The sequence below is a fragment of the Sceloporus occidentalis genome, unplaced genomic scaffold (assembly GCF_023333645.1).
Source record: "Sceloporus occidentalis isolate IW3139 unplaced genomic scaffold, rSceOcc1.0.p SCAF_55, whole genome shotgun sequence".
Classification (NCBI taxonomy): Eukaryota; Metazoa; Chordata; class Lepidosauria; order Squamata; family Phrynosomatidae; genus Sceloporus; species Sceloporus occidentalis.
This window is the reverse complement of record NW_028317035.1, coordinates 2,035,526-2,323,883: the sequence shown is the minus strand read 5'-3', so window position 1 is coordinate 2,323,883 and position 288,358 is coordinate 2,035,526. Positions and strand designations below refer to the sequence as shown.

Here is a 288,358-nt window from a genome sequence, read left to right as displayed (position 1 = left end):
CCATGAACACCCTGGCTGTGCCATCTTGGTCCCCCAAGGCTTAAACACACTGCTTGTGCCATCTTGGTCCCCCAAGGCTTAAACACACTCCTTGTGCCATCTTTGCCTTTGCACAAACACTTTTACAGTCACCCACTTTCATTCACACAATTCATTCACACAATCATTATTTCTCTCACTCATTCACACAATTTATCCACACATTAATTCCTTCATACTCTCTAATTTTCACTCTTTATTTCAATATAGTTTAATTTAATATATATTAGTACCCTCCTTTCTCACTATTTAGCCCCTCTCCCCTTTCTCACTATCTGCCCCTTCTCCCTCCTCATTATCTACCCTTTCTCCCGCCTTCTCACTCTACCATCTCCCCTTCTAACTATTTACCCTCTCCCTGTCCCCCCTGTGTAATTACCTTGCAGTCAAGTCCTGCGATGGGAGCGCTCTGCCGCAACAAGTTTTTCTTCCCAGTCGAAGAAACAGGAAATCTCATCTCTGCTGTCTACTTTGAACCTACAGGACGACGTACCAGATTCGAAACCAGATCCTTTTCAGGGTCATTCTAGGAAACCTCAGACCTTTCTAGTACACGATTCCCTTTCTGCCATTATCGCGGATCAGTGGAAATACCCCGACAGGAGATTTTTCACATCCTCTAGAATCAAAAAGCTTTTTCCTTTTGACAATAAGGCCTCAGATGCCTGGGAAGTTCCGAAGGTGGATGCCGCAGTAGCCAAGGCCTCGAAAAAAAATGGCCATTCCTTTGGAAGAAGCTTCCCATTTCAAGGATCCCATGGACAGGAGGGCTGAAAATGCCGCCAAAAGGTTGTTTGAAGCTGCTGCGGCGAATTTTCGTCCCGCTATTGCCATTGCGTCAACTTCTCGAGCAATTAAAGTCTGGCTCCAACAGGCGGTGGAAGATCTCGCAGCTATTCCAGGGACTGAATAGGTTGCAAGGAACTTGTCCGATACCTGCTTAGCAGTCGATTTCATCTCCGACGCCTCTATGGAATCATTTTTCTTCTGCTAAAGCCACTGCACTTTAGAAATCGGCAGTTTCTAGACGAGTTCTCTGGCTTAAATTGTGGGCAGCAGATAATGCCTCAAAACATTCCATTCCAGGGGAACCATCTCTTCGGAAGTGATCTCAACACAATTCTGGAATCCACTACGGGGGACAAGTACTGGTTACCTCAGCCTGCATAATATACAACAGGTTTCGTATGGAAACCCTGAAGTCCGCCACAGAGATTATTGCTTCAGGGGACTTCATGGTCACTATAGACCTTCGGGATGCCTATTTACATGTTCCCATCAGAAGAGACCATCAAAGATTCCTCCGTCTGGCCGTTCCATTTCCTCAGGGAATTTGACATTATCAGTTCCAGGCGCTTCCTTTTGGAATAGCTTCAGCGCCACGGATTTTCACGAAGCTCATGTCTGTGGCCGTGGCCTTCCTGAGGCAGAAGGGCATAAAAGTGGTCCCATACCTGGACGATTGGCTCCTCATAGCGGCCTCGGCAACCTTACTCCAGTCCCATCTAGCGGTATCTCTCAGGAGCCTCCACAGCCTAGGATGGCTAGTCAATTTACAAAAGTCTCAGTTGCTCCCAAACAGACGTCTTACCTTTCTGGGGATGATTCTCGACTTACACGAACAGAAGACGTTTATCCCTGGGGACAAGATCCGAAGATTGAGGGAATTCATGCACGCGGTCATAAAGAACAAGAAGGTGTCCATCAGATCCATCATGTCATTGCTCGGCCTTATGACCTCCTCCATTTCAGCTGTCCCCTGGGCACTCGCTCATGCAAGACCTCTTCAACAGTTTCTGCTGGAACACTGGGACCACTCCATGACGTCTTTATACAAGAAGGTCCGGCTCTCCCCTTTCGTTCTAGCATCACAGATGGTGGCTGACAGCCAGGAATCTTTCGCAAGGACTCTCTTGGCAGGCGAGAGACTGGGTAGTAATTTCTACCGACGCCAGTTTGAGAGGCTGGGGTGCAGTTATGGGAAACAATATCACCCAGGAAACTTGGTCTCCTCAAGAATCAAAGCTGCACATCAATCTTCTAGAACTGTTGGCGGTCTGGAGAGCTCTAAGGTTCTGGTCTCCAATCCTGCGCCGCAAGTCTATCAGGATCCTTTTGGACAACGTCACCGTCGTGGCCTACCTCTCCAAACAAGGTGGCACCAGAAGCAGACGCCTGCAGGCCCTGACCGCTCAGATCTGCAGATGGGCGGAGTTCAGCCACTGCACCCTATCCACGGTTCATCTCAAGGGTTCCTTGAATCAAGAAGCGGACTACCTCAGCAGACAATCGGTGCTTGCGGGAGAATGGTCTTTAAACAAGGGGATCTTCGCCTTCATCGCAAGGAAATGGGGTACTCCTCAGATAGACCTTATGGCCACACATCTGAACAAACAGGTAGAGGAGTTTTTCTCTCTTTCACCAGTCGGTCGACTTCGGAACTGGAAGCACTCTCGCAGACCTGGGACTTCGATCTCGCATATATTTTTCCCCCACTTCCCCTTATCGCCAGAGTTCTCCGGAAGATTCAGGGAAGCCCTCTGAAAATCATTCTGATTGTTCCTTTCGGGCCCCGAAGAATCTGGTTTTCGGACCTTACCAACCTGGCCATGGACAAACCCATCCTCCTTCCTCGGGTGAAGGACATTCTCGTTCAAGGCCCTGTTCTCCACCCAGATCCCTTCCGGCTCAACCTCTCAGCATTGCTTCTGAAAGGGAGATCCTGACCGCGAAGGGCTTATCTACATCATTGGTGGAGACTATTCTCTCCAGCCGTAAGAATTCTACTGCTGCTAAATACCAGAAGGTTTGGGACACGTTCATCTCCTGGTGCAACATGCACGAAGTGTCCTCTCCATCCATCCATGAGGTGCTGCTTTTTTTCAGGACGGTTTCGATAATGGGTTACAACCAGCTACTATCAGGGTCCAGATTTCGTCCCTGAGCAATTTTTTAGACTTCAATCTGGCTACCCATCCCTGAGTCACAGGTTTTCTAAAGGGATGCGCAGACTTCGTCCCAGGCTCCGTCCGTCGGTTCCGCCTTGGGATCTTAATCTCATGTTGCACCAACTCACCACTTCTCCCTTTGAGCCTCTAGAGGATACCTCACTGAAGCTGCTCACCTACAAAGTTGTCCTCCTAGTGCCCCTCACTTCTGCTAGAAGGGTGAGTGAGCTCCAGGCTCTCTGCAGAGTGGAACCTTTTCTCAGGGTTCTTCCAGACTGCATTATCCTCCGTTTGCCACCTGAGTTTCTCCCTAAAGTGGTTTCAACTTTCCACTCGGATCAGGATATCGTCCTACCTACCTTATGTCTGGATCCCAAGAATCCCAAAGAGATGGAACTCCACTCGCTAGACCTGGGGAGGTGTATCCTGGTTTATCTTTCTCGTACGTCTGCTTGGAGGAAATCAAACTCTCTCTCTTTCTGTCCTTTGCGGGGGCCCGCAGGGGCAGGTCAGTGTCCAGGGCTTCCATTAGCCGCTGGCTTAAAAACGCGATCACCATATGCTACATCTCCGCGGAAAGAGAACTGCCCTCCGGCCTGAAGGCACATTCGACCAGATCTGTCTCGACTTCCTGGGCGGAACTCTCTAGGGTGAATCCAACTCTCATTTGCAAGGCAGCGACCTAGAGATCGACCCATACATTCGTAAGACACTACAGGCGGAATCTTCATCTCTGACGAGTCGTCGTGTCCTGCAGACTGGAATCCTTCCCTTCCTATCTTGCTAATTCTTCACCTATGCCACCTGGAATGGCAAGGAAAGTGAGAATTCTTACCTGGGAATTCCTTTTCCTTGTCCATTCCCAAGGTGGCACACTTTTACTCCCACCCATTAAATTTGCTTTTGCTTAACTATTGTTTGTCTGAGTCTATCTTTTTAACCACACTGGGAAGGAAGGGGGAGGTCTCCTTTTTTTATAGAGTTTCCTGCACTAACTGGTAGGTACACACAAGCTTAAAAATGACACAAAGTGATCCTACCCTATAGACATGCAGACTACACAACACAGTCACACTACCCTAGATGCAAACGCACTAAATACACAGAACCATGCCCAGATAGTTTTTCTGGAAATTAGTCCAACTGTTAATTACCACTGGTTACATTTTATTGAAGTCATAAAAGAGCTAGAGGAGGTTCCTACAAAATGCACAAACTAGATGGAGTTTACAAAATTTTGATTTGTACAGCTCTGAATGCACAAGTCTAATTATTATTTTTTATAAGAGAACATCAGAGTAATTCTGGCACAATTACCGTATTTTTCGCTCCATAAGACGCAGTTTTTTTCCTCCCAAAGTAGGATGAAAAATCAGCCGCGTCTTATGGAGCGAAGATGCAGGCAGGGAGGGGGGGGGGGCAACGATATACCGTATTGGCTCGAATATAGGCCGCACTTTTTTCCCCCACTTTAAGACTTTAAAGTGGGGGTGCGGCCTATATTCGGGGTCTAGCGTCCGACGCCCGGGACATGCAGTCCCGGGCGCCGGGCAGGCAGCGGGGTTAGGATACAGATCCCCCGCAGCGGTGCAGGGGACCTGCATCCTACTCCCCGATACGCTCAGACAGCCTCCCCTGCCAGCACTTCCCACGGGGGGGGGTGCCGGCACGGGAGGTTGTCTAAGCGCATCGTGCGGATGCGTTTTACCTCTGCACCCCCCGCGGACTTACCGGAGCAGACTCCCGGGTGTCTTGCGGGGTCGGCGGGGGACGTCTACGCAATACAACTTCCGGTGCCGGATGTGCCGCACCGGAAGTTGTATTGCGTAGATGTCCCCCGCCGGCCCCGCAAGACACCCGGGAGTCTGCTCCGGTAAGTTGGGGGGGGGGGGGGCAGAGGGGGACAGTGGCAGCGTATCTCGGGGAGGGAGGACAGTGGTAGCATATCTCGGGGAGGGAGGACAGTGGCAGCGTATCTCGGGGAGGGAGGACAGTGGCAGCGTATCTCGGGGAGGGAGGACAGTGGCAGCGTATCTCGGGGAGGGAGGACAGTGGTAGCATATCTCGGGGGGCGGGGGGGCAGAGTGGCAGTATGTTTTTTGGTGCTTTTTTAAAGAAAAAAACTTTTTCTTTAAAAAAGCACCAAACTTTTAGGGTGCGGCCTATATACGGGGGCGGCCTATATCCGAGCCAATACGGTACTCACCAAAAGTGTCCCGGACAGTCTCTGTCTCGCTTCGCCGTCCAGGGGAGGTCTTCATCTGGAGACCGCCGCCTCTGTCGCCGCCTCTCCTCTTCTCTGGTCCGTTGCGACGGCTAAGGGCGGACTGGATGGAGAGGACGGGGGGATTTGACGCAAGCGCCGTGTCACGTATGGCGCCGGCGCATGCGCAGTACGGCGCTTGTAGTCCAACTACACTTCCCATCATGTCTGACCAGCTTTTTTCTGTGCAGGCATGACGGGAGGATGATGTCCTTTTTTTATAGCCCATTTTTTAGCTCAAAATATTTTTTCCTTTTTTTTCTCCTCTAAAATCTAGGTGCGTCTTATCAGCAGGTGCGTCTTATAGAGCGAAAAATACGGTACCTTTCTCTGGAGCTCTTGATAAACATGGTTTCAATTAAATATATGTATCTTTATTTATGAAAGTGTACAAGAATTAACATAGTTTGTATTGTAAATACAGACCAGACCAGCAGTCTAATTATATGAGTGACCTAATTAGATCCACTGGGTTAGTCCCCCCAAATTAAAATTAGGAAAGATGCCTGTGTTATTTTATGGGGAAGTGTGGTCAATCGGAAAAAGTGGCTGCTCTCAGTGTCATTCTATGGGGATTGGCACAGGCAGTTCGGCTTAATGTTTATTGTATATGGCCAGATAGTGCCAATCCCAGGGATGTCTCTTCCCCCAGCGGAGCATCCATGTTCCTACTATGGCCGGACTGGGAATTAAAGCAGCCCTGGAAACATTTGGAGACCAGCCCCATATATTGTACCTCGTGGTTTTGTTGTTCACCCTTTTTGGTATGAAGAATGATCCACAAGGTTCTGTTTAAGTCAACATTTATTTATTCCAGTTCTGTGTCATGACACCTTAAGTATTGGTTTTTGCACCGTACTCTGGGTGTCTCTAGTTCTAGCCCTTCCTGAGGCATGATCTCACTTCCTGTTATCTGACCCTTACCATATTCATAAGGCTCAGCTTGACAGTGGTCAAACTCTTGTACACACACGCACCCCTTGTACACACGATTTGCCATACAAATAACTAAAAAACATTCTTTTTATCACATTATTTGTATTAAAATACCAGAAAGCAAAAGCGTTAAAAGGCCCTAATAAATTAAATACATTAGACATAATAGAATCAAAATGTTTGCAACTGCAAACATTTTTAGATAAAAAAGTTCCATTTTATTCAGTGGAACAAAACAGTGATCACATTATTCTTCACGATATTCTTGTAAGAAACTTTTGGCTATTAATACCACAAATGTTCTAGCACTGCATCATCCAATGAATACCTCATCCTAGATACATAATTTATTTATTTATTTTTAAATGCACACAGTTCATGGTGCAAAGTATGTTTGTATAAAAGGTCCTCTCTTAAGGGGGAAGGACTGTAAAACCAACAGGAATAATGAAATCAGTTCTTACAACTAAATTGGGTTTCACTCTGAAGATCCCAACCACCATTAATTTTCTGTGATTAATCCTTTGTGATAAAATATGCAGATTGAAATAAGAGTAAATAACACAATCCATTTACTTTTCCTCTCACTGATTTCTGGGCCTAGAAAGTTTTGTACTCTGAAGTGACTACATATTCAGCAGGGCGTTTTATCTCTGGATAAGTAAACATTAAATAAATTGGTTTATTACTACAGTAAGTACAGGGCACACACCGACACCCAGACACACACACCAGGAAAGGCTCTACCACACACCCAAACACACCAGGATAGGCACTACAACACATACACCAGGACAGGTTTTACCACGTCAACACATCCAAACACACACACACACACGGACAGGCTCTGCCACACTGAAGCATAAAAAATTTATTTTCTACACTGCTTTGACATTATTGGTGTGTTATTATTGGTAAGTCGGGGGGCACAGAGTGGCATATATGGGGTTAAAAGGCATTTCTGTAGGCAGAGTGGCAAATAAGGGGGTTAAAAGGCATATCTGTGGGGCAGAGTGGCAAATACGGGGTAAAAGGCATTTCTGGGGCACAGTGACATATCGGAGGCAGAATGGCATATAAGGGGGTATAAGGTATATCTGGGGGACAGAGCGGCAAGCCTGGGGGCAAATGTGCACAACTGGGGGGATTTTAAAAATCATCCCCAGAGTCCCTTTGCCCCCTCATTTACTAAGCCATACCTATCTTTTACTTACTCCCTGTAGTTCATGTATAGATCAAATAAACACTACATAAAACAACACTTGCATGTATGGATGGATGTATAAAAACCCCTGTATTTGCAGGTATACATAAATAATGTGTGGAAACATAGCATTGCAGGTATAGATCAACAGAACACACAAACCCAGCTTAGCGGGTATAGATAAACTGGAAATCACATGTAGACTAAAGGTATAGATCAAATAAACAACACATGGAAACAGCACTGGAGATATTGGTCAACTGAATAAGACATACAAACCCTGTATTTGCAGATATATGAATAATGTATGGAAATATAGCATAGCAGATATAGATCAACAGAATAACACAAAAACCTAACTTTGCAGGTATAGATCAATTGGACTTCACATAAAACTCAGCATTAAAGGTATAGATAAAACCCCCTAAGTTATTACCACAACGCCAGCCCTGGTGTCCACACTGCCCACAGAACCGGACCAGCACCCAAATAACACACATAGGACGTGTCATCTTTGTCCCCAAACAGCCCAGCGTATGACATCTTTGTCCCCAAACAGCCCACCCTGTGCCATCTTTGTCCCATAAACATGCTATCTGTGCCATATTTGTCCCATAAACAACTTGCCTGTGCCATCTTGGTCCCCAAAGCTTAAACACCCTGCTTTGCCATCTTTGTCTTTCCACAAATCAATTATACATCTATAATACACATAAACACTTTTACAGTCACTCACTAATTCACACACCATTAATGCTTTTTTACACAAATTATTTATAATGCATCATTAATGCATTCTTATAAATTCATTAATTCTCTCACTCATTCACACAGTTCATGCATACATTAATTTCTTCATCCTCTCACTCATTCACACAATTCATACACACAATTATTTTTTCACTCATTCTGACTCTTTATTTCACTATTCTCACTACCCCCTTTTCTCACTATCTACCCCCTCTCCCCCTGCTCATTATCTAACCCATCTCCCCCCTTCTCACTATCTACTCCATCTCCCCCTTCTCACTATCTACCCCCTCTCCCCATTGTCATTATCTACCCTCTCCCCCTTCTCATTATCTACCCTCTCCCCCCCTTCTTCTCACTATCTACCCCCCTCCTTCTTCTATCTACCCTCTCCAGCCCTTGTAGTTCACTTAACTTGTAGAGGTCCTGCGATGGGAGCGTGAGGCCTCTGTCTCGATGCTCTGTTGCGGTGCGTGCTGCTTCACTGCTGTGCATCGTAATATAACGTCATATTCCGACGCTCAGCATGAAATGCCGGTACCGCAACCAAGACAGAGGGCTCGCAAAGAAAAATGAGAGGTGCCGGGTGGTTGCTGAAAACTTAGCGACCGCTTGGCATCCCTCACTCTCCTCTGTGTCAATCAGGACTGTGGGAAAAAAAATTATGGCGTTTCCGTTGGGGGGGCACACTGGGGGCACAGCATGATGCCGACGCCACTGCTAGTAAAGCGGTCAGTGTGCACGCACTGCGCCACCCAATGGCTTTGCCTCAGCCCTTCGTCCCATCCCCTTTTAAGAGCTGAGGCACGCCCATTGGGCGGCGCGGTGCGTGCATGCCAAAGGCAGCCTGACTGCCGCACGACGGCCGCTTTCAATCCCGATCGCAGACACTCAGCTTTGTGCCCAGATCGTGTAACCACCAAGCCTCTGTCCACCTCAAACCAGAGGCGACCTTTACCGTTATAAAAGCTACGACAGTATAACAGAATAATTGTATTTTGTATTTTTAGGTAGGGGGGTGGGATGCTCGTTCAGCAACAGCAGGTGCTTTGCAATTCTACACATAACCTTTATTAACCCCTTAATGACAAAGCCTGTACATGTACGGGATCAAAATGCATTGTTTCCAATTGGTTTAGGAACTGCCCATTGTCCTTAAGGGGTTAAGAACCTTTTTAGGGAGGGGGTGGGACGCTCGTTCAGCAACAGCATGTGCTTTGCAATGCTACACTGAACCTTTATTAAGGTTAATAAAAAAACAGGTTACAGCAAGTGTGTGTACTCTCATTTAAAGAGGAAAAATTAACTATGACTTTGGTTAGTGGGCAATGACAATTTTAGCTTCAACACACATTTTGTTAGTTATTTGAATTTGTATTTGATCCGTTATACACCAGTGAGTTGTTCCATTACTTTTAATTTAAGATATTGCCTTGTTCATGAGTAGTGCTAAATGCAGCAAATTGAACCATTATAACCACAAAATGTATACTGTTTCCATTTGACCCCGTAAAGTAAATTTAGTTGTTTAAAGATATGATCACACTCAGTGTGAAGTTAGCTATCTTGAGGGACAGCGTTAGGGAACTTCTGTGGATTGCATGCTGTAATGCTTTTTCTTTGTTGTTTAAGTTAATCAACAGCAGCAAATTACGCCCCTCAATCTTCGAAATACTGAATGCTGATGAAAATGTGCAGTGCTTCACATGTTTGTGTCAATATACTGATAGTGAATATGCTGTACTGTACAAGACTACTTATCTGCATATTGATAGCATGGATGCTGAATGAGGCGGAATGATCCTTTAGAAATGTCTGATACACATATTCAAAGCAATGCTGTGTGTATTGTAGTGCATACTATTAATGCAAATAATTTCTGGGTAAGGTTCCTCAGAGAAAATATTTATGTTAAATACTGCCCTAGGCCTGTTCCCGGGCAGCTCCCCAGGCCAATAGGATGGATTTGTTGCAGGGTACAGCATGGTATGGCGGCTGTGCTTGCTAGGCGTAGTGGTCCTTATGGAATATATGCCAGTTGGAGAGATCTGAGATCTCCCTTTTAACTAACCTATTAAACAGTGGTATACTTGGGATCCCCCAAGTTTTAAAGCAGAGGGGTTGCCATCCTTGGACTTGCCAGGCTAGATCCCTATGCACTGCTGGTTTTCATAAACTGCTTAAATTAATATCTGTGACCAGAAATTGGTGGTTGAGTTAGAGGGTTTTTTTTTAATTGTTCATAGAAGTAATTATGCTTTTGTTTAAACAATGTTATTTGCAATAGAACATGGGAATGTAATGCATTTTATATAAGCATTAGTGATATGCAACTAAGAAGGTGCAGTCTTTATTTACTGATGGACACATAACCCATTCTTTCTAGTACATAAACAATACACACTTGATTGCATAGCACATATAAAGTTCTAATCTTTAGAAACTCACATAAAAAATTGTTGTTTAGCATGCTACACATGTTGAATCATACCCTGCGGGATCTTCTTAACCCAACTTGCTGGTGGAAACTAGCAGCCTTGATATCACTGTTTTATTACTGTCCCGAAGGTAAACATACTAAAATAACACTAATCAGAGCTTGTTTAAGTTTAAAAAAGATGTTGCCATCTTTTTATATAATGTCACCAAGGTAGTAAAACAAAAGGAAAACAGCAAAATTCCCTGTGTAGCATGAGTTTACTTGATAAATGAGACACGCAACAATTGCATGACCAAAAAGAAAAATACACTGCGTAATGAATCCTGTGGGTCACATTCTTAACTACTGCTAAAATTATAGAACTCACCAGAGTGACTAATTAAAAACCTATTGGTAATGTGATTTACATCAGAGACACCTACATCTAATCCTACCTTTATGAATTCTTCGCAGGAGTTGTTAGCATATCGAGTGGGACAGTATACTGTTATATTATCAACTTTTAACATTGTCATTAACTTAACCCAGAATGATAAAGCAAATGGGAATCTAAAATCAAAAGACTACTGTACGTTACCTCTTATTTTACATCCAGGCTCCAAGCCAAATCGAGAAAACCTTTTTGACAATGTGAAACATCTTTTTCGTTATTACCATTAACATGGTTATTATATGGAATTATTATAATTATAATAGCAATTTTATAACCAATTTTGTAATTGCAATTACAGAATTAGCATCTTGTTGAGCAAAATTAAGTCAGGCAGTATTTAAAAGTACACGAATGTCTTAACTAGTTGCTAAAGTTTAAAGATAATGTGTTTCACAAATATTCACTAATAATCATAGTGTTAAACCATCTAACATTGATTTAAATAATATAAAATGTAAAACATCATTGTTCCTGATGTAGAGACTCAAACCCTAATCAGTCCTTGATCTTGTCTTAAATTCAGGATAGCTGTATGCCTATGCCACACATTTTGAAATTTCCTAACCACATTACCCTCCATCACTTCTGATGTAAGGCTGTTCCATTTACATTATATCCTCTCAGTAAAGTAAGAAAACTATACGTATTGATATCTCTTAGTATGGATTGATATGTTTGCAATCAACATACAGTGATACGTTTGTTCCTCGAAGTCAGATGAAATGACTTGCTGAGACAGATAATGCCAACGGGTGTAACTTCTTTTCAGCCAATAGCAATGATTCGTGTGGTTTCTCATGTACCCTTAAACAGTTTAAAAGAGCAGCAGATGCTCCCATTCAGCACTCGTCTTGAGCTTTCAATTACAGTCAGCCTAAAGCCCACTACCTCCCAATTGCCAAAATGACTCTGAGCAGCAGCGAGAGGTCCGCAATTGTTTCACTCTGGGGAAAGATCGCTCCTAACGCCAGTGCCCTTGGAGCTGAAGCTTTGGAGAGGTAATTATAGTAGGATTATAGTAGGATATACTAGGCTGTAAAAATCAGTGATGAATAGTTCAATTATTAGTTTTCATTAGGTGTATCGGAATAATTCTATGGAGTTTGCCACTATAATTTAATGGCAGGTCTGATCAATAGAGTGCAATTAGTATTTGAAAAGTGGAAAAGCACTATAATTTAAAAAAGTGAAATAGTGTTAATTATGTGAAGATAAACTACTCCAGGAAGGAGAGGTGAGGGCTGTCACATTTAGATACATGCAGCTACTATATTTTGAGAAAAGGCTGGTGAAAATAAGTGTTTTCATCTCTCTTCTAGACTTTTCCTGAGCTTCCCTCAGACCAAGACATACTTCAGCCATTTTGACTTGAGCCATGGCTCTGCTGATCTCCTTAACCATGGTGGAAAAGTTGTGAATGCCCTGGGAGAGGCCGCAAAGCACCTTGACAGCCTTTCAGGCTCCCTGTCAACCCTCAGTGACCTGCATGCCTACAACCTGAGAGTGGATCCAGGAAACTTCAAGGTGAGAAATCAGTTTTTGCATTTATGTATCATTAAACTAATTAATTACTGTCATTACATAATATGACATGGCTCAGTTATGTCCCATTAATAAAAAGTGGTGCTAGCACATTATATATGTACAGGCATACAGCCGATAAAGTTTAAAGTGGAGTGTAAATGTATTCTGAATATTTGTTGCATTCTCTCTATAGTTGCTGTCTCAAACTATCCAAGTGACTCTGGCTGCTCACTTCCCTGAAGACTTCACACCCTCAGTCCAAGCTGCCTGGGACAAATTCATTGCTGAAGTAGCCGCTGTCTTGACCTCCAAGTACAGATAAAAACATCAAGACAACAAGAATACATCTGTGATTACACCAATTTATGGGAGTTTTACTGGAAATTATGTGCATACGTTTTTCTCCATAACTATAACTGTAACACTATAAGAATGTGTTATACTTATGTCACAATATAAAATAAGATTCCAGTTGTGAAAAATAAAAAAATACTTTTTATTCCACTTTGCATCCACTGTTAATATGGACCCTATTTATCCAGAGAAAATACAAATCTGGTTTCAATTAAATCTTTCTGCTGATTTATTAGAGTGCACAATTATTTTTATAGTTAGTACTGATGAATGTAGTAGATCAAGTGGTTGTATCATGAGATTTAATATATACAATGCAGTATTAACAATCATCTTGTAGAGATCCATAATCAGTATCCCTTTTTACATATTTGGGCAAATTGTTACTTTTAAATGATGGTGTGACAGAGACCCATACTCTGAGTAGCTCCGCCATAGAGAACTTCTTTGCCGTGAATGTTCAGTTGCTCAAGGGTGAATCCTCTATAATTCTCCCCCAAACACTGGTGGATATTTATACACCAAAACATGATAGTATTAGGAGTTTAATCCCACACAATGGCAGTCTCTATCGATCTGGGTTACTTTTACAAAAACGTCTCAGCACAGAAATGATAGCTCCCTTTCTAGACACTTGTCCCTGCTTTTCAAGACAAAGGGATAAAAATTTCAATTTGGTAACAAAAAAAAAATTGCGAAAGGTATTTTGTAGAACTGTACAGATACACAATTTGAGGCTGTGACTAGCTTAGCGCACCGACATTTTTTCTTTTCCCTGTTTGCAGATACACAAGGTCAGACTAGCTGAGGTCATACTTGATAGCCTCTATGAACTGGGTCACCTATGAACTGGGTTATCATATCCCAGTGAGCTGTATATGCAACACTTAATAAGGTCAGCATGGAGGCTTTGCACCGAACTCCATACTCATAGTTGACAAGTGTTTTGGCATTTGGGAGCTTGTGCCAGTATTTTTACTGTCCTAAGACAAGTCCCGAGAAAATGGCAGTTGCAGGCCTGCTGGGGAGATCACAGGTTTTCCTCTAACTGGCCCAAAATTAAGAGAGTGTGAGGTGTGTTTGTATATTATGGTAAGTATGTCTAATGGCAAGCAAACATGTGGATGCAAGGGCAAGTCTAAATCAGGATGTGTAAAGGCAAGTGTGAATGTGCAAGTGTATGTATGTATTTATGCATGGGCAGAGCCGGCCTTAGGCGTTGTGGCGCCCTGTGCGGACTACTCCTCTGGCGCCCCCCATCACTACCCCCCCTCTCTGCCCCTTCAAACTACCCCCTCTCAAACTATACCCCCCACCCCTCTGCCCCTTCAAACTACACCCCCCACCCCTCTACCCCTTCAAACTACACCCCCCACCCCTCTGCCCCTTCAAACTACACCCCCCACCCCTTCAAACTACACCCCCCACTTACCTTGTTGCCGGAGTCCTGCGGTGAGAGCGGGAGGCATCCGTCTTCTCGCTCTGCCGCGGTGCCGGCATTTCATGTTGAGCGCCGGAATAGTCCGGCGCTCAACATGAGATGCCGGCACCGCGACGGAGTCACGGAGAGTAAGGGGCACCGAGCGGTTGCTGAGAACTTCACGAGTAACCGCTTGGCGCCCCTGCCCGGGACTTACATTAAAGCATCGTTTTTTTTGTTTTGTTTTTTTTTTAACTTTATTTAACATGAATGATGTTAAATAAAGTTTAAAAAAAAAAAAAGATGTTTTAAGTTAAGTCCCGGGCAGGCGCCCCTGCTACCATGGCGCCCTGTGTGGTAGCACGCCCCTAAGGCCGGCCCTGTGCATGGGCGGGTGTGTATGCTTATGGGCAGGCATCTGTAACCATAAACTATATATATGTATTCTGACAGTATATTCATTACTATTAATGTTTGGGCCTAAATGAGATGAGGCCATTGTACGTACAATCTAGGTTCTTGGTAAATCTTGTAAATGCAATCTGGGTCTGTGTCTGTGTGTAATCTGGGTGCTGGGGCAAATCCTGTGATCGCAGTCTGGGTGCTAGGGCAAGTCCTTATCTACATACACCAATCAACCATAGCATTATGACTACTTGCCTAATATTGTGTAGTTCCTCCATTTGCCACCAAAGTTTGCCACCCATCGAGGCATGGACTCCACTAGACCTCTCAAGGTGTGCTGTAATATCTGGCACTGGGACGTTGGCAGCAGGTCCTTTAAGTCTTGTGAGTCGCGAGGTGGGGACTTCACGCATGCATCCTGTTGCACATGCACCCGGCCATCCACGTAAAAAAAAATGTGATTCATCAGACCAGTTCTTATGCTCATGTGCCCATTGTAGGTGCTTTCGGCAGTGGACAGGGGTCAGCATGGGCACCTTAACTGGTCTGTGGCGCCACAGCCCCATATGTAACAACCTGGGATGCACTGTGTGTTCTGACACCTTTCTATCAGAACCAGCATTAACTTTTTCAGCAATTTGAGCTACAGTAGCTCATCTACAGATCAGGAACACACCATAAGATTTATTGGTTGATGGCAGACGAGCCCCCTGCTGGCGACCAATAGAGTCGCTTGTACAGACTTTTAAAATCTTGGTGCCGCAACTTGGCCAGAGGAGACCACTAGTCTCCACACTCCAAGAGTTAAAGGTCCGTATGAACGACCAACAGAGTCGCTCGTATGGACCTTTAACTCTTAGAGTGGGGTGACCATGTTCTCCTCAGGCCAAGTTATGCCATCCATTGGTTGATGTCAGGGGAGGCCCCTGCAGGCAACCAATAGAGTCGCTTGCACAACCCTTTAACTCCTGACGGGGAACTTGGCCTCTCCTCACTCCAAGAGTTAAAGGCCTTTAACTTCTGTCAGCGAACCTCTGATGCCAGAGGAGGTCCCTGCAGGCGACCAATAGAGTTGTTCGAATGACTCTATTCTTTGTGTTGTGTGTCTTTGTATACGTTTTGCCGCTGCCATGTTCGTATGTACAGTATTCGGGCTGAACAAGGAAAACACACCCTTCATGTTCGTTTTCATGTTCACCCGAATACTAAAGCACAAGTCTAATTAACATGAGCATGTATATGTGTAAAAGTGTGACTGTGTATGAGTGTAGTAGTGTGTATGTTAGCTAAGGTGGGGAAGTGTGGCACTTTGTGTATTAAATGGGTATTAAAACTCATTGCACCCCATCCCATCACTGCATTGTCCATAGTTCTTTTGCTGCTTTTTTAACCTCCTACCAGCAGGTGACAATCGCTATGTTCTCTGCCACAGTAACTATAATTGGTACCATGTGAAAACCTTAGTGGCTCAGTAATACTGAGGCCAGCATTGAATGCAGTTAAGAGACATAGCAACAGAGCGCCCAGAGTAAAGCAGAGTCATTTATCCGTTTTCAGGTTGGCAGAAAAGCATTTCGGTTTAACCGTCAATGGGAAATGTTCTGAGAATAATTTATACATGAGATAATATTGTAGGGAACGCAGTTTATTAAGACAGACCCTTGCAGATCAATTGCTGTGACAGGCCTTGTATAATGTGTATTGTAAACTACAGTAAATGTATGTGTAGTTTAATTGCTCCATTAGCATAGATGGCAGCAGATTAACAAAATAAAGGCAGAGTTAGTTTGTTATATTCCGTTGGGTCCGCCTGGTTAAACAGGTTCTTAAATGGATTCGCTGCAGCCACGTGTTGTGATCAATATGGCCGAAATATGAAGCAGGCTAAGGCTAGTAAAGCAATAGAGGCCTTATGTCCAAGCAACTCCGGTATCCAGAATCGGTTCAAAATATGTTTCATTTGTGAGAAAGTCAAGCAGAATGTTATTATTTGCTTTGTATGATAAATGTTCTGGGCAAACTCCAGCAGAGATTTAAGGTGACACAGGGTGTTGTCCAAAGAATATTTGTTATGCTGGATAGACTTGTTTAATTATAGATATGTTTGCGCCAATTGTTTATTGTAAGGAGAATGTATCATGATGTAATATTATAACGTTATATATAGTCAGTGGTTCAGTAATACCGAGGACAGCACTGAATGCAGCTAAGAAACATAGCAACATGAGAATCACAAAATAAATGTGTTGCACCAGAATAAACTTAATCTCTTTATTCTAAAAATGCAACCAAAGCAAGAAGAGAGGGTTCCCCTGCAGCATCATCTGGAAAAATGTATAGCATGTCTCATATATGGAATCATTATTTACTTCATGTGTGACTGTAATCTTAACTCGACTTACTGTCCCAAAGATAAACATACTACGTAACACTAATCAGAGCTTATATAAATACAATTAGACTGTTGCCTTCTACACATAGACACTATAAAACCAAAAGTATATGGACACCTGACAATCACACCTATACAACTGATTAAAAAACTATGGGCATTAACATGGAGTTGGCCTTGTCTTTGTGATTTTAACAGCCTCACCTCTTCTGGGAAGGCTTTCCGCAAGATTTTGAAATGGATCTGTGGAAATTCATGCCCATTCAATGAGGTAAGGTGCTGGCTCCCTATCTGTGTCCCAGTTCATCCCAGAGGTGTTCAGTTAGGTTAAGGTCAAGGCTCTGTGCAAGCAACTTAAGTTCCACCAAATTTGTCAAACTATATCTTTATAGACCTTGCTTTCTTGTGCAAGAAATGTGAAAGCATAGAATTGTCTAACATAGCTATGTATACTGTAGCATTAACACTACTCTTCACTAAAACTAAGAGGCCTGACCCAAACCCGGAAAAGAAAGCTCCAGACCATTATCACTCCTTGCACGACTTTGCAGTAGGCACTAAATATTATGGTAGGTAGCATTCCACTGGCATTCCTCAAACTCAGATTCATCCATTAGACTTCTAGGCAATGAAGCATGTTTCATCACTCCAGAGAACACATTTCGAATGCTCCAGATCCCAGTGGCAGTGTGCTTTGCACCACTCCAGCCGACACTTGACATTGCACATAGGGATCTTTGGCTTGCCATGAAAAAACAATTTCATGAAGCTTTTGACACATACTGCTTATGCTAATGTTCCAGAGGTAATTTGGAACTTAGTAGTGAGTGATGACTTAGTCTACCACTTCATCACTGACCTGTTGCTACTCCTAGATCCTTTTATTTCACAATAATAATACTTACAGTACACTAGCACAGATGTAGCAGGGCAGACATTTCACAAACTGACGTGTCGCAAAGGATGGCATCATAAGACAGCACCACGTTTAAAGACACTGAGCTCTTCAGTATGTCTATGGAGATGGTATGGCTGTATGGTATGCCTGTGTGCTTGGTTTCGCACATTTGTTGAATGTGGCTGAAACACATTAACTCAATCATTAGTAGGGGTATCTACATACTGGTCATATAGTGCACCTCCACCAAAGCAGTAAAACCACTGAATTATGGATTAAATTCCTGACCTTGTAAAATAGTTCTGACCAATGATGATTCAGATTTTTTTTTGTCTGTGATTACTGTTATATTTGTTAAGTATGTAAATGGCAAAAAGCAAAAAAAATTGAAAATGTTGGTTCTTTGCTACCTGAAATTGGAAATTTTGTTAGCGAGGACAAAGAGAAAGCAGATTTTTTTTAAAATCTGTTTGCACCAAAAAATAACTGATGGCCCTGCTTTTTTTATGGAACTGTTGCAATGTACATAGGCTGAGATAGGGAAAAGTCCTTAAGCAATTTAACACTGTTAAGGTAGACAAGGACCAAGGGCCAGATGGGATACAACCAAGAGTGGTTGCAAAGTGGTTGTAAATGGAACATTCTCAAACGGGACCAGGGTATTAAGTAGAGTATTTGAGGGGTCTCTCCTGGGTACTATTCTTTTTATTTTGTTGATTAACAGCTTCCTGCCGACTTATCGTGTATAATGGTGCTTGCTCCGATTGCTGGCATACAACATCATTCAAGTAATGCCTGATCAAGCAATTGGGCGTCCCCTTACTTTAAGTTCACTTAAGGACAGGAAAGCTCCAGCAGTCTTTTTAGACTTTGCTGCGCTTTCTCACTGCTCCCTCTGCTGGCTTAACACAATTAATGCAATCACAAATGCAAGGCTATGGAAATACAAAAAAGACAAAAAAAAACATTTGGTACTTTGGTTATGGAACCCACAGCCCCCCCAGACCTGAAAAGAATTAAATGGAACACAATATGGACAATAGTAATGTCACACCTGACCATTACACCAACAGGGACTTTTATGACATTGCATTCTAAAAATATATACATAAATATGTAGTTGGTCCCCTCTGTAACAGATTCCTTTCTCTGTGAAGGCTTTCGACAAGATTTTGCTACCATTTGAATTTTTGCCCATTCATCTAGCAGAGCATTTGTTAAATCAGGCACTGATGTTGAACGAGAAGGCCTGGCTCGTAATCTCTGTTCCAATTCATCCCAAATGTATTTGATGCAGTTGAGGTCAGGGCTCTATGCGGGCCAGTCAAGTTCTTTTACATCAAACTCATCCAACCATGTCTTTATCCAACCTTGCTTTGTGCACTGGGGCACAGTCATGCTGGAATAGAAAAGGGCCTTTCCAAAACTGTTCCTACAAATTTGGAATCATAGAAGTGTCCAAAATGTCTTGGTATGCTAAAAGGGACATATAAGGACAAGAGGTCATTCCTTTAGACTAGAAGAGCAAAGATATCATACACACAAAAAGAAGAGATTCTTTACAAGAAGGGTAATTAAGGAATGGAATTTATGTGGTGCTATCAAATCAAATGGAAACCTTCAAAAAGGTCTGGATATTTTTTTAGAAAAAACAGTAAATATAGAGCTGTAACTTATAAAATAACTATAATTAATATTAATTTTGAATATGTTAGACCTCCTTGATCCAAAGATGAATCTGATTGCCTTTTGGAGTAATAAAGATTTTTTCCTAATTTCTGAAAAAATTTATTTGGGTTTTTCCTTCTCTTGGATCAACAGCAGAAAGGATAGGTAGAAGTATGGAACTGGTGGACTTAGGTTTTTGTTCAACCTAAATTAGTATTCACTCGGTATGCACTTATTTCTTGCTTTGGTTTGCGTATTCATTTGTCATTATTTTAGCAGCAACCTGGAAATTCTTAATGTGTATGCCTTTAGTACTTTTTGGTTTGAGTGCTCCTCTGTATATTTTGGTTTTGCTGTACATATTTGCTTCACATGCCACAAATTAATTTTGTCCAAATTTTGCTTTAAATTGCTTGAGGGTCTCCAAGCAATTTTGCCAAACTTAGGGTATTTTGATGTAGTGGCAGACTAAGCAATACAATTGGTTTGGGCACCAATTTACTGTCGGAGAACTTCTGAGTACTTCTATACCTTGGGGTTCCAAATTGTATAAGTATCCTGATCGCCCAATGAGAAATCACACACACTGACAAAAGTGTATAATAAGATTCCTGTTTATTATGACGCATTATGGCTATATTTATATAATCATACCAGACATAATGCCCTATCCTAAACCAATCATAATACATAAAATAGCTCTATGCCCTTATTAGTAAACATATTTATACAACTAATAGCGAAGAAGGTCAGGATGATGTATCCAGACAAACCTTGTGCTTAGTATCCAAACAAACTGGTGTTATCAGTAGTTAGTGGAAATATTGTGCTAAGGAGAACAGAATATGGGACATAGGTCATCCTGTATTCTTCCACAATGACAATATAGTGTGACCGAATCCCCAATATTTATTGAATATTATATTTTGAATAGTCTTTGCTGGGTACGTGCTGAATTCTTGCTTTGTTTTGGGGTTTACTAGAGTCCCCTATTCATTTAACATGTGCATGTTGGTGCTGAACTATACCTCTTTCACACCATCCTCTTAAGCAAGGTTAATTTTTGATAAGAGGGGGGCGTGGCTACCCAGCAACCAAGATGGACGCTTAGTCTCTGAGCTCCCATGTACCTTGCCTGAAATATAAGCTTTTTTCCCATCGTAAAAGGAAAATGGGCAAACACAACAAATCGCTGGCGCCTCTAAAACTCCAGTGAACAAGGAGAAACCTTTACCTACCTCGGTGCATTCGTATTTCCACGGCATCTCTGACCAGGACCCCCGTGAATCCTTCCCAGACCAGGTCTCCCCTCCAACTGAATGGGGGGCAGCTGTATCGCAGGAGAGTATTCCGGATTACCCCCTGTTCCTACAGCTGCTCTAATATGGCAAGAAAAAATAGATGCATTACCTACCAAGGAAGATCTGGTTGCTATCATTGAGAAAGCGACACACGGCATTCAAACTAGTCTTACTGAACTACGATCGATTTCCGCCATATTGGGGACCGTGGAGGACTGGGAACCCACCTTCACACTTCTGAGCAAGCTCCTAGACAGCTCTGACACCTGGTCACCAAGGCCTCAACGACGCAAGAGGAATCGGTATCCTGATACTCCGCTCTCTTAAGGAGGTGATACCTACCTTTCTCCACACATTTAGATCGCCAAGTTGATTCTCGGCTGACATCGCCGTATCCCACTTCTGCTGAGGAATTTGCGACTTTACTTTTTACTCCTACCTACCGGGATGGACGCAGGCTAGCCTCCAGAACCTCTCGAGGAAGTTCTCCCCGGTGCCCACTGCTTGTCTCCTCTACATATACTCCAACTGCACAGCAGTGGTGCTCTTCACCTCACGACTCTTGGCTATTCTTCGATTTCGGAGACTCTTACTGCAGGGACTGTCATGGCCGTGGTAACTATATCTCCTTTCATTTAGTGGCCATCTACTTTGACTTTCATGTATGTTATATTTTTCGTTTGTCCATTTATTCGATTTCATTTTATTCAACATGTATCACATTCTCACCTTACGTTCCCACCTCAGGCGAGGTGTATGTATGTTTCTCACACAGGTATTTGTTTTCTTTACCTGCTGCGCCAATTTCTGGGGATTGTTTTAAGCCCTTCCCCCACCAGAACTCTCTGGACTCTCTTCCTTTCCTGGACCTGAGTCCTGGAATTAGACCTACACATGGGTCACTGTGCTCATTATTTGATATTCATCCATCCAGAGATAATATTCTCAATGTTTTCTCACTGTTTTTTTGTTACGATTAACTTGTTCTGTTTTATTTTATGTCGGCACCTGCTTCGGGTTGTTGTGATACACAGGTTGTTCCTCCAGACGTCCCATAATGACCCTAGACAAACTTAAGATTACCTCTTTGAACATAAGGGGCCTTAACAAACACCAACAGAGGTCTAAACTTTTACACTTTTTACACTCTAACAAATCACACATAGCCTTTGTCCAGGAGACGCATTTTAAAGCATCTAGGGAATTTAAATTATTGAATAAACATTAAGCTTTCACATATCTCTCCAGCTCCCCGGACTCTAGGACAAAGGGTGTCGCCATTTTAATACACAAAGCCGTCCCGTTTCAATTCTTAGACGTCTGGAGGGATCCTGAGGGTAGAGCTATTATGTTAAAGGGCTATATTGGCAATCAGAAATTTACTATGGCAAATATCTACGCACCTAACCGGGGTCAATCTACTTTCCTTACACATATATTAACTAGGTTGGCAGAATATCAGGAAGGCCTTGTGTTATTCGGGGGGAGATTTTAACATGATCTTTGACCCCAAGCTTGACTCTTCCTCCCAATCCTCTCACTTGCCCTACTCCAACCTTAAGAAAGTGAAACGCTCCCTACACTTTAATCAATTGGTGGACATATGGAGAGCCATGCATCCAACTACACGAGATTACACTTATTTTTCCTCAGTGCACAATAAATACACTAGAATAGATGCTATATTTCTTTCACACCACCACCTTTCAAAACTCTATTCATCGGACATAGGCATCAGACTTCTTAGTGATTATGCCCCTGTAAATGCCGTTATTGAACTGTCCTGCACTCCCTGGTGTTGGAGATTAAATGAGAACATCTTAGATAACCCTACCTTCTTTGAAGAACTATCAAACCATCTTCAGGATTTTTTTTCAGACAATACCACCAAGGACCTTTCCTTTCCTGTAATTTGGGAAGCTCATAAACGGGTTATCAGAGAACACCTAATTAAATTGGGCTCTGTCATTAAGAAATGTACCACTTCTCAAGCTATCTCCCTTACCCAACAAATCTTTAGGTTGGAACAGACACATAAAGCAACACTAGCCCCAGAACTGCTTTCTCAGGTTCAATCTCTCAGGGACCGCCTGGCGGCACTTTTAGATTCTAATGCTGGATGTAATTTTTTGTTTACTAAAAAACTTTTCTATGAGTTAGGTGACAAACCTGGCAAATTACTGGCGAGGGCGATCAGAGCTAAAAGATCAGCGAACTTTATTCAGAAATTTAGGGACCAGTGGCCACTTGCATTATGACTCGAAGGAAATCTCTAAGTGTTTCTACAATTTTTACCACACTCTTTATAATTTACCCCCCCCTGGTAACTCTGACTCGGACTATTTCACTAGATTGGATTCGTACCTTTTGGCCCATATGCCACAGAGATAGGACTCGGATGCGAAGGAGGTCTTGGATACCCCTGTTACGGTAGAAGACATCGAATCTGCGCTAAAATGGGGTAAATGCCCTGGCCCCGATGGCTTTACTGCCACATACTATAAACGCTTCTTCCCCATCCTAGGACCTCACTTGGTGTCTCTTTTCAATGCCCTGGCTTCGGGCTCTCCCCTGGCGCCGCAGTCTAATCTTGCTTACATTGCCGTGGTCCCTAAACCTGGAAAGGACCCAGAGCTATGTGCGAGTTTTCGCCCTATATCTCTAATTAATTCGGACTTAAAACTGTTAGCTAAGGTCATAGCGCTGTGTCTTCAATCTTATGTCCCCCATTTAATACACAGAGATCAAGTAGGATTCATCCTAGGTAGGGAGGCTAGGGACAATACTATTGTCAGGCTCATCATATTGCAGCCCTTAACTGGATGTTGGAGTCCAGAGTGCAGGAGTGTAAGAACGCAGGGATTGAAACAGACTTGACAAATGACACAAGCGGAATGTTTGGTTATAGGTTATATTACACAAAGCAAAGCAGACATCTCACCATAAGCAGCAGAGTAGGAGGCATATCATGCATACAGACTGCTGGGGAGTATGAGAGTAGAAAAGTCCAGGTAAGTATTCAAAAGGGTCTGGGACAGGTAGCAAGCAAAAAAGGGGAAATCCAGTAGGCAGTCCGGGTGAAAGAGGTAACAGGCAGGCAGGTAAATCCAACAGGCAGATCCAGCATCTGGCATGAACTATGGCTCCAAAGAACTTAATGAACTCACACCTCTGTTACTGGGAGGCAGGGATATAAAGCCTGTTCATTAGATCAAGTGAGTTATCTAGGCTTCAGGTGAGGGAGGCAGGGTATAACAAAACACAGCTGAACATAAATACACAGAACATTGATTATATACATAGCCAGATAATACAAACATGGTACAGGATGCCACAAAGGACAGAGAACAAGGCAAGGTAAGGCAGGGGATGGAGTGAGGAGCTGAGATCCTTAGATGTATAAAGGAAAGAGGGCAAAGGTACATAAGTTACAGACACAAATAAACAAGACAGCAAGCTGTGGAGAGGAGTTCAACTCCAGGCAGACCTCTTAAAAGGGCCGGCCACGCCTGGCAGTTTCCAGGGCTGGGGCTGAACCCTGACAACTATAAGAATTATTAATATTTTAACTTATGCTAAACACAACAAATTGCCCCTAACTCTAATTTCCATGGATGCGGAGAAGGCATTCGATAGAGTTCTTGCTAAATTAGGAATAGGAGATAGAGTGTTCCTTCAAACTACTCACAAGATGGTATAAGGTCCCATCTGAACTACATCACCTTTTACCTAATGTATTGCCTGTGTGTTGGAGGTGTGGCAGTGGGGAGGGTACTTACCTTCACCTTTGCTGGTCTTGCTCTAAGATTCAACCTCTCTGGGCTATGGTAGGAAGAGTTGTCAGAAGGGTAGACGACCCAGACTTCATGCCTTCTCAAAAATCGGTACTCCTACATCTTTCACACCTGTCGTTTGCCCGTTACAAGAGAACCCAGTCGATTCACCTGATAAATACTGCGAAGGCTATAATATCGAAATTCTGGAAGGCGCCCATTACCCCCCCAGTTGAAGCGTGGCTCTCCAGGGTTAATATGATATCACAGATGGAAGATTTGGTTGCTTCCTCGAAGGGTCTCGCATTTAAAAACGACCTGAAGTGGCTGCCTTGGGCCTCTTTTATCGCCTCCCCTGACTTGGGAGTTATTGCATCCTATTCATAATGCTACCTTGCTGCCCCTTTTTGATTTCTCCTTGCTAACAACTTTTATCTTATGTTCATTATCAATGTCCCGGAGCGATTTGTCCGGCTGGTTATCTACCATTACCTCCTTTATCGCAATGAGATCATTTGTTTATTGTGTGTGGAGGTTCATGTTCATCTCTGTGCTCACATGAAGATGTTCTCTCAAGTTGTTTACAGCTCGCACCGCCACTCTATAATTTGTAGGGTGGTCACTTTCAACTTCATATGTGAACATGTCTCATTGACCCATATGATATTGTCTGCTTACAGAATTTTTGTATCTATGCAGTCAATATACTTGTACTTTGTACTTTACATGTACATGTTCTGTGCCTTGCATTATTCTGTAACACACTGTACGGTTTTTTATATGATTATTTAATAATGGAGAAAAAAATATTTGTGATAAGAGCTCCTGTGGGAGGGACAGAGAACATGCATGCCTGGAAACTTAGCACTGATAGCATTAAATGGTTTAGAAGTAGAACCGGATGAGGAGTGGGCATTGCTAAACACCACTCCCCCTTGGAGAGGAGAGCTGCCAGGAGACCCAGGGAAGCAGTGGTTTACCAATAGGGTCTGAGTCAAACCCAGAGAGTTGCCAGGTATCACAGCATACCTTGCCCCACCCCACCGTCACTTTGCCCATGAGGTTATGAGAGTTAAGATTAATAAAGTAACTCCTTGTATCCTCCAATGACCTGAATGGGCCTAGTTCAAGTAACACAAGTGGCATTGCAGCACAAAATATGCCATTACAAATAACAGGTAAATAGGTAATAGACTGTAAACTCATTAGAGCAGGTCTCTCTTCTCCTTCTGTTCTAGTATGTTACTGTCAGTTGTCAATTTATTGTCAATTTTGTTTACTGTCAGTTTGATTTTCTCTCCTTTTGAAGAGCGCTTCAGCACCCACTTGTGCTCCATAAACAATCTATAATAATATAATGTGATGTAAACCCATAAAGGAGCACAGAGGTGAAGGTTTATAGGAACATACCTGTTGCTCCCACCATAGGACCTGTAGACTGCGTGATCTCATTTTGGGCAATTTGAAGAACAAAAGCCCTGAATTTCCTGAAACTTGTAAAAATAAGGGTATGTCCTGGCATAAAATACTGCCTATGCACTGTCCACAGGCACTGTTTATTATGTGAGTTATACACAGCCTCTGTACTGTAAATCCTAGAGCTCATTGATTTTTGTCCAGGGACACCTGGAGCAAAAGTTGGCACATATGGAAGGAGAAGAATGACTGCCCATCCTCATCCAGCAGTGGCAAGTTTAGTCCACCTCGGGAGGGTACCATCAGGGTGACAACAACACCCCTGTGCTATAACAGGATTCTAAAAATAAACTCTATTAACTAGAATAATCCTTTGAATTTGGGGGCTACTCTCCCATCATGAAAAAGATAGCATCTCTGGAATTAGGCTAGCTTTAAAGAGTAACTAACAATCAAATAAATAACATTTTGTCAAAATTCCTGATAAGTTGGGGATGCTGACTCATTGGTTCCCGAGAAAACGTTTGTGCGGCATCTTGACTATACTGACATTAACAATTAATAATGAGTCTGCATATCTACACAGAGATAGCAGCTGTTGTGATGTATAAGGTAGCATGTCTGTATACTGATAATAATTATGCTGCACCGTAAAGAGGCTGGGTGTCTGTATACAGATAGTAAATACGTTTCTACTCTGTAAGGTTCTGTCTATATACTGATAGTAAATATGCTGTACTGTACAAGACTGCATATCTGGTTAGTGATAACATCTGTGCTGAATGAACCTGACACTTCATTAGTAATGTCCGATATTTTCAAAATATCAGTTTCTATGCAATAAACGGCTACAATTATTATATATAAATGTCTTGACTCCTCTTTGGGAGTCAACAAAGAGGAAAGTATGTTTCAAAGGGTGGTAGTTAAATTGCACATCTTCCGAGCAGAAGTGATAGATTTGGATGCAGTAAGGAAATTTCATTTGTGGAAAAAACACAAATGGCATAGAGACCAACTAACTTACAATATGTTGTGTACAATCTCCATTTATCGAGATTGTCATATATTGTATACATTTATCAAGGGGAGTTCATTGATTTGAAGACAATTATTTAGTTTTCGATACTTTGGCTTGGTATATACTAGAAAATATTTTGGGATGTTTCTGTATTAAAGCTGGATGTCTTTTTGTATAATTGTATTAAGTATTTTCTTTGGGAGTAAGTTGTTTATACTGTGGTCACTAAATATCTATAGAAAAAGTATAAATATATCTATTACTACTAGCAGTCAACGGATTAAATGGAGACAGAATGGTGTGTGGGGAGGGTGCTAACTAGTACTATTAATCTAAAGAAAGGTGGGAGCTCAGGCACGTTGGTTAATGTGACTAAAATTCATTTTATCTATTTTATTTAAAGGGCTTCTATTCTCAACAAAAAACACTTTGGCTTCTTTTAAGAAAGCAACTTATACTTAGAAGTTACAAGCTAATATTTAAAGCAACCTACTTGCAGCAAGTCATGCAGTCACCAACCACCACTCACAGCTCCACTAGTGATGATGTCACTTTTAAGATGTCCTCTACCAATTTGATTAACTAGACTCCTAAATGCTGCATGCTTGCTGATAAATGTCCATCAGTCGTCAGCACCCACAGTTACAGAAAATTAAATGTATCTTCACCTCATTTATGTTTCCAAAATTTCCATAGGGAGTAAAAATAACTTGAATTTACACATTACCGGTACTTTAAAGGTTACTGTCTTTTTGAGGCATTCACTTATAGTCACGTAAGAAAAATGGCTTCTTTGGACACCAGGTTATAGTGGGCCAAGCATACTGCGTCAGTGTGTTTTTTTAGTGTAACCCAAATCCCTCTGTCCCACTTTCCACTCCTGATATCCATTTATTCTAGGGTTGCGGATTGTATGGAGCAAAGAGGTGTATGGCAAGTCTTCTACAGTCCTAAAAGTCATAATAATGTTAATAATATTAATATGAACACTTCACAAAAGTAAGTGTATACATTAAATTGTATAAATAAAATGCATAATTTTAGATCCTCATCTTTCACAAATGGGGCATCAGACAAAATACAGGGAGCAATTGTACTCTTTTAGGAGAGTTAATCCAATCCAATAAACAGTACCCTTCGCCCTGTCAGGACAGGTGGCATCTAAGTGTCTCATTGTTGAAGTCTTCTGCCCATTCAGTTTGTCTCCAGGTGTGATCTGGTGGGACTGTTATCTTATTTAACCTTGGTAGCAGAAAATAAAAGCCTTCATATACCACATCACCTGTGTTACTCTGCAATTAATATACATATTATAACTACATGGCAGCAACAGGACCCCATCCACAGTCAAATGGTTTCAGATGCAAATACACTTCACATTGGATACATTGGATCAGTTTCATGACCCCTGCATTAAATACCAAGCTCATTGAAAAGACTACATAAATATCTATTTGTATTGTGGTTAACAAAAAAGACCCATACAACTTACCCTACTAATAACACAGAAACATAAGGATTTTTAAGGATAATGAAATAAGGATTTCCAACATTAAATATGCATTATATATATATATATATATATATATATATATATATATATCCAATAACAATAATTTCAATTAATACCATAAAACAATATTTATAATACATTTCATGAAGGCCCCTCTAGTTCAGTTCATAGGTAGCATCCCGTATGAATGATTGATGTGTTTCCAACTAATATACAGATAAGGTTTTTTTGTCTTAAGTCAGCTGAAATGGCATGTATTGTTGCAATAGAGATAACTAAGGGCTGAACTGCATTTTAGCCAATAGGAATGTTTTTCAGTGGGTTGCTTGTGACGCTTAACAGTTTAAAAGAGTAGCAAATGCTACCATACAGCACACAATTGTCTTCAGTTTCCAGTGGAAGTCAGTCTAAAGCTCACCAGTTCCCATCTCCAAGATGACTCTGAGCAGCAGCGAGAGATCCGCAATTGTTTCCCTTTGGGGCAAGATCGCTCCTAATGCCAGCGCCCTGGGAGCTGAGGCTTTGGAGAGGTATGTATAAAAGTATATGTACATTTTTGTTACTGAACCACTTAACTGTAAAATGGTGGTTTGCCACATTTAGATAATAATAAGAGTAAATAAAATCATACATGAAAGGCTGATGGAACTAATATTGTTCACATCTCTCTTCTAGACTTTTCCTGAGCTTCCCTCAGACCAAGACATACTTCAGCCATTTTGACCTGAGCCATGGCTCTTCTGACCTCCTCAACCATGGAGGAAAAGTTGTGAATGCCCTGGGAGAAGCCGCAAAGCACCTGGACAACCTTTCAGGCTCCCTGTCAACCCTCAGTGACCTGCATGCCTACAACCTGAGAGTGGATCCAGGAAACTTCAAGGTGAGCAATCAATTATACATGAATGCATAATTAAACTAATTACTGCCTTTACATAATAGGACATGGGTCAGTTACATTCGATTAATACAAAGTGGTGCTAGTACATTATATATACAGGCATACAGCCGATACTCTACGTTTAAAGTGGGGTGTGAATGTATTCTGAATATTTGCTGCAATTTCTCTACAGTTGCTGTCTCAAACTATCCAAGTGACTCTGGCTGCTCACTTCCCTGAAGACTTCACACCCTCAGTCCAGGCTGCCTGGGACAAATTCATTGCTGAAGTAGCCGCTGTCTTGACCTCCAAGTACAGATAAATACACCAAGACAACAAGAATACATCTGTAATTACACCACCTTATGGGATGTTTACTGGAAACTATGTGTACAAGTTTGTCGCTATACTAAGGGGAAATTAAAGATCACATTCTTAATGTAACATTATGAGAAGGTTTCAATTGTTGTCACAATGTAATGATTTTCCTTGTGATAATTAAAATGTTACTTACATCCCTACAACCTGGTTTTTGCATTTTTTTAACAAAAATTCAAATAAACATTTTCCATTAATCTGGTACAAAGTGCTAAATATGAAGCACACAACATTCATTTCAACTAAATGTTTCTGGTGGTAACCCCAATTAGCAATCTACAAAACTGTGATTTTTTGTGGCATAGTGATTTTTGAGCGCTGTCTTGTGGATCCCTAATGACCAGTGTTATCAAGCTGTTAAATCATCTGTGTTTTTTCATAACATACCTCAAACCTACATGGTCACCATGCAACAAAGTGAAGCTGTGAAACAGAATTTGGTATTCAAAGGAGTTCATTGTAGATTCAATGACTGCTAGGTTCACAGGTCCTGTGGTTGCAAAACGAGCCCAAATCATCACCCCTCAGCCACTGTGGATGATAGTTGGTACAAAGTGTTGTGTTTGTTTTTTGCCAAATTAGGCGCTGTGCATTATGGCCAAACATCTCCACTTTAGTCTCATCTGTCCAAAGGACATTTTTCCAGAAGTCTTGTGGTTTGTTTAGATGCAACTTTGCAAACCTAAGCTGTGCTGCCATGCTGTGGCACAGTCAGGCTGTTTTAGGGGCAATGGTGGCACAGGCAGGCTGTTTAAGGGGCAAAGGCCTACCATGTCAATGTCTGGCTTGTGTATAGAGATAGGAGTTATGCTGTACCATATCTATTCAGTAAATGCTATTTATTGAAATGTAATTATAATAATAAATTTTTCAGATTTCTAGTTTTTTTCTAGTATTATTTTGAGACAGTCTGTATTTGAGTAAGCTGACAAGACAGGTAAGTGGCACACAGGACTGGTCTTGACTGGCAATACGGCTAAAAAGCCCTCAGACAGGGCACACAGCTGGAAAGCCCTCGGATACGGCACATGGCTGGAAAGCCCTCGGACAGTGCACACGGCAGGCTACTGGACACACGGCAGGGAGTCCTCACACATGGCACTGGGCACAAGGCAGGGTGCTGGACACACGGCAGGGAGTCCTCACATACGACACTGGACCCACGGCAGGGTACCAGACACACAGCAGGGTACCGGACACATGGCATGGAGCCCTCAGGCAGAGCACACGTAGTCAGGCAAGCTGAGTCAGAACCAGAAGGATGAATCAATGCCAAATCGGAATCCAGGAGTAGAGTCGGAACAAGCCAGGTCAAAATGGGTAGAATACAGCAGGGAACAGCACAGGGCCAGGAAGCAGAGAAACAGCAAAGCTGAATATAATACAATGCAAAGACCCAGACTGAAGGGCAGAGCAGGCACCCAGGTAACGTGGCTCAGCTGAAAGAAATTGTTGTGGGTGCTCCAAAGAGGGAAGGGTGGCCACTAGTGGCAGCAGATAGGTTACATATTCCAGGCTGGTAGGGTGGAATCCTGACTGTAGCAGTGTTTTTTTCACACACATTGTACTTTAGGTATGTACAGCTGTGGTATATATCACTGCCAAACAACACTCTAATAACATCTCCTGAGTATAGTGATACCACCCATGAATGGGTTTGTCAGGTTGTTTAGGAGGTATGCATTTTTCAATTAAACTGACCAAATCAATTTACTCCCATGAAACCAGTGGTGGGATTCAGACAGTTCTTGCCGGTTCATGCAAACTGTTTCATAAAAAAACGTAGAGTTCGCCGAACCGCTTCTTAGTCACCCTATTATAGGCCACAGTGGGGATGCAGCCTATAATCGGGGTTTAGCGTTATTCCTGTCGCCCGACAGCATGTCCCGGTCGCCGGGCAGGTATTTATCTTTATTTTTTCATTTATCCCTGCTCAGTGGCGTCTCCAGCTTTCATATTTAGGGGGAGCATATGGGGGGACAGGGACCAAAGTAGGGGGGCAATTATGAAACACTACATATACACTATATATATATATATATATATATATATATATATATATATGCATTAGACATGCATTTTTAGTAGATAATATCTACTTATCTCTTTGAAGTAAACACCTTGATTGAAATATGATTTCAAAATAACAGCTGAACTGGCAGTTATTTTTCATTCTTTAATATTAGACCCTGCTTCCGATATATATATATATAAATATTCGACCCTGCTACTGATTTGTATAAATATTAGCCCCTGCAACCAATATATATATAAATATTCAACCCTGCTGCCGATATCCATAAATATTAGCCCCTGTTAGCCCCTGCTGCCAATCTATATTAATATTAGACCCTGCTGCCAATATATTTTATACTGAAAAAACTGGACCCTAACCAAGCATTTCCTTGGGCCCCCCTCCACGCTCCCTAGCATGCAATTACTCCCTCCACTACCACACCAAAGAAAAATATTTGCCACACTGACTGCAGATCAGGGGAAGACTTTGAGAGTCAGTGCAGTCTTCCCTCCTTCTGACCCTACCATGACATTGAGAGGTCCTCTCCCAATAATCATCCCCAGAGTTAATTTGCCCCCTCATTCACTAAACCATACCTCTCCTTTACATACTCCCTGTAGTTCAGGCATCGATCACATAAACAACACATGGAAACAGCACGTGCAACTGAATAAGACATAAAAACCCTGTATTTGACCTCCCCCGAGTTAGCCCCCCCATATTAAGAATTTTTACAAAAGATCATTACATTTGTTAGATCTTTATTAGATCAGTTTTGATCAACTGTTTTTTTCGTTAGATCTACTCTAAAATAGGCAATATTAACAGCCCCCCCTCAACAAAAATTTCAACAAAATGTTACTGATTATGATAGCTCCGCGTTAGATCAGGTTTGATCAGACAAAGTTTTTGTTATAGCTAGTCTAATTACTGAGATATTGCATATTTAATGGGGGGGGCTGGCCCCCTCAACTGAAATTTTTAAAAAAAATTATGGATTTTGGTAGATATTCGTTAGATCCGGTTAGAGCAACAGTTTTTTTCGTTAGACCTATCACGCAGGAGGCGGTATTCACAATCCTATTTTGTGTGCGGGGGATGGGTATACATACGAGTTGGCCCCCTCTCAACTCAATTTGGAACTTTTTAATGGATTTTGGTAGATATTCGTTAGATCCGGTAAGATCAACAGTTTTTTTCGTTAGATCTATCACACAGGAGGCAGTATTCACAATCCTATTTTGTATGCAGAAGGATGGGAATACATATGGGTTGCCCCTCCAACTGAAATTTGGAATTTATGTCCCTCTGAGCTCTACCTCTGTTCCGTGGAATTCGGGGGTGGTCCGCACAGGGAGCCTGAACACCTAAGGCCGGTGGAAACGCTATACAAAGCTAAAAGATCAGAAATAAAGCATTTAGGAAATAAAACCTACGGGCCAACCCGTATTTATACCCATCCCCCACATACAAAATTTAATGGTGAATACCGCCTCTTGCGTGATAGATCTAACAAAAAAAACTATTGATCTTACCAGATCTAACGAATATCTACCAAAGTCCATGAAAAAATTTCCAAATTTCAGTTGAGGGGGGGGCCAACCCTTAGGTATTCCCATCCCCCGCACACAAAATAGGATTGTGAATACCGCCTCCTGCGTGATAGATCTAACAAAAAAAAAAAATGTTGATCTAACCGGATCTAACGAATATCTACCAAAATCCATTAAAAAAAAATCCAAGTTTCAGTTGGGGGGGCAACCCGTATGTATACCCATCCCCCGCACACAAAATAGGATTGTGAATACCGCCTCCTGCGTGGTAGATCTAATAAAAAAAACAGTTGATCTTACCGGATCTAACGAATATCTACCAAAATCCATTAAAAAGGCAGAGTGGCATATCAGGGGGCAGAGTTTCATATCTAGGGGAGCAGAGTGTCATATGTGGAGGGCATATAAATGCATTTTATAATCCAGCCAATATGGTATAATGGTAGTTGGCATAGCATTAATTAATTAATGGTATTTAAAAGTATGCATTGGTGCTTTTTAAATTATTGATTGAGATTTTTATGTGACACATGCAATTGATAAAACATCAAAAGATAGATTTGTATAAATTAAAAAAAACTTTTTGAAAAAAAAGGTGAAAATGGCATGTACCAATTTGAGTCAATTTGTTTCTTGATGTAGGTCCTGTCAAACTAATTTAATTGCATTCTATGAAGAAGTAAGTAGAAGTGTAGATCAGGGTGTTGCAGTGGATGTAATCTACTTGGATTTTGCCAAGGCGTTTGACACGGTTCCACACAATAGGTTAGTATTCAAACTGAAGGAAATTGGTCTAGATGCAAATTCTTGTTCTTGGGTAGAACATTGGCTTAGAGATAGAGAAGAGAGAGTTGTTATAAATGGTAAATTTTCAAGCTGGTCAAAACTGGTAAGTGGTGTCCCTCAGGGTTCTGTTCTGGGACCAATTTTATTCAACATATTTATAAATGACCTGGCAGTAGGCGTTGGAAGTCATGTTTCTGTGTTTGCAGATGACACTAAACTAGGTAAAGTTATACAGGGCGAGCAGGATATTACTGTGCTGCAGGGGGATCTAGATAGACTGGGGGACTGGGCACACAAATGGCAGATGAAATTCAATGTAGATAAATGTAAAGTTATGCACTTCGGGGTAGCCAATGCACAAGCAACCTACACCCTAAACGGTAGTGAATTAGGGGTAACGACAAATGAGAAGGATTTGGGAATTGTTATAGACAACAAACTAGGCAACAATGTGCAATGTCAGTCTGCGGTTGCTAAGGCCAGTAAGGTATTGTCGTGTATAAAAAGGGGCATCAAGTCGCGGGATAAAGATATAATGTTGCCTCTGTATGAATCAATGGTAAGGCCGCACCTTGAATATGCTGTGCAATTTTGGGCACCTATTCTAAAGAAGGATATCATGGCACTAGAAAGGGTGCAGAGGCGGGCTACAAAATTAATAAAAGGAATGGAGCACTATAGTTATGAAGAAAGGTTAACTAATTTAAATCTGTTTAGTTTAGAAAAACGTCGCCTCAAAGGGGATATGATAACATTATATAAATATATTCGGGGCCAATACAAACCATTGTGTCGAAATCTGTTCATAAACAGGACTATGCATAGGACATGTGGTCATGCGTTCAGACTGGAAGAAAGGAGATTTAGACTAAAGCAGAGGAAATGTTTTTTTACAGTAAGGACAATAAGGATGTGGAATTCTCTGCCTGCAGAGGTAGTTTTATCGGAGTCTGTCCAGACGTTTAAACTGCAACTGGATGGATACCTGGAAAAACATAATATTCAGGGATATAATCTTTAATTATGGGGAAACAGCTTCTTGATCCAAGGAGAAATCTGACTGCCATTTTGGGGTCAAGAAGGAATTTTTTTTCCTGGTTAGTGCAAAATTGGAAAGAGCGAAACCGGGGGGGTTTTTTGCCTTCTTTTGGATCAACAGAAACAAATGAACATATATAGGAAAGGCTGAACTTGATGGACGCATGTCTTTTTTCAGCCTATATAACTATGTAACTATGTACATGCACTTTTCACCTTGTTTGCAAGAAGTAGATTTAAAAAAAAAAAAAATGTTTAGTGGCTCTTTAAATGTTTTAATAGCATTTGTCACATAAGCAAATAACAATCAATTATCTAAAAAGCACCAGTGCTTTGTTTAACTGCTTTTCATATATACCAATTTGCTTGATTATAAGACAAGGTTTTTTTTCAAAGCTCTGAAAAATACCCCTCGTATTATAGTCAAGGTTGTCTTACAATCAGACCTCAAATAGAGGTCTGACTACGAGACTAAGATCCAGATCCCCTGCAGCGCTGCAGGGGACCTGGATCCTCCTGCAGGTCTGGTAACCTCAGCTACTGCCGGCACTTCCACAGGGGCTTCTAGCGCCGGCGAAAGCACGGACTGCAGCGGAGGTTGTCTACGCACATCGCACAGTCCTTCCCCGGCTGACAGAGAAGAGAATTCCCTGCAGCACTGTGGGAAATTCTCTTCTCTGGCATCCGGCGAATGTCTGCTCGATGGACGCAGACAACCCCCACTACTGCTGGCACTTCCGCCAGGGCTTCTATGACGGAGCACCCACGTCACATGACCTTCTGGTGCTCAGTCATAGAGGCCTCCACCCGCTGCTTCCACTAGACACCAGGGAGTCAGACGCACTGGTGAGCCGAGGGAGGGAGATGAGTGTTATATGGGTGGCATGAGGCTTTTCTGGATGCAGAGTGCCCCATGATATGCCTGCTAACCCCCTTCATGCCACTCTGCCTCTAGAAATGCCTTTTAACCCCTATATGCCACTCTTCCTCCAGAAATGCCTTATACCCCCCTATATGCCACTCTGTCCCATGATATGCCTTTTAACCCACTAAAAGGTTGCCTTTTTCTGCATACTACTCAGTATTTGCACTCGGCCCACCTCAGCCCAGTAGGGGGTCGCTATTGTAGTCTGTGGGGAAGATAAACACAAGCAATTCCCTGACTTCTGGCAGAAACCAGTTTAAAACCGGATATCCGTTCTTGGTGCAAATACTGGCCATAGAGGAATCTGTCCTTTACCTCCTGACCCAAAGGAGAGTAACACACCACACATAAACCCCCCTCCCAAAATCCAGGTACCCCAGAGTATTTAGAGTCTCTAGTAACTGGGAAAACATGGCACCAGCGGGAAGAAGTAGTCCCAGTGGACCATTTGTACCTCCCCATCAACAGATCTTTTCCAAGGCCAGGGCTCATAGTCTGTAGGGAGAAAGCTGGCCCCTAGACCCCTTCAGGAGCCAAGGGGACAGAGGCTTCCGTGACACCTCTGCTCCTCTGAGAATAGCAGAGTCATCTTTGTCTTTGTGAATCTTTTTTTTTTTTAAAGGCTCATTGTATTCCTTTACCCAAATAACCATACCCAGCGATCCCGTAAAGTTGGTAGGAGTTCCCACTGACGTCAGTAGGAGGTCCCCCTGACGTCAATGGGGTGTCCCCCCTGAAACACCCCCTCATGTTGAATACAAAGTGTTAGGAATACTATTGAGTACCTAGTACACTGTAAGGGATATGGTTTAGAAGAAGGTCAAGGGTCTCTGCGAGTGACTTGCATACCCCAGCAGGGCTGCTGCAAAGATTTTGTCATACTATATAAAAACTCATTTTGATGCCCCCTTGCATCAACCCCTTGTCATATGAGCACATTATACCCCTCCAGTTTGACAGCACCTACATTGCACGTATAGACCACTGGTAGCTCACCTCAAGGCCAGCCCTAGCACCCATAGTGCATCCACATAACAGCCCAAAGGACTTGCCCCAGCACCAAGATATCCTCCATTCTCTCAAATTTATTTGATCCCGTCTCATTATCTCTTCTTCTCTTAATATCGCCTTTATCTTTATTCTTCTTTATTTCTTCTCTTCGTTCTATTTACCTCACTCATTTTCCTATCTCTTAACTTTTGGTTTATCTCTTTTCTTTCTGTTTATCTCTGCTGCTCACTCCTCCTTTCTCTCTACCCCCCACCTCTTCACTTCATCTTTTATATATCCCACTTTTATTGATTCCTTTTCTCATTAGCTCTCTTTTTTCTCATTGCTCCAATTGCTCTGTCTCTTCTCCCATGTCTATATATTTTTTTTGCCATTGACCCTATCTCTCCCTTTTCTCTTTATCTCCCCCCTCCTCTGTCTCCTTTCCCTTTATCTCCCCCCTTTATCTACATCTCTCCTCCTTCTCATTATCTCTCACTTTCTTAATGATCTCCCCATTCTTGTTTTCTCTGCAACTTTCCCCACGTCTAATTCTCATTATCTTCCTTCCTTCTTATCTATTTTCTTTCCGATTAGTTCCCCCTTCTGTCCATCTCTCTCCATTCTTTTTTTCTTGTTATCTCTCCCATATATATATTTCTCTTTTTCTGTCCATTTTCTTACTATCGCTTCCCTTTCTGACTATATATCTCTCTCCTTTCTACACATCACTTACCTTACTGGGTCCTGTGGTGGGGGAGCGAGGCCTCTGCGTCACTGCTTTGTCACGGCTTCAATGCTGAGCCAGGAGCGGATCCAGAGCCTGACCTGGGGAGAGGCACTCACACAACCAGACACTCGACTCTAAGACACATGCACTCACAACCAGACACTGACACAAGCATACCTAGATACTCAAGCTAACACAACCAGATACACACATATTAACATACCCAAAAACACAAGTTCACATGTTCACATACCCACACTAACCTACCCAGGCAGACACACATGCATACCCTGGTAGACATAAATACTTACCCAGACACACATGCATACAAAGGTAGACACTAACATATTTAACCAGAAAGACACCAACATACAGACACATACACACAAAAATACCCAGGCAGACACACATACATACCCTGGGAGACACAAATTCATATCGACGCAGACAGTAACATACATACCCAGACATACATACATACATACATACATACATACATACATACATACCCTAAAATGCTCAGACACACACATAGCCAGCAGGCACATACAAGCCCAGACAATAACATACACACCCAGACAGGAAGACACTAACATACCTAGGCAGACACATACACACAGCTCACTTACCCTAGGAAGCCTCAGTCTGTCTTTAATCTAGCTCACTCTGCGAGTGGATGCGCTCAGGGCCAGATTAACGTAGGGGCTGATGGAGCTGCAACTCCAGGCCCCTACCTGAAAATAGGCCCAGTAGGGACCAGACTGGCCCACCGGGCAACCAGACATTTCCTGCTGGGCCAGCCGGTCTGAGGGGTGGTGGAGAACCAAAGTTGCACAACTGCCAGGGCCGTCATTGACACAGGGCAACCGCTGCCTACCTGTGCATCCCTTGTACTTCCAAGGGGATGCAGGAACCCAGTGGAGTCACGTTATGTTACATGACCCTGCTGCATTTCTGCTTCCCCTGGCCGGTAAAAGCAAAGTTGTACGGACAGAGTGCAAGCAACCCAGATGTAAGCAGCAGACCCCTGTGAATGACAAATCTGCACTTCAGGTAAGGGGTTGGGGGGCGGTATAAGTGAATATGTGTAATTGACCGAAGTCTCCTCCACCTGCCTCCTCTACAGTCTATCCCGGGGGAGCAAGCATTTCTCAGCATTGAGGATACTATGGCCTCATGGCCCCAAGTCTGCCATGAGGATGACTTCTGACCAGGAGTCTCTGGATAGTAGATGAGTTTACCAGGGTCCTACTGTTTTTCTTTTAATGCTGAGCTGATGACACTGCTGGACATCTCTGTTCTACTAAATTTCTTTGTCCGATCACTGCATGTACAGTCCTTAATATAGCCTGTTCTGTGCTTCTTCAAAAGATCTTGGATGGAACATTTGAAAACCCCTGTCTGTAGTAAATCTAACTTGTGTTTTGTTGCTGTGCTCAGTTTACTATGGTGTATGACTTTTTACAGCAACCTCCTCTTGTTAGTGAGTTTCTTCACCCAAATGTTACATATTAAGCTGATGATAATTAGCACCTGCTTGATATAATTCTTTAATCATGCACCTAACTTACGTTGCATTTTATTCAAAAACATTTTACCTTTACAGCATTTTTTCACACCTGCTTAAAAATGTTTAATTGTACACATTATATATATGGCAATATCAGGAGGTTTAATTGTCTACCTCTACCACAACTTCCACTTTAGTGAATAGACCCCACTGTGTTTCAAAAATTATTGCCAATAATGATAGTTTTATGTACTTAAAATGTATAAACAGCATTTATATATTTTACATGTCATGAAGGTCTCTGTAATTCAGCTACAAGTAGCAGCCCATATGAATGATTGATGTGCTTGCAACTAATAATCCAGATAAGTTTTTTGTCTTAAGTCAGCTGAAATGGCATGTATTGCTGCAATGGCGATAACTTGAAAGGGCTGAACTGCATTTTAGCCAATAGGAATGTTTTTCAGTGGGTTGCTTGTGACCCTTAACAGTTTAAAAGAGTGGTAAATGCAACCATACAGCACACACTTGTTTTCAGTTTCCAGTGGAAGTCAGTCTAAATCTCACCAGTTCCCATCTCCAAGATGACTCTGAGCAGCAGCGAGAGATCCGCAATTGTTTCCCTTTGGGGCAAGATCGCTCCTAATGCCAGCGCCCTGGGAGCTGAGGCTTTGGAGAGGTATGTACATTTTTGTTACTGAACTGCTTAACTGTAAAATGTAATAAATAAACAATTAGTTAACTTTTTATATTATTGTACTGAGTATTTTGCCACCAATTCAATAAGATATTTAATTCAAATTCAATAAACCAATAAACAATGCAATATTATAGATTTAATTTCAGTATTTACATGGATATTTTCATGGCTACCAAGTACAATTATAGATTTATTTAGAAAGAAAATAGTTCTTTGGTTAAAAATATAATCATAATAGATTATAGATTATGACTTCACATAAAACACATATTCTTTATTTTTTTTAAATGTCTTTATTGGTTGGAGAAGTGTAGTCAAACATTTTTGTATCAATGTGAATTATGACATCAATCATATCGAATAGAAGCAGCTGCAATAATAAGAGTAAAGACAATCATATATGAAAAGTTGATGGAAGTAATATTGTTGACATCTCTCTTCTAGACTTTTCCTGAGCTTCCCTCAGACCAAGACATACTTCAGCCATTTTGACCTGAGCCATGGCTCTGCTGACCTCCTCAACCACGGAGGAAAAGTTGTGAATGCCCTGGGAGAAGCCGCCAAACACCTTGACAGCCTTTCAGGCTCCCTGTCAACCCTCAGTGACCTGCATGCCTACAACCTGAGAGTGGATCCAGGAAACTTCAAGGTGAGCAATCAGTTTTACATTAATGCATAATTAAACTAATTACTGCCTTTACATAATAGGACATGGGTCATTGACATTCCATTAATAAAAAATTGTGCTAGCCCATTATATATACAGGCATACAGCTGATACTCTACATTTAAAGTGGGGTGTAAATGTTTTCTGAATATTTGCTGCATTTTCTCTACAGTTGCTGTCTCAAACTATCCAAGTGACTCTGGCTGCTCACTTCCCTGAAGACTTCACACCCTCAGTCCAGGCTGCCTGGGACAAATTCATTGCTGAAGTAGCCGCTGTCTTGACCTCCAAGTACAGATAAATACACCAAGACAACAAGAATACATCTGTAATTACACCAACTTATGGGATGTTTACTGGAAACTACGCGCACAAGTTTGTCACTATACTAAGGGGAAATTAAAGATCGCATTCTAAATGTAACATTATGAGAAGGTTTAAATTTTTATCGCAATGTAATATGATTTTCCTTCTGATAATTAAAATATTACTTACATCCTTAAAACCTGGTTTTTGCATTTTTTTAAAAAAAAAGTCAAATAAACATTTTTTCATTAATCTTGTACAAAATCCTTAATATGAAGCACTCAACATTCATTTCAACTAAATGTTTCTGGTGGTAACCCCAGTTATCAAGCAACACAACTGTGTCTCACTTTTTGTGGCAGTCTTGATTTTTGAGCGCTGCCCTGTTGCCCCACTGAGCACCCCTAATGACCAGTGTTATCAAGCTGTTAAATCATCTGTATTTTTCTTTAATATACCTCAAACCCACATGGTCACCATGCAACAAAGTGAAGCTGTGCAACAGGATAAAACAGCATATCTATGTGTTCTCTGTTTATGCTAATCTGCGAAAGGTAGATTAGGTACATTGCTTTGTTGTATTCAGGGAGTACAAGACTATAAAACTAAAGATAATCAGGAGATTGCGGGAGAAGTGGAGTTGGGGACAAGGCCTTGGATCTTTTACTAACTAATGGACAAAAAATTGATGAGGAAACTATTTGTTATTGTTACATTATTTTAAAAAGTAACCACAAATCAGCCATGTTGTTATAAAGTATGGGAAATACCCATAAGTGGATCCAAATTCTGGGCAGGACAATCAGGATTTTGTAAGCATCTTGGCATACATCTGAACTTCTGGAGCACTATTGGTGCCTAATATACTTGTCGACATTACAGGTCTATGGATTTAAGAAACATTTACATGTGCATTATGCCCAAACATCTCCACTCTAGTCAAAAGGACATTTTTCCAGAAGTCTGGTTGTTTGTTTAGATGCTACTTTACAAACCTGAGCTGTGCTGCCATGCTGCTATGCCATGCTGTGGCACAGTTAGGCTGTTTTAAGGGTAGCAGTGGCACAGTCAGGCTGTTTTAGTGGCAGAGGCCTACCACATCAATGTCTGGCTTAGGGTATAATGATAGGAGTTATGCTGACAAGACAGGTAAGTGGCACAAGGGACCAGTCTTGACTGGCAATACGGCTGAAAAGCCCTCAGACAGGGCACACGGCTGGGAAGCCCTCATATATGGCACGTGGCTGGAAAGCCCTTGCACAGGGCACACATGGCACATGCTAGGGAGCCCTCAGGCAGAGCACTTACTCTGAGAACTTACTCGGGCAAGCCAGGTCAGAACCAGAAAGATGAAACAATGCCAAATCGGAATCCAGGAGCAGGGTCGGAACAAGCCAGGTCAAAATGGGTAGAATACAGCACAGGGCCAGGAAGTAGAGAAACAGCAAAGCTGAATACACTTGACAGGCGCATAGTTAAATTGTGCCCCAGGATGACCGTACCATACCCAATGAAGACGCACACACTTTATTAGATGCAAATACAATTTCCAAATACAAATTTAACACAGTTAAAACATAGATAACAGATTTCCCCTTTATTAACAATGACCCCCCATAATAAACACATTAACCGTATAACAATGGCACCAACACATACCAGGTGCCTCCACATTAACACATTTACCACAGTAGGGGCATACAAAGGCACCCCCACCAGACTGTTTAACCAAAAATAAACCATGTAGGGGCATACCAAGACACCCCTACACTACCAAATTAACCAAATAACCAATGCAGGGGCATACCGAGACACCCCTACACCACCCCAGGTTCTGAGCCACAGGCCAGCTCGAAACCTACCAAACTAACTTGAACCAAGTCAAATTTGTACCAAACAATAATCCCAAACTATCCCCGCCACAGGCCAGACCTTGACCCCCTCAAGCCATCTGAGCCCCACCACACTGAAAAAACTGAGCTTGGGTTAACGCGTCCTGAAAATTCAAAAAATCCAGGCCCACATCCGTTAGGTGGACCCCATCTTCCCAAAAATAACCAGGCAACAAGGACTCAAGCTCCCAATGGCGTATTACCAGGCCCCCGCATCGCCTAATAAAGCAACCGCATCCCAAACCCGTCCTCATGCAGCAACAGAGGCCCAACCACATCAGGCCGACATCTCAAAAATTCCAAGCAACCCCGAACCGGACACAGCGCTGATCCATGCCATGGATACAGCACCACATCAAATCCTTTACCAAGTGCATCCGTTTCGGACCGCCGTAAACGGGTAGAAACCATCTCCTCACTGAACAACACATCAGAACGTTAAAGTCTGCCACCACCTGCACGACTCCCACTATCCAGCTCCCCAATCCAGAAAGCCCCAAAAGGAATGCCAGACTGAATAATCTGGACTCATAACCTGAGCAGCAAATACCGGGTGCCGGACACCTAGCATCCCCCAGACCAACCTTCCTCCGAAAACCTTTCAAAGCCTTAGTGTGATCCTTCCAACCATTAGGTTTGAACAAAAACATATTACGCCATATGCAAAACATCCAGCTGCTCTGCACAGAACTGGCCTATCCCATTCCTACCTATCCTCCTTACCACTTTACGGGTGCCAACAACGCCCTTATGCCTCCAGCAAGCAACGGGTCCCTTATTGCCACATCTCATCCGGACAACCAAGCCACCGGCGCCACCTCACAGAACCGCTCCCACTGAAAAGGAGATAAGGAGTCCGCTATAACGTTCAAGAAACCATGAACATGCTTAGCTCTAAACACCACATTAAGAGACATACAGAGCAGCACAAATTTCCATAACAACCAAGCCACCGCCATTGACGAAGACGACAGCCGATTCTATTATCTATTATCCAGAGGGGGCGAACAAAAGGTCCTGCCATCCTACCCAAAGAGACCTCTTTAGCTAACTTTTCCCTCACCACCTCTCGAAATTCCAAAACCGATTTCAAATTACAACTACAACTTTGAAACTGCCGAACACAAAACAGAATATAAAAACCAGAACAAAAACCCTCAAGCAACAACCTGGCCGCTTTGCGATCACTGTAGCGACTTAGCCAGGGGAGCATTGCTTTAAACCTCACTGGCGTTAGCCGCAGAGGAAGTGGCCCCTGACCCAGACGCAGCAATTCTTGTGACTTCGCTTGATTTACCCTTCTTAAAACATCTGGCAAGAATATGGTAACCCCTGTTATGTTTTCTATGGATCTTGCAGAATAATTAATGCTGACACTCACTTCAGATGAACAGTTTATTCTTTAATCTGTAACAACATCACTGGTAGAGTCCTTGCTCAACTAACAGCAACATGTGCTCCATAAACCCCTCCTACTCAGGTAATCCCCTGCCTATTAAAGCAACACAGTCTAATATGCACATATCACTACACCTTCCTCTCTAAAGAAAATTACATGCTAAAGAAAAACATGCTATAACCATTTATCTATCTAACAAGTACTTATGCATACTGTCTCACTTGTTGGATATAGATATATTAACATGACTTGATCAGTCTTTCAGGACTTTTCCTTCAACGTGTAGACCGTCTAAACCTGATCAGTCTCTGATTCCGTCTCCATGATGCAATATAGAACTCCATCTGATTCAGTGTTGGAACATTTCTGTTCTGGTTCTTTTAGAATGTCTCTTCTATTTCTTCGAATAATCCTTCCCTCCTCTGTCCGAATCGTGTAAAATCTAGGTTGCACTTGTTCATCTATGGAACCTGTGTCCATGTATTGTCCTTGTCCTTAATCCTCACCTTTTCTCCCTTATGCAGCTCAGGTAAAGATTTAACTCTTGAGTCGAAATAGACTCTGTTTCTCCTTCTGATCCTCTTTAAACTGCTTTACCTGTGCATCAGTCCTTGTTGCAAGCAGGTCATCCTTCATAGGTAGTTTAGTACGCAGGCGTCCTCCCCATAAGAAGTTGTGCAGGCGAGTAACCACATGCAAGTGGCATACTGAGATATGCAAGCAGCGCTTTATAAAACTCACTTTTGCTCTCTTCAGCTTTCTGCATTAGTTTTTTGACAATTCCAACAGATTTTTCAATTAGTCCATTGGATGGTGGAAAACATGGGCTTGATGTAGTATGTACAAATTCCCATTCTGTAGCAAACTGCGTGAATCGTGCATTGGCAAATTGTGGGCCATTGTCAGTAAACACTTCTTGAGGAATTCCATTTCTAGCAAAGACTGACTATGCATCCAATCACATTCTCAGCCGAAGTTGATCTCAGTCCACATACTTCTGGATACAAGGAATGGTAATCAGTGATAATGACAAAATCTGTGTTGTTACATGTAAACAAGTCAACACCAACCTTTTGATATGGCCTTTCTGGAACTGGATGTGGCTGCAGTGGTTCTTTTGCATTACACACATGGTACTTTAAGCACACTTTTTATCACAGGAGGACACTATATCAGAAATGTCTTGGTTCATTCGTGGCCAGAACATTACGTCTCTTGCTAGTTTCCTGCATTTTTCAATGCCTAAATGGCCTTCATGGATTTTCTCCAGCATGAGTTTGCGGAGACTATGAGGAATTACAATCTTACTGCCTTTAAAGATGATTCCATTTATGACAGTCAGTTCAGTTCTGCAGCTCCAGCATTCTTGGACTCCAACTAAGCAACTCTGTTTGACATCAGGCCATCCGATTTGAATAGCACGTTTAACTCTATCCAAAGTAGAATCTTTCTCTGTTTCTTGACGGATCATCTGCATCTTTGCATCTGTAATAGGCATAGCTGAGGTGACCATATCCATGTAAGCTTGAATTTCTTCAGCTACTTTGTCATCTTGACCAGCTGTTTCATCCACTGCTCTGAACAATGCATCAGCCATATACATCATTTTCCCTGGTGTGTATGTCACCTTTAGGGTATAACATTGCAATTTGATCATCATTCTTTGAATCGTTAGAGGACAGTCATTGAGAGACTTTGTGAACAATGCTATCAGCGGTTTGTGATCAGTTTCCACATTTACCAATTGTCCTGAAATAAATTGATGAAATCTGTTACATGCAAACAAGATACTAAGAAGTTCTTTCTCTATCTGAGCATATCTAGTTTCAGCACCAGACATGGAGCGGGAAGCATATGCTACTGGTTGCCAGGTGCTATCATGGTCTTGTAGTAGAACTGCTCCTATTCCATTTTGTGATGCATCTGACGATATTTTAATGGCTTTAGCAGGATCATAAAACTTTAACACCGGTTCATGCGTAAGCACTTCCTTTAAGTGTTGCCACGCTGTTTTTTGCTCCTGATTCCAGTTCCATGCATTCTTTTCTAGTAACCATCTCAGCGGTGCTATTTTCTCTGACAGGTTGGGTATAAACTTTCCCATGTAGTTTACCATACCTAGAAACCTCTGCACATCTTTTACGTTTTGCAGTTTCTTCATGTATTTTATTGCCGATATCTTCATGGGATCAGGCCTTGATCACTGATGATGTCTCCAACGAACTTCAGCTCTTTTAGTCCTAACTGGCATTTTTCTTTGTTTAGCTTCAAGTTGGCTTGTCGAGTAGCTTCTAGAACTTTCCTGAGACGAGAATCATGTTCTTCCTTAGTAGTTCCCCATATGATAATATCATCCATGGATGTGTCCACACCTTCAATGTGCTCATATAGCATGTGAATAGTTTTGTGATATACTTCTGGGGCAGATGCAATACCAAATGGTAATCTCAGAAATCAGTATCTGGCATATGGTGAGTTGAACGTACACAACTTTGAACCGTCTTCATCCAACTTCAATTGCCAAAATCCAGAGGAAGCATCTAATTTAGTGAAATATTTAGCATTCGCAAATTGCAACATGATCTCTTCGCGAGTAGGTAACTTAAAATGTTCTCTTTTTATGGCTTTATTTAAATCGCGAGGATCCAGGCAAATACGTAATTTTCCATTTTTCTTATCTACTATTACCAGAGAGTTTACCCATTCAGTTGGTTCATCTATTTTTGCAATAACTCCCATGCTTTCCATTCTATCAAGCTCTGCTTTGAGTTGGTCTTGAAGTGCAAATGGCACTTTTCTGCAGGGATGTACCACTGGCGGTACCGTTTTGTCTATCCTGATGGTGTGTTCACCTGGCAGACAACCAAGCCCATTAAATAAATCACTGTATTCTTCCAATAAGCCTTCATATTCTGGATAACTTGCAGTTTCTAGCACAAGTACTCTTTTCACTAGATTCAGTCTTTCACAAGATGATAAACCTAATATTGCTTGAACATTTTTTGGAACCACAATAAAAGATAGTGTGCACTTTAGTTTTATATGTCACTTTTGCTAAACATCTGCCTTTCACGGGTATATTTGCACCAGAGTATCCTGTAACTCTGATATTAGTCTCCTGTAGTGCTGGTCTTTGCTTCATCAGATTAAACACAGACTCACATTAATTTGAGCTCCTGTATCTAATTTAAATGGCATCTTTATATTTTGTACCTGCAGTGTAAGGATCCAGTCCTCTGTTTCTTATTTTGCAGCAGTGTGTCTACATAGAATTCCTCCATAGCATTTTCATTCAGTGTGTGAACTTGCTTTCCTGCACTTTTGCAGCAGCGTGCAAAATGATTTAATTTACCACATTTATTACAGTTCTGTCCATATGCAGGACATTTTCTCTGTTCATGTTCAGTATGACATCTATTACAAAGCTTTTGCTGCTTATCTATATTCACTCTGCTTCCTTTTCTGTTTTGCATCTTTTTAGTCTCCATTTTACTTTTTTGCTCACTCCTCAATTGATCTACAGTGCATGTTTCAGTAACTAACTCTTTAGCCTGTTATTTAACTGTTTCAGCGGCTCTACACAATGCTAAGGCCTTGTCCAGATTCAGGTCTTGCTCTCTAAGCAGCCTATCAGTCCATTATCTGGTATCCCACAAACAATTCTGTCTTTTATTAAAGAATCTGTTAATTCTCCAAACTCACATGTTTTGCTGCGATTTCTCAGCTCATTTACATACTGATCAATCATTTCTCCTGGCTTCTGCTTGCATGTAAAAAATCTGTGCCTTTCATATGTGACATTCCTTTTAGGTATGCAATATTCTTCAAATTTATCCATTATTGGGATTAATTTTAGATTATCTCCTTCTGGAAAGTTATTGTACACTTCCAGTGATTTCATTTTCTCACTTTTTTTGCAGCAACATTCCCAGTTAACTGAAGTTTTGGTGGTGGTTGCAGAGCTTCCATGTTTTCCTACCTTGCTTTTTGCAGACTGCAGCAGACTTTTTGCAGACTTTTTATTCAGCTCTCAGCAAGATGGCAGCTTGTTGGAACACTCTTTAGCAGACTTTCAGACACCAAACTCTCCCTTCAATCCTGTACTTCTGACACCAGGTTGTGTTTTCTATGGATCTTGCAGAATAATTAATGCCGACACTCACTTCAGATGAACAGCTTATTCTTTAAGCTGTAACAACATCACTGGTAGAGTCCTTGCTCAACTAAAATCAACATGTGCTCCATAAACCCCTCCTACTCAGGTAATCCCCTGCCTATTAACCCCTTCGTGACAAAGGCTGATTTTACTTTTTGTACCCTTCGTGACAATGGCCGTTTTAACATTTCTGCGCTGCTCGTGTTTAGCTGTAATTTTCTTCTTTCCCGTTTACTGAACCCACACACATTAGATATTGTTTTTTTCAGGACAAGAAGGGCTTTCTTTAGATGACATTGTTTTGATTGTATCATATTATTTACTATTAAAAAAAGTATAAAATATGGTGAAAAATTTAGAAAAAAATGACTGTTTCTAACTTTTAGTTGAAAAATCTTTTACTCATCTATAAAAGGTAATAAAAAAACCTGCTAAATAGATTCTACTATTTGTCCTGAGTTTAGAAATACCCAATGTTTTTATGTTTTTTTGCTTTTTTCTGCACGTTATGGAGCAATAAGTACAGGTACCGTTTTGCTATTTCAAAGCCATTTTTTCCAAATCTGGTAATTCTTCCCCCCATGTGCCATTTCGGGTATCTTTGAAGCCGGCCAATGCAATTTACCCCATCAAGTCATATATTTTTGAAAACTAGACAGCCCAGGGTATTCCAAATGCTTTAACCCTTTCCAAGCACTTATTCTACCATCAGCCTTTGTCAAACTTTATGGTAGTAATTTTTTTGCATTTGTTTTTTCACACACATTTTACTTTAGGTATAAATAAACAGGTTCTGGTATATGTCACTATCAAAAAACACCCCAATATGTGTTTAGCAACATCTCCTGAGTACAGCGATACCTCACATGAATGATTTTGCCTGGCTGTTTGGGGGCAAAAGGGCCACATTTGGGGCATGCACATTTTTCAATGTTGCACTTTGGCATTTGGGGATCCACTGCCCATGCCCTATTTGGTACATCTTTGAGCCGGGCCATTTCAGTGTGCCCAATAAAGCTATATATTTTTGAAAACTAGACACCCCAGGGTATTTCAAATGCTAGTATTTTAACTCTTTCCATGCACCATATCTACCACCAGTCTTTGTCAAACTTTGTGATAGTCATTTTTTTCCATTTGTTTTGTCACACACATTTTACTTCAGGTATGAATTAAAAAGTTCTCGTATATGTCACTATCACAAAACACCCCAATATGTGTTCAGCAACATCTCCTGAGCGCAGTGATACCCCACATGAATGATTTTGCCTGGCTGTTCGGGGGCAAAAGAGCCACATTTGGGGCATGCACATTTTTCAATGTTGAACTTTGGCATTTGGGGATCCACTGCCCGTGCCCTATTTGGTACATCTTTGAGCCGGGCCATTTCAGTATGCCCAACAAAACCATATATTTTTGAAAACTAGACACCCCAGGGTATTTTAAATGCTGGTATTTTAACTCTTTGCATGCACACATTTTACCACCAGCATTTTTTTAAAGTTTGCAGTAGTATTTTTGTGTGTGTATTTTTCCCACACACACCTACTTTATGTATGAATTTACAGCTCCTGGTATATGCCGCTGTCACACGACACCCCAATATGTGTTCAGCAACATCTCCTGAGTACAGTGATACCCCACATGCATGGGTTTGTCATTTTTGGGGGGAACTAAAAGGCCACATTTGGTACGTGTGCATTTTTCTAATTGGAAATTAGATGTGTGGCCATCCTTCCCCCCGTGTTAATTGGGACCTTGTTGAACCCGGCCAATTCAATTTACCCCATCAAATCATACTTTTTTTAAAAGTAGACACCCCATGGGCATTTAATATGCCAGTATTTTAACTCTTTCCATGCGAGAATTGTTTTAAGCTAATATGCTAATTTTAGGACTTGCTCACAAAAATATATTTTTTATATATTTTTTTTTTTTTTGCCTTTTTTTTTATTTTTTTAGCATTTTTTTTTCAACTTGAAGGTTCCCCTGATAGTGACATCAGTGGGAAATTATTTTTACATTTTACTGTTTTTTTACTATTTTTTTTCTAATTATTATTAATTTTATTTTATTTTTAATTTATTTTTTCTAATCACACTGTGATTAGAAAGCTGAGCTCCATTGACTTGCATGGTTGAATGCAGTACCTATATTCAACCTGCAAGTGGAGCCAGAGTTCTCTAGAGGGTCTGGAGACCGTCTAGCGAACTTTTTAGACTTTATTGTTTCTTTATTGAATTTTCCCGGACCGCCGCCATCTTGCAGATGGCGAAGATCACTGGCAGCTGCGGCTGTGACCGCTCTCCGGAGCGGTCACAGCCCATCCAAAGGTAAGTGTTTGGTGTCGCTGGATGCCTCCTGATCGAGGCATTCCAGCGACACCATTTAAGTTTGATCGCCTCCTAAACGCTTTTAAAACGGGCGTCCGCCGCCATACAAAGTATGGCGGATGTTGACGCCCCGGGGAGGGGCCAGAGATGGCCCCTTTGTGCCGATAATGGCGTTGCTGAATGCCTCGAGGTCGAGGCATTACAGCAACGCCGTTTCGGTGCAGAAAGCGAAAATAGATCGCTTTCTGCACCCGTTTAATGACGTGCCGGTCCTGGCACGTCATTTGTCGTTATCGACATGAATTTCCGTGACGTGCCCGGACCGGCAATTGTCATCAAGGGGTTAAAGCAACACAGTCCTTTAATATGCACATATCACTACAACCCCCACAACTGGAGCATTCATGCTTGAATTTACAAGCCGACCCCCATTTGCATTGGCTGTCATTAAACAGCCAGCAGAAAACTTTCTTGTTACTAGCCGCTATGGAAACATATCCTCCCACGCCAGCCCCTGGCTGAAAGGGCTACGGCTTCGGCGCCATCATAAGCTTCATCCATAATGGCAGGTCCATTTGGTCCCACCGCATACCTGGATTAGCCGACAACCGTTGCCTAAACTGCTCGTCATATTTCCACCATGATAAACCCCCATAAATTCTATATGCTTCCCAAAACCATCCAAGTAATAGAAGAGGAGAGCATAAGTTAGGTGCCTTCTCCCCAATAACACCCTCAACCAATTTCCAAACGACTTGGGAATCTTTCTATACCATTTTTTCTTTTCTTCCTCCTCTTTTTAGCATGCTTCTTATCCTCCTCCTTCAAATCAAGAAACTCCTTTAACGGCAACAGAGCGAAACGTTCTACAAACTTCCCTTTCTAAATCTTATCTTTAACTTCCTGCTTAAGATGGACCCTCAAAGGACCAGCAAAAGAAACATAGGCATGCTGCCTAGCCGAATCAGGAATTCCACCTACTAACTCTGCCCTCTCAACACTAACCTCTGAAGAGCTGACACCAACTGCTGACACCTCACCACTAGAAACACCCTCAACTTCTGGAACCACCACAGAACTACAGTGGGGCAAAAAAGTATTTAGTCAGCCACTAATTGTGCAAGTTCTCCCACTTACAAAGATGAGAGAGGCCTGTAACTTTCACCACAGGTACACTTCAACTGTGAGAGCCAGAATGGGGGGAAAGAATACTTGAAATCACATTGTAGGATTTCTAATGAATTCATTGGTAAATTCCTCGGTAAAATAAGTATTTGGTCACCTACAAACAAGCAAGATATCTGGCTCTCACAGACCTGTAACATCTTCTTTAAGAGTCTCCTCTGTCATCCACTCATTACCTGTATTAATGGCACCTGTTTGAACTTATTATCAGTATAAAAGACACCTGTCCACAACCTCAAACAGTCACACTCCAAACCCCACTATGGCCAAGACCAAAGAGCTGTCAAAGGACACCAGAAACAAAATTGTAGACCTGCACCAGGCTGGGAAGACTGAATCTGCAATAGGCAAGCAGCTTGGTGTGAAGAAATCAACTGTGGGAGCAATTATTTGAAAATGGAAGACATACAGGACCACTGATAATCTCCCTCGATCTGGAGCTCCACGCAAGATCTCACCCCGTGGTGTCAAAATGATCACAAGAACGGTGAGCAAAAATCCCAGAACCACACGGGGGACCTAGTGAATGACCTGCAGAGAGCTGGGACCAAAGTAACAAAGGCTACCATCAGTAACACACTATGCCGCCAGGGACTCAAATCATGCAGTGCCAGACGTGTCCCCCTGCTTAAGCCAGCACATGTCCGGGCCCGTCTAAAGTTTGCTAGAGAGCATTTGGATGATCCAGAAGAGGATTAGGCGAATGTCATATGGTTAGATGACACCAAGGTAGAACTTTTTGGTAGAAACTCAACTTGTCGTGTTTGGAGGAGAAAGAATGCTGAGTTGCATTTAAAGAACACAATACCTACGGTGAAGCATGGGGGTGGAAACATCATGCTTTGGGGCTCTTTTTTTGCAAAGGGACCAGGACGACTGATCCATGTAAAGGACAGAATGAACGGGGCCATGTATCGTGAGATTTTGAGTGAAAACCTCCTTCCATCAGCAAGGGCATTGAAGATGAAATGTGGCTGGGTCTTTCAGCATGACAATGATCCCAAACACTGACACTGAGACATACCTTAGACTGCAGACTGAGACAAACAGAACACACAGGTGGGGCACACCTTATAAAGGAAACAGAGCTGAAGCAGAAGCAAGGAATGGAAGATCAGAACAGAGCAAAAGGAAATCCAGGAATGGATTGAAGCAAAACAGGGAAACTGAAGCAAGACAGATATGCAGCTCCGCAGCCTGGGCAGAACATGACACTGCTCTGCTCCATGGGCTTCAACAATGCGAAGGCCGAGGCTGAAGGGCAGAGCAGGTACATTAGGGCAGGGCTACACCCAGCTAACTTGGCTCAGCTGAAATAAATTGTAGTGGGTGCTCCAAAGAGGGAAGGGTGGCCACCAGTGGCTGCAGATAGGCATGGCAGTAGGTATCGCTATTACATAGTCCAGGCTGTCAGGGTGGAATCCTGACAGTGGTAGTGTTTTTTTTCCACTCACATTGTACACAGGTATGTACAGCTGTGGTATCTATCACTGCCACAAAACACTCTAATAACATCTCCTGAGTATAGTGATACCACCCATGAATAGGTTTGTCAGGTTGTTTAGGAGGTATGCATTTTGCAATTCTAAATTTTAAACTGACCAAATCAATTTACTCCCAGGAAACCATATATTGAATACTAGACACCCCGTGAAATTTATCCTGTAACTGATCTCGGTAGCGTTAATGGATAAATCCACTTAAGTCAGCTGTAGTCTGTAGGGAGAAGGTTGGCCCCTAGACCCCTCCAGGAGCACAGGGCACAGAGGCTTCTGAGGATAGCAGAGTCATCTTTGTTGTTAAATTGGATTCGAGACCCTTTTGAGTCTTTCTTATGAATTACTTCTTTCTTCCTTCATATACCCTGTGTTTTACGTCTTTTGTTGCTCAAGACCCTTACCTGTAAAAAATTTACTAAGAAAACTCCCCCTCCTAAACCTGTAAGGGTGGATTCTCATGTTGAATACAAACTGTAGCCCATTCTGGACTTCCAAAAAGTTAGGAATTCTATTGAGTACCTAGTACACTGTAAGGGATATGGTCTAAAAGAAGGTCAAGGGTCTCTGCGAATGACTTGCATGCCCCAGCAGGGCTGCTGCGAACATTTTGTCATCATACATAAAAACTCATTTTGATGCCCCCTTGCCTCAACCCCTTGTCGCATAAGCACATCATACCCCTCCTGTTTGACAGCATCTAGATTGCAGGCATAGACCACTGGTAGCTCACCTCAAGGCCAGCCCTGGCACCCATAGTGCATCCACATAACAGCCCAAAGGACTTTCCCCAGCAACCAGATATCCTCCATTCTCTCCAATTTCTTCCTTCCTTCGCAATATCTCCTCTTGTCTTAATATCTTATTTCTCTTTATCGTTCCTCTTTATCTTTCTTCATCTTTATTTCTCCTCTTCTTTCTATCTACCTCACTCTTTTTCCTATCTCTCCTCTTTCTGCTTATCTCTCCTCCTCTTTCTCTCTATTTCCCCCTACCTCTTCACTTCATCTTTTATATATCTCACTTATATTGATCCCCATTCTCATTAGCTCTCTTTTCTTTCCCAATTGCTCCAATTTCTCTGTCTCTTCTCCCATCTCTAGATATTAATTTTGCCATTAACCCTTTCTCTCCATCTCTCATCTCTCCCTTTTCTCGTTATCTCTCCCCTCCTCCATCTCCTTTCGCTTTATCCCCCCTTTATCCACATCTCCCCTCCTTCTCATTATCTCTCACTTTCTTAATGATCTCCCCATTCTTCTTTTCTCTGCAACTTTTCCCCAAGTCTAATTCTCATTATCTCTCTTTCTTCTCATCTCTTTTCTTTCTTATTAGTTCCCCCTTATGTCCATCTCTCTCCATTTTTTCCCTCGTTATCTCTCCCATATATCTTTCTCTTTATCTTTCCATTTTCTTACTATCTCTTCCCTTTCTGACTATATATATATATCTCCCCTTTCGCCCATCACTTACCTTAGTGGGTCCTGTGGTGGGGGAGCGAGGCCTCTGCCTCACGGCTTCAATGCTGAGCCAGGAGCGGATCCAGAGCCTGACCTGGGAAGAAGCACTCACACAACCAGACACATATGCCCTCACTAACAAGCTAATCCAGTTCCCAGTTATAAACCAAGTAGTTACAGCACAACACAAGTTTGTTTAGACCATACCTTTTTCTTAGAGATCCACCTGAAAGGGCCGACTTCTATCTATTAAGCCTTTCATGCTGGGAATAGAGAGTGCTCTGATCTGGTGTAACTAGACTAGTGTACCCAGGCACACATTCATACCCTGGGAGACACATAAATTCATATTTACACAGACACTAACATGCATACATACCCTTAAATGCTCAGAGACACACACTGACATACCCAGGCAGACACATTCAAGCCCAGACAATAACATACACACCCAGGCAGGCAGACACTAACATGCATACCCAGACAGACACTAACATACCTAGGCAGACACATACACACAGCTCACTTATCCTGCGAGTGGCCACGCTCAGTGCCAGATTAACGTAGGGGCTGATTAAGCTGCAGCTCCAGGCCCCTACCTGAAAATAGGCCCAGTTGGGACCAGACTGGCCCAACGGGCAACCAGACATTTCCTGCTGGGCCAGCCAGTCTGTGGAGAACCAAAGTCGCACAACTGTCAGGGCCGTCACAACACGGGGCAATTGCTGCCTACCCGTGCGTCTCTTGTACTTCCAAGGGGATGAAGGAACCCAGTGGAGTCACGTTACATGACATGACCCTGCTGCATTTCTGCTTCCCCTGGCTGATAAAAGAGAAGTTGTTCGGACAGAGTGCAAACAACCCAGATGTAAGCACCAGACCCCTATGAATGACAAATCTGCACTTCAGGTAAGGTGTTGGGGCTGTATGAATGAGTATGTGTAATTGACCAAAGTGTCCTCCACCTACCGCCTCTACAGTCTATCTCCTGGGGGGAGCAAGCATTTCTCAGCATTGAGTAGACTATTAATTCTGACCAAATCCTCATTTTGCAGAAATGTAGCCTCTGACTTGCAAGGAACCTCTACCATGCTTCACTGTTGCCTGCAAAAACTCGCTCTCCAACCCAGAGCACCACCTGCCATTTTTCTGCACCCCAGTTCTTGTTGAATAATTGAGTGGCTTTGTCTTGTTTCCATTTGAGAGGTATGGCTTTTTGGCCCCAAGTCTGCCATGAGGACGACTTCTGACCAGGCGTCTCTAGATAGTAGATGGGTTTACCAGCATCCTACTATTTTTTTGTTAATGCTGAGCTGATGGCACTGCTGGACATCTCTGATTGCAAAAGGAGCTAAACATATATATATCTTTTATCTGCTCCACTAATTTTCTTTTTTACGTCCCTTTTTTCCAGCTAGCACCCAGCTTCCTGGGAGTTGAGTGCACAACCATTTTTTCTTTTTTACGCCACTAATTTTCTTTGTCTGACCACTGCATCTACAGTCCTTAATATTGCCTGCTTCTTTGTGCTTCTTAAAAAGATCCTGGATAGAACATCTGAAAACCCCTGTCTGTAGTAAATCTAACTTGTGATTTGTTGCTGTTCTCAGTTTGCTATGGTGCATTACTTTTTACAGCAACCTCCCCTTGTTAGTGAGTTTAGCTGTTCTTCGCCCAAATGTTACATATTAAGTTGGTAATAATTAGCACCTGCTTGATATAATTCATTAATCATACACCTAACTATATGCTAAGTTAACTCACTTTGCAGTTTTTTCAAAAAGCATTTTTTCACACCTGCCTAAAAATGTTGTATATTTCGTATATATGGCAATATCAGGAGGTTTCATTGTCTACCTCTGCTGCAACTTCTACTTTAGTGAATAGACCCCAATGTGCTTCAAAAATATTCGCTAATAACGATAGTTTTATGTACTTAAATGTCACTTAAAATAATACCATAAAAATGTATAAACAGCATTTATAATACATGTCATGAAGGTCCCTGTAGTTCAGCTCACAAGTAGCAGCCCGAATGATTGATGTGATTGCAACTAATTATCCAGATAAGTTTTTTGTCTTAAGTCAGCTGAAATGGCATGTATTGTTGCAATGGCGATAACTTGAAAGGGCTGAACTGCATTTTATCCAATAGGAATGTTTTTCAGTGGGTTGTTTCAGACCCTTAACAGTTTAAAAGAGTAGCAAATGCTACCATACAGCACACACTTGTCTTCAGTTTCCAGTGGAAGTCAGTCTAAATCTCACCAGTTCCCATCTCCAAGATGACTCTGAGCAGCAGCGAGAGATCCGCAATTGTTTCCGTTTGGGGCAAGATCGCTCCTAATGCCAGCGCCCTGGGAGCTGAGGCTTTGGAGAGGTATGTACATTTTTGTTACTGAACTGCTTAACTGCAAAATTTATTAAATAAACAATTAGTTTACTTTTTATATTATTGTTATTATTGTACTGAGCATTTTGCCACCAATTCAAAAAGATATTTATCACCTTGCAAATTCGATAAACCAATAAAACGATTTATTTAGTTAATTTCAGTATTTACATCTATATTTTCATGGCTGCCAAGTACAATATACAATTTAAAATAGTAGTTCTTTGGTTAAAAAAATATAATCATAATAGATTAGACTTCACATAAAAAACCTATTTAGTCAAAAACCTATGTAATCAAACATGTTGGTATCAATGTGCATTATGACATCAATCATATCGAATACAAGCAGCTGCAATAATAAAAGACAATCATATATGAAAGGTTGATGGAAGTAATATTGTTGACATCTCTCTTCTAGACTTTTCCTGAGCTTCCCTCAGACCAAGACATACTTCAGCCATTTTGACCTGAGCCATGGCTCTGCTGACCTCCTCAACCACGGAGGAAAAGTTGTGAATGCCCTGGGAGAAGCCGCCAAACACCTTGACAGCCTTTCAGGCTCCCTGTCAACCCTCAGTGACCTGCATGCCTACAACCTGAGAGTGGATCCAGGAAACTTCAAGGTGAGCAATCAATTTTACATGAATGCATAATTAAACTAATTACTGCCTTTACATAATAGGACATGGATCAGTTACATTCCATTGATAAAAAGTGTTGCTAGCACATTATATATACAGGTATACAGCTGATACTCTACATTTAAAGTGGTGCGGTGTAAATGTATTCTGAATATTTGCTGCATTTTCTCTACAGTTGCTGTCTCAAACTATCCAAGTGACTCTGGCTGCTCACTTCCCTGAAGACTTCACACCCTCAGTCCAGGCTGCCTGGGACAAATTCATTGCTGAAGTAGCCGCTGTCTTGACCTCCAAGTACAGATAAATACACCAAGACAACAAGAATAATCTGTAATTACACCAACGTATGGGATGTTTACTGGAAACTATGTGTACAAGTTTGTCGCTATACTAAGGGGAAATTAAAGATCACATTCTAAAAGTAACATTATAGAAGGTTTCAAGTTTTGTCACAATGTAATATATCTTTCCTTGTGATAATTAAAATGTTACTTACATCCCTACAACCTGTTTTTTGCATTTTTTTTTTAAATGTCAAATAAACATTTTTTTTATTAATCTAGTACAAAGTCCTAAATATGAAGCACTCAACATTCATTTCAACTAAATGTTTCTAGTAGTAACCCCAGTTATCAAGCCACACAACTGTGTCTCACTTTTTGTGGCACATTCTTGATTTTTGAGCCCTGTCTTGTAGTCCCACTGAGCACCCCTAATGACCAGTGTTATCAAACTGTTAAATTATCTGTTTTTTCCTGTAACATACCCACATGGTCACTGTAACGGGTTCACCAAGAGAGCTGTAGTAACTCCCAGAGATCACCCACATGTATCCTCCTGTTGTCCCCGAAATCACTTCCAGCACCAGCCAGCAAGCACACCTTGGAACCCTGCTATGTGTGCCCAATAAGTAGACACAACTACCTTGAACTGAGTAGAGCAGTAATGAACAGTTAATTGTTGTAAAACATAGACTCATATATCCACAGAACTTTATTAACATTAATTAACATTGATAAACAGGTATATGTAGACAACCCAACCTTTAATCCCCTTTAGCTACTGAATCTCCCCCTGGCAGCAATCCTGTTAATGGGATTAGATTACACAATGGAGTTCCTGCCTGTGCAATTTTTGTTTGGCAGCCAGGCTGGAGCCATCTCTGACTACCTTGGGGCCTTGTATGACAGGTCATTCTGTCACAGTCACTATGCAACAAAGTGAAGCTGTGCAACAGCATAAGAAAGCATATACTTGTGTTCTTTGTTTATGCTAAAGGTAAATTAGGTACATTGCTTTGTTGAACTCAGGGAGTAATTTTGAATTCAAATCAATACAAAGCGACCACCCCACCTACAAGACTGAAGATAATGAAGAGATTGTGGGAGAAGTGGAGTTGGGGAGAATGCCTTGGATCTTTTACTAACTAACGGACAAAAAATTGGTGAGGAAACTATTTGTTATTGTTACATTACACGACAATCTTCTTATAATTTGTTTGGAAACTGCATATAGTATCAAGATTTTGTAAGCATCTTGGTATACATCTGAACTTTTGGAGCACTTTTGGCACCTAACATACTTGTAGGCATTACAGGTCTATGGATTTACAAAACATTTACACCAGTGGTCAGGCCAGGGATCCGCTATGAGGGTGTCCAGTCAGGACACCCGATTCAATTTTTTTCATATATTTTCAGAGAATATCTTTTGTTCTGTAGAGTGTGAATCATATGGTACTTAATCTCACACACCCTATATATATATATATATATATATATATATATATATATATATATATATATATATATATATATTTATATATACACAGTCATGTGATAAATAAAGTACACCCTATCTGCATCCTATGGTTTTGCATATCAGGATATACAAACAACTATCTGTTCCCTAGCTAGGTTTGTAGGTAATTTTTTATGCACAGCTCTCTTAAGGTCCGACCACAGCATTTTAATTCGGTTGAGGTCTGGACTTTGACTGGGCTATTGCAACAACGTGATTCTTTTATTTTTCAACCCAATTCTGTTGTAGATTTGCTGGTGTGCTCAAAGTAATTGTCCTGTTACATGACCAAATTTTGGCCATGTTTTAGCTGCCTCACATTTGAAGAGATTTGGTATTCAGAGGAGTTCAGGGCCGGACTGGGTCTGAAAAGCAGCCCTGGAAACATTTGGAGACCAGCCCCATATAGTTTATCTTGCGGTCGAGCTCTTATAACCACATGCATCCCTTATACATACCAGAGTCACACTATTTGCCGTACAAATAACTATAAAAGATTCTTTTTATCACATTATTTGTATTACAATGCCAGAAAGCAAAAGTGTTAAAAGGCCCTAATAAATTAAAAACATTAGACATAATGGAATCAAAACATTTGCTACTGCAAACATTTTTAGATGAAAAAGTTCCATTTTATTCAGTGGAACAAACCAGTGATCACATTATTGTTCACGATATTCTTGTATGAAACTTTTATTTCTTTATTAATTCATGTAAACTATTTTTTCATATTTAATAAAAGCTATGATTGAGACATTTTTGTTTTTTGTTTTTATTTCCTTTTATTTGCCAACCTGCCCCCCAGTTAGGCACATCTGCCCCAGGCTTGCCACTCTGCCCCTGATATGCCTTTTAACCCCCTATATGCCCCTATAGAGTGGCATATAGGGGGTTAAAAGGCATTTCTGGAGACAGGGTGCCATAAAGGGGGTTAAAAGGCATATCATGGGGCACTCTGCCTCCAGAAAAGCCTTATGCCCCCCTATATGCCACAATGCCTCCCTTATATGCCGTATACCCTCCTATATGCCACTCTGCCCCATGATATGCATTTTAACCCCCTATATGCCACTCTGCCTCCAGAAATGGCTTGTAGCCCCTATATGACACTTTGGCATTTAGGGGGTTAAAAGGCATATCATGGGACAGAGTGGCATATAGGGGCTATAAGGCATTTCTGGAGGCAGAGTGGCATATAGGAGGGTATAAGGCATATCAGGGAGGCAGAGTGGCATATAGGGGGCATAAGGCTTTTACATAAAAAATATTATACAGTTTGTTCAAAAAATAAATTAGTTTACTGACTTTCTACTTCTTCCACTTTGGGGCTTCTTCATCTTGACCTCCGTCCTCTGGTAGTAGCCTATTTCTATGCTAACAGGATGTCAGTGACACGACATCCGGTGCTCCAGCACCCCTCAGCACTCCTCACGCTGCTCCCATCGCTATACGGCCATCAGATTGCTGGAAATTTAATCTAAACGGCCGATGCGTGCTGATGCCTCCGGCCGGAGCTACTTTAAATTTTGTTTTTTTAAATCTAATACGCTGGATCGGCTTGGCATATTAAGTAAAAAAAATTAATAAAAAAAGTATTAAAGTAGCTCCGCCCCCTCGCACGGAGCTTTCAACCCCTCACGCTGCTCCCATCACTAGGCGGCCATCGCACACGGCCGCTGGGTGCTGATACCGACGCTACTTTAATAGTTGTTTTTTTTTAAATCTAATATGGCAAGCCGGTGCGGCTTGCCATATGAAACTTTTAAAAAAAGAATTAAAGTAGCGCCAGCCGGCCGCATCAGCACGCAGCGGCCGTTTAGATTAGATTTCGGGCGGTCTGGGGGACAATTGTCCCCCTGCCCAGCCCTCCCCTGGCGCCAGAGGAGGCTTCCAATCCCGCTCGCAGCCGCTCAGTGGCTGTTTTCAATGTTAGTTTGCCGGCCGCCCGTCCCGGTGGGCCCGGTGGGCCAATCCGGACCTGGAGGAGTTCATGGTCGACTCAATGACTGCTAGGTTCCCAGGTCCTGTGGTTGCCAAACAAGTCCAAATCATCACCCCTCAGCCACTGTGAATAATAGTTGGTATGAAGTGTTGTGTTTGTTTTTTGCTTAATTAGTTGCTGTGCATTATGGCCAAACATCTCCACTTTAGTCCCGTCTGCACATAGTTCAGTTTTCCAGAAGTCTTGTGGTTTGTTTAGATGCAACTTTGCAAAGGTAAGCTGTGCTGTCATGCTGCTTTGCAATGCTGTGGCACAGGCAGGTTGTTTTAGGGGCAGCAGTGGCACGGTCAGTGTGTTTTAGGGGCGGTGGTTGCACAGGCAGGCTGTTTTAGGGGCAGAGGCCTACTACGTCAATGTCTGACTTGGTGTATAATGATAAGCATTATGCTGCACTACCATCAATGTCTGGCTCATTGTATAGTGATACTAGTTATGCTGTACCATATCTATTCAGTAAATGTTATTTATTGAATTTTTTTTATAATAATGTATATTTTTCAGATTTCTAGTTTTTTTCCAATACGGCTGAAAAGCCCTCAGACAGGGCACATGGCTGGGAAACTCTCGGATACAGCACACAGCTGGAAAGCCCTCAGACGGAACACACGGCAGGGAGTCCTCACACACGACCAATGTTCCCTCTCATTTTTCTTAGGTGGTGTGCGCATTAAATTTCACTTGTGCAAACATTTTCCCAGAGCAAAAATTTTGTGCGCACAATATGCTTCTGCAAATGTTACATTTAAATTGTTATTCTATATTTTTGGTACAGCTCCCTCATGGTATATAAGACTACATTATAGTGTGATAATGTAATATTAGTTACACAACAGAATTACTTACTGTAATGTTTTTTTAAAAGTGAAATTCTCACTGCATAAGTAAATTATGAGCAAATCAAGAGTGGAGGCTCCAGGCCGCATAAAGGATAAAAAAAAATTGGGGCGTAGCTAGAGTATTTGGCACGTGGGGCGGATCCTGTACGTGGGACCCCCACACACACTTTAAAACTGCATAGCTTCTATCGTTAGGCAAACATTGACAGGGGTATAGCATAACTGTTATCATGATTTACTAAGTCAGACATTGACGGTGGTACAACATAACATCTATCACTATATACTGAAGCAGACATTGACCATGTTACAGCATAACTGCTATCATTATATACTGAGGCAAACATTGACGGTGGTACAGCATAACTGCTATCATTATATACTAAGGCAAACATTGACGGTGGTACAGCATAACTGCTATCATTATATACTAAGGCAAACTTTGACGGTGGTACAGCATAACTGCTAACATTATATAGTGAGGCAAACATTGACAGTGGTACAGCATAACTGCTATCACTATATACTGAGGCAAACATTGAGGGTGGTACAGCATAACTGCTATCATTATATACTGAGGCAAACACTGTCAGTGGTACAGCAGAACATCTATCACTATATACTGAGGCACGCACTGACGGTGGTACAGCATAACACCTATCATTATATACAGAGGCCAGACATTGACAATAATGCAGCATAACCCCAATCACTATATACTAAGCCAAACATTGATGTGGTGTAGGCCTACCACCACTTTAGTGTCTGGCCTAGTATATATATATATATATATATATATATATATATATATATATATATATACCGTATTTGCTCGATTATAAGACGACCCTGATTATAAGACGACCCCCCAAATCTGAATATTAATTTAGGAAAAAAAGAAAAAGCCTGAATATAAGACGAGCCTATAGGAAAAAAGTTTTACCAGTAAATGTTAATTCATGTAAACTATTTTTTTAATAAAAGCTATGATTGAGGAAAAATATTTAGGTTTTATTTCCTTCTATTTTCCAACCTGTCCCCCCAGTTATGCACATCTGCCCCAGAAATGCCTTATACCCCCTATATGCCACTGTGCCCCATGATATGCCTTTTAACCCTCTATATGCCACTGTGCCCCATGATATGCCTTTTGACCCCCTATGTGTTACTCCAGAAATGCCTTATACCTCTATATGCCACTCTGGCAATAAGGGGGTTAAATGGCATATTATGGGGCAGAGTGGCATATAGGGAGGTTTAAGGCATTTCAGGAGGCAGAGTGGCGTATAGAGAGTTAAAAAGACATTCAAGGGGGTTAAAAGGCATTTCACAGAACACTCTGCCTCCAGAAATGCCTTATGCCCCCCATTTAACACTCCCCTACCCCCAAACTTACCGGTGCCTCTGACTCCCCTGTCATGTAGCCGGGGCAGCGTGTAGATGACTACACGATTCGCGTAGACAACATACGCTGCAGCCAGAAGGAGGTGTGGCTAGCAGCGACCTTCCCCAACTGTCAGAGTGAGTTCTCCCTCTAACCGAGCCTGCACCCCTACCGGCGGACATTACCGTCTGTCTCTGGAGGGGTGCCGTGCACACAACCAGTAGCAGACCGCCCCCCCCCCCCCGTTCGGTACACTACTGGTTGTGCGCACAATTTTTGTTCGTGTGCGCTCCCTCTTAAAGCTATGTGCGCGCGCACAAGCGCATAGCTTAGAGGGAACACTGCACACGACACTGGACACACGGCAGGGTACCAGACACACAGCAGGGTACCGGACACACGGCATGGAGCCCTTGGGCAGGGAACACGCTAGGGAGCCCTCAGACAGAGCACACGTACTCAGGCAACCCGGGTCAGAACCAGAAAGATGAATCAATTCCAAATCGGAATCCAGGAGCAGAGTCGGAACAAGCCAGATCAAAATGGGTAGAATACAGCAAGGAACAGCACAGGGCCAGGAAGCAGAGAAACAGCAAAGCTGAATACGCTACAATGCAGAGGACCAGACTAAAGGGCAGAGCAGGTATATTAGGACACGGCTACAACCAAGATAATGTGGCTCAGCTGAAAAAAATTGTAGTGGGTGCTCCAAAAAGGGAAGGGTGGCCACTAGTGGCTGCAGATGTAGGCATGGCGTAGGTATCGCTATTACATAGTCCAGGCTTGCAGGGTGGAATCGAGACAGTGGTAGTGTTTTTTTCACACACATTGTACTTCAGGTATGTACAGCTGTGGTATCTATCACTGCCAAAAAACACTCTAACAACATCTCCTGAGTATAGTAATACCACCCATGAATAGGTTTGTCAGGTTGTAAGGTATGCATTTTTCAATTCGGAATTTTGCCATCTTTTAAACTAACCAAATCAATTTACTCCCATGAGTAAATACTTTTGAAAACTTCGGACTCCATTGGTAACAGAGTGTAGCTGTTGACCAAAACCATCCAACTCAAAGTTCCTTCTATGAGGCTTGCTCCTCGTTGAATTGGTTTCGAGACCCTATTAAGTCTTTTGTCAAATTAATCCTGCGGCTTTACTTCTTCCTTTATATACCTTGTGTTTTTCATCTTTTGTTGCTCAAGACCCTTACCTGTAACAAATTTACTAAGAAAACTCACCCTCCTAAAGGGTGGATTCTCATGTTGAATACAAACTGTAGGTCATTCTGTACTTCCAAAAATCTCTTATAGTACCCACACTGTAAGAGATATGGTCTAGAAGAAGGTCAAGGGTCTCTGCAAGTGCCTTGCATGCCCCAGTAGGGCTGCTGAAAACATTTTGTCATCCTAGGTAAAAACTTATTTTGATGCCCATTTGGCTCAACCCCTTGTCATATGAGCACATCATACGCCCCCAGTTTGACAGCACCTACACTGCAGGCATAGACCACTGGTAGCACACCTCAAGACCAGCCCTGGCAACCATAGTGCATCCACATAACAGCCCAAAGGACTTGCCCCAGCAACCAAATATCCTCCATTCTCTCCAATGTATTTGATCTCTTCTCATTATCTCTTCTTCTCTTAAAATCTTCTTTCTCTTTATCGTTCTTCATCTTTATTTCTCCTCTTCTTTCTATTTACCTTACCCTTTCTCCTATCTCTCACCTTTTGGTTTATCTCTCTACTTTCTGTTCATCTGTCCTGCTCATTCTCTTGATCTCTCCTCTTCTTTCTCTCTTATCTTTTTTATATCCCACTTTTACTGATCCCCTCTTTCTCATTAGCTCTCTTTTTCTTTCTCATTGCTCCAATTTATCTGTCTCTTCTCCCATCTCTATATATTTATTTTGCCTTCCGCCCTTTCTCTCCATCTCTCATCTCTCCCTTTTCTCTTTATCTCTCCCCTCTTCCGTCTCCTTTGCCTTTATCTCTCCCCTTTATCCACATCTCTCCTCCTTCTCATTATATCTCTCACTTTCTTAACTATCTCTCCATTCTTGTTTTCTCTGCAGCTTTTTCTCACGTCTAATTCTCATTATCTCACTTTCTTCTCATCTCTTTTCTTTCTCATTAGTTCCCCCTTCTGTCCATCTCTCTCCATTGTTTTTCCTAATTATCACTCCCATATAGCTTTCTCTGTATCTGTTAATTTTCATCTCTTCCCTTTCTGACAATATATCTCTCCCCTTTCTACCCATCACTTACCTTACTGGGTCCTGTGGTGGCAGAGCGAGGCCTCTGCCTCACTGCTTTGTCACGGCTTCAATGCTGAGCCAGGAGCTGATCCAAAGCTTGACCTGGGGAGAGGCACTCACACAACCAGACACACATCTAGAAAGTCAGCTCTTACACACAGACACTCAACATTAACACACATGCACTCACAACCAGACACCCACACAACCATACCCAGATACTCAAGCTAACACAACCAGATACACAGATATTAACATACCCAAAAACACAAGTTCACATGTTAACATACCCACACTAACCTACCCATGCAGCCGCATATGCATAGCCTGGCAGACATAACTACTTACCCAGACACACATGCATACGAAGGTAGACACTAACATACAGACACATAAACACTAAAATACCCAGGCAGACACACACTAAGGTACATACCCTGGGAGACACATAAATTCATATCGACGCAGACAGTAACATGCATACCCAGACATACATACCCTAAAATGCTCAGACACACACTGACATACTCAATACCACACACACACAGGCAGGCAGACACTAACATACCTAGGCAGACACATACACACAGCTCACTTACCCTTGGAAGCCTCACTCTGTCTTTAATGTAGCTCACGCTGCGAGTGGCGCAAGTGGCGCGCTCAGGGCCAGATTAACATAGGGGTTTATGGAGCTGCAACTCCAGGCCCCTACCTGAAAATAGGCCCAGTAGGGACCAGACTGGCCCACCGGGCAACCAGACATTTCCTGGTTGGCCATCATTGATATGGGGCAACTGCTGCCTATCAGTGCATCCATTGTACTTCCAAGGGGATGCAGGAACCCAGCGCCGTCACGTTACGTTACATGACATGACCCTGCTACATTTCTGCTTCCCCAGGAGAGAGGAGACTATTAATTCTAAATATCATTTTCAGAAATGTAGCCTTAGACTTGCAATGAGCCTCTACCATGCTTCACTGTTGCCTGCAAAAACTAATTCTTCTATCAAGTCTGGGGCCACTGCTGGACATCTCTGATTGCAAAGGGAGCTAAACATTATATCTTTCATCTGCTCCACTAAATGTCTTTGTCCGACCACTGCAACTACAGTCCTTTTTTTGCCCGTTTCTTTGTGCTTCTTCAAAAGATCTTGGGCGGAACATCTGAAAACCCCTTTCTGTAGTAAATTTAACTTGTGTTTTGTTGCTGTGCTCAGTTTTCTATAGTGTATGACTTTTTACAGCAACCTCCACTTGTTAGTGAGTTTAGCTGTTCTTCGCCCAAATGTTACATATTAAGTTGATGATAATTAGCACCTGCATATATAATTATTTAATCATACACCTAACTATATGTTAACTCACTAAAAATTTCGTATTGCACACGAAATATGGCAATATCAGGAGGTTTAATTGTCTACCTCTGCTGCAACTTCCACTTTAGTGAATAGACCCCACTGTGTTTCAAAATTATTTGCCAATAATAATAGTTTTATGTATTATTATTATGTCACTTAAAATAATACCATAAAAATGTATAAACAGCATTTATAATACATGTCATGAAGGTCCCTGTAGTTCAGCTCACAAGCAGCGGCCCATATGAATGATTGATGTGTTTGTAACTAATAACTTTTTTTGTCTTAAGTCAGCTGAAATGGCATGTATTGCTGCAATGGCGATAACTTGAAAGGGCTGAACTGCATTTTAGCCAATAGGAATGTTTTTCAGTGGGTTGCTTGTGACGCTTAACAGTTTAAAAGAGTAGCAAATGCTACCATACAGCACACACTTGTCTTCAGTTTCCAGTGGAAGTCAGTCTAAAGCTCACCAGTTCCCATCTCCAAGATGACTCTGAGCAGCAGCGAGAGATCCGCAATTGTTTCCCTTTGGGGCAAGATCGCTCCTAATGCCAGCGCCCTGGGAGCTGAGGCTTTGGAGAGGTATGTACATTTTTGTTACTGAACTGCTTAACTGTAAAATTTATTAAATAAAGAATTACCGTAGTTAACTTTTTTTTATATTATTGTACTGAGTATTTTGCCACCAATTCAATAAGATCTTTATAAACTTGCAAATTCAATAAACCAATAAAACAATGCAATATTATAGAGTTCATTTCAGTATTTACATGTATATTTTCATGGCTGACAAGTACAATTATAGATTTATGTAAAAAGAAAATATACAATTTAAAATAATAGTTCTTTGGTTAAAAAAATATAATCATAATAGATTATAGATTATGACCTCACATAAAACACCTTTTTAAAAAAAAATTCTTTATTGGTTGGAGAAGTGTAGTCAAACATGTTTGTATCAATGTGCATTATGACATCAATCATATCGAATACAAGCAGCTGTAATAATAAGAGTAAAGACAATCATATATGAAAGGTTGATGGAACTAATATTGTTGACATCTCTCTTCTAGACTTTTCCTGAGCTTCCCTCAGACCAAAACATACTTCAGCCATTTTGACCTGAGCCATGGCTCTGCTGACCTCCTCAACCACGGAGGAAAAGTTGTGAATGCCCTGGGAGAAGCCTCCAAACACCTTGACAGCCTTTCAGGCTCCCTGTCAACCCTCAGTGACCTGCATGCCTACAACCTGAGAGTGGATCCAGGAAACTTCAAGGTGAGAAATCAGTTTTACATGAATGCATAATTAAACTAATTACTGCCTTTACATAATAGGACATGGGTCAGTTACATTCGATTAATAAAAAGTGTTGCTAGGACATTATCTACATTTAAAGTGGGGTGTGAATATATTCTGAATATTTGCTGCATTTTCTCTACAGTTGCTGTCTCAAACTATCCAAGTGACTCTGGCTGCTCACTTCCCTGAAGACTTCACACCCTCAGTCCAGGCTGCCTGGGACAAATTCATTGCTGAAGTAGCCGCTGTCTTGACCTCCAAGTACAGATAAATACACCAAGACAACAAGAATACATCTGAAATTACACCAACTTATGGGATGTTTACTGGAAACTACGCGCACAAGTTTGTCACTATACTAAGGGGGAAATTAAAGATCACATTCTAAATGTAATATTATGAGGGGGTTTTTTTTATAATGAGATGTGAAATTCCTTGTGATAATTAAAATGCTACTTACATCGCTGCAACCGTTTTTTCCCTTTTTTTAATTCACAAATATTTTTTTTTCCACATACTTTACAATAGATATGAAAGCTTTACAAAAGATATGAAAGCTATGAACTTATACTCGTTTTACTTAATTTAGTGGGTAGTAGTGTTAATGCTTTGGACCTGCTGAGTAAAGAAAATGTTGCATATTTCATCATGAAACAAAAACACACTGTATGCGTATTCCAAACATTTCACTTAATGCACAGTAATTGCATTTGTTAACCATATTAAGTCTTAATGTTTAACACATTTAACATATATCACTCCAGAAATCAAGCTACACAACTGTTAGTGTCTCATTTTATGCAGTACAGCCCTGATTCTTGAGCACTATCCTGTTGTCCCTCTGAGTATCTATAATGACCCGAGTTACCAAGTTGTAAAATCATCCGTGTTTTTGCATAACATACTTCAACCGCAGCTCACACAGAGGCTGTGAAAGATATCTACGTAAAAGTTTGAACTGACAAGACGTTTTCCCTCTTTCATTTAAGTTATGCTGAACTAAATCAACCTGTTTGCTGCATAAAACCACCCCTTTTTGAATCCCAAAAAACAGCCTTTGTTGCAGAACTCCCCTAACAGCCTCTTTCTCTGAGTAGACTCTGCAACGCATGCCAATAGGGTTAACATGTACATAATATTTTGCATCAAACATTCCAGATCCCCTGCTCTATCACTCACCAATGCTCACAGCAAAATTAAACACTGATATATTTAGCGTCCACCTACAGAGATCAAGAACCTTGGAGTGTGGCATCCAACACCTGGCAATGGCTTGTTAGCATGCATCTACCCATATACCGGTACATTCTCCTGAAATTGTTACCGCCAGCATGTATCACTAAGTAATCTACTGAGCAATGAGCACTGATGATTCTTAATAAATTTGCAAACTATGACTGAAAAAATCCAACCTAGCAAATCAATCTTAAAAGTACAAGTACTGTACTTTCTCTGGGCAGCTAAGCCTATCTGGACCTCTTTTCCCCTCAAAGGCCTTGCCTCAGCCATTCACTCTTCCCATCCGATCATCACCTTGACGGTAGATTTACATTAATAGGGGACTCATTGTTCAATGGTGAAAAAAAAAGTTCAATCAAGGCATATGTCACTCTGTGAAACCCTCCATTGGCTCCCTATTACCTTTAGAATTAAATTTAATGTCCTGGTACTAACATATAAGGCCCTCCATAACACAGCTCCTCCATACATTTCTGCCCTCATAAGCAAATACTCTCCTACTTGAGCCTTATGATCTTACAATGGGCTAAGGCTCTCCTCCTCACTTATCACCTCTTCCTTTTCCCCATCTACAAGATTTCACTCAGGCTGCCCCATATCTCTGGAATCTACTCCCACCGAACCCAACATTCAAGAAATATCTCAAAACTCACTTTTTCAGAGAAGCATACCATCTTAGCTGCTAGAACTTCCTTGTCATTGATACAACCACCACACTACCTTTCACCCTTTTTCTATGCCTTATGTTTGTCACCCCATTCCCTCAAGATTGTAAGCTTGCGAGCAGGGCTCTCTCCACCTAATGTATCTGTTTGTCTTAGTCTGTCAATTCTCATCTTGTCATACCCCTTGAATATATATATTGTTTTAAGTACTGCGTATATATATAAATAAAAAATAAAAATGATGTCACAATTCTGCCTACCTACCTGCCCCAAAATGGGTTCAAGATCAGCTTCAAGATTTCTGGCGATGTCATTGAGGCAGCATGCTGATTCGGATGGTTCTCTACATTCAAATGATCACAGGGAGGCTGACTGGCCAGCAAGGGCAAGGCATACTTGATGAGAGGTTTCAAAATGTGCAGTTACTCTTTTTTATGGCTTAATGAGCCATAAAAAAAGAGTAAGTTATAATAGATTGTTAAGCTTTACCTAAACATAATTTCGCTTGTGAAGATAGTTGTAAAGTCACGGCATGGCAATGATATGGTCCACCGGCAGCGCAAGTGGGACAATCACTCTCATTTACGTCCAACCATTTTTGCTGCCACCTCTCTTAACATAATGTTTCATGCATGGCCTCTGATCCTATGAAATGCAGTATGCATCAGTATTTCTGTTTGCAAAGATGATTGTAATATGCATCTGCATACTCTGGCATTGTAACAATATTTATTGGATGCAGCACATATAAGACAACAGCACAAACTTGGTTTCTGGTTGTTTTATTACTATTTATTTTGAACTGGTGATCCAAACATTGTCTTCCTTTGATGCCACATGTCTAACTGTTGTAATGGAATACGCACCAATGATATAATACATTTCACCCCTTGGCTGCTAAGCCATTTCCCACCCTGGTGCTAAGCTGGTTTTCGGCATTTTGGTGCATCTCTCGTTTAAATGCGTTTAGAAGTAAATTTCTTGGGAATAAACTATACAAACCATATATTGTTTTTTTCAGCACACCCAGCAAATTCCAAATATACCATTTTTATATGTGTATGTCTCATTAGGTTTGAAAATATAGCCAAAAAATGGGAAAAAAGTGTAATTTTTCACTTCCGACTCAATAAAAACTAGTTTGTAATTTTATTTTTCTAAACTCTAATATCAAAAGCTGTGCTGCTAAATATTTGTAGTAGGTAACCGGTCTAAAATAAATAGAAATTGAGAACAGTAGACTGTGTTTTTCTAATATTTTATTGCTAAAAGTTAAATTTATTAGACTATCACAAAAGACATCCTTAAATTTAATGCATGGCTGCCGTCAATTAAACAGCTCTAGCTGCCTGGGATGTTAAAAAATGCCAACAAAACTATATATTTTTAGAAACTACACCCCCAGCTGTAGCAAATGAGGTATTATTTGTATTTGTATCACAAATCTGACGTGCACAACAAATAAATGAATATCACACTTATAAAAAAAAAAAATGAAATAAAAAAACAGTTCATTTATGTCTTGCGCACTCCAGTCTTGTGCTACGAATACATGCAGTCCCTCATTTGATGCGCCAAGGGGTGTAGTTTCTGAAAATGTATACTTTATGTACCATAATTTAACTTTCCAGCTGTCTAGAGCTGTCTAATTGCAGGCATCACCCCTAAATGTTTTAAGACAATTTTTTAACAAGATTCTCCAATCTGCCATATCTGAAGTTAAAGTGGTCAAGACATCTGGGAAGTTAAATTAGGGTACATAAAGTACACATTTCAAGAAACTACACCCCTTGGCGCTTCAAATGAGGGGCTACATGTATTTCTAGGACAAAAGTTAAGTGCACAAATAATGATGGAATATGTCGCTTTGGCTAGAAAATATGTTTTTTCTAACCATAGCGACATGTTCATTTGTGTCTTGCGCACTCCATGTTTGTTCTAGAAACACATGCATCCCCTCATTTGATGTGCCAAGGGGTGTGGTTTTTGCAAATATGTACTTTTTGTGCCATAATTTAACTTCTTATGTGAGCAGTAATGCCACGTCAAGGCTTCAACCCTAATTACTGACCATTCACACGCCTTTCATATCTCCATTCACTCGCAGAAGCACACACCATTCTTTCCCCTTACAATCCCAAAGAAATTATGGTAAAGGGAGAAAAAAATCACTTTTACAGCAAAAATTATTTTTGCAGTAAAAATGCAAGGAGCTCCAGGGATGAGGTGATTACTCACGTACCGCACAGGCTAAATGGCTGATTTTAATATTTGCAGTTCATCAGGATTTCGAAAATTGACTCCCTCTACCATTAGCTAAATTTAACCCCATGATCAAAGGGATCATGGGGTTAAAATTTAGTATCGGCCATTTTTAAAAAGGGAATGTGACTGTTCATAGCTATATGATCACTGTGGTAACATCGGCTACCACAGTGATCATTTAGCTAGAATACTATGTTTAGATAATTTAATTTGGGCAATTTTGATCTTTATTTATCTGCCTTTAGAGACCCCCAAACCATTTTTTTTACTTTTTTTGTACATTTTTATTTTTTTAACTTAATATTTTCACAAGCATTATACGATTACCTTTCCAACGGTATATGTTGGGGGTCTGTAGCTGCTTAGATACCTGAGATACAGGCATCTAAGCAGCATGCCCCCATACCGCTTTAACTGACAATTGTCAGTTATTAATAAAGTTGCGCAGTGACGTCATCGCGTCATTGCGCGTGCCGTCACCGGCCGGATCGGGTGGCCCCGGTGATGCCCTTCAGTGTGAGGGGCAGATCGCCGGGGTAGGTGGTGATGGGGGTCCACAGACCTCCATAAAGGTAGGAGAGTGCTAGCGACGGCATGGTGCCGTCGTTAGCACCTGACTGGGACTGCTAGCGACGGCACCATGCAGTCAAGGGGTTAAAAAAAGAAATATCATTTTGTAGAACTGCTGAGCCATTTTCACAAGGCTCCAATTGCCAATCTGGTCATATAACCTATAATATCCAGTAAGGTCAGTAAGTAATTCTTTAGGTAAAGATCCTACTTTCAGTGTAATTAAGAAAGCTGTCCCAGGCATTACTATGGCAACAATAGATATAGAATTTGCCTTTATGTTGCTCTCATTACATTCAGAGAGTTTAAGGTATAAAGTTTGCTTCTTTAAAGGCAAATTCTACATTGACAAGTTACTGCTCATGAGTTGTGGTCTTCCGTGTACTTTTTCAAAAAATTAAGTAAAGTTCTGAATTCCTCGCAATTGGTCCCAAAAATTCCCTGGTTGGTGGTCAGCTGCTAGCCCATCTGAGGTTGATGTTACAATCGGAAATCCCAGTAGCTGATAAAAGTATTCCCTTCCCAGAAATTGCCATTTGTGAGTATACTAATATTCAGTCACTTGAAAAAGAAAGTGCACCCTCTTTGAAATCTATGGTTTTACATATCAGGGCATAATAACGATCATCGGTTCCTTAGCAGGTCTAAAAATGAGGTAAATACAACCTTGAATAAACAACACATGACATATTACACCGATTCATGATTTATTCAGCAAAGATAAAGCCAAAATTAAGAATCTATGTGTGAAAGACTAAGTACAACCTAACTACTTCCATAGGAATTAAAATACTAAGTAGCAGACAGGTGCTGATAATCAAATGCCCTCGATTAATTGATCATCAGCCACCTCTACAAAAGGGAGGTGGGAGGTTCGCCTGAGGACTTCCCCGAATGAAGGCTGGACAGTTCTCGAGCCTTTTTTTACCCGCAACTTTATCAACAAAAGAAAGAGGAATCATCTCAGTTTGTTTTTATAGATTCTACACGAAGACTATTAAAGATACCATTTCACTTTACTCTGATGGGTCTGAATCATCTATACCATTTGTGAGTGCAATCACAGCACTTACACTTAATATTGACTATACACTCTGCACTATATTGTATTGTTTTTTTCCCTTACATGTACCTGCGCCCCATATACCGGTTTATCTATACCTCTACAAAAGCCAAAGTTTTAGCAGTTTGCTGGTCTGGAGCATTCAGGTGTGTGTTAACACAACGCCAAAGAGAAAAGACATCAGCAATGATCTAAGTGAAGCTGGGAAGGGTTATAAAGTAATTTCCAGACAATTTAAAGTGCATCATTCTACAGTGAGACAGATTATTCAAAAGGGGAAACATTCAAGGCAATTGCCAATCATCCCAGGAGTGGACGTCCCAGCATATTCACCCCAAGGTCAGATTGTGCAATGTTCAGAGAAACTGTCCTTTGCATAGATGAGAGCAAAGTGGAGATGTTTGGCCATAATGCACAGCCCCACAATTGGCAAAAACCAAAAACCTCATAACAACTGTAAAGCATGATGGTAGAGGGATGATGATTTGGACTTGTTTTGCAGCCACATGACCTGGGAACCTTGCGTTAATAGATTGCGTTAATTGAGTAGACCATAAACTCCTCTGTATACCAAAGTATTCCAGAGTCAAATGTAAAGCCATCTGTCCGACAGCTAAAGCTTGGCCCAAATTGGGTCATGCAACAGGACAATGATCTCAAGCACACCAGCAAATCTACAACAGAATGAGTGAAAAAGAAACGAGAGCTGTGGATAAACAAATGCCCGCAATGAGCTAAAGCAACGTTGTAAAGAAGAGCGGGCCATAATTCCTCTACAATGATGTGAGAGACTGATAAAGTTCAACAGAAAATAATTACTTCAAGATATTGCTGCTAAATGTGGTTCTGCAAACTACTGAATCAAATGATAGTTTTTATGAACTGATATGTAAAACCTAAGAATTCAAAGAGGGTGTACTTTAGTTTGCACACAACTGTATATAGTTAACAGGGCATACAGGCTCCTAGACGAGAAGCTTGTGAAAGCCAGAGCTTTGGCTAAACAAGCTATGGCAAAAGCTATAGTAACACTCAGGTGTGTACAGTGATTTGGTAATTTTGAAGGTAGCATTATCCAGCAAAACGGCTTAGCATTTTGGGATTAACCATGATGGGGTTTACTGGAGGTGGCAGGATCACCATGTATATGGTGATTTGTAGCTTAATACGGATATGGCAGTGTGGGTGAGGCTTGGAGCATTTTTTAGCATGGAAAGTGGTGTGCTGAGAAATGGCATAGCAACCGGCATAAACTTAAAAGGTTTTAACTAAAACCTGACTTTCATTGAATTGTTCTTGATAGTGGTGGCTTTGGAATTGTGGTGACGGGATATAAACGGGAGTACAGCAGTCGTATTCTGGACAGATAACTTGGGTGTAGACTTTGTAATTACTAATTTGTCATCTGGGTCACTCCCAGGTTATTCCTCTAATCAGGCATTTAGTTTTACGTTGCATGAGGCACAATACCAGTTTTAAGGGTAAACACATCCCAGGTGTTAGCAATATTTTAGCGGATGCTGTATCCATAAGTGATTTGGGGAGTGCTTTTGAGGTAGCACCGAAAGCTTCTCAGATGAGTTTCACAATTCCAATGAACCTTGTTGAGGGCACGCATTTAGACCTGTTGATTGGGAATGTGTTGTCCAAAAAAGACCTGGCAGTGCTACAGGAAGGATAGGTAATCTGCTGTGTTATATTACTTATTTAAATGCCTCAGGGTGTTCTAAAGCAAAGGTTAAGACACCTTTATTAGCCATCTCTCCTTTCAACACAAAGTGTATCATACAAATTAATAGTGTATCATAGGTTTGTTATGCTAAAAGTTATAAAGGACTTAGAGGATAGGAGGCAACCGATGAATAATAATGAAGAATAACGAATACTAGTTTAACTTTTAGTACTTTTAGAGAAAAAATTGCTTAGATGATGTGATAATGTGAGGCCACATTATTCAGGACAGCCTTTCCATTTGTAATTTACAGAGTATTAAGTGAGTGAGTTGTCCAGCCAAGAATAAGATATCTAATAATTAAGGTATACAAAACAAAGCAAGAATTCAGCGCATACATAGAAAATACCAAAAACGCCTATCTAAGGCATAAATATCGGGGATTACTTTTTTGCATGGCCTGCCACTATGTCAAAGATTGTCGAGTCCTATATAATTTTTCATGGCTATATTGCTAACCATGAAGCTGAATCTGTGGGACTATGCTGCATTTGAACCGAATGAGCCTGTCATGCAATTTAAAGCCTTCTCTGGACACCATTTGTAAGGCACCTAAGATTTAGTCATAACCTGAAAATATGCACAGCACAAAAAATATATCTAAAATAGTGAAGTGCACCACCTAAAAAAAAGCATAAAAGGTTCAGATTTACAGGTTGCTGTTGACTAGTTAAAGACCTGTTGGAATTGTGACTTACAAAAGACACTCATACAACTAACCATTAAAATGTCAATATCACTTAAATATGTGAATATACATGAATTATATTAAAAACCAGAATGCATTGTATATTTCTTGTTGCTTGAGGCCCTTGTACTCTGGACCCATGGTAATGCCAGCCACAGCACGAAAGAAGTGATATGCATTACGGGAGCAAAGAAGTATAATCTGATGCATTTGGCACCAAAATCATGCACATAAATTGCTTTAGTGCATGTAGTATAGTTTGTATCCTCCAACCAGCATTATTCTGGCACTTGTTAAGGGCAAAATCATTTACAAATGCAAAGAAAGCATTGGCTTTTCTAAGCAAAATTCAAAGAGGTGTAAGGTGTGATGGAACCTAACTAAAGGTGCAGATGGGAGAGAAAGGTGAAAACTGGAGGGTAGAGGGGAGATTAAATTAGGGGAACGATAGCAGACAGCAAAAAAGACAAAATGGGGAAATAAAGGATATATACTGACATTTGATGAGGTTGCATGTCTGTGACAGCAACTATGCTGTGCTGTATGAGGCAGCATATCTGAATACTGATAACTACGCTGTATGTCTGTATGCTGATAGAAATATGCTGTACTTAACAAGGTTGTGACTATATCCTGATAGTAAATATTCTGTACTGTGCAAGCTTGTGTCTGTATACTGATAGTAAATATTCTGTACTGAACGAGGGTGTGTTTATACACTGATACAGTGAATAGTCTATGCTGCATATCTGTTTACTGATAGAGACTGTATGAGGCTTCATTAGAATAAGTATCTAACATTATAACAATAATGGATCAATGCAATAAAGCACTGCCATTTCTTTAAGAGCTGCTTTAAATTTTCCTTGTGAAGCTGGCATTTTCACGTACAAATTTAATGCAGCACATTTACACTGTTCCATAATAACTTCAGTTAAGGGTTCCCATCCTGTTTAAATCTGGAAAAATAAATAAGTGGTTGGGTGTTTTTCACAGTTACAAACAAAATAATAATAATAATATATTACTAATAATGCCAAAAAATCTTCCAGCCTGTAATACTTCTGGAAAGTAATATGGAACAAAAGAGGGAATTAGCTAAGATGACCTCTCAGGACCTATAAATATATATTTCACAAGCTGCTGCGTATATAAAGTGCTGCCCTACTGTATATGGGATATCTATATGTGATGCACATAAACTCACAGAACGGAATTGGTTTGTTCGTTATACTGCAAAAAACAATATATCTAAAAGAGTGATTGTATTAATTGCACTGAAGGGTAGTGCATTATATGTGTTTGGCAATCAGAAAATGTATATGTGTTCTGGGAAAAATAATAGATGTGATCATCCTAGAATCAGCACACAACCACATGTGCCTTTTTTCAATCCCTCAAAGTTAATTGTCTTAACTCTCCATGAATGAGTGAGTGAATGAATGTTGTAGTGTTTAGGGGCAAAGGTGGCAAAGGCAGACTACTTAAGTGGCAGGGGTAGCACAGGCAGACTACTTAAGGGGTAGGGGTGGCCCAGGCAGACTGTATAAAGGGCAGGGGTAGTACAGGCAGGTTACTTAAGGGGCAGAGGTAGCACAGGTAGCTCAGTATATAGTGATAGGAGTTATGCTGTACCATATCTGTTTAGTAAATTTTATTTATTTAAACTTATTCATTTCTAAGTTAATTCTTTTTTCAGATTTCTAGTTTTTTCCAGTTGACATACAGTTTACAAATTTGTGAAGTAAATATTCTTACCAGCATTATTTTTTGTGGGTGTCTTTACATTTTAAAATAGGGGTGCCATACACAGGATCCGCCCAGGGTACCAAATACTCTAGGTATGCACTAGAGTTTAATGGTATACCTACCACTAAACATAGAGTTGCAGCTTCTGCATAAGCTAAGTATATATATATATATATATATATATATATATATTTATTTATTTATTTATTTATATGCATATCAAAGAACTTACAAAAGTACTTTGATAAAAAAAATTTATGATGAAAATAAAAATATATATTTTTTTAAATGATATAACAGTGATCCAGCAGCAAGATGATCTGTGTGAAGGATGGTTCCGGGTGCAGGGAATTGCCTTGGAACAGTCATTAACCCTTTCTGCACCGGAACCCTTGTACAATCACGCCTTCACAGACTTCACATGGTGTGCACCAATCATGTAAAGTGATACTTAGATCAGATGGCTGGTACACTGAAAAAAATGCAGGGGATCAGACATTATGGCACAGTCTGCCACCCCCGAATTAAATTGTATTTACATACAAAAAAACAACCAATTAAGACACAAATAAGAAAAACAAGAAAACCCCCACAAATATATATAGAAATGGGCTGATGTCAGCCTTTTGCTTTTTTTGTGTTCCTGCTTTTGTGGCTCCCATTACCATCAGCCAAGCTGATGATAAGTGTGATGGGGCTTGTGGCCCACAAAGCAGGTGCATGGAATACTTGTGAAAATGTATCTTTTTGTAATCTAAACTGTGTTTGTATGATTTATTATCATTTATAACCTTTATTTTCTGTGCCATGAAGCATGGCTTGTAGATTTAAAAATATATACAAAAATATATACAAAACCCTATGCATTTTGTAATCAAGAGATGCAGCTGAAAACACTTTGGTGGGGTTTTCTGTAGTTACATGTAATTTGTGCAAACATAAAAAAAATGGAAAGTTTAGTGAAAAATGCAATGAAAATTAGCGTTATGGCTCCCTTTGACAGGCTTTGGAGACCAAGTGGTTGTGTGGTAAGTGTTCAAATGCTCCTAGTGAAATATCCTGGCTTGTCTTCTCTTCAAAAATATATATTTTGTGGGGGGATTTTTGCTCTGGTGGGATGCTAAACAGTCCCAAATGAAACATAGATGTCACAAAATAAAATTAAAAAAATTTAAGCTTGGAAAAGGGAACTTGCATGTTCCATTTTGTTCCAAAACCTATGCATGTTGGTTTTAAAAAAAAATCAAGACACTTACCTTAATGAACTGGCTTGGGGACCATTTGCATTCTAAAGTATTAGATTTTTTATTTTTCATATAATATCATTAGTTTAATATATTAGTCATATCCATATTAAAGGACAATCAAAGCTAAGGAAACTGCCCATCCTGGCTATAGGGCAAATACATGGGGATTGTGCCCGATGGTAGCTCCCAGGTACATTATTGCTGCTCACACAGCTGATTCCACACTTTATTGTGTAGCCAATGTGATACAAAAGTGTAAGAGCATAGCTTCATTTAAAGGCTGCTAGCTTTAAAGTGTCTGGGCTAATTTTAATCTGGCCTAATAAATTGTTTGTGAGGCAAAGTAACAATCATTGATAAAACAAGCTGTTCACTGTCCCATATATTGATACATATGGTGGAGATATGCGCATGTCATAGGAAATCTTCCTATTTGGGGCTCTCACTAAATGTAAATGCAGTAAGCATTGCTTTCTAGAACCACCGTCCACTTTAGACTTAATCTTCCACTATTATCTCTCTCTCTCTATTGATTACAAAACTAGTTCAAGTAACATGCTTATAAATTACAGTTTACAATATATATTATAACTATAATTTGTATTAGCTCCTTCTTAATGGTTATAGTTAACAATGATGTTAAGTAATGAATATATATTAACCAAAAAGGCAGTGTATGTTACAATATTCAACAGTAATTATAACGTTTGAAGATGTTAATCACACAAACCAAATTTTCCAAAAAAAATGGAAAAAATGTATTACAAATAACTTATTAGAAATTATGTGTTTGCAACCAATTTATACAGATAAGGTTTTTGTTCTAAGTCAGCCAAAATGGTATGTATTGTTACAAAGTAGATAAGATAATTCCAAAGGGTGTAGCTCCATTTCAGCCAATAGGAATGATTTTCAATGGGTTTTACGTGTACCTTTTTATACTTTAAAAGAGTGGGAGATGCTTCCATTCAGTGTGCACTTGTCTTCAGTCTCAATTTGAAGTCAGCCTAAGGCCCACCACTTCCCAACCACCAAAATGACTCTGAGCAGCAGCGAGAGATCCGCAATTATTTCCCTTTGGGGCAAGATCGCTCCTAACGCCAGCACCCTGGGAGCTGAGGCTTTGGAGAGGTATGTATATCTATATTTTTGCATTAAATAAAGTTATTAAATTAAATATTAATTATATTTAATTATTAGTTGACTTTTTATATTACTGTAATGAGTATTTTGCCACTCTATAATCTATATTTACTGGTTAATTATTTTAAGATAAAACTTTCAGATTCAAGGAACCAGAAAATAAATATACAATGCAATATTATACAATTATATTATAGACCATATGACTTCACAAAGACTTATTTTAGTATTTATAATTCTGAGTTTAATTATTGTTGCAATTTATGCTTTGTTATTTTAACCTTTTATATCTTTCAAGATCAACTAGCATTACTTAAATAAACAAGGCATATAGCAAACCATGATAGCTGCTAAGGGGATCTGTATGCAGAAGCAAAAATGAAAGGGTTGTATTTAGATACATGAAAGGCTGATATAAGTAATATTGCCAACATCGCTCTTCTAGACTTTTCCTGAGCTTCCCTCAGACCAAGACATACTTCAGCCATTTTGACCTGAGCCACGGCTCTTCTGACCTCCTCAACCATGGAGGAAAAGTTGTGAATGCCCTGGGAGAAGCCGCCAAGCACCTGGACAACCTTTCAGGCTCCCTGTCAACCCTCAGTGACCTGCATGCCTACAACCTGAGAGTGGATCCAGGAAACTTCAAGGTGAGAGACTAGTTTAATATTAATGCAACATTGCACTAATTACTGGGATTACATAATAGGATATAGGTTAGTTATATTCTATTAAAAAAAGAGTTGTGGCACGTATCGCATATAGTTTTATTTACAATATAAACACGATGCATGCAGTCAAATCGGCTGATACTCTACATTTAAAGTGGGTGTATAAAACTGAAATGTATTCTGAATATTTGCTGCATTTTCTCTACAGTTGCTGTCTCAAACTATCCAAGTGACTCTGGCTGCTCACTTCCCTGAAGACTTCACACCCTCAGTCCAGGCTGCCTGGGACAAATTCATTGCTGAAGTAGCCGCTGTCTTGACCTCCAAGTACAGATAAATACACCAAGACAACAAGAATACATCTGTGATTACACCAAACCAACCTACATGAAACTTACTGAAAACCATGTGCACAAATATTATTCCATACTGAGGGTCACTTAAAGATTACATTATAACTGTAACATTATGTAACAATGTCTTATACTTCTTCCTGTTTCTTACAGCTTCTTTCATTTTGTTGTTGTATTGTAGTCTGTAAAAGTTTATCCCCTTGTGCTGACATGTTCATCGGAAATCACATTTGATGTATTCTTCTTTCTAATAAAGAACAGCTGTCCTTATTGCTGTCACAGAGATTTTTTTTAAATAAAAAAAAACCCAGGGTATTTTCCTAGGAGCTTTTACACACTTGGCATTCAAACATTTTGCCACAAAATTCTGCCAACATTTGATGTAACACCTTCTTTGACAAATGCTTGAGTGTATTAGTATTTCTTGCCCAGGTTAAGTGTAGCTGCAAAGAAATACACCAAAACTTGTTTACCCAAATCACCAGGTTACAGAAATATCACATATGCATCTTTTTTCGTGTTTTTCGTGTACTAAATATGCCCATTGCAGGTTCCAGATTAGGCATTTGCATTTTGCGTAGCTGTGCCTTTGTAATATTTGGAAAGGTTTAGCAGCCCATAAGTTCAAATGAACCTCCAAAATGTGTGTGTGTATATATATATATATATATATATATATATATATATTTCTTGAAAGCAGACAATCCTGTGTACTTTTCTAGGATCATTTAGGCATTCCGCCACAAATTTATCTCAAAACTGTGGGGGGGGGTTACACAACTGTTTGTGTGTTCCTTAGGGCTTCTCACACATGTTAAATGCAGCTTCAAAGAAATACAACAAAATTTGTTCACCTGCATATCAGATTACAAAAAAATAATCATACATGTGCATTGTGTTATTTGGACAATACAGGCCCTAAATCATAACAGGCCCATTACAGGTTCCAAATTTTGGAAAGGTCTAGCAGCCCACCAATTCAAATTAACATCACAAAAGTACATATTTCTTGAAATTCCCCCAAATGTTCCCCTTTTGTTTGATCAGCCCATGTATTGGCTGCAGCAACTAACACGGTCTGCAGTATAGTGTATTTATGAACGTAAACATACAGTATTTTTTTTTTACTTTTCAAAACTGTATTGTGTAATACTTGTTAACATTTCTTTGTTCCAGGGAACAAAAAAAACATTCCACTCTCCAGATTCTTCAAATTTCTAGGTTGCCGCTGGTGGACTCTCCTCTTCAGTTCACCCCACAAGTTTTCTATAAGTTTTCTATAAGGCCATAATAGGACCTTGCTTTCGTGGTCAGTAAACTATATTTCCGTTGATTTTGATGTATGTTTTGATTCATTGTCCTGCTAGAAGGTCCAGCCACTGAAGGGACATAACAACTTTTTCTTGAAAGCTTGCAATTAAACTCTGTTAGCCAATAAACTGTATCATTTTTATACTTTTCTCCTGGTTTTCTGTGGCTAACACAGTACAAACCTTTCGACCACTGTTTTGTTGTAGATATTTGTATCCAAATATAGCAGTAGACGGAAAATGGCGATTCCCAGTGTATTTCCCCAGACTGCTGGAATACTGTAGAGCAGGGGCGTCCAACATGCGGCCCGCGGGCCAAATGCGGCCCGCGAGACCTCGAGGTGCGGTCCGCGTAAGATCGGCAGCCAGGGCAAACGAGGGAGGGTCTTCTGGACTGCACAGAGGAAGCGGAGTTCACGTGACATCCTACTTCCTCTGTGCTTTAGCAGAGAAGGCAGAGGGAGGCCGCGCCCCCTGCTGAAGTCTGTGAGCGGCATCGAGGAGCTGCAGTGCAGGTAAGGGGGTGGGGAGGGTGTTTGAATGAGTGTGTGTGATTGAGGGAATGAATCTGGGAATGAATGATTATATGAATAAAGGAGTGTGTGTGTGTGTGTGATAGCATGGATGTGTAAGTGCTGGAACCTAGGCATGATGGGACTGTGATTGCTGTTAGCAATCACACTCCTATCATGCCAAGTCAGCCAGTACATGCTGAAACCTGGCCAGCTGCCCCCCTTGTGTAGTGATGCTGCCAGCAGTATGGGGTCTGCACTTACAGCCACCCTGTACCAGAATGTACTGGCTGACTTGGCATGATAGGAGTGTGATTGCTAACAGCAATCACAGTCCCATAATGCCTAAGTTCCAGCATTTACTGGATGGATGTGTAAGTGCTGGAACCTAGGCATGATGGGACTGTGATTGCTGTTAGCAATCACACTCCTATCATGCCAAGTCAGCCAGTACATGCTGAAACCTGGCTAGCTGCCCCCCTTGTGTATTGATGCTGCCAGCAGTATGGGGTCTGCACATCACTTACAGCCACCCTGTACCAGCATGTACTGGCTGACTTGGCATGATAGGAGTGTGATTGCTAACAGCAATCACAGTCCCATCATGCCTAGGTTCCAGCATTTACTGGATGGATGTGTAAGTGCTGGAACCTAGGCATGATGGGACTGTGACTACTGTTAGCAATCACACTCCTATCATGCCAAGTCAGCCAGTACATGCTGAAACCTAGCTAGCTGCCCCCCTTGTGTAGTGATGCTGCCAGCAGTATGGGGTCTGCACATCACTTACAGCCACCCTGTACCAGCATGTACTGGCTGACTTGGCATGATAGGAGTGTGATTGCTAACAGCAATCACACTCCTATCATGCCAAGTCATATTGCTAATTTTGTCCAATTGTGTGTTACCTACTTTTATTAAACATGTGAGTTTTTATTATTATTTTTAAAGGTGGGGGTCATTTTCGGTTTTGGCTAAGCGAACCCTGAATGTTTTGGTCCAGAATTTTAATTTTAGTTCATCCCTAGAATAAATCTAGGGAATCCTGAATTTGTAGTCGCAAAACTTTCAAGGCCCAGAAATCAGTGAGAGGAAGAGTAAAGTTTTTGTGTCATTTTACGTTATTTTAATCTGCATATTTTATTAAAGGCCATATTTTTTGTCACAGTGAAAAATGAGTGCGGCCCGCGCACGTATACAATTCTGATGAAGTGGCCCACTGCAGAAAAAACTTGGACACCCCTGCTGTAGAGTGTCTGCACCTGGTCCAGTAATTAAATGTGCAGTGTGAGCAGGGCATGCTGCAGAAATGCAGCTAGGTGTTGTATAGGATCTTGGTTGAAAAACTGTTGGAAACAGGTTCTCCTTGATTTTTGTCATTTATAGAAACACAAGTCCCAGCGTATGGGACATTTCACCTGTTGCTAAACACACCATTCTCTGGCCTTGTTGTTTCATATCCCTAGTATCAATGGCTTTGAGTGTATTTGCGCTCCGCCAAGCGTCAGTACACCATTACAAAATGAATGCTCCCTTCCAGTAGGTGTCAGTACTGACATCCCCTGTAATGTCACTGGATAACAGGGACCTAGCAGGGTCTGCTCAGTCCTTGGTGGGATCTCTGATGGCTCCACCTGCTAGCTGGTTGCATACATTGCAATCAGCAATGCAAGGTTATAGAAAAGATTAGAGTTATAAGAGAGAATGAGTAAAAACAAAATATTGCAAACAAATGAAATGTTAAATTTAATCTAAATGAGAAAAATAAATACTTTATAGGAAGCCTAGTGACATCACCATCTGTAAGGTATAAGAAATCCACAAAGGAATCTCTATCCATACTGCGGTGGGAGCTGTGTAATAATGTTAATAATCATAATAATATTTTGAATGAAAGAATAAATTGCCCCAATATACCTTTGCCCTACTACTACAGGTAAAAAAATATACGTAAAACACTACACCCAAACAACTTAAGCCAGTAGTTTAAAAAAATATATACGGTAATATGTGAAGGATGCATGTGGCCCTCTTGAACATAAAAAACACGTATGTGTGGTATTATTGTAATCAGGGAATGTTGCGGAACATAAATTTAATTATTGTTTATCAGTGGTACCGACTGTGTAAAAGAAATCCTAAGTGATATTGCAAAATATTAAAAAATAAAATAAAAAAAGGATGATCAATTATTAGGTTTTATGTATTTATATGATTTTTTTTTTAAAAAGCACCTAAGTGTTCTCCACAGAACAATAGATAACGTCTGTGGGTACAGCACACATGGAAATCATGATTTAATAAACATATGGTAAAATGTGAAAACCTCAGTCCTGAATGAGTTAAATGATCCATCAATGTTCTCTTAACGCCAGTTATTCGGACGGTAAAAGTGTAATCGCTACGGCTTCGTACCTGTAGTTTACCACTGTCTTTTTATTATGCTTCGTCAAAATAACCCCATACGGTCTAATGGGATTGGGCAATCTGCCTTCCTCAAACATGGCCGCAGTTGCCTCAATACATCCCGCTAATCTCTAGTCCTCCAATATCCCGACAGCCCGTGCGTTCCTGAAGTTTCCTGTTCCGGTAATTTGTTCATTCACAACGCGGAAAACATGGCGTACCGTGGACAGGGCCCAAAAGTCCAAAAAGTGATGGTACAGCCCATCGTATCCTTTTTATGTTGTTGTTGTATTAAGATATAGTTGCGGTACATAGAAATAGAGAGCCGGTGGTCGTAGCATCTATGGTTCTCCGCGGTTTCCGTTTTGCTGACCTGTGCACGTGTGTGTTGCTGCCTTTATCGAATATTTTTGTGATAATTTTGTAGGATTATGACGTTATGAATCGTATGTTTACGCCGCGTGTTTATAGTTTTTCCGGTGTAGGTGTTTATTGGTTTTCCAAGAGTTCCTTTCTTGACAAGTTTATAAAGTAAATCTGTTGAGGCTCGGCCTTTGTAATTGAGTTTTTGGGATCAGTTATTACAGGTTCTTTTGGGGCCACATGTGTAAAAATTACCGATGGGCTCGATATTCTTTTGACTGGGTGCTAGAAAGTAGATCTGTGAATGGAAAGGCACGTAATCATGCTGTAAAACGCAGAATGTCCTCTCTTTAGACATTGGGCGTTTGCTGCTCTAACCTGACCCTTAACAGCCGCATCTCGAGTGCTAGTATCCTAGTATCATATCTTAAACATTGTCTGGTTCTTTTAATGCATCTTGCTCCCCAGGCGCAGTTTTAGGCATTGTGTCCAACTTGCAACACTTTATAACATAACCCTGCTTTTTGCTTGTTTATGCTTAACCCTTCAACATCAGAACCTGATTTTCAGATATCTGCAGAATGTAAGTATCTATTTTTCTTTTCATTTTATCTTCTGTGATTTTGTGTTCATGGTTACATTATGTATTTTAATTATTTCAGAGATCACGAATCCAAGTGTGGCTCTATGAACAGGTGAACATGCGTATAGAAGGATGCATCATTGTAAGTACTCTGCTGTTAAAAAAAAAAAAAAAAAAAAAAAAATCTAAACACATTTAACCCTTTTCTATACATAGCCCAAAGAGCCAGGCTTATTTACAAACTTACATTTTTGTAAGGTGTTGCCTTGTCTTAACTGATTCAGATTTGGTTTCTGTCTCTCCAGGGGCTCAGTCCTAGCTTAGCTTGTTCAACGCCACCCATTTCTAATTTATTTTTTAAATACTGCATTCAAAAAGTGAATGTACAGCTGTTTTAAAAAAACAGATGCATCTCTCTAATCCTACCTCCTAAAACAGAAAACATTTAACTGAATCTGTGCCAGGGTCCCCTTACCTTTGGCAGCCCTAACCTGCTTTTTTTCCTGCAATTTTTTTCCTGTGTTCAGGGATTTGACGAGTACATGAATTTAGTGTTGGATGATGCAGAGGAGGTTCATTTGAAAACAAAGAATCGCAAGCCACTTGGTGGGTAATTCATTTGAAAGCATCAGTGCTCCTTAATGGTCCCTCATAATCATGAAAAAAAACACTCATTGATTTTTGCTTAATCTACTGTTCAAACACTTGCAGAGAAACATTTCTGTGTTTTTTTTTTCTTTTTACGAAATGTGATTTAAGTGTTGGGGTTTCTTTATCGAATGCTTGATGCACAGTTGAAACTAATTACACGGAACCGCCGCTTGAATATATCCGCTTGTTGCATTCGTAACAAGTTTAAAAAATAAAGATCCTGCAAGCTGTCAGTTGATCTGTTACAACATATTATCCAGTAGTTGCTGCTATGAAAGGATCAGATGTTGACATCATACATACCCCTGAACTAAATAAAAATAGCGCCACAAACATTATTTTTAATCATTTTTAAGATGCTTCATAACCTAATGATTAACTTTTTTTTGCCTTTTTTCCCATTTGGCATTTTTTAAGTAATTTAGTTTTGATGGAGATACCATGGTCGCCTTATAGGCTTCAAAAGCAGAAGATACTTGTTAAGATAGTTTCATCACTGAGGTTCTTATGTTTTTCTGTTCCTGCTAACGTGGTAAAGACTGTGCTTTGAAGACCATATATCATATATTAGCAGTATATTTGTGTCATCACATGAATATGCTGCTTGCCAAACCTGAAAAATAAAAATATATATATAATTCTATAAGTAACCTTGCACACAGTCTTAGGAGAGAAAATTCATCACTGGGTTCATCTTCAACCCAAGGTCACAAAAAAAGTCAGAGTATACCTAGGATTTTTGCTGAGGTTCAGGAGAGTTTAACTTTTTGCGGGTATCTTAACAGAAACTTGATGTTTTATCAAGACAGTGGGGTAAATTTTGGGTTTGCAGAAGCCCACCTGGGGACAGGAGTTTAACTTTACAAACTCCTGTCCCTAGGTTGGCTAAAATGTGCTCTGTTCTGGGTGCCTAAAGGGTTCAGAGAGCACTTAGAGAATTGCAGCATTAATACAATGTGCAGTATTTTTGCAATCGTCCCTGTATTGGCATATGCAAAGCAGCTACCCCTTCCACTGTAGTTTTTTTGAAAATATGAGCATATAAAGTACACCACAGGGCCTATCCATCTTTTCTGCTGCTTTTTAAGAGATTGCTTGTATGATCACGTGTTGTGTATAGTGTCCCTGTTTTGTTTTATTGAAATGTAATGTTCTTCCACAGATTGCTGCCTACAGAGCCGACCTTAGGCGTTGTGGCGCCCTGTGCGGACTACTCCTCTGGCACCCCCCCGTCACTACCCCTCCCCTCTGCCCCTTCAAACTACCCCTCCCCTCTGCCCCTTCAAACTACACCCCCCCCCCCCTTTGCCCCTTCAAACTACACCCCCCCCCCCCTCTGCCCCTTCAAACTACACCCCCCCCCTCACTTACCTTGTTGCCGGAGTCCTGCGGTGGGAGCGGGAGGCATCAGTCTTCTCGCTCTGCCCCGGTGCCCATGAATGATGTTAAATAAAGTTTTAAAAAAACAAAGACAAAAAACCCCCCGATGTTTTAAGTTAGGTCCCGGGCAGGCGCCCCTGCTACCATGGCGCCCTGTGCGGTCGCACACCCCTATGCCGGCCCTGGCTGCCTATTTTTATTTTTTGTAGGGCTGCAACTAATGATTTTCATAATCGATTAGTTGATTATGTTTTCGATTAATCGGATAAAAAAACAATATGCACATTTTTCATTTATTTAAAATAATGTAATGAACAAACTGGGTGTTAAAAGCATTTATCACAATAACGTGTCATTAACCCTTTTATCTCTCACAATGGTATTTCCCTAATTCCCTTACGGGCATAATAAAAGCTATATTTTACAGGTACAAGAATGCATTTCTTGTTGTTTCCTTTTATTTGCCAAATTGCCCCCCCTAGTTATGCACTTCTGACCCTAGGCTTGTCACCCTGCCCCTCAGATATGCCACTGTGCCCTGATATTAGACATATAATCTAATAGCCCCTGATACGCCTTATACCTTATGTAACTCGACCCCCTTATATGCCACTCTGCTCCCCCAGATATGCCTTATACTGATATGCCTTATATCCCCAGATATGCCTTATACCTTCCTAAATGCCACTCTGCCCCTATATATTCCTTATACCTCCCTATAAGCCACAATGCCCCTGATATGCCTTATGCCCCCCCTCCCATACTCCCTTGTGTCTAGTGGGGGCAGCCGGTGAATCTCCGCTAAAGCTTCTATGACTGAGCACCAGAAAGTCCTGTGCCACCAGTGCTCCATCATAGAAGCCCCAGTGGAAGTGAAGGGCAGTAGTGGAGGTTGGCTGTGCTCATCGCGCAGACACCCACCGGCTACCAGATAGGAATATCCTCTGCAGCGCTGAAGGGGACCCGGATCCTTCCGTCTGGCAGCCAGAGGGAAGGATCCGGGTCCCCTGCAGCGCTGTGGGGAATCTGGATCTTAGTGTATTTGCTCAGAAAAACCCTCATCTTATAATCGATAAAATCTATTCAACTAATCGATAATGAAATACGTTGAAAACGATTAGTTGTTTCAGCCCTAATTTTTTGTATATTTTGTCACATTCTAAATGAGTGACTCCATTATAAGATGAAATATTACCATTTTAAAAAGGTTGTTGGATGGCATTTGTGATTCTTTTCATATGCAACGGAGCACACCCTAAATGTGGACAACTTTGTTTTATAGTCACCTCACCGATTAAACTATGCTTTATGCACAGCCATCTCATTATTACGAGTTTAGCTCTTCATATAGCATAACAAAGCTGGTGCATTTAAACTACAACTCATGCAGATTCATTCAATGTTTATACCCGCTTAGGTTCTGTATTGCTTGTGTTCAAGAATTGTGCTGATTACTTTGTTATCCTTCCCTAGGCCGCATTATGTTAAAAGGAGACAACATCACTCTGCTGCAGAGCGTCATGAATTAAGAAGAGCCGTTTGACGTTTTTTTGGTAGCATCAGTGAAAAAAATTGAACTTTTTTTTTTTTACATTTTTTTTCCCTTATTAAGTATTCATTCCCGTCAATGTAATCCAAGACAGAAGTTATTTGTACTGCTCTACTGATGTGTGATGCCAGACACTTGTATACTTGGCTATTTAAATGTCATGGTTGTTTTTGATAAATATTTTGAAATACTGCTGTTTCCTGAGTGAGTGTGTTAAACAGTTTGTCATTAACTGGGGTTGACTGCAGATCCTTTTAACATCAATATTGCTGTGTAGAGGAGTAGCCGTGCAAACCCTTTGCTGCTGTCCAAACAACGATGTAATGCACTGCTGGGTTGGGTAGAAATGCTGGGAATACTATTACTAATTGGAAAAATGCTTAATTAACTAAATTGTTTTTGTATTAAGTTTACCCAGCTGTAGGGAGTCTGATGGAAGTGTGAGAATAAAGGTGTGAATTTCTAGACTGGACTCCTAGAAATATATATCAGGGCCCATTATATCATAGAAATATGGAACTTTCTGAAATACATGTTTGGAGAGATGTGTTTTCATTACATGTTGGAGGTTGATGGAAACTTTAAAAAGCTGTCCTATTGCGCTTACCATAAAATATTGGATATAATATACACTTTACTCCTTTTTCATGACTCCTGAAAATAGGCGCTGTGTACTTTACCTGTTTAAAATTGTTTAAATATACTGCAAGCTGACTCCCATGAGATCGATTGTACAGCCTTATTCTCAGGCAGCTTTAGGGATGAAATCTGTCACCTTTGGCCTCCAAGTGTGTGGGGACCAGCACTGACCCCTCCCCCACGTTGCATGATCACGCCTCTGTATCAGCCCTTCCCATCGGTGACGCCTGTCCCAGGTCAAAAGGTTAAGAAAAAAAAAATTACTAATATATCCTCTATCACTAATTGATCAGATTCATCGATCAATGTCAGTGGTCTGTACTTGTCCCAAGTGATTTGTGACATATTTATATATAAACAGTTTTTACCCTAAGCAGTGTCTGTTCAATGGTTGGCTCTTTGGGTCACAGATCATCAACCAATGATCTAATATGGTGACTGCATACTACAGAAGCACTTTTCCTGTAAAATTGACTGTAAAGTAACACCTGCGTATTCTAGCAGAGATTTTACAGTAGGCACGATTTGCCGTCAATTTGACTTGCTGCTGCAAAGAAAATGATCTATTATGAGGCATTAGTCAAGGAGTATTAAATGTAAGTATGCATCTTTGCTTTTGGTGTTGCTTAAGCCCAGAGCATATGGTTTGTTAATATAGCACTCTAATGTTTTGGGTTCTTTATTAACCATCTCATACTTTGTAAAGCTGAGTTTGCTCAGTCTAGTTATTCTTGCCTTTTAACCCATGTCCATTAAACTAAAAAAAGGCCTTCAAAACTCTTTGCTGATATTGCCACACTGTTATTGTATTCCCACGAGTGTGGGGTACTGGAGAATGGGTTATTGTTCCTTAACAGCTGTTGGGGGGGTGGACATAAGGAGGTTTAGGAAATGAGATAGGATCATTCTGGCTTGCCAGGCTTTAGTGTGGTTCAGCCTGTGAAGGAGGGGCTTGGGAATAGAGCATTTGCTAGAACACTGTATAAGAAAATAAGCCAACCCAGCATCTTCCCTGTCTGCATAGTGGAAAGAAGGCTCTAAAAAAAAAATAGAGATTTTGTGATTACACTTACATGAATTTGTGGCAGGACATTTCTAATGTTATATTTCAATGAGGATAGGGGAGTGCTGCAGTAATACAAAGGGGTTTATTTATGCAATACAAACTTTCCATTATAAAGCTCAGATAGCCCTTTGTAATGCAATATTCAGTAAGGAGACTGAAGAAATCTAGCTGTTTTAACTACACGTTATTTGGGGGACATTTAAAGGCTTCCTGCAGCATAAGCTCAGTAGATATGGCTTTTCATAAGGTTACACATCGTGGAGCTGAAAGCATGATTCTGTCAGCCTGGTGGATTCTGTTGGCTGTTACAAAGAGCCAACCTCTGTGAGCTTTTACTGGTGGATGATTTTGATCATCCATTATAATACATAGTTTACTCACTGAGTTTGGCTTATGTATTGCATTATGCAGAACTTATAGTTAACTTATAGGTAAGTGACTCAAGTGACAAAAAAGCTTCTCTAAAGCCCTGGTCATAACAATACTGTTTAACTACACTTTAGAAACCAAACTATCTTTGTCTCTGGAAACCAATCAAACTTAAATTGTTACAACCACTGCCAACAAAAAAAGTATGAAAGTACTTGGTTGCATCAAAATAGGATGAATATAGAAAATACCCAAGCACCTTTACATTGTGGTGTGACCATTAGTGTCTCAAGTTTTTGTGAAAGCCATCACTTAGTTGCTTGCTTACCAGTACCCACAGTAACTATGCAGATAGTTCTTTTGTTGGCGCAGATCTGCTTCTGCTGGTCTGCAGAGATACAGTGTGAGACTTTGTCTTGAGCCCAATGCTTCCACCAGTCAATGAAGTACAAACACCAATGATCACAGGCAGGTAATGTAGGGCCAGTTCAGTTGACCTTTCTATGGAGAACGAGTACTCCTCCTTGTGGACTTCAGTATACAAGGAACAAGGTCATCAGTATGGTGTGTTTGTGCTTCAGATGTGCTTACCCTTTTGGTGCCAACCATATGTGGCATATGTAAGCTGACAAAGTGGACCTGGGCTGCCATCCACCTATACTATATCCTCCCATCCACCCCACTCAGCAGCAGTGCGGCTGCTGATTAGTGCCCGAGCTGGTTGGTAGACTTGTTTTGCAGTGTAGCGTTCTCATATATTTAACTGGACATGCAAGACTTAAATTATAGATGAAACTAAAGAGCCAACATGGTGGAAGCTGACCTGTTTTGAGAGGCCAGACATCATGCAGCGCAAAAATTCTGATCTCTGCTAATATGCAAGTATCAGTAATAGTTATATCACAGGTGTCCCCCTCACATTCAAAAACTTTAAATCCCTTGCTATATGTTTGTATACTGTTGCCTGTATGGACTTTGTGTGCAAAATATGTATTTGCAACTTCACATTTCAGATAATTTTAAGGGGAATGGGGCTTTTCAGAAAAGCAGTTAATTTAAGTTAATTTTATTATTTAGTTTGTTTTAGAAGATTCCTTGCAAGGCCAATATAGTTGCATCTTCAAATGAATGAGAGAGAACTGAAAGAATCAACATATAAATATCCTGTTGCAATCTAATGCATTTGTAAGAGTAGTTTTTCCCAGATCAATCTAGTGCAAAAGGGGTTAAACCATGAAAGGAGGGAAAATACAAGGGAGAGGTAAACAAAGAGGGAGCAGCAACAAAGAGAGAAAGGAGAGCAACTCCATACAAATATTAACAAAGGAATCTATCAGACAAAGGATTGAGAACAATAAGCAGAGAGGCGCTAGATCCCAGACAATGAGTCCAGTGACAGCAGCACAATGGGCCTCTGTTGCTGACAGACGTTATGTAACCAGGATCCAGTCCGGCTGGAGGGAGTTGCAGCTATTTTCAGAAGAGCTTTTGTTCACTACCAGAAAGCAATGCTTATTCCCTTTGGCTGTAGAGAGAGAGAGAGAGCATTTAAAAGCAGATAAGAAATGATCTGGTCAACCAGCTTAATTCCAATGACGAATACAACAAATAATTGTTGATCTTTGCTGCCAGCAGAACACCTCCTCCAAAGTATGCGAAATAGATTGCTTGTTTAAGTTATTTTTCTTTTCTTCTTGTTCAGCTTTTGTTGTATTTGAGTCAATATTTACTGAATGATTATATTTTAGTATACTGCAGTTATGTGGTGCAATAAATTTCAACATCTATGTATAAATATGTGAGCAAAAATTATACATCACAGATGTCAAATTTCATGTTTTAGCTGTGGTTACATCAAGCGCCAGGTATTAGTAACCACAGCTACATCATTTTACAACCAAAAGCTGCATCTTGAGGACGGCAAAGAATTTATAATTGAGGACAGACAACCGGGCTACTGCCTTAAAATGGGTTAAGGCAATGCACTAGCCTTTCTTCAACCATGACCTCTGAAACGGCTTGGGACCTTTAAAGTAACAGCTCATTATTAAATCCTTCCCAACAAAAATCTGGATGGAAGCTAGTGAACGAATTAGTAGGAGACGAAACTTGGTCAGCTGAAGGCAGTGATTTTCTACTACTAAGCAAAAGCCTCAATAACACCAGGAAAAAAAGCAGTCTGCTCCCCACCTTCAAGCCACCCTTCAGGTGAAGTACTTATGCATTCGGGTGAACAATTTGGCCTTGAAAAAGAAGATGCTTCATGAGAGGAAGAGGTCTGGTGGACAGCTTTCCAGGTTAAAATAACCAAACCTATTGCGACCATGCAGACAAATCAAAACCATGGAGGCTTTGTCTGCTTTGATTTTCTTGATAACTCTGACAGTAGATCTCTCACAGAATTTCCAATTCTTGCAAAGAAATTGGCACTTGTCTGAATGCAGAGGTTGTTTCTCTAGTAACTAGTGACTGGGTGTCATCTTAGAAAATCTGCAGCAAGATATGCTACGCCAGTGAGGTTGTTGGATTGGACATGGGCTGCAGTGTTCTGGAGCTTGAGACTTCAGTGTTTTACCACACTCCAGTTATTCCAGGGATGGAAGGCAGAACATTTTGAAAACAATAATTTTCCACAAGAAACTTGTGTCTGTGGTGGCTGTCACACACTCACTCAAAGAAGGAAGAGATGATCTGAAACCAGATACCAGTTCATTGAGAGTGTGACTTGTCTCAGAGTGACATCTAGTAATTCTGTAAAGGTCTAGAGCACAGGGTACTGCATGCTTTTAGGAAGACATCAGGCCTAGAAAAGACATAGTGATCTAGAATGTCACTCTGTGTCTTTTCAAGAAATCCTACCTTCTGGCCAGGAAAACCTGTCAATTTAAATCTAAAAGAAGACCCAGAAGTCAAGCCAACTATGAAAGATGCAGAGATTAATTTGCTTGGTTCACTCCTGTAAGTTTCATGATATTATTTGAAGGTGTTCCAGAAGGCGATGTGAAGATCCTGCCACTACAAATCAATGATCGAGGTAATGAATAATAGTGACCACCAACATTCAGAAGTAGGGACTAAGGGAAGTCTGAATGGCAAGGCCTTGAATTGAAGATGCTGGCTGGAGTTGTCAGAGGCCACAACTATCCAAATAAATCTCTGGTTCCTCTGTTAGACTGGAACACCATCCATCAGATCCAAAACACGGGTTAATACAAATCTCAAGAATACATTTTATAGTCTCCATCTTGGAAAGTATCTGTTTACGAAATCTGTAGGTGTTATGTAGGTCTCCTGCAGTTCTCTGAGGTGTTTGAGGCAATACAGATGGAGGAACTAGCACTTGCTCACACCAAAATTATTGTGACCAGAAAACAGAAGTGTAGTGACTCAAGCTCTTGCCTATAGCCTAACTTTATTATATGTAGGAACTAAGGATCTGTTTTTTAGAAAGCATTAATTTTGTCCAAAGTAAATCTTATCTCCTGCAGCCCACTAATTTGACGATCTGTAATCACTGATGGCCACTATAAGATCATTTGTAAAGACAAACTGACTTGGACCTAGGGCAGAACCCTGAGGTACTCAGTTTGTAAACTTTTATGTGATAGTGTATCAAATGTTTTAGCAAAATCTAAATAAATGATATCCGCTGAAACTCCATGATCAATATTTTACTCACCTCTTTGTAAAATGCAATTAAATTAGACATGATCTACCCATCATAAAACCTTGTTGGGCCTACTGATAAATGTGTTCCTGAATATTATTCTTTACTAAGTATTCTCCATAGATGTTAAGTCCACATGTCTGTACTTGCCTGTTTTTTATTATCCTTTTTTTAATATGGGTATCACTTCTATTTTATACCAATCTTTTGGCACCATGCCATGCAAAACTCAAAAATAATGGGCTAGCTACTTTATTGGCTAAGTACCTAAAGATGTATACCATCTCACCCCAGAGCTTTACCTATCTTAACTTTAATTAGTAGACATCATTTTGTCTTGAGAATGTTTTTGTATTAATTAATTTGTATTTTTTGTGTTCATTTGTAAACCTACAGCCATTGTTTATATATTGGTATATACAGAAGCAAAATATTTGAAACTTCTGGGACTGCCTTCTCTATAATTAAATCCCCTACCACCACTTATTTCCACTTAAATCTGGCAACTCATCCTGCAAGGAAAATGAGCATGCTGCAGCAATGCCAGATGAGAAGCGATCTCCCAGCATCGTCACGCAAACTGGCAAACATGCTGAGTGGAGCTTCGCCAGTACAAGTCTACTTAGACATATTAGCCCTTTGCGGCTTTGTGCCCTAGATACTGCCTCCATTCTATCTCCTCTCTCAGCCGGTGCCTGCTTGGTAATCCGTAAATTTAAATCTTATATTCTAGGCAGGAAACTTGCTCACAAGTGTCACATCAATACAGCCCCTGGAACACCTGCTCCAGGAGCATATGCATGTGGCAGGATATGCACAGAGTGACTTTTTTCCATGATATGTAAGACAAAACAGGTAAACATTCAATACAAGACACACTTCGCCTCCTTCCTGTATTTTAGTTCCTTCCTGCCAATGAATTCCACAATTCGGACAGTTTTTTCTTAGATTTTTGTACTTCCAAGATTTAAGGCTCAAACTACTGCGTTGTAGTGCTGCTAACCTAAAGTGCTGCCATGTATGTAGCAGCACTCTGAGGTCAAATCTCTGGAATCTACTCAAAAGTTACTTTTCTCTAATGTACAAGAGGCTTTTGGTTGGCACCTGATCCCCCCAGCTAGTTTAAAAGTATGTGCCTGACTAATTAAGGACTAAAGATGTACATTTATGTGCAAACCCATTAGTTTCAATGATGTTCATTATGTCTCTTTTGAGCCATTCTGAGGTGGACTTGCTTGTGTGTTTCAGTCCATTGTCCTGCTACATAACCCAATTGCACTTTAGGACAACTCGACAGCTTTAGGTCACAAGCTGATAGCTGGACATTTTCCTTCAGGATTTTCTGGTAGAGAGCAGAATTCAAGGTCCAAGTCCCCTAAAGCAGGCCCCTAAAGCATGTCTCACTGTTGCTGTGATGTTCTTCAATGGCATCTCCAGCTTTCATATTTAGGGGGGCACATGGGACAGGGACCTAAGTAAGGGGCAAATATAAAACGCTACATATACAATGTATATATATATATATATATATATATATATACACATAAGATATGCATTTTTAACTACATAATATGTACTTCAAAGTAAAGACCGTGATTGCAGTATGATTTCAAAATAACAGCTGAACTGGCAGTTAGTTTTCATTCTTTAATATTAGACCCTACTGCCAATATATATTAATATTAGACCCTGCTGCCAATATATATATATATATATATATATATATATATATATATATATATATATATATATATATTAGACCTTGTGTGGTGTTAAACCAAATAAATCTAAATGAAAATATAACACAACATGTGATACAGGTAGAGTTCAATTGGCACCACACCCTGCTTCCAATATATACTAATATTAGACCCTGCTGTCAATAAATATATATATATATATTACCCCCTGCTGCCAATGTATATTAATATTAGACCCTGCTGTCAATATATATATATAAATATTAGACCCTGTTGCCAATATATTTTATATTGAGAAAATTGGACCCCTGGAAAGCTTTTCCTTGGGCCCCGCCCCACGCTCCCTAGCATGCAATCATTCCCTCTACTAACACACCAAAAAAATATTTGCCACACTGACAGTAGATTAGGGGAAGACTGAGAGTCAGTGCAGTCTACCTTCTTTCTGACCCTACCGTAACATTGAGAGGTCCTCTCCCCCGTAATCATCCCCAGAGTCCCTTTGTCCCCTCATTCACTAAGCCGCACCTCTTTTTTACTTACTCCCTGTAGTTCAGGTATAGATCAAATACACAACACATGTAAACAGCACATGCATGTATAGATCAACTGAATAAGACATAAAAACTCTATTTGCAGGTATACATAAATAATGTAGGGAAACATAACATTGCAGGTATAGATCAACAGAAAAAACACAAAAACCCAGCTTTACAGGTATAGATCAACTGGAATTCACATAAAAACTCAGCATTAAAGGTATAGATTAATCCACCTAAATTACAGGCATAGATCACAGGTTGTACACCCCAAAGGCCAGCCCTGGCCAACATAGAACCTGACCAGCATCCAAATTACACACATAAGACATGCCATCTTTGTCCCAAAACAGCCCAGCATTAGTCAACTTTGTCCTCAAACAGCCCGCCCTGTGCCATCTTCGTCCCATAAACACCCTGCCTTTGCCTTCTTGATTCCCCAAGGCTTAAAACCCTGCTTGTGCCATCTTTGCCTTTCCACAAATCAATTATACATCTATGATACACACAAACACTTTTACAGTCACTCACTTTTATATAAACACCCTGCCTTTGCCTTCTTGATTCCCCAAGGCTTAAAACCCTGCTTGTGCCATCTTTGCCTTTCCACAAATCAATTATACATCTATGATACACACAAACACTTTTACAGTCACTCACTTTTATTCTCTCACTTATTCACATAATGCATCCACACATTAATTAATTCAGTATCTCACTGATTCTCACCCTTTATTTAGATATTCTTAATACCCTCCTTTCTCACTTTGTCCCCCCTTTTCTCACCATCTACCCCCTCTCCCCCTTTTCTCACTATCTACCCCGTTCCCCCTTTTCTCACCATATACCCCCTCTCATTACCTACCCCTTCTCCCCCTTCTCACTATCTACCCCCCTCTCACTATCTACCCCTCTCCCCCCTTCTCACTATCTACCCTCTTCCTTTCCCCCCTTTGTAGTTCACTTACCTTGTAAAAGTCCTGCGGTGGGAGCACGAGGCCTCTGTCTTGCTGCTCTGCCGCGGTGGGAGCTGCTGAGCGCCGGTATATGACATGATATTCCAGCGCTCAGCATGAAATGCTGTCACTGCAACAAAGATACTGAAGACAGAGGCAGAGCAGAGTGAGGGGCGCCTCGCAGTTGCTGAAAACCTATTCCTGAGTGACCGCTCGGTTCCTCTCTCCTCTGTGTCAATCAGTGCTTCCTCGCGGTGGCTGGACAAAAAAGACAGCGTTTCAATTCTGGGGCACATGGAAGGGCACAGCATGCTGTAGGGGGGCCATGGCCCCCTTTATCCCCCCGCCGACGCCACTGATTGTGGAATGATGTCTTATTGTGGAATAGTAGCTTTACGCCAGATGTAATGGGACGTATGTCTTCCAAAAAGTTCCACTTTTGACTCATCGGTTCAAAGAATATCATCCTAAGTCTTGGGGGTCATCAAGATGTTTTTTTGGAAATGTGAGACAGGAATTTGTGTTCTTTTTGGTCACCAGTGGCAATTCAAAATTCACTCTCTCCTGAAAGGCATTGTTGGACCTTCTTATTGTAGAATCATGAACACTGACCTTATCTGAGGCAAGCGAGACCTATGGTTCTATACATCTTAGTCTAGGCTAATTGCGCTCTTGGAGGAATTTTGTTAGGGTGTCCGCTCCTGGGAAGGTTCACCACTGTTTCAATGTAGCTCTCACCGTGGTTCACCGGAGTCCCATTGTCTTAGAAATGGCTTTGTAACCCTTTCCAGATTTCTCATCTGTTCTTATTTTTCTTGTATTGTGGCATCATGTGCTGCCTTATTGAGACCTTTTAGCATTCTTCACATTGCAAGACAGGTTCTATTCAATTGATGTTTAGATTCAACATGACTGGCAGTAATCATGCGTAAGTATGTCTAGTGAAATTGAACTTGATTATCAATTAAATTTTGTTAGTTGGTTGATATAGTAACTATGGGGGGCAATTACTTTTTACAAATGAACAGGTAGGATTGGTTAGCCTTTTTTTCTTATATACATGTAATCATCACTTAATTAAAACCTGCATTTGTGTTTACTCTGGTCATTTTTGTCTAATGTTAAAATTTGTTGATTTGAAAGATTTATGTATGAAAATATGCAAAAAGGCAACTCTTTCTTCACAGCACTGTATGTGCAACCACATGTATTTATTATTTTTACCAGTATACAGTGTGTTATGATGCATGGTTTTCTCTATACTAGGTACAATATATGAACAAAAGTATGTGGACACCTGACCATCACACCTACAGTCGTGTGAAAAAGAAAGTACACCCTCTATGATTTCTATGGTTTTACTTATCAGGACATACAAACAATCATGTATTCCTTAGCATGTTGTTAGGGATATTAATGAGACAAAATAGGCAAAACCAATATTTTATCACATACGCAAAATAACGACGCTATCAAATATTGTAGTACCACATCCACAATATGAATTTAAGGAGATACCCTATATTTTATCTCCGATCCTAAATTCTTTCAGATCGCCGAAAATTATAATTCAAATTAGATAGATATCGCCACGATAGTCAATCAAAAATATTTATTTATTGTGAATACAATTTATAAAATCTATGTATGAGTCACACAGTGCATAATATAAAACACAAAGTTCTTAAAACATGTCAAAATTGAATCAATTTAAATACAATATATTATCGATAGTTATCAATATGAATTAGTACTATATGAGTCTAACACACAATTAATTTCCAGTCCACTCAGCAACCAAAAATTGATAATAATCAGAGCAGTAATAAAGATATCACTATTTCTCTTATATTAGTTTAACTAATATGACAAATTAAAAACTAATTTAATAATGTCTACGAGTATTAGTGAAATTCCTTATAGATGCAAATGATGTCAAACTTCATCTATAGGTAAAAATACCTTTTCATTATTGTTATTATCACGGGTTATAAGCTGCAGTCTCACAAGCCGCCATATACAATAATGCAATATAGTACTTCCCAGAAACAGGGAATTCTATACGAAGAAGACAAAATTCATCTCTATTCAGAATAATAAAACAATTATAATTACCACCACTTGTTGCTGTTGTCCAACTGGTACTTGTAGAAGTTAATCCAGGTTCATTGGCAAGAAATTAAGTGGAAAAGAAAATAACTTTCTACCAGTTATATAGGTTAGAACTCAAAGTAACTCCAAGAGTGAAATATGGTGCCAGAATCTTAAGATTCCAATTCTCTGGGGTAAATTTGGTGAATAAGTCCGTCCGGGTCTGTCTGTTTCAGGGTGCGATCTTTTTAAGGTCCCTTTTCTTTTTTTTTTTAATCATCCAAGACATAAGCTTAAAAACAGAGCTTATTATCATAGCCTCCACCTCTTGATTGGAATTCTCCAATCATAACGGTGGGTTTTACCCATTAAAATTAGGATTTCTACTCATATTTACACCGTTGTAATTTCTTAATTTACCTGTGAGAGACGCTCTGGTCTAAGAATTAACTTAAAACCATTAAATATGTGTTTGGAATTTATCCTTGGTTACCCTAATCGCCAGGTGTTACCTCCTAGATAGTAACTCAGGCCTTGGTAGTCTTACCATGTATCCCCCATTCCAAGTTACATTTCTAAAGATATGCAGCGTCTACTCCTTAACTTTCTCATGGAAGATAACATTAATTGTATCATACATACTAAAACATCTCTATACATGAATACTTCTTTGTTCTCAATTATAGAAAGAACAAGGACAAAAAAAAAAAAATCATCACTACATGATTAAGTAAAAATAAAATGGCTCTGACTCCATTTTGTGTTCATGTAAAGTACAGAATATATGGAATACATGTTTTCTATCATAAAACATCTGACAATGTCTAGAAATTAGGTAAATACAACCTCAGTTGAAGAATAACACAGTTGTTACTAAAAAAATAAAGATAAAGCCAAAATGCAGAAGCCATGTGTGAAAAACTAAGTACAACTTATGATTCCATAGCATGTAGAACCACCTTTAGCAGTAATAACTTGAAGTAATTGTTTTCTGTATGACTTTATCATCGAGGTTTTTCGGGCATTTGTTAATGCACAGCTCTCTTAAGGTCTCACCACAGCATTTCAATCAGATTGAGGTATAGACCTTGACTGGGCCATTTTAATACCTTGATTCTTTTATTTTTCATCCATTCTGTTATGGCTGTTATGCTGGTACAGGAAAGGGCCTTCCCTGAACCAGTGCCGCAAAGTTTACAATTGTCTAAAATGACTTTGTCTGTGCAGTTACTAAGAGGCCTAGCGCAAACCTAGATAAACAGCCCCAGACCATTCTTCCTACTATACCAAACCATACCTAACATTCTGGTAGTTTTCCTGGCATCCACCAAACCCAGATTTGTCCATCAGACATCCAGAAAGTGGAGCGTAACCAATCCGTCTAGTGATAGTGTGCTTTACACCATTCCAGTTGATGCTTGGCACTGTGCATAATGATTTTAAGCTGTGTGTACAGCTGCTCGGTCATGGAGACCCATTTCCTGAATCTCCTGCTTGTGCTGATATTGCTTCCAGTGCGTGATGTTACAGGTTAAGGGTATTTTTAAGGCACTACATGCTTCAGCATTCTGCAGCCCCACTCTGTGAATGGTCTACCGCTTTGTGGCTTAGCTGTTGCTACTCATAAATGCTTACACTTCACAATAATAGCACTAAAAGTGGACCAGGGCAGGAATTTCAGGAACTGACTTGTGGCAAAGTTGGTATCCTGTGACAGTACAACATTTAAAGTCACTGAGGTCTTCAGTACAACCCATTCTACTGACAATTTTTGACTATGGAGAAGTTTGCCTATGTGCTTGTTTTATACACCTGTTAGCAATTGCTGTGGCTAAAACTACATACTTATGGCTTACATGCTTTTGGTCATAAAATGTATCTACGAATTAACTACTCCTGAAAAAACACTCTGTTCTCTCTCTCTTTACATAAACATTTGATTTGCCTAATGAGTAAGTTGTATATAAAGGATTGTCACCTAAATGTAACTATAGCAAAATTGGTATAAAATACACAAGAAAAAAAATATCCCACAAGCCAACCATGCCAGTCACAGCTGACTAATTAAATAGGCAAACCCAACCAAGACCCCCCTTTAATGCAGAACTTTACTCTGCATACCACTTACAGGCAAACACAGTGTATAGGACTGGGAGAAAGTGTTTGTACTTGGATAGAAAATTGTCAAAAATACAGAACACAAATGCTTGCTGTTGTTGGACGAGACTCGTGCAGCTACAAGGCAGAGAGAAGCAGGATGGCTTCAGGAGCAGCTGGGCATGCTTCTTTCTTTGGGTGGCTAGCATAGAGGACAAGGCCTCCACAGCACCTGAGTCCAAAGGCAGGAGAGTAGGCCCAGAAACAGCAGAGCAGGTCCTTTGAGCCAGTTGGAGGATGGAAGAGGACCCGTGGAAGGTGCAGGAGTCCATCAGGGATGCTAGAGGAAACACCAGGGAGGAAAGCAGCTGACTAGGAAGCAGCCATGACAGGTCTCTAGGGTCACAGAATAGCTGTCAGGCAGGAAGTGAGAGGCAGCAGATCCATCATGTTAGCTGAACCGAAGGATCAGAAAGATTCAAGGTCACATGGTCGCAGCAGGGGCTGACATTCTGTCTTCCTTCCACAATTACACATGGCAGGGATGCAAGGTCTGAGGACCCCTGCTGGGCGAAGGTGGCAACTAGATGTAGAAATAGATGGGGGAAGGGATTTAAATAGCAAGGTAAGTGTCAGACTTAGACAGGATAGAGTTGGGGGGGATTGTCCAAAGGACATTGTTCCAGAAGTACCATATTTGCTCGATTATAAGACGACCCTGCAAATCTGAATATTAATTTAGGGGGGAAAAAAAGGAAAAAGCCTGAATATAAGACGACCCTATAGGAAAAAAGTTTTACCAGTAAATGTTAATTCATGTAAACTATTTTTTTTTAATAAAAGCTATGATTGAGAAAAATATTTTGGTGCCCCATGATATGCCTTTTAACCCTAAATGCCTTTTAACCCTAAATGCCACTGTGCCCCATGATATGCCTTTTGACCCCCTATGTGCCACTCTGCCTCCAGAAATGCCTTATACCCCTATATGTCACTCTGGCATTAAGGGCGTTAAAAGGCATATTATGGGGCAGAGTGGCATATAGGGAGGTTTAAGGCAATTCATAGAACACTCTGCCTCCAGAAATGCCTTATGCCCCCCCCAATTAACACTCCCCCGCCCCCCCAAAAAACGTACCGGTGCTTCTGACTCCCCTGTCATGCAGCCGGGGCAGCGTGTAGATGTCTGCGTGATGAGTGCAGACAACCACTGCTGCTACCCGGGAGTTCTGCTGGGGCTTCTAAGACTGGGCACCAGAAGGTCACATCACGCTGGTGCTCCGTCACAGAAGCCCCGGCAAGATGTCGGGTAGCAGCGGATGATCGTGCTGACAACCTCCGCTACTTCCGCCGGGGCTTCTATGATGGAGCACTGGAACGTCATGTGACGCCAGCGCTCAGTCATAGATGCCCCGACAGAAGTGCCAGCAGCAGCAGAGGATCCAGGTTCCCTGCAGCGCTGCGGGGGATCTGGATCTTTGTGTTATAGTCAGACCTTTGTGGTCTGATTATAAGACAACCTTGAATATTAGACAAGGGGTATTTTTCAGAACATTTGCTCTGAAAAAAACCTTGTCTTATAATCGAGCAAATACGGTATTAACACCGCACCACCTGCTATCTGAACCCAGGGCAGCCTCACTGCTTGCCCATATAGATATGCTACTGAAGGAGAATGCTGCCTACTGAAATGCATAGTGCCTACTTTAAAGTTTGATGAAGGAGGCACAATGGTCTAGGGCTGTTTTTTCTGGGTTTGGTCTAGTGAAGGGAAATGTTAATGATGCAACACACAAAGACATTTTAGATGTCTACATTAGGTAATTGATTACCCCAATTCAAATTACCCCATAAATATTTTTTATCCAAATAGTCAATCCAACCTATTTTTTGCCGCCCCCTATACGTGCCACCCACGGCCTAGTCGTATTCCCTATGTCTTGAAGGGATTAAAAAAGGTAAAATATTGTAATCTGTCCATACTTATTATTTAGGAATACATTTATATTAAACACTTAGACAACTGCCACTTATATGAATACCCTCTTCACACACAATTACTAAATAATAAAGGCTGTCATGGAAACCCCCTGAGGCACTGGGTGCCGAATCAGGTAAGAGTCTCGATGCAGGGGCAGGTTCGGGTTCAGAGCATGGCTGTAGGCAGGCTGATATATCCAGTTCAGGTCTGTACTTCACTTTAGCCTCAGGCTTTCTCTTGGGCGCCATCTATAGGTGTTCTGAGCATGAGCAGGAGCATGTCTGGAATCCCTCTGGCAGGGCACACGGCAGGAGCACGGCTTGAAGCCCTTCGCCAGGGCTCACAGCTTGGCATACGGCTTGGAAGCCCTCAGGCAGGGCACACAGTTTGGAAGCCCTCAGGCAGGGCACACGGATTGGAAGCCCTCAGGCAGGGCACATGGCTTGGAAGGTAGGTAAGTCTGGGAAATGCCATGGTCTGGTACACACGGCTACCGCCCGGAATATTGCCAGGGACGTTTCCGGCGCTGCCACTCAGGGTCCCGACGTCGGATCAAGTAGCTTGTGGGAACATAACAGCCTCCCCATTGGTACCCCAGGATTGACGCTGCTCCCTCAGAATCACTCTAAAATAATGACTCTTTGTCAGGTTGACATTACTGGCCATAGAACTGTATGGAGGTGCTGGGCTGTCTGGAATCGATGGGATTACAGTATAGTCCTGATACAATTATGTTTGTGTGTATAAATAGCTGTGCTTGTTCCAAATAAAGAGTTTGTGTTTTCCACCTCAACATTAGTTCTGTCTGATGATTGGGGTGGGCTGCTATGACAACTTATTAGCACTGTGTAGCCAAGCTCTGGCTAGCCACAGTGCCAGTACGCCTCCATTAGATTGCTGTCCCGCTTCGTCTAGCCAGCGCTAGTCTCATCCAGCGCTGAAAGTGTTAACCGCTTGTGTCTCAACAGAAGGAAGCACAGTTTGGCGGGAGTATCCAGTTGGGGTACAGGGGTCCCGTCAAAAAGGGTACCACCTATGGGTAGACCAATAATACATAAGACTGAAAGTAATCAGATTTCTGTATCTATTTGACTCTATAGCCTGTGGCAAAATTAGAAAAAAGTTTCCCACAGCAATTTGTGTACTGAATTGGCTGATGTGGCCGCACGACCGAGGCCCATCTTTAATGCAAGGCAAAAACCTGCAGCAACCGCGATTGCAGGGGTCGCAACTGCAACTGGTCCTGCCACTCTAGGGAGCCCGGGCAATCCCCGCTATCACTTCCACAGGGGCCCTGCTGCTTATCTTGTGTTGCTCACGTACACTGTGTGAGCAACGCCTCTTGCTCCGCCGAGGGAAAGCAGGAACCCAGCGAAGTCATGTGAATTTACGCCACATCACATGACTATGCTTTGTTCCCGCTTCCCTGGGAGGAACAAGAGAAGTTGTTTGCAAAGAATGCAAGCAACACAGAGGGAAGCAGCGGCCCCTGCAGAAATCTGTGAGATTGGCACCAAGAGATCTGCAGTTTAGGTAAGGGGGTAGGGGAGGTTGTATGAACGGGTATGCGTGATTAAGGGAATGAATATCTGTGAGTGAATGAATGAGTGAATGATTGTGAATGAGTGAATGAATGTTTGTGAATGAGTAAATGAGTGAATATGTGTATGATAGCATGGATGTATAAGTGGGGGGGAAGCAAGGCACAGGGAGGCTGTTTGAGGCTAGGATGCCACAGCACAAAGGTAGCAAGTCTTATACTTCCAAGTGTTGGGCAGTCTGTCCTGGTGTGTGTGTTTGGGTGTCGGTGTGGCAGAACATGTCCCGGTGTTTGTGTGTTGGTATAGCAGAGCCTGTCCTGGTTTGTGTGTTTGTGCTTGAGTGTGGCAGAGTCTGTCCTGGTGTGTGTTTGGGTGTTGGTGTGGCAGAGCCTGTCCTGGTGTGTGTGTGTTTGGGTGTCGATGTGGCAGAACATGTCCTGGTGTGTGTGTGTTTGGTTGTGGCAGAGCCTGTCCTGGTGTGTGTGTTTGGGTGGAGGCGTTGCAGAGTCTGTCCTGCGTGTGTGTGTTTGGGTGTTGGGTGTAGTATAGATTGTATTATTGAAATATGTGGCAGTCATCGGCATTAAGGTTAGTGGAAGGGGTAGTAGGGATAGGTCAAAGAAGGGAATTGAAAGTGCTAAAGAGTCGTTTAGGGGAGGTGAAGTAGGTTTCTTTAGCAAGGTTAAGCGCGGAGTAGTAGGAACGTAGCATACAATTGTAGTGCAGAAAGTCAGCCATGGAATTAGACTTTCGCCAACTACGCTCAGCAGTGCGGGAACAATGTCGTAGGTGTCGGGTTACAGTCGTGTGCCAAGGTTGTAAACGTTAGCGTTGTGAAGAGCAAGTAGTAACATCCTCAAGAGCAGATGTGAGAGTGGAGTTATAGAGAAAGGAAGTATTGCTATGGCACAACATGTCAGAGATAGGAGAGAGGAGAGGGAGTAAATTGGTTGAGAACTTCTGAAGGTTAATAGAGCTGAGGTCTCTGGTTAGGCGAGGATAGGGTGCAGGGCTTTGAGTAGGAGGCAAGGTTAGAGAGCAGGAAAGGAAGTAGTGGTCAGAGAGGGGGAAAGGGGAATTAGAAAAGTAAGTGAGAGAGCACATGCTAGAAAAAATAAGGTCCAGGTTGTGACCATCATCATGAGTAGGGGAGTTAAAATGTTGTGATCAAAAGAGGAGGTAATAGAAAGATATTTTGAAGCCATGGGACTTAATGGGGTGTGAACTGGGATGTTGAAGTCCCCAAGGAAAACAGAAGGAATATCAGAAAAGAGAAAGGCAGCCATGAGGAAAAGTGGTCAAGAAAGATGTTAGCCGAGCCAGGGGGGTGGTATATATAAAAGCTACGCATAAGGAGATGGGATTAAATAGTCATGGACTATAGCATGGGCTTCAAATGAGAAGAAAGAGAGTGATAGAGCAGAGGGAATAGGTTGAAAAGTACAAGTTGGGGGGAGTAGGAAGCCTAGCCCATCACCCTTCCTGTCATCAGACCGAGGAGTATGAGTGAGATGGAGGCCACCATAGGAGAGAGTAGCAGGAGAAGCGGTGTTACAAGAGGTTAGCCAGGTTTCCGTTAGAGCGAGAAGGTGCAGGGAACTAGAGGCAAAGTGGTCATGTAAGGCTGTTAGTTTGTTACAGACATAACATGCATTCCAGAGTGCAAAGGTAAATGGGGGGTAGGAGGAGCGGCAGGGTATGTGGACAAGATTATTGACATTTCTGGAATGTTGACTGGGAAAGGATAAGAAAGAGAGTACCAAAGGAGGGCCAGGATTTAGGAAAATATCCCCAGCTGATAAAAAAAAGTAGAAGAGAGAGTGAGAGGAGGTGGGAATAGGACTTGTGTGAGTGGAGAGATTGCTGGCAGTGAGGGTTGGTGGGGGAAAGGGAGGAGGTGAAGTTGAAAAGTGCTTGGGATGAGAGAAGGGGAGAAGAAAGTAATGATGGTGCAATACAGTGTGGAGGTGCTGGTGGTTGGAGAGTATGTGCATTACCATGAGTGCACATTTGTGTAAGTGTGTGTAATAAGTGTGCCAATGGGGCTACTTGGCTTTACATTCTCCCCAGCCACAAGGTGGTGCCAACCCTCACATGCAACATACCGTATTTGCTCTGAAAAAAACCTTGTCTTATAATTGAGCAAATACGGTATTATGGAAGGATGCCTTCACTGCCATCTAGGTTATACTTTTTATTTCTTCTGCAAAATCACTACAGTTCAAAATACAAAACAAATAGTTTTTGTTGAATAGTTTTTGACATTATTTAAAAAATGGGAATCATGGTTAAAAAAATATATGGCGCCTCCACATTTGCTCTCTGCCTTTTATGCCATTCAGCTTACCCCGGCAGTGATCACCAAACCCTATTACTTTAGCCTCTGGGATGGTGATCTGGGTCTCCTTCTCCTTGGAGGAATGGGAGAGGATGCTTATGATCGTACACAAGAGAACCGTCTCTAGCAGAGTGCAGGAAACTCTCTTCAAAATAGTTCCCGAATTGCTGGTGCTGTAACTCCCATCCTGGCTCCCTCTTCCACATCTGGTGGGAATGCCCTGCTGTCAAGCCCTTCTGGGACAAGGTGGCTGACATTATTCGGGAGGTGGCTGACCCAACATTCACTGCTACCCCGGCATCTGTGCTCCTACACTACAATTCGGTTCCGTACCACGCCTATAAGGGTTCCATAAAGTTCCACTTGATCAATGCTGCGCTCACCACCCTTCCTAGATCCTGGAAGTCCGCCAGTCCCCCCTCTATGTCTGCCTGGTTCCACCGCGTAGAATTTATTTACCAGATGGAGGGCCTTTCAGGCACCGCTAAGGGCCTAGACCATATGGTGGAGCTTAGGTGGTTCCACTGGCGCTCCTATGTCTCCTCTCTAGATGAATGCCCAGACACCCCTCTGATATGAGCCCTCGGGTGTTCCTCACCTTCACATCGGGTCTCTGCTCTCAATCCATTCTGGATTTCTTTTTTGTTACCTGCCACACATTGTTCGGTTTTATTTGTTCTGCCTTAGTACCTGTCGTACCCCTGACCTATGACTAGGCAGTGTTCGTGCCAGGTCTTCGCCTCACTGGATGCTCCTCGTCATCTCTGGGTACTATATTTGCCATTGTTTTTGTCAATGGTTGCTCTGTGCTTCTATTTCTCTTATACATGTACTATGATGCACACGTTACCTGATACTGTTCGTCCAGTGTGGATATTTGTCATCCTGAACCCTGCTGTAACAGTTTCTCTGTATTTGTGCGGACGGTTGCTTTTCTTACCATTGTGCCTCATGCCTTACTGTGATATTGTGCTTTGTCATGTTTTCCTTGCAATAAACGGAGAATTGAAAAAAAATAAATATATATATATATATATATATATATATGGCAAAAATTTACCAAAAAAGCTCTGGTATTTAGGCTACGATAAACCTTGATGTCCTGAGGGGGCTATAATAGACTTTTCTAAATCCAGAATGACAATATTTACCACACTTTAGTAAAAAAAAATAATAATGAAATTTGTTCTCCGTGTAAATATAAATACAAATGCAACCATCTTACTACTTTCTTTTTTCTCAAGACTTGCAAGACTTTACCCTTTCTATTCCCATACCTCTTACCTTTTTTATTTATTGCTACCATCTGAATGGAAGTTGATCCAGGATACTTTTGTAATGCTGAGTAAAGGAGAAAGGAAGAGGCAATTTGGTTGCTATACTGGTTTTGCTTCCTTTTTAAAGCAAACAGCAGACGTTACTAACGGGACTAGTACCTATACTAGTACAGGATCACAAGTATTTGCCCAGTATGTGTATACAACATCAAATGCAACAATAGAAAAGTAAATTAACATACATTATCACTGAAAGCTGAGCTTCAAGCGACCAGTTAATCATGAGCCAGAGCTTAATCAATGGTTTTCCTGTGAGAACAAAGAGCTCTTGTTCTCCACTGTCCTCTTGTTCACTAGCACACTATATGCTAATTACACATCCAAGGAACATTATCAATTACCTTTTTACATTCTGGTCTCCATCACATTTAACCTTTAACTCTTTTAGTAGCAGTACCCTAAAGACTGTATTGTTTTACCATTTTTACCATATGTTGGTTTAATCAAGACTCCCCACACAAATTAGGCATTCTTTTCTCAAGTAGGGCTTTCTTTTGAAACACACAAAACATAATTATCAGTGCTAATACATAAAAACCCAATTCTCAAGTAGAAAAAACAATATTGTGTTTGTTGTTATTTCGCTTAGAATTTCTCATACACAGTAGGTGCCACCTTTGTACAATGGCCCAATTGATGTTTGGCACGTTCTCTGATGACAGCAATACTGCTTATACTGCACATCTATTCCTTATATATTATCCTATAGTCTATTATTTTGAATACCACTGGCTTAAGGGGTTTGGGGGTAGTGAAGTTTTTAAAAATATTTTTTTACTTGTAGTGTTGGTATAAAACAGGGGCGTCCAACATGCGGCCCGCGTGACCTCGAGGTGCAGCCCGCGGGAGATCGGCAGCCAGGATCACAAGCCCTGCCGCTTACTTGTGGGAGGGTCTATTCTCTGCTCCAGTCCTGACTCCTCTGTGAGGAGAACGAGGGAGGCCGCGCCCCCTGCTGAAGGCTGTGAGCGGCATCGAGAGCTGTAGTAGGTAAGGGGGTGGGGGCGGTTGTTTGAATGAGAATGCCTGTGAGGGAATGAATGTGTGAATGAATGAGTATATGAATGAATGAGTGATAGCATGGATGTGTAAGTGCTGGAACCTAGGCATGATGGGACTGTGATTGCTGTTAGCAATCACACTCCTATCATGCTAAGTCAGCCAGTACATGCTGAAACCTGGCTAGCTGCCCCCCTTGTGTATTGATGCTGCCAGCAGTATGGGGTCTGCACTTACAGCCACCCTGTTCCAGCATGTACTGGCTGACTTGGCATGATAGGAGTGTGATTGCTAACAGCAATCTGCTAAGAGCAATCACCGTCCCATCATCAGGTTCCAGCATTTACTGGTTGCCTGGGTATAAAAAGAGTGTTTGCTGTTAGCAATCACACTCCTATCATGCCAAGTCAGCCAGTACATGCTGAAACCTGGCTAGCTGCCCCCCTTGTGTATTGATGCTGCCAGCAGTATGGGGTCTGCACTTACAGCCACCCTGTACCAGCATGTACTGGCTGACTTGGCATGAAAAGAGTGTGATTGCTAACAGCAATCTGCTAACAGCAATCACAGTCCCATCATGCCTAGGTTCCAGCATTTACTGGTTGCCTGGGTATGAAAAGAGTGTGTTTGCTGTTAGCAATCACACTCCTATCATGCCAAGTCATATTGTTGATTTTTTTTTGTCCAATTGTGGTGTGTTACTTTTAATAAAAGTGTGGTTACACACTTACACACTAAAATTGGACAAAAATTACTGGTACAGCCAAGCCAACCAGTACATACTGGAATCTGGGTATGCCTGAGATTGCTGTTAACAATCATAATATATAATTTTTTTTGTACAATTTTGGTGTGTAACTTACTTTTATTAAAAGTATGTGGGGGGGGTCATTTTCAGTGAACCCTGAATTTTCGGTTTTGGTCCAAAATTTTCATTTTGGTGTATCCCTAAAATAAATAGAACTATTTGATTTTAACTTATCCAGAATCCTGAATTTGTAGTCACAAAACTTTCTAGACCCAGAAATCAGTGAGAGGAAAAGTAAAGGTTTTGTGTCATTTACTTTATTTTAATCTGCATATCTTATTAAAGGCCATATTTTCACGCAGTGAAAAATGAGTGCGGCCCGCACACGTATACAATTCTGATGAAGTGGCCCACTGTTGAAAAAACTTGGAGACCCCTGGTATAAAAGGATGTAGAGGCAATTTTTAAAAGAAAAAAAAAACATTTTTCTAGTGTTAGATGGCACTGAGTTCCCTAAATGTATTTGGTTTTATATATATATATATTTATATATAGTATATATATATATATATACTATTTTACATTTCTTGGAAGAGGGGTAATTTCTACTTTATTTTCATTCACTCATATATGTGTGCTGTTTTCTGTTGTCCATCAACTAGATGTTAATAGTCATTAAACTGGTAAAAGTAATTTGAATTTGCCAACATTTGCATACAAATTCATACATTTTCTGCTGATAGACATGGTTTTAAGTCCCTATGTATGACTAGTGAGCCTCTTTCCTTTCACAAAAACAAGCAATGTTGTATGTCATGTTCTTTTGCCTGAGCTACTCATCATTTTGCAGTAGTTCCACTCCCACTGGCTACTGTCTAAGGGAGGGTTAAAGGATTATTTTATCATTAAATAAAACTGCAGCCAAGAAATTATTAATTTATCACCAAAAACTAGTAAAAAGATCAATGATCCAAGACAAACTTTAAGCATTTAAACATTACAATAAACAAGGGAACAATATAAAATTAGTTTTTGGTTTAATGTTAATAGCATACCGTAAAATAAGCAGGAATCCAGCTTATGTCCAAAACCTGTGAAAACTAGACTTGTGCATTCAGATTAATACAAACTTTTTTTTTTTTTCTCCAATTTTGCATAACTTGTGCATTCATAAGTATCTTCGAAAACGAGGTAAGTCCTCCAAAAAAAATTTGAAACTTCTGAATATTAGTTATGATTTGTTCATTCATTTTTCCGTTTTGGCTGTCATTTAATAGGAAAAGTGGAAAGGGACTGTGTCTAAGAGAGTTTAGAATACGTGGTTGATAGCTAGATGTAGCCCAAGCAATTGTGGCATAAAATGGAGGGACAGTCTCCTTGATTATGGCTGTGATTAATGGTTCCAATAACCTGTTCTTTACTTTTTTTAGTCCGGCCAATCAGAATTTACAAGGGGAAGAGACAATCATAGACATATATATGCTTGTTGATGCCATTTTAACTCACTAGCAATCAGATGAGAGTTAGTGTCAGATTCTAACAGCTGAGACTGGCGTTAATTTCCATACCTGGGAACTTCTTCACTCCAGCTACCCGGGGCTTTCCCTTGCGGGACGCAGCCAGGACTGCCCACTGATGTCTGTGGGCAGTCCTGTGACGTGGGTGGGCAGTCCTGCTGACATCACTGGGAGTTCCCTCTGACATCTGTGGGAGTTCCCGTTGACGTCGGAGGCGTTCCTGCTGATGTCAGCGGGAAACACTTCCATTTAAAGATCTCGCTCCCGCAACCCAGAGGATTCGGGTGTTGACCCAGAGAAGCGGTGCTTCACCCAGATATCTCTGTGTCAAACCTACTGGGACTGCAGCAGAAGCGTTTTAAAAATGTATTAATTGGGTAAACTGTGACGAGAACTACCCTGGGCTGGAAATAGGGGGATCCAGGTTTATGCTTGGGATTTGTGGGTGCCACAGTAAACCCCTGAGACTGAGGACATGTGGGGGTTGGTTTGAGTTTGGGGGGGCTGTGGCAGATTCATGGGGGAGCTTTCTCAGCTTTCCAGTGCCCTTTTATATCTAAGTCACCCTGTGCATATTGGGGCACAGGGTGACTTGAAAACCCAGTTTGGTCTACCTAACCCAAACTTCTACAAACCCACCCGCCATGAGGCTCCATGCGCCTGACCAGGACAAACCTAGGAACTCGGTGGAACTACCGAGCGTATAGGACCTTTGCCACAACCCACTGGAACTTTAAAGAGATGTTGCTCGTGGCCCCATCACCCGATTAGGACAATATTTTGACAGGAGACAGTGGGGACAGGATAGACCTTAAGGAGTACCCAGGATAACATGTTTAATGCTCCCCAGACAGGATATCTACAAGGGGTCCCAGGGTTAGGCGCCAGAGGCTAATTGGATTACAAAAAGTCTATTGCATACTATCCTGAGCTAATGGGAGGACCAGATGGGGAACAGTGTTATGTTTATGTTTTCTGTGAATAAATATCTATGTGCTCCTAATAAAAGAGTGTGTTTTTTCTTGGCTAGTGACTAAGGGAATTGAGCAATGATAATTGCTCCTGCTTCACTCTATTCGTCGGTGGATTATACTGTTTCTGGCTGGTTGAGTTCCTGAGTGTCGAGCTGTGCTAAGGAAGCACGGTTTAGCGGTAGTATCCGTCACATAAACCATTTGAGAACCACTACACCTTGCCCTCTGGTGGTGTAGTGTGTTTTCTTGCTACCTTGCTCCTGTGTTTGACCCTGCCTATCCTGAACTCCAGATTCCTGACCTTGGCTTGTTTTACAGCTTTCCCTGCTTAAGACCTGTTAAGCTCTATCCTGGATCCTTAGAGTTAGTCACTGGTCTTGGAAGATAAAAAAAGTTGCACAGCCACTCAAATACAAAAGGTTTAACGGAGTAACTGAGCCCCCTCACTGTTCAGATTGTCTAAGCCCCTGTCTTCTAAGCTTGGGGCTCCTTTCTAGGTGATTCAGGGCTGAAGAATTTCCACGGTGAGTACTCATTCAGTGACGCAGTCTTGACAGGCCCCTTGTAGCCTTCCTATTCGGTAACATACACACTGGCACTTATTTTACACATACTGTACATATACAGTCATTCTACAAACATGGGTAAACTAACACACACTCAAACACACATTTACACACTTATGTTAACAGACACATTTACACACATACACTGATGCTAATGCACATGCACGCTTACACACTCATGTTAACACATTTACACATACACACGCGTTTTTTTCAGAACAAGAAGGGCTTTCTTTAGATGACATTGTTTTGATTGTATCATATTATTTACTATTAAAAAAAGTATAAAATATGGTGAAAAATTTAGAAAAAAATGACTGTTTCTAACTTTTAGTTGAAAAATCTTTTACTCATCTATAAAAGGTAATAAAAAAACCTGCTAAATAGATTCTACTATTTGTCCTGAGTTTAGAAATACCCAATGTTTTTATGTTTTTTTGCTTTTTTCTGCATGTTATGGAGCAATAAGTACAGGTAGCGTTTTGCTATTTCAAAGCCATTTTTTCCAAATCTGGTAATTCTTCCCCCATGTGCCATTTCGGGTATCTTTGAAGCCGGCCAATGCAATTTACCCCATCAAATCATATATTTTTGAAAACTAGACAGCCCAGGGTATTCCAAATGCTGGTATTTTAACCCTTTCCAAGCACTTATTCTACCATCAGCCTTTGTCAAACTTTATGGTAGTAATTTTTTGGGATTTGTTTTTTCACACACATTTTACTTTAGGTATGAATAAACAGGTTCTGGTATATGTCACTATCAAAAAACACCCCAATATGTGTTTTTTTGCCTTTTTTTTTTAATTTTTTTTAATTTTTTTTCAACTTGAAGGTTCCCCTGATAGTGACATCAGTGGGAAATTATTTTTACATTTTACTGTTTTTTTACAATTTTTTTTCTAATTATTATTAATTTTATTTTATTTTTAATTTATTTTTTCTAATCACACTGTGATTAGAAAGCTGAGCTCCATTGACTTGCATGGTTGAATGCAGTACCTATATTGTTCTCTAGAGTTCTCTAGAGGGTCTGGAGACCGTCTAGCGAACTTTTTAGACTTTATTGTTTTTCTTTATTGAATTTTCCCGGTCCGCCGCCATCTTGCTGATGGCGAAGATCACCGGCAGCTGCGGCTGTGACCGCTCTCCGCTCTCTCGTTGATCGCCTCCTAAACGCTTTTAAAACGGGCGTCCGCCGCCATACAAAGTATGGCGGATGTTGACGCCCCGGGGAGGGGCAGAGATGGCCCCTTTGTGCCGATAATGGCGTTGCTGAATGCCTCGAGGTCGAGGCATTACAGCAACACCGTTTCGGTGCAGAAAGCGAAAATGAAAAACCGGTCCTGGCACGTCATTTGTCGTTATCGACTTGAATTTCCGTGACGTGCCCGGACCGGCAATTGTCATCAAGGGGTTAAACACGGTGCTCCAAGGGTATGCAAACCTACAGTTGAATATGAATCCCATAAGAAATAAAAGCAATGTGTTTATATTTTCTTTAAACACGGTGCTCCAAGGGTATGCAAAATTCTGATCACCCTTGGAATATATACCGTATTTTCCGGCGTATAAGAAGGACGACTTTTGAACCCGAGAAAATCTTCTCAAAAGTCGGGGGTCGTCTTATACACCGGGTATACTTACTTACCGAGCCAGACTGGAGAATCACGAATCTCTAGGGGAGAGGCGAGCGGAGAAGCCGCCTCCCCTGGGCCAGTCTTCAGGGCCACGCCGAGGTAGGTGCAAGATCGTGATCTCCCCAACGCAGACGTTCACCGGCAGCGGCGATGCGCGTAAACCCCCGCTGCCGGCACGTCTGCTCGGTGTGCTTTAACAATCCACATTGTGGTAAGCTTTAACAATCCTCCTTACCAGTGCAGAACGGTATACAACTTCCGGTGCCGGAAGTTGTATACAGTTCTGCGTAGAATAGATGTCCCCTGTCAGCCCCGCAAGACACCCAGGACTCCGGGAGTCTGCACTGGTAAGTCTAGGGGAGGAGGGCACATCTCGGGGGGGACACAGAGTGGCAGCATATCTCGGGGGGGACAAAGAGTGGCAGCATATTTCGGGGGGGACACAGAGTGGCAGCATATCTCGGGGGACACACACACAGAGTGGCAGCATATCTCGGGGGGGCACACACAGAGTGGCAGTGTGTGTAAAGGCAGGGGTGTGTGGTGAGGGCAGTGTATAAATGTGTATGTATGGACAGGCGTATGTTAAGGGTAGTGTATGTGTATATGTGTGTTTGTAAGCTGGTGTGTACGTATGTTAGGGAGAGCTGACCCACCGAATCCAAGCAGGCTTTGTATAGAACAACCAGCCAATCACCGGTAAGGTACAGTGCTTGCCGTGATTGGCTGGTTGTTGTATACTGGGTAGAGGCAGGGGCGTACCTAGAGTATTTGGCACCTGGGGCGGATCCTGTATGTGGCACCCCCCCCCACACACACACACACACTTTAAAACTGCATAGCTTCTACCATTATATACCGGCGCAGACACTGAAGGTGGTACAGCATAACACTTACTGTTATCATTATATACTGAGGCAGACATTGACGGTGGTACAGCATAACACTTATCACTATATACTGAGGCAGAAATTGACGGTGGTACAGCATAACACCTATCACTATATACTGAGGCAGACATTGACGGTTGTACAGCATAACACCTACCACTATATACTGAGGCAGACAATGACGGTGGTACAACATAAGACCTATCACTATATACTGAGGCACACATTGACGGTGGTACAGCGTAATCCCTATCACTATACATTGAGCCAGACATTGACAATAGTGCAGCATAACTCCTATCACTATATACTAAGCCAAACATTGATGTGGTGTAGGCCTACCACTTCATTAGTAGTAGGGATGCACCGAAACGAATTCTGGACTGAAACCGAAAATGCAGCATTTACCTAGCCGAAACCGAATATGACCCCCCCCCACACCATAAAAAAAAATCTAACACTTTCATTTCAAGTAAGTAACACACCAAAATAGGACAAAACAATTAAATAACAATATTAATATATATATATATATATATATATCTATATATATGATTGTTAACAGCAATCACATTTCTATCATGCCCAGGCATACCCAGATTCCAGGATGTACTCGCAGACTTGGCATGATAGGAGTATGATTGCCCTATCTACCCCTTCTCACTCCCTTTTGTCCTACCTACCCCTTCTCACTCCCTTCTCCCTATCTACCCCCTATCCCCCCGTCTCACTCCCTCCTCCCTATCTACCCCCTCCTAACTATCTACCCTCTCCCACTTTGAAGTTCACTTACCTTTCAGGAGTCCTGCAGTGGGGGTGCAAGGCCTCTGTCTCCCAGCATAATTATATAATGAAAAATACATTGGAAATGGTACAGCATAACACCCATCACTCTCACACACTTACCAATCCACACACACACCAATCCACACATATACCAATCCACACATATACCAATCCACACACATACCAATCCACACACATACCAATCCACACACATACCAATCCACACACATACACCAATCCAGACATATACCAATCCAGACATATACTAATCCACACATACCAATCCACACATACCAATCCACACATATACTAATCCACACATACCAATCCACACATATACCAATTCAGTTCTTCTGTCTTCTTCCGGTTCAGTGGGCGCGGCTTCAGTGTTGTGCGCCGGGATCTGACAACAAATCCCGGCGCACAGCAGCTGTTGCCGCGCGGATCGCAAGGGAGCGATATCGGAGGTCTTTAACAGACCTCCGGGCCCCGGCTCCCTTGAGTGATTTTAAGCTGGGTTCAAGGGTTGAACCTGGCTTAAAATCACTCAAGGGAGCCGGAGGTCTGCTAAAGACCCCCGATACCGCTCCCTTGGGAGCCTGCTCCTCCAGCGGCGGACATTACTGTCCGTCTCTGGAGGGGTGCCGGGTAGTTAGCACCCCCCTGATGAGCGGCACCCGGTGCGGACCGCCCCCCGCTAGGTACGCTACTGGGCAGAGGGGTAGTCTTATACGGCGAGTATAGCCCAAACTCTATATTTTAACTGCAAAAGTTGGGGGTCGTCTTATACGCCCAGTCGTCTTATACGCCGGAAACTACGGTATATATATATATTCCAGAGAACATGTCCATAATACATTCTGGTGAGGTAATTTAAATAGGCGGGAACACAGGGCTGCAGTACCCAGTACTATAGTGGTCAAAAGCATTAACAACATGCCGTAAGTATTATTTTGTAGGCATGACTTAAATGTAGATCTCTGTAAGCTGAGTTTGTGTAAAATGAGGAGTGTCTGTACTTTTAAAAGTGATAGCTGTTAGCCAGATGCCCAAACCATGTGTCTGTATTCCTAAAGGAGATCCAGTTCTGCAACAAGACACAGCATTGTTCCAGCACTTGTACTTTATGTGCCAGTCTGCAGCCTATTCTGATATTACTATGGTGATCCATCCAGCACAAAGTGTTGCCAAATTAACCTAATTAATTAATGAAGTATTTAAGCTATTCAGAAAATAGTGAATATGATAAGCAGCTACTTTCACCAGAACGAAAGAATATAAAGAGCATTAATGGAGTAAATGGGGCCTCCCTGACAACTCCCCCACTTCCCTTTGATGTGTCCCTCTTGGGACAAGAATGTGCCCCCTCCCCCACTGGTGTAGAAGGACTCAGACATTTCCTGCTGCTCCCTGTAATGGGGCTCTGTGAGCATCATATGGGCAGAGAAACAAAGGTCCTTTCTTCACCTCACCCCCTCCTCCTCACACACACAGCCATTGTTCATTGTTTTCCTGCTGGGCCTTTTGTTAATTGTTTGCTGGACACATACCCAGACATTCACTGATTCACTAATATATTCTTCTAGACTCAGAGGGAAAAAAACTCATTCAGTATTTATATATATATATATATATATATATATATATATATATATATATATATATATATATATATATATATATATATATACAAAATATTTGCAATAAAAAAATATCTTTTGTAAACACTTAAATAATTTTTACCGCTCTATTATGGACATGCATTGTTATTTACTTTGATTATTGTGTTTGTCCATAAATGCAGGGGTTGGGCCTGACATTGACAAAGTTTATTCTTAAAGCGCGCATATTGCCAGGTTTGTTGTGTGGTGTGTGTTGTGATGAATGGTGGCTAGAGATACACACGTACACACAGCAGGGGGCGGGCAGGAAACTGCTATTACATCCCAGGAGAGACACTCACACCCACAGGATCGGAGATCCAGAGAGGGAATAGGACGGACTTAGCGAAGGGAAACCGGGAAGAAGAAAAGAGACATACACGGGTTAGCCGAGGGAGGTACTTGTCCTTACAGAGACCTCTTACGACAGCACACAATTGGCGAGAGAGAGTCTCCCAGTGACTACGGATTTGTGGTCAAAGAGTGTCCCACTGACCAAAGGAAGAGTCCATGCTGGAGACATCCTGGTCCTAAAGAGCAGTGAGTATGGCTAATATACACCCAGCAGCAGGCTGGCAGTATGAATGCATTTTAAATTGGCTTTTTTTTTTTTCTATTTCTCTGGCGAGTAAACACGACTTGCTCCCCTTTCGCTTTATTATACACCGATTGGATGCACACAGCACGTGTTGGGAGTTCATCAATAACCAGCACTTATATATTGATATTATTGTTTGGAAATTATTGATGCTCTCATAGCCTTTGACATGTAGCCTTCCTAAGCTGACCTAGCTCTAATTTCCGCGGGATCTAATTAACTCGATGTGGGTATATTTGGTATCTGTGTGCTTATGTATCACTGTGTGCTCACTACTTATTGGGGAAAATAAATGGAAGGTGGGATCGTGTTTATTTCATTCAGTACCTTTCCGTAGGTTCTGTAAGGGAACCGAAACTTTGAAGCACCTTACTTCATGTTCACATTAAGTTGTGACTCATTGCTTCATACTAACATACATAAACATGTGTATTCATAGAGCTATACATGTAATTCATAAACATACAATAGCCAACTTAAAAGGAAACCTGTCGCCATCACAGCATTTAGCAGCAGTAAATTTATTTATGGGCAGTATATAGTTTGCGCTTCTTTGTCAGTATAATTGTTTTGAAGATGTTTAGTTTAAAAGTTCACATGCCTGTTTCTTTTTAAAAGGGTATTACTTATCATGTGTGAAAAACACAACAATGGTTTAATGGTTTTAGGATTTTGGAAAAGAGACACTGGTAGAAAGGCACCAGTGTTACTTTTTTCATTGTTTGTTTTGTTATTGTGTGTGCCTGGTTGTTGTGATGTATAAATGACGTACATAACCTCATTAGTGAGGTTATGTATTAAAAGTGATTCTGGTGCCAGTGAGCAAGAACAGGGCCATCTCTTGTCGTGTTGATAGAAGAAGTTTTAAGAATTTTTGCCAGAATCTCTGTATACATTACCACCAAAGTGGAACCACTCACAGATGCCACCCTTATTCCAGGGTTTGTTGTCTGCACCTCTGAACCCTAAAGGGGAACAGTTGGTGTCACAGCCTTTACCATCGCATACTGCAAAGGACTGATTAAGGTCTTTGCATCAGGAAAAATGGGCAGTCAAGAAGGACCAAATGCTACCTATAGTATATTTAGTTAAAAGGCCTCATGGAGACAGATCCATGGCTCAGAATGGCAGGGCTAGTATTACCTAATTTATTTTCTGTCCTGAAAGGGGAACTGTGACTAATGCCCAACTCCCACCAAATGTTTTCTTAGTAGTATCAGATTAAATACAAATAATGGAAGTCTAAGGAGGAACATACTTCATTGTCATTGTTGTGAAGACTCAGCTTAGCATGGTGATTGAGATGGGAAAGTCATATCCCATACAATGATAACCTACAAGATCTGTACATAAAGGAAGTTTATTGGAGAAAAATACATTGCTATACTGCTATAATGCTCAAAGAAAAATACTTCCTTTTTCACAGAATACTTTACTATGGTATATACATAATGTGGATTTTTATTACACATACCCTCACACATTGACACACACATGAAAAAAAATCTAGAAAAATTTAGCACTTAAAAATGTTTTCATTATTATTGACGGCCTCCATAATTTTTGTTTGCTGCACTCCTATACATACATTCACCCGTTTTGTGTGTAATTATCTGCCTCTGTGTGTATGTATATATATATGTGTGTGTGTGTGTGTGTGTGTATATATATATATATATATATATATATATATATATATCTATCTAGCATCTGGTAGATTTTCTAACATGTCCGTATAGCTTCCTGCATCTCTGTGAAGGTATATGTAAATCTGTATCATCGTGCTGGTATATGGCAGGAATACCAAAAGAAAAAATGAGCCGTATTCATTGATAGAGGCGTTATTTAGATGTTTACACTAAAAATAATAATAAAAATGATGAATGTTACCTAACTAGAGACACTTAAAAAACTGACAGTAAGTAGGTCAGTAGGGTTGTTTCCCCGTCAGTAAATATTTAAGTTAAATGACATGTAGCAGTTTCCCAACACTCATATGACTTGCGTGTGTATTTCTGTGTGTAATTCTGGGTGGTGTTATTTTTGTTACATTGGTATGTTTGCTCTGATTGACATACTCTGATAATAGTTGCTGGATGGTAATTGCGTATAGCGCCACAATTGAGCTTACTTTAAGGCACATTCCAACATAAAAAAAAAAAAATCTACCAGGTAAACCGGGTCTCATAATGGAATGAAAACTGGTCTGATAATGGTCATAAAAGTATCCATGCCAGGACACCAGCATGAATAAACAGTCATGCAGCATAGTAGTGAAAGAAAAAAATAATTATCTGCCAGTTCTTATGTGTAGCAGTACATGGCAAAAGCATTGTTGTGGAATAAATTAATATTATGTGTGCAATTTTTATAGTGATTTTGACTTGATATCTGCAAGTATTTTACATTGAGCTGATAATTAACGTGTGTATCACAATCGGGAACTAGGGAACACAGCACTCCTATTCATATTTTTAAATATATTTTAGACTATTTATGATTGGTATAGGGATGTAACTATGTTTATTTTTTTGCAAATAAAAGTTTATTAAGAATAATTATTTGTAACACAACAGTGGAAGAAAGGAATAAGGGGGGGGAATTGATGGGTGGTAGGTAGAATTGACATAATAGTGTATACAAAAATATTATCATAACAATCATAAGGAGCATCTAGATGGCAGTCAACATAGGAAGGTATGTAGGAAGCTGTGAAACTCAAAAAGCATAAAGCCTCTGAATTTTCCAACCCATACCTATGGTCAAGAGAAAAATTTGAATAAAATCAGGGGGGGGGGCAACGCTCTAGGAGGCGTCCAAGCAGTATGTTATTTTTATGCTAATAATATAGAAATTTCATCATTCTCTTTTCTGTCTACTAAAAGACCAGTCTGGTGAAAAGCTACACTGAGAAGCCACAAGGGGAAAAGGCATAGTATGAACTAACTTGCACTGCACCAATAAGTCTGGCAAGGGATAAGTTTGGATTTGTCCCGTGTACACATAGGACAAGCGGGCATGAAGGCAACTCTGCATTGAAGTTAGTGTGTGTGACAACATTATCTTGTTGCTTCGCTATTTAGCCCAGAGGAATATTCTCTACTCTCCTAGGTTTCATGTTTAATAAAGGTTGCAGATATTATGGGTCTGGTTGAATAACAATGCGGCCCACCACTAATATCTCTGCCAAAGTGACCCGCCTATGCATTATATCCTCTCATCAGTTGGTTGTGCCCAGGCCTGTAGTAGAGATTGTAATATCTATATCATATTTAATGTAAATAGGTAAACTTAGCATGTAGCCATCAAAATAGATATTATTATTATTTTTATTATTATTATTTTCTCCAAGAATACATTTAAATACTTTTGTATTTGAGTCCGGGGAAATAATAAAAGCATCTCTTTTTTGCCAATATAAAATGTTTTTCATCCAGCTATATATAATATATTTGAAGTAGATAGAAGGTCTAAATGGTGTTCTGACCATTTTATGTTATTGTAAACAGATTGAAGGAGGACAAGGTTTGCTTTACAGAACAAAGAAAATGAACATGCAAAAAAAAGTCCTTTGATCATCTAGAGGACTGCAGGCTCTGATCTAATTATAGACCCAGTTGCTTGACTCTGTCATGGCTGCTACTTTGACAGATAAAATAATTATAGAAGAAAAGTTAGTTGTTCTCCTTGTTAAAGGAGTCATCTTACAGTTATTACGAGCTCTCTCTGACTCTATAATAATCATCATAATGGCCTTTGGTGTGTTATACTAAGCACCGTGTCATAAGAAACCTCTGTTGCACCCTGTGTTCAATTATTCTCTGTGATGGCCAAAGAATACAGGGCAAACCTATGGGAACATTGTAGAGGGAGTAGTAATCCCACAAACCTTTATGCCTTCTTAAAAGAAAAAAAGGAGCTATCATTTTTATAATTTGTCTCACATTATTCCGCTGTTCAGATTTCAGGGGAATTACACAAGGAAATGAATGCAAAAACAAACATTAATAAACGTTCCTTTTAATGTATTCTTTTTTTTAAAACAAATACATTTGAAAATAAGCAACCAACTGTCTTTCCATAATGCATTTTTATACTCCGTTTACTTAATTATATTTACAGGTGGGCCAACACCTTATGCTGAGTCTTAATTACAGTAAACGTAAAATGTGCTTGTACAGTAAATCTTTGCTGAAATAACTTTTACCAACCAGTACGCCTCTTGCACCTTGAGTGTCGATTCATCACAGCTGTCCAGTGTACTGAAACAAACATTAGCTTTTAATTACCTTACACTTCAGATGTTTTAAAGACAAAGAGTGTGTCCATCTTGGTCTCTGAAAATACACCTGGTTACTCTCATATTCAAAGAAGCAATGACGTTATTAGCCGAGGTAAAGAAACTGAGATCTTTACAAGTTTCTGGATTAAAACCAAAGCCTCACGCGTGGATGACTATCAAAGGAGCAATCTCATGTGTTTAGTTATAAAGCAACCTAGTTTCCATGGGTCATAGTACGGGTAGTCTATGAATAAGCACAAGCAGTAGTGTGATGACACACCGTGTTCAAAGTGTTTGTGCAAAGCCTTAATCCATTATCAACATCTTACTCGTGTCTCTTAGAGATGTTCCAAAGAACTGTCCACGCAGCAGAAGACAGAAGAATGCCTTGCCTAGTAAATAGGGGGAACTGTCCCTTGTTTGTTAAGTTAATTGTTGGGGTTTTTTAGGTTTGAGTAAGCCGTAGTGATGTTTTTTCAGGCGTGCTTGTATTTGTGTATGATTACCTTTTCAATTTATAACATATGATGTTATATAACCAGTCCTGGAGACAGCACTTTTTGTTAACCCCTGTGTTTTGCTCTGTCTTGTTCCATTAATTTATATAATTCTGAATACTATCTACTATCTGCTCATCAGCTATAAAGTCAGTTAGTCTATTCCATTTGTTTTAAATTTGACATAGCATAAAATAGAATCTATTTCCTGTATGTGTGTATATGTATGTATGTGTATATGTGTGTGTGTGTGTGTGTGTGTATATATATATATATATATAATTAGTGCAGATTTTCAAATTTGAACATACATATTACAACCCCATTGCATGTAGCTATCCCATACAAACACTATTAATTTAATTTTAGACTTTAAAATTATTTGCATGATTTTTTTATGTGAAATATGCAATGCCATATGTTTCTTATCCCGACACTAAGTCAAAGTACTGCACTTCCTTTTAACCCACTGAAAATCTCCTGCAATTTAGTAATTAGCAAAACCAACTTAAGAGATCTTTATATAAATAAGGTTTACTGTTGGTGATCAGTTACGATTTCCATTTTGTAAGCCAGGACCCAGTTTGCGCAAAAACATTTATGCATGATTTTAAAAGTACAAGAAGCAAAATGTCATGTTGCACAAAGGCAAGCATCGATGGGTTATTGCCCTAGAAAATGATAAAGACCTTTTGTAGTCTTGTATGTTATTAAACCTAAGAGGAAAGGATAAAATGACAGGTCTGCTAAGGTTTAATTGCATAACATACTAAAGAGTACAATTTTTGTCTAAGCACAACAGCACCTCTTAAATCAATTCACTATTGTCAAAAATGCAACAATAAGAAACCGTGTCTAGCAACAAAAAGTAAACGTTTATAAGCAATGTTTTACAAGATCGTTGCAAAATATATGTAGTTTTATAAAAACAGTCATAATTAAAAATACAAATTTGCTTTGTGGTTTCTTTTGACATTGTGCATTTCTCTTTTATATAAACTTTTTGGCATGTGTATGTTAATTATCTTTAATAACAATTTTACAGCAGCTTTTTGGGGCATTTTACTGGCATGCTGTGGTAAAAGTTAACAGAGTCAATGTTTACACTGTAGAAGTAATGCAGTAGCAAATGCTTTTTTTGTTCCAGAAAAGACAAAACTAATTCATCAAAAAAAATAAAATATTTCTAGAGCGATGTAGCCAAGCGAAATATTGCTTATTTTCATTATTTTGCTAATTATTATTTGGTGCTAGTTTTAGGAAACCGGCAGATTATCATTTTTTATCTTTTGTGTATCTTTAAGTGGAGTGTGGCACTTTTCAGCTTCAAAATGTTGTAGTGATCTAATGATTAAATAATTCCCACTTCAAAGACAGTGGTTACAAATAAGATACTGTACTCAGTTTTGCATAGCTTCAAACTAATTACGGTATTTAAATGGTTTGACTAGAAAACGACTATATATGTCAAAGAAAAAAAAAAAGATAGCATCACTAAAAACTTAGAGACCACCATATGTGTACACAGATCAGGAAAGGATATAAGAGTATGCAAAACTCCTGTGTGATCTTGAATCATGCTTCTCAAAACTCTGATAATAGCAAAATATGTTAACACAGTTGATGTTTGTATGAGATAAGAGCGCTTCTGATGTGGCTTACTGGAAACAGACAAAAAAGGCAGTGCCAGATTAAAAAGTATATTGCTGGCACTAAAGTCACAGGCGTAGAATACATTTACTTCTACACGGATATGCAGGTAATATGCCGTTATAAAAGTGTTACCTCAACTGAGCGAAAGCTTGCAGAACCCAAGTACTATAAGTGTTAGAAACATATATTGGAGTTTCAGTAGAAGTGGTAAACACAAGATTGGTATGTTTAGTTCTGTTTTTGCCATATAATAAGATACTTTGGTAAAAGTGTGTAGTGCTGTGTTCAAAAACCAGAGAGTCAAAGGCTTAGATGTAAGAAGATTTTACTTGGCTGAGAGGATGGTAGATAAGAAGAACAGTCTTCCTGCCGAAGTTGTAAAGGTTAATACAGCAAGGGAATGTAAACATGTATGGGAGAGGCATATAGCTATCCAGAATCAGTGACCAGAGCAAAGGCAGATCAGGAATCTGATCAGACAAGATGGTCCAATTGGTTTTTATCTGCTGTCAAATTTTGTTTCTGTACAGAGTTTTAGTCCTTGGATATCTATTATAGAGTCATAGTCTGATACTAGACGGTAGGAAGCTTTGATATAATGTAAGGAAGTTTTACTAAACTTGGAGGGTAGATAAGTGGAATAGTGTCCCAGCAGAAGTGATACATGTTAATACAGTGAGGGCATTTAAATATGGATGTCATAGCTATAAGGCTATTCTCAATATAAGACAATACTAAGGACCAAATACAGTTTGATGTTTTCACAGCAGAAAAACACTGGCAGACAAAATGGGCTGAACTGTTCTTATCTTCTGTCAAATTCTGTGTTTCTATTGTTCGTTAGTGGGTAGGGCAATAAAGGCATAAGGAGACTGTCTGTGGGTTACTTTGTTTTATATTGGAAAATAAATATCAAACTCCCAAATTTAAAAAAATATATAAAATGCTGTCTCGTTTAAAAATATGCTGCATAGTGCCGTATGGGATTTTCCAATATCAAGGTTACAAATGTCATTGTAATTGTTGTGTAAATGACATTTTCTATGGCACATAAAGATTTATCATTTAGTCTAGGATCAATCATTTCCTTCCTCTGGACTTTTATCCAGGTGTCTTCTGTAACCTCTGTATTTGTACACCTCTATTAACATGCTTGTCTTTGTGACCTTTCTGACCTTGTTGCCTTTGATGCCTGTCTTTCTTTATTCACATACCTATATCTGTTTGCAGTGTCTAATTGAATGGATTCATTGGATACAGAGGAGGAGCTGGTATGCTGCCCTGGGAATTTGCAAGAGGGAAGGTAATTCATATCCTCTCCCTCAGAAATGTGGCTCCCTATCACTTTTGTGGCCAGCTAACTTTGAGCTATACATTTGGCTTGCCCATTATTCCCCTATTCCTCAGGGACATGCATTTCTTATGTGGCATCCATATTTTTCATTCTGCACCCTCCATGCATATGAAAGGGATGCTCCTGGTATATATATATATATATATATATATATTATACATTAAGGTGTGTATATATATATATATATATATATATATATATATATATATATATACCTTAATGTTTGCTACATGGCTCCTTTAAAGGTTTGTGCTACCCTCTTGCTATGCTTTTTTGCCTTCCTCCATCCTATAGTTATTTTATGTGAAGGAGATATGTTCAGTTGAACACATCTCTCTGCGCGAGATGTACTTACTACCTGTCACCTCCATTGCCTATTCAGGACCCTGATCGCATAAGCCCCAAGCATTATTCAACTGATTTCAATGGGAGCTGTTTCCTGCCACTTGTTGGGTACTTCAAGAAGCCAATCAGTGGCAAGAAATGCCGGACCACAAATGAGGACGGAACTTCTAAGCCAGGTCTTATTTTTTCTTTTGAATAATGTGCGTATTAAAGTGTTCACAGAGTACTTTAATATGCACTCTTCTTTAAAGGGGAGGGGGGGGACACAGAACCCCTTTAAGCAAATTGTGTTGGAACTCGAGCCGAGGAAAAAGTGGTTGATATTCAAAAAGTATGACCTTGAGGAAAAAAAACTTTATTTGCTAGGTTTTGTTTATAGTTAGCTCATCTATAGTTTGAATACTTCTCGTCTGATGATACAAGTTGAAATGGATTTTAGTACCTTAGGGGAAACTGTCAGTAGGGCAACTTTTAGCATAAACAAATTAATTCATTAAAACCACATCTCCTTTTTTGATGTACCTGTGTGATTGTTTTGTAAATAGTTTAAAAAAAGTTCACGCCATGGAATCTGAGATCACCAGCAGTCCATGCAAATTCAGAGAACGCTAACTTTAAGATACCTTATTCAAATACAAATAAAGATGTGTTTTAATATATATTGCATATTTAATATCCGCATTGTTGCATGAGTTTATTGAGTGTAAAGAACCGATCCTTTTAAGTGCCATAGAGGTATTCCATATACTACAATGCAATGCGTGTTCTTATGTCACAAAGTCACAGCATTTAAATCTATGCAAAGCAGGCAGAGACTTTATTCTAGATATAATATTGATTAAAAAGTAATGTGCATGTGATTCTCAATGTTTGTGTTTTTTCCTTTTCTTCATGTATGCTTAATATAATTGCAACTTTATCTGTGCTAAAGAAAATTTAGTTTTAGGGCAGTGACAGATTGTGAGGAGCACGCATGTGTATATACTCTGCATATTTATTCTTGTGAACATAAATTCTGCCCAAACGTACATGTATATTTTGCTATGTATTCTCTCTGTGTGTATCTGTCAACATCAGAATATACCAAACACATAAATAATGTGACAAAAGTAGCAGAATTTTTGTGTCACTAGCAACAAACATGCTTTATTTTGCTCTTTCAATATGTTTTTTTCTGGGCTATCAATGAATAACGGGGTGCCTTGTGAAATGCTCTTATTATGAAGGGTGCTCATTAGTGTCCCCAGCAGCCACCCACTTCATTCCCTGGTGACCGGCAGCTGAGTATCAGGAATGTGGGAGAGGCAGAATGAGGGTGGGGGCAGTCATTGTACTCAAACAATGCCAGGTTCAGATAAAGGCAGAGTCCCCACAGCAACCTGCAGGGCAAGAACAGGCCTGATTAGTGGAGGTGGAGGGGGGACGGAGAGAACAGAGTAAATAGAAAAAGATTACGAAATACCAAAAGCAGTGTATGGAAGGATGATGAATGATGCACTAGGAAAATAGATGTGCTTGTGTTAGTGTGAGTAGTCCATTATTCTTTTTGCATGTGACATGTAGGTACGTGTGTCTTTGTGAGGGTAATTACTATGCCAAAGGTGTGTGTGTGTTTTTAGTATGTGTTGTACGTATGCGACAAAGATAGGTTTGTGAGAGCTTGCAGGTTCCTGAAGCAGCGGAACATTTTCACAATGCCCTATTGTGTCCTTGTCACACTTCCTTTGTTGTTTTGTCCGCTCATTGTTCTGCTTCCTCTTATCCCTGCTGTGTGGCCTCTCCCTGCCATGCCTTCTCGGGGAGGGATCTGCGTTCCCAGTGCTTTGTGCTAAAAGGACTGTAACCTGTCAAATTCTCTGCCAAGATTATAGCGTCAGTAAAGTGCCATGTTCTGCAGCCCTTGGACAGCAGAAATCCACGAATAACTGAGATATATCTAATAATTCATCTTCTGAAGGCCACTGGTTTCTGATTTACTGATTTTCATGCTTTTTTCATGCACTTTTTTGTTGGTTCACCCCCTTTTCAAATGACAATTTTTTCTTCATATTTCTCTACGTGTTTTGCTTGTTTTTATACCATTTGATGCTGGTGTTACTTTTTTTGTTTTATTTCCTTGCTTACTTTTCTGCCTATTGAATAGAAAGAGAGACTTGGGCACTTAGTGAAGTTATTCACTCCCTCTGTTTCAACATGGGAAGTTCAAAAAATGGGTTTAGCCAGTGCAGTAACATAAGAATGCAGTGTATGTTTTGGTTTTGTGGAGCTGTGTAAACAGACGTTTTTCTTACATCGTCTCGTTAACACCTCTTATTCCTTGCTGCAAATGTTGATGTAGGTAAACATTCTTAGATAATGTTATATTGAAAATTAAAATAGTTACTGTGTATCAATGTTATGTCTGTAAAATCACATTTAATCTTTTTACTTATTTTAGTACTTTATGTTTAGCCTAATTAGTGTTATGTATTGCTGTAGTGATAGTAGATAAGTTATCCACCCTATGAAGGGAAGATGACCTCAAAGGTCAGCTGACATTTCCAGTCCAAGTATAGATCTTTACCAGACAACATGTAGTTTTGAAGCTAAGATGACTAAACTTTACTTGGTTTAGATCAAGTCCCATGAATACACAGTGTCAGCCACCTTCCACAATCAGATAACTCAATGTACACCCTCTTTACCTTGTGATTTTATGCACCTATTACCGTAATCACAGCCTATATTAATAGGATCATTGTGATTAGGATTTTCAAATGCTGTCTGAGTGAACGAGAAGCTTACTTCTTTATAGCTGAGATTATTGTTCTTGAATGTTTGGCTCCGTATCTAGCAGTGCACCAAACATTATTTAAATTCTGTCTTACAGAATGTCTGTGAAGGCCCCAGTATCTCCGGTCAAAGGCTCTGGTGGAACGTTGACCAAACTGGAAGAAAATTACAGGGAGGAAGTTGCACAGATAATGGCTAGCCAAGCAGCAATGAAACAGGACTCTGATTCGTCACCCCAGGTGATTAGGAGTTATGACTTTATTCACAAAGCGGGCCCACAGTAATGCGCATTATTATAAGTAAGGTCCCAAGCCCATTGTATTTATTTTACTGAAACAGAACATTCCAGTGTAACTCCGGATACCTGCCAGTGTTATGAACAACTGAGACAGAGTTTTATCTGAAGATCTTATGTTACACCACAATTAAGATGGGGCGATTGTAATACTGTTTGTTAGAAATAATCTGAACAAGCTTGGACCCCACAGGTTCCCTAAAATAAAAATGTGTTTACATTGTCCTTCCAACAATACTACTTGGAGGTGGAATACTACTTGGAGTTTTATAAAGATTTACTGTCCCTTTAAGCTGTATTTTTGTAATTATTTTTTGTAAATCTGTTAGTAATAGCAGAAAAAGAAACAGACATCTATGCTGATTAAAGATTTAAAGGAACAGTCTAGTCTCAAGATGTTTTATTTCCAATATGCAATTTAAATGTGCACCATTTTAGGCTCAATTCCTAGCCTTTTGATTGCAACATGTATAACTAAGATAAAGTTGATTTTTAATATAGTGAATATTTTTTCTGGGTTGGTTGGATACCCCATTTAATTGATTCAGATGGAGTTTTACAATTACCTTTTTTTTCAATAGCTGTGGTTGTTGTTTTTTCAGGTTTATTCTAATCAGATTGAATGTAATGGTGGCCTTCCAGGGTCTGGTAACCAGGAGGAGACTCTAGAACTAAGCAAGGCAATGAAAGAGGGTAAGACAGTCTCAACCCCCTTTTGCACAAGGATTTTACCTTTAGTTAATGACATAAGCATGTCTTGTAGACCACAGTTTTATGTGTTAAAACGGCATTAAGTATAAAGGAGGGGTTGGGTAAGGATTTATGAGAGAAAAATTGTCAGGTGAGATGTTTAATAAGAGAGCAAACACGAAGGTATGTTCACTAAACCTGACACTATCCATACCGCAGACCCCAGTGATCTCAATTTAAGGCCATTTCTGCTTCTACTACTAGTTAAACCTGCAGGACTGCATTATTTTTGTTGGGTAGGAACCTGTGGAAGGCTATACACCAAGAAACATCACTAGCTGCTGCCATGGATGTCCCAAGACTTGTTCAGAACCCCAGTAAAAAGCAAAACTCGTGTGTTCCTTAATATACTTCACAGAAGGTTTTAGGAGAAAGGCAGAGTGGGGAGTAGAAATATAGGGTATGGCTACACGGAAAACAATGTCCCAGTTCCACAACTTTAATGTAGCACAAAGAGGCAGCTGCGCAATTCTATGTTTAGCTTTCAAACAATTTGTATTTTCCAGACATGCATTCACATTTTAAATAGCAAGGAGCAATAATAGATACAAAAGCCTCTTGAGTGCTTGAAAGGAATCGTGTGGGTTATAATAGCAAGTTTATATTGCAATCTTTATAATAAAAGCAATGTGTGTTTACCTAAGGGTAAATGGTTTAGGGCTAATTAGGGAAAAACAGTACTCCCAAGATGGGGCCTGAGGGATAAAGTAATAGCAAACCTATAATTTTGTCTGTTTAAATTTAGATTCGATAATTCATTAGGTATTCATTTAAGCTTTCCAATACATCATTTTGACATTGTTCTCTTTAATGTGAAGTATTATAATCATGGTAAATGTTTATTGTGATAAAAGTCACCAAACAGCTGTCTCACTATTGGAATTTTAAATTTGTAATCACAAATAAGTACACGAACAAGACTTTCATTTATAGTTCCCAAACACCTATCCTGGGAACGGCACATTTATATCTGAAATTCCAATTTGTCAGGAGCAAACAGATGAAGACATTTATTAAGCAATTTAGTTTTATTGATTGCATGGATGCTTAATTATGATTAAGGATCTATGTGTAAAATACGTTGTGTGGAGTTATGGAGCTGCTGTAAATGATGTCCAACTATGTTGTTGTAAGAATGTGTTGCTACTGTGTTACCTTAAGTGGTTTCTCCTAGGAATTGTGGTATGCTGGATATAGCTTTGCTAGTTTGTTTTTTTCCCTGTAATTACCTTGATTATCTAGTTGATAATGTTTCATTTTCGTCACCCTTTGCAGCAATACCTGCCCTAGAGAAATTGTTAACAAGTGACTGGAAAGATAAGCTGTTGGGAAGTTATGCTACAGATACCAAAGACGTGAAGGGTGAGTGAGCTTGTGGCAATATTTGCATAATGTGCTCACAAGATTTGCCCCAAAATGAAAATGGTGACCACAAAGAACAGCATATATCATAGCTTGTGTCTATATCCTACCTCCTTTTTCTACACAAACTACATTAGATTCATAATTTGTTTCATAAAATGCTTAGATCTCAGGAGACAGAAGTGAGGAAGCAGTGTAGAGAAAGCAGTCCTTTATATCATAACTTCCTTAATTAAAGTAGAATGTGAGAAGGACCATGCCAATTTATTTAATGTTTGCCATCAGGCAAATAGGATGTTTTGTCTTGAGAAGACTCCAATAAATAAAAAAATAAATTGGTAGGCCTGAACTTTCCCTGCAGTGTTTATTTCAGCTCATAACTCCTTAAGCCACATCTATCACTGCTCATGCAAGATAGAAGAGGTATAAATTATGATGTAAAAATGTTAAATCTTTTCATCTTTAGTGTTAACACTACAGTGTAACACCTATATTGCTTTTTTACCTAAGTATAAATGTGAACTTTGTCAAAGCATTGCATGTCTTACTAGTACTATAGGTGCTATAATCCAGTAACCATTGTTATGAGAAATGTAACCAGAGCTGTGCCTTTAGGTACTCAGGAGAGTCTAGCAGAAAAGGAGTTGCAATTGTTGCTCATGATTCGTCAACTGGCTACACTGAGGGACCAGCTGCTGAGCGCACACTCGGAGCACAGGAATGTGGCAGCCATGTTGTTTGAGAAGCAGCAGCAGCAGATGGAACTGGCAAGACAACAACAAGAGCAGGTGAGGGGAAATAAGTGTGTTGGAAAGTTCACACTAAAGCGGGTACCCCACAATACCAAGCTTAGCAAATTTGTGTCTACGAGCCAGTTTGATATTTAGTTAAGAACACAATTAGAAGATAAAGAAGGCATGGCTGGGCCCTGCCATAATGGAACCTGAACTCAAATATCCAGTTAAATGCATTGTTATTGTTTTATCTTAATTTCATTCTTTCTAAAGATTGCTAAACAGCAGCAGCAACTGATTCAGCAGCAACACAAAATCAACGTGTTACAGCAGCAGATCCAGGTACTGACATGCCCTTTATGTTACTGTTATCTCCACTTTGTCTCGGCCCTTCCTTTTGTATCCTTATAAGTAATTTCTTCATGTCTCTTTCCAATTCTTTTGCAGCAAGTCAATATGCCCTACGTTATGATCCCAGCATTTTCTGCTGCCCAGGCTGTCTCATCAGACTCGCAGATGACCCTGCCTATTCAACCTATTCCTTGCAAGCCAGGTGAGGACACTGATTTGTTCTGTGCATATAGCAGAAATACTTGATGGGAAAAATATGTGCTTTTTAATTTAATACATGTGCTGTCATGTTTTTATGGTTGCAACACTGTTCAGTTTTAGGATTGTAAAGTGCTTTGTTACTCAGGTGTCTTTACCCTTCTGATTACAGTGGAATATCCCATGCAGATTCTTCACAACTCGCCCACGGCTAGAGGTCCAGCATCTGGCAAACAGCAGGTAGACTACTATGAGACAGCGACTGGGGAAGATGTTGCATTACCAACCTAACATATCCAAAACTGACACTTTAACATTGTTCCACCTTTATTCTAGGAGCCATCCCAGCCTCTCAACTTAACAGCCAAAACAAAAGGCTCTGACACATCTCCCACCTCTCATTCCTCCTCAGAATTCAGACTGTCTCCTGGGGGCAGTCAGGGAGGGGGCAGTAGAGATGCTGTAACGAACCAACAAAGAGCAAACCTACCACTGGGTATGTATTTCACACAACATATTTACCACAGTCTCCAGTGCATTTTCTCTCCTTTACCTGGATTGAGATTGCATGTGATCTTTTTTTTGATGTTTCTGTTGCCACATATACTGCTGAATTATACATTTGTTTTTATAAAACAGTAGCAAAAACCCAATACTTTGTGTATTCTCCAGAGTGTTTTTGGTGTGGGAAAAACACTCTGCATGTGCCTTTAGCACCACACCTTTTTGTATCAGTGTCCCAATGGCATGGACAGGTCACACCTGTATTCAGTCATGAACACAACTGCTGGAGGGAGGGTGAATTGACAGCCCAAAAACAAGCTTGCCTTTACACGTAGACTTGCAGAATCTGAAACTACAAACACAACTTGTTTAGTTAAATTAAGGGACTCAGCGGAACAAGCCATTTTGCTTAATTTATGTTTGGAAAAAGTGCCTGTCTGTCCCCTTGATGTTACTTTATTCCCTTACCTAGGTTTCCTTGGTGAAGGAGATGCCATCACAAAAGCAATCCAAGAAGCTCGCCAGCTTCTCAATGGGCAGAACGTAGCACCAGAACATCATGAGAATAACTACAGGAAGGTATGGTAGAATGAAAAACTGACTGTTGTAATGCGAGTAGCTAAGGATGGGCTTGTGAGCCAGCTACAGATGGCACAGCCAGGGCACAGTTTAAAGGGTTTCTGTGAATGGTGTTGCTGTGCAATGTTTCCTAGGTATTCAATTGACTTTGGGCCCTCAAACAAATACAATACATACACAGAGGGAACAGAAATTACTGCTTCTTCAGGAAAGATCTCTATAACTTGCTGTCTCACACAACAGCACTTTTGTTGTGCTGTAAATCATCTTATATCCTGTAATCTGCTCAGTGCACCCATGTGAGGTCTTTTATTTACTATCAATATATTGGTTTCTTAAGGAAATTCTAGACTCTTTGTCAGAAAAGGAACTGCAAGATGAGACTTCTTTGCAACACACAGATGAATCTTTGCTTCAGTGCAACATGGATATTGATGGTAAGGACTATAATACGGATACATTAATGATTTTAACGCAGCAATAAATGTCCAAACATAATGGTAAGTAACCGTTATTAGCAGAGCACCTTGCATTCATTCCCTTCACCACAGGTCTAGTGGAGTATATAATTTAGAGATTCATCTATAGCAATTATAAGGTGTCGTATACCAAGCTATCCACAAACATATTTGTAGTCTGTAAAGTGCCTGACCCACCTTATCTAAAGTAATCTAAACAAATAGGACCTATGACTAGTTCTGTCTGCTTTTCTGTTTGTAGACTGTATTCCCCACAGGGAGAGTTTGCAGAAAAGTTGTGTTTCAGTTTCTTGACTTCACTATACATTAGGTCCAGTCCCATTGAACTTTTGCTGTAAGAAGAGCATGGCTGTGTCTGTATAATGCATATTTAAATTAGCAAGATTTATATAGTGTCCTTACACAAATTGAATTGTGAGTTATGCAGAGCCAGCTCAGCCTTTTACTCTAGAGAAGCTTGCTAGTTGCGTCCCTCCATAATGATTAATAAAGATAGTTACAACAACATTCCTGCAAACTATTCTATCATGACAACACTCCCTTTAGTGAATAAACCTTAGAGAGATATATCTTTGAATAAATCTCTTCGGCATACAGTGATAGTTATGTATAAAGAGCAATTCTAGTGATGTACATGAGCATTATTTTGGATGCTATAGTTATTTCTCCACTTCTGAACATTTGCATCAGAATCGATTTTTTGGAAATGTGGCTAATACACTGCATTGTGATCAATCTGAATTTCCCGCCCACATTAATGATAGCAATTTAAATTGCATATAGCTTGGTGTGCCATGGGGTCTTATTTATTGTCCTGTTTTTGTTTTTCTGCAGGATCACGTCAGTTTCCAGAGGGACGTGGAAATCATATTAAACGACCAATGAATGCCTTTATGGTATGGGCAAAGGATGAACGGAGAAAGATTTTACAGGCATTCCCTGACATGCACAACTCCAGCATAAGTAAAATATTGGGTAAGGCCACTTGTCAGCTTGTCGGTTATTAAATACATGAGCATGTCACAAGAATTTCAGTGCCAGGGACGGTAGGCCAAAGGTTCTCACCCTAACAATGCATGATTTAACAACAGGGGTCGTTGGTGTGCCTTATGGGCTAGGTTGGGCAGTGGCGTCCTTAGGCAGTGGTTTGTTTGTCACTATAATTTATGTTAAGCAAACATCACTGATACCAATGTATAGTGCTTGTAACACTTCTATGAGAAAGGCATTAGTGCATGAGGTCCCAAGATTTTACTAGGTTTGTAAAAAGAAACGTCCCTTAATGAGGAAAAATGTTCTTTTTCCTTCACAGGTTCCCGTTGGAAATCCATGAGTAACACAGAGAAGCAGCCGTACTATGAGGAGCAGGCACGGCTCAGCCGTCAGCACCTGGAGAAATATCCAGATTATAAGTACAAGCCACGTCCAAAACGCACATGCATTGTGGAGGGGAAGAGACTTCGTGTAGGCGAGTATAAAGCTCTGATGAAGAATCGCAGACAAGACACAAGACATGGATATGTCCTAACGTAAGTATCTAAAAGAGGTACAGCCCTTAATCTGTCCTTGGTCTTATCTAGAGTCAGGAAAGCTTTATATCCCCTTCATTTTTAAATTCCCTTACTTTTTAGCCCCTTCTACATCTGCTGTGAGGCTGTTCCCCTTATCTTACCCTCTCAGTAAAATAAAGCTTACTAACAAGTAAGTTAATAATGATGCAATTGCTGTTACAGATAGTCACTGGAATACTGCTATGGTGGATTTGCTAAATAGGTAACAATCATCACAATTACTCTGGATCTACTGTATGGCTATTTCTGGCTCCAGGTCTAGAAAATAAGTAGAAATGGGATGCCAATAGAATTTAGTGCACCTCATAGGTGCTGATATCTCACCAACTGAATAACAACATGATGAACAGTTATATATTGGCACTTAATGTGTTACTATATAACACAATAATGTTTTTTTCTGAAATGATGCATGGTCACATCATTTACCATTTAATTAAAGTCCCTTTTGTGGTACAATGGATTTGCCACGTAGGTGTAATTGCATTAGATAATACACAATAGGCGTGCAAATCTATTGTGCTTGCTCTAAGCTAGAGCATTATTTGTTGAAAGAGAACAATCTGTATAGAGAAACCAGGTGTTGCTTATTGTCCATAATAGCAAACCTGCCTGCGGGGTTGCAAGTAGCCTTTGTGTTGGATACAAAGGCATTTGTATCCTGCCTGTTAGGCCAAGGTCCACAGGCATAACTGCTTGTCTAGCAACAATGGCGGTTCTACACTAATTGGTGAGTAGCAGATACGATAAGGAGTTTCATCTTACTTTATTAATTATGCAGGAAAGCTATAAAAACCTAATTCTCGTGCTCACAAGTGTCAGTAAGAATAAGTGAAAATAATAAACTTTTACAATACTTCCCAAATGACCGCAGCAACCCAAAAAACACTCTTCCTCAAGAAGAAAAGAGAAGTAGAAAGAGAAAATACCTTGGGGTGCTTTATAATTATTATGTAAATACCATTATTTCCACTTAACCCCTTCAATCCCAGGGGTTTTTGGTACCTCAAAGCCCAGAGCAATTTTGCCATTTTTGGGGTATGTCGGCTTAGCGATGATTCTCTTTTCCTGTGAATAGTGTACCCATATAAACTATATATTGTTTTTTCAAGGAGAGATAGAGCTTTCGTTTGATACCATAGTTGGATGATTAGCTGAAAATTTAGAATGAGAAATTTAGTAAAAACTAGCGAAGATTAGAAAATTAAACTAATTTTTTTTTACATTTTCCCTCTGAATCCTCACAAAATTAGGTAAAGTGATGGAAAATCCCCTCCAAGTTTATCAATTCAGCTGTCCTGATTTCAGAAATACCTAATTTATATAGATTTTCCAGACTTTCCCAGCACCAGGGAGCATACTATAAGGTGTACAATTTTGTATAATTTTTATGCCTATGGCTTAACGGGTTTGGGGGTTGTGAACGGGGGCAGAAGGGTTATACTGGCTAGATGTTATGCTAGGGCAATGGGAAGTAAGGTTTTTTAATAATTTTTTTATTATCTTTCTTTATATATTTATATAGAGATCGCAGGGTCTCTGTGCCTCATCGCAGGGCAGGATATCCCCGCAGGGGATATCCTGTCCTCCGATGACCTTCCGGGTTACGTCAGCAGTGACGTAACCCGGAAGGGAATGCCCGATCGCGCGTTTGCAACTGCGCGATCGCGCGATCGGGCACTTTCAACCGTAACAGCTTACCGGCTTTCATGCCGGAAGCTGTTACGGGAGATCGGGCAGCAAAAAGCCGGCGATGCCGGCTTCTGCTGCCAGGGGGGGAGTCCAGGCTGTCAAACGACAGCCTTGTTTCCCGGCAGCGGCAGGGATGTGTCCCTGACGCTGCACGAAGGGCTGGACATACCGGGACGTCCATAGGCGTTTCTTTGTGGGCGTTTTCTGGACGTCCCGGTACGTCTATAGGGGATTGAAGGGGTTAAAGGGCATGGTTGCATCTCTTTATTGATTCCTTGCATGTTCACTTCAATCTAAAACATGTTGGCAAGCAGTGCTTCATTTTTGCATATTTGCCCCCTAACACTTTTTGATAAAATAGATGAATTTCTCCACCTACTTTAATTTACCATTTTTCCATTTGCAGGTCTCCAGGATCTCTACAAAGTCCTCCCTCACCAGCTGCATTGCAGACGCATCATATGGCAGGTAACCTGAACCATCAGGTCTCCTCTGATCTTCATCAGCCTCATGATGCTAACATACCAGTCCTCCTCAACACACAAAGCTTGCAATCTCAGGAGCCAAGGAGGTTAGTGCCAAGAGGCGCTGAACTTTACAGTGACTCTGAGGACTCTGGGAAAAGTGACGGGGAATTGGTGGTAATCACAGACTAAAGGAGTCAAAGGACAGAGCTCATCCTCCTTGGCAGTTTGACAAATACTATCAGAAAACAAAATAGTACCCCCCTTCAGTTAATTTGGAAAAACTGTTCATCTGTTGTTGGTTCATTTGTTTTACCAGGAATTAGAGTGACCATCCATATAACTTGTCTTACTATGGAAACACTGGAGCCTGCTCGATAGTAAGTTCATGAACAAAATATAACACCATAATTTATTAGGAATTAATGCTGATTATTAGTTGGAAATATTCTTGATAGAGGTGCAAACAATAACACCTTGCATGAACTACTCTAGTGGGCCTTGCACTTATATAATGCTTTGTATACATAAATGAATTCTATAAATCTCCTAATGGATGTACATCGTATGGACACGATGTTATCTCATGAAGATTATACCATTTTTTAAGGGGAGGGGGTGCAATCATCTTATTTACACCCTCAAAGTGCCTTACTGAATGAACTAGGGAGATAGAGACAAATGCCTCCACATACATATATGTGTATATTTTTTTTACATCTGTAAATATAGTTTATAGAGATGTTTTTTGTTAAATAGAGTAACTTAAATATTTCTCAATACCGCAGCCCATTGCTACCCAAGAAAAAAAGCTCTGTGATGTCTACATATATATTGTATATAAATAAAGTTACATGATTCGATACATAAATATACCTGTGTTTCTTTGTGTCAGTAGAGAAGTAATTACATTTTGATTGGATAAATCAAATTTTATGGCAGACAGGAGGCTCGTATTATGCAATAGTCTTTCTTTACTACTGGACAGCAGCAAGGGTTAACCAAACAATATATGTTGAGAAAAAACAAAGAATCGATCAAAACATGCTAGGTAGAGCATATCACATGTAATATAACAGGTAACTCCTTCTCTTTCTCGCTGCTGCGACAGTTAAGTATACACCTATATATTTTTCTCTCTCACAGTAGATTTATTGTTGCTTATCTTTAATATATACCTTTTACATATACTGCATAATTACATACACCTTTGTGTGTTAACTTCTTTCCCCTTCCTACCCCTTTCCAGGGGTTTCATTAACTCATTTTGCCTACATTTTATTTTATCTCTGCGTCCGCATTTTCAACGTTTGGACCGCTTTCCTTTCGAATATTTTGTTTCTAGGGCTGTGGTTTCGCTCACCTGAAACCTTCTTCAGCCCTCCTTTGCACTCCGTTGTTCGTTTATTTGCTTCAAACGCACACCGGAGTTGCTCGTGCATTTTGCACAGCGGACATTTTGAATGGTCTCCCTTTGTGGAAGCCGCTCCCCTGCCCCGCCTTGTGGGACGCAGCTTTCCTTCGCTGCCCGCGAGGCTCCGCCAGCTGGTGCTCAGCTGTTTGTGTGGGCGGGAATATTTCAGTCTGAGGATTTACTGTTTGCCGTGCATCCTGCATTCTGTTACTGTAACTATATATATTTCTACATATTTATATTTGTTTGCCTGGCAGCCTTCCAACCCTCTGAACCCTCAGCATTTTATTCATATTTAAAGTGCTTGTTACTTTTTTCCTACTATGTCTGGTAAAGTGTCCCACAAAAGACACTTCTGTATTGACGATCCAACCTCTATGCAGAGGGAAATGGATCAAGACTCTCATGACACTCTGCACTCGCACCGCAGTTCTAAACATGGTGTATCCAAAAGACACCACATACCCTCCGCCCGAGAGGACAACATATCAAAACGGGCTCGGATAACTCCTTACAGGGGTAAACTAGACTCATTTGTCACGTCCCATAGTGACAATTCCTCCTCGGATACCTCCAAGGATTCAGATTCTGAGGTTGAACCCCCTCTTAGTGTCTCCTCTCAGGAGTCACAAGATCAGACGGCTACTACCGCTATGGAGGATTTGGTCCTCTACAAAAAAGGCAACCCCCTTTTTGACTCGGGTAATATTAAACACCCGAGATCCTCTAAGTGGATCCCAGCCACTCATGTTTCTCAGTACATGGAATTATGGCTGCGCAAGCCACTCGACAAGTCAGCCAGGAACAAATTATGGGCGGAATGCCCAAGACCTTCTATCCCTAATAAAGCTGCCGCTACCCCTGAATTGGACCCCATAATTATTCAGTACCTCAATAAAACTGGTAAGAACCCCAAAAAAGGCCTTGACAGGTCTTTTAAGGCTTGTCAAGACAAGCTTCTCGACCTGTTGGGTCCACTTGCCAAAATCTTCGATATGGCCGAAGATGCGTGCCAATCCGGTACACCGGTTGACACTAAAAATCTTAGGGGTTGGATTCAGAGATCTATATGCCTTTACGGCAATGTTAATTCCGCCCTGAATAATGAGCGGCGGAGATCAGTCCTTATGAAAATGGACTCTCAACTAGCTCAACTGGCTACCCAGGAACCTGGCTCTTCTGCTGAAGGCTAACTATTCAGGGAACCCTTCATTAAGGAGATAGGGCTATTCTCTATGCTCAACAAGGCAGAGAATTCACTTAAAAAGGTGTTTACTCCGAAGGTTTCTGGCAGGGCTGGGAAAGGCAGGGGCCGCTTGCCCAGCCGCAAATGTCAACCTAGACAACACCAACAAGGCCCTTCACAAAATGACAGAATTCAATACTCTGGTTCATATCAAGCCAATCCTTTCTTCCCTTCCTGAGGAAGACCTTGGAGGGCTAGAGGTCAACGTGGCTACCCACGATCCAGACCATCAGCTGGTAAATCCGTTTATTCTCCCTTCTTTCCACACAAAGTTGGGGGGCAGACTCTCTCATTTTTTCCATGTTTGGGTCCAAATTACCTTAGACAAATGGGTTCTAGAGGCCATCAGGGGTTACAAGATAGAATTTCTTTCCACTCCAGTCCAAACCCTAATCCCGAAAACCTTTGTTTCGACCAAATTCATCACGATCTCGTAAATCTGGAGATATTAGATTAGATTTTCTCTCCCCTCACCTTTTTGTAAGCAATCTATTCCTTGTAAACAAACGAGAAGGAGGTCACAGACCTGTAATAAATCTGAGAGATTTAAACAATTTCATACGTTATCAACATTTCAAGATGGAGGGCATCCATCTGTTAAGAGATCTTTTACTAATAAACAATTGGCTTGTAAAAATAGGTCTCAAAGTATCTAACCGTGTCTAGCCGTTCTCACCAACAATACCTCCAATTCCTTTGGAATCAGACATTATGGCAGTTCACCTGTCCTCCCTTTGGCCTCTCATCAGCACCATGGTGCTTTACAAAAATTCTCAAACCTATGATGGCCCTCCTCACGAGCCGGGGTGTTCGTCTAATCATCCATCTAGACGACATCTTGGTCATGTCTCAATCCCTAGAATCTATCCATACTCATACCTATTGGACCTTATCTTTGTTGTCCAATCTTGGATTCATTATAAACTCCAAGAAATCTATTCTGACCCCTTCTCATGGTATAGAGTTCCTGGGTTTCCTAGTGAACTCCCTGGATGCCACTCTCAGCCTACCCTCACGGAAATTGAAAACTATTTGGAGGGAAATCCATTCGATCCTTAACAAGAATCTAATATCCTTATGCTCCCTTGCCAGGGTAGTAGGCCTTCTCTCGGCCTCTATCCAAGCAATTTTTCCTGCTCCTCTGCATTACTGAGCACTTCAAGGCCCAACACTTGAGAGAAGGCTTAGGTTATTCAGACAAAATCTCTTTGACCCCAGAAGCCAGGGAAGAACTTCTATGGTGGCTTCACCAATGTTTGGAGCTTTTGGCAGGTTATTTCGCTCTAAAGAGTTTTGTGAAAGACAGAACCCATTGCTGCGGATGGACAACATAGCTGCGGTCCAGTAACAAGTCAACAAGTTGGGGGGCACCAAATCAAAAGAACTGACCAACCTTGTCAAGGGATTTTGGCACTTTTGTCTAGACAGACATATTGTCCTTCCTGGCCTCTCAAACACAATTGCAGACTGGAACTCCCGTTACCTGGCAGACTCCAGCGACTGGATGCTAGATCCAGCTGTCTTCCATCAATTGAACCATCTGTGGGGACCTCTAACGCTAGACCTGTTTGCGTCATGTCTCAATCGGCAAGTCACCGATTTCTACAGTTGGCGTCCGGATCCGGACGCTTTGGGTTCAGACGCACTCACCCAGATATGGCCATCAGGGACCCTATATGCGTTCGCTCCATTCATGATGATTCCCAGGGTTCTACTCCAGACACTCTCACAAAAGGCCACTGTAGCCATCATAACCTCCTGGTGGCCTACCCAGTCATGGTTTCCCCAAATCCTGGGAATGCTGACAGACTTCCTGAGAATTCTTCCCTTGTCTCAGGATTTATTAACCAATCCGTCAGGGGAACCTCATCCTCTGATCCTGTCGGGGAATCTCTCTCTAGTAGCTTGGCTGATCTCGGGGCTCCCGAACCAGACGTCCCGCTTTCTCAATCTACTAGAGACATCCTCTCAGAAGCATGGGCTCCAGGTACCAGATCTAATTACAGATCTGCCTGGAAAATGTGGCTTAATTGGTGCACACAAAGGGACCTGGATCCCATTCATGCACCTGTAGCCTACATCCTTAATTACTTGTCCTCTGAATTTGATTCTGGTAAAGCTTACCGTACTATTATTATTTTTAAAAAAAAACCAATGCATGTTAAAGTACTCAAATACTTTAATATGCATTCTTTTTTTGGTGAGACTATCTGGGACATCATACCGTCCATTTAATTACCACTAAAGATTTTTTTTAATCCCAAGAAAATACTTTTTACTCTACTGCATTATTTTGTATGTTTCAGATTACTTGCCTAAACTGCCTTCTTCCTATGAAATGCATCCAGGCTTTTTGCATTGTAGGTCAGTCTCACTAGTGTTTTTCTTCAGTGAGATGAGACAAATGATGAGTTGCTATTTTTGTGCTCGGGGCTTCTACATTATTTGTGTCTTTTACTTAAAATACAAGGTTATCATTTTTTCACATGACAGAAAGTTAAGAGAATTTACTTTAGGGGTTAAATCAGAAGAAGTATAAATGTCAAAACTCTTGTATTTGTTGAGTGTAGTATATTATCTAGATAATGGTTACTTAGCAAATGGCTCTTCACCATTTTCTCCTTTCCTTCTCTCATTAATCTCTTTCATGAGGTTAATCTGCCTGCCTTATGTTTCCAACATAAAACGTATAAATATCTTTTTCCTTCAGAACAATTCAAAGGAGTTCTCAAAACATTCATATTTCTCTGTTTGCAGCTCCAGTGAATAAATGACACAATACAAAAAGGACATATATTTCTATTACATGTGTGATAAAATAATGTTTATTTTTTAAATAATTCTTTTATTTTAAAAATAATGTTAAAATGGTAGATCATACAAATATTTTGTCACAGTTCCACTGCAATGAGGACACAAAAAACCTTTTGATTGGATGTAACAAATCATATATTTGCATAATATTTTTAGGCGAGTTTAGTGTTTGACAATTACTACTTTTTTTTAACTTTCAGGTCCTTTTATTAGCAGTTAAATTAGTATTTAATCTTCAAGTATTAGTTTGCAAATTGCAAATGTGAATTGTATGATTTGATACCAACAGTGATATAATCTCCTATTAAAATAGCCAGTTTATCTTCCTCTAGTTTTCTGCACTGTTGTGTTTCACATGGCCAGTGGTCTTCTGAAGGTACATAGTAATAATGGTGGGTATAATTTTTCTAGTGTTTCTATATTTTTGGGTTTTTTTTCTATGAAACCTAATTCCATTAAATTGTGAATTCAGATGAAATTGCTCTTTAGCAGCATAGGTGATATTAAGTAGCTTCAGTGGCTGCATAATACTTTTTAGTATTCAGCAAGCATTCTTGTAGAAACCCAGAGTAAGCAGCACCCATCTTGTTAGGTTCCACTTGGATTAGTGGCTCATTTCATAGCCTGTGGAGGTATCACTTCTGGCTTCACTTCAAAGTATCGGTTAAACCTTAATACTGCATACCTGAGAAGGAAACCAAGTCGGGTTAGACTAGCAAAGGCTCACAAAAAGCCAAAAAGAAGAGATCACAATTACATGATCCGGAAGGAGGTGTGGCTAGCAGCGGGGGTTGTCTGCGTCCATCGCGCAGACCTTCCCCGGCTGTCAGAGATCAGAGTTCCCCGCACCGGGGAACTCTGATCTCTGACAGTCGGGGAAGGTATGCGCGATGGACGCAGACAACCCCCGCTGCTAGCCACACCTCCTTCCGGCTGCAGCGTAAGTTGTCTACACGGATCGCGTGGACGTCAACCCGCTGCCCCGGTATACAGTGTTAAATGAGGGGGACGGGAGAGACAGAAGGATCCAGGTCCCCTGCAGTGGTGCGGGGGATCTGGATCTTAGTCTCATAGTCAGACCTCTATTTGAGGTCTGATCATAAGACGACCCCGATTAAAAGACGAGGGGTATTTTTCAGAGCATTTGCTCTGAAAAAAACCTCGTCTTATAATCGAGCAAATACGGTATTTAATTTATACTTATACAGAGATAAAATGTAGTGACTTCAGGGGACAAAACGTTCATGGCCCTGAAATCATTTAGTGGAAAAGTTAAGGTATTGTGTTATTTACTCTATAATATTTAACGATTAGTCATACTAAATTGTGGCTTCAGGCTTTCCATGTTGAATGATCAAGTATTATGTTAGTCCAATAACAAAAGTATCATTCCATAGCACATTACTTTTGGCAGTATATATTTATATATATATATATATATATATATATATATATATAATTTATTTTTTCAGTGGTATGATTTAATGGTGGAAATTATTAATGCCCCCCCAGTTTGACTGTGGTATCTTGTGTGCCCCCCTATATATTGTTTCTAGAGTCACCACTGCATACAAACTGTAAACACGTAGGAACAGTGCCCAATATTTTAATTAGGTCTTATTATTGTTATTTTCCAAAAATCTGTACTGGATTATTATCACGTGCTATATTCTACACATATTAACATACTAGAAACAATACCATTTCTGGACAGTAGGTGTCACCCATGCAATGTTTTAGCCATGTTTATCGTAACTGAGCTTGGGTAGAAGGACTTACCGTGCAAAGTTAAAGTTGATGTCCGAATATCTATGCTGAATAAGTGCCCAGAGACCCCAGAAGATGTGAGACGCCTACAAGAAAAGAGCATTTAACAAATTAATGAATACAAGTTTTTTTAATACAAAAGATTTTTGACTCTAAGACACAGTGTATAATTTGAGTATTGTATTGATTTCTCGTTTTGCTTCGCTGAGACATACTGGTCAACTGTACCAAAACAAAAATATTCATGGGATATATTTTCTCATTCCGCCATTCTCTACGAGATGTGTAGTTGCAAAAGTTGCTGATTTCATACTGGCTGGTAAACCCAACATATTTTTATACAAGATGCTCTACTTATTATGTATTCACATTACACTTCTAAGGCTTAAAGTGTAACATACTCCTCCCTTTTAGTTCTGGAGTGAGAGTTCCAATGCCATTAACCTATGGGAGGATGATAGGGTCATTGACTGAATGCTGTAGAACCTTTGTAACCCATAAGGCAGGAACAAGCCAAACAAACAGTTCTATCCTTGAAACTTTTACATTCCTTACTGTGTACCGCCATGGAGATCCATTCTTAAAGTGTTAATTGGACTTTAATGGGACTGCAGTCAGAATGATGACATACATCAAAGAATGTTCGGAATCTGAACAGCAGGAATTAAATTGTTTTACTTTATTATTAACACTCTTAATATAGAAAAACTGAAGATGTTGCATCATGCATGTGCCTTGAAGAGTGTTTATATTGTGTATTTTTTGTATGAAACAATAAATAATAATAAAAGGAGAAATCATTCTGTAGGGCGGATTGACTTTTTTTCATAACCTGTCCATGTAGATGACAGTACACAATATTATGCAGTTTAAGCACACAAGCTATGATTAACAAAACAGATACAAAATACACATATCCACATGTATGCTGACGTTTTTAAACCTGTGGTGCACCACCATTTTTGGTTCGCATCTCCCAAACCAGTCTCACATTTAAGAGCTAAAAAAGAGGCATCCTTCTTTAGCCGAAGATATAACAGACAGGAGAACAGGCCCTCTACACTGCATAAAAGTGTTTTTAGCAATCTTTCAGAACAGTGCTCAGAGTGCCATTACATAGTTAAGATGTAGTTGGCTATCAGAGCCCAGTTTGCCAGCTACATAGCTGCCATCCAGCAGGTTATTTGTCTTGCTGGGCTTCGTTTTCTTTTAAACCTCTTTTGCGCTGAGTGATGTATATACATATGACATAATAATAGCACATAGTAATGAGCAATTGATCATTGATTGATTAATTCAATATGAGCACTGACAATTTATCAAACTGTGAGTCTGGGTTTGGCAGATGCCAGGATAATGTTACCTATCTGACTGCATTGTGCCAACTGTAAAGTTTGGTGGAGGAGGGATAATGGTGTGGGGCTGTTTTTCAGGGGCTGGGCTAGACCCTTTATTCCAGCGAAGGGAAATCTTACCAAGACATTTCGGACAATGCTATGCTTCAAACGTACAAAACTTCGGGGAAGGCCCTTTTCTATTCCAGCATGACTATGCCCCAGTGCACAAAGCAAGGTCCATAAAGACATGGTGTGGAAGAACTTGACTGGCCTGCACAGAGCCCTGACCTCAACTTCATCTAATACCTTTTTGATGAGCTGGAATGGAGATTGTGCCAGGACTTCTAGTCCAACATCAGTGCCTGACTTCACAAATGCTCTAAAGGATGAATGGCCAAAAATTCCCATAGAAACACAAAATCTTGTGGAAAGCATTCCCAGAAGAGTGGAAGCTCTCATAACTGCAAAAAGGGGACCCAAATACATAAATGAGAGAGAGGAAAACTACTCTTGAACAAAGACACAGGGGTTTTCCACAGGAGTTGTAGTTTCAACTCACCATAATTCAATTAATTATGAAGTACTAACTCCTTTAAGTGTGTAAGCACAATTTACCGTATTTGCTCGATTATAAGACGACCCCCCCAAAATCTGAATATTAACTTAGGAAAAAAAGAAAAAGCCTGAATATAAGACGACCCTAAAGGAAAAAAGTTTTACCAGTAAATGTTAATTCATGTAAACTATTTTTTTAAATAAAAGCCATGATTGAGAAAAATATTTTTTTTGTTTTTATTTCCTTGTATTTTCCAACATGTCCCCCAGTTACGCACATCTGCCCCCAGGCTTGCCATACCAATATGGCACTGTGGCCCATGATATGCCTTTTAACCCTCTATATGCCACTGTGCCCCATGGTATGCCTTTTGACCCCCTATGTGCCACTCTGCCTCCAGAAATGCCTTATACCCCTATATGACATTCTGGCATTTAGGGGGTTAAAATGCATATTAAGGGACAGAGTGGCATATAGGGAGGTATAAGGCATTCCAGGAGGCAGAGTGGCATTAAGGGAGTTAAAAGGCATTGTACAGAGCACTCTGCCTCCAGAAATGCCTTATACCCCTATATGCCACTCTGGCATTTAGGGGGTTAAAAGGCATATTATGGGGCAGAGTGGCATATAGGGAGGTATAAGGCATTTCAGGAGGCAGAGTGCTCTATTAAATGCCCCCTTAACGCCACTCTGCCTCCTGAAATGCCTTATAACTCCCTATATGCCACTCTGCCCCATAATATGCCTTTTAACCCCCTAAGTGCCAGAGTGGCATATAGGGGTATAAGGCATTCCAGAAATGCCCTATGCCCCCATTTAACACACACACACGCACACGCACACACACACACACACACACACTTACCGGTGCTTGCAATTTCCTGCTGTATTGCCGGGGCAGCGGGTTGACGTCTCCTTCCGCTGCAGCCGGAAGGAGGTGGAGTTGGCAGCGGGGGTTTGTCTGCGTCGGTCGGGCATACCTTCCCCGGCACCGGTGCGGGGAACTCTGATCTCTGACAGTCGGGGAAGGTATCCGCGACGGACGCAGACAACCCCCGCTGCTAGCCATACCTCCTTCCGGCTGCAGCGGACGTTGTCTACGCGGATCGCGTAGACATCAACCCGCTGCCCCGGCAATACAGCAGGAAGCACCGGTAAGTGGGGGGGGCAGGAGGATCCAGGTCCCCTGCAGCGGTGCGGGGGATCTGGATCTTAGTCTCATAATCAGACCTCTATTTGAGGTCTGATTAGAAGACGACCCCGATTAGAAGACGAGGGGTATTTTTCAGAGCATTGGCTCTGAAAAAAACCTCGTCTTATAATCGAGCAAATACGGTACATAGCTTCCTGTAAAGCAAAATTAAACATTTTTCAAAAACTATTTTTGCAATATAGCCGAACTTCGATTCTAGTAGCAACTTTCTGGCAAGTGCCACCCAGCAGGATATACAATTGCCAAACAATTAAAAAAAAAAGCTAATGTAGTAGAAAAAACACAAAGGGTGGGTGGGGTTACAACTTACCAGCACAAACTGATTAACTTGGATGTACAGGGCCTCCACCTCCCTATCATGCAGATCCCCCACTTCTTGCCTCATCCTTCTGTATCCTTCCAGGTAATATCGAAGCCAATGTAACTGAGTCTGTTTGCTGGGGAATAACCCGTAATCTGGTTCACTGACCCCTAGGAATACAGGCAAAGGCTGTAAACATATTCCAATGAATCAGTAATAGGCACTATGATGAGTGTAGGAGATACCAGCTGTGCAAGGAACTGTAGTAAAAGCACACAAAAAAAGGTATTTCCATTTTTTTTACTAGTATCACATTCAAATAAATTTACAGTTGCACATTAGTCAATCGTATATGTTTAGCTGCGTTATTTTAGCCCAATCTACTAGACATATGGACGCCTTATCATAAAATAATTTCGTATTTGTTCTACATATATATCATACATGTGGGCATATATCTAGGTACATAGAAAATGTATGCCAAAGTATATCTTTAGAAAACAGTAATGATTATATAACAAACGTATCAAAAGTATTCTTGAATGCCTAATAAATCCAGATATCGTGCACATAATGTATGGTAATAAAAACAAAGGCTGATATAGAAAACCATGTTGTAAGAATATCATCACGACTTAGTAATTGTTGTTTTAGTGTGCCGGATAAGATTGTATACAGAATAACAGCCAAGTTCAAAGAGGCCCACTTGAGCAGTAGCAGGCGAGGGAGAAACGGTAGGCTGTTTAGAGTAGATTAACTAGACATAGTGAGCAGAAAAGAAAACAACTGGTAGTGAGGAGGATGCAGCAAAATAACTTTTATTTTATTCTATACACTCTTGCTGTCAGTTGTTCTGCTCTCCTGCCCTTCACTCTGGCAGCTGCTCCTTCACACAAGGCACAGTTTGCATGCTGCAGACACAAGGTAGTTTATTTCAAACATCTATTGCAGTTAGGGTTAGTTAATACTTTAGCTGTTGAGACTACATTTCCCATGACTCTCAGCCAGTTTGGAATGTTAAACCTCATGGGAATGCAAAAGGTTAGCTTTTATACCGTTACGGATTGGTACTGCAGCTGCATTCTCAACAATCTATTTGGATGTCTGAACATCATGAGAAATGTAATAACAGCATTTTGAGGTCCAAATGCTAAACAAAACGGCTGCATATTTGGTTCCAAGTCTTTATGTCCCCTTTTTACCACCCTCCCATGATGTTGAGCAAGCAACATCGCTAATTGATTATGCCAATAGTAGCTAAGAACAGTATATTGAGCTTTGGGGGATAACAAAGTCTACAGTACAAACACTAACTTTTGTTGACTGCATCTACAATACCAGTCATAATGGTAGCAAAGCCTAATGAGAACTGCAGTTATAGATTGGGTCTGTGGTGGCTTACACAAACTTTTTTGTTGTCCCATGAAATGAAATCAGCCATTACTGGCGCAACACCATAGGAATTATAGAGTGGGGTAGTTGTGGCTAATCTTTACCACCCCAGCTATTATAAACTAAAGTCTTGTTGTGCAGGTACTTGATGGTCTGTTAGCTAGTACTGTTACGGTCATATAATTTTTTTCCTACTAATTGGTAACTAACATTTGCCTTTCAACAAGAAACCTCTCTCCTATGCCAACAAAGGAAGGCAATGGGGAAGACTTAGGAGGTATTGGGTGTGAGAGGAGAAAGGTGGGGAGGATATTTTGCCCCCATGGAAAAAATCCTGCGGACACCCATGCCCATGCATAGGAGTTCCTAGAGCTTGATCCAGAGTCTCAGGGTTTTCATTTCAGTCTTAGGGTGACTGAGCCCATTCTCAGGGTCACACAATGTAGTACTGGATGATTTATACTACACTCAAATGCAGTTTATCGCAGTAAGAAAAAAACAAATATCTGCTTGAATCAAGATTATTCAGTTGAGAATAAGTTAGAGCTAATTGTTGCGCAATTATCAAAAACATTCAAGTTGTTTCCATGGGGATTGCTCTGCATGGAACAGTTTGTCCTAGCATTGATTTTACTATATAAATTGACTGTATATGGTATGGTTTGTTGTATTAATAATTTTTTTTAGTTACAGAACCACAACTCACATAATGTTCTATACCTTCCCACTGTCCAATGACAGCCCAGTCTTCCCTCTGTCAGCAAGAGGATCACTGGCTCTCAGTTGAGAGATACAGTCTAATCACACCTGGTACAGATGCAGAAAGCCCTTGTTCCTGATCAGTACAAAAAAATCCCCCTTCAAAATTGTAAAAACTTACGAAAAATAAAAAACAAACAAGCATATTTAGATTGACCATAGTGTGTTTTAAGACATCATCAGGGGTACTCTTTACTTATAAGGGATCTGTGGTTATGTCACACTGCTCCATAATGAGAAGTTGTACAAATAAAAAGATTTTAAAACGTTTTAAAAGGTAGCACAAAATGGGCATACAACACATTACTAACGTTTCATATCCATCCCAGAATTATGCAATGTGTTTTTTTAGCCCAGTTTCTAAAAAATATGATATATACAAATATGATTTCTGGCATGAGCGAGGGGACTGTGGCAGGGCTCTTTAGGCATGATTGTACTGAAGTAAATAGGTTAGAGCTGGTGAGTTTGTAGTTATATATTTTTTTTAATTACACTAATTTTAAAGAAACTGAATTTCATCTATAGACAAACGGTTCCTGTGGTGAATTCACAAAACTCACTATTTAGTAAATTAACTCCCTCTGTTTTAATGTATGTTGGGGACTACACAAAAAATCCCTAGCTGGGCTGCAGAGAAAGACAATAATGCTGTTCCACATTTTTTATGCTGAAGTATATTAACTTACATACTTATATCACTAGATAGTTTTACACCAATACTATAGAATCTGCTGGCACTATATTAATAAATGTAATGTAATATACCGTATTTGCTAGATTATAAGACGAGGTTTTTTCCAGAGCAAATGCTCTGAAAAATACCCCTCGTCTTATAATCGAGGTCGTCTTCTAATCAGACCTCAAAAAAATGTCTGCTGGGGCCATGCTGCTTACCGGGCTTTGGTCGCGAGCAGCGTCTCTGCTTCTAGCAGCAGGAGAACAGGAAGCTAGCAGCGTCCTCACATAACTCTGCCTCCCCCCTCTTTCCTCTGGGGGCGGGGCCAGAGAAGTTGCTCGCACAGCCGGGCCCCTGCAGAAGTCTGCGAGTGGGAGATCTGCAGTTCAGGTAAGGGGATGGGGGAGGGTTTTTGAGCAAGTATGTGTGATTAATGGAATGAATGAGTATTTAAATGTTTGTGAATGAGTGTGTGTGATAGCATGGATGTGTAAGGGGGGGTTGTGGTGGTAGCATGGCATAGGGAGGCTGTACTCACACTCCTATCATCCCCATGTTCCAGCATGTACTGGCTGCCTTGGCTTGATAGGAGAGTGATTGCTGTTAGCAGTTATATATATATATATATATATATATATATATATATATATATATATATATATATATATATATATATATACCTCCAGAAATGCATTTTAACCCCCTATATGCCACTCAGCCCCATGATATGCCTTTTAACCCCCTATATGCCAGAGTGGCATATAGGGGTATAAGGCATATCATGGGGCAGAGGGGCATATAGTGGGTTAAAAGGCATATCATGGGGCACAGTGGCATATAGGAGGGTATGAGACATTTCTGGAGGCAGCGTGGCATATAGAGGGTTAAAAGGCACATCATGGGGAACAGGGTGGTATAAGGCATTTCTGGGGGCAGAGTGGCAAGCCTGGGGGCAGATGTGTATAACTGGGGGGGCAGGTTGGCAAATAAAAAGAAATTAAAAAAAATATATTTTTCTCAATCATAGCTTTTATTAAGTATGAAAAAATAGTTTACATGAATTAATATTTACTAGTAAAACTTTTTTCCTATAGGGTAGTCTTATATTCAGGCTTTTTGTTTTTTTCCTAAATTAATATTTTGATTTTGGGGGGTCGTCTTATAATCAGGGTCGTCTTATAATCGAGCAGATACGGTACTAATGAAAAGCAACTTGTTTCACTGAAAAAAGGCACAACTGTGTCATAATTACTGTGTGAACAATACGTACTTACCTGCAAACTCATTGAAATGGTTTGCAATGTCATAGGCTTGATAATTGTAGCCAGCGTATTCATAATCAATAAACCGTACATAACCTGTGAAGAAAGACAAAATTTGTAGTTTGTGTAAAATGTTGCCTTGAGTTTACAGAAATCCAATTATACTTACCCTCTTCTTCATTGTAGATGACGTTTTTACAGAGCAAATCATTGTGACAAAGGACTATGGGGGATTCGAGGGTTGGGAGGTACCTTTGCAACCACAAAACCTCTTCATGCAAAACCTTTAAGCTAGGAGTCCCTGCAGGCAGTCTGGAATAGGGAGATGAATAGAGGAGACAAGAATCAAATTTAAAAGCGCCACAATTTCCTATAGTATTGGTGATCAGAAAGTAGAGTTCTTAGTAAAGAATGTTGTAAAAATGTGTGATTCCATATTATTATTATCTAGTTACCAGCCTGTAAAGCAGATACAGCCATATGGGGTATATTCATTGAAGAGTTTGCAGGGTTTTGCAAAAGTGATTAAAAAAAAATAAAATAAGAATACCAGTTAACTTCTCTTATGCTTATACATAGTTATACATAGTTAAGTTAGTGAGCTGGTTTTCAAGATATCTCTCGTGCATGGTCTACAATTTTGTGGCTGACCTGTTGGAACTACTACACATTTTCAGTTTAAAATAATAGCATTGACAGCGGACTGGGGCAGATCTAGCAGGGCAGAGATTTCACAAACTGATTGTGGCAAAGGTGGCATCCTATGACAGTGCCATTTTTGAAGTTATTGAGCTCTTCAGTATGACCCATTCTACTGCCAATGTTTGTCAATTGAGATGGCTGCCTATGTGATTGATTTTATACACCTGTTAGCAATGCAACACCAAAATTCAATAATTGGGTGTACCAATACTTTTGTCCATATAGTGTATTAAGTGTTAAGGTATGTGTGGTGGGTTATTTATGTTTAGACTGTTCTTCTAACTATGGTTATGGTTGATTAGCTTAGGCTTTCCTGTAGGAGAGCTTACAAAGGTTGGCCTCCATTGGAGCTGAAGTGTTTACCAGTCTGCTCCAGCCTTTGTGAAAACCCATGGGGTTCATTGTATTACATGATTCAATTGGTGGGAGTCTGGCCTCAATCTGTGTTTACCCTGATCCAACCTCTTAAAAATCATTTGATTGTATTACGTATTTAGAGCTGCATACTTATTTTGTGTATCCATTTAACGGCAAATAGCACATGGCTACCGACTATAGACAAGCTTCATGATGGCAACTAATAGGTTTAATAAAGTAGCCACATTGGGGTCTACACTTTACAATATGAAGGTCCAAACAATGTTAGTGTCTGGTGCAGAAAAAGCATTACTAGCCTTATATAAGGTACAGTTAAATCAGTGAGATGCCTTGTCTAATGTATAGTTATTTCAGCGAGCTGGCCCTGTATAACTTAAAGTTAAATCAATTAGGTTTTTAAGGCTTCTCACTAGACTTCAGATTCATCCAAATTTCAGTTTTAACTACATTTGACAATATTGTCAATTCATACAAATCTCTGAAAAAGAGGAGGGTTTAGAGAAAAAAAGTACAGAAGCACTTCTCTTTCTCAGCGAATCTGTCTTCATTATTCTGGCCTCCCAATGAACTCCTGCAAAATGGTGGAGCCTCTGAGCGCATCCTCTCCCAGTGGAGAGGGTGTGCCCTGAGGGTCCGCCCTTTTGTGCAAATTCACCGGTAGACAGATTCAATGAGAAAGAGAATCGTTTCTGTAACATTAACTGCATTATTCTGGCCTCTCTGTGCACTTCCGCAAAAGGATGGAACCAGAGGGACAGGGTGTGTCTGGAGGCTCGGCCCCTTGACAGAAGTTCACCAGGAGTCTGTGCCCACGGAGAAGCAAAGAAGACACAAGGAACAGCAGAGGAAGACAGAAGAAGGAAGGAGATTGGGACACGGAAGTGGTTGGCAGATAAGTGCGAGAGAGTGAGAAAAAGTATTAGAGAGTGAATGAGGGTGAGTGACAACAAATTTAGTTTCACAATGTAAAATGAGCCGAAAGAGCAGGAAACAAAAATTAATGAAAAATGAGTGGACCAAAAATGAAAACACAATTTTTGTCTGAATTGTTTTTAATTCGTTTACAGAAGTCTACTTCTCACACACATGTAATGACGCAGCCCTTCTTGCTGGAGAAACTTGCCAGAACCAGCTCATTCATAATGCTTACTGAGATGAAGGAGGTAAAACACAACTCTCCCTTTAGTGAATAAACTCCAATGTGTTTGACACAGCTCTTCCCAATTTAAATTTAACACTACTTGCCTCCCCTATTTTGCAAAGTGTTTCTATATGAATGCTTCACAATTTGTATTCACTTGCTTACTTCTCTGGTTGTCCCTCATCATTGTGCAGGATGGATAAATACTTGTTGAGCTTCTGCCATAGTCCAGATTTTGGTAAGCAGCCATTATGGGCTGGGATGCAATGACACTTCGCCATTTCATGTGCAATTAACCTGTGAAAGAAACATCTCTATGTAGAGGCATGGCAAAAAAAAGCAAGACATTTTCTGATAAGTACATTGGTGCCTTTACTAAAGTAACTAAATATACTTTTCTATTAGAAAATATTTTAGATTTTAAACAATCAGTATATGTCAGTAAATATGTAAATCAGGCAATCTTAGTGTCAGGAATAAACCCAGCAGCTACCAGCCTAGATTGCCGCTAGTTAAAGGGGAAGTCATCAAACTGCTGTTAAAGTGGCATCAGCTGCCTGCAGCTTCTGTCTTAAATATAACATAAATAAGTCAATATAAGAGGATAATAATTGTGAGCTCACTTTTGAGAGATAAACTGAATGGGAAATAAAACATATTAACTATATACTATGAGGGGCTGGCCCTGGCTGAGTTGACCCTTCATAATGTGATGTTCATTGAGATAAATTGTTATGACATAACACAACTCACAAGAGAATGTTTAAGTAAAAAAATTGATATCATCAAAAAGCATCAAAGAATCACCAAAACAACACAAAGTGTATCAGTAATACATAATGTTTTGGTTTTGTCCCGATAGTTCCCCTTTAAAATTCAGCTTAAGTATTGAGTCTTGCAGGTCTTGATGTTAAAGTCGTACCGTCAGGACAAATTCAGCACCTCTCAAGATATTTTGGCAGCAGCAGAATAGAGACTATGAAATATCCAATACAAAAGTATGAACAAAAAGGTGGCTGTATACCAACAAGCAGCACAATGTGCTTGCTTTTCACAGTAACATATTTATTCCAAGGCCATCTGATTTTTAGACCTTTCCATTCTCCCTTCTCAGTATATTCCTGTTGCTGCTCATCAGGGCCGGCCCTACCATGGAGCAGACTGGGGCAATTGCCCCAGGCGGCACTTTTGAAGAGGCGGCACTTTGCCGCCCCAAGCACCGTTTTTTTTTCGCATCCGATGCTGCTACCGGTTTTAAAACTACTGTACAACCGCCTCCGTTTCATTATTGCCTGCATGCCGATCAGTTTTGCTCTTCGTCCCACCCCCTTGAAGATGCGCCGTGATGCTCAAGGGGGCAGGCTCACGCAGAATAGTTGCTCGTCACCGCGATCTCGAGGATCTCGAGGGAGAAGAGCACGTCAGTGGAAGAAAGCCAGCAGAAAAAGTAAGTATTTAAAAAAATAATAATAATTGAGGTGATAGACGGAGGGATGGAGTCATGGAGAGACATATTCATGCCCCTAGAGGGTGGCTGGGGACATAAGTACACAACAGGGTGATTAGGACAATCTATACACAAAGGGGAGGGGGGGTAATACACATGGGTATGGGGGGCATTACAATTAACCAGTACAAAAGGGAGAGGGGCTGGCTGGGGGCATCAAATAAATCAATAGACAGGGGTGTGTTGGGGCAAAATGCAAAATGGGGCCTGGCTGGGGGCACAGATACACAAAGGTGGCAAACACACAACAAGCAGCAATGTGGAAAGCATTTTTTTATGCTCTTAGTAGCTTATCCCGTCCTGATGTGGCTGAGCCTCTCCTGGTGTGTGTGTTTGGGGGTCGGTGTGGCAGAGCTTGTCCTGGTGTGTTTTTCTGGGTGTCAGTGTGGCAGAGCCTGTCCTAGTGTGTGTGTTTGTCTGGGTGTCAGTGTGGCAGAGCTTGTCCTAGTGTGTGTGTTTGGGTGTCAGTGTGGCAGAGCCTGTCCTGTTGTGTTTGTCTGGGTGTCAGAGCCTGTCCTGGTGTGTGTGTGTTTGGCTGTTGGTGAGGCAGAGCCTGTCCTGGTGTGTGTGTGTGTAGGTGGCAGAGCCTGTCCTGGTGTGTGTGTTTGGGTGTCGGTGGCAGAGCATGTCCTGGTTTGTGTGTCGGTGTGGCAGAGCCTTTCCTGGTGTGTATTTGGTTATCTGTTTCCTGGCAGCTTACTTACTGTAGGGATAAATAGAACTTTGTAATTTTTATTTATCCAGAGATAAAACACCTTCCTGAATTTCTACTCACTTCAAAGGACAAAACTCCAGGAATCAGTGTGAGGAAAAGTGAAGGTATCATGTTATTTACTTTATTTCAATCTGAATATATTATGAAAAAGGAAACTTAAATTGGTTCTTCGGTGTTTGTGAAACACAATTGCTGATTTCATTATAGAGGGGGCTGTACACCACATATACAGGGGGGGACTATAGAGGGGACTATACACCACACATACGGGGGGCAGCATTTCACACTTCGCCCCAGGCAGCACAATGTCTTGGGCCGGCCCTGCTGCTCATTGATCAATATGCTTTATATATAAAGCATTGCTAGAAAGCTAAAACTGTATTTTCTCACTCTCTCGCTTACTCATGCTCGCTTACACTCTCTCTCTCTCATTCTCTCTTAATGTCTCCCTACCTTATTTGCTGTCTTTCACTTGTCCTCATGTGTTCAGTCTTGACTCCGAACTTCCGCAAACGGTCGGAGCTTTAGAGCACAGACGTTCCCCAATATTGCAGATTTGCAGAGAAAGAGGTTTCTCTGATAATCTGTATTGATATATCAACATAGAGTGCTAAAATGCCAAATTTATTTTTATGTCTGAAAGTGTTGCTGCTGATCACACAAGACTACGTAGGAAATCGTGTAGTACTAAACTCTTGTGGGGCAGAGTTGAGGATGCTTTGCCTAATTATAGGTGAAAGGTATCTCACTTCTCCAGTGCTCTATGCATTTATTTTTAACAAATGAGAAGGCCACAGGTTAGGTTTTCTGTGTAACTAAATTACTATTAAAGATAAAATGCCTATGATGGCCGGAGTGGCTTTTAAATATTACCTGTAACATGCCAGAACAGTTTTTAGGACACCAATACATACGTATATACAGTAATGTTAAGAGCTACTCATCAGTGACATATAAATTGGCCCATAGGGCAATGCTGGCAAACATTGCCAAAATCCCACAGGAGAAAGTATTCTGGCCAATAGGAAACTCCCATAATTGTTGCTATTAATTGAAGTTGTGTAGAACTTTGTCCTTTGTCTTTAATTACTCTTTAAAGCCTTTCTACCTATTGCCTTTGCGGACACACAACAATGTTACCGTAGTATGTCAGGTTCGCGCACATGTTCTGGCCCCAGTGCCAGACCACGTATAAACTGATAGCAGAGTCCATTTTGAAAGGTGCAGTAGAGTGCAGGGGCACAATCATGAGCTTGAAGAAGCTGGAAGCTAGTCACCTCATCTTCTCTGTCCACAAAAAGCTCTGTACGTTTTCCATATATTCGCACTAGCACAGCATCTTTCATCTCTGTATCCACATAGCATGCCAGAAGTTTGTTGGTGATTCCATCTGTGAAGAGCTGTAAAAATCAATTGTGAAAATAAAAGAGTCAAGAGTCTTTATAGTGGTTGGTAAAGTTTTAATCGCTTAATTTCACATTGCCATTACAAAAATAGTATGTTATGCAACCTCTATTTGAACAGCATTACAAAAGTTGGACTTTTAGCTTACATTTAGTATCTATGTACTATAGCTCTGATAGCTCAAATGTCATTCTATTATAAATGGAATCCCCCATAATGCAAAATTAAAGAGAGAGATAGACAGGCAAGAATTTTATGAGATACTGGTAGTGAAAATTGCTAATCTAAAATTCCACCCTTAGAAGGTCCAAGACACAAAAATTAGCTGCAACAAATAGTCATTTTTGGCAAGGAGCAAACTAGAAGTTTGTTCTCCCCATTGATCCATTGATTAAAATCACTTTAAATCTCTACTTCTATAACATTTACTTAAACTCCCGCATTTTGTTTTCTATGTGTGGTATATTCATCAGTCATGTTTTTCAGGACACATACAATGTTCACATTTTGCTGACAAGTCTGATTTTACAGCTATTTGGGCTGGTCCAGCAGGTCCACAATCCCCACAGCCCGCAAAAATGAGACGCTCAGCGTGACAGCAGGAAAGTTCAGCAAGACAGAAATCGGGACTGTAGAAAACAGTACGGTTGGAAGTTCTGTAACAGTATGTACAGTACGTTGAAAACTTATTTTATTTCTTTAGATTTTTGCATATTTGTCACAATTAAATGTTTCAGGCCATCAAACTCATTTTAATATTCAGCAATAATATCTGAAGTATACAAAAAAAATGTAGTTTTTAAGTGATGAAGTGATTTCATGTGTAGAAGAGAAAAAACTATCCAACCCTAAGTGAAAAAGTTTAATTCAATAAAATATAATTGATAATTGGGTTCAATTTTACAAGACACACACAGGCATGATAACTGCCAAGTGAAGTAGGATAAAAGGTCCCAAAAAAGCAGAACATGATACCCCGATCTAAAGAAATTCAAGAACAGATGAGAAAGTCATTAACAGATATGGAGAAAACTTGGAACAATGATGAACCTTTCCAGTAGTGCATCAACTCATCCAGGAGGTCTCAAAAGAACCCAGACTAAAAACATCTTGATGGCCCCCAAGACTAAAGATAATATTCTGTGGACTGAAGAGTCAAAAGTGGGACTTTTTGGAAGGGGTGGGTACCGTTACATCTGGCGTGACACAGCATTCGACAATAAGAACATCATACCAATAGTCATGGGGGCAGTGTGATGGTCTGAGGCGGCTTAATGGAGCCATGAAATCTGTTGACGTAAGGCTCAAACACAGTTGGGTTATGCAGCAGGACAATGATCTGAAGTACACAAGCCAAGTCCACCTCTTAACGGCTCAAAGGAAACAAATTAAACTTCTGGAGCGGCCTAGTCAAAGTCCTGACGAATTCGATTGAGAAGCTGGGGTCTGACCTTAAAAGGGAATTAAAAGAATTCTGCCAAGAAGAGTGGGGCAAAATTCCTCCACAGCAATTAAAAAAGACTCATTGCCAGTTATCGCAAACATTTAATTGAAGTTTTAGCCACCAAAAAGTTTAGAGGGGGAATTATTTTTTCATGTGGTGATGTAGGTTTTCATTAACTCTTTACCTTCAATAAATTAAATGACCTCTTAAAAGTGCCTTTTGTGGTTACTCATGTTGTCTTTGTCTTATATTAAAATTAGTGGGTTAATCTGAAACATCTAAATCTGACAAATAAGCTAAAATAGAAGAAATTGAGAAGGGGCAAATACTTTTTCAGCACGGTATGATATAATAGTATAGTATAGTCTTTATGATCTGTTTTTTTTAAACTATGAGGTGTAAAAGTGTTCAGTGAATCTACTGAAGCAAAACAAATGTGCAAAGTCAATTTGTTTTGACATTTGAAGTCACATTTCTTGCCACTGATGTGTGTTTGGCAGAAAAAGTGAAAAATAATATGATCCATTGGATTCAAATAGCACTGCTTTGCTCTTCTCATATTTTGAGTTAGGTTGTATCATTCTCCTAATCCCTATGTTTATCCCTCATCAGAGCATCTCCCTTTATGTATTGAGAAAACTCCCCTTTGCCTTGCCTGTTGATTGGCTGCAATATTCCCACCTCCTCAAGTCGGGCTAGCAGGTCATTTAAGCTCTGTTTGCCCCTATAAATTATCCTTGGGAGTTTGCGTATAGGCACTTGAATGTGACTGTGAGTAGTCATTTTGGTATAGTGCCAAGAAGGAGTTGTAAAGACAACATATTGAATGACGGTAATATAGGAATGTTGTGACTTGCAAAGGATACTCTAGAGGACAGCCAATGTTCATGGCTTTTCCTTAAGTTACACAATAAGCTATTAATTAATGTATAACTATTTGGGGTAGGCTGTGCATCATATCATGGTAAAAATGTAAAAGAACCCCCCCACACACCAAACCAAATAAAAAAAATTTAACATGTTTTTTTTATTTATTTTTTATCAGGGAATTCCTTTAAAAGGGCAAACTAGCCACCTCCGGATCCCTGATCCCAGCATGATAAAAGGAACCAGGCTTTTTTATTTTTACCAGCATCTCACAATAGATCAGCTGGCACCATGCTGGCATTTTATATTTGTCACCAAGCTGACACAACAACATCTAAAAAACTTCAATATTATTTTTTTAAATTGATGAAGAAAATGCTGATCCATCTAGGGGTCTAAAGATTGTATAAACGACTGTGCGAATTTGCTCCAAGATACACTAAACATGAAAACAGGACTGGAGTGACCATGTAGAATAAACTCTGCAGTGTTAATACTCTTGCCTTTGAATCTTTTTAGTAAGATGATATTCTGTCATAGACCACAAAGGTGATAAGATTCACACAGCATCCTCTTTCACAAGAAAATTGCTTTAAGAATTAAAATTGGAAATTGCAATATAAAACACAAAATGTGAAAGTGAAGTTGACAAAAGTCATACAAAAAGCATTAATGTTGTTATCTCTTATCTTTCTTGACCTTTATTTTAAATGCAATTTCTTAGCATTTCTAGTATGTAGCCATCATGTACAGTACTTTATGTGTATAATGTTGCCTGTTGTATATGGTGTGATTTGGTTTCCATAATGAATAAAGTTTATTTTCACTATTTGGTTTGTGCCATCCCTGCCATTGATACTTGCATAAGGCAAGTTTAAGTCAATTAGCCACTACCTTGTACCCATAGCTTTTTAGTTACTCTGTGCCATTATTATTCATTGCTTCCTTACACTTACCTGTTGGCACAATCTGAAATGTGACAGCTTATGTTTAAGGATGGAAAACCATAAGGTCATAAGTACCATGTTTTTATCATTGGCTCCTGAATTCCACAGATCAGTTAACAGGTGGCAAAATATGTTGCACCGTATCTCATGAGATAATGTTAGTTAAACATTAGAAAATACCTGACTTATGTTCTAACCTGGGCCTTGAGAAAACATATTCTAATCTAACCTGACAAAGGTATTAAAGGATTGGTTCCAATTTCAGAAGAAATATATCAGAGCACATCAGGGAATGGCATTTGGTCCAAGTTGTCTTTCTGTCTTTCTTTCTTTAAGTACCTCTTCCTGAGTTTTGTCTAAAGGCTGTCTTGTACAGCGGGCAATTACTTTCAAGGAATCCATGTATAAAGTGGATATAGAGGCAAAGGTGATAATTGTTAACCTTGTTTGCATGTGCCTACCCAGAATCCCTTGTGGTTGTGAAAGCACCATGAGATATCTGAGGGAAAAGCAAGCCTTCTGGCTTGTCTGGTGTGTGTAGATGAGTGTTTAACAATACTTCTACTGCCCCTTAAATTTAAGTGGAAGGGTTTCTGTTACCTTTTACCCACCACAACTTATGTAATGATATTTAAGACATCTGAAATAACGCCTTCATCTTCTATGGCCCGCCATGCTAGTCAGTTCAGCAGGCTAACATGCCAGTGACATAAATTCTATCTTCAACTAAGATGCTTGTAGAGAATACATTAAGAGCACACAGACACATAATCAAAACTGCTGCCAAGTAAAGTAAACAATCAATGTTTCTTAGTGACTACAATTAGTGTTAAGAAACACTAAACATAACTCAAGCTCACCGGTCAACTTTCTCTCACCGCTTATGTACCACCCTCTCTGTTCTAACATTTTATCTAACCCAATCGTCCTCTAGTTTTAGTCGTTGACATTTATCCTAACATTTTTCCTTAAAATATACTTCCCTAATGTACTTTTGTCAAATGCCTCTGCTTCTGTTTTCTTCTATTGTCCAAGCTATACACATTGAGGTAATTTAAGATTCCTGGATTGCAGGGTCCACAGTGTAGCTGGGTACCTAAATACTGCTTTTTGGTAGGGGAGGTGGGTTGACCTTTTGGTAGCCATGACTAGCCATGCATAGGGGTGGAGCTAACCCCAGACAGTCTTTAGTGGCAGGGAACTGGGGAGTGGAAAGATTATCAGCAGTAAGTAGGCATGGCCAGAGTAAGAAGAAAATGACCAGGAGACCCAGAGAAGCAGGGCTTTACCTGGAGACTTCCCAGGTATGGTCATTTGTTTTAATCCACCAGGAGACCCAGAAAAAGCAGAATTTAACCTGGAGACATTTGTATTATTACACAAGGACTCTCTACCTTGTGGTTGACCTTTGTACACTGGTGAGAAGACATACCTTACCTTTTGTAATACCACTAATAAAATATTAAAAATTAATGGATTTCAGTAGGTCCTCACTAGATACCCAACTAGTAACAAGACCATCATTTCATTATTCACAACAAAAACTTTCTGTCTTCTGTAAATATGCCATTCCATTTGAAATGGAAATATTTATAAAGTCTTTATAGGTACAACAAGAAATAAAAGCATGTGTGTTACTGATGTAAAACAATTATAAAAGGGCTGACCCCATGTTTTGGAATAGCAGGGGCTACCTTTTAAACAGGTGTAAACTGAAGATTGAACGTTCTAGATTAACAATATAGGACAGTTGTGGCAAAACAAGCAATAAACATCATTTGTTCATGTTAAACTATTAAACTGAAAGGATTCAAAATAAACTTGTATGTACATTTTCCATTCATAAACTGAATTTTGCTCTCGCACTGTGAAGTAATTCTCCCTAAATAACTGTATTAGGGCTGCAACTAACGATTATTTTCATAATCGATTAGTTGGCCGATTATTTTGTCGATTAATCGATTAATCGGATAAAAAAAATGAATGTAAATTTTTCATTTATTTAAAATAATTTAATAAACAAATGATGTTAAATACAAACAGCAGAATAAAAAAAAAACTTTGATAAAATACATTTCTTGTCTTTATTTCCCAACCAGCCCCCCCAATTGATGCACATTTGAGCCCAGGCTTGCCATGCTGCCTCCCAGACATGCCACGCTGCCTCCCAGACATGCCACGCTGCCTCCCACATATGCACTCCACGCTGCCTCCCACATATGCACTCCACGCTGCCTCCCACATATGCCACTCCACGCTGCCTCCCACATATACCATTCCACGCTGCCTCCCACATATGCCACTCCACGCTGCCTCCCACATATACCATTCCACGCTGCCTCCCACATATGCCACTCCACGCTGCCTCCCACATATGCCACTCCACGCTGCCTCCCACATATACCACTCCACCCCCACATATGCCACTGTGCCTGATACGCCTTATACACCACTCCATCCTCCCCAGACATGCCACACTACCTCCCAGACATGCCACGCTGCCCTCCCCACATATGCCACTCCACTCTACCCCCAGATATGCCACTGTGGCCCCAGATATGCCTTATACACCCTGATACACCACTCCGTCCTCCCCAGACATGCCACGCTGCCCTCCCCACATATGCCTTATATACCGTATATGCCTTATACCCCCAGATATGTCACTCCGTCCTCCCCTGATATGCCTTATACCCCCAGATATGTCACTCCGTCCTCCCCTGATATGCCTTATACCCCAATATGCCTTATACCCCCCAGATATCTCATAGTCCCCTCATAGAGTCACAGACCCGTTCACAGCACACTGACACCATACTTTAATAAATAAGTACTGGGTTAATCTTCACTGCCCCCAGGATTTAGATTCCCCTTAGTTCGGCCCCCCTTTATCTCTAACTGCACCTTAAGTTAACTTTATTAAATTAATCAAATTAACCCTCAGTCCTCATCATTAAATTAACCCTAAACACCCCATTAACCATAACTACCCCTAAATTAACTCTAAATACCCCATCAAAACAACTACCCTAAATTAACCCTAAACACCCCATTAACCATAACTGCCCCTAAATTAACCCTAAAGACCCTGTCAACCACAACAGCCCCTAAATTAACCCAAAACACACCATTAACCACATCATCCCCTAAATTAACCCTAAAGACCCTGTCAACCACAACAGCCCCTAAATTAACCCAAAACACACCATTAACCACAACTGCCTCAAATTAACCCCAAACACCCCATTAACCACAGCTGCTCCTAAATTAACCCTAAACACCCCATTAACCATAGCTGCCCCTAAACACCCCATTAACCATAGCTGCCCCTAAACACCCCATTAACCATAGCTGCCCCTAAATTAACCCTAAACACCCCATTAACCATAACTGCCCCTAAATTAACCCCCACATCCCCTAACTTTCAGCAGCCCAAATATTAATTTTATACTTACAGTTAGATGAGTGTCACAGCCATGTGGTTCTGGGAGAAGGAAGGGGCGGGGCCAGTTGTCACAGTGATTACAGGGAGGGGCTGGTAAGTAGGAGCTGCTGCTGTGAGTCACTGAAACGGTTTATATAATGAGGGGTATTTTTCAGAGCGTTTGCTCTGAAAAAACCCTCATTTTATAATCGATAATAATCGATTCAACTAATCGATAATGAAATTCGTTGGCAACGAATTTCATTATCGATTATTATCGATTTTATCGATTAGTTGTTGCAGCCCTAAACTGTATGTAATGTGATTACCCAATTTGCCCCCTGATGAAACAGGATTTCAATCTTATTGCCGTGCAGACTGGCAGGAACCTATTTGCATTTCTGAATGAATGGGCTTGCTGATAATGGAAATCACAGCCTGTTTTACACTGTAAGCCAAACTACCCATAGTAAGTTTTAGCTGGGCTAAAATTACAACAGGGGTGGCACGTCTCTTACTATAAGGGGCCCGTCCATTTATTGTATTCTTAACCCTTAATGACAAAGTCTGGCTCAAAATGCATTGTTTTCAATGGGTTTAAGGACCGCCCATTGTCCTTAGGGGTTAAAAAGTAACACATAGTCTCATAGTTTGAGACCTTTTGCTTACATCAGATTTTACCTATTCTTTTAAATTTACTAGCGATCCCCTTAATGTGTCTTACTGTTCATGTCTTTCCAAACACTTTGGAAACTGAGTATGAGATAACAACGGAGTTAAAATAAATAAATAAGTAAAATACATCTTTGCAGATTTATTGTGTCCAAACTTTGTTTTACTTTTGTGGTGTAGCCTAGCTATTCCCCTTAACATATAGTAATATAACTTTCGTATTCTTGCTGGACATTGCCCACCTGGTGTTTCTGACATGTTAGCTGTGGGTTATATTTTAACTGTGCTGTGACCCACAGTGCATTATTGCACGGCGATAACAACTGGTTATGCGTGTACAGTGCACAAAACATGTACCAGGGGCAGATAGAAAGAGATCCTGTTTTTTCTGTAAGTCAAATCATTATGTTATATGCTACTTGTTATGTCCTGTCTACCCATTGTACAGCGCTATGGAATATGATGGCGCTATATACAACAAAAAGTAATAATAATTATCATGTCAATTAGGTAAAATGTGGCACTAATAGCTATGGAAGGAAAAAGCGACAGAAAATAATGACAAGCATGCAGTGGCGTCGCTACAGGGGGGCAAGGGGGGGCAATTGCCCCCCCTAGGTTATTCCTTGCCCCCCCTGTTGCCCCCCCGCCGAATTTGTAACCACCCAGGACAGTCCCAGTCAGGTGCTAACGACGGCACCTTGCCGTCAGTAGCGCTACCTTACCTTGATGGAGGTCTGTGGACCTCCATCACCACCTACCCCGGCGATCTGCCCCTCAAACTGAAGGGCATCACCGGGGCCACCCGATCCGCCCGGTGCCGTCTCGCGCAATTACGCGATGACGTCACCATGCAACTTTATTAACTGACAATTGTCAGTTAAAGAGGTATGGGGGCATGCTGCTTAGATGCCTGTATACATACCCCCAACGTATACCGTTGGAAAGGTAATCGCCTCACCTTTCCAACGGTATATAGATTATAAAAAAAGAATAACAAATATTAAGTTAAAAAAATAAAAATGTAAAAAAAATGGATTTGGGGGTCTCTAAAGGCAGATAAAAAAAGATTAAAATTAAATTATTTAAACATTAAGTAGTTTAACTTTAAAAAAAAAAAAAAAGTTTAAGTATTCTAGCTAAATGATCACTGTGGTAGCCAATGTTACCACAGTGATCATATAGCTATAAAAAGTTACATTCCCTTTTTAAAAATGGCCGATACTAATTTTAAATCCTATTATGCCTTTGATCATGGGGTTAAATTTAGCCAATGGTAGAGGGAGGCAATTTTTGAAATCCTGATGAACTGCAAATATTATTAAAATCAGCCATTTAGCCCGTGCGGTACGTGAGTAACCATCTCATCCCTGGAGCGCCTTGCATTTTTACTGCAAAACTTATTTTTGCTGTAAAAGTGATTTTTTTTTCTCCCTTTACCATCATTTCTTTGGGATTGTAACGGGAAAGAATGGTGTGTGCTTCTGCGAGTGAATGGAGATATGAAAGGCGTGTGAATGGTCAGTAATTAGGGTTAAAGCCTTGACGTGGCATTACTGCTCACGTAGGAAGTTAAATTATGGCACAAAAAGTACACATTTGCAAAAACAACATCCCTTGGCGCATCAAATGAGGGGCTGCATGTGTTTCTAGTACAAACCTGGAGTGCGCAAGACAAAAATGAACATGAACTATGGTTAGAAAAAACATATTTTCTAGCCAAAGCGACATATTCCATCATTATTTGTGCACTCAACTTTTGTCCTAGAAATACATGTAGCCCCTCATTTGAAGCTCCAAGGGGTGTAGTTTCTTAAAATGGATGAATTGCCTGAATGAGGGAGAACATGAGTTAATATGTGGATGAATTGTCTGAATGAGGGAGAGCATGAGTTAATATGTGGATGAGTTGTCTGAATGAGGGAGAGCATGAGTTAATATGTGGATGAACTGTCTGAATGAGGGAGAGCATGAGTTAATGTGTTTGTGTGTATCATAGATGTATAATTGTGTAAGGGCAAAGATGGCACTAGCAGGATGTTTTAGCCTTGGGGACCAAGATGGCACAGGCAGGGTGTATATGGGACAAAGAAGGCAAATCTTATGTGTGTTATCTGGGTGCTGACCAGGTTCTATGTGGGCAGCGTGGATGGGGTGTGCAACCTGTGATCTATCCCTGTAATTTAGGGGTTTTAAATATACCTTTAATGCCGTGTTTTTATGTGAATTCCAATTGATCTGTACCTGCAAAGCTGGGTTTGTGTGTTCTTCTGTAGATCCATATCTGCTATGCTATGTTTCCATACATTATTTATGTATACCTGCAAATACAGGGTTTGTATGTCTTGTTCAGTTGATTAATACCTGCAATGCTGTTTCCATGTATTTATTTGATCTATACCTGCAATGCTACATTTCATATATTATTATTGTATACCTGCAAATACAGGATTTGTATGTCTGATTCAGTTTATTTGATATATACCTTCAGTGCTGAGATCACAAGTGAATTTCAATTGATCTATACATGCAAAGCTGGGTTTGTGTGTTAATGTGTTGATCTATACCTGCTATCGGCAGCAGGGTCTAATATTTATATATATATTTATATATATATATCGGCAGCAGGGACTAATATTAATATATATCGGCAACTGGGGCTAATATTAATATATATGGGCAGCAGGGGCTAATATATATATATATATATCAGCAGCAGGATCTAATATTTATATATATCAGCAGCAGGATCTAATATTAGGCCCTGAAATCATTTAGTGCAAAAGTTAAGGTATTGTGTTGTTTAAAGGATTTCAAGGATTAGTCGTACTAAATTGTGGCTTCAGGCTTCCCATGTTGAATGTTGTATTGGCCAATAACAAAAGTATCATTCCGTAGCACATTACTTTTGGCAATATATATATATATATATATATGTGTGTGTGTGTGTTTTTTCAGTGGTATGATTTAATGGTGGAAATTATTAATGCCCCCCCCCCCAGTTTGACTGTGGTATCTTGTGTGCCCCCCCCTATATATTGTTTCTAGAGTCGCCACTGCAAGCATGCAACAGTTTTTGCCCACCTTGTACTCTACGAGACACATAAAAATCCAGAGCTCTAAATTAATATGAGAATGAGCAATTAGTGTTAAGGCTTTGCTGGAAATACAAATCCTTGAAACCTGTGAATTACCATACCTAGAAAGATTGTAGAATGGGAAAGGTTACCATAGAGGGGAGGTAGAACAGAGGAAGTGTGACTCAAAGGAGGAGGGACACAGAGTGGAGAGAGGCTGAGGGCTCAGCGGCTGTCATTTCACTTGACATTTCTGTGACAGCTAAGTGGAAATGTCAGGACTCGGAGCGCTTCTGTTGGTATCTGCATTCAATTGCGAATGCTTGGTCTTGACGTCATTTTCTCGTGTCATTACTACATAGCATGCAAGTTTGCCTAATAAAAACCAGGGGGTTGCTAGGAATGTATTACGAAATACTGGGGCACAATACTGACTCATACATCACTGACAAGTACTCTGCACTGCACTCGGTCTGGTTATGTACAAAGAAGCATAAATGTATCTTATTGGTGTCACCTGTGTGACCCCCCCAGCTTTGCAGACGTCACCGTGCGTGTCACTTTGTCACTGTACCTTCGTCCGTATATCACGGGGGTTCCATTCAGGTCTCAGTTCCTGCATGAGACACAAAGCTCCAGGAATGACATTCTGTTCATCCACAGAAATGCCGAGAGCGCGCACTGTGGTGCTGTCGCTGCGAGAGTGCGGCATTAGGCTGTTACTGTAACACTGTTCTTCACACATGCCCAAGTTGCTCTGAGACCTAGGCCCCCTCCTCAGGTGGGAAATACCCACTGGAGGGGTGGGAGTGAGAGCAGGGACTTGACACCCAGCGCCTTGCCCCCTCCCTGCAGAGGGAGAAATAGGATCAGAAGGAGGAGAGAGAGACAGAGCCTCCCTCCTACAGTCTGATGTCATAAGGGCCGGCCTGGTATGCCTCAGTAATTCTACAGTTACAAACGGCGTGACCGTGACTTGGAGTGCATTCACTCACGGAGCCTCTGTGTGTTAATTGCTGTTTTAAGCGGGAGGGAAATTTGTTTGCTCAGCAGATACCAAGCACTCTAACCTTCCTAGTGAAAGAAGCCTTGGTAGATTTCATAAATAGAATGTGGTATTTTTTTTTATAGCGCTTAACATTGTTAATAATTTACCTATTTAACCCCCTTAAGGAATAGGGCTGTTTTTTTCTATTTGTACACATATGGACTGAAGGTTTTTTTGCACTTTTGCCATTTTGTTTTCAGTCATAATTTTCTCCCCTCTCATTTAATTGAACCACATAAATCATATACTGTTTTTCAGTCAGGACAAATATATATATATTTATTTATTTACACACATATACCCAAAAAATCTAAAAAAAAAAACTTGTCCATTCGTATTTATGTGAATTTAAATTTTAAGTAAATTTGCCTATTTTGTCAATTCGTACGGACCTCAGAACGAGGAAGGAATGAAAATGAAGCAGTGAGTTAAGAATTTTAGCTGTAACCTTTTTACTCTCACTCTCATTCACTCTCTCATGCTCTCACTACCTTCTCTGCCAATGGCCAAAGAGCAAAGCCTCCAAGCACACCCTCTCCCCTGATTGGCAGCATGGGGGAGAAGCTGTCCTTGTGACTCCGTCCTTTTACAGAAGTGCATAGAGGGGTCCAGAATAACGCGGATAGATTCCCTGTGAAAGAGGTGCATCTCTTTGTCAGCAAATCTGTCTTTGTTATTCTGGCCTCCCTGTGAACTTCTGCAAAATGGTGGAGGCCCTGGGCACACCCTCTCCCCTGATTGGACATTCTGGCCTCTCTATGCACTTCTACAGTTAATATATGGAGACATTCACGGAGAACATGAGTGTAAGAAACCGAAAGGGCTAACTAATTTTGTTGTCCGAAAACAAATGGACCAAAACGAATAAAAAATTTGTTATACCGTTTTTGCTCGCTTTGCACAAGTCTAATATTTAGGTCTACGCAACACGGGCACTGTCAGTTTACGGAATCTTGCCCTGGGAGTCAACCCTGCATTTCAAGGGCCTACCCACACCCATCAACTCATGAACAATAGCACCACATGGAGGAGACGGACATTAGGCTGAGGCACACATCTACACAAAAATAGCACTCTGACTTTGATTGCTGTACACCCATAACCTTGCTATAGATCCTGAAGGAATGCTTGATATCACGGTATTTAACGGGCCAGGATTCTTGAGGGTAATTTTAATACTGTAATAGATTACAGTCTAGATATGACAGTACAGTCTAGATATGACATACAAATACCCACCAAAGGTATTCATACTGTTTCCCACAATTTGAATTAACTTGACCCATTGAGAGCTAGATTTTTTTCCTAATTTCAGTGAACCTTGTTTATTAAATTTTGCGAAAATAGAAAGTATCATCGAGCGGATGTGAGACCCAAATGTCGTGCTGGATGCCCACCTTGTGGTCCACCACTGTACCATTGATTTCCTACTCCTCTGGATGTCGCAGCCCTTCCTTGAATCGAGCCATGTTTCGGACCGCCTGCATGACTCCCAATCCCTACCTACGAGATGCCCTCCACCATCATTACTAAGCCGCATGGCCAATGCTCCTCCTGGTCACATGCGCCACCCTTGTCAATAGGTAGGTGAATGACGTTTCCTAGCCGCTTCGTCTTCCGTGCCAGATCATCCAGCGACCGCCGACTCCCTCCTCGCGGCCCTCGCTTCCCCGCGATCCCTGAAGCTAGGTTCTGAACCAGACAAAGTAGTAGTAATAAAGGAATCCAGTTGTGGACGGGAATGCGTAACTCAGTCCAGAAATGACTCAGAACTGGAGGCAGCAGGAAAGGGTTAATCCAATAAACAGTCCAGGATCAGTATGGGAGGCAGGAGACAAATGGTTTATCTGATAAACAGTCCAGGATCAGTATGGCAGGAAAAAGGGTCAATCCAAAGGCAATCCAGTTAGTTTGAAGGGGTGGATGCTTTTTAGAATGTTATTTTTTTACAACAATCAGATGCACAGGTATCTAGTGTAAATTGTTATACACTAAATGTCACCTAAATCTAACTTATGAAAACTGGTCCAGTCTCCCATGAAGAAAAATGTGTCCAGACCCCCAGCTTTCAAAGGGTTCAGGAAAGAAGCATTTCCAGCATTCTTCAAATGTGATTTTCATCTGCACAATTTATATATTGTTTTTTTCTTTCAGGACATACTGGGATCATAATCATACTTTTCATAGCACAATGTTTATTTTCAGCAACATCCTCAGATCACAGTAACACCTAACATTCCTAGTCTTTTACATAGTACACCACATGTACTGGAATAGGTATAGGGTGTTAGGAAAATTTTTAAATTACTTATTTACTTTTTTCATAATTTTTGTACTGATTTGCATCATGACTACAGATGTGTTAAAAGGAACTCTTTCAAGGAACTCTACAACTAAAGGGCACTCCTTAACATTTTCATAGTGAAATCACAGCTTTCTTTTCTGACAACAGCTATACCTGTGGTGCGTATCCATAGTTTAACATTTTATCTCGTTATAATACTCACAAATAACACCACTTTCTTACATGCATTAAAATGTAAGAATACAACAGCTTTCTGATTGTAATTGAGATACTGCTTAATCTTCACGCTAAATGATTTTTACTGGGAAACTGCAGATAACTGCCAACATTTTTTGCCTGAATTCCAGGACTGGCCCCATTTTCACATCCCAAAACATAGGTGTAACCATTTAGACACCTGAATTGTTGAGGGGTATATTACCGATGTCTGATATATGTGCAGGATTTTGCAAATTTTAAAACACGCAATGAAGAAACAGTAGCTTTATAATTATACACATTGTAACATTAAAATCAAATGCACACTTCTCAAAACAAACTTCTACTTACAAAGCTTTATATATAATACAATACTACTCATAGCATAAAAACAATTAAGAAATTAATTTTTCAAATTTTTATTTAGATTTTAAAGAAATCTGATTTGCATGAAAAACCACATTATTTTGCAGTTACAAAAGTCTAACTTTGCCTCACTACAATGCAGCATTACATTATATTAAGTTATATTTTTCTGTTTACTTTGTGAACATTTGTAATGGTTTAACATTTTGTCCAAAAAAGACACCAAACACTGTATAGACAAAAGTATTAGGACTTCTGACCTTTACACCAACAGGGATATCACATTCTAAATAAATAGACATTAATATGAAGTTGGTCCCCCCTGTGCAGTCATAACAGCTTCCACTCCTCTGTGATGGCTTTCTGTGGGAATTTTTGCCCATTCATCCAGTCAGGTCAGGCACTTGAGCGAGAAGGCCTGGCTTGCGATTTCTGTTCCAGTTCATCCCAAGGGTGTTCGATGAGGTTAAGCTCAAGGCTTTGTGAGGGCCAGTCAAGTTCTTCCACACAAAACACATCCAACCATGTCTTTATGGACCTTGCTTTGTGGACTACTATAAGGGCAAAAGCATTGGGACACACCTTATAATTATTGAAATCAGGGTTTGGGCTAGGCCCAGTGAAAGAAAATCTTATTGCTTCAGCCTACCAAGACACTTTGTTATGCTTCTAAATTTGTGGGAACAGTTTGGCAAAGACTCTTTTCTATTCCAGCATGACTGTGCCCCAGTCCACAAAGCAAGGTCCATAAAGACATGGTTGGATGAGTTTGGTGTGTAAAAACTTGACTTACCCTGACCTCAACCCCATCAAACACCTTTGTCATGAACTGGAACGGAGACTGCGAGCCAAGCCTTCTCGTCCAACATTAGTGCCTGTACTCAGAAATGCTCTATTGTATGAATGGGCAAAAATTCCAACAGGAACACTCCAAAATCTTTGAAATCTTTGAATCTCTATGTATTGAAGATACAATTTCATCAAAGTTCTTGTTGATGTAATGGTCAGGTTTCCAAATACTTTATAGTGTCTCTATGTGCCAACAAAGTGAACAGCTTCTTTTTCTTCCACGCTTCGTGATGTAGCAAATCCAATGCGATTGTTGCGTCGGTCAAATTCAGTATAATACTGGCCTATAAATGTGGCCCCAAGGATCCAAATGGGTCCCGTTGGAGGGGGAATATCCAGGGCAGAGAATGTTACAGAACATACCTCTTCTCCAAATTGTGACTGCTGCAATAAGGAAAAGAAAGGTAAGTATATATTTTTTTCATCCATAAAGCCTGATTCCATGACCTGTCTAAACCTTAACTTGTTTTAACAGAGGTTAATAATGCATGGTTTACTATTGAATGCTTCAAACATTTACATGTAGTAACATATTGCACATATAAATAAATTTGATGATAATGTGTTGGATTTCAAATGTATATGTAAAAGTTATATGGCCAGAAAATTTAAAATCAAAAATTGTCCAGAGGCTCGTTGGCAAGCATTCCTTCCACTGTCTCCAAAATGGTACCCCCCCAAGTGGTCCAGAATGTGCACAAAAAAGAGAAGACTCATCTAATTACTGCCCTTACTGCCCTCTCTGGCAGAATTGTGCATTGGCGACTTCCATACTACATATTCAGTCATATAATGCAGTTTAAAAATACTGTGTTTCCTTTTCAAAAATATATACTATGCTGTGGTTCGCATTAATTGCTGTAGTAAATACATGGGCTGATGAAGCAAAAGGGGAACACTTGGGGGGGGTTGAATTGGCACATAACCTGCAGAAAATCTCAAGCAACAATACTGGCATGTTCTGGTATGTGCCCTGTAACATCCAAATATCATAATCTGGGGATGCAGGTGAACATGTTTTGTTGTATGTCTCTGCTGTTACACAAAATCCTAAGCAACACGCAAGCATTAGAAAATTAATATTATGGCAAATTTGGGCAGACAAATTGCTCCTAGGGAAAAACACTGGGTTGTCTGCTTTCAAATATATACTTTTGTGGGGTTAATTTGAACTGGTGGGCATCTAAACCTTTACAAATGTGACAAAGGCACAGCAGAAAACTGAACATTTCAAATTTGGAACCTGCAATATGCATTTTGTGATTTGTGGGTCATATGGACCAAATAATACAAAATAATAAAATATTAACTTGGACAAGAATTCAATAACGATATGGTAAAAATAGCTAAAAGGCTCTGATCACGTAGGGGGGTAAATCCCTCTGTTATGAAGGGGTTAAAAAGCTATTGTAAAATGTGGTGGTGTGCTCTAATATGCTATTGAGCAATATCTGTGCTTTCATGTAGAACTGTTGTAGAACTTAAAGTTATATTAATTATGAAATGTATAGAATGCTATAGGACTACTCTCTTCTCGACTAAAGGAGGACTATTCTTACTTCCCTCCCAGTTTTCAAACCCATTTGAACACAAGCACTCGATCCTGTCACACGTCCACCTCATCACCCCATGTCTTTTCCTGATGTGTCAAACTATATTGTACGTACTTCGTCAGGAAATGCTGTTGTCATCTATTGTTAACAGTACATTGACTTCACTGAACAACTGAGGTTTAAAGTAACCATTAGTAAGCACTGCTCTGCATCAATGTAAATATTTATTGATATTGTGTTTTTCATTTCATATTGTATTTTTTATTTAAATACATTTGTCATCAATCAAAACATATATAGAATGCATGTTTGCATATTAGAAAGTTTAACAGTACTATTACAAATTTAAAAAAAACATCTTTATGCACACCTACCTGCAACACATATGCTTGTCCTTTAAGTGTGTACTTATTACCTCCCATATGAAATGAGATGTCAGGGAGTTTAGAAATTTTATCACAGTCCACAATATACTGAGGAAAACAAATAACAGATGAAGTATAGTTATTTTCCTGAATAGTAAGTTACGAGTAATGTTGCTCTTTATTTGCTCTATCAACATTGTTAAGCATACAGCTCATACACTCAACAGTGTACTCACATGACACACAGGTGGATCAAAAAGTGGCTGTGTCTTTTGAACAGATCCCCCTTTGTCTGTGCAAACTACTTTTATGTGATGACAACTTGTGCTGCTGGGGGATACTTTTGGGTGGATCAAGAGAAATCCTGTCCCATTTAACAGATGTGTTGATGAAGCATTTCACATTCATGCATGTATACTAACGGTTAGCAACTGGATACAGAAAAATAACAAGTAATACAAATAAATATATTGCTGCAGTCTAAAAATGTCTAAAATGTTTATATTATCTATGACCCAAAACAATAAATTGTGCAGTGAGAATAGTGACACCAACTGGTTGTCTTCAGTACTTTCTAGTGACATTTTGGAAACTACTATTTACCGGTATATACAACGGGCTTAACCAATCTTTACTTACCTGTCCTTCTGCTAACTCTGTGGCCCCAATAGCTTTCATGAGTACAGAGACTGAGGCGGCTGGGCCTGTAATGTAAGATGCTCCTGTGTCTATTGCTGCTGAGCATCCTTCCTTGCAGAATAGGATCTCTGCCCCAACAGATACCCTGCAAAAAAATAAAACAAGGTAACTAAACAGTCTCAAAGAAATGTGTGATTTGAGTTACCTTTTCATATTGTTATTTAGCTACATTGGTAATAGCTATATCAATAATGTATTCCTTGAAGCACAAACATTTTCAAAGTGTACAAATAAGTATTATGTTTAACTGTATATTGAAAATAGAGATGGATTCCTTGCTTGTAAAGGTAATGTTTTATATGTTGTCATAAGTATAGAGTATGATTATTGGATGACAGGGCTATATTATTGGTTGCACGTCAGCTATTATGCATAGCCAGCGACTTAAAAGATAAAGTATGTGACTGTTTATTACCCTGGATGTTGTAGTCCTACAAGATTTGTAAATCTATCTTGGCTACCTCAGCTTTGCACAATCATAACCACAGATGGCTCATCTGGTCATGCTTACAGCATGCATGTTATTATAGAAAAGGTACAGCAAAGCAATTCTCACCGCACCACATATAACACATATTAACTATAACCAGAATAAAACCTGTATATCAATACCAAAAGTTCTCATTTTATGCCACTAGACCTTAATTCTAAGACTGGAAATCATGTAATCAAGCTTTGTATCATGTATAGTTTTCTTAAAGTGGTATCTGCAATCCAGGTTTGTCTGTGTAATTATTGTTGCCTAGTACTACAGCTCACCCTTTCATATTGATTTGCCAATATCCTTTTTTCTTGAGACTGAGGTACTGGAAGCTTCCTGTGTAGTAGTTGGGATCGGAACCACCCAGTATGATCTCCCCTCCTTTCTTCAAATGGATATCCCTGTTGTTCAACAAATGGAAAACACATTGTGGAAGAAAGTCATGCCATGAATTAGTTGCGCATAACCCTAAATGTATCATGGATGACTACCTTTGAATATATTTTTCAGGCCAACATATTCATTACTTACTTTCAGTGGCGTAAACATGAAATTCTGCTTTAACAATGATTTTAAAAAGTTTAAAAGCTAGCAATTAATTTCTCTCAGCTCTACTAAATCCATGTGGCCAAACCTGCATAACTATTAAATCATTTCTCATTCTCAATCATAAAGCTATGTGCCCACAGCTATGGACAAATATTATAATATTAAAACAAATATATGGCTGTTGTTATTGGCATGCAGACCAGGTGGGATTAAGTTTGTAAATTAGTTAACTGTAGTATACTGGAAAGTATATTTAGGTAGGGTGCAGCCCTATGTCTGACTTATGGTAGTGCACCACGAGCCCCTCACAATCTACTTATACCGGTCCCATTGCCTCTGTCAGAAGATGCCCAGGAAAGGACTGTCAACCTGTCCAAGTTCAGCCTAATGGCCCAATCATTAAACAGCCCAAAACATATTTGGCAGCAATCATCCACAGCATGCACTATCCAGTAATTCTAAGACATTTACACAAAGGGAAACCCCAAGAAAGGAACACAGAATGAACCAATTATCATATAATTTGTTTAAGGCCCTTATTACACTACAACACCTGGTGGCTGTGTGTGGAACTGCATGTAAAACAACCCAAATATTGAAATTAGATTGGCCAAGATGGCACTTGCCCCTTTTGCCAACCATCCCCGGAAGACCTCAAAAGGATACACAGCATCCCATAGGCAGATCCAGAGCCTGGCCTCAGGAGGGGCACTCACATTAACACACATTCAGACACTCACACAACTAGATATTAAACAGACTGTAACATACATACCCAGATCTCCTCACTATGACACACACTAACTTTCACACAACCAGACACTTAACACCAACACACAATAATATAACACTAATACACACATCCAGACACACTAGAACAACTAGACATTCAACACTAACACACGCACATCCAGACACTCACTAACATGCCCAGGCAGTCACACTAACACAACTAGATATTCAGCACTAACATATACTAACACATACACACCCAAACATTCACACTAATGTGCCCAGACACACTAACACACACATCCAGACACTAACACAACTAGATGCACTAACACACACATAGACACTTACATCAACATAACCTGACACTCAAATTAACACAACAACTCAGACTGACATACACAGAAACAAAAACAAACTTACCCAGAGACACACACTATGCCACCCAGATGCACACATGCAAAGGCTAACATCTCCAGATACACACACATACCCAGATACACACATACCCAGACACAAACAACTACACACATGTACCCACACACACATATCCAGCAGATACACACTCAGACAGACACACACATATCCAGACAAACATGCTAACAAACCCAGACACACAAGGTTATATGAAAATATGTTTATGAGTGTATTGAGGAAAAATGTTGCCTGAAAACAAACAGACTGAGCACCTGTGAGGAGTGTATATTCACAAAATATTGTGTGATGTTTAATGAGAATCTATAGTAATGATGTTTCTAATCTCCTAGGTGGGAAGTGTCTGTCGTCAGGTTAAGAGTCTGTTACCGCATAGGGCACCATGTTAATGGGAGTGACATCAGTGGGGAGGGGCAGGGGACTTATCTTCTCACTTGTAAAGTCTGCAAAGAAAGGAGATCCTGGTTATCTAAGCAGTTGTGGCATTTACACTGAGGGGCAATAAGTTGTGGTATGAGCAGGTAGTGGGTTGTCACAGGGGTCTGTTACTTATATAAAAATGAACTAGGAAATATTTAAAGGTTCTAGATAATTAGTCCTATTATTAATATTTGATATAGGACTTGTACCCAACTAATTATGTATCTAACTACGAATAATGAGTGTAGAAACTAAACCCCTGACTTGTGTCAGCTTTCATATTGGGGACATTTTCCTATGCTTTTTATCCCATCCCCTCACCGGTTGTAATACACAGAGAAGACATCCTCTTGCAGGACTCCCTCAGACAGGATTCGGTCAAAGACTGGGGTAATGCCATCGATAGCTTGGTTTGGGAAGCCCATACCCAATACCCCATCGAAGCGTGCAAAAATAAAGGGCAGGGCAGGAAGTGCTGTGGCTTCTGCAAAAACCTGAATGACTGGAATACCAGCAACCTGTAATAGAGCAAAGTTTTAAAAAGTTGTGATGAGAGAGCAAGAAACAGAATGCTGAAAGGGAGTGAGGTGGTACAGAACCTAAGAGATGGTAGGAACAGAGTAGGTATAAACCTGCAGAAAGTCGAAAGTAGTAATTTCAGCAAAATTAAACCAGATTGACTACTCATTACCCACTTGAACATTTGCTGTCAATTAGTAAGGCCAGCTGATTACGACTATTTGTGCATACTTTACCTTATTTTCCAATAGTTTTTCTCCTTAAGCATTGACACAGTAATGTAGGTGACCATTAAGAAAAACCTGGTTTTATGTCACTTAGTTTCAGTAACTTTCTTTTATCTGTAGACTTTATCCAAGGAGAAATCCGATTGCCTCTTGGAGTCAAGAAGGAATTTTTTTCCCCCTTGATGGCAGAATTCAAAGTAGCTTAATCAGGGTTTTTTTGCCTTCTTTTGGATCAAGAATAGGAAGGTTAGGTAGAAGGGTTGAACTTGATGGACTTAGGTCTTTTTTCAACCTTATGAACTATGTAACTATGTAACTTGGAGGCTGCCATTGTCATGTAATATTTTGATTTACTTCTCCTGCTCAGACACCACACTGAGATGATTTTTTATGGAAATGCTAATAAAGTCTGTTCCTCTATAGACCTTTACTGTCAGAGTGGCCAGATTTTTGGCATCAAAATATCTGTACGATTATAATTTTAGCATTATAAATTAGCTTATTCTGTTTATGTTTATTCTGCACCTAAAACATGTTTCCGATGTTTCAAATTACTTACTTTATGCCTTCATGTACACCTATTTTCAACTTTCTACAGGAGTTTCAAGAGAAGACAAGACAGAGTGAGATATACAGTAAGGTGAAAGTATGAGCATTTTGTGTCTAAAGTGCTGCTGTATAAGAAAGTACGGGGAAATGCGATGTAAAGTAGTCAAGTACAATTTTTGAAAAATTTGGCGCAAAAGAAACAGGTAGATGAAAAAGATCAATGAGACTAGAAATAAGTAAGGAAAAGCGTAATAATTTTTGTAATTTTTGATAAGAATCTATTTTAAGGGATATATTCACAAAACGCTGAGAAATATCCAAAGCAAATGTTATAATTGTATATTATACAATAAAAGTTTTGAAAAATATATAGATATATAAATATATACAGCTTCCAACAGTGGCTGTCCCATACAGCTTAAACTAAGCGCCACATATCAAGCTTGAAACCAATTTTATTTGAAACCCGCAATCTAATATAATTTAGGAAAAATCTCTCTGGTAGAAGCACAGTTTGGTTTGGGGAATGAACTGTTAAAAGGGGTAATGACTATAAAAAATTTACACTTACAACAACAAGGTCCTGGCTCAGAAATCCTTTCACTCCTCCAGATCCATACTGTATGGAGAATCCTGTTCCATTCTTGATGTAGGTTTGTGATTTAGAAGAATCATATTGGCTGTGTGACACTGCCAAAGAAGGACATTTGACTGTTATGCTGCATAAATTATATTTCTAGAATGTCCATCTTAATTTTTGAAGAACCACACACATATGTATTTATTTCATTTGTAATTAATATTTGTATTCACACAGTAAATTGCAAATTAATGTGTGTAAAGGCAATTATTATTGCCTTTAAAGGCATAATGGTATATAAAATGCAATGCATGTACTTTGTCACTTACCACAAGCACTGTAGAGTGGAGAGCAACTACGTGATGGAATCCATAAGTTTGCAGATCCTGTATCAAATACCACTTTGAATGTCTGTGGAGGAGACCCAATGCTGATCTCTCCAAAATACTGGGTCTACAGAAAACAGGACACAGTGAGAAAATCAGGAACCCAGGTCAAGGATGTATTATTGTATGAGGGTTCTAATTAAGGGATTGAAAATAAACCAGATCTTGTAAAGCAAATTTCCTCCGAATACAGTCCAAGAAACAATGGCAAAATTACTGAAAAATGTAAGTATTTTGCAATTGTGATTATGTTTAAAGTAGTTTGTGACATATGTGCCAATGAATGGAAAAGCGCAGGAGCACATATAGGTCATCTTTTTGATGAACAACAATTCTTTTTTTCAGATCTTTGCCATGAGGTGCCATGTTGAACTTCCAGTGACTGGTATGAGAGAGTGTGAGAGTGATAACACCAAATTTAACACACCTGCTCCCCATTCACACCTGAGATCTTGTAACACTAATGAGTCACATGACACCGGAGAGGGGTAATGGCTAATTGGGCCCAATTTGGACATTTCCACTTTTGTTCCCAATGTGTTAGACATTAATGGCTGTGTGTTGAGTTATTTTGAAGGGACAGAAAATTTACACTGTTATACAGGCTGTATAATCACTACTTTACATTGTAGCAGAGCGTCATTTCTTCAGTGTTGTCACATGAAAAGATATAATAAAATATTTACAAACATGTGAGGTGTGTACTCACTTTTGTGATAAAGGGCTGTTTAAATTATGAATGGTCAAATTAGCCCTTCTTAAAGGGGAGACATCTGTCAGGGTTGGTTCTTCATAATGCATAATGAAGTTATTTAGTTGAAAGTAATTTCTGCAAAGTCCCTGTTTAGTAACTACGTCCAAAGTCAATAATTTTAGGGTCAATAATTTTTAGAGTTATTCACTTCTGTTGACACATCTCTTATTGCTGCTTTGTAGGTATCCCATAATGAGCCATGCATTTCTTACAAAAGGAAGCTGAGGCCGGATGTAAGTTCATATCCCTTTGCACACCATTACAAGGACATTCAGCACTGCAAGGCAGCAGAGAGAGAAATCCAGATTGGCACACTCTTGCTCCTGCTGAAGTGGGGCTAGTGAAGCCTAGTGAAAATTATTGAATGTAATAAAACTTTAGGCTGACGTAATATATTTTTAAAGATATTAAATTAGTCCTAAAAATTGTATTTTTCTATTTCGCACAGACCAGAGAAGGGATAAATGGGTTTGGTAAGTAGATACAGGTACAGCAGTATATAACTCAGGGCCGAGCCACCTATAGGTAAGGTAGGCGCCGGCCTAGAGCACAGATCTGCCAGGGGCACCTCCTCTGGGAGGGAGTGGACTGCCTACCGCTGGAGGAGCAGGGCCAGTTGGGGAGATCATGGATCTCCTGTTAATTCTCTATAAACAAGTAGTTCAAGAAGCTTGGGGATGGACGGTGATTGGACGGCTCAGTCGGGTCAAGGGAGGGCTTTTTCAAGACTGGAGTAAAGGTAGCATGTTTAAAAGAGGATGGAACAGATCCTGTAGTGAGGGAGAGGTTAACCTTAAAATGTGGTACTGAAGTTAAAATTATCTTTTGTCCACACATGTTTGTGAGACAGAAAGTGTTAGAAGTTACAAGATCCATAAATACAAGAATCAAGGAGTCATAGAATCATGGGACAGGCTAACTCAGCAGACAGGTAAAAATGTACATCTATTTATAGGTAGGTTTGTTAACGGCTTTATTTCATTGGGTTGAACAGCTTGTATCATTTACAACAAAATTTACTTAGGCTACAACAGTCATTCAATGCAATTACATTGATTTAAAGTTTTGGTACATGAAATATTTAAGTGTGTTATTTTTTAATAAATAGTAGTACAAGATGAAGAGATGAGATCATAAGAACAATAAGTCTTTATTTGTTTTTCTATAAATCTTATTATTTATGAAATCTCATTACAACTGGGGTTTATTCACTAAAGTGGTGGAGTTGTGTTTCAGCTCATTCAATTCACTATTGAATATAAGGAACCAACCTTAGTAAAGTACAAGAAGAGCTTGGCTGAGCCTGAATAAAGTGTAGTTAAATCACCATTATACCGGACCAGCTCTGCACTTTATGCTGGAAAAAACTTGCTAGTGTTGGCCCTTCATAATAGAGAGTACAGTAAGGGAGCTAAAAGCACAAATCTCCTTGCAGCTCTCTCTTTAGTGAATAAACCCTAAAGTGTGCAAATAGCTCATACAAATATATCAAAATGTCTTAAAAAGGCTTAGCTTTGTTGAAATTGTATTTATTATATTGGATCATTGAAGCAATATTTTATATAATGTTTAGTGACTAATTAAATATTTTTGTGGATCGACTTACATCCAGGTAGTTGGTTAACACTGTTGGGGCAGTCCCATTATTGGGAGTTTCATATCCAGACTCCTTCAACATCAATTCGGGGAAAACATCAGTTAATTTCACCCTCATGTCTCTTAGAGTCTCTCGGATTGAAGGCATTCTCTTAAGTGGTATCCTATGACAGGAAAAAGGACATTTGCATCACCACCTGTACTGTTGTTTTTTGGTGACAATCCAACAATTTTTTTTCATAACATAACAATGTTTTATTTTTTATATTCACAAATATTTAAAAGCAATAGCATGTTGATACATGAAAGCATTCATAAATGGATTTCCTGCATGACTTGAGAAGATGAAGGCAACGTCCATCGTTAGGGGCAGAGGGGGCCATGCCCCCATGAAAATCATCATGCCCCCCTATATGCCCTTATAACTGAAACACCACCAGCGACACTGGAGTGGCAGGACTCAATGGAGATATCATAAATCTCCCACTAACCAGCCCGAAATAAAAGAAGGGCAAGGTCTGATTATACAGACCTCTGTCTCTACACTACGTCTTGAACGCTCACCGGCTATTAATGCAGAGTGCAGGGATATGGCATCATATCCTGATGCTCAGCACTAAAGCTGTGTGCAGTTCTACAGAGCAGGGAGGAACAAACAGACCTCGCACTCACACCTAAAGAAGTGGAGATAGAAAAGGGAGACATACAGAGGGAGAGATAGAGAGAAGGGAAAAATAATGAGGCAAGAAGATGAAAAAGGGGAGAGATAATGAAAAAGTGGGCAAGGTAACAAGAAAAGTTGGAGAGAGATAATGAAAAAAGGGATGATAGTAAGAAAGGGGAGAGATAGGTAAGAAAATGGAGAGATAAAGAGAAAAGATGGGATGAAGGGGAGAGGTAGTCAGAAAAAGGAGAGATAAAGATGAGAAGAGAGAAAGGGAAAAGGGTTTAGAGAAGGAGGAGATTAAGAGATAAGGGGGAGATAAAAGAGACAGACGAGAGAAAAAAGATGAGAGATAAAGATAAAAGGTGGAAAGCTAAAGAGAACAAATGTAGATAAAAAGAAAAGGGAAGACATAGAAATAAGAGATAAAGAAAAAGAGGGGATAAGGGAGAGATAAAGATAAAAGATGGGAAGCTAATGAGACAAGGAGATAACAAGAAAAGGGAACAATAATGAGGAAGGGGATGGATAGAAAGGATAGATAAAGGGAAAGAGGAGGAAAGATAAACAGGAGAGGGTTCAGTAGAAGGCGTGATGAAAGAAAGAGGACAGCTAAAATGAAAGAGAGAGCTAAACTACAATGGAAGGAGACAAGAAGAGAAACGAGGAAAGATGAAGAATAAATACAAAATAAAAGAGAAAGAGGGGGGATAAAAAAAAGAAGAGATAAGATAAAGAGAAAAGGGAGAAATAAGAGGAGGTAAACTGAAAGGGGAGATAGTGAGCGAAAAAGAGGATGAGAGATAATGAAAAATAAACAGAACAAGAATAAGAGAATGGAGGACAGATAAAGAATAAATAAGATAAATAAATAGAAAGCAGGAGGGATAAAGAGAGAAGGAAGAGATGAGATAAAGAGAAAAGGGAGAGATAAAGAGAAAAATGAGAGGAGATAACAGAAAGTGGATAGATAGGGAAAACAGTGAGATAAAGAAAAAGAGAAGGAGAGATAAAGAGAAAGGGTGGGAAATAAACAGAACAAAGAGAGCTACAAAGAAATTATAGAAATAAAGATAAAGGAAATATATAGGAAAGGGTTATAGGAGGAGAGAAAATGAGAACGGAATAAAAGGAAGGGGAGAGACCGTGTGTGTATGTTTTAAAAATGTTTGTATGCTAGATGAAGTATGTCAAAGGCCAAGCAAGTGTGGATGCAAGGCCAAGCCAGGATGTTTATGTGTAAGGGCAATTGTGAATCTGCATGTATATGTATGTGTGCATGGGCAGACGTGTGTTTATGGACAGGCATTTGTAAGAGTAGAGTATTTGTGTATATGCGGACAGTCTATCCATTACTTTTACTGTTTTGGGCCTAAATGGTATAGAATGAGAGGAGAACTGAGACTCTGGGAGGAGACCACTGTGTGTTTAATATGAATGCTGGGCAAGTCCCGAGTCAGTGTGTAATCTAGGTGCAGGGGCAAGTCCCATGAGTGCAATCTGGATGCTAGGGCAAGTATGTACATATTATACTGTTAACCTGGTTAGATAGACAGGCACATTTCACAGAGCTTGTTAATTTATAAATATCTTGGAAATATAGCGTTTTATAACTGCCCCCCATACTTTTCTCCCTGTCCCCAATGTGCCCCCTACATATGATTGCTAGAGACGTCACTACTTCCCGATCTACCCATCACTTCTAGTTTATAGCTTACATTAGCCCTATGAAAGTCATCTGAGCAGCGGAATAAAAGTAAATGGAAACCCAACCTATAAGATTTGTTAGTCGTGAGAGTACATCAGACAGTTTCCCACCAGTTCAGGTATTACTGGTGAAATAAAATGTGATCAAGCTTATTCACCTTGTTTTTTTCAAAATTATGTTAAAGCAACTGATACACAGAAGGCAGTTTCAAAACATTAGAAAGATAAACTTAAGCAAATAGCTAATATTAACACCATTATAGTGGTATACAGTTTATGGAATGGTAAGTAAACCAATTCAAAAGTTTAAAAGATTCAGTCATATACTTTATCCACCAATGACAATAAGTGATTGGCAAATAACACCTAGACGGGCAACCACTTATTTCATACATGATGGCACTTGCCCTACCCTAAATGGATCAGGGAACAATGCCATTTGAGTGTGTAGTGGCCAACTAGTCACTTTCCCAATTAGCATCAAGTCCTCCCTCCTTCCACAGTGGTCTCATATTATTTGATTGTAAAAAATGCTGGTGTTTACTGTCAACAGTGATAAAAAAAGCAAAATAAATGATCCTTGACTATATGAAGTAATTTGTATATAGCAGCTTAGTGTATACACATAGTATTTATATGGTATGTATATGTATGTATGTATATGTGTATGTATAGTGTTTATACTGTATGTGTTTATACAAATAATTATATTTTTTGAGGGGATCCCACTGCATGATAGCAATTTCGCAATTATTTATGTTTTCATATAGATATGGTAATAGAAGGCTTGTTGTAACTAAAATGGCATTTTAAAGGGTTACTACTTTGATTTTGATACTACACTTGTAGCATAGAGAAACAGTACTATAATATTGGGATGCTTAACTTTATTCCGCAGCACCCCTAAAGCTAGTAGCTACATTTAATGATGTCAAGGTAAAGCAGAGAAGGCACTGTATATTAGAGTACACATATCTGAAACAATTTGACAGTTCTGTTCACTAAGTAAACCAAATATTGTTTACAGATTGATATAAAACATAACATATATTTATATATGGATCTCAGCTTCTAAATTGTAGGCAGTTTCAATATAGCAATGACAATGGCATTTCCCATTTGGCGGAAAGTCACAAGTGGCTATAACCAATTGACTGGCATTGCTGATATTGTCAGTGCTTGTGCAGTGAGCAACTGTGGTTTTCCCTAGATCCACAGATGAGAGCTTAACTGGAACTGCTACTGAAGTTGTGTGAAAACTCCTCCGACAGTTAGAGAAGATTACCATCACTACGTTGATTAGCCGGGTGCACACTTACAACATCAGTGTGGCATTTGCGTATGAAAGCTGAGAGGTCCGTTTACGTGGTGTCCTCCTTACAAATGCATGGGGATGTTCTGTAGAATCCATCATATGCATTTGCCCCTTTTGCCCACTTGCCAGATGTTTTCCATACAGTTGTGTTAAGCCAAACACATTTTCTTACATGTGATATAGTAACTGCCATTCAGTTTTGGCTTAGCAATCACTACAGGGTATTGAAAATTCTGTGCACTTGCATGGAGAGCATTTGCATTGTTTTCAATGGGAATGCTTTGGCTACTTCAAATGGCAAATCAATAGCAAGAATCGCCAGACCATGACGAGGGCAGCTGTAGTTTCTACCTTATTTAAATGCCTTTTTGTTTTCTAAAATAATGCATATTAAAGCGTTTAGGAAGTACTTTATTATGCATTCTTCTTTACTGGGGCTGGCAGGGACTTTTAACTGTCCCTTTAAGCACCTTTGAAAACAGAATGTATTTCATTTTTTTGGGAGAATTCAATTGTGCCCATTGAGGTTGAAATTAACTTTGGATTCCATTAATAAACATTTACATTCTAAACATTTTTATTAGCTCATTGTGACTACTATGGATAACTTTCTCAAATACCATATAGCAATAAACACAATGCAAATTATACTATTTCACTCATTGCAGTGACCACAAACATGGAAAAAGACAACTTATATAATTACTTTAAACTATATAATAAAATAAATGTATCATGTTCATGACTCTTACCTCCTAATGCCATCACAAGATAGAATGAAAAAGCAGAGTAAAAGTAGATGTTGCATGTTAGGATCGATCGCAGACAAGTCTGGAAGCCACTGACTTTCCCAGCAATTTGGATTCCCTCACTCTCTTATAACTGCCCTGCTGGACTCTGGCCAGCTTTCTGTGATTGGTGGAGTCTGAGTAGGTCACTTCATCCTTTAGAATAGACATTTCAGTACTGGGTATGACCCTTTTTTCTTCTTGAGAAAATACAAAAACAGTAATAAACCATACATCAAATGTCACTCGTGGGAAGTTTGAGATAAAGTTTAAAACTCATAGAGAAATTTGTGGTGTACCAGAATTAATAAGGTTCATCAGAAACATCTTAACAATGAACCTGGTTAAAGAAGTACCCCACACTTTTATTTGAGGGCATTATAAAGGCATGCTAAACAGAAGAAAGATGGACATACATCCACTGAATAATTTTGATTACATGTGATGTATTTACTTTTGGCGCTGCCCTGGGCCTCACTTAGGATTCTCCCTCCATGGCCGCATCCTCGCCAGAATGTGCCACTGCATGTCTTAAGGCTTGCAGCACCTTTCAAAGTAGTCTATGAAGGCTATGCAGGCTCAGCCCAGTCCTCCATAGTACAAATGGGTCAGATGAGGAGATCACCCTAGGTCAGAATACATTGTTGTATGTATACACACTACTTAACACTACACACACAACACAACATATATGTCATGTTTCCAATGTTTTATTGTTCAAGACTTATGGCATACATTTCTACAGAAGAGTTATCAAATCACATTATATATTGTTAAATGTGTTGTTTTAGCAGTAGTTTAGAACAATATACATGAGAAAAAAACTACTACAGCACAAAGCTGATCATAGTCAGGCATCTATTCCCACATTATTAAAATTTGCCCCATTTAAATTTCTATATATATATATTATAGGTGCTTGTCAGAATGATGGAACCACAACTTTAACAGGGCCTTAATGATTTCAGGATTAAAGTGATTGTAGAACACGGGGTATCTTTACATATCAACAGGCAGTGTACATCAATAAAAATCCAAAGAAAAAAAAAACAGTCAAGGTGCAAAAAGGTATAGGAGGCAAAAAGGGCTGACTGCACCAATAACGAAGGCTCCTTTTTGCATGAGTGGGACTCCCCCATTAACGTTTGAACAAATTCAAAAGACGCCCAGCAATAGGATAAAAGACGTGGTGACGTTTCAACCCGCTCAGGGGTTTTTAATCAAGCCATCAGATAAAGACCCCTGAGCGGGTTGAAACATTGCCACACATTTGGAATAAAACTTCACTCATTTATCCCATTGCTAAGTGTCTTTTAAATGTGTTCAAACAAAAAGGTATAGGAGACCTTCAAAGATTCCTAAAGGGTCATATAAGTATAGGCAATATAAATACTATGCACACTTAAGATTAAATATAAAAAATCAAGTGTTTAATTAGTTTGCCAATATTTCGGCCACACAGGGCCTTCGTCAGGGCAAAGACAAAAAAAAAATTAAGGCCTTGATTTTTTTTGTCTTTGCCCTGACGAAGGCCCTAAGTAAGGCCTTGATTTTGGGGGTCTTTGCCCTGACAAGGGCCTTAGTAAGGCCTTGATTTTTTTTGTCTTTGCCCCAACTAAGGCCCTGTTGTGAAGGCCCTAAGTAAGGGCACATGCTATGTCCCATGTGCCCTAAGTTTTGAAGAATACTGGCAAGCACACACAATCTTCTGAGGGGTTACCAACTGCATTCCTTGCCAGGTTATCATGAAACAAAACCATGTTACCAGCCTGGTGTTCATGCTGAAGATAACCACAATATGGTGGGAAAACAAAAGCAAGCAATTCTATGTTTAATTGACTGAATGTTGTTTAACAATAAATATTATAACATGAGCATATTAACACTGTAGACTGGGAGCAATACATGTTTCATATGTGCCATGCATATATTTATTTTGGGGGTTTAATAAATGTCCACCAAAATATAATTCATCAATATAACACTAGAAGAAAGAATATGGCTAGTTCAGTGCGTGTGCGCAATTATGGCTCTAATATAATAGGATAGCAAGTTGACTATGGGTATTTAATATGGCATTATATAAAGTGTATTTTCCTTTTAGCAATTAAAGTCATGAATATGTATTAACAGAAATGTTTAGATTAAGTATGCCCATTTTATATTTCTGTTTGCGCTTAATGAATAAAAGATGATGTCAATTTATGAGCTTTAGGTAATTTGATAATACAGCAGTGAAGAGGTTACTTTTCCTGGCAGGCTCTGGAGTTTCTCTGTGACCAGAGTCCATGATAAAAACCATTTAGGGACTGGAAATCCTGACAGACCTACTTGCTTCTCTCAGTGCCCTCTTCCCCCTTACATGTCTGGGTGCTCTTTTCAGATTTAAGAGTTTAACCCCCAGGTCAAGAGGCCAGGAAGGCATCTCATTGGCTTATTATTGCTTTCCCACACTCTGCCCTTCGCTTGGTGTCAATGTGAACGTAACAGGGGCTGTTCCCAAAACTCCTACAAGATAGGAATCTTAAAACCAAGTTTGAAGGGCAAAGTCTGAAGAGGGGAATATTGTGTGGGAAATTAAATCTGTTCTCACAAAGTGATCAGCTTGTCATTTGTAATTTGAATTATTGTTGTTATAGCAGAACTTAGTTAATAATGTGGGTACATGAGATGGGTCACATTGAATTGATTTTTAGCATGACCTTTTTAGTCATTCTATAATTTTTGCAGTTTCCTGTATCTCCATACTCTGAAAATATATGTATCCTAACAACACGTCTGGGTACTTAAAAACTGTAACACCAGCAAAACTTCTACATCGTACCATGACGTTGGTGATGCACAGTGTTGAGTAGCGGTTAATGGTTTGGCATTCGCATAAATGAAGTGATGTGCGTATGGTACTCGTTGACATTTAGAGGTTGCAGATGGTATAATTTCTGAGCAAAACAGGAACATACGGGTTCCAAAATGTGAAGACGGAAATGCAAATAATAGTACTAAAGGGGTAAGAATGTAGCAAATATGGAGTCTTAAGACAGGGGTCGAAAAATGGGAGATGACATCAGCAAGGAAGACACCAGGAACAAACAGATCAGGGCCAGGATAAATTCTCAGTACACCCAAATACACACACCATTCTCAGTCAAACTACATTTCCAAGCAATCCAAGATTACATGTACCTCTGTTGTGTTGATAGGAGAGTGATCCAATACTAAATTCAAATTTAAGTAGAATCAGCCCTGCCTCAGCACACTTAATGGGCTTGCATTTATGCTGTGCGCAGAATTGGAGTTATAATTACAAGATTCTCACATTTATAATCTATAACACTAATTTCAGGCTCTGATGAAAGTGAAAGGAGAGAATAGATACATTGAATAGATACATTCATTCAAGATGATGTACTATGGGCATTTGAATTAGTGAGTCACAGGTGCTGTACTAGGAGGAATTTTCCAATAATACTCTGGGTGGTTCTGTCATCTTTTTAAGAGCCTATTACCAACTGAGACACAAAGGGAACAGATGTGGAGTCTCAGAATAATGCTGGAACACTGCCTTTTCTCCAGATTTCATAAAAGGCCCAAGTTCTGATTTATCAAGCAGCGATAGTACAGAAGCAAATGTTGTATTGCATGAAAACAAGGATGTCAAGACAGATAAAGTATTGGAAAAGGAATACTCTGTGTTAAAGCAACAGCATTTACTTGAGGCTAGAGAGTAACATACTTTTGACGCTCACCTCTATATTATATGTTCAAAACGGGAAGTATTATTCTTCTTATTAGTACTGTTTTCAGTGTTCAGTTTTTATGCTAGAAATTCTTTACACCACAGGTTCAGTGAATGAGTTTGGTCAGTCAGAAGCACATTTTGTCTGCATTTGCCCACGGGTAATTGAAAAAGGGTTCATAGCACATTTTCCCTGCTTACATTTGGCAAGAAACACACTGGGCTTGCTTTCAACACTCATTCAGTTAGGCTATGGTACTGACCTCTCAGCTATTGAAAAGTTATATAGTAGTATTGTATTAGTAGTATATACAGTAGAATATATAAAGTGTTCTTTTTAGAATCACCATAAACAGACATCAACCTTTTCTGGAAAATGTTGGCCATAGACATGAAATTGACAGCTGGTGGTGTGTCATTATAATGCCAGCCTTGGCATCAAAAGGCCAGCCTTGGGCTCAGCCTGTAAAACTGACGATGAGCTGAGCCAGATTCACCTGCATAACAAAAACACTTTTCATGCTTTTGTTTGTGACAAATGGCTTCGCTTGGACAAGGAGTTTTTCAAGCTGGGCTTCAGTTTTCACTATGTTTAAAGCTGGCTTGAGCCTGCGGTTGGTTTAAGGAATCCAATGGTTTCCGTAATAAGGTTACAGGCTGAAATCTGATTTTATTTCATCATATTATGTATGAATTAGACTTGGACATTTTTTTATTTATTTTTTGGTGCCTTTGTTTCAGTTCTGACAAAATGTGGATTTTTTTTCCAGTTAAAATAAAAAATTCAGTGCAACTGATATCTTCCTTTGGCTTCTAGTACCACCTATATGCAGACGACACCCTATCTGTATGTTCCTCTCCTGTCCTTTCACTCTCTCTTCTAACTCGCCTCACTGACTGTTATTGAGGAATTGCAACATGGATATCTCCGAGTTTATGGTAATCCTGCCATCTGTTCTGTACACAATTCTTGACATGTCTCTTACTGTTGACAACTCCACTATGCACCCGACAGACCTTTGCTCTCTCCTTCATCCTTCTCATCCAGACTCACCAAATCCTGCTGCCTTCACCTGAAAGACATCTCCTGAACTCTCCCATTCCTCACACAAGAAAGAACCAAAATACTAACCCACTCCCTTGTCATCACAATTTGGCCTATGTCAAAGTTACTCAGATCCTGCTCTTTTTTCCTGCTTCTAACACATTAAGTTTGAGGTCAAAATGTTTACTTGCTGCCTAATATATCCCCCTGCTGACAGTTGCCATGATAACAAGATTATTAGTGTTATTCACTTCACCTGTCAGTGGTCATAATGTTATGGATGATCGGTGTATATATTCATGCTAAACTTAGAATTACATTTGAGACACACTCCTATCATGCCAAGTCAGCCAGTACATGCTGAAACCTGGCTAGCTGCCCCCCTTGTGTATTGATGCTGCCAGCAGTATGGGGTCTGCACATCACTTACAGCCACCCTGTACCAGCGTGTATTGGCTGACTTGGCATGATAGGAGTGTGATTGCTAACAGCAATCACAGTCCCATCATGCCTAGGTTCCAGCATTTACTGGATGGATGTGTAAGTGCTGGAACCTAGGCATGATGGGACTGTGACTACTGTTAGCAATCACACTCCTATCATGTCAAGTCAGCCAGTACATGCTGAAACCTAGCTAGCTGCCCCCCTTGTGTAGTGATGCTGCCAGCAGTATGGGGTCTGCACATCACTTACAGCCACCCTGTACCAGCATGTACTGGCTGACTTTGCATGATAGGAGTGTGATTGCTAACAGCAATCACAGCGAGCACAGTCCCATCATGCCTAGGTACCAGCATTTACTGGTTGCCTGGGCCCTTAACAGATTCTCGCACCCGGGCCCTGAGGCGTCTAGTTACGCCCCTGGCAGTAGGTATCATGTAGGACTCATGTCCCTTTGTTTTGTTAGTGTTGCATTAGTGTTTGGCTATAATAGCAGAAACTCATAAAAGTTCCTGAGCTGTTACTTGACTGGTTTATTATTTTTTTTAAAAAATGCCTTGGCCTACCTTGATAATAAGGTAAGATGCATAAGATGCATTACTGACTGGTGAGGTATGATGGTGTCAACAGACCTGTAAGACTGGAAATTCTCCGTACACAGAACAGTACTAATAGTAACTGTTTTCATATTTAGCACTTCATTAAAATTACATAAACAGACGTCTGATCTGTTGTGTTAGGCATAGTGTTGGAGATGCATTAAGTTTTCATTAATATGTTTCAAATGTTGATACATCAGCAAATATTTCTGTGTCCCACTTTTGTTCTTGGGGATTGTTTTTAAATATGTGAATGATAATAGTGTATTCTACAAAACAAATCCTAGTGAATAAAATGGTTTGTATAAATTCAATATAGAGTTCTTGTAACACATTTATGTGACAGATTAAAAACATTATTAGCACCACTCATGACTCTAGAAGAACTTTATTTTGGAATTTACTGCTCCACTTTGTCTTTTTCCATATCTTAAGCCAAATGAGTTCCAGTTGTATGTGGATAGATCCTTTTCTCTTTCAACCAGGAATGCCCCATCAGGTGCTGAACTGACTCTGCTGGGCACAGGGGAATCCTCTGACCACAACTGATTAGAAGGGGACAGCTTTTTCCTCCGACACAGTAGGGCAAGTATAGGTGTCTGTTCCATCTTCCACGTAGCTGGCATCTTATCTGAACATGGCAGCCACTGGTTATGTCCCAGCATCAGGCTTCTGCCTTCACCTGTAAGTAAGAAAGGTAATGAGGTAATATTAAGGAATATTCCTTGTTGGTTACCAATAGATCAGATTTTAGGGTAGATCTGTCATTTTCTCGGGTCCTATGTTCTACATATTAGTACGGTGAATAAACCATTTATCCATTTGAGTGCTATGGGTCAGGACACATTTTTCCCTGGGGGGCTGGGATAATTTTTGTTACATTTATGTGACAACATTAAAAACAGCTTTAAACCAGGGAAACTGGTGTATGTTTTTTAATCACAGATAAAATGTTTAGGGCAAAGCATACATCACCCAAACATGATACAGTGAAAAAATACAAAAATGTAATTTTATCCACCTATCATTATTTCCCCATAAATTCCTAGCCAAATACTAACAGTAACTGAAAAGTCCACTTCTTTAGTAAACTTAAACAATATAATCGGTTTACGTAGAAAAACCCATGTAGTACACAATACACAAAACATCTTAGGGTAGGCATTTATATAAGAATGCTAAATCATAAGTAATTCCAATCATACTAATGAAACAAACTTTCTGTTGTAGGTGCACATACCATTAAGTATGGCACTCTTTTTGTACAAAATCACTGTCACTCTTCTGGTTGAATGTGATGAAAGTTGTGGACCCAAAAAGCTCATCACCCGGTTTGTGAAAAAGAACTAAAAAATTATGTTTTTATATAAATAGTCATTGTGCTTTTTTATATTGGGGACTACCTGTGATGTCATAGTCACTAACCTAGTTAGCAGGGATCAGGGTTTAGCAGCATGATCAATAGATCAACTGGTAACATGTTGCCTCTTAAACAATTTGTATAGCATCATTGGTTACCTTGGTAGCAGGCAGCAGCCATAAGGGCTGCCTTTTCCACATACCCAAACACAGCCAGAAAGGTGTGATTTTTTTTCTTGAAATTTCTTTCAGAGAAGGTGATACTTGGAGCCTCACTTCAACAGAAGTCTCCTTGTATTCTTAAATACTTTCACCATGGGAAGCAGGATGTCACGGAAGCTCTTGGAGGCCCTTACGAAAAATTACTGCAGTTTTTCTGAAGTAATACTGCTGTTTTTTGGACATGAAAAAACTGCAATACTGCACTTTTAGTGCAGTATTACTGCACATTTACTGCACTTTTTTTTTTATATTGCAAACCTACAGTTGTACTTCAATGTACTGCAGCTTTATTGCATTTGTACTTCCATACAAAAATAACTGCAGTACAACTGCAGTACAGTGAAGTACAAATGCAGTACAACTGCAGTAAATGTGCAGTAATACTGCAGTAAAAGTGCAGTATTGCAGTTTTTTCATGTCCAAAAATCAGCAGTATTACTTCAGAAAAACTGCAGTAATTTTTTCGTAAGGGGGGGGTTTGAGGGCTAGCCTCCTTCCTACAGACTACGGGCCCTGGCATTAGAAGGGGTTCTGTTTTGGGGGAGATGGGTACAGGCAGTCCATTAGGACTACTTCTTTCCCCTGGTACGGAGTGCCACCTTTCCCCAAGACTGTGGAGCTTGGACACAGATTTGGGGCACCCCCATGGTCAGTATCTGCACCTGGATCTGATATCCAGCAGGTTTCATCCAGAAGTCAGGGAACCGCACGTGTTTACTATCCTCCCCACAGACTACAATAGTGACCCCCTACAAGGCTGAGGTGGGCTGAGTACAAATACTGATGCGTGTGCAAAGGAGGACCTGATGGAGAACTTTGTGCAGTTTGCTGTGTCTATTTTATGTAAATTACCCCCTTGTACTGTTTAAATATTGATGTGTTTCCAAATAAACTGAGTCCTGCATTCGGCTCAACATGCTCGGGGTGGGCTGCTATGATCCTTTATTGTCGTTGTTAGGACGAAAGTCACACTGTGAAGCTAAGCTTCGGCTAGCCACAGTGCCAACGCAGCTCTGGTGCAGTGGCACCCCACCTTCTCTCAACGCTGGTTCTGTCTGGCGCGGGAGGGTTTAATTGCTTAATTGCTGGGTTAATAAGGCAGCTACTTAGGACATAAGTAGTGGCCATCTGGACCATTTCTCCAACATATCTTCTATATAGCCGGTATCCTGGGGGTTAATAGAACTATTTGTGTATCTCTGTTAGTCTGCCTTTTTTACTATTAGGATCAATAATCTTTGACTTTGTCCCTTCCATGTACTCACGGGTAAAAGGGTGTAATGACGAAAATCTAAAAGAGGTGCAGGACTGAAATTCAATAGGCAGATACAGTGCTACAGAGTTCCATTTCACTGAAATGTCAATTGTCTCTAAAACAATTATACTGATAAAGACTAGCTACTAGTTGTGTAAATGAATCAATTAAATGATGCTCAATATTTCACTTGATTAAAATTTGGTTTTATTTACAGCAGTCTTTATTTTGAAAGAAGCTAAATTTGATATTCAATACAAATAGAGTTAATGTTGGCTCCAATTAAAATATTAAACTATTATGCAATAGTACAGTTAAGCATACCTGTAAGTTTGGAGGTGTAGTCCAGACCATCAGGAGTAGACTCTCCTAGGTTAACTGCCACAAGCAGGCAAAGCAGATACAGCACTGACATTGTCTGGTGATGAAAAGCATGTACAACGTAAACCTAGGCAGAACCAATATTTTTATTTTATTTTTTACCAATTTTGAATCACAAAATTACCTCTTCCACAGTTTTTATAATAATCCAATATTGCTGAGCTGGCATGGCCTCCATATAAGGTGATCACATCGACCATGTTTTCCCTACAGTATGTGGGAGGTATAGACTTATGGAAGGGAACCAATTAGTTATACATCACCCACACTGCAGGACAGCATTTTATCTGGGCTGGTCAGCAATATGTAAAAATTACATAAACATGGAATTATGGAAAACATGGCTGATGTGGTCACCCTACCTCCATAGCATGCTATACACAGAGCAGCACAGCACTTAGTAGAATGGAAAGTGGCTGCAGAGGTAAGCCCATCATAAATACACAGTTAGTAGTAATTTGATATAATAATAATAAAAATCATAGTTACATAGTAAGGTTGTGCCTAAGCGGGGGCAAGCATCACTGACAGATTCAGTGTGCACTAAAATGATTTGGATTATGTCATCATGCCATAGGTGTTTCCTCTATTTACAAATGAGATCCGTAGGGTCCACACAAACCCCAAAGTGATATCCAGTTATGCTGCACTCCAAAAATAAAAAGTGCTGAAAATGTAAAAAGATGCAGCCTAGATTAACTTGCCCAGGCCTAGGGAGGTCGAGGGGGAGGCAGTTTCAAGCCACCAAACCGGGGGCAGTAGATCTTCCTCTTGGGCAATCAAACCCTGCTCAATAGACTGGTTACAAGATCTGTGATCTGCCCAACCAGCCCATGCAGCCTCCATGCACTGCTTTATAAGACATAGAGTATCTCCAAAACCACAATGAGGACATCGGCCATAGGGGGCTGACTGGGGGCCCTGGTTAAGGTAGCACCTAAGGAAAACTTTTTTAAAAAAGTTTGTAGACAAATTCTGAGTTTTGGGGCTGTTGGGAAGTTCATATCTCACATGTTGCCTGTTTTTCAGAAACATTTTTTGTGAGACGGTTTAGGAATGTGTGATGTCTATTGAAGGTATGATCCCGGCAAATACAATTTTGCCTTTAAATGCCAAGGATAGATGAATATATATATATATCCATCCTTTTAGTGTAATAGATGTAAGCCTTCATCCTCTTACCGACCTTTAAATGTACCTTATAAGAAGGCCACACATATTTTCTACAATAAATAAATTCAGTTTACAATCTCCATAGCTGAAATGCCCAATTCCCCATCATATGTTCCCTTATGTCTATTGTTTTTACTCTTTCCAGTTTACTCACATATGAATATGTGAATTGGTGCCGAAAATTGAACAGCATGATCTAAATTGAGCCTAGCTGATACATTGTATAGAGGCATAATCCCATGATCTTGCGTTGAATAAATACAAGTAATTTGCTTTAGCAGCTGCTACTTATGGTTGCATTTGGTTACCAAGCTTGGAGTCAAATCATGTTTCTAAATCCTTTTTAAATAAAGTACTTTAATATAAATTTTTTGATGGTTGGGCTTTACAAGGCATTACACTATATTCCATTTAGAAATATTATGTTTCAGCTGTTGTGGGATCCATATTACATGTGAGTTCTATGTACAGGGCTTTGGAATATGATGTAGATATAAAAATCAATACATAATAATGATGATGTCAGAAGGTAAATTCATGGCTTAAGTACATCAAAGCTAGCTACAGACATTAGCTCAGGAATCAATAAAAAATGTAACTACAAAGCGATCTTCTTCTATCTCCCACAGAGAACTGTAAAATGGGCAACAGAGATGAGAAGACATGAAAAAGACTCAAAGGCATTAAAGCATATTGGGGTGCAGAAAATATGAGGATTATACACCTGAATCCAGAAGTGACGTGAAGTCCATGCTAGACTGTTCACTGATTATCTATGAAGTCCTGTAATCACTCATTTGTTATTAGGCTATAGTCTTTACTCATGTCGCTTCTCCCACAACAGTTTCCTTCTGGCATAGTCACCCTTCTCTTTCAAAATCACTGACTTCAGAGTCAGTCCCAAAATAATTGGATTTTTCTAGTCAAATCCGTTGTCATTAACAATAATTTCAAGCTATCTCATTACTTAAGAATAGTTTTTAGGTAATGTCTTTGCAAAATGGCACAGAGGCACATTTTTTTGAAGGTACTTTGATAATGTGTCAACTAACTGAGTGTCATATAGAAAACTGTATCACCTCTTGTCATTATCATCTCTCACCTGTCATTATTTGATACCTTTGTAAGATTGCTAGCAATTGGTGTCAATATCACCAAAGCTTATATTGACAAATGCCACATTTGGAATGCATCTATGCCTAACTAACCCGTTCTTCTATGACCCTTTGTTAACCATAATATGCTGCATTTTAACTCACATTTAAAACAGCCTCACACATGTTTTTGTGTTAAGATACAACTCTATTTCTTTATGCTAGTCAAAAGAAATAGACAAGATAGACAGAGTAACTTAAATAACTTAACTTAAAATTAAATGACTAAATTCTCTGTGGCTACATGTTCCCTGTCAGACTAGTTCCAATAAATCTCGCTTGAAACTAATTACTGAGATTTACTCAGTTCACTCAGCTCTCAAGTCCTTAGCATCAACCATTGTCAGTTGCCTGCGATATTAGTGTTCTTTCGTGCTGGCACTCACCTTTATCCCAGTGAACTCTTTGATAGTCTCTCACATCTACTGTCTCAGTTAGCGTCAAACACCCGAATATGCTCCAGAACCATACAGCTGGTTTATATAAAAAGTCACTGATGACCTCAGTACTTCAAAGGCCATCCCCTGTTCAGCCCCACACACATTCTCATTCACACATGGACACAATAAATGCACCATAAACACATGCATATCTGAAAAAGGATTAAAAGAAATAAAATAAAGGTTGGAATTACTTTGACCTGTATTAATGTGAAATTATTGTTTTTGTACATTGTTCACTGCTATAAAAACCATTAATCTACAATTTGGTTTAAATACTTTATTAATTGTTAATCAAGCTACCCAGTTTTGGTGCATCCAAATGTTTGCTGTGTCATGAAATGTACTTTTTCTGTTGTATCTGTTGCATCACAGCTGTTTGGTGTACATCACATTGTCACGGTGTCCATATTTGTACCACAGCACTGATCCAAGTTATAAGGAAAAATAAGTCAAGATAAGTAAAATCTCTTTGGTGGGCTCATCATTCTCATGTACGAGTTATACCATTGTGGATTCACTGCCTGCTAACTTCTGAAAGAGCTGCAAGGAGAAAAAAAAGAATATGATTTTATATTGAGAAATACATTGTTTACACACAGTAACGTGAGATGTTATATAGGATAGCAGGAGTTACAGCAACCAGGTTATTGTGAGTTTTTTTTACTTTTTCCCCCACAAAGATTTCAGTTTGTTTTGCAATTGAATTGTTCATGTTATAGGTCACATTGTAGGTGGAAAAAGTTCTGACAAGATTTATCTTTGTCTCATCCTTTAATATCACAAGAACCTGGCATTTTAACAGGGGTGTATAGACTTTTTATATCCACTGTATATGGAAATTAATTATAAACAGTGTGTATTGCCAGTTTACAGTTTTGTTTTATGCTACTAAACACACTCTTCCAAATGGAAGAAAATATTAGTTTCTTTAATTATTATTCTTTAAGAATAAAAGGTATATTTTTGTCATGAATGGTTGCAAGCCGGACTGTCATTGCCTTGTGTATGTCTTCTCAACTTGAGTTTGTCAGACCCTGTGCGCTGACTAAAATCCTACTTAAACTGTTGCCATTTAAATAATAATAACATAATGGTACCGTAGTTAAAATAGTATCTCTATTGGAGGATAAATCACTGGGTTCATAGGTTCTATGGATATTTATAAAATCCAGCAATATTTTTATTCTTTGTTTTTAAAATGTTTATCTAATGCACCCTTTCTTATTTTTATCATTTTATTTAAATATGTTTATATTTATTTGAAATATATTTATATTGTCCATGAAAAAATTAAATGATAAAACTCATGATAATGTGATATTACCAAGGTAAGTACAGGAATATTCCCCAGAGATGCCAGGAACCCAAACACCATTGGGAAGAACCCCCTGAGTGTGAAAGAAAAACATATATTAAATATGTACTTATACAGGAAAATAGATTTTTATACATTTATACATTTTGTATATTATTACATAAACGTCTGTAAGCTGTTACCTGAATAGATTAAAAAAGCCATAGATTTCACACAGCATTCCTATCAGTGGCCAACGGAGAAGGACCAGAAGTGCTCCTCCCAAAAAGAAGGCGCTGCCCCTTAACTTTTGTCGCTGGAAGAAGAAGCTGAATGTCCTCCTAATACCAATAATTAGAGCCAAGCCAGATAGGAACAGAATCTACATGAGACAAGATCGTGGTCAAAAGCTGAAGATTTCAGGATTCACGGTGGATGATTCTGTTTTCTTAACGTGGAGTACTTACGTTTCCAAAAGCCAGAAGGACTGTATCAAAATATAATAGTACCCCAAAGGTGATGAAAAAAATGCCAAATCCTGCTAACCCAGCACCAAGCTCTGTAGATGAATCAAGGGAGAAAGAGCATACTGTAAGATACATGCAGAAGACTGTTACAGGCAGCGAGAGAGACTGTACATAGAGAAAGATATTATCTTCACGGTAGAAAGTAAAACATAAAACAATGCAAGTAAGGTGAGAGAATTCTTAAGGTGAAAATAAAGAAAAAGACTAACAATGCTGTTACTTTTAATGACATAATTACTGACCTTTGGGTCCAGGGTTGCAAGGATAGTGAAGTGGACCCCACCACTCTATACTCCCAACAAGACTTGTGCAATCAGATTCATACAGATTTAAATTTTAACAAAAATGTGCCAATTTTGTCATTTCATTAGAAACGAGTCATAAAACGAGTAGAGTATCTAGTAAGAGTAAAGTTTGAATATGAACATACCGGTATCTCAAAAATTATACAGCTAAATATAAACTTTGCCTATTTGAGTGATTTTTTGTTTATAGCCAAGAAATGAGTAGATGCACAGTAGAGGAAGTAAGTGCGTTACCATAATATGGAAAAGGTTTAAAGAAATGGAGAGTTGTTTATGTTCAGAGTAATGTCACATCATTTTATAAAGCACAAAGGCAATATATTGCCAGAGCGGAATGTATGTAAAGAGTTATGCGCTGAATTGTCTGCATCAATTTTTTTATTTTTCTAATTTCCAACTGCACCTGAGACCACTGTTAAAAAAACGTGCAGGAATTAAGTGCATTGTACGTTTAGTGAACGTTTCACAATGATTGCATTGTTTTTTGTTAGGTTTTTTTGTAAATGTCATAACAAGGATTGAGAAAAAATCATAGAGAACAAAATAAAAAAAGTAAAAAAACAGGAGCATTAAACAAAAAACAACCCACAACATATCTAACCGCTGTGAGAAGATGTGGGTTGCGTTTCCAATAAGGTTTCAATGCAAGAATTATATTAGAAAAATACTAAAAGTGGAATGGGAAGGAAAGATCTACAAAATGTTCAGTAAGGTGAGGGCAGAGGACCCCATAGAAAAGATAGAAAAAAGTAAGGAAAGCGTATAAGTAAGTGAGATGGAAAAAAAAGATAGGGCAAAAAGAAAGAATAGGACAGAAGGAAACAACAGAATGGAAAGGGAGACCGCAAGAGGAAAGGAAAGGGAACAACAGGTTGCTAAAGTGGACTAATAAAATGCCTGCCCCTACCACATACAGTAACATACTTACACACACAGTAACATACATACAGACACTAAGCGGCACGAAATGACATCATATCCCATTGCTCAGACTTAGGGAGCAGGGACATACTTTGGATATAAAAAGTCTGCACACCCCAGTTAAAATGCCAGGTTCTTGTGATATTTTAAATATAAATCATGTCAGAACTTGTTTCACCTGTAATGTGACCTATAACGTGAAGAATTAAATTGAAAATAAGGTGAAATCTTTGAGGGGGGAAAACAAAAACCTCTTAATAACCTGGTTGCATAAGTGTGCACACCCTCTTATAACTGGGGCTGAGGCTGTGTTCAGAATTAGCCAACACATTCAAACTCATGTTAAATAGAAGTCATTACACACATGCCATCATTTAAAGTTCAGCTCTTCTAGTAGGATTTACCTGACATTTGCTTAGTTGCATCTCAAAGCAAAAGCCATGGTCCGCAGAGAGCTTCCAAAGCATCAGAGGGATCTCATTGTTGAAAGATATCAGTCAGGAGAAGGGTACAAAATAATTTCCAAAGCATTAGATACAGCATGGAACACAGTGAAGACAAGTGGAGACAAAACATCCAAGCCCGGCTGAAGTTTGCAAAAACAAACATCAAGTACCCCAAACGCACGTAGGAATATGTGTTATGGTCTGATGAAACCAAGGTTGAACTTTTTGGGCATAATTCCAAAAGGTATGTTTGGCGAAAAAACAACACTGCACATCAGCCAGAGCCCGGGCCTGAATCCAATTGAACATCTGAGTGGTTATCTGAAGAGGGTTACCACAGGAGATTTCCTCACAATCTGACAGATTTGGAGTGGGCATATATTGCCACATCAAGATGTGCTATGCTAATAGACTTCTACCCAAAAAGACTGATTTCTGTAATAAAATCAAACAAAGTATTAGTTTAAGTTTTATAAGTGCACACGTATGCAACCAGGTAATTGTGAGGGGTTTTTTTATTTTTCCCTTGTTTTTTTCAGCTTGTTTTGCAATTGAATTGTTCACATTATAGGTCACATTAAAGGTTGAAAAAGTTCTGACATTATTTATCTTTGTCTCATTCTTTAAAATCACAAGAACCTGGCATTTTAACAGGGGTGTGTAGGCAGGCGTCTTGTTGCCGCCATCTCCACGACTCTCGATTCTAAACTCATAGAAGACCCATCTCACCAAGAAGAGCTGGCACCCCAGGTATTATGGAGTAGAGTGTACGAAAATTGACAATGAAGATAAAAATAAAAAAATGTATTCTAATTCCTGCTTGACTTTGAATAACAATTCTAATGCACTCATGATTTGCTATGCAGAATGTATGGCATGCAAATGACCCCAGGCAGCCCTTCCTGGTGAATGCCCAGTGTCCTTCAGGGTAAGCAGATATACAGGTTCTGTGGTGCTTTCTTTGTGTCTGTAATGCCTCTTTCATGCCAACACACTCGGACCATGCAGAGAAAATCACCATTCTGCAGGCCACAGACACAGGCCCCATTAAACACCTCTTAATATTAGGCAGGTGCACTCAATTAACACCTTTATGGAAGCAAGAATGTTTGTCAGAATGTTGGGACAGATCTATCAAAATTAGCCCAAGACGTCCTGGGAAATCGGTAGCTGTGGGTTTCTCAGATCTTCCCCTAACCAGCCCAAAATTAAGGGAGCACAAGGTCTGTCCCTCCAGACCTCTGCTTCAGTGCTCCATAGCACTGTGTGTCAGCAATTGATGCCGAGCACCGGGGTATGACATCATATCCAGGTACTCAGCACTGAAGCTGTGTGCACCAAAAAGGAAAAAACAAAATACTGTCTGCGCTTCTCACCCTAATAAAGTTGGCAACAAATATATAAACATAATATAAATGAGAGGTTTTATTAATGTGTTGGGGGAGGTGCAATTAATGTTTAATTGCACCTCCCCCAACACATTAATAAGGTTTTGGTAGCAGTATAAACTGCTTTGTGTGCCCACTATGTAGGAGGTGAGAGTAGGATCTCACCCTATTGAGAGTGTGCCTTGACGTGGCGGGTGAGCTTAATTATGCTTTGGCCAATTCATATAACCAAAACCTCTCATTTATATTATGTTTATATATTTGTTGCCAACTTTATTAGGGTGAGAAGCGCAGACAGTATTTTGTTTTTTGTATACATTGTACAGCCAACACACTGTATTTGCAGCATGCTCACACTGTTTGGTAGGCCTTATATTATACATTTGTATTATTTGAGCCTGAGACTAGCTTAGCGAACCGACATCTTTTCTTTTCCCTGTTTGCACCAGAAAGGAGACAGATTAAGAAATGGGGAGAAAGGGGGAAAGATGATAGTGAAAAAGGGGAGTGATAAAGAGAAATGAGAGTGATGGGGAGAAAGGGGGAGATAATGAGTAAGAAGGGTAGATAATAAGAGAGATAGGGCTATATAAAGTAGGAGAGATAAGAAGAGAGCTGATGAAAAAGGAAAGGGGTAATGAGAAAGTGAATAGAGAGAGTAAGTGCAAGGAAGTGTGTGGCTGCAAGGGCAAGTGTGAGCCAGTGTGTTTGTGTGTAACAGAAAGCGTGAATGTGTATTTGTATATATTTGTGTTAGCTTACAATGGTAGACTGTGTGGGGGTACTAGCTTACAATGGTAGACTGTGTGGGGGTACTAGCTTACAATGGTAGATTGTGTGGGGTGGGGCGTCAGTGTACTATTGGTAAGTCAGATGTGTGTGTCAGTGTACAGTTTTCAAGTGTGTGTGTTTTGGGGGGTGTCAGTGTACAGTGTTAAACCGTGTTGGGTGTCTGTGCATGGTGCTGAAGTGGGTGTGTGGGGGGGGAGTGTGTATACAGTATTGGATTGGGTGGAGTCTCCATTGCCTTTGTGTTGGTGTATTATTTGAGTGTCAGTGTATGTCGTTAGAAAATGTGTTAGTGTATGGTGTACGCCTGATTTTGCATGCTTGCATATCCCCTTCGTGACAAAGGCTGATTTTACTTTTTGTACCCTTCGTGACAATGGCCGTTTTAAAATTTCTGCGCTGCTCGTGTTTAGCTGTAATTTTCTTCTTTCCCGTTTACTGAACCCACACACATTATATATTGTTTTTTTCAGGACAAGAAGAGCTTTCTTTAGATGACATTGTTTTGATTGTATCATATTATTTACTATTAAAAAAAGTATAAAATATGGTGAAAAATTTAGAAAAAAAAGACTGTTTCTAACTTTTAGTTGAAAAATCTTTTACTCATCTATAAAAGGTAATAAAAAAACCTGCTAAATAGATTCTACTATTTGTCCTGAGTTTAGAAATACCCAATGTTTTTATGTTTTTTTTCTGCACGTTATGGAGCAATAAGTACAGGTAGCGTTTTGCTATTTCAAAGCCATTTTTTCCAAATCTGGTAATTCTTCCCTCCATGTGCCATTTCGGGTATCTTTGAAGCCGGCCAATGCAATTTACCCCATCAAATCATATATTTTTGAAAACTAGACAGCCCAGGGTATTCCAAATGCTGGTATTTTAACCCTTTCCAAGCACTTATTCTACCATCAGCCTTTGTCAAACTTTATGGTAGTAATTTTTTTGCATTTGTTTTTTCACACACATTTTACTTTAGGTATGAATAAACAGGTTCTGGTATATGTCACTATCATAAAACACCCCAATATGTGTTTAGCAACATCTCCTGAGTACAGCGATACCTCACATGAATGATTTTGCCTGGCTGTTTGGGGGCAAAAGGGCCACATTTGGGACATGCGCATTTTTCAATGTTGAACTTTGGCATTTAGGGATCCACTGCCCATGCCCTATTTGGTACATCTTTGAGCCGGGCCATTTCAGTGTGCCCAACAAAACCATATATTTTTGAAAACTAGACACCCCAGGGTATTTTAAATGCTGGTATTTTAACTCTTTGCATGCACACATTTTACCACCAGCATTTTTTCAAAGTTTGCAGTAGTATTCTTTTGTGTGTATTTTTCCCACACACACCTACTTTATGTATGAATTTACAGCTCCTGGTATATGCCGCTGTCACACGACACCCCAATATGTGTTCAGCAACATCTCCTGAGTACAGTGATACCCCACATGCATGGGTTTGTCATTTTTGGGGGGAACTTTTTTTAATTGGAAATTAGATGTGTGGCCATCCTTCCCCCCGTGTTAATTGGGACCTTGTTGAACCTGGCCAATTCAATTTACCCCATCAAATCATACATTTTTTAAAAGTAGACACCCCATGGGCATTTAATATGCCAGTATTTTAACTCTTTCCATGCGAGAATTGTTTTAAGCTAATATGCTAATTTTAGGACTTGCTCACAAAAATATATTTTTTATATATATATTTTTTTTTGTAGCCTTTTTTTAAAAAATTTTAACATTTTTTTTCAACTTGAAGGTTCCCCTGATAGTGACATCAGTGGGAAATTATTTTTACATTTTACTGTTTTTTTACTATTTTTTTTCTAATTATTATTAATTTTATTTTATTTTTAATTTATTTTTTCTAATCACACTGTGATTAGAAAGCTGAGCTCCATTGACTTGCATGGTTGAATGCAGTACCTATATTCAACCTGCAAGTGGAGCCAGAGTTCTCTAGAGGGTCAGGAGACCGTCTAGCGAACCTTTTCATCTTTATTATTTTTTTTCCCGGGCCGCCGCCATCTTGCTGATGGCGAAGATCACCGGCAGCTGCGGCTGTGACCGCTCTCGGGAGCGGTCACAGTCCATCCCCAGGTAAGTGTTTGGTGTCGCTGGATGCCTCCTGATCGAGGCATTCCAGCGACACCATTTAAGTTTAGGAGGCGATCGTTGATCGCCTCCTAAACGCTTTTAAAACGGGTGTGGCGGATGTTGACGCCCCGGGGAGGGGCCAGAGATGGCCCCTTTTTGCCGATAATGGCGTTGCTGAATGCCTCGAGGTCGAGGCATTACAGCAACGCCGTTTCGGTGCAGAAAGCGTAAATAGATCGCTTTCTGCACCCGTTTAATGACGTGCCGGTCCTGGCACGTCATTTGTCGTTATCGACTTGAATTTCCGTGACGTGCCCGGACCGGCAATTGTCATCAAGGGGATATAGTATATGGTGCGCAGAGTGGCATGCAGGGAGCAGAGCACTGAGCAGTAAAGAAGCTGTACAGAGTTAGGGGCAGAACAATTATTTCATGTGCTTGGGTGTGATGCACCATGTGTACCTGGCTCAGCCCCTGCATAAGAAATAATTGCTCTGCTTCCTTCTCTATATAGCTTCTTTACTGCTAACTCCTGCTAGTCTTTAATAGGCTGATACCAAGTTTCCAGTAGCCCAGACGTGTACACATGTATAATGCATATACAGAGCAAGCAAGACATGCTTAGTAGTACAAAATCTCTGGTATAATACACACTCACACTAGACATGCTCAATTTGCATGAAAAAATTGAATTTGTATATGTTTCCAAAGTATTTGTTTATGCCAATACGGGTCCTACAAAAGTACAGATTGAGAATGTTATATAGCATCTCAATAAAGGCCTGATAGTAATGCTGCTCTGAATTTACAACTTATTTCCAAAACTTTTTTAAGGATTCTAGGTGGAGGCATGCAAACAAGACACGGTGCGCCACTTTTTGATTTGTTGGCCATCATTACACAGGCTCCCTGTAGAGTTACAGATGCTAGGAAATGGAGGAAAGTAGCTGTCACAAGTGAGGAAAGAACTGACATAATTCATTATTAAGAATATGTGTTTGTAGATGTACCCACAACAAAAGCAAGAATGCCAATAATTCTTTTTTGCTATGGCACTTGATAGAAAGAACAAGATATGAAGGACAATGATAGATACACAGACTCCAATATGAAGTGGACATATTTCCACAATTTCTTCAGTACTGAAAGGTAAGTTCTTACATGCTAGGTATGGATAGGCCTAAAGGGAATAAGCAGTAGCTGTCACACTCACTCTGTAGCTCGCTGATCATTTTCTTCACTGCCAGGACATGCAGAAACAGTTCTAACTTCCTAGTTCACGTGTTCCATCCCCATTGACCCTTGGAATCTTCACAGGTGTCCAACTCAGCAAAGAAAATTAACTCTGTGATGACCAGAAGTGTGTTTTTTTACAAGAATATTAAAACATGCAGAATATTTCTAAGTAAATTATGTTTTAAATTAATAGGGTGCCTTTATAGTGTTGCACTTTACTGAGCAGTTTCTGTAATTTAGGTGGAATATATTGAAACTGTGATGTATTTTACTACCCATTACCCACACCTAGAAGTGTATGTCAAATCACTTTTATGTATGGTAGCTAAATTATCATTGCTTTCTAACAAATCTAGCCAAAGCATTGTTTCCAAGTTATAGTTATTCATCTGATCTGGACTTGTTGGATCAGGATTTAGTATACTCAACTAAATACAGGTTTAGATATTTAGAACTAAGACAGTTGGTTACACAATCTAAGACAGAGAGGAGATCAGTAGAAGATAGGTAAATCTGGTTGATATTGGCACATAGGTGAAATTGAAAGCCAAAATTGGAAATTAGTTTGCCAGGTGGGGTAAGTTTAGTAAGGGCAGTCTCATTAGAATGTTGAGAACAAAATCCAGATTGAAGAGGATCAAGTAAAGAGTTAGAGTTAAGAAACTTCGTTGAGTGTATACAGGTTGTTCAGGAAGCTTGGAGGCGAGAGTAAGTAGACATATGAGAGAGTAGTTGTAGTCATGTCCGGGGAGGGGTTTTTCAAGATTGCAGTATGCATGAAGGACAATAGGGCAGATCCAGTAGAGAGAGATAGATTGTTTCAATTTTATTATTGAAGTTGCTGATAAAGTCAGAGGCAGTAAGGTTAGTTGGGTTAATTGTGGTAGGGCAAAAATGAGAACTAAAAGTATTGGAGAGGTGGTAAGGGTTCTGAGAGAGGGACAGGGGAGGGCTGTCAGCCTATGGCCTGGCGGCCATTGCACCATTGAATCAGCCCACCATCCATGCCCAGCTTTTCCTGATTTTCTAATGCATATTGATGTAATGTGATGGGATTAGGATTACATCAGTACACTAAACAAAAAGTCATCATACACGGGACGCCTGAAGCCACAATTTAGTGCCACTAATCCTTTTTTAATAAAATATGCAGATTGAAATAGAGTAAATAACACAAAACCTTTACTTTTCCTCTCACTGATTTCTGGGCCTAGAAAGTTTTGTCCTTTGAAGTGACTACAAATTCAGGAGGGTGTTTTATCTCCTGATAAGTAAAAATTAAATAGTTTAATTTATTCCTACAGAAAGTGCTCAGGAAACACATGACCAAATACACACCAGAACAGGTTCTGCCACACCGACACCCAAACACACAAACCAGGACAGGCTCTGTCACACCGACACCCAAACACACACAGGGCAGCATTTTGGACAGAGTTGGACAGGAGAATGTAAAAGTTATATGTGTCCTGGAAAACATGGCCGATATGGTTTCCCCTAATGCCCCACACCCTTATGTATTGCCCCCAGCTAGCCCCACATTGTATATTTATCCTACCACCCAGCACCCCCTATAATATTGATTTATGTGATGCCCCCAGCCAGCATCCCCTGGTGAATTAATGCCCCCCCCTTAGCACCCTGATTTAATTCACACGATCTGCCCAACACCCAAATTGGAAGTTTAGGACTTGCCACCTTTTTCCCCAAACAACCTGCCTGTGGTATCATCAAACAGCCTCCCTGTGTAATGCTTTCCCCCCACTTACACATCCATGCAATATTCACACACATATTCATTCATTCAATGATTCACAACCATTCACTCATTCATATATTCATTCCCTCACAGATAGTAATCATTGACAGATACTCATTCATTCACTTATTGACAGATACTCATTAATTACCTCAATCACGCATACTCATTCATACACCTTCCCCCACCCCCTTACCGGAACTGCAGATCTCTGTGCAGTTCGCAGACTTCCGCAGGGGACTCTGCTTCCGTCTGCTTTGCTCGCACTCTGTGCGGAGAAGCAGGAACGGGGCAGAGTCATGTGACGTGATCAAGGGTAGAGGAAGACTAGCAATGTCTCTAATAATGTTTCTGACAATCATGGACATAGTATGAGCAGAGGAGATTACACACATTACATCACATAAAATACATTTTATATTATAGAAATTATTAGAAAACCTTGGGAATCACACTGATTTCAGATTTAATAATATATTTATATTACAATATACATATAGTCATTATGAGGCATCAGGAAATATTACTTTATTGAAAGGGTAGGATGCATGGAATAGCCTTCCAGCAGAAGTGGAAGCTGTTAATACAGTAAATACATTTAAGCAAGCATGGGATAGGAATAAGGCTAAGGACTAAGGAAAGTATTCAGAGGATGGGCAGACTGGATGTGCCGAATGGTTCTTATCTGCCGTCATGTTCTATGTTTCTATGAGCAGTCTCAGATAATTAACCCCTCCATTACTAGACATGAGCAGTTTCAGACAATAAACGCCCTCAATTATCAGACACCACACAAACAGACAAACACAGTCACATACACGCACATTTCAGACACACACACACAAGGAGTTTCTTACCTGGTACTGGATGCAATCAGATGTGGCTTCTGAACCAATCAAGAGAGTTGAGTCTCTTGAAAGGATGAGAACTCCTTTTTCTTTTAAACGGAGGGAGACTTTGTCCCCTGAGGACAGCCGGTACCTTACAACTGTAATGATTGTACCCCACTGATGGTGGCCCTGTTAAGAGGAGAATAGTAGGAACATAGCATGAATTTGTTGTCCAGGAAATCAGACATAGTAAGAGACTTTTGCCAACTATGTTCAGCAGTGCTGGAACAATGTCAAAGGTGTATGTGAAGTGAACATACCAAGACATTTTGGACAATTCTATGCTTCCAACTTTGTGGAAACAGTGTAGGGAAGGTCCATTTCTATTCCAGCATGACTGTGCCACAGTCCATAAAGACATGGTTGGATGAGTTTTGTGTGGAAGAACTTGATTGGCCTGCACAGAGCCCTGACCTCAACCCCATCGAACATCTTTGGTATGAACTGGAACAGAGGTTGCAAGCCAGGCCTTCCCGTCCAACATCAGGGCCTGACCTCACAAATGCTCTATCGGATGAATGGGCAAAAATTCCCACAGATCTAGTGGAAAGCCTTCTCAGAAGACATATTAATATCCATGTTTTTAGAATGCAATGCCATAAAAGTCCATGTTGGTGTAATGGTCAGGTGTCCCAATTCTTTTGTCCATATAGTGTATATATTCTTTTGATATTTAAAGTTGACAGAAATAGTTAAATACAGTTACACGATTTAACGGATACACAGTTGATTTACAATATTTATAAAATACATATTGATCGTTACCTTCACCATTGCTAATTTGCCAATTGTTGTTCATTGGTTCAGGTAGCTTTTGTAAATGTGTGAGAAATCCTGAGACGCCAAGTTGGATAGCAACGTCATGACACCATGTCACAATGTGTTCCACATGCATTTTATTTCGCACATGCACACCAAAGAAGTATGTGCAGATTAATATAACATGAGCATCATCAGTATAACACAGAATACAACAGCAAAGCAGCAAATAAGTGTGGTTCAGAATTCACAAGTGCAGTGTTGATTTTAGCATGTTTATATATATATATATAGTCCTGTATACCAGTTAGATCACCCTTGATAAAGAGCTCTGTGTCGAAACGTTGGGGGATCTCTTCTGCATTTTCCCACTCTTCTGCCATGTATGTATCTATTCAAATGATTGTATGAATGAATCAACCAGATTCAGCCAGCCATTATTTAAACCCTTAGACTGTCTGGGGAGAGACTTACTTAATAGCCCATAACTAAAGAAGTAGTTAATACTTTCAAACCATCGATTGTATGACTAAAGTAGTAGGAAACAGAGTGAGAGCTTTTGTGTTTTACGATTAGATTGTATAGGAAATTGGTTTTCCTTCTCATTCCTTGGCTTCAAATGGTATGTAGAGGTCATAATTCATTGCTGGTGCTTGAGGAAAATACATTGTAACATTGTATAACGTGTAATAATAAATTGTCTTTTTCTAGCTCATCTTGTTTTGCATTGTGTTTTTACATATGCAACTTTTCATCTAATAAAAAGAGATTTAAAAACAAAAGAAAAAAACAACAGCTGGTCACTCTGGAATTTGCAAACCCTGATGGTAACAGCTAGACACTTCTGGTAGCCTGTTTGGAGAGAGGATGTCTCAGACTTTGTTTCAGCCAGGTCTGTGCAATGTTTTCAAGTGGCCGATTACAGCCACAGCCCATTCCGTTACAAAACCTTTGAAAATGTATAGTATAGGGTGAATTTTAAGGGTTTGAGATTCTAGATTGTAAGCTGTCAAGATCAGTGCTCTCCTCATTTTGTACCAGTTTATTATTGTTTGTGATTTTAACTTACTTTACTGACTCTGTTGTAACACTGCTACGGAATCCACTGGCACTATATAAATAAATGTAATGTAATTCAAGTTCACTGCCAAATGGCACACAAGCAGCTCAGCTTGGAAGATTTGTTTACACATGACCACAGCAAACATCTTCTCCCCAACACACACATGAATATGGACAAAGCAATACTTTAAATAGTAAACTAAATATTTATTGCCTTTCACACAAATTTCACTTTGAAAAATCTTTTCCTCATCTACAAAAGCTAATGTTACATAGATTCTACTATTTCTCCTGAGTTTAGAAATACCCAATGTTTTTATGTTTTTTTAAAAAAAATGCTAGCTATAGGGCAATAAGTACAAATAGCTTACTGCTGTTTTAAAATCATTTTTTTTTAAATCTGGTCTGTCTGCCCCCATGTGCCATTTGGGACATATTTCAAGCCGGGCAGTTCAATTTACTCCCCATCAATCCATATATGCTTGAAACCTAGATATCCCAGGGTATTTCAAATGCTAGTATTTTAACTCTGTCCATGCACTAATTCTACTACCAGCATTTGGCAAACTTTTGACATTTGATGACCAATAGACCAAACCTACCTTTTCCATCTGATGATGTTTACTTTAATATGTAGACACTGGGCATTGGCACACATTGTACAAATTCTCATAGTCAATCATATGAAGCCCAGCACACATCTGATTGTTCATCTCGTCCAAACATTGGCCCTTCTATCAGGGTTGTCATGGTATAAAAACATGAGCGGTTTTGAGGTTAGGTTATGATGTGTCACTTAAAAAGAAAGCACACATTTTTTTTTTTTACATAGCTGGATTTTATTTCTAAAGCTAGCAAAGTTAGTAACATAGACAAATTCATAGCAGTTTTTTCTTTAAATTATTGGGATGTGAGCACATGGCTAAAAGAAGTGCAAAAATAGAATCCCTTTGATGCTGGTTTATATCCTTCTCTTTTCCTAAAAATGTTGCATTTCCCTTCATTATTACTCATATCAACATAGGTACTGCTTTGTCCACAGGGCCCAGGTGTCAGGATTCACTTGTTTTGCTGCAGAAGAAGATTGTGACTTAATTTGCCCAGCATTAGTCTTCTAACGAAAAATATGTTGACACAATGGTTTCCCTTCTACACGGCACAGCGGTGCCTGCTTGCATCATCCATTAAGCAGTGAGGCTGGGAAAGTTCATGGGTTCAGAATTCAAGCTTTGCATATGTTGATGTTGCTTTTTTTAGATGTAATTTTTCTGCCTGAACTTGGGGTTTCACTAACGTTAAACACTTTCACTTTTTTTGCTACAAAAGTAACATTCATTCTTTCACAATTTAAAACATAAACTTCCCCCAAAGCCCTTTTTATATATATATATTGTATATATTTATATATATATATATATATATATATATATATACTGTTTAAACCTGGAACTTAACTCAACAACTTCTGTTCTTATGCCAAACAAAACACATTCAGTTACTAAACCGTCTAAATTGTTACTAACCAAACTAAATTGTTAGTCTAACCAGTTACTAATAAAACCAACCTAAAGTGGTGGCTTGCTGGATCACACTTGCCATATTGCCTTACAAAGCATATTATATGCCTTCATGTATTAATGTTGCCGAGAAAAAAATGAAATCTTCCATAGCTGTACATTGCAAAAGGAAGATTCACACAGCAGGACTCTCTTATTACTACCATTTAAAAAAAAATAGCCAATTACATAAACCCCAACAAAAGAGCAATAACCAAACAAAATACATATTTTCGAGGCTTCAGTTGTGTGATATATCTCCAAAATTAAAATGGTTATGTGTTCCGTAAGATTTATACTAGACATCTTGCAGACGCTCTATTATCAGTTGTTTTACGCCTGCATTAAAGCATCATTAGTAGTAACTACCCAGTGTCCAAGCAATTTCTAATAGTTACTCTGACTTTTGTATTTTGGTGTGACTTTAGCAGGAATTATACATATATTAATATTTTTCTGCACAGATCCTTTAGCATACACGGACTATTTAAAAACTATTATAACTAACATACTAGAGCGTTAAAAAAATAATTACAAGAAAAAAATACCTGATTCTTGTAAATGGAAAGTGTCAGTTCGTCAACTGGACTTATTAAATTCAATTTAGCAACTGGTTATAGGCTTCCTTTCAAAGCAACATGGTGAAAAGCACCATACCCTCCAGGATGCAATTTCTAGGATCCATAATGTCCATAACACATCTCCATAATATATACATACAATAAATATTACTTTCATTATGCAAAATATATATATATATATAGCAATATACATAAAACGAGACATATCCTTTGTACACTATGCAACTGGTCTGTAGCAGGTAGCAGATTATTCCTGGCACTTAATATACGCACAATGCATTTGTAAAACGAATAGGTAGCCCTATATTGGTTTAAAGATGTTCAGCTGTTGCTGCCCTAGTCTGCACGGGTTTTCTAGCAAGTACAAATATTCTGGACTCAGGATAGTGTTTTAAAAGGGAGGAACAATTGTCCATACAACCTCTGTGTGTTGTGCAGGTACCACACACAATAAGATTGCACATTTTAAGCCTTTCATAAGCCATATTAAACAGCAGAACCAGAACAGATTTGTCTGCAGAAAGGCAACACAGCACGCAGTACATCTATAAGACCAGCTACTATTGTATTTCTACTTGAGAAACAAGGTAAATGTCTTTGAGGTCACCAAGTAGAGAGGTGTAGCCAAGCACTTTAATATACACCAAAGGATGCTGAAAGGGCACATCAGAGCTGGCAAATCCCTTGTGGACACCGGCCATCATGATTTTCCTCTTTGCGTTGTCTGGATATAGAATCCACATTCCACAAGGTAATTTGGAGGTCAAAATTGGATATTTCTCACAAATTCCAATGGTGATGCTCACATATGACTCCACTCCACGTGCCTGTTCTCCTCTAGGACAAATTCCAGGCTCTCGGTGTGTCTAGTTTAAAAAGAACACACTTCTGGCATCAAGAGGAGTGATTCTATTTAAGCTAGGTTCTGTATAGCTTTGCATCTGTGGCTGCCTGCGATGTGTGAAGAATGAACAAAAAGAAATCAATAAGATAATAGGAAATGTACAAAACATTAAGAAAATAACATAGGTTAAAATAAATATCCTGTTTAAGAGGAACAGACAAGAGAGCCTGAAAATATTATTTATTAGGACAAAAAAAATTATATAATTTTTCTGAAAAGTAAAATAGTAGGAGCAAAAACTTGAGAAGGCTAGAGTAAAAATCACAACATTTTCTTCTGAAATATAGTAATGTTAAAATGTATGCAATGAGATAATATGATTCTCAATCTTGTATGGATATCTGCACACATTGATGATCCCCACCTTGTGTTAATTATTCTTTCACTAGAGTATTACCTTGTTATACCACACACAAACTGACCTGAATGGCGCCCAGTCAAAAATTAGCATAAAGGTTTACGAGCAACCATCACTCCTGTGTTCCCATGGCACGCTACGTTAACTAATCCAGGTTTTAAGTTAAAAAAAACCTTTTGCAATGATTGTAGCACAGCTACAAATTTCCTTGTTCTCCATGAAACCAGCAAAGTGCTGTTAAACTTTTGAACAGTAGTGTATATATAGGTCCACGTGCCTTGCACTCATTGAAGAATTTTCAAGGTGTTTTGCCTCCGTGCTGCTCCATTCACACGTTAATCCACAAAGGCGAGGCACTCACGAGACTTGACATTCATAAATATTTTTTTATTTTCAATAACAAAGGATCAACGATCCGGACTGAAACGCCAATCAATAACAGTACTCTATGAAACATACTATTAAAAAATATTATATGCCCCGCATTATTTTACAATTTTTGATCTAAAACATACTTGAAATTTCGAATGTGATATATATATCCCTTGTAATATGATATACGTCACACGTTAACAAAGCCCCCCACTACACAAAACTCCCGTTATGAATCTGTTGGGTTTTTTGATGGTGTTTGAAAGGGAAATAGCATCTTACATTGCTGCTCAGACACACATGATGTTCGCCCCGTATTCCCCAGCGCTGTCACTGCCACTGCTGCCGCCCCCCAGGGTCGAACGCTCAGGAGAGGAGGGGAGGGTCTGAGGAGCTGGGGACGTGGGTGACGTAGGGGGGCTCGGGGTGGCGCACAGAGCTGGAAACAAAAAATGAGAATGAGATGGTGCAGAGAGCGTGAAGCAGTTAATGTTTCTCTGTATGAAAAGAAAGACGACGAGGATATAGCATCTTATCCACATCTCCACCCAGACACTACCCTGATAAGATGCCCGCATAGCAGACAGTGGAGGGACAAAGCAAATGTCAGCGTCCTCTGCAAGGGTTTTGAGTAATATTTAGTATTTTACTAAAATGAACCTTCCAATGAAATATCTGTAGTTTATTACTTTATTAATTACAACAAAGTCACAAACAGTGACAGAAATTAGGAGATGTTTGTTTAGTGGTATTGAAGTTGCCAACATTCAAGAATAAAGTTGCTTAACTAAGTCTAGACGAGCTATTTACTGGTACGTTTTAAGTTGCAATAAATGTTTCTTTTTTAAAAACCAACATAAATGTATCACACAATATAAGAATACAGTCTAAAATCTTTGGTGATTTCACATTTAGTTCAAATCTGTTTAATGATGCATATTTACATACAGCCTTGTATCACGTTTCTAGCAATAATAAATAACTTGGCGTTCAGGAACATCATTTGAATCTTCCATTAACCTTTCCAGATGAAATCTGTTTATGAAGCTAAAAAGTAGAGAATTCAGAATAGAGTTATTATGTCACGGTGACAATATGTTGAAGCCCTCTCTGCCACTGAAACGGTTAACAGCACATTTCTTTCTAATGATCCCTCTTGGGCAGTAAGAAGGTAGCCTTCAGAAATAAATTGCCTTGCTTTTATGTCTTATATTCAATCAAAATGAATTATTTCAGCAATGTTGTTACAAGGAAGTATACTAGATAGGAAAAATACAGCTAAACACAAGGCAGCTGATACCCAAAGAGATGCCTCATTTATCTGAGGGTTAAGAAGACCATGTCAGTCCCAAATGACAAGGTAAATTGAAAAGGGAGGTGCACTGAAACATGTCTTGGTTATAAAGCACTATGCACTTGATACATAGATAATAGAAAAAGGAAAATGCGGAACCATGTTAACATCACTGTCAGTATAAAAGCATCTTATTAAACTGTGTGCAGCGGAAATCGATTTATTAAGGTCAGTTGCTTATGACACATCAGTGGTTATGATCTGTGCCATTCTCTTCCACTTTAAATAAAACCAACATATGGGCTGTAGGCTGCTGGCCTCCAAATCTCATCATTCTTAAATGTGGGGTCATCAGAAAAATATTCCACATCAATGTTAATATTCCACTTTAGCATTTTACCCCACAATCATTCTGTATAAATATGACTGAATGTGTTTTAACCTGCTAATATGCCTTTTTTTTAAAGCTGTAAATTATGAACAATAGCTAAAACAGAGATGAGTCTGTGTCTGTATGTTTGGATCATACTTCATAACTTGGTTCAACATTCACAAAAAGGGAATAAATGCCAGGAAGAAGTAAATCTTAATTCATTATGTAAATGTAATAACGGGACGGCTCCTGCAAAGCTGGTAGTTTTGAAGTAAGGAATACAAGGAAATAACTGGTGTCCATTTTGCTTGTGATTTACAAAAATGACTTCCATTCTCCTTTCTCAAACCAGTTGTGTCTTACCAGAGAGAAGACGGCCACGGCGTGATGCTTCTGCTGCCAGTGTGCAAGACAACTCTATTCGCTTTTCTTGCTCATGAAGCTGTGATTCGGGATCTGCAGGCAGCTCCAGCTCAGAATCACTCAAAGGAATAACATTCTGCAGGCTACGGGAAACAGAACACAGGTGGTATTAGAAGATGGTTGAGAGGAGCAACCTTAAATGAATGGGACACTCCAGCCATCATATAAACCTTAATGCATATGATAGCTGTGTGGTCCATTTTAATGTTTGTGGTGTTCCTCTTGCCTCTTTTGCCTGCCTCATTTTTATTCTCCGTGTTATTCTCCAATTGTGTGAAATATCTACAGTGCAATGAAAAGGTAGGTGCCCTTCAAATGTTTCAGATCATCCAACTAATTTTAATATAAACAATACTAAAGAGCTCTTAGACTCACCCCCATAAGGGGTTAGACATCAATTCAACAACAAATATGAATATATAAAACTTAACATTAACTTTATAAATTAAAAGCCAAATCAGGAAATAGCTAGCTCCAAAGAGAAATATAAGAAAAATAAGAAATTTAATATAAGACAAAATGAGTAAACACAAAATGCAGTTTTTCAATGTTCATTTCATTTATTGAATATAAAGAGTAAATCAAAATTCATATCACCAATGCAAAAAATTAATTACCCCAAAACCTAATAACTGGTTGTTGCACCCTTGGTGGCAACAACTGCAATAAAACATTGGCAATTTGTCTTTTACATAACAGAATTGTTTTAATTGAGCCACATTGGAGGGTTTTTGAGCATTAACTGCCTTTTTAAGGTCATGTGCTTGAGCTTTAGGTCACAAACTATTGACCAGACATTTTCCTTCAGTATTCTGACACAGAGCAGAATTCATATTTTCATCAATTATGTCAAACCACCCAGGTCCCGAAGCAGCCATCACCCTACCACCACTTTGTCCAACTGTTGGTATGATGTTCTTATTGTAAAATGCTGTAGAATATTATCCCAAGTCTTAGGGGTCCACCAAGATGTTTTTGGCAAAAGTGAGACAAGCCTTTGCGTTGTTTTTGGTCAGCAGTGGTTTCTCTCCTTGCAACTCTCCTATGGATGCAGTTTTGTGCACTGTCTCTTTCTTATTGTGAAATCATGACCACTGACCTTAAGCGTGGTAAGTGAGCCCTGCCGTTCTGGGTTGTTTTGTGATCTCCTGGAGGAGTCATTCATGCATTCTTGGAGCCATTTTGTAAGGTCAGTGACTCCTGGGACAGTTTACCATTTTTTTCTTGTTAAACTCTATGGTTCTCGCTATGGTTCGCTGGAGTCCCAGTGCCTTTATAAATGACTTAGTAAAACCTTTCCAGACTGGAAGATCTCAATTACCTTATTATTTATCTATTAAATTTCTTTTAATTGTAGCATTATGTACTGACCTTTTAGACCTCTTATCCAACTTCACTTTGTAAGACAGGTTCTATTTAATTGATGTTTAGATTTAACAGGGATGGCAGTAATCATGCCTGGGTGTCTAGTGAAATTATTAATTACATTTTATGAAATAACCTTTTCACATACTGCATTTTGTGTATACTCAAGTTATCATTGTTAAATATTAAAAAGGAGTTTGACAGCCTGAAACATTGTGACAGATATGCAAAAAAATAGAAGAAGTGGAGGGAGCAAATATTTTTCACAACACTGTACTTCAAGTCAGCTCCAGCACTGGCTCGGCAAATTCTGCTGGCTGGGCCTCTTCAGAGTAGAGCCCTGCGCGGGATGGCTTTTTTAATCCCGCTCCCGCTGATTTTTTGCCCGCTCCCGCAATGTGGGTGTTCTACTCCCGCCCGCTCCCGCCACATTTGTGGCAAATCCCGCCCGCTCCTGTCACATTTGTGGCCAATCACGCCCACCTCCTTACCTGAACTGCAGAGTTCCAGCGCAGTCCCGCAAGGCTGCCTTCTCGCTGCTCACTCACAGCGTCTCTTCTCTTGCTCCGCCCAGGAACAAGGCGGAGTCACGGGAAGTGACATCACATCACGTGACTCCGTTTTGTTCCTGGGCGGAGCAAGAGATGAGACCCTGTAAGAGAGCAGCGAGAAGGCAGCCTTGCGGGACTGCGCGGGATTACCGGGACCCGCAGGTACAGTGCCTGACCGCCCGCATCACCAGCAAGACCGCCCGAGCCTGCAAGTTTTTTGCTGTCTCCCAATGCAGTCCTCTACTTCAGAGCCTTTGCACATTTAAAAGTTCTCTCATTGATTTCAATATGAAACTGATGCATTTAGGGGGACATCAACAGTGTGTGTTGCTCCACGAATGGGATGCCATATTTTTTTAAACCTATTCCGCAGTGAAGAAGGCATCCTTATGGAAAAATAAAAGGCTCTACACATTGCCAAACCAACCTAAATCTCCCTTTTACAGGGCATTGAAGCGCTGCATAAATTGTTGGCGCTATATAAATAAAAGATAATAATAATAATAATTTAAAGAATGGAGTCTTACATGTGTGCATTAAAAAAACTAATGTAAGAATATAACAATGTTTGTCCTTAGTAAAATAGATGATCTTTTCATTGAACATCACAAAGGATTGAATGTGTCCCACCTGGATTTGGCGATTAATGACTTTATCCGTTCGACTTTCCTTTGCTTTTCCTGCTGCTCCTCTGGGCTTAGGGGGCTCTCTGGCTCCATTTCAATGTAGCGCTCCGGAATTAAGACTTTGTCTGGGGTGGAGAGCTGAGACACAGAGACGTACATACAGGGTGTGATAGAGACAGAGTGTGTGATACCGTGTGTGAGAAAGACAATCTGCCATACATACAGCATGTGATACATACAATGTGCCATACATACAGTATGTGAAACATACAATGTGCCATACATACAGTATGTGATACATACAATGAGCCATACATACAGTATGTGAGACATACAATGTGCCATACATGCAGAGCATTTTAAAACATTAAGAGATAAGTCCTATGGTAGATTTGGTGTGTGATGGTAATATAAAATATGCAACACAAACTGATTTTGTGAGTGATTACATTTGGTGTGTATGATACATTGTGTGAGCTAAAATGTGACATTCAGGGATTGGCACCTTGTCTGGGGCGAAGAGCTGAAACACAGAGGGGAATAGTTGCATTGGTAAAAAAAAGAGGAAGATGCTTTAACAGACTAAGGAGAGGGGTTAGGGGCAAGGAAAGTAAGCTCTTAGAAAAGGTAGGGCATACAGAGAGAAGACTGGCTATTTTAATGAGGTGCAAGGACACAAGCAAATTATAAAGAGTTTTAGTGGTGAGTGGCATGAAAGGGCATTCACCTCTCTGTTGATGTCCACATTATAGGCCTGTGGTTCCATGTCCATTTTGCGCAATCTGGCAATCTCCTCTCGAGGGGATTCATATGTCCTCTGGGACTCCTGTGAGCGCACTGCAGCTTCTAGGTCGGAGATGTCCACTTCATGGATACTGCGATGCCTCCGTACCTGAAATCATTGTGGAGACTGAGCAACATAGTGTAACAGCAATCAACATAACTTAACCTGCTGTATGAATGCATGTTAGGGTCTGTCTACAGTGTAAAATGCAAAGAGATGAAAACATGCAGAACTCTAGTTGTTGGATTCCAATGCCAATTTAAGGATGTCATTTCCTAGGCTTGACTTACCACCCTGTATGATCCTGCTGGTTTGGTACTGCTGGATTCTGTCTGCTGATTGGCTGGAAGTTGCAGGCTCCGCCTCTTCTCCTTCATTGACCCACTCTGATGACGCTTCATGCGATCAATTTGCTCCTCAACACTCATCTTTGACTTTACCTCACTGGGAAAAAGTGCACTCTTTGGGCGCTCCTAAAAGCCAATAGAATGCATGAAATTAAAACACATTAACACATAACAAGGCAACAACAGATTACAGAGAGTGTCAAATATGACTTGTCTACTGGTTTATATAGAAAACCAGTTCAAGCACATCAGGATACTGTGAACAAATATGCAGTTGCTAACCAGTCGCTATGCAGTTTAGAAAATAAATGTTTCTAATATTTATTATCTATATAACGTGTACTAGTGACCACTACATTTTTAACATTTGCATATTAAAATCAACTAGGAGATATTAATCCATCATTTTAATCCATCAGAGTGTTTTAAAACATGGTATTAAGATATGTTGTGTTGGACTCACTCGTGAGCCAAGTCCATTGGGTGCCTGGCTCCCTCCTCTTCTCACAACCAATGTTTTTATAGCCATCCCTTCCTCACTGGGTGACTTTGTCCGTGGAGGCACAATGCCTACTGTAGGGCAGAAACAGAAGTAGAGATGAAATGAGAATTCTCACCACCACACCAGAATAACTTAATTCATCTATTAAAACTATATACATGTATCTATAATATTATAGTATCTATAATATTTATGAAAAAGTGACACATGCTTGAATTCCCGAGTACCTTTGTTGATGCCTTGTAGATGCATCTGTTGCTGCTCTAAGTCTGTCTTTTGCTGAAGCGAGCTGACTGTTTCAGTGGGGAGGAATGAGGGATGCTGAGGGGATTCCCTATTATATGGTTCCAAGCTCTGCTTCATCTACAAAAAGGAAAAATACTGAACAGTGATCGGGAAAAATAAAAGGAAAAAGGAGAGACCAATGAAAGCTGACAACAGTGAGAAATTGTGAGGAAGTAGAATTTGGCACATTATATTAAATTAGCGACCACCATATTTTCCAAAAGCTTCTTTGGGGGACTCATACATGTACAAGCTGGAAAATAACTGCTTACTTTCTCCAATCTTGGCTATGGAAAACTATGGAAATCCTGAAGAAGCTTCTACAGATAAGGCTAGGAACAGGTACATATCTACAGATGACATTATAGTATAGGAAGCTGGATGTGTACATTAATTCACATCTAGGACACCACTGTTAGCAGCTTCTCTGGTATATAGAAAATGTAGTCACAAACAACAGTGTGTCCTACACCCACCTAACTCAAGCCACCAAATAATCTGTTCACTACTGACCCCTTCTAGTTACCTCACTGTGTGGCCAGCAGGGGGAGATAGGGTAAGGCCACGGCTGGAAACGGCCCTCCCCAGGGGGTGGAGGGACAGCTGGAGGAGAGTCCAAGGGAGTGTACGAAAGAGGGAGAGGGGGCCGAGGAGGGCCCGAATCCTGAGACAGAGAGGAAGCCAGAGAATATTAGCAGAAAAGGGGTGGAGAAATGAAGACAGTAATAGGTAAAGATGGGTTGAGATTAAACTGAACATATGGGGTGGAGAAGTAAAAAATAAATGAAATAATACTTGACTGAATCCTAGATTAAACATAAAACAATTTTAAAAAATTAAATACAGAGTAGTATGTTTTATACGTATGATGGAAGTGTTTTTTTGTAGCATTTCACACAGCAACACATAGAAACAGGAGTCTATAGTAGTCTATAGTAGTAACAGGTATAAGCAAGCCCCTCGAATAAAATTACTGATTTACCAATCCCCTACCGATTTTAATAGCAAGGTATGTTAGTCAGTATAACTAGGTTTTCCTCAACAGTGGGAACATGCCAGGTACTGAATAAGGAAAAACTGAAACCACATTGTGGATGATATAGACAAACATAAATGGGGACCTGATTTTACGAATGAAGGCATGCCATTGTGTGAAACTGCACAGCTTGTGAACATTTACATTAGGATGTGAGCACTGGTTTAACTTTTAACCGAGAATGTATGAGCAGAAACAAGTATGCCGTAAATAAGCATCAGAGTTAACTCAGCAATGCAGGGTTAGGCTAGGTTTCCACTTGGGTTTTTGTCCTGCGTTTTTTTTCTTGATGAAAAAACGCCAAGAAAACTGCCACTGCATTTTCCTGCGTTTGGCTAGGTTTCCACTTGGGTTTTTGTCCTGCGGTTTTTTTCTTGATGAAAAACGCCAAGAAAACTGCCACTGCATTTTCCTGCGTTTTGGCGTTTTTTTCTGGAGTTTTTTCTGGCGTTTTAGCCTTTCTGTGGAAATTGCTTTTTTTGACCTTAGGCAGTTTTTCCAGCCTTTACAAGTTAGAAGTTTCACCCAGCTAAAAGGGATTAGGATAAATGGCAAGTATCTGCCCCCTGATGTCATTTACTTGGTAGAGTTCTACTTAAACGCCCCGGCGGACCCTTTGTCACTTTTCTGTGGTTTGTAAGGCATGCTTTATTCCGAATGTCTGCTCCTCTAGGAAGATTGGCCCCAAATGATGGTGCAAATTGTTTGCTGTTGCTTTTGGCACGCAGGATCCAGTTGATGCGTCGCGTATGTTTGTTTGTAATGGCATGTTTGTTCCAAATGGTGTAGAATTCAATATGAACTTTGTTTTGTGTGAAACTGTTTGTTTCCAGCCTATTTCTCGTAGGACACACAGATACTGGGTCCATCCTCTGCATTGTAACTGTGGAAAAAACGCCATAAAAAACGCCAAGGCAATAAACCCACATGGCTTTTTCATGGCGTTTTTTCTCTCCCATAGACTTCTATTGGAGAAAAACGCCAAGATTTCCTTGCAAAAAGGGGGGGGTTGGTCTCCCGAGTTTGGAGCTTTATTGGCAGGCGTCTCACTTACGTCGTGTCATCGAATGGTCCGTTGACTCGACTAAGCAATGGGTGTCCGTGGAGGGGTCCTTCCTGACGTGCCCGGTTTCCTCGCTACCGTGGACTCGTGACCCCGTGAGTTGTGTCACTCTCTCTGCCCACCCCTTCCTTATCCCTACCTTGCGGGTCTTTCGTAGATTGTTGCGCGAAGGTTCGGTTGCAAGGGTCCCCGGCCCACTGACTCCCTTGGTGGGGAACCCGGACTTCCCTCCGGGTCGCTCAGGCAGTGGCTTGCAGGCTTTCCTCCCGCCGGGAGTACGTACCTTACGCCTTTGCCATGTGGTTTCTGGGACAGCTCTGAAGCCCTTGGAGGCCTTGTTTGGCCCGGGAGCCTGCCCCTTTTCCCTCCAGTTCCTCTACCATCAACTTCGGCATTTTGCGTCTTCTTTAGCGGTCTTGCCGCATATGGAACGACCGCTTTCACAATTGGAGAGGTTATGCCTTGAACAGCAGGAGCCGCCCCATCTCTTGTCTAAATTATATGCGCTGTTGCTTTCTCCTGAGCCGGTCGCCAAGCCATACTATTTTAGCCTTTGGGAGAGGGACCTGGCTTGCTCGTTTGAACCGGAGGATTGGTATAAGATCCTCTCTATCGTCCACAAGGGGTCGGTGTCTAGTCGAGTGCAGGAGACGTCTTTCAAGATTCTAACCAGATGGTACAGGGTTCCCCTGGACATTCATAGGTTCGCCCCTCAGGTACTTCCGACCTGCTGGAGGTGTGGTACCCACCCTGGTTCCCTGTTGCATATTTGGTGGTCCTGTCCTGATATTAGGCCCTTTTGGGATTCCGTCGTGACGGCGATCCGTGATGTTGCTGACCCTGATTTCCAGGCTTCTCCTGAAGCCATTCTGCTACATCATACGCAGTCTTCTTTCTCGGGCTATAAGCGGTCCTTAAGGTTTCACTTGATTAACGCGGCCAATGCAGTCCTCCCCCGCCACTGGAAGTCAGCCACTCCTCCCTCCTTCATGGCTTGGGTTAACCAGGTCGAATTCATTTATCAGATGGAAGTTCTGGTGTGGTCAGCTAGGGGTGCGGGTCATAAAGTTGAACTTAAATGGTTTCACTGGAGGTCTTTTATTACGTCTCTGGAACATCGCCCCTTACCTGGCTCCCTCTAGGGGACCGCTGCTGTTCTTCTTTTGGGTGTACGCCTTCTTTTCGCGCCTCTTCTTGTTTGTTTTTACTAAGTATGTACTGTAGGTTGTAATGGCTCTGTGTCGGAGATACCCATTGGACCCTGGGACGGATATGTTATACATTGTTATACATTGTTTTCTGTTTCTTTTTGTTTTATTTCTTGTTTACCAGCACTGTACTATTGGGTACCCCACTGCTTGCCAGCCTGGTGTTGGCCCCCTCTATAGGGGTAGCTTTACTATTTTCTGTACCCGATTTGTTCCAGTATATGCTCTCGATGTCTCATGTTTTCTCGGCCACTCCGGTACGTGTGCTGTCTCCTCTTATGCTGTGTGTGTCTATGCTCTGCGGTTTACCTATGTAGCAGGTATTATGTACCATGTATTTGTTACCATACGTGCAATAAACTGAGAATTGAGAAAAAAGATTTCCTTGCAAAAAACGCCAGAGTGTCAACATGCTGCGATTTTGAAAAACTGCCACAGAGCCCAAAAAAGCAGAAAAACGCCAGAGAGGACTGAAAAAACGCCAAACAAAAAAACGCCAAGTGGATATGGCATTCTGCGATTTCCTATTGAAGAACAGCTAACATCTGGCTGCTGCGTTTTTTCACTAAAAAAACGCCAGGTGGTGCTATTGGCGTTTTTATGGGCGTTTTTAGCTAAAAAAAACCAAGTGGAAACCTAGCCTTAGTCTCATTATTTAAGTGGGAGATGTGATGGTAAAGCAATTCCATTGCTAAAAGGATATCTCAGGCCACTGAGAATAATTAACAGATAATAGAAAGGGAAATAAGAGTGCTTTGGTCACAAATAAAAGTATATTCAAATATGGCCTTTACGAAATTAGTGCTTGGACCAAAATAACATAACTCAGGACAGACCACTAACATGGTATGTGTGTATATCCCATTATTATCCCTCATTTTTAGTATTGGTAAAGACATAATGATGTCCATGAAAAGAAAAGAAAATGAGAAGAAAAGGGTAGAATGTAAATGTACCTGTACCATAGCCCAAGAATGAATAAGAATCAGTATTAATAAAATTGTATTGGTGCACTGCCCTCAGGTGGTTAATGTTGATACTGCTCCTTTATCTTTGAAATTGTGTTTAGTTGTTATTAATATTTTGTTATGTTGCACCATAACATAAAACAGTAACTATTATACTTTTACAGACATTTCGAAAAGGAACAGCCCAACACACATACATTTGTTTCTCAAATAACCAACAGTTAGGGGTTTTAGGATGTTTTGGCAAACACACAGATGGATCTGATAGACATTGATTGGCCCATCTGCTTCAGATCACTGATTATGGTCATGGAAAAGTCCAACAAATAATCTTTGCTGAAGATTTTAACATGGTCCTGACTTACCTCACTAGTTGTCTGCTTGGTAGGTGAGCCTTGAGATCCTGAGATGAGGGAGAAAGGGCTGAGGGGACTGGTCATGCTGGCAGAGCTCAGGGGACTTGCTGGACTGTTAGAGCTGAAGGTAGCGGAAGGACCTGCGACTACTAAGAACAGAAAAGAGGTCATGAAAAACCTGATAAAAACAAATGGAAAGTGCTTGATGATGTGTCTTTGTATACTTAATGGTGCACATGAAAGGTATCATTTTCATTTGGCATTTATTGAGAGCCCCTTTATGTATAAGGAGTTTGAAAAGGAGTGTGTCTGGAAGTTCACCTAAAATACTGATGGTGTAAAAAAGCATATAATATGAAATACAGGATTTTACTTGCTGTAAGAGATTCACCTCTATGCTTGGCTGTATCAGTTCCTCTGGATGGATTATTTTTTCTCAGTCCTTCCATCACATCCTGGATCCTCCAAATTTCTCTCTGGATGTGTCTGTTCATCAGCTCATTCTGCAGATATAAAAAACACAACATGAAACTGATTGCTGTTTTGTATCCCTCTAGTTTGTTTTTTTTGGCACTTCAAACTCACCTGTATATTAAGATTAAGCTGCTCCCACAAAGCATCATGCAACGCAGATACTTCTCCCTCCAGAGCTTCATACTCCAGGCTGCTATTATTTAATGCCTGGTAAAACCGAAAATAATATACACTGATTGATTTTGTTTTTCCAATATCGACAGTGCTTTGTGCTGAATGTTTATAACTCTGTGCATTACCGTGGTCGCCTGCGACAACTCCACGCGAATGCTGATCAGCTGGTTCTGCAGTGATTCCTTACGGTGAAGCAGCTTGTCTGGAAATGCTGTCTGGTTCCCAAACATCTCCATCTCCTGGTGAGTTCCCATCAGTGCACTCTCCAGGCTTTCCTGGGGAGGAGGCATGAAACGTTTAACCAAATGAGCCAGTTTGTCATCACACAAAAAATAATCTGATCACTGTGATCAGATCGCCTCAACAAAGCACTCAGGTAAACAATGAATCACTTACTTAGTTACTTACTGGCTTTCATAATGTCAACTAAATCACATACACAAAACAGCAAAAATAATGACCCAAAATATAACGCCATACGCTGTCAAATCGCAGTCATGAACATTCCATCACCGAGTCTCATAACCAGACCTTGGGTCCCAATCTCTTACCTTTTCTGCTTTCAGCTGCTGCACTAACCGGTCCTGCTCCCTTACTACTTTGTGCTGCTCACAAAGACGACCCAGAAGTTTCTGGAAGGAGTAAGGTGATGTTTTATGTTAACCTCAGGTTATCATACATGTAATTAATAACTTCTAATCAATGCAGCACAGAGTACCTCTTCGATGCCACTTACATCAGTATCCTGTTCATTGATTTTGTAGCTTTGCAAAGCCTCCCGGTATGGATCTGCATAAGGGGAAACCTAAAAAAATACATAAAATATTAAGGATTTCATTCAGCTACAGTTGACTTTACGATACTATCTCACACTTTAATCATAGCTATACTTCAGAAGTTGGATAAACTGTAAGGTAATTTCATATAGCCAGAACTTTATCATGCATAAAATTGATTAAAAATCACTAAAAGAAAAAAAAATATTATAATAGTGTGGTATAATGCAGAAATGGTGTCATATTTGCTTTCTTATTATAATGGCTATATTGTCTTTTTTATGAAAATACCTTTACAAACAAGAAGAACCACATGCTGAGTTTGCCCAAATTGTGCTTAACTGGTCAGCAATACAATCTAGCATGCTGTAAATGTACAACGGACAATGAAAATACATGATGGTGATCCTATGGCAGCTACTGGCACCAAATACTGACTTCCAATTGTTTCCTCGCGCTGTGGCCTTCTTTTGTGTACTATTTAAGTACAAACCTACCTATTCTCAAACATTCACATATACACATCTACCTTGCCCATTGGCAGCATCAGGATTACTGTCACACTTCTGTGCAATTTCTGCAGTTCTTTATATTCAGATATACCGTAGTAACAGATCTGTACAAAATTGGGAATTTTCTGAACGCCGTTTAATTGCAGAACACCGAGGGGCCTGATTTAGCAAATTCCTGTGCAGGTGACATGAAGATGTAGTGAGTCTCATGCAGAGTGCTCTCTTACTTGCATGAAGATCTGTGCCCGGGGAGAAGAGTGTACCATATTGTTCACCATGCTGATCAGAGTCTCACTCTCACTCATCTGCAGCGGGTGGGGGAAAGGCAGGACGATGACAAACAAATCCAGCCAGAGTCCAGGCATTCCAAACTTGTATTAATTACCCAAACACTCTGCTGCACGGACTGATACAGCGCCAAGACTGGTTATACAAACAATGCACGCGAGCTCTGTGACTTTTGAATACCTTTTAGTGCATCAATATTAAAAGTTTTACATGTAAAATCACGTAAGCTTTCAAGATATGCAAGGTCCCTTCTTCAGATGTATCACCAATTTCAAAAACATCTTGCCTCACGGATGCACAGTATGATGGTGATTTTACAGCACTCACTACATACCCTTTTTGTTCTAAAGAATATCTAAAAAAAAAAATTATTAAAGCAATAACTCTTGAAAGGTTATATAAGTCCCAAGACCAAATGACTCTTTCTCCTTGTTGCATGTTTGATCATACACAACAATCAATGAACAACTGGCCCAACATAAGACACGATACGTTTTCTACTAGTTAAACATTAAAAAACATTTTTAATGTTTACATTGTATTATTAAAATTTATTATTTAACTATTTTACCATTTTTTTTTTATATATTTTTATTTTACGGATCAGAGAGTGATCCATAGTCAGGCTCCAGTTCCCTGCAATGCTGATGGCAGTACCTGTAATCAGCATGCAGGGGGAGCTCAGAGGTCTCAGGAACCTTTTCCCTGTAATTGTTCCTGACCAGCAGAAGGGCACCGCCATCTTGTGAAAGCCTTTCAATATGACAAATATCGTTCAATGCTTTCTAAGCTCATTTAACCACATGAAGTGCCAGACACGTCAATTGTCGTTAATGGATAATTTCCATTATGTCCCTGGCACGTCAGTTGTCATGAAGGGGTTAAGACAGCTGTATATTATGTATGTATATTAGTCATGTGGATGCGTTCTAGTTCGGTTATAAACTCAATCACCCAAAGGGACCCTCCTATTAATGGAAGTATATGAGGGAAAGGACTTTTTTAGCATTACAATAAGGAATCAGCTCAGTGCCGGGGAAAACCACTCAAAAAAAGAGTGCCTAAGACAGTGACTTGCTGGTCTGCAGATGAAGGAAGTTCATTTGAACACAATAAATAAATCTCTTTTTACCAAGACTTAACACTGTATACAGTGCAATATTTAATGATTTAAGATTTTGTTTCCCATGGGACTCTTCCCCTTTATTTTGGGCTCAATGAATATGAACATCTGATTTAGAGTTCAATAAAATGTAAAGTAAAGCATGGGAAAAAATGTTTTTTTAATCACCTAAAGCCATTTGACACACCAATTGTTTTGTAAAAACACAAAATACGTTTTCCAATGAACTGTGCATCCGCTAATGTTCGTAGCATGGTATGACTGTGGAGAGAATTACGTTTGCTCATATGTGCCCTTAGTCCACTCATCAGCCCCATATGTAGTCTTTATTCCAGTGTTGACTGTCAGTAAATTAAATTTCACCTATGTATTTACTAGCAAGTGGCAATATATTGCACAAAACCATTTTTACTATTAAGTAACATAAACTCCGTTTATAACTTTAAATGCTTTATACCAACTGAATGCTGACAATTTGTGCTCAATTTTCATATGCTTTCATATCACAACCCCACAAACGTGAGCGCTATTACAAGGAGAACTAAGTTACAAGGAATCTATTATATATATACTAGAAAGCACAGTAGGAAGAGAGAAGGGCAGGCAGACAGTGACGGGCAGGCACATAGCTATGTGACATCCTACCTGCTGATCCAAAAAATCAAGATGCCTCTGTAACTGCAGATCTAACATCTCTTCCTGTGGGGAGGGGGAAGCAGCAGCAGGAGACAAACAAACGGTTAAAAGGGCAAAGCCAGAGCGCAAAGCAGGCAGTGAGCATCCCAACTTATATATATGCACTCAATCCAATTTATGTATAGATCTGAACTGATTTCCTGTTCTAGCAGGCCGCAAGCAACTGTGCTTATAACGCTAAAGCAGAAAAGAAATGAGACACACACATGTAGCACAAACCACGTAGACACACACAGCATTTCAGTCTGGGACATACTTTAAAAGATAGTTTGTAACTGGATTCACAATAGTAGTTGTTCAGGGATTAACACATCCCAGAATAGGAGTGTATTCTGCACAATCCCCCATATGCATTTGCCCCTTGGAGGGGTGATGATGTAATGACTAGGGATGGGCAAAATGAGTTGGAGCTTGAATTTGGATACCCTTGTGGTCTTAATAAACATTTTGAACTTAGACATTTACTTTAACTGCTTTTGGAGAACTTTTTTTTTTTCCCCTCCCTATTTTGGTTTTAATTTTATCTTTAAATAACGTCATAAGACAAGGTGGCCCCATTTGTTTTATTTTCTACAATTATACTTTAGAAAGTCCTCTAATATATGATTTGAGGTTATTAATATTTTTTTTATACATACTTTTATTGTTATTGAATCTGTCACTTTAATAAACATTTTGTTTAAGTTATGCGGGTTCGTTTTCATAAATATTCTATTAATATGTAAAGTTTTATCATTGAATTCTTGTTTATTGTGACTGTGATCAGTTTTATTTTATATATTTGATTATGTTTTACTAATGTGTCCCTATACATATATTTTGGAAAGAACCCTACAACTACCACTACTGTAATCTGACTGATACCTCAATAGCTGAAAGGGGTATCTAGTGCATGTATGTTTAATCCTTTCATTTTGTACAATTGTGAGGTATAGATTCATCTATTATTTTACCTTTTTTTTAAAAAAAATAAGCCTTGTTACTCTGTACTGAAGTTCCATTCTATGCTGCTGTCCATTTTTAATCCATACCAAAGGTTCATTATAGGTGATACCTGAGAGAAGGAAAACTGACTACTCTATTATGGAATAATAAATATAATATATTATACTATGATATTGTATTTTTTGTGTTTTTATTACAGTAAACTATAATATTGGTTAATATAAGACCCATCACTACTGAAGAAAGTAACACCTTAATTTCTAATCACAAGGTTTGAGGCTCATCCTGTATAAGCTTCACCCACAAAAAATAGGGTATATTTCTCCACACATCACTGCTTATATTTATTGTATTTTTAATTTCACAAAAGCATTTTACTGGTTATTGTATGTATTGTACATTTTATTATTCAAGTCCACTATTTTGCGCTCCTTGCACGTGATAAACTTAGATCCAGTCATCTCCAGCACTGGCTTGACGAACGCTATAGGCCTGGATCTATTAAGACCACATGTGTCTACGTGGAAAGTGGTCCCGTTGATTTCAATATCGCTTACCTGCCATTGATTGGTTGCTTCAAGCAGCCAGTCAGTGGCGTGAATCCTAGAACCATCCTAGAACATGACTGACTTCTGTACAAAGGCTGATTTAAAGGAACAGCAAATCCACTTAATGTCAATTATCCCCCATGTCTGCAAAATTCTCTGCATGAATACAGTGTTCATGTGCACCAGCTGTTTTCAGTATAAAAAGGATGATTTAGTAATAAAAAGGTTAATTTTAAAGCAAATCAGCTATATATTATGAATGCCCAACTCTTCCAAGAGAAACCTGCTGGGTCATCTGAATCCCAGTACAACTTTGAAAAAGAATGTACCCCAGCATATAGTGAGGTGCTCTAAGGCTCCCCGTTTCTAAATTTGATTTCAAATATACAAGAAGATTTATGCATAAACGTGTAAGACACCATCAAGTGGTGATAATACAACAGTTTCTGGACACATTAGACTCCTGTAGTGTAGGAGAACAGCTCTGCAGTGAATAGCAGGGGCCAGTCACACAGAAGGAAGTAAGCATCGACAGTTAAACAGGGGTTAAATTAACCTAATTTCTTATAGCAATGGATGCTAACTTTTAATATGACTAGGTATTGCATTATCACTTTCTTAAAAGCAAAAAGTTAAGTGCCAACTTAGGTCAAAAGGAGTATGGATCTGTATACATGCATTACAAGTTGTTTTTTTAGATCCAAATGGCGCGGCTGGCAAATGCGTGCAAATATAAATATGTGTTAATCCTTTGGAACTTGAGAACATTTTAATTTAATGGTCTACTTTCATATGCCCTTATAAAAGTTAGCTCACTTTGCGGATGTGTCCGCGGCAATTTATGGGTGCAGCAAAACTTACTCTGCGTTGATTGTGTAATAAGAATCTGTGCTTCTTTGCACAATGTAAAACTCCACAAATTAACTGCAAATCTAAAAATAACAAAGAATAGGTGGTGCTGCTAGTATGGGGCATAGACACGCACATATCATCGCCTACTATTGTTTCATGTACACAATGCTGTGTGCATTTACATCAAGCATGCAAAGCCACGCAATCTAGAGTGAAGTGAGAATTGCAAGAGCAGAGACATATATCAGGACAGAAATATCATAGTTAAAGTGCTTCTGGCACGGGTCCCACACATACAATACACGATAGTGAATGGGACAGTGCAGAATATTCTCCCTTAATCTGGGTTGCTAGCAGGACCATTTTGACAGTGAATCCCCTCATGTTGTGTAACATACCATCTTGTCATGAAGAGGAGGAGATGCTGGGTAGTTGTAGGAGTATATTCCTGCTGGGAGCGGCCGCCGGTCACCCAAGTAGTCGTACTAGGGAAGAGGGAATGTACGGTTAAATCATTTATTACATTTGTCTATTATTGCATTCAGCAAGGTTACGTCTTCCAGCATCATATGTGGAGTTCAAGAATGCACAGTTTGAATAAGACGTGCTGAAGTGTTTAGTGGCTTCCGAGCTTCTAAACATTATCCATATTATCCAACTTGCCATCAGGATGGAATGATACCGACAGCCAGGATGCATTTCTTTGATAGCAAGTAGGGGTTAGTGAGCTTTAAGTGGATAAAACACTGTATTTAAAAAGAAGGGATGTTTAATCTCTACTTCTCTTGTTTGGCTTAGTATTTATAAGGATGCTCATAAACAACAGTTCATGTACATATCTCTCTATTATACAGTCCTTGAACGTATAAAACATATTCTTTGTATATTATATAATTTTTCTACTTTTGCTAAAGATTCCTCTTCCTGTGCAAGCATAGCTATTGATATATAGAAACCAAAATTTATAGTGTAACACAGACATATGTTTTATAGCTTAATCCTTACTTTTGGAGAGCTGATTGAACGTCTCATAGTATATGCAACTGGTTCGCCAAAATTCTCATCTCGTGTCACATTTTCAAACCTGGCACTGGGGGAGCGCACAGGAGAGTAGACCCTTGGACGGGTGCTGTATGTACCCTGACTTGGAGAGCGAGGTACTGAGCGAGATCTGGGCTGCAAAGATAAGCGCCGTAGAGAATCACATGCTGCGTCTGTTTCCTGGTAATATAAAGCTGGACGAGGGCCCCACATCTCTGCTGATCGTCCATATCCTGATGGTTCCTTCCAGTCCATGGGGTGATATGGGGCTCCATTGTGTATGGTCTGCCGCTTCTCTTCAACACCCCAGGGTGGAATACCTCTGTCAAAGGCCGTCAAGGAGCAGATGCTGTCTGGCCTTGAACTTGTAGGGGTGTAGTACTGATAGCTGTCAGGGTATTGAGAAGGGTATTGAGAATAATAGTCTGGTACTCTGTGTGATCCTGGGTAATACCTGCTGGGGCTGCAAGGAAATATGTTTACTGTATTAATTCAGGGTGCACTGTATGTCTTTGCTGTGCACAACTTCACATACACACTTTTATATTGTTTTCCAACCTATTCAATCATTATATTAAACATTTGGGGGTCACCTTTGCATTTCCTCTGTGGGAGCTGCTGCCCTGCGGAGATTGACCCAATGCTGAAGCTGAGACATGGAGTTCTGTCGCTGTGCTACCTTCTCTGGGTGGGTCCTGGGTTGAATCGCACGCCGCTGTCCATTACCATCTGGGAAGGCAGCACTTGTTTGTCGTCCCGGAGAGGGAAGAAAACCCCATCCATTGGCTTGTGGAGGACGCTCACACTCAGGCAGATGTCTTGGGGGCTCTAAGTCAAGAGGTCTTTCAGTAGAAGCCCCTGTCCCATTGATTTTAGTCAGTGGCTCCTTCCTGCATTCTGGTCTCCTTTCCAACTTCTCAGACCCTCTCCCATCACCCTCACCTCGGCTACGGGTGTCCGGTTCTCGATCCTTAAGAGGTGGTATATTCTCACTGTCTTGCCTCTCCAACCTGAACAAAAAATAAAAAAAACATTTTGTAAATGCTATTTATTAAGATGTCTCTCGGTGAGTTGATTATTACTACTTTTGACCATGATTTAGATTGCGGACCTAGATTTTGTATATGAATACTACATGCAACCAAGGTCACATTCTGTATTCGAATGCACGAGCCATGCATGTGTTCAAGCACTGACCTAGGAGTGGATTGGTTTTCCATTTGTGATGCCTCTCCCATTACTCGCACCCAGGACTCTTGCTCCTCCTTGCTGTCTGCACTAAAGTAATAGGTCCGGATCCCAGCATGCTCTGCCTGCCGAGAGACAGTGGCTGCATTATGAAGAGAGACATCCCCCACCCAGCATACTGTCACCTGAGGGAAATAAAGAGATGGGGACACATGAAATTAAATGTGGAAAACACTCAAAAAAAAAAAACAAAAACATGCAAAGACAATGCTACACACAATCCTTCACCAATATGATAGACAAACTATTTTTTTACTGTACATGTAACAAAAAACATAGAGCCTTCACTTATTTAGACTTGTGTAACAAGAGACCATGTGACAGTATTATATACCAATGACAATGCAATAACTGCCTGACTCACTCCAAACTCCAAACAGCTGGAGAAGCAGAAAGGAACTGTGCATTTTACTCCTTCAAACCTGTGAGACATTTATCAAATACTAATTAATGAGCACAAGCGTTTAAACTTGACTCTGCTAATGCATTCTCCCCACATGCATTTACTTGGATCAATGTAAACCACAAACCACACTTATAGGTAGCGCTCAGGATGTAGCAACATGCACATTTCCAAATCGGATATTTTTTGTAGCATGCACCCTCGTCTTGTGCCAAGCAGAGGATCGGTGATAATGACATGCAGGAGGTTCGGCAGGACTTACTACCTAGCATAGCGGATCTGCAGGGGGGCAGGCTCTTGGCAGGGGACGATCCACATGATCCTCTCACCAGCACAGGAGGGAAGACAGAAGAGGTGAGAGGGGTATATACCAGGGCTGAATCTGCTTGAATCAATCACTTAAAGCAGATGCCCCATAATTATTGCAAATTCACATGGCTGAACAGCACGGCATTCAAAAGAAAAATGGTAGCATCTTTAAGGAGAATAATGAACTAAGGACAGTGGCGACTTTGGAAACACATTTTAATATCGATTTAGTTAACATTGTTATTTGTCGGTATGTTCTTTGAAAAAAGAAAAGCTCGTAGTCAGGGAGTTTGGCTGAAATGTTTCCCAATGATACCAAGTAGTAGTCAAGCTAAGTTCAATGTGTGTTAATCAAACTGAAATAATTCCCAAGAACTCAAAAATGTGCCACTGTCCTTAGCACACGTTAATCCTACTAAAAAGAAAAAAATCTCTTGAAATGTATGAATATATGGGGGAGATACATAAATAGACACATTTTGTAGCAGAAAACAAAGTCAATAAAGATATTTAATCTGGCTTTAAGAAGGGGGGAACAGTCAGGATATGAAGTTAAACTGAAATTCTACAAATTAAGAAATTTCAACAACAATTTCTATTTAACAAATCTATTTAATGGTGAGTGACAAAATTGTTAAATAATTCATGTGTCTATTTCGCATTCGCGTTCTTTTATGACAATAACTGGTTTGTGTATAGACACAAGCATAAATTTGGCTGCAACTCTTTTATACATCTCCCCCAGTGGGGACTTTAGACAAGTCAAAGCAAAAATGTACATTTTAAAGTAGTTTCAGATTCCATTTGAACACTAACCATTGAGATATTTCCTTGGTTGTTTCAAGGACTTCGAAAGAAATAAAGGATTGTTTCTTATACTTTCATATTTACCTTAAAGGTGTGCTTACGGCTGATGTTATCCGAGGGCTGTACTGGGGAGATGCGGAAACTAAGTAGGGGGATGCTACCCAAAACCCCTTCCTCCTTGTCATCTGGATGTGAATAAAAATGAGAAGACAGAAAATGTGATCAGCGTTCGAAAGAAGAATGCTACATGCAAGCAGGAAAAGAGAAGACACTGCAAAAGTTATGACAGGAGGATAAGCAGAACAGAGTGAAAGCTGTTGTATTTATACAGAAACCAATAAAGCAAAATGAAAAACACATCTGTTGCTGCAGCAAATCATGTCAGAAAAGGGGTATTATACAGAATGACAGAAATGTGCTTGGAGCATGTCCTTACAAACAGGTAGAGGTTAGACGGCTGCCAGGCTTTTTCCATACAGTGCTCTGATGTTCTCCCTGATACTCACAAAGCTAACCCTCGCTCCAGAAAGAGTTAATGCCTTCATCTGTCTAGCTGCTTGTGAGAGTTATGAGTGGGAGGCTTTTGTACATGCATAAAACAATGTGTGTTTGATAAATAATTCAAACTCCACCTGCTCTTGGACTCACCACAGATGAACAGGAGAAAGGGTCAGGGGCACTACCTGGCATCACAAGATGTGAGGCTAGGCATGGCAGGTGGATGGTTTTATATTTCACTTTGGGAAATAACACAACTTTCCACCTGTGTGGTATTTATGCTTGTGATGAAATCACTGTTACACATGTACCTTTATAATAAAAGAGGCAACGGTCAACCAGGACAAACCAACGCTTGTTCCACTGCTTTACTCCAGAGCTGGCCTACAGGACAAAATGAACAATTGAAAGAAATTAGCCTGTAAAATAAATGAATTAATGAGGTATGCTCACAGTATTGAAAGGTTTGTAACTAGTCACACACAAACTTCTGTAAATGTAGATTGCACGCTCCACTTCTGCTGCCAGTTAACAGGATGATATATATGAGTTAACATGATTGAGGTTGGCACCCATAGTATGATATTGTTTGTTTATTAGGGTAATAGACTCCCATCCTGGACGTCCTAGAATGTGCAGTCATGCCTGGATCATAGAGCAAGTATTTTGATGGACAACATACAGCACAGATAACAAAAGAGGTAGAGATGAGGTTCAACAATAAAACAGAATATCTCCTGGGGTTCAGATGAAGCCTACATGGAGGCAGAATGTGATGAAGGGCTTGGTTATGTGATTAGATGAAGGTCACGCACCTGTTTGTACAACCAGCCTGTCTTTATGACCTCTGCATTCGGATTCCTCTTCATGGAGTTGGAACGTTTTCCAAATGCAATGCCTTTCTTGGAAGGTCTGGAGGGCTATAGTAAGTAAAACACTTTCTAACAATGGCCTCAAAATATAAATAAACAGGAAATAAACTGATGTCTTGTCCTAAATAGAACATTTCAGAATGTAAGACAGCAATGTTTCTATAATTAAAAAATAGGAGAGAATATAAAAGTCCAGCTGCTTATATTTAAAGAGTGAGATGCAGTAACACAGCATCCAGCACAGGACCCACAGGTGGGTTCATTGGCTTAGACTGCAATGGAATTGAGTTTCTAAATAACAGTCTCATTAAAAGCTTAACTGTTTATAAGTGTACCTGGCTTAGTGACGAGGATATATCATAATAAGCTATTCATTTAATAATGCCTTTTTACAAACAAGAGCTATTTTGTAATAAACATGATATGGCTGAAACTTGTGTCCTATAGGGCCTACTAGTGTCTACTGCCAGTCATCCTACTGATCAATAGGATGAATCACAATAGACCCTATAACAAGAAAATCATTATCCTTAAAGCAAGTATGCATCTAGGTAGAAGCTCTCACCCTGATGCTGGCCCCATCCGGAGAGGCATCAGAAACCATAGTAAATGAAGTGTTTTCGTTGGATAAACTCGTCGAACGCTTCCCTCCAGCCTCAGCACTCATGTCAGACCTGGGTGTAAGGTGGGATGGGTTTAGCTCATGTTAGAAGAAGCAATAGACTCTTGGCAGAGCTGAACCATACTCTTACCCTTGAAGACCGATTTCCCTTGGGATTTCTCCAGTCACTGGGTGCAAAAGGGTTGTGAAACGTTCATTGTGGCTACAAGAGAACGAAAGACAAATACAGCTAGTCAATTTTATTAAATGTGTTTGAAAAATATAGATGCTTAAAATACGAGAATGGAATTCAAAGCCATTTGAAACAATACAATGGTACCAAATGAAGGCTCTTCCCGTTCTGGGAAGACACGGCAACATATTTACACAAACTAAAATTCTCAATACAAATAGTTATATTACAAAGCTGTATATTATTAAGGAATAATCATTTTAATTCTGGGAAAGGTTAAAATCGAATGTCTTCTTCTTCCATGATCTAACATTTCTTGCCACTTAAGCTTCAAGCTGCCAATCAGTGGCAATGAAGTCTTTCCACTGAATTAGATTGGAAGACTTTACACATGCACATGGGCCTAAACAGACCACTGCGCACATCATTCACCATAGCCAGTGCTGGAGGTGACTGGAAGTGGGTTCATCATGTGCAGGGAGATATGTTCAGCTGAATGCGTCTCCTGCAAGGCATTTAGCCAGTTTAGGGAAAGTGGCAAATTCTGCAGAATCACCCCCAATGAATTTGCAAAATGGACCATGTGAAAATTTATAGAGACCACACAGTTATTATGCAGTGCATTTAATGGTTGGATAATTATTATTGCTGCTCCCATGGTATATACATAAGGTGGCTTCTTGATACTTACTGACTATTTTCATTTGTAAATATTGCCAGAAATTAGGGTTTGAGAAAAGTAATGTTACCAAGTTTGTGTTACTTTGTGAATTAATGGGGTTTTAGTAATAGACCCACAAAAACTTTGCCGATGGAATTTAGTATGATAAAACGACAGGAGCTGATTGCATTCCAGTCTTGTTTCCCACATTGACTCCTCACACACTGTATAAATGTGTTTACGTATCCAGCAAAAACACCATGCATTGTGAAATGATTGTAAAATTAGGCTGCAAAGATTGCTTAGTGAGGCAATTTAGACATACATGGGATAGGCACACAGCTATCCTCAATCTAAGACAGTTGTCTTTAAATCAGGAAAAGACAGACTAGATGGGCAGAATGGTTCCCACCTGCGGTCAAATTCTATGTTCTATCCGTTAATGTACTAGCTGCAGAATGGGCCAATAATTTCATTTCTTCTTTATCCACTTTTCTCCGATATTTGTCTCTCCGTAACACAGAATTTTTTTTAACAAATACCTTATGAATCACTGATTATTTGATATCGTGTTCTTTTCTGATGACTAATACAATAGATTGTTAATCTTAACAGTGCAAGTTCTTAATCTTGTTCTGCCTACTCTTATATATGTAACACTTAAATATGTTATAGGAACACCATTCCTAGTACTGTTTTGAAATACAGACGGTTTCCAGAAATAATTATTTTGCTAAATATGTTCAATTGTGACACAAAAACAAACATTGATAGGATGTTACCACAGAAAACGGTTCTTAAAACGTTGTTATTTTTGGTGATTAAATCTTAGGAGGGAATCCTTTAATGAATCCGTGATGCACAAGGAAGTTCTGCTTTATGTTCACACATTGCCAAGAAATGTGTGTGCATCAGCCTGAAAAAATCTGCAGCACAGCTGCCAGATTTCATAATAATAATAATAATCATAACAAAATATTCTTGTATTACAGGCCGTGTGGTTATTTTGCATAGACAGAAATACAAGTTCTATTGTGAGTTGTTTTACAGTTAGAACCTAGCGCAACATTATCCAGTGGCTGCAAAGGTCACTCTATAGAATAATTTGTGAGCACACAAGGGTTGTATGGTTTCTGCAGTTTTTAACATAAAACTAAACCCCTAAAATGTAGAATTTAACTTGTGAGCCCTAATTCTAAGTGGCCTCCAAAAATGTATGTGTTTCTTCCTTCTAGTCCCAGTACCAAGCAAGCTACTCCCCAGTCTACCCCTCCATCTATCCCCCGCATTAACGTACACAATGGGGTCCAGAGCATGTATGTAAAATGAAAGTCTTTATATACTGGTATGTTAAGACGTTACTATTATTTTTTACGACTACTTTGTGTTATACTACAAAACATTTAAATTAGCGGATGTTCTTTTTTTTTATAATAATGCTGTCTTTAAAACAAAAATGGAGGTGAGCAAAACGTACCAAAGTACTTGCAATCCCCATGACAGTAACATTCAGCACAGTTAATAGTTAAGAACGCTTTCCCCACAAGATACCCAATGCTGTCAGTAGAGCGGTTTCTGAAGCATTAAGTACTGCAATGCAGCACGGCCTCCATCAAATTGTCCTTGGGGGTATTGTACGAAATATACACCCATGATTCTGTTTCAAGCCATATCGCTACTTGGCTGTTGGAAAGGCCTTGGAAGCAATAGCAGTAGGGAAAAAAAGCCTATGAGTACAGAACATACCTGTCTCGGTTGTTAATTCGAAATTTCAGCATGTTTCTGCTTCCTCCTGCCCTCAGAGGTGAGACTGGAGGCAGACAGTGTAGAGGAGGAACATGTGCATGTTCCGGGCAAAGGAGGACAGAGGATCAAGGAGAACAGAGCAGGCCACTGGGCAGAGACGTTGTGGCAGCAGGGAGGTAAGACAAGCATAAGGACAGCAACCTTAAGTATCTTAAGAACGTTTGCTTTTATCAATCTGGACATTGCGGAAGAGCTGCTGTGGAACACCTTGAGAACATAGATATTCAGGGAACCCAGTATTCTGATGTTCATGATTCATTCAGATTTATTTTTTTCTTAAACATTTTAAAATTCAACTTTATTCAACAAAATAAAGTATTCATTCTTACCAAACAGCTATTGTTTATCACCTCTTCCAAAAATTTTACAGTACTTTAAAGTTAGTAGAGGTTTTCAAGAGGACAGGTCCATTCCAGCACAGCAAAAATAATGTTGATACTCTTAGAAGCCAAATAAACTTATCGGCCACCATTCTTGATCTTAACGTGTAAGCCATGTGATACAAGTCCATGCTTCAGCTTTCTTTTCATATTTCATATTCTTTTGTTTGTTTGTATGTTTATAGGTTTTTATTTCAGGTTTTACTAATCTGATAAATCTGACAATCTCTCATTTTATGCAGGCATTCCAATTCACAAGAAGGTCTGCTCTATAAAGAAACGTGTGTTCTGATGGCTGTGCTTACAGCATTTATATTGGGGTCATTAGTATCTTTGTGCAGATCTGCTAGTTGCCAGCAGGGGCCACACTCCCCTTACATCTCCAAATTCCTGTGACCTTAATCCCCTCATTAAAGGGTTTTGCTGTAAAACCTGGAGGGTTAGAGATGGCCTCAGTTGTCCCATTTCTCCCTCTCTTAAAGCAAGAAAATCCACTAAACCATTATGATCACAGCTTTGGGTTTTTTTTAATGTCAAATCCCCTCTTTTTTTAACCAGACACGATCTATGATAGAATTTCAAGCCAAGATCCAGGCTGCGAAAACAAGTCGAATAAATGCTTTTACTGTCAACCAGCTATCACAAATCCAAGGAGTGTTGATTGTCTGCAACATATCTAGGCTTGGTATGAAAAGTGTTAAAGGAAGACGTTCATTCTTAAAGCACAGGAGACAACATTTATTCATAATAGTAAAAGCCAAAAGGTAGGGATACAATGAAAAATAGCTGTTAAAGAGTTAAAGTTCAAAATAGCTGGAGTATTATTCTGGCTCACCATGGTAATTACAGACAATTCTCATATACAGTATTGTGGCTGAGTATACGTACAGTAAATATATATATATATATATATGTATACAAACACTGTAACCAGGGTTGGAACTCTGGCTGTTGTGGAACACAACTCCCAAAACACTTCCAATTTGTCTGCCCATCACTCCTGTCTAACATAGCTGAAAGGATGAATTGCATAAGCACCACTAAAATCATATTGCATATAGCAATAAAGGGGCTTCAGATAACACACAAACTGCGTTTTAAGGAAATGAGTGGATCTTTTATCTTTAAACATGAGCAGCCCGTCCGCAGAAAAGGTTCTCCCCAGTAATGAAGGATCCCCTCCCCCTGTCAGCCTCCCACATCAGGACCAGCTTGCCTGTATTTTTTGGAACAGGCGGCTGCAGATAAGGTGTTTCCCAGATTCCACAGGCTGAGGGAAGAAACATCTGGACCTAATAATAGCCGCGGAATGTGAGCCCCCTTACTTCGAGTCACACAATACCAAGATCTGCTGAAGCCCCTCAATAACCATTGAGGAGTTCGACCAATTATGGAGACAAAAGAGAAGAAATGTAGTGTTTACTTTTGGCAATAGCGGGGTCAAAAATGAATTACAAAGAAATGTATTGTGCAGCATTCCAGCAGTTTAAGGAGGAAAGTGAAGTAATTACATTGAGAGAAGTACTACTTGAGTGGCCATACTCCACCCTGTTCTTGTGTATGTGTACATACTAAAGAAATACTTGAAAGTACTCTGGAATAGCTTATACACCTAAATATCAATGAAATGCATTATAATAAACCTCTCTCATTCCAGAGTATCTTATCTAAAATGTAATGGTTTTCAATGATTCTATTTATGTGAAGTATACTTGTTATGGCAAGCACCGTAAAAATGGAATTAACAACTGTTTTGTTAATTATTCATTTATTAGTCAATACTACCTTTTACTTGAAGCCCAGTCAGGGTGTTCAACTTCAGTGGGGTTTATTCACTTATACAACTTTTTTATACGGTACATTATGACAGGCAAGTTCAGTAACGCTTCTCCGTCAAGTAGGACCAAGCTGGGCCTGTACAATTTTTTATTCAATAAGCAAGGTGACATCTGACTGATTTAAGTTTAGTGAATAAACACCCACCATTGCCCTCACAGCATAGTTGCATGGAAAAATGAACACATCATGTCTGTAATTACACATTCACAAATTCCTGCTATACTTATTTTTTAATTGTATAATTTCAACAATTTCAAAAGACGCAAACCCTTCAGTTTTAAGAAAGCAAAACCCCCACACGGAAGCAATTTCCAACAGTGCCACAGAAAGGGGGGGCATCCTTCTTGACCCCAAAATGACAATCTGGTTTTTCACTGGATCAACAAGCTAGAACTCAATCATATTCTTACATCCTGTTATAACCCTGTATATTCTGATATTTGATTAAAAAAAAACACTCAACCCATATTTAAAAGCATTGAACTTGATAGCACACGGGTAGTGAATTCCACATCTTTCTTGATTTTACTGTAAAGGACGCTTTTTGATTATTTAGGTTAAAATTACTTAATTACTTATTCAGGATGCTATATATATATGTTATAGTCCATACATATTTGTATGATACAATACCCCCACAGACAACTATTGTCAGAAGAAGTCTTTTCTACATGTACTACAAGAACAAAAAAAGAACGTGATTAGTTTTTCAGATAGACGACTGTAATTAACAGAAAATTCAAGGGTCAGTGAAGAGGTAGGGAATGTGTATGATCAAATAGAAGGATTTTTAAGCTTATGGGGTTATATAAAAACAGCAGAAATTAAGCAGCCAGCAGGAACAGAGCACAGGTTGCTATAATGATTGCTCCACAACAGGGTGGTTGTCCAGAGATAAAACGAGTATTAATAAAAACATCCTAAAAATTGTAGAACAATGCTAACCCAGAAAATCTTTTCTGATCTTATAATTAACATAACGTACAATGTGTCTTTAAACTCAATTTACACAAGATTAAGCCATTAATTTGGACTGATGTAAAGAGCTCTTATTTAAAATCCCTATTTACGAGATTTATTGCTGCCTACAACGAAGGAGGTGGGTATGTCACCTAAACAATGAGTGATTTGCACTAACTTTTCCTGTCTTTTCTGTTGAGATAATAAAGATGTATATATATATATATATATATATTGTGGAATATGATGGTGTTATATAAAACAATAAATAATATATATATATATATATATATATATATACATATGCTGCGGAATATGATGGTGTTATATAAAACAATAAATAAAAACGATAATGTTGTAAAAAAAAAAAGTTGTATATTTTGTTTGACAAGCAGAGGAATTGTTTTGGTTTAAAAGTCAGCCTTATGGAAAATGAGATCTACGTCTCAGGGTGGCAGGGCCAACATTATCTAATCCACTTCCTGCCCTCAAGTCCTCATCCAGCTGCCTGAGCCAATCTGCAATATGCAATGGGACGGAAATAAGATAATAGATGGAATAATCACGCAGACTTTAAGGAAGGGAAGTTTCAGATTCTCCACATATAAAGACATTTATATTGCTGCTTATTTTAATATTGCGTTTTATTTGTAGAAAATGGCAGATTTGGGGAAAAGTGACGGATCAGCTTATGTGTGATTTCACAAGAAAAGTTACACATTGATGAAAAGGGTTGTTAGAGGACGCACACGCAGAAACCCAGCCAGACACATTCTGTTCCACATTTTAGATTGTTTGCTATCTTATCACTGGCAAAACCAGAACAAGGTCAAAAGGTTAAACAAAGAATATATATATGTATTGGTTGGATTAGATATATAAACAAACATGTTCAAACAGACAAAACAATATAACCAAATTGAGAAAATGGTACACACACAGCATAATCAGTTATTTGCACCCATTAAATAAGTTAGATGAGCAGTTTAGGGATGTTCTACCAACAAACTTCTTGGATTCACACAGTGGACGGTAGTCGAACACAAGCCCCAAAAATATGACTCATACAGTGTGACTGTCTAGAGACTGAGCCATGCAGTCCCACCAGCAAAGAATGAACATCACTAATGTACTTACAGTTCAAATTAATTAAAAATATATGTAAACAAGAGGCTTTCAATGAATAAAGGAGCACTTAAATATATTTATAGTGAGGTGTATTTGCTGGTAAATTCCTTTCTGTAAGAGTTAGCGGGGTGAGTGATGTGTAATAATTCTAGAAATGGAATAGAAAATGCACACACTACAGAATACTTGTTACATAGGTCACCATGGAAGATTAGTTGGTAAAGACTAGAGCTGATCGAATTGGTGAGTCTATACAGGCTAACAGGGTTGTGTCAAATACAACACTGATCCAAGAAAATCATTTCGCCTCTCATCCTTTTGAGGTTTGTTTAAATTGAAGGCAGAAATAGTATGGTCTGTTTTTCTGAAGCTTGGAAAACCAAGGTTAATAATTTACATTTCATTTTACCTACAAATGGGAACATGCCCACAGGACATGAATATCCTATAATTGCACAGCATGCAATGGGGGTGGGAGGAGGTGATTGGGATTTCTTCTTACAGTAGTTTCCAATTATTCCTATTATGTGTTGATGTGACAAATCTGAAGTTTGTAGAAACTTGTATCTCCATGCATTATTATACCCTTTCAGTCCTTCGTCTGCGTGCCTCCCTCTCCTATCAATAATAGGTCAGCAGCACCAAAAATCAACAGGCGCGCGAGCCGGGCTCCACCAGGACCCTTAATAACAATTAAACAGACGAAGGCTCAGCACTTCAACTTGTGAGGCCACCGTTTGTGTGTGGACATTAACATACGCTGAGAAACCTTTATATAGACTTGTCTATACATGTGTGTGTTTGCGTATATATAAATATATATATATTTACACACACAAATACATATGTACTAATGACATTATATATTATGCATAAATGGTATATATGGGGAAACATTACATGATCATATCCATGTTTCCCTAGGTTAGTTGTAAACTACTTACCTCTTAGTCACTTAAATATAATTCTAGCAATACTGTACAAATTTGCCTAACTCCCACAAGAAAAAGTGTATAATGACCCTCAACACCCATTGAAATATGTATGTTTTCCTTGAGTATTAAACACTGTACCGTATGCAGTTTTACAGTCTAGTATAGAAGTGGGATTTATTTTATCTAATAAATTTATTTGCAGGTTAGTATAGTATAGTATAGTATAGTAGGTTGAAAAAAAGACTTCAAGTTAACACATACCCACTTCTAAAGGTTGCCATTGAAAGCAGTTGCAATATTTTGGGTGACTTTCCCTGGTCACCACACTTAGATGAATTTGTCTAGTAGATATATATATATATATAATATGACAAAAGCATGTGAAAACTAGATTTTTTTTAAAAACTGAACACATCCCAATACTGAGTGTGTGATACCAGTCATTTAAAAAAATGGCCAAAAAGGGCTACTTCAAAAAGGACGGCACTGTTCCTACATAATACATAACTAAATCAGTAAGATGGCTTTCAAGAAAACTTCCAACCTTAAGAAAACAAGTTCAGCTTGGTTGTTTTTGACGGAGACACTCTTTCATACTTTCATAATGCTTAGTAATATCAGGGATTTGTCCCACTCTCTTGCAAAAGTCTGTTTTTGCGAATATAGCCCAGAATGTCCTGTGACCCAAGTCCATGCAAAGCTCTTTGGCTCACATAGATGGAGACAGATGTTGTTCTTCTCAATCTCTTTCACCCAAATTCCAGCCACACCCAGCCCAGGCACTCTCTCCCACAGAAACAAAGCCTGTGCAGCATCGCTCCATTACCTCTGTTAGAGAACATACAGAACATCATGCATGTTACTTCTGTATTAACTAGATATTGATACCTGAGCATCAGCAGCACTTGTGATCTATTAAAAAAAAAACATTCAGAGCATTGCATTTTTAAAGGGACAGTTTAATGTCAATGGCACTCTCAGTAAAGAAGAATGCATATTAAAGTATATTCTTCAAAATGTAAAATAAATTCATTAATTGGCAGTTGAAGCCACTAGTCATGAGAATGTGTTCCCACTGAACTTGATAGGAGTGCGAGCTATGCATGCGCACAGTGGCTCTGAATACGCCCATGCAGCCATTGCTAACAGGCAACGCAATATTCAGCTCCAGCAAAACTGACATTTACCGCCAATGACATAATATAACTTCCTTTATAACAACTGCAGGTAGCCCCATTTTCCACAGAAAGCTGTTGCTGGGTACCTGGGGACCAGGACAGGTCCAGCCAGTCTATTTGGTTCCATGTTTGCTCATGGAGTCGATCAATGTAGGCTGACAAAAGCAATGTCTGTGCCTCTATCTTCATCAGTTTGTATGATGGGAAGAGACAGATAATGTGATTGCAAAGTGCCCTCAGTGTTCCAAATATCTGAATAAAAGCTATGCCTGATCAGCACAAGTGCATGTTTTTAAATGTATTAATTAGTTTGTATAGAATATTAAGTGCAAATTATAAGGTGATGAACTACTTGTTATGTCCTGGTTACTCATTGTACAGCGATGCGTAACCTGAATGCACCGCATAAGTCATACAATCATATAAATCAAATGTAGCTAGTGATTAATTTAGCATGTAAAAAACCAGGGTAAAAATGTACCCTCTGAAGGTAGCAGATGTAATTTTGGCATCTGACTCTGATGCTGCATCAGAATTTGACACACATAAGCTGCAACAAAGCCATATTGAGTCCCCAATTTAGGTTCCAAAATTGTGTTCCTCATGGTGCAGAAACCATATGGAAAGTTATAGGAAAATGCCATGTTCTGTTTAAAATCTACACAAGAACCCCTATACAAAAAAAGGGGAGAAAGAGAGGTAAACGAGTATGTTCAGCTATCCTTACTGTCCCTTATTCTGTGTACTGCATCGCAACGTGTTTCAAGATTCTTTCCTTCTTCCAACTTGGTGGTTGTATTACAACGGTTGTTTTGACCACTGAAACACCAATATTTTGTAAGTAAATTCCCGCTGTATATGGAATCATTTTAAAGGTAGCATTTAAGCTATTATATTGTCTTATCAAACCTACAGCCTGCTGCCTTCACATACTTACTTTTGGATTTTTTTTACTTGACAAAACACTTGGCAGTTCATCTGCGGTATCTATAACACTGTCCATGAACTCTTTTATGAATTTTAATTGCCTTCCTTAAACCTCGCTTCTCTACTGCCTCGCATTACAAACCTGTTGGAATCGGTATTTCCCATACGTTATTGTGACACGTCGACCTTCTGTCTGCCTTATGGATCATGGCACACAGCTGTAATCTTTTCTCAAACCACAGCCTTTCTATTCCATGAAATACATACCTTAGAAAATAAAAAAGCCATGATTCTGATTAATTGGGGCTTAATCCCTAGATGCGGAAAATCCCAGTCAGATGGATCAATACATAGACACAAAGAACAAGTACATCAATATAGCTGGTTCAAGCCAACACCATGTTCAGTCCTGTTCTATAAGTGTAAACCAAACCCAAGCCAACTCAAACCTGTCTTTTTTGTTTAGTATTTTGTACATTTTCTTCTTTCTGTAGGCTCAGCTCACACACAGTAAGCCGAGCCCAGGGTCTGGATCTGACTGGCCGGCTCTTCTGCTTCTGTCAGATTCGGTTGACACTGATTGAAAGCCTACATGTGTCTACAGGCGGACATGTGCATATAATGTTTATGGATGCTGTGTTTAATGTTTTTTGTATACAGTGGTGTTTACTGAGGTGTGTACTGGATGCATGTGTATGATATAGTGAGTTGCTATGGTACAATCTGCTCAAGCGCACCACATTTCAGTTAATCTATTGAAATAATCCCTGTGTTAGGCAGGACTCAAATTATTGGCAGTAATCCACCGATCCAAAAAAGTGAATAAACACCTCAATCCACTATATCAGGGGTGTCCAAGTTTTTTCTGCAGTGGGCCACTTCATCAGAATTGTATACGTGCGAGGGCCGCACTCATTTTTCACTGAGAGAAAATATGGCCTTTAATAAAATATGCAGATTAAAATAAAGTAAATGACACAAAACCTTTACTTTTCCTCTCACTGTTTTCTGGGATTTCTGGGCCTACAAATTCAGGATTCTGGATAAGTAAAAATAAAATAGTTCTATTTATTTTAGGGATGCACTAAAATGAAAATTCTGGACCAAAACCAAAAATTCAGGGTTCACTTAGCCGAAACTGAAAGTGACCCCCCCACACACTTTTAATAAAAGTAAGTTACACACCAAAATTGTACAAAAAAATTCTATATTATGATTGTTAACAGCAATCTCAGGCATACCCAGATTCCAGCATGTACTGGTTGGCTGGGCATTGTATTTTTTGTCCAATTTTAGTGTGTAACCACACTTTTATTAAAAGTAACACACCACAATTGGACAAAAAAATCAACAATATGACTTGGCATGATAGGAGTGTGATTGCTAACAGCAAACACACTCTTTTTATACCCAGGCAACCAGTGAATGCTGGAACCTAGGCATGATGGGACTATGATTGCTGTTAGCAGATTGCTGTTAGCAATCACACTCCTATCATCCCAAGTCAGCCAATACATGCTGTTACAGGGTGGCTGTAAGTGCAGACCCCATACGGCTGGCAGCACAATACACAAGGGGGGCAGCTAGCCCCACACACAAACTCATTCATTCACAGATTCATTCCCTCAATCAGGCATACTCATTCACACAGCTCTCGATGCCGCTCACAGACTTCAGCAGGGGGCGCAGCCTCCCTCGTTCTCCCCACAGAGGAGGCAGGACTGGAGCAGAGAATTGACCCTCCCACAAGTAAGCAGCAGGGCTCTTGTGATCCTGGCTGCTGATCTCACGCGGGCCGCACCTCGAGGTTTCGCGGGCCGCATGTTGGACGCCCCTGCACTATATTGTTTCATTTTAATTTCACTTAAAAGACAGACTAAACACCTTGCACATAACACACAGATGCAGATGTTTATAGGACAGGTGCAGGTCCAACTAGACAACTTCGTTATGTATTATGAAGAGTCAAACCAAATATTTTTTACTTAAAAAAATGCATAGTTCAATCAGGTTAATTCCAAGAAATATTGCTCATTAACCGGATCCAACTCAGCCCACCTAGCAAGGAATCTCACTGGAACTGAATGGTCACAAAGCATAAAATTGGTTGAAACCACCATTTTCCTGCAAAAACCTGCTTTAAATGAGCCTAAGGGCACTTTTAACGTTTCCTGCAAACCAGAGATGATATACCTACCCTAAGTCTTCAGCACAATTTTAATTAATTGATCATAAACATGTCATGCATTACTAAGAAAAACTGAAGCAACACACGTTATTCATAATAATATGCCACAACTAATAATCTCTTGAAATAAACAAATAACTTGTTTGGTTGATCATCTGTGCAAAACTGTGGGAATACTTAAGAGAAAAATATTTACAAAACCCACCCACTACTTTGGTCTACAGTTAGAACCACTTCAAAGACAAAGTCAAAATCACTCCCACATAAAACTGAAAATGAATGGGTAAATTAACGTACTAGTAAAAAATGGTTCATTCTCTCAATAAACCGCTTATGGAAATCATAAAAAATACCACAGCCGCACCTATAAATTAAAAAAAAAAAAAGAATGAATGAATGAATAAGGGGAAAAAACAACTTTCTGCGCGTCTACAAACATATCCATGTATGATAGATTTACATTGGATATACATGTGTATATAAGATGTATAAAACAGATAAATGTGTGTTCTGAGTCAGACAGCTGTGTGTCAAGGTGTCTGTATCAGGTTACATCCCAAAACATACACCCCATTCCTTGCATTCTTTACTGGATGCCATAGGTGGCAAGCTCTAGCGAAGGCTCAGTCCCGCTAATACGGATAATTCCATAGCAAGGTATCTGCACCTAGGACTATCGGACCAACTGACTATAAATATGTTTCTGTACATACATATATATTGTTCGAAAATGTGGGATCACTTAGAAATGTCCTTGTTTTTAGCCATTATAATACCATCAAATGAATCAGAACTACATATATATATATATATATATATGGAATATCTTCATTCTTATATAGAGGCCCTTTATCACTCCCATCACTCTTGTGTTCCAATGGTAGGTTTCATTAGCTAATCCAAGTATAAGTTTAAAAGGCTGACTGATCAAGTGCTTTTCCAAGGATGTTAAGGCAGCTAGAAATTGCCTTCTTTTCTCATGAAAACACATGATTGACCCCAAACTTCTGAACGATAGTGTATATAAAGGTGTATATATATATATATATATATATATATATATATATATATATATAAACACACGCACTCTAGGCGCACACACCACCTCTTTCAGCTACAGATGTTGACCAAAGCATTGTCTCGCACTATTTAGGAAAAATAAATGTTTTGTGGCCAAACGAAATCAAATGCTAAGTGGTAAACACAGCGAGGCAAAGGAGCAAAGATACACAAAGCTTGCACAACACACCCGCCAGCTGGAGAGAGCCGTATCACAGGCTCCATTCTTTGCTGAAATGACCACGGACCTTGGGACAATGTTTGCCGAGGAAAACAAACACATACTGTGTACTGTCCTATTAACACGTGAGCTGCCGGAGCGTGGATATGTTCACAAGTCAAAAGGCGATGAAAGCACGCAGAGGATGAGATCACGAAACAGAACGAACTGGATGAAAACAGCATGTCAAAGCGCACAGTGACATGTTAGCACGCACATTACTCGTATGTTACAGATGCAGCACATCATACTCCCAGCAGCTTACCGGGAAAGTGACAGCGGCTGTTGGGACTTGGTTACATTAATACTGGAAAGGCCAGTGGCATGCGGGGACCTTTGTGACAACGTGATTTAGGGACAAGGGGCAAATGTCAAGGATTTGAAAAGATCTAACAGGAAGAAACAGGTGGCTTGTCCGTGGGAGTGTAGTCTGTAGCAGGGATCATGTCACAATATGATCGCTCTTGTACAAGTGATTGGGAGTCACAAGCACAGCACGGCAAGCACAAACCTGCTCCGTGTAGATGGAATTTTACATCGCAGGTCACCAGGTGTTGAACCAAACACGAGCGAGCGAAGTCACTGAACAGCCAGAGGACATCATCTTATCCCTTATCGTTACCGCGAACACCCGCAAACCGACCCCACATATCCCCGGCGCAGGGCTCTTTTCTCACCTGGGTCCAGGGACTCAGATTCTGCAGCCCAGAAGACTCCCTATTCGAGAACGTGCAGCGGATGCTCGGTGTACCTCCCTTACACCGCCTCCTCCTTCCCTGCGCCGATCTGCCCCCCTCCTTGTCACTTCTCAGGCCAGCGCATACAATATAACATTAGCACCCCCTAACCATGGAGCGCGCACGGACCCTGCCCCGTGTATAGTCTTCTCCGGTTACAACCTCTCCAATCCATACGTTTCACCCGCCTCTTTCTCGTCTGCCTTTTCCAAAACTAGTCGGGATCCTTTAGCAGCCGCTACCCCTCCCAATGTCCACTTTCCACTACCGAATGACACCTAACTGGGTCTTTACTCCCTCACACCCATTAACCGCGGTCTGCCCTGTTAACAATCCCACCGGGCGCTGCGTTTCCATATCCGAAATCGCATTATTATTTTCAAAGCCTTCCACACCCTGTCGTGTCCCTCTAGCCTCCCCCTGACCTCGTTATTCTGCTCCCTACTACTCAGTGGGCCCCTTGTGGCCCCCACCTTCCATACTGTACCCTTTCATTACCTCACACACGCCTCCTTTCTAATCTCATTTAATGTGATTTTTACAGGGTAGCTGCCAATTATTGTTCTAACTTTTTCACCTTCCAGTCCCAGGCAGGAAAAGAGGCGGGATGATATAATCCTTACTTACAGAGATAGCAATAACCAGAAATTCTGCCTCCTACAGAGATTATCTCCCTTTAAATGTCTATCAGAATAGTAAAAAGACACCACTCCTGGATTTATAAACTGTTCACTTTAACATCAACTATATTTTTTTTTACTTAAACACAGGAATAGTGTTTGTGTGTATAGTGTCTGTGTGTATAGTCTGTGTATGTGTGTTCAATGCAGGTGTCCCACTTACATTAAGTATCTTAAATAATGACAAGGTCTCCATGCATGATGTGCCCAGGTATGCATGTAAATATATATATATTTATACACACACACTGTACATGTATAGATCATCATTAGAGGTTCCAAGAGATGAACTGACCAAAGGCAATACCCCTCAAATATATACTCCCCAACATTTTTAATAGCAGAGGCACACTTTTGTATATGAAACAAGGCAGGGCTTTAATCGGGACCTGTGTGACCTAGCCATAGCCACTTATGTAACTGAGAAAAGCATTGCATTTTCCCAGATTTTTCTTCTGTTTACAGTCAGATTATTGTAATGACACAAAGATACGCTCATACCCACTGGACATTCTGAGCTCATGGAAAGGAGAGGTATCAGGTTATGAAAGAGGAAGTCAACAGAGGGATACGTCATAAGGAGGGAATCCCCAGCGCCCAGTCATGGTTATCATCACATTGAGGCCCAAGGTGTCACCACACAGGTCCACCTGGAATCCATCCGCTCCCTCATTTGGTCAATCATGCATACACATGCTTCACTAAGATGGTAGGTGTATTTCTACAGTCTGCTTGGTTCTTGTATACTCATAAGTGTGACAAAAGACCAAAGTGTGCAGGTATCCCTTCTCCTCCCCCGCCATCCCCTGGGGCTCTGTGAGCTCAGGGGTCAACAATTCACGGGAGAGCTCCGGGTTAATGCATCTATCATATCAACATTTAAGTTAACATCTTAAGTGTCAAGCAGGTCAGCACCCTATTACCCTTGCTGTAACATGGTGCATTACATCATGTTGGTATCTGGATGTTGGCCTCTGATAACAATTCATACATGTGGTGTCCCAGACACAGACAGAATTATTCCAAGAAGAGCTCAGGGTGTTTTATTTCAAAGAAAATAATAAACTGCATCCGCTTTTCCAACTTAATCATTAACTAGTATTTGAGGAGTGTATAGCCATATCTTACATTATGTAAGCAACTACACAAAAATGTTCTAAAATGTTCAAAAACATCCTTCCAAAGTGTTACATAAAATTAGCTGTATTATTAATTCTATAATTCAATTTTAGAAAAAAGTTACATTTCATATATAAATATAAAATGTTGAGTGTGAATATTCATATCCATAGATCTCCAAGGCAAATACAGTCCATGCAAATGTATTTGATGAGGCCTCGTTTACGTCTGAAAAGTCTATAAATTGTTTTCTTTTGTTACTATATTTATTTCAGGGTTATCGCAATACACTAGAAAAAAAATTTTATGTTCTTCTGTCATGCAGCCCTATGAAATCCCTCAATACTTATTTAGCTAATAAGCTGTTGCAAGATTATAAAGTATTTCATACAGAGGAGTGAAAATCCAATGTACTGATGCAACATATAATATACACACACATTAGAGCTCAGCGAACGCCTTATGTTAAAGCTGATAGGTGCTGCCATTAGTTTAGCAGACTAAGCTGGTTCAAGCATGGCATTTTTACTTTATGTTCCCTATGGTATGCTTTATATTTACTATTACCTTCAATGTAAAATTATACTACAAAGCAGAATGTTCCTGAGAGGAAGACATTTAGAGAGCGTGTCAGAGTGTGAAAGAACATGAATGAGCGTGAGTATGGAAGAACATGAGAGAGTGAATGAGAGCAATTGACAACAAATTTTGTTTCCAAAGGCTGTCTGAAAATAAATGGACCAAAAATGAAACAAAAAATTCCTCCAAAATGTTTTTGGTCCATTTGCACAAGCCTACTTGGTATTCACCCGAACAAGCATATGCATGTACATATGTTACATTCACAGTTATGCTTCCTATAATTACACCGGAAAGACCTGTACAAATTGTATTACTAGACAAATCACATAGCATTCATGCATGCATGAGTGCATACAGACAAGGAGGACTCCAGAATGAATGTTGAGTTACTATTTATGCTTCACAATTGTATGTAGACACATTCTAATACCAAAATATTGCCAAAATTTCATAAAAGCCTAGAAAAATCTTATTCATTATTGATGAAGTGGCAATTCTGGGGTTTACCAAGTCCTCACATCTATACACAGTTCATTGTAAAATGTATATGAAAAAAAAAATTCTTAAATTAAAATGTGCAAAAACTTTTAGACCATCTTATTATGACTGCTTACATTTGCAGAAGAAATTCGGAAACGTTTGCTCCCAGGCGGCCCATGTTGCCTGGTCATATCTAAATTTAGCTCTGGGACAGATGCAGCCCTCCAATATTTTTGGATGGTTTCCAGCCGGTGATGCCATTACATTACAGATAATGTAATGCCTTGTGGACACCCAACACATAAAAGCTAACAATAGCCCCTAATACTGGAAACCCTGGACAATACCGCTGAAAATCGTTGCTCAACAAGTTCAGTTAAATGAATAAAAGTGATTAAATATTAACCTCAGTGATAGTGTGTACCTTCAGAGAATTAAATGAACCAGACAGCGGGAGTACACAAACAGTGTAGGAAGTAGGTGAGAGTTAGCTAAGCATATTTCTTTACGTGTGCATTTCCTTCAGATATTCAGACTCAGAAAGCTGGCGGCAGGTGATAAAAAATAGGGTGTGACTGAGCCCAATGTAGCCCAGACAGTGTTCTAGATTCCTTACATATTCCCTGCTAGCCATGCAGAAAAAGAGAAGAAATAGATTTATGTTTTTAGATAGTTTGAGCTATATTTACAGAAAATAATTGTGTAAAACCAATTCTAGAATGCCTTTTCAGTGTCACGCACAGGGAAGGTGATGTCACATCACACTGTAATGCTCAGCGGTTTAATACACACACCTTTGTGTACCAGACTAGGGTGGTAGTTTGCAATTTTTTTTCCTTGGAACCCAGCTGAAGATATTTTTAATGATTGAGTCATCAGTGATTGGTTAATACTGATTTTTATTTTAGATGTCAGATCTGACAAAAGTATGCTAAAACGCTGACAAGTATGTTTTTGTGACAAGTAAGTCTTAAGCCACAGAACAATCAAACACTCTGTGGCAACCCCACTCCTCCTTTTAGGATGAACAATCCCGGGCTAAAGTAGTCCCTTTCATGGCACCACATTAAGGAAATTGCCAGCAGCATGAAGGATCCCTTCTAGAAAGGCAGCCTTTTTCAAGTGTTCAGACTGGTATGATTATTATTATTTTTATATATATATATAGCGGCATCATATTCCTCAGTGATGTACAATGGGTTATCACAAAATAAGGAGCTATCCACCTGTTTTCTATTGAAATGCTTCCTTACAATAACACAATGATAGCACTGCAGTCCACCTGTCCTGTGATGCCACCCTGTATTTGTTCATTCTACAAGAGGAGGCTTTTCTCCTTTTCTCTTTAAAGCAGCTTCTCATATGTTTATGAATCTCCTCCCGTACACTGACAGAACTAGAAACTGTACTACTGCCTGATAGGTGGTACGACGAAAGTAACATAGGGTTCTAAAAATGAATCCTTACTACCTGAACTGTTCATGTCTCCTGTGATGCTCCGCTACCTACATATTGGCCAACGCCGATCCCTTTAAAGCAAATTTCCTTCCACGAAGTGGATTTGTCATGATTGTTCAGCATAAAGTAGAATTATGAACTTGTCTGGTCACCTTTCAAGACATTTTGTATACAGACGGTCAATCATGTTTAATTAAATATTTCCAAACAGTAAGATATATAAACGATAGGTAGTTTTATTACATTTTTATGCTAAACTTTCCATTTTTAAGCATAATAGAGGAAGTTCTCGGCGCTATACATCATTGTTTAACATGTTAAAAAACAAAACCATACCAGTATTGTGATATTATCATCTATCTGAAGATTAAAAGAACATAAGAAAAAAACACACCATAGGCAGATGGATACAACCCAATATTCACAACTTGCGCAGATGAATGTGATAAGCTCTATCAAGCTACTATCAAGCTATATATATTGTCCTACATGTTGGTGACTTCCAAGCCCATCTTATAACAGTGATATGGTTAAGGGACCCCATGGTTTTGATATTTTTTCTTCTATGTGCGTGAAACATGCAATCATTCCCTCTTATACATTTGCTACAAAAACAGTCCTTCTCTTTTCATATTATGCTGTTTCCAATTAGTGTTATCTGTTTTCCACACTCCTGGCTGATCATATTGTAACGTGCAATGCTGGATTAACTGTATGATCCTAAGAAGGTAGATAAAAATCAAAAACACATTTTTATCCTTCACGTAAACCTGCATCCCCATGCTTATATCTCAGACTGCATGCACATGCTAAATGTAACTGTACTTTAAAGACACATTTCAAAAACCCACCAGACACTACATGTTTCTTCATTGATGTGGCTCTTGATTGCTCAACTATGAATGTCTTAGAAAATCATTTACTACTGAGCTTATTTATAATACTCTATACACTGTCTGTACCAATGTATATTTGAACACTGGGGGTACCAAGAGAACAATAATATGCTTACTAATCCACATAGCTGACATTTATTTATTTTTGTAAGAAACAAGGAATGAGGGTAAAACTTAATTTTAAAAACTATAGCTTTAGATTTTAAAGTCCAGCAATTTAGGATCCTATGACATTTGTCTGTTGGCAATGACCAACAAGTAGAGCGATCAATAACTTGTGCACCACCCTAGGATCGAAAAACCTTTGCTGTCTATTCTGCTATTTGACTGTAAATGGAGAGCAGAATAAAAAACAGGTGGCATTTTAGTATACCTAGGTTTTTGGAAAAAGAGCTTACGGTCATTTAGCATGCACCATTGCTTTATACCCTGATATATCATAAGGTCTTTCAACAGAGCTTTGCCCAACTGGCATTAATGAAGCATTAAGACATCATGAAGTATTACAATCAATGGAGGAGACAGTTGAAGATTCTTGGATGAAGAGATAAAAGCTTAAAAGGGTTCTGATAACTCCAGTCATCGTGATTTACAAACTATATGTCTTTTAACAAAACATTAACTTTCATCCACTGTAGAGAGAGTTTTAAACTCCACAAATTTAGAAATTATTGAGCTGGTCAAGGTTGTCATATCTTCATTTTTAATTTGTATCATTATTTTGGAGGTTTAAAAGTATGAGACACCTTACCAATGTAAAGTAGAAGCTTCCTGTCCAAAAGTCTGTACAAAATCCCCTTATCCATACAACAGCTTCCGCCAAAGTGACCATGCAGACACTGAGAACATGAACGTAGCTGTTCCCATGATATACATGATATACTTTCAACCGTAAACACTTTTATAAATTCACATGAACAGCTGTTGAACTGTAAAATACACAAAAGATCTACTCCAATAAAACAAGGTGCTACTCACAATGGTCAACCATTGTTGTTTTTTTAATTTGCTTCACCACAATAAAATTTTAGCATTAATTTAATCTACGTATATTACATTAAGATTAGATTAAGACTAGTAATGATCAAATTCCCCTATAATGTGTGCGGCGGTGGAGGGCCTTCTTTTCACTTTTCATCAGGCTACTTGCGTCTATAAATACATACACAATAGCGTGTCCCCTACATTAAAACAACATGCCCTTTTCCCCCCCCTATCTCTTTCTTCTGTCTCTTGCTTTTTTCTCCCATGCTATCTCTCCCCCTTTATCTTACTTTCATATCTTCCATGCTCCCTCCTTCTTCTCTCTCTGTTTATTTTCTGTCTCCTTTATTTTCCATCTCATGTTTTTTATACATATATCTCTCTTCCTTTATTCTCCCACCCCCGCACACAGCACTGTCAACCCCCCCCCCCCCCCCCCCGCTTATGCACACAAGACTATACGGCTGCCTTCCTTTGCACACAACACTCTGTGGCAACCCCTCTCCTCCTATTAGGATGAACTAACAGGAACCCAATATGCAGGGAAGGAATCCCCAAACGTAGCCAGGGTAACCGAGGACAGCGATAGTAGTGAGGTAGTAAGTGCGTAAACTGTCCAGGTCAGGGACACCAGGGAAGCAGCATAAACGGTCAGGCGGCAAAATGGTAAGGGAAACCCTAGGTACTGAAGCTCACAGAACACCAAGCACAGATCAGCAGGAATCATCCCCTTTTAAATGTTCCCGGGGTTTTTGGCCCACAGCTTTAGCCGGCACAGAGCCCACAAAGGTAAGGGTTCTGTGCGCAGGAGGTGGGGTATTCAGATGAGGTGCTGCACTTTGGTGCCCGACGGGCTCTACGAGTTGGGCACTGCGACTGCCTGCCTGACTGGTGCGACAGATAGGCTCCTGACATCTCCCTATACACAACACTCTGCGGCATCCTATCTCCCTGAACACAACACTATGCGCCAGCCTCTTGTCAGGGTGCACACTCTTGGTCACGATGGGTCGAGGCATACAGCAAAGGTCCCATAACAGCCCTGCCCAGCATGACCAACAATTCTTATAGTGATAAGGTACTCAATTTCCCGTATATTTATTCATTTATATTCATTATTTCTTTGTCAGATGTCATGTGTCACTTCCATTCATATGAAAATAAAGTGTAAAACTTTAAAAAGAAAAACAAATAAATGCCAACAGTTTCTTCTAATTTAAAAAAAAATAATTAAATCCCTGGCCCTCAAGATGGTGAGAGTGTAATAGTTTTGGGCAGAGTTAAAGGAGATCCAAAAAATAAGTGAATGCAGATATGTATATATGGACAAGAGCTCTAGGAAGCCTTAAAAGGTAAGCAGTGAATGTGGGTAAGGAGCCAAAAAAGCAAATGATGAGAAAACCAACTTGAACTGTCGTGTGGGAAAGTATGCTCTAGATAGATCACAATTTAGAAATTGCTTGCTGTCATCAATATTACAATAATCTCAATAAGTAAAGGGTAACAGAGTGTATGAATTTCAGCATTAATAAGATACATACTCTGCATATTTCTTTTATTGCAAAGCAAAAAAAATGTTTTATCTGTTGAAGTTTAGAGGGAAGAGTCAGGTGTCACTCTGAAGTAATACTATAGAGGCATTGTTCACAGAGGTTCTGTTTACGGCAATTATACAAGATTTGGGTCTAGTTTGACAGGAAATTTGAGTACCACGGTATGAAATCTGGTTTAACTGTCATTTGTTGATCTATAAGAACAGTAGGCTAAAGACAATTAGAAGTGTGATGATACTGTAACAGTGTAATAGCTGTCCGCTATGCACGGCCACATTTATTGTTGTCTTATTTACATGGTCCAAGTAATTGGAGTGGATAAAGCCAGCAACTGAAAAGGTGGTCAATATGATAGCTGCATGATGATAGCTATGGTAGTTTATATTTTCATTGTGTTCCTTTAGCAAATGAATGTTGGGATTCTGCTAAAGCTGGACAGGGTATGATATGTGTTTTGAGAGATACTTGTACCATCCAAAAAATCTATAAAAATGTGTTAAGTATTTCAAACAATTTGTCATTTTTGACAGTTTGAAGTTATGCTTTTTAATCAAAATTAAAAAAACAAAATAAAAGTGAATTTTATAAAGGTAACAGGTTTACTACTGTGCCAATTGGATGAATCCCTATGGGTGCAGTGAATGCAGACGAGGACCCAGTGATGTACACATAAAGGGGGGACAACCTAAAATAACAGTTTCCCTGAGGTTTGCTATGGTGAGTACACACACGTATCTCCCCGTATGCTCTATATTTCAAAGCAAAAGTGCAAGCCTTGTACCAGCTAAGCTTCATACAGCAGCTACATACATGCGCTAACTTTCCTTCTGTGTTTACATAATATTGTGAGACAATGGGTTAGTGACATAACATTTTTATTGCACTTGTTTGAGACTACTGCTAAGAGTATCTAATAACAAAAACGTGCACACAATGGCTACTCAGCTCATAACTTCCAAAACGGGGGCCAACAGAAACAAACTTCATCCATGTGTTCTGAACAGCTTCTTTCCTGGTAACTAGCACCAATTAAAAAAAAAAATGAGGCAACCTAACCAGAGCCTCAAAATTGCTAAATTTAATTGAGAATTTCAGTTATGGTGAGCATTTTGCCATCACAATGTAAAATACATTTGACAACCATGTGAGATGCTTGGATAACAATAACCGATAATAAGAGGTCACTCATTACATTTAGAGGAGCCATGCTTTTAGACAGCAATCCAGTAGACCTCAGTCACTTACTGCTATTCCCTAACAGCAGTGGCGTCGCTACAGGGGGGCAATTGCCCCCCCTAGGATATTCCTTGCCCCCCCTGTTGCCCCCCCGCCGAATTTGGAGCCACCCAGGACAGTCCCCTTGACTGCTAACGACGGCATGGTGCCGTCGCTAGCAGTCCCAGTCAGGTGCTAACGACGGCACCACCTACCCCGGCGATCTGCCCCTCACACTGAAGGGCATCACCGGGGCCACCCGATCCGGCCGGTGACGGCACGCACAATGACGCGATGACGTCACCGCGCTACTTTATTAATAACTGACAATTGTCAGTTAAAGCGATATGGGGGCATGCTGCTTAGATGCCTGTATCTCAGGCATCTAAGCAGCTACAGACCCCCAACATATACCGTTAGAAAGCTAATTATCTCACCTTTCCACCGGTATATAGCTTGTAAAAAAATAATTAAAAAAAATTATGTTAAAAAAAAAAGTTAAAAAAATGATTTAAACATAAAGTAGTTAAACTTTAAAAAAAAAAAAAAAGTTTAAGTATTCTAGCTAAATGATGTGTGTGTGCTTCTGTGAGTGAATGTATGGAAAGTATGGTGTGTGCTTCTGCGAGTGAATGGAGATATGAAAGGCGTGTGAATGATCAGTAATTAGGGTTGAAGCCTTGACATGGCATTACTGCTCATGTAGGAAGTTAAATTATGGCACAAAAAGTACACATTTGCAAGAACTACACCCCTTGGCGCATCTAATGAAAGGCTGTATGTGTTTCTAGTACAAACCTGGAGTGCGCTAGACACAAATGAACATGTCGCTATGGTTAGAAAAAACATATTTTCTAGCCAAAGCGACATATTCCATCATTATTTGTGCACTCAACTTTTGTCCTAGAAATACATGTAGCCCCTTATTTGAAGCTCCAAGGGGCGTAGTTTCTTTAAATGGATGAATTGTCTGAATGAGGGAGAGCATGAGTTAATGTGTGGATGATTTGTCTGAATGAGGGAGTGCATGAGTTAATGTGTTTGTGTGTATCATAGATGTATAATTGTGGAAGGGAAAAGATGGCACTAGCAGGATGTTTGAGCCTTGGGGACCGAGATGGCACAGCCTGGGTGTATATGGGACAAAGATGGCAAATCGTATGTGAGTGATCTGGGTGCTGGCCAGGTTCTATGTGGGCAATGTGGACGCCAGGGCTTGCTTTGGGGTGTGCAACCTGTGATCTATGCCTGTAATTTAGGGGGTTTTAAATATACCTTTAATGCTGTGTTTCTATGTGAATTCCAATTGATCTACACCTGCAAAGCTGGGTTTCTATGTTATTCTGTAGATCCATATCTGCTATGCTATGTTTCCATACGTTATTTATGTATACCTCCAAATACAGGGTTTTGTATGTCTTGTTCAGTTGATCAATACCTGCAATGCTGTTTCCATGTATTTATTTGATCTATACCTGCGATGCTACGTTTCATATATTATTATTGTATACCTGCAAATACAGGATTTGTATGTCTGATTCTGTTTATTTGATATATACCTTCAGTGCTGAGATCACAAGTGAATTGCAATTGATCTATACATGCAAAGCTGGGTTTGTGTGTTAATGTGTTGATCTATACCTGCTATCGGCAGCAGGGTCTAATATTTATATATATATTTATATATATATATATATATCGGCAGCAGGGACTAATATTAATATATATCGGCAACTGGGGCTAATATTAATATATATGGGCAGCAGGGGCTAATATATATATATATCAGCAGCAGGATCTAATATTAGGCCCTGAAATCATTTAGTGCAAAAGTTTAGGTATTGTGTTGTTTAAAGGATTTCAAGGATTAGTCGTACTAAATTGTGGCTTCAGGCTTCCCATGTTGAATGATCAAGTATTGTATTGTCCAATAACAAAAGTATCATTCCATAGCACATTACTTTTGGCAATATATATATATATATGTTTTTTCAGTGGTATGATTTAATGGTGGAAATTATTAATGCCCCCCCAGTTTGACTGTGGTATCTTGTGTGCCCCCCCTATATACTGTTTCTAGAGTCGCCACTGCCTAACAGAGAGAGATGGTCTTATTTAAATCCCAAAGTGAAAAGAAGAAGACTGTACACACCACTCCTTCCTAACACTGATCAGCAGGAAGGATGCGATAATGTGAGATGATGATATGCAAGGATATGCACAGAGAAAATGCAATGTATTTTATAAAGTACACTGTTTTACTTTAAAAAAAAACAACTAAACTCTGAGTGCATTTTAATAATATACACCACCATTCAAAGGTTAGGGGTCACTTAGACGATTCCTTTAGAAAAGCAAATTTTGTCCATTAAAAAAAAACACCAAATGGATCAGAAATACAATGTAGACGTTGTTGATGTTGTAAATGACTATTGCAGCTGAAAACTGCTGTTTTTTTAATGGCATATCTGCACTGTGTACCAATGGCACATTGTATTAGCAAGTTTAAGTTGAAAATGTTCTTGTTACCCATGCGAGTCACCCCAAACTTTTCAACCATAGTATATATATATATATATATATATATATATATATACACATATATGAAAGCATATTTTTTATACGGTAAGCGCCCTTTGACTTATTGGTACCATATTGGGTCTGGACTGCAGACTAATGATGTGGCATTAATCTATGATGTCAGATATCCTGATACAACTAGTGTCATTGCAACCACAACCTATTTCATTACAGTCTGAGCTGCACAGGCAAAACATGCTTTTCACTTGGCTTTGAAATGATGAAGAAAATAGGTATATCTTTCGGGAAACATGTCATTTTCTACAGCTGGCCTGCTAACAGCCTGAGACTCTCTTACAGCACCTGCATTGAGAGACACTCATTTACATTTCAGTACAGGGAATCTGAGAGTAATAGAGAAGAACAGCTATACATCTTGGTCATAACAGAATCACTCACTGCTATACACTGCAGTACTGGTTATCCAGAGGAAGAACTTGGTCCCGGGAAATTTTTTAGACACACTAGCTGTGTCAGATTCTGACACAGATCTTACCTTCCGGGAGGTAAACCTTTAAACCAATGACTTCTAATTATACTCAATGACAAGAAAAGGTCAAGTTGTAGGTAATTTTCATAATTGGGTTTAGTTACCTAAAATCTCTGACAATGACGGATCCCCTTTAATTAAGAACAGAGTTAATTAGCTCTTATAACACTTAGCTTAAATCGACATTCTCAGGTTCTGTAGATACAATAAGTTACTTATTTAAAATTGTTAATAGTTCTCTAGAATGGTCTACAGTGGCTCTTATACACATATTGCTGTTGGAAGACATGTTAAGTAATAAGTCTGATGTGAGAGTTCTTTAGAATTGATCAATGGAGCGCAAAGTACAAAACAAGTCTGGATGTTTATCAGGCTGTCTTTTTGGGTGGAGTGAACATTTGTTATGTGGTAACTCGTAGGTGAAAGCGGCTGATGGATAGGACAGGACAGTCCGTCAGACTCGATTATTAGACTGCGAAGAAAGTCTTCAATCCAAAGCCTTGTGCACATTTCACTGGTCTAAGTACAGACACAACGAAGGATTATGTAGTGGGTGGGCGTACAAATCTAAAAAGAGATTGTGCTTCATACAAGGCCCTTCTAGATTCAAAACTGTCAAGAGGTGTTAATAAAAATTAGGAAACCAAATAATATCCGTTACAATGTTCTGGATGATAGTCAATATAATTTATGCCATAACACAACTCATGGAAACGTAGAATTTGACGGCAGGTGAGAACCGATCGGCCCACCTAGTCAAACCATTTTTCCAGAACTCAAATGAACAAATAATGCAAGCATCAGCACACAATATAAGGCTAAGTCACGGGAAAGCTGTTGCTGTTACAAGTGCAGAATTAAGCATGTAAGAGGTGATTTCTGGAATAGTCCTAAGCGTTCTAAATCATGCTACATGGCTGTAATAAGCTATACACAGCTCTATGTGAGATGAACCCTACAAGGTTTCCTGATAAGAGGTTCCCCACCATGCCACAGTATTTTATGAAGTTGGCACTAGGTACCAAACAACATTGAAAATGTATTATTACTGTGTGGCACCTGCTAGTGACACTCCTTAGACAAACTCACTTCCGCAGGCTGTGTAACTCCAAATCCTTATAACCTGAAGTAATGTTAGGAAGACTGTTGATAGTACCACCCATCCAAAACACACCTTTACCTTTTCTCTATGACTTTTCTTTGTTACCAATATTTTTTTTTTTGCGTTCTTTTCCCCTACATTTACCCACAGTAAACTTTTGTTTTCTTACTTCCCCTCCCTGTATATGCGTACTGTTGGCACTTTTGTCACATTTTAGAGAGCTTACCAGACAAGGAGGAGGAGTGTATTTTTCTTCTCAAGTTAACGTTTATCATGAAACAATAGCACTTTTACACTTTCTTTCTAACCCTTTGGTATACTTCATTAATAGTTCATCCCCGGTGCTTTGCTTGCCTCTACTACATATCAAGGACAAAGGACAAGATAACTCACCCGGGACAAATGTGGTTGACCTGCTGCTTGTAGCTGGTTTGAGTATTTCAAATGGATATTCTTCACACATGCAGAATGCTCAGCACATACAGGTTATATTTCCGCCTCTGGCTCAAACGTGCCTATTTACCTTCACCAGTATGTTAGGAGGGGGGGGAGTAAGAGAAGGGGTGTGCGTGTTTAAACCAGCCAATCAAAATCCTGGCCGGATAGTCAGCTATTTACCTGTCGCCTGCAAATGTAACCCTTGACTTGTCTAATAACCCTTTCAGTGCCGGAATGTGTTTATAGGCATAGCTCCAAAAAGGTGAAATACTATATCTTACTAGACATTATAACACTGCAAACCCGCCATTATATTCTGTAACTCTCAAATCCACACATTTTAGACATTTACATTTTCAGAGTGTTTTTTTAAATGTTAACCAAATTAAAGAGATGGAAGGTGGATTCGACGATGACTAGGTCTAGTGTTGTGCATGTGTAATGCATGGTTACTAATGGACAGCATTAAGGGACATGCAGGAACCCAAGTTTTGAAAATAAATACATTAAAACTTCAAACATACCTTGCTGATTAGTAGAAAGTTGGTTCTTCTGAATAAAAATTTGATCCTGTGTTTCTCCATGTCGGTGACATCTGGGCTTGATGTCTCTAAGGCTTATCCTCAACTGTTTGTGTCTACAAAGAATGCCTCTCTCTCCTTTGTTCTCAGTTTCTTTTCTATCCTCAATAAAACAAATGTCATCTGCCTCCATCCCTTTTTTATACACTGGACACTCCCTTCCTCCCTTCTCCACCTTTACTCTTTTTACAATGACAATCCATTCTCCATCTTTACCCCTGATGCAAACAATACACTTTCTGGCCAATGGCCTTTCTCTCGGTGGGGTATCAGTCATGCTGGGCATTGAGGGGTGGGATTATAGAGGCCAGAGAATCAATCGACAGCCTTTCGGCTTTTGCTGAACACCAGATCCCACAGTCTGTCCTCTGGATCAGGATTACTTTGCCTCCACGTAACCATCATGGGCATAGAACCCTCCTTTACATAGAAGCATACAATTTCAAAGCAAATAAAAACCATTCAGGTCAATCTAGTCTGCCCATTATTTCTGCTGTAAAAACTCAAACCTGGTTTTGTCCTATATTCAGGATAACCACTTGCTTATCACAGGCAAGTCCTCTGACACCACTTCTACTGGGAGACTGTTACACTTATCCACCACTCTCTCAGTAAAGTAATAGTCATATCAGAGTGCAGTCACTAGGCAGTTCAAGAGATGGGTGTCATACCTTGTTGAGAAATAACAAACAAGTATCTTTCCACAAAGTGAATCCACCTGACATCTGCTGGACAGATACACAGGGGGATATACTAGGCTTGATTTATTTTTTGCAGAAGTTCCTGCTGGGTTATATGTCCACAGAGATGCCGACGAAGATTGAAGATAAAAGAGAGAAGAGAAGGGGGAAGATAAAAGGTAGAAAATGGAACAACAGAGAAGGTAGGGAAACATTTAGATAGCATGAGAGAGTGAACAAGAATGAGAGTGAGTGAATGTGGGCCCATATATTTCAGTCAAAACTGCTGAGCTTTTTGCTTTGTTTTCACCAGATTCGTGGGGGTCTGGCCTCGTTTTTGTAGCTTCGTATGAATTGGAAATTACAATTCGTACAAATCAGAATCTACTGATTACTTCCCCGTAACCGATCAATCAGCATCACACAGGGAGGGCTGATCGTCCAAGAGGGCACGCTGCACCCCCTGTTTTGCAGTAGAGTGACTGCCACCCCCAGGGCCTGACGCAATAGGCGCCTACCAGGATATGTTCACTGCCATAAATACTATCTGAATCTCTATTCTAAAATTGCATGTTAATGTTACTATTTATAAGTAATCACACCTGCTACTATAGTCCGCTAACATACAATACACTATTGTTGTTGACACTGTTTGTAACGTCATAGGGTGTTTTGCTTTTACAGACAAAGGGCAAGAGAGCCTAATTGAATAATTCTTGTTAAGGTAGCGTTTAAAGAGAAAACATCTGACTGTAAAATTAACACTTTCCTGTTATACAGGCCAAGCAAGCTAAAGGGGTTGCCACATGACACCATATACCTGTACCACCTCTACTGAGGGGCTAAAAAATGGCCTACCACCTGTTCGGTAAAATCTAAACATCTATTTTTACCAACATCCCATGAAATGAGCTGTAATGAGTACACGGGTGAGTGTCCACGGCTGGGTTGCAATCTACCCTGTTTGTCACTGCACAGTTCTGTTGTACGCACTCAAGGTAAAAACTGATTATTCACAATCCAACAGAAAGTAGTCCATGGTGGGAAGAAATGCTGGGATGACATTAAAAGCAGCAAAGCAGAATTAGTCTGAGATAAAAGCCCTAGGGGGATCAGAGCTTAGAACAAATAGGAGGACTCACTGGCTTCTCAGTTGTCAGCTTCTGCAAATATCCTCTACGGAAAAGCACAGCTGGACACGAACACACATATATCACACGCGTTGTTTGGAACACACGACATTATGCAATTTTACAGAGAAACTACGTATATCTGTACGCCCACCTAACTTAACATGCATTTACATGCACTCAGCATGACAAGCCATTTCTCACACACATTCACTGCATACTTAAGCGCACACACACAACTGGTCAGTTTACACGCACACAAAGTCTATTTTTCTTGCTCTTTCATAACTGTGATTATAACCTAAAATGCAGAGGTTTTAAAGGGAATTTTTGGTTGTTTTTTTTAGGGCTGCAACAATGAATCGATAAAATCGATAATAATCGATTATGAAAATCATAATCAGAGTGGCAAATAGGGAGGTATAAAGCATATCTGGGGGAGGATTGGCATATAGGGGGATTTAAGGCATATCGGGGGTTACATTGGCATATCAGGAGGGCATAGGACATATCTGGGGGTATAAGGCATATCAGGGGGCTCAGTGGCATATCGGGGGCACAGTGGCATATAGAAGGTATAGGGCATATCACGGGATAGAGTGGTATATAAGGGGTATAAGGCATATTGGGGGTAAAAGGCATTTCGAGGGACAGTGGCATATAGGAGGTATGAGGCATATATGGTGCAGAGCAAGCTGGGGGTCATAGAGAAATGCCATTGTGAGAGAGATAAAAGTGTTAATGACACATCTTAATGTAAATTTAAAGTTTTTACTTGAAGTAAATGAAAAATTATTATAATAATCATTAGTTGCAGCCCTAATTGTTGTTTTTACAAAAATTTACAAAAATAAGGAGGCGCCTAGCCTACTGGGTGTCGAAGTAGCTCATAAATCAGTCCAAGGCCATAAATCCTGACACCCATAACACTCCTCCCAGTGTCACTGGGAGCTATGATCTCCCCTGGAGGTTTCTTGGCTAACATTTCAAAAAAAATCTATATGTATTTTTTATGCTTATGGTCCCATATGCACTGAAAGGGATACATGTGCAGTATATATTGTAATGTAAGTGTCTTGCATCGATAAAACATCAATAGAACATTCTAGGCCATTTTTTGGGTGTATGGTACCAAATTACATGCCCTGGAACATCTGGCTATCTTAATGGAATTAGACCAGTTATTGTCAGAAATGCACATTTAGGGACATTGTATGCAGTACCCTGTAGTGAAATTATGTAGGACAGGACTTGCTTTTGAAAACTGTACATGCCACCTATCAAATATTAGGGCCACCTGGCTGGGCTTGCCAGCTCTCTATTGGGAGACATTGATGGGGGGCAAACAGACTTTCTCAGTATACAAAAGAGAGTGAGACAGAGAGACGCCTAGGATTGCTGTGTTAATCCAGTAGTGTAAACTGATTTACGACCACCTTAGTATTTCTTTTGACTATAGCTAAAGGGAGGTTGATTATGCGCTCCCCCTTCTATAGTGGCTGTATTTTAGGAGTTTAATAAGGACTGGTCAAGAAAGATGAGGAAACACATTTGGACATGAAAACAGCCACTTTTAAGTGGATACTATTTTTAGGCAGCAGGTTCATAGCTGCCATCATACCCAGTTTCAGTAAAGCATTGTGTGGGATAAGGTTGTTAAGGACTGGAATTAAGCAGAATCTTTACCGCTTTTAAGAAAACGCCCCGCTGGTTGGTCAAAGTGTAGCAGTGTCCATGTAACTGTATGAACTATAAAACAAAACAGTTACTTTGACATCACTAATGTAGCTAATGATTCTTTCGGGAGATTGGTGTCAATGTCTGAATGTAAATGACATAGGTCACGTTCCTCCAACCTTTTCAGTGAAGAAGTTAAAAGAATGGTGTAGTTCCGCAGATAGTGACAAGAATAAGACGAGCGTGGTAGGAACACTTGTAATAACTGTACAGCAGTTCTTATTTCTATTTCATATATTACACATAAAAATGAACATATGCTTATGCCGGTGACTGCAGGGCAAAGAAATACCGGGTTCGTACATGCACTTTAACATTTCAACAATCAGCCTTGAAGGAATATAATCCCACTGGGGTTTTAGCTTGACTTTAGTTAACATGTAAGTGCACACTTATATTTGTGGATGGCTAAGCAATGTAGTTTTAACCTGAAACCAGATGGGTTTATAGTCTATTTGTACTGGGGATGTAAAGCAATAGATGAAATTAAGAGGCCACCCATGCTACTAATTGCAACTAGCATCCTTGTCAAAAGCGGACATAATGGGTCTATACAAATCTGTGATAAATAAAGCAAAGCACATGCCAGATATTTCACACCTTGTACTAATCCATCCCCAGTCAAAAAGTGTAATAAATATGTTAATGTTTATATGACCTGACACCAAGATTGAATTAATATATACCGTATGTCAAATGTTAAGATTAAGGTTCCCCTTTAAATAATAATTTGAAAAAAAAAGCTATAACACTACTGATGTTCCAAAATATCCTATAATATGCATTTTCATAAGTTTCCACAAGGAAACATGACATTAATAATCAAATTACAGAACAATAAGTGTCAAAAACACTAGACTTTGGGCACTGAAGTTTTGACAAATAGAGAGGCAGCTTTGGAATCCTACCATGGTAAGCAGATAATTTGTTAATTAGTAGTTAGGAAAGATATGTAAATATTTTTTTCTGTAAACAAAAGATTTTCCCCTACCCAAAATCCTTTCAATAGAAGGCTGCACTGATTAGTATAATGAATGCTTGATTAATTCCTAGTGAGAACTTCATTAAAACAGCCCAAGACTGACAGTTTACAGCTGAAATTCTGTAATAATATGCAATGAGACTAATTCAAGATAATTACAACTAAATGCCATTGGGAGACAGTCATCGCAAGCGAGTCATTCAGACTAACGCCCTATTTGAATATGTAATCAATCTGCTCCAATCCATTTTTTGAATAGAAATTATAACATCTCTTCTAGAAGAGAATGATCTGTTTGTCCTGTGAGAAGTTATTCTACGCCACCAGGTCTCATGGATGGATCCATGGGGGCAACAGGGCAATCTCCCAACAAAAAGAGCAGCATGCTGCAGGAGTAGGTATAAAGGGGCCCTGAGTCCTGGACTTAACCCTAATTTTAAGAAGGAGGCAGAGTTCAGTGGGGTCACGTAACATTGCATTTCATGACCACGCGGTAGTAGCTCAGAAGCTCATACTGTGTGCGAGCTTGACTGAACACAGGTTGAGGCTTCACAGGGTAAGTGAGTTGCACATGTGTGTATGTTAGTGTGTGTATATGTGTGTGCATCTTGGTATGTTATTGTGTCTGGGTATGTTAAGGTAGGGGTGCATGTGTATGTAAGGGTGTGTGGGTATAAGTCTGAGTGTCTGGTTATATTTCTGTATCTGGTTGTGTTAATGTGGGCATTTGGTTGTGTGAGTGTCTAGATGAGTGTGTGCATCATTGTTAGGGTTGAGTGTCTGTGTTAGTGTGACTGGTGTGTTAGTAAAGGTATAGAGTTGTACTGTGTTAGCTATAGAAAGAGCTAAGATGATACATTTATTGGCTAACTGAAGTATAATGGATTGGAAGCTTTCGAGACTATCTAAGTCTTTCTTCAGGCATAATATATCCATGATGAAGAGACCAGGTTGTGTTGCTGTGGGTGTCTGGGAGCGTGTGTTAGTGTGAGTGCCTCTTCCGAGGTCAGGCTCTAGATCCGACCCTGCCTGGCCTTGTGGGGAAGACTGTCCTAGCAGTTGCAGAGGCCGCCAGGCTAAGATAGCTGTTGAGGGTCCAAGGGAAAGCTGCCATGGGTCCCTAGGTTAAGCCTGAGCCCAAAGCTCAGTGTTAAAGATGGCCTTGCAAGTCCCTTTTGTCACTCTGCATTATCAAGGACAGACCCCTGCAAGAAGAGATGCGTTGGTACTGCATAATCCATATGTAATGTGGGAGATTTCTTAGAACTCTCTTCATTGATTTAACTACACATTTTAAAGGACAAGCTCGACCCTTCTTGCAGAAGCTCACAAAAGTTTACCTTGAAAATGCATAGGGATATTGGGGAACAAAGCCCATTTAGTGAATTCACACCCTTGTGATAGATTAGGAATTTGTATGTTACAGTATTCTAAATGACATATTTGTCCAAACCTTGAAGCTAAACTACAGTCTCTAAATTGCGGTTAATCTAACTAATGAGAAGCAAAACTTTACATCTGAAGGAAACTTTTTAGTGTTTTCAGATTCTACGGCAACAACCTAAGAGTTCCTGCTTTTGCGTCACATTAAGTGTTCCATGAAAATGTACGAATGGGTACATTTTTATATGATGGAAAAATTATTTGTGCATTTCAAAGTACTAGGAATGCTGCAAAAGTGTTCAATTCAGCAGAGTAGGTGGAATAGTACCTTTAAGTTGTCATGAAGACAGAACAAGATGTCAATACACTAAATTATTGAACAGAGTCTATGCTAACACACCTAATGAAAATTATCCTGGAAAGGAGAGTTTTGACTTCTAGCTTTAATTTTCCAGATTTAAACAACCTCTTTCACAACCTTATATTCACACTCTCTGGGTGTCTGTGGCCCAATCTTCTTATCTTATAAGATATCTCACGCATAGGGTACTTTAAGCTCCACTTATACTGAACCAATTAACAGTAATTGCTGTCTTTAGTACAGTTAGTAAAATTGCTACTACATCTACATTACTGAAACAAGATGCTGATAAGTATACTGATAGATTACAGGCATACCCTGCTTTTATGATTTCACTGTCAGGACACTCGCAGGTAAAGACATAGTTGTAGCACAACCATTCCCCTGTTTACGTACCCTTGCTTCGTGAGAACTGACACATATAACAGCATTATGCCAGCCCGTCAGTCCCACTTTCCAGCCTTTTTGGAGCACTTTGTGTTGAAAATGACCGGACGATTGTTGTGCACTGCCTTCACTGATAAGTGAAAAAAGTAGTGCTTCACTTTAAGTGCAGTTTCGTACTCTGGACCCCATTGTGTGTGATAATGTGGGGTATTCCTGTACTTTATCTACAGCCAACCAAAGACTAGAAAAATATCCTAATCTGGGTTATCACATTACAGGTCATTTAACAAAGATAACCAAAAGGGGATCTGCTTCCCTGATATGTATCCTGCACTCAATGTGAACATTGTTTTTAGCAACAAGTCATTGCACATACGAGTGCGCAGTTATGTTAAGGACCAAATAAACATAATGTAAGAGTTTTGCACCTTACATATATGTGCGTTACACTGTATGCTTGTCTATCTGTCATAAGAAGTCAGGTCTCCGTACCTCTACGAAATACTTCAGAACCGCTTCAGAGCCAGTGGGCTGTTACAGACGTTAGCGTTCTATTGATTCTGTCTACAAACAGACGCAAAAGCATATACATACGCAGCTGGATGGCGAGCCCAATCAACCAGGCAACATAAGATATTTGTACCTTTCACAGAAATCATACTATATTAGTTGTTTTAACAGACAGACATGTGTGATGGGGAATGCCTAGTACAAATTGCTAATGTGTTATATTGCCTACTTCGGACTGTGTTTGAAGCAGGTACTGGCACACGAGCCTAGTGGCCCTTCTGTGACCTGACAAGCCTCTGCTCTATTTGAATTTCTTATAGATCCTTCTAATAGTTTTTTTCCCAGCCAGCAATGGGCTCAGCAGTTACCATGGAAACCTGTTAGGCAAATGCAGCCGCCCTTTGGACTGCAGGAAGGTGAAACCCCACAGAATTCAGCAACAGTGAGGAGAAGACAATGATAAACCCATGGCGACCAATCCAAGAGCAGGATGCTGTGACGTCACGTGTAATATTGCAGAGACACAGGAGGCTAAATGGAAGCAAAGCTAAATATAGACAGCCTTGTATACACACTGTTGTGTGTCTAGCTTCGTGTTGGGCTTTGCACACATCCCATCCAACATACGTATTAGACACATGCAGTTTCTGTATTAAAACTGCTGTTACTTAAGCCAGAATCAAAGAGAAGCAACTATTAATTGCTATTCATATGACAACGTTTACTCGTGCCATGTCCGAGGTGGCATTTGTACTCAGAAGGGAAATGTCTCAGAAATTGTTATCATTTGCTTTCTTACGCCATTTCACTTTTTCCCACTTTACCCCATTCCCTTTCTGCCCTATGAAACCATTCTAGAGGCAGGAAACGGGCAGCGTTCTGCCATCAGGTAATAATCTAACAGTGATCACGATGCCCAAATCAAAGCATACACAGTGCCAGGCTGTCTGGTTTCACACTGCCTCAGGACCTAACCTTAGATTAGAAACTGAGAATGCAATGTGACAATTTTGAGACTAATTATAATTCTGCGTTTATACAGCACCAGCATTTTCCTTGCAGCAATAAATGGTGCATAATGAACACATAGCAAGTTAGAATAAACAAAGTTAAGCAAGGAGAACAAAATCTGCTGTCTAATACAAGCCAGACAAGGCTTTTACATGTTTTGTATGACTCGTTCATAAAGGTGTTTGAAGGACAACAAAATGAGTGAAATCACACTTCTCATTAATAGCACAAAGGAACATTAGAAGTGCTGTAAAGCAAGATTGCAATCATCTCTCACATTTGGCCACATGTGGTCCCTGCAGCTTCCTTCGCATAATCAAGAACTCAACAGAAAAAAACTTACCAGAATCGTCCATTCTTGAAAAGAAATTATGTTTCAAGAATGGATGGAGGAACATGGTTTGGGTAATTGGCGCTATATAAAACAATAATAATATTTCTGGTAGTAAATTAGTTAGAGGTGTATCTAAGTCTAATAATAAAAATTAGTTAGAGGTAAGATACCGGTGTATCTAAGTCTAATAATAAAAATTAGTTAGAGGTAAGATACCGGTGTTGTTGGTGTCTGCTCTGCACTTCAAAGCATCTTTCCCAACAGACAGAGCTGGAGTGGAATCTGGCTACGTTCCTGCATTTTGTAATAAGATCCAGAGGCTGGCACCAGTAGGACATGTCTGCAGTTAGCTCATTATAAAGAAACATGTCCATGGGGACCCCTCAGGTGAAGGCACCCAAGGGAATGGGGCAATGGAAAAAAACCCACTGCCACATCTCACGGCCTACAACAATTAGCTCCAATGTGTTCTAATTTAAAACTAGCTCGGCCTTTTTCTTTTAACTCTGAATATGTTTTTTTTTTATTTTGCAACCATATGTTTACACTTCCACTATAGCTATTGTCAGGTTGCTATTAATACAATGTGCAGATTTATAGAGGGTGATGTAGCGTTATCAGTAATCTAATAGAAACAGATCTGCTCTGTAATGGGATAATGGATAATGTAATGTAACTGCGTATTACTGGTAACAATTCAGAGCGAAAATGAAAATGGTCCCACTCCCCTGCAGCCTAAACTGAATGTTGTTTTCTTAAGTCATAGCTGTACTACAGGAAGTAAAAGTATAGGCGCATCAAAATGATGGATACAAATAAATGTGTAATTTCCCACCCCTGCTAAAAAAAATGTGTCCATGCGCATTAATGATACATGCTTGCAGGTGGACCCATAGGCAGGACAAAAAGCTCCTAAGCAGATGCTCAGATAAGTTAATCATCCAGGCAGCCTACTAATATCCCTTCAGATATGCACAAAGAGGAGAAGAAGGTTTGACAATGAGGGAAAATGGAGAATGTGGCCAGAGAGAACAAAAGTAGAGACGGCATGGTACCAACACAGTGGTGGTGGGGGAGGAGAAGGATGATGATGATGATGCAGACAGCTGGACCTAGATAGGTGAAAGGATTTAGTAACAGGACACCGAAATATAATGTAATCTCTGCTGCAAGAAGAGAGAGGTTGAGGCAGTGAGAGGTGGAGCAGGTGGAATATTGGGATAATACTGGTTTCAAGAGCTGTGTTGAAACGCATCCAATTGCTGCAGGGCAAATTCACACCCAGTACTATCTAGTGATAATTGTATTAACCCCTTATAACCCAAGAAACAAAGCAGTGTATCCCTTCGTATGCTGTTTCAACCATGGCTTTGAGGATGGTCACACCTACCTTGCACAGTCCAGGGCACCTCTGGGGTGCTTGGCAGACGTCTAGGAGGCCCCTTCATTATATCCATTGCAAGATGCCTGTGGTCTGTGCATTGTTTGTAATTAGGTATGTCTGCCACACATGGGCCAAGACGAATACAGCTTCTTGCACTGCAATGTGCCTTGTGTGCGCTGATACAGATTGGTGCTGTATGCAGAGTCTGCACTGAGCTGTGATGTATACAGAGTGAGCACTGAGCATGCTCTCAGGATCCCTGGGGATTTAAATCCCTCACGTGACTCTGAGCTGTCAGGCAGAGCGAGGAGATTTAACCCCGTCTGTCATGTTGGATCTTTTTAATTGTATGTAGTGGCACGTACTGCACCTACCTATTATCTCTGTGTGTGTGTATATATATATATATATATATATATATACATCTCATACTATACCATGTGCCTGCTGCCCACATCACTAAATGGCTGCATCATTACAGTTTTTTAGATACACCTCCTTCACTCCAAATTCATTTATTTTTGTTGACAGAAAAAATATCCCACAAACAGGAGCAAGACTAAATGTAAGGAAAAAAACCAAAATAGTGTCCCTACAACATGGGTCGGCTACAGGACTATATGTGTTCTATTATGTCTTGATGTATGGCTAGAGATTCATTGGAACTCTCTCCTTTTATTTTTATTACCTTAAAAATGAGTTTTCAAAAACATTGTGTCACCGTAGCCATCATCTAAACTTCAATGCATACGATACCTGACTGCTTCCTTTAATATTATATGGTGTCCTTGCAAATGCATGGGTGATCCTACATTGGCCTCCTTGTGAACTATTTGCTATTTATGGGGCAGGAGATGTGTTCATCCAGTCATTGGGGCCAACCCTCAGACCAGCAAGGAGGTACTGAGCTTCTAACTAAGGCAAATCATTTATTTAATTCTCTCAATTTTTTTTATTTCAAAGAATGCATTTTACATAATAGCATTAGCATATTCTAGCACATATTTAAGTGACTTCAATATGCATTCTTCCAAAATGAAATAAATTTAATAAAACAAACTGATATCTCATGCATGGCAACTGCCTGGGGGAAGAGGCAAATCCATATATAAAAGGGACAGCGCAAAAATTCAAAGGGACTACGCAGCTTTCAATTGCATTAAACTGCATGTGATGGCCATAGTGTCCGTTTAATGCTAAAAGAAAACATATTTGTTTTTCATTTAAGGGTTACATAAAAGCCCGTAAAATGGAAACACAAAGTTTATAAGGCATAGTGAATCTCACATCCAGTTGAGCTCCATAGTTAAATCAATACTTAAATCACTGGGGATGCAACTCAGGTCAACTTGTGCAAGTTTTCACAAGTTAAAACTAAACAAACAACAAAAAATATTTTCCTTTATTTTTTTACTTGACCCCCAATGGCATCACTGGGGGGGGGCAGAGAGGGCAATGCCCCCTACACTATATAGTGCCCCCATATGCCCTTTTAACTGAAACGCTCTGGGTGGCTTCCTGCCTCTGGAGGATCAGGGCCAGTTGGGGAAATCATACATCTCTCTCTAACCAAACTGAAATAAAGGGAGCAGGAGGTTTTTTTTCATACAGACCTGTTTCACTGCTCCGTCACGAAGCAGCTAGGGATGCTGATGATGTCATTTGCCAGCACTCAGCATTGAAGCCCTGCGACAGAGCAGTGAGACAGACCTAGCGCTTGCACCACATAACTTAAGAAGGTAAGTGAAGGGGAGAGATAGATAGTGAGAAAGAAGAGAGATAGCAAGGTGTATTGAAAAGTGTAGAGATATTGAGAAGGGGAGAGATGGGGGAAATGCAGAGAGGTAGTGAGAAGGGGGAGATATTGAGAAATAAGGTAGATGGGAAGAAAGGGGAGAGATAATGATAAAGATGACAGATTGGGAAAAGGTGGAGAGAAAACAAGGAAGGGAGAGATAGTGAATAAGAGGGGAGAAAGGAGAGAGATGGGGACAAAGGGGATAGATAAAGGTAACGTAGAGAGATATAGATAAGGAGGCTGAGAGAAAGAAGAGAGATGAAGAGAAAGGTCAGAGATAATGAAAGATGAGAAGATATCATGAGAAAGAGGGGAGGATAATGCAAAAGGGGAAGATCGAAGAGAATGGGTGAGATAAATACAAAGGGAGGGATAAATAGAAAAGGGAGAGATAAATGGGGTACGAGAAAAGGGAGAGATGAGCAAAAAAAGGGAAGACATAATGAAAAAAGGGAGAAAATCATATAGGGGATAAGTTATGAGAAATGGGAGAGAAAGACAGTGTGTTTGGATGTTAGCGAAAGTATGTCTAAGGGCAAGCAAGGAAGATGCAAGGACAAGTGTAAAATATCTACAGAAACCTTTTCTTATTTTGTGATTAATATTTGACATAGAAATCCCACTGTGCAATTCATTTATTAATACATTCAGTGCCAGACATGCTGGTATTGAACACAATGTCCTTCATTATCTGAAGGCTGTCATGTTGGGTAGTACAACACTGGCCTCTGAACATTCTGAACAAGAATTTTGGAAATGAACCATTCTAGTTATCTTACTCTTGCATAGCACACACCTGCATATACAGGCTGCATGTTTACATTCCTATATCTCATAGGACTGAATGGTATTTTAATAATGTACAATAGTCTTCTGTTTATAAAATACATAGATTACATTTGAGATACTGTCAAACTCATGCATGACACACAGTGCTTGCTATATAGGCCAATACTAAAGCAAATCTCCATGTGCCAATTCCTGAGCCTCTAAACCTTGGTCCAACCCTCAAGTGACCTTTGTTCTGTAAAATTTTATCAGCAGCTCCATGAATGCCACTTACTTGATGTAATACTCTGATCCCTGTGGTGTGAAGCCATATTCCCAGCCACAAGGCAAATCTGCAAAACACACATTGTTGTAAACATGTTAAACCATGACCCTCAAATGACACTTATTCACAGACAGAGCTATAGATATTATAAGTAACTCAAACAGGCCACTGATTTGAGCAAAGGAGTAAGGGACTATATACCTGCTAAAATAAGCAGCAAGGAGATAAGATTAATCCGACCTAGAACACATGACAAGTATAATGATCAAACAAAAATCCCTACACCCACCAAAAGCAATCTGGAAATTAAAACAGCTTGTCAGATCCATGGAACACAACATCGTTTAACAAAGAAACTTTCTTCAAGGCTGCTAACACCACTGAAAATAAAGAAAGGGATTTTGCATCTGTAAAGACCTCAAAGCTTATTCTGTCATTCTTGTCTTACATTCAGTATGTACATTTTCCTACATGATGTATGTTTAAATCAACTCACTGTATTAACTTTTACCACTTCGGCCGTGGAGTGGTTCCACCTATGTACCACCCTCTTAATTAAGTAAAACTCCTTCACATTACACATTACATCTACACTACATGACCGAAAGTATGCGGGCACCTGACCATCATACCTATATGAGCTTATTGGACATCTCATTCCAAAAGCTTGGGCATTAATATGGAGTTGCCACTCCCCATCCTCTTTTATGACTATAACAACTTCCACTATTCCAGATAGTGAAGTTGATTCATCATTCCAGAGCACACATTTCCACTGCTCCAGAGTCCAGTGACTGCATGTTTAACACCACTACAGCCAGCGCTTGGCATTGCAACATAATGATCTTTGGCTGTGTGCAGGTGCTCGGCTATGAAAACCCATTTCGTGAAGCTTCCGACGCCCAGTACTTGTGCTTATGTTGCTTCCAACATGTTTGAAACTCTGTAGTGAGCGATTTTTATGCGCTATATGCTTCAACAGCCCCACTCTGTGAGTGTGTGGCCTACCACTTCATGGCTGAGCTGTTGTTACTCCTAGACACTTCCACTTCACAATAATAGTACTTACAGTGGACCGGGGCAGATCTAACAAGGCATAAATTTCACAAACTGACTTGTGGTAAAGGAGACATCATATGACAGTGCCATGTTTAAAGTCACTGAGCTCAGTACGACCCATTCTAATGTCATTGTGTGTCTCTGGAGAAGTCTATGTGCTTGATTTTATACATTTGTTAGCTATGGCTGTCACTGAAACACGTAAACTCAATAATTGACATTCATGGCATGTCTTGGGGTAGACGGGTTTAGAAAGTAATAAAAGGTATTGGTATTGAGGCATTCAGCAATACCAAAAACTGCTGCAGGGGCCCCATCTGATTGCTCCCTGCAACGACAAAGTGCCGTAATGTTCAAAATAGTGATGTCCGGATCATGAACGAATCGTTCATTTGATCCGGTTCTTTTTAGTGATCCGGATGAATCGGTTCACTAGACTGAACGATTCATTTGTAGTGGTTCAGTCTGTGAATCATGCAGCTGTAACCTGATCCTAGAGCTGTGAGTCATCTGCAGAGCACTCAGACACAGACTCTGGGGTCAGGTTACAGCTCATTAATTCACACAGGAACGATGACTCATAGAGTCAGAGAGTCGTTCAAAGAGTCCAATGATCCGAAGAGTCGAATGATTCTTACAAGGATCCGAATCTTACAGAGATTCGAATCATTCAGAGAATATTACTGATACATTAATAATGTTCACACTGTCCCCAGGATTTAGATTCCCCTGAGTTTGCCCCCCTTTACCTATAACTGCACCTACAGTTAACTTTATTAAATTAATTAAATTAACCCTCAGTCATCAGCATAAAATTAACCCTTATACCCCATCAACCATAACTGCCCCTGAAATTAACCGTAAAGATCCCATTAACCATAACGGCCCCTGAAATTAACCCTAAAGACCCCATTAACCATAACGGCCCCTGAAATTAACCCTAAATACTCCATTAACCATAACTGCCCCTAAATTAATTGCATGTACTCCAGATAAATTACCTAATAAATTGGTATGGTTGATGGGGTCTTTAGTGTTAATTTGGGGGCAGTTATGCTTAATGGGGTCTTTAGTGTTAATTTAGGGGCAGTTATGCTTAATGAGGTGTTTAGGGTTAATTTGGGGGCACTTATGCTTAATGGGGTCTTTAGTGTTAATTTAGGGGCATTTATGCTTAATGAGGTGTTTAGGGTTAATTTGGGGGCAGTTATGCTTAATGGGGTGTTTAGGGTTAATTTGGGGGCAGTTATGGTTAATGGGGTGTTAAGGGTTAATTTTAGGGGCAGTCATGGTTGATGGGGTGTTAAGGGTTAATTTTAGGGGCAGTCATGGTTGATGGGGTGTTTAGGGTTAATTTAATGGTGAGGGTTAATTTAATTAATTTAATAAAGTTAGCTTAAGGTGCAGTTGCAGGTAAAGGGGAATGTAAATCCTGGGGGCAGTGATTATTAATGTATTATTTATAACAGTATGGTGATATTCTCTGAATGATTAGAATGCCAATGAAGGCAGAGAGTCGTTCAAAGATCCGGATCTTACAATGATCCGGATCTTACAATGATCCGGATCTTACAGTGATCCGGATCTTACAGTGATCCGGATCTTACAGTGATCCGGATCACTGTAAGATTCGGATCCCTGTAAGATCCGAATCTTTGAACGACTCTCTGCCTTCATTGACATCACTGGAGGCAGGGAGGAGGATTCATAATGAAAGGGGCGGGGCCAATCGTTAGTGTGCCTGCACGGAGTTACTGGAAAACAGTAACTCCGTGCAGGCACACTGGGTGATCCGAAGATCCGGATCATGAATCAGATCATTTCAGTGAACGAATCGAAATGATCCGATTCACTTTAATGAACCGAAC

At 40.0% G+C, this 288,358-nt stretch overlaps 12 protein-coding genes across 12 annotated transcripts; 8 read left to right on the top strand and 4 right to left on the bottom strand.

Moving 5' to 3' along the window:
* The first annotated feature begins 11,916 nt into the window (after positions 1-11,916).
* LOC149287915 (hemoglobin subunit alpha-3-like) lies at positions 11,917-12,859 on the top strand. The gene is made up of 3 exons (XM_089492354.1): positions 11,917-12,011; positions 12,333-12,537; positions 12,731-12,859. The coding sequence occupies exons 1-3, from the start codon at positions 11,917-11,919 to the stop codon at positions 12,857-12,859; spliced, it is 429 nt and encodes a 142-aa protein (XP_089348480.1).
* Positions 12,860-29,133: 16,274 nt separating this feature from the next.
* Positions 29,134-29,897, top strand: LOC149287914 (hemoglobin subunit alpha-3-like). Its single transcript, XM_089492349.1, has 3 exons — positions 29,134-29,228; positions 29,374-29,578; positions 29,769-29,897. The coding sequence occupies exons 1-3, from the start codon at positions 29,134-29,136 to the stop codon at positions 29,895-29,897; spliced, it is 429 nt and encodes a 142-aa protein (XP_089348475.1).
* Positions 29,898-40,086: 10,189 nt separating this feature from the next.
* LOC149287913 (hemoglobin subunit alpha-3-like) lies at positions 40,087-41,170 on the top strand. The gene is made up of 3 exons (XM_089492355.1): positions 40,087-40,181; positions 40,647-40,851; positions 41,042-41,170. The coding sequence occupies exons 1-3, from the start codon at positions 40,087-40,089 to the stop codon at positions 41,168-41,170; spliced, it is 429 nt and encodes a 142-aa protein (XP_089348481.1).
* A 16,211-nt stretch (positions 41,171-57,381) lies between these two features.
* Positions 57,382-58,436, top strand: LOC149287912 (hemoglobin subunit alpha-3-like). The gene is made up of 3 exons (XM_089492350.1): positions 57,382-57,476; positions 57,910-58,114; positions 58,308-58,436. Exons 1-3 carry the CDS (start codon positions 57,382-57,384, stop codon positions 58,434-58,436), a joined length of 429 nt encoding a protein of 142 aa, XP_089348476.1.
* A 9,825-nt stretch (positions 58,437-68,261) lies between these two features.
* LOC149287911 (hemoglobin subunit alpha-3-like) lies at positions 68,262-69,347 on the top strand. Its single transcript, XM_089492359.1, has 3 exons — positions 68,262-68,356; positions 68,848-69,052; positions 69,219-69,347. The coding sequence occupies exons 1-3, from the start codon at positions 68,262-68,264 to the stop codon at positions 69,345-69,347; spliced, it is 429 nt and encodes a 142-aa protein (XP_089348485.1).
* Positions 69,348-81,330: 11,983 nt separating this feature from the next.
* On the top strand, positions 81,331-82,445 carry LOC149287910 (hemoglobin subunit alpha-3-like). The gene is made up of 3 exons (XM_089492353.1): positions 81,331-81,425; positions 81,883-82,087; positions 82,317-82,445. The coding sequence occupies exons 1-3, from the start codon at positions 81,331-81,333 to the stop codon at positions 82,443-82,445; spliced, it is 429 nt and encodes a 142-aa protein (XP_089348479.1).
* A 4,436-nt stretch (positions 82,446-86,881) lies between these two features.
* LOC149287909 (small nuclear ribonucleoprotein E) lies at positions 86,882-91,195 on the top strand. The gene is made up of 5 exons (XM_089492327.1): positions 86,882-86,955; positions 87,609-87,635; positions 87,715-87,777; positions 88,163-88,241; positions 91,140-91,195. Exons 1-5 carry the CDS (start codon positions 86,902-86,904, stop codon positions 91,193-91,195), a joined length of 279 nt encoding a protein of 92 aa, XP_089348453.1. The 5' UTR covers positions 86,882-86,901.
* Positions 91,196-132,915: 41,720 nt separating this feature from the next.
* LOC149287908 (transcription factor Sox-13-like) lies at positions 132,916-141,988 on the top strand. Its single transcript, XM_089492276.1, has 13 exons — positions 132,916-133,056; positions 133,715-133,805; positions 135,138-135,194; positions 135,840-136,012; positions 136,232-136,300; positions 136,406-136,511; positions 136,680-136,747; positions 136,844-137,003; positions 137,484-137,590; positions 137,931-138,027; positions 138,922-139,044; positions 139,382-139,598; positions 141,739-141,988. The coding sequence occupies exons 1-13, from the start codon at positions 132,916-132,918 to the stop codon at positions 141,986-141,988; spliced, it is 1,659 nt and encodes a 552-aa protein (XP_089348402.1).
* Positions 141,989-147,882: 5,894 nt separating this feature from the next.
* On the bottom strand, positions 147,883-173,526 carry LOC149287907 (ethanolamine kinase 2-like). Its single transcript, XM_089492275.1, has 9 exons — positions 173,389-173,526; positions 162,120-162,379; positions 158,923-159,054; positions 158,649-158,657; positions 156,706-156,848; positions 156,549-156,632; positions 152,454-152,614; positions 149,050-149,123; positions 147,883-147,955 (listed from the first exon to the last, which is right to left on the bottom strand). Exons 1-9 carry the CDS (start codon positions 173,524-173,526, stop codon positions 147,883-147,885), a joined length of 1,074 nt encoding a protein of 357 aa, XP_089348401.1.
* Positions 173,527-177,763: 4,237 nt separating this feature from the next.
* On the bottom strand, positions 177,764-201,137 carry LOC149287906 (renin-like). The gene is made up of 10 exons (XM_089492274.1): positions 201,062-201,137; positions 198,261-198,402; positions 187,436-187,589; positions 185,019-185,142; positions 184,681-184,799; positions 183,136-183,332; positions 180,957-181,079; positions 180,138-180,282; positions 179,508-179,606; positions 177,764-177,964 (listed from the first exon to the last, which is right to left on the bottom strand). The coding sequence occupies exons 1-10, from the start codon at positions 201,135-201,137 to the stop codon at positions 177,764-177,766; spliced, it is 1,380 nt and encodes a 459-aa protein (XP_089348400.1).
* A 3,068-nt stretch (positions 201,138-204,205) lies between these two features.
* Positions 204,206-216,145, bottom strand: LOC149287905 (vesicle transport protein GOT1A-like). The gene is made up of 6 exons (XM_089492273.1): positions 216,137-216,145; positions 215,339-215,500; positions 205,469-205,633; positions 205,205-205,383; positions 205,032-205,095; positions 204,206-204,247 (listed from the first exon to the last, which is right to left on the bottom strand). The coding sequence occupies exons 1-6, from the start codon at positions 216,143-216,145 to the stop codon at positions 204,206-204,208; spliced, it is 621 nt and encodes a 206-aa protein (XP_089348399.1).
* A 5,108-nt stretch (positions 216,146-221,253) lies between these two features.
* Positions 221,254-244,377, bottom strand: LOC149287904 (pleckstrin homology domain-containing family A member 6-like). Its single transcript, XM_089492272.1, has 24 exons — positions 244,276-244,377; positions 243,654-243,758; positions 243,150-243,222; positions 242,425-242,525; positions 240,744-240,886; positions 240,167-240,583; positions 239,538-240,036; positions 238,931-239,017; positions 236,137-236,190; positions 234,308-234,385; positions 233,529-233,597; positions 233,344-233,424; positions 232,918-233,067; positions 232,730-232,825; positions 232,536-232,647; positions 232,154-232,293; positions 228,040-228,177; positions 227,456-227,591; positions 227,190-227,299; positions 226,670-226,852; positions 226,323-226,487; positions 225,600-225,733; positions 222,994-223,136; positions 221,254-221,402 (listed from the first exon to the last, which is right to left on the bottom strand). The coding sequence occupies exons 1-24, from the start codon at positions 244,375-244,377 to the stop codon at positions 221,254-221,256; spliced, it is 3,465 nt and encodes a 1,154-aa protein (XP_089348398.1).
* Positions 244,378-288,358: the final 43,981 nt, after the last annotated feature.

Excerpts from the sequence above, each read along its gene's own strand:
- LOC149287905 (XM_089492273.1), bottom strand. Across the intron at positions 205,634-215,338 it reads CTGATTGCATCCAGTACCAG|TCTCTCTCGCTGCCTGTAAC; the intron begins GTAAGAAACTCC and ends CTCTATGTACAG. Across the intron at positions 205,384-205,468 it reads TCCTTCTGGCTTTTGGAAAC|ATTCTGTTCCTATCTGGCTT; the intron begins GTAAGTACTCCA and ends TGTCTCATGTAG.
- LOC149287913 (XM_089492355.1), top strand. The coding sequence starts at position 40,087 with ATGACTCTGAGCAGCAGCGAGAGATCCGCAATTGTTTCCCTTTGGGGC. Across the intron at positions 40,182-40,646 it reads GGAGCTGAGGCTTTGGAGAG|ACTTTTCCTGAGCTTCCCTC; the intron begins GTATGTACATTT and ends TCTCTCTTCTAG. Across the intron at positions 40,852-41,041 it reads TGGATCCAGGAAACTTCAAG|TTGCTGTCTCAAACTATCCA; the intron begins GTGAGCAATCAG and ends TTTTCTCTACAG.
- LOC149287908 (XM_089492276.1), top strand. The coding sequence starts at position 132,916 with ATGTCTGTGAAGGCCCCAGTATCTCCGGTCAAAGGCTCTGGTGGAACG. Across the intron at positions 136,512-136,679 it reads ACCTATTCCTTGCAAGCCAG|TGGAATATCCCATGCAGATT; the intron begins GTGAGGACACTG and ends TTCTGATTACAG. Across the intron at positions 139,045-139,381 it reads CAGCATAAGTAAAATATTGG|GTTCCCGTTGGAAATCCATG; the intron begins GTAAGGCCACTT and ends TTTCCTTCACAG.
- LOC149287907 (XM_089492275.1), bottom strand. The coding sequence starts at position 173,526 with ATGCCGCACTCTCGCAGCGACAGCACCACAGTGCGCGCTCTCGGCATT. Across the intron at positions 162,380-173,388 it reads CCCGTGATATACGGACGAAG|CTCTTCACAGATGGAATCAC; the intron begins GTACAGTGACAA and ends TGATTTTTACAG. Across the intron at positions 159,055-162,119 it reads CGCGAACCTGACATACTACG|GTTAATTGCACATGAAATGG; the intron begins GTAACATTGTTG and ends TTTCTTTCACAG.
- LOC149287909 (XM_089492327.1), top strand. The coding sequence starts at position 86,902 with ATGGCGTACCGTGGACAGGGCCCAAAAGTCCAAAAAGTGATGGTACAG. Across the intron at positions 87,778-88,162 it reads GTATAGAAGGATGCATCATT|GGATTTGACGAGTACATGAA; the intron begins GTAAGTACTCTG and ends TCCTGTGTTCAG. Across the intron at positions 88,242-91,139 it reads AAAGAATCGCAAGCCACTTG|GCCGCATTATGTTAAAAGGA; the intron begins GTGGGTAATTCA and ends ATCCTTCCCTAG.
- LOC149287914 (XM_089492349.1), top strand. The coding sequence starts at position 29,134 with ATGACTCTGAGCAGCAGCGAGAGATCCGCAATTGTTTCCCTTTGGGGC. Across the intron at positions 29,229-29,373 it reads GGAGCTGAGGCTTTGGAGAG|ACTTTTCCTGAGCTTCCCTC; the intron begins GTATGTATAAAA and ends TCTCTCTTCTAG. Across the intron at positions 29,579-29,768 it reads TGGATCCAGGAAACTTCAAG|TTGCTGTCTCAAACTATCCA; the intron begins GTGAGCAATCAA and ends ATTTCTCTACAG.
- LOC149287911 (XM_089492359.1), top strand. The coding sequence starts at position 68,262 with ATGACTCTGAGCAGCAGCGAGAGATCCGCAATTGTTTCCCTTTGGGGC. Across the intron at positions 68,357-68,847 it reads GGAGCTGAGGCTTTGGAGAG|ACTTTTCCTGAGCTTCCCTC; the intron begins GTATGTACATTT and ends TCTCTCTTCTAG. Across the intron at positions 69,053-69,218 it reads TGGATCCAGGAAACTTCAAG|TTGCTGTCTCAAACTATCCA; the intron begins GTGAGAAATCAG and ends TTTTCTCTACAG.
- LOC149287915 (XM_089492354.1), top strand. The coding sequence starts at position 11,917 with ATGACTCTGAGCAGCAGCGAGAGGTCCGCAATTGTTTCACTCTGGGGA. Across the intron at positions 12,012-12,332 it reads GGAGCTGAAGCTTTGGAGAG|ACTTTTCCTGAGCTTCCCTC; the intron begins GTAATTATAGTA and ends TCTCTCTTCTAG. Across the intron at positions 12,538-12,730 it reads TGGATCCAGGAAACTTCAAG|TTGCTGTCTCAAACTATCCA; the intron begins GTGAGAAATCAG and ends TTCTCTCTATAG.
- LOC149287910 (XM_089492353.1), top strand. The coding sequence starts at position 81,331 with ATGACTCTGAGCAGCAGCGAGAGATCCGCAATTATTTCCCTTTGGGGC. Across the intron at positions 81,426-81,882 it reads GGAGCTGAGGCTTTGGAGAG|ACTTTTCCTGAGCTTCCCTC; the intron begins GTATGTATATCT and ends TCGCTCTTCTAG. Across the intron at positions 82,088-82,316 it reads TGGATCCAGGAAACTTCAAG|TTGCTGTCTCAAACTATCCA; the intron begins GTGAGAGACTAG and ends TTTTCTCTACAG.
- LOC149287912 (XM_089492350.1), top strand. The coding sequence starts at position 57,382 with ATGACTCTGAGCAGCAGCGAGAGATCCGCAATTGTTTCCGTTTGGGGC. Across the intron at positions 57,477-57,909 it reads GGAGCTGAGGCTTTGGAGAG|ACTTTTCCTGAGCTTCCCTC; the intron begins GTATGTACATTT and ends TCTCTCTTCTAG. Across the intron at positions 58,115-58,307 it reads TGGATCCAGGAAACTTCAAG|TTGCTGTCTCAAACTATCCA; the intron begins GTGAGCAATCAA and ends TTTTCTCTACAG.
- LOC149287906 (XM_089492274.1), bottom strand. The coding sequence starts at position 201,137 with ATGGTCGATGTGATCACCTTATATGGAGGCCATGCCAGCTCAGCAATA. Across the intron at positions 184,800-185,018 it reads TCCACTCTACAGTGCTTGTG|TGTCACACAGCCAATATGAT; the intron begins GTAAGTGACAAA and ends CTTCTTTGGCAG. Across the intron at positions 183,333-184,680 it reads TGAGCCAGGACCTTGTTGTT|GTTGCTGGTATTCCAGTCAT; the intron begins GTAAGTGTAAAT and ends GCTCTATTACAG.
- LOC149287904 (XM_089492272.1), bottom strand. The coding sequence starts at position 244,377 with ATGAGTGCTGAGGCTGGAGGGAAGCGTTCGACGAGTTTATCCAACGAA. Across the intron at positions 240,887-242,424 it reads GCCGTAAGCACACCTTTAAG|GCAGAGCATGCTGGGATCCG; the intron begins GTAAATATGAAA and ends GTCTCTCGGCAG. Across the intron at positions 228,178-232,153 it reads CCAAGCAGACAACTAGTGAG|GATTCGGGCCCTCCTCGGCC; the intron begins GTAAGTCAGGAC and ends TCTCTGTCTCAG.